The 243,793-nt window shown below is 38.5% G+C and overlaps 42 protein-coding genes, 1 long non-coding RNA gene, 1 other non-coding gene and 4 pseudogenes across 51 annotated transcripts; 23 read left to right on the top strand and 25 right to left on the bottom strand.

The window, feature by feature from the left end:
- The first annotated feature begins 23 nt into the window (after positions 1-23).
- On the top strand, positions 24-1,256 carry LOC141827740 (transcription termination factor MTERF8, chloroplastic-like; annotated as a pseudogene).
- Positions 1,257-1,981: 725 nt separating this feature from the next.
- LOC141828667 (constitutive photomorphogenesis protein 10) lies at positions 1,982-7,375 on the bottom strand. 2 transcript variants are annotated; one of them, XM_074716123.1, is made up of 5 exons: positions 7,214-7,375; positions 5,274-5,695; positions 3,258-3,331; positions 2,422-2,569; positions 1,982-2,272 (listed from the first exon to the last, which is right to left on the bottom strand). In XM_074716123.1, the coding sequence occupies exons 2-5, from the start codon at positions 5,530-5,532 to the stop codon at positions 2,217-2,219; spliced, it is 537 nt and encodes a 178-aa protein (XP_074572224.1). In that variant the 5' UTR covers positions 5,533-5,695; positions 7,214-7,375; the 3' UTR covers positions 1,982-2,216. The 2 variants fall into 2 exon arrangements, with proteins under 2 accessions (XP_074572224.1, XP_074572223.1); XM_074716122.1 differs by having other exon boundaries at positions 1,982-2,314.
- Positions 7,376-9,845: 2,470 nt separating this feature from the next.
- Positions 9,846-12,161, bottom strand: LOC141827159 (photosynthetic NDH subunit of lumenal location 4, chloroplastic-like). Its single transcript, XM_074714409.1, has 5 exons — positions 12,144-12,161; positions 11,945-12,067; positions 11,004-11,064; positions 10,833-10,901; positions 9,846-10,027 (listed from the first exon to the last, which is right to left on the bottom strand). Exons 1-5 carry the CDS (start codon positions 12,159-12,161, stop codon positions 9,960-9,962), a joined length of 339 nt encoding a protein of 112 aa, XP_074570510.1. The 3' UTR covers positions 9,846-9,959.
- Positions 12,162-12,820: 659 nt separating this feature from the next.
- Positions 12,821-14,089, bottom strand: LOC141827908 (FCS-Like Zinc finger 5-like). Its single transcript, XM_074715248.1, has 2 exons — positions 13,685-14,089; positions 12,821-13,140 (listed from the first exon to the last, which is right to left on the bottom strand). The coding sequence occupies exons 1-2, from the start codon at positions 14,017-14,019 to the stop codon at positions 13,059-13,061; spliced, it is 417 nt and encodes a 138-aa protein (XP_074571349.1). The 5' UTR covers positions 14,020-14,089; the 3' UTR covers positions 12,821-13,058.
- Positions 14,090-16,670: 2,581 nt separating this feature from the next.
- LOC141827957 (uncharacterized) lies at positions 16,671-18,356 on the bottom strand. Its single transcript, XM_074715306.1, has one exon. It carries the CDS (start codon positions 18,096-18,098, stop codon positions 17,115-17,117), a length of 984 nt encoding a protein of 327 aa, XP_074571407.1. The 5' UTR covers positions 18,099-18,356; the 3' UTR covers positions 16,671-17,114.
- A 1,645-nt stretch (positions 18,357-20,001) lies between these two features.
- LOC141827727 (putative trehalose-phosphate phosphatase 6) lies at positions 20,002-22,309 on the bottom strand. The gene is made up of 11 exons (XM_074715045.1): positions 22,057-22,309; positions 21,810-21,950; positions 21,648-21,719; positions 21,473-21,568; positions 21,326-21,382; positions 21,132-21,233; positions 20,958-21,035; positions 20,790-20,859; positions 20,632-20,702; positions 20,447-20,539; positions 20,002-20,373 (listed from the first exon to the last, which is right to left on the bottom strand). The coding sequence occupies exons 1-11, from the start codon at positions 22,306-22,308 to the stop codon at positions 20,305-20,307; spliced, it is 1,101 nt and encodes a 366-aa protein (XP_074571146.1). The 5' UTR covers position 22,309; the 3' UTR covers positions 20,002-20,304.
- A 2,859-nt stretch (positions 22,310-25,168) lies between these two features.
- Positions 25,169-40,004, bottom strand: LOC141827726 (copper-transporting ATPase PAA1, chloroplastic-like). The gene is given in 18 exon segments (XM_074715044.1): positions 25,169-25,362; positions 25,364-25,456; positions 26,144-26,224; positions 28,451-28,654; positions 29,199-29,436; positions 29,868-29,965; positions 31,132-31,264; positions 33,667-33,839; positions 33,929-33,979; positions 34,933-35,079; positions 36,039-36,188; positions 36,326-36,424; positions 36,803-37,036; positions 37,997-38,274; positions 38,453-38,527; positions 38,669-38,822; positions 39,303-39,356; positions 39,450-40,004. Coding segments are annotated over 18 exon segments (2,841 nt in total). The 5' UTR covers positions 39,879-40,004; the 3' UTR covers positions 25,169-25,212.
- Positions 40,005-44,169: 4,165 nt separating this feature from the next.
- On the top strand, positions 44,170-45,759 carry LOC141828622 (anthocyanidin 3-O-glucosyltransferase 7-like). Its single transcript, XM_074716076.1, has 2 exons — positions 44,170-44,766; positions 44,838-45,759. The coding sequence occupies exons 1-2, from the start codon at positions 44,271-44,273 to the stop codon at positions 45,731-45,733; spliced, it is 1,392 nt and encodes a 463-aa protein (XP_074572177.1). The 5' UTR covers positions 44,170-44,270; the 3' UTR covers positions 45,734-45,759.
- A 2,351-nt stretch (positions 45,760-48,110) lies between these two features.
- LOC141826066 (anthocyanidin 3-O-glucosyltransferase 7-like) lies at positions 48,111-49,532 on the top strand. Its single transcript, XM_074713320.1, has one exon. It carries the CDS (start codon positions 48,111-48,113, stop codon positions 49,509-49,511), a length of 1,401 nt encoding a protein of 466 aa, XP_074569421.1. The 3' UTR covers positions 49,512-49,532.
- Positions 49,533-50,478: 946 nt separating this feature from the next.
- Positions 50,479-53,268, top strand: LOC141827160 (two-component response regulator ARR12-like). The gene is made up of 6 exons (XM_074714411.1): positions 50,479-50,629; positions 51,384-51,536; positions 51,613-51,969; positions 52,067-52,143; positions 52,375-52,930; positions 53,051-53,268. Exons 1-6 carry the CDS (start codon positions 50,479-50,481, stop codon positions 53,266-53,268), a joined length of 1,512 nt encoding a protein of 503 aa, XP_074570512.1.
- Positions 53,269-55,109: 1,841 nt separating this feature from the next.
- LOC141827834 (histone H4) lies at positions 55,110-55,631 on the top strand. Its single transcript, XM_074715163.1, has one exon. The coding sequence runs from the start codon at positions 55,145-55,147 to the stop codon at positions 55,454-55,456; it is 312 nt and encodes a 103-aa protein (XP_074571264.1). The 5' UTR covers positions 55,110-55,144; the 3' UTR covers positions 55,457-55,631.
- A 4,225-nt stretch (positions 55,632-59,856) lies between these two features.
- On the top strand, positions 59,857-59,927 carry TRNAG-CCC (transfer RNA glycine (anticodon CCC)). The gene has a single exon. It is a non-coding gene; the product is annotated as a tRNA-Gly (tRNA).
- Positions 59,928-62,156: 2,229 nt separating this feature from the next.
- Positions 62,157-64,211, top strand: LOC141827911 (putative receptor-like serine/threonine-protein kinase At5g57670; annotated as a pseudogene).
- Positions 64,212-65,280: 1,069 nt separating this feature from the next.
- LOC141827912 (uncharacterized) lies at positions 65,281-67,442 on the bottom strand. Its single transcript, XM_074715252.1, has 3 exons — positions 67,265-67,442; positions 66,994-67,167; positions 65,281-65,772 (listed from the first exon to the last, which is right to left on the bottom strand). The coding sequence occupies exons 1-3, from the start codon at positions 67,390-67,392 to the stop codon at positions 65,532-65,534; spliced, it is 543 nt and encodes a 180-aa protein (XP_074571353.1). The 5' UTR covers positions 67,393-67,442; the 3' UTR covers positions 65,281-65,531.
- A 286-nt stretch (positions 67,443-67,728) lies between these two features.
- On the bottom strand, positions 67,729-69,048 carry LOC141825980 (uncharacterized). Its single transcript, XM_074713246.1, has one exon. The coding sequence runs from the start codon at positions 69,046-69,048 to the stop codon at positions 67,729-67,731; it is 1,320 nt and encodes a 439-aa protein (XP_074569347.1).
- A 1,275-nt stretch (positions 69,049-70,323) lies between these two features.
- On the top strand, positions 70,324-78,778 carry LOC141826560 (uncharacterized). Its single transcript, XM_074713817.1, has 14 exons — positions 70,324-70,505; positions 70,590-70,833; positions 70,939-71,031; positions 71,188-71,278; positions 71,887-71,953; positions 72,770-72,810; positions 73,567-73,740; positions 73,948-74,046; positions 75,066-75,134; positions 75,987-76,137; positions 77,593-77,797; positions 77,904-78,040; positions 78,127-78,157; positions 78,467-78,778. Exons 1-14 carry the CDS (start codon positions 70,329-70,331, stop codon positions 78,643-78,645), a joined length of 1,758 nt encoding a protein of 585 aa, XP_074569918.1. The 5' UTR covers positions 70,324-70,328; the 3' UTR covers positions 78,646-78,778.
- Positions 78,779-79,719: 941 nt separating this feature from the next.
- LOC141826561 (putative xyloglucan endotransglucosylase/hydrolase protein 23) lies at positions 79,720-80,826 on the top strand. Its single transcript, XM_074713818.1, has 3 exons — positions 79,720-79,977; positions 80,070-80,263; positions 80,342-80,826. Exons 1-3 carry the CDS (start codon positions 79,720-79,722, stop codon positions 80,748-80,750), a joined length of 861 nt encoding a protein of 286 aa, XP_074569919.1. The 3' UTR covers positions 80,751-80,826.
- A 3,280-nt stretch (positions 80,827-84,106) lies between these two features.
- LOC141827161 (uncharacterized) lies at positions 84,107-84,501 on the bottom strand. The gene is made up of 2 exons (XM_074714412.1): positions 84,312-84,501; positions 84,107-84,201 (listed from the first exon to the last, which is right to left on the bottom strand). The coding sequence occupies exons 1-2, from the start codon at positions 84,499-84,501 to the stop codon at positions 84,107-84,109; spliced, it is 285 nt and encodes a 94-aa protein (XP_074570513.1).
- Positions 84,502-85,474: 973 nt separating this feature from the next.
- Positions 85,475-86,928, top strand: LOC141826494 (WRKY transcription factor WRKY51-like). 2 transcript variants are annotated; one of them, XM_074713747.1, is made up of 3 exons: positions 85,475-86,214; positions 86,293-86,418; positions 86,498-86,928. In XM_074713747.1, exons 1-3 carry the CDS (start codon positions 85,544-85,546, stop codon positions 86,640-86,642), a joined length of 942 nt encoding a protein of 313 aa, XP_074569848.1. In that variant the 5' UTR covers positions 85,475-85,543; the 3' UTR covers positions 86,643-86,928. The 2 variants fall into 2 exon arrangements, with proteins under 2 accessions (XP_074569848.1, XP_074569849.1); XM_074713748.1 differs by having other exon boundaries at positions 86,516-86,928.
- Positions 86,929-87,369: 441 nt separating this feature from the next.
- Positions 87,370-92,872, bottom strand: LOC141826493 (coatomer subunit beta-1-like). Its single transcript, XM_074713746.1, has 4 exons — positions 90,748-92,872; positions 88,600-89,109; positions 87,663-87,748; positions 87,370-87,577 (listed from the first exon to the last, which is right to left on the bottom strand). The coding sequence occupies exons 1-4, from the start codon at positions 92,797-92,799 to the stop codon at positions 87,370-87,372; spliced, it is 2,856 nt and encodes a 951-aa protein (XP_074569847.1). The 5' UTR covers positions 92,800-92,872.
- A 278-nt stretch (positions 92,873-93,150) lies between these two features.
- On the bottom strand, positions 93,151-95,779 carry LOC141827162 (protein SMAX1-LIKE 4-like; annotated as a pseudogene).
- A 14,076-nt stretch (positions 95,780-109,855) lies between these two features.
- LOC141827670 (transcription factor bHLH35-like) lies at positions 109,856-111,483 on the top strand. The gene is made up of 5 exons (XM_074714973.1): positions 109,856-109,976; positions 110,110-110,281; positions 110,367-110,579; positions 110,660-110,830; positions 111,164-111,483. The coding sequence occupies exons 1-5, from the start codon at positions 109,906-109,908 to the stop codon at positions 111,260-111,262; spliced, it is 726 nt and encodes a 241-aa protein (XP_074571074.1). The 5' UTR covers positions 109,856-109,905; the 3' UTR covers positions 111,263-111,483.
- A 205-nt stretch (positions 111,484-111,688) lies between these two features.
- LOC141827163 (uncharacterized) lies at positions 111,689-113,923 on the top strand. The gene is made up of 3 exons (XM_074714413.1): positions 111,689-111,775; positions 111,858-112,071; positions 113,698-113,923. The coding sequence occupies exons 1-3, from the start codon at positions 111,689-111,691 to the stop codon at positions 113,778-113,780; spliced, it is 384 nt and encodes a 127-aa protein (XP_074570514.1). The 3' UTR covers positions 113,781-113,923.
- Positions 113,924-116,931: 3,008 nt separating this feature from the next.
- LOC141828004 (nitrate regulatory gene2 protein-like) lies at positions 116,932-119,997 on the top strand (annotated as a pseudogene).
- An 871-nt stretch (positions 119,998-120,868) lies between these two features.
- On the bottom strand, positions 120,869-121,624 carry LOC141828666 (uncharacterized). The gene is made up of 2 exons (XM_074716121.1): positions 121,457-121,624; positions 120,869-121,384 (listed from the first exon to the last, which is right to left on the bottom strand). The coding sequence occupies exons 1-2, from the start codon at positions 121,622-121,624 to the stop codon at positions 120,869-120,871; spliced, it is 684 nt and encodes a 227-aa protein (XP_074572222.1).
- A 1,524-nt stretch (positions 121,625-123,148) lies between these two features.
- Positions 123,149-123,891, top strand: LOC141828156 (large ribosomal subunit protein uL11z-like). The gene has a single exon (XM_074715528.1). The coding sequence runs from the start codon at positions 123,199-123,201 to the stop codon at positions 123,697-123,699; it is 501 nt and encodes a 166-aa protein (XP_074571629.1). The 5' UTR covers positions 123,149-123,198; the 3' UTR covers positions 123,700-123,891.
- Positions 123,892-125,500: 1,609 nt separating this feature from the next.
- On the top strand, positions 125,501-127,721 carry LOC141828155 (uncharacterized). Its single transcript, XM_074715527.1, has 5 exons — positions 125,501-125,872; positions 125,977-126,222; positions 126,310-126,378; positions 126,591-126,783; positions 127,190-127,721. Exons 1-5 carry the CDS (start codon positions 125,507-125,509, stop codon positions 127,594-127,596), a joined length of 1,281 nt encoding a protein of 426 aa, XP_074571628.1. The 5' UTR covers positions 125,501-125,506; the 3' UTR covers positions 127,597-127,721.
- Positions 127,722-128,374: 653 nt separating this feature from the next.
- On the top strand, positions 128,375-129,615 carry LOC141828088 (CASP-like protein 2A1). Its single transcript, XM_074715448.1, has 3 exons — positions 128,375-128,684; positions 128,776-128,893; positions 129,174-129,615. Exons 1-3 carry the CDS (start codon positions 128,470-128,472, stop codon positions 129,447-129,449), a joined length of 609 nt encoding a protein of 202 aa, XP_074571549.1. The 5' UTR covers positions 128,375-128,469; the 3' UTR covers positions 129,450-129,615.
- A 2,189-nt stretch (positions 129,616-131,804) lies between these two features.
- On the top strand, positions 131,805-133,809 carry LOC141827358 (protein TIFY 3-like). The gene is made up of 5 exons (XM_074714579.1): positions 131,805-131,975; positions 132,089-132,197; positions 132,335-132,515; positions 133,136-133,193; positions 133,560-133,809. The coding sequence occupies exons 1-5, from the start codon at positions 131,923-131,925 to the stop codon at positions 133,585-133,587; spliced, it is 429 nt and encodes a 142-aa protein (XP_074570680.1). The 5' UTR covers positions 131,805-131,922; the 3' UTR covers positions 133,588-133,809.
- Positions 133,810-134,024: 215 nt separating this feature from the next.
- On the bottom strand, positions 134,025-141,926 carry LOC141827359 (ubiquitin-conjugating enzyme E2 34-like). The gene is made up of 10 exons (XM_074714580.1): positions 141,774-141,926; positions 141,363-141,485; positions 140,667-140,721; positions 140,019-140,057; positions 137,711-137,774; positions 137,562-137,623; positions 137,409-137,448; positions 137,133-137,160; positions 135,253-135,344; positions 134,025-134,493 (listed from the first exon to the last, which is right to left on the bottom strand). The coding sequence occupies exons 2-10, from the start codon at positions 141,417-141,419 to the stop codon at positions 134,211-134,213; spliced, it is 720 nt and encodes a 239-aa protein (XP_074570681.1). The 5' UTR covers positions 141,420-141,485; positions 141,774-141,926; the 3' UTR covers positions 134,025-134,210.
- A 2,301-nt stretch (positions 141,927-144,227) lies between these two features.
- Positions 144,228-146,239, top strand: LOC141826551 (pectinesterase-like). Its single transcript, XM_074713806.1, has 2 exons — positions 144,228-145,152; positions 145,510-146,239. Exons 1-2 carry the CDS (start codon positions 144,276-144,278, stop codon positions 146,196-146,198), a joined length of 1,566 nt encoding a protein of 521 aa, XP_074569907.1. The 5' UTR covers positions 144,228-144,275; the 3' UTR covers positions 146,199-146,239.
- A 322-nt stretch (positions 146,240-146,561) lies between these two features.
- Positions 146,562-147,898, top strand: LOC141827629 (protein TIFY 10b-like). Its single transcript, XM_074714918.1, has 5 exons — positions 146,562-146,798; positions 146,894-147,038; positions 147,131-147,381; positions 147,469-147,526; positions 147,618-147,898. The coding sequence occupies exons 1-5, from the start codon at positions 146,666-146,668 to the stop codon at positions 147,712-147,714; spliced, it is 684 nt and encodes a 227-aa protein (XP_074571019.1). The 5' UTR covers positions 146,562-146,665; the 3' UTR covers positions 147,715-147,898.
- Positions 147,899-151,337: 3,439 nt separating this feature from the next.
- Positions 151,338-152,519, bottom strand: LOC141826105 (uncharacterized). The gene has a single exon (XM_074713358.1). The coding sequence runs from the start codon at positions 152,517-152,519 to the stop codon at positions 151,338-151,340; it is 1,182 nt and encodes a 393-aa protein (XP_074569459.1).
- Positions 152,520-155,983: 3,464 nt separating this feature from the next.
- LOC141826726 (3-oxoacyl-[acyl-carrier-protein] synthase II, chloroplastic-like) lies at positions 155,984-162,781 on the bottom strand. Its single transcript, XM_074714013.1, has 13 exons — positions 162,402-162,781; positions 161,581-161,786; positions 161,262-161,465; positions 160,929-161,039; positions 160,735-160,830; positions 160,610-160,655; positions 160,441-160,520; positions 159,963-160,031; positions 159,775-159,859; positions 159,556-159,710; positions 159,404-159,484; positions 156,889-156,948; positions 155,984-156,282 (listed from the first exon to the last, which is right to left on the bottom strand). The coding sequence occupies exons 1-13, from the start codon at positions 162,742-162,744 to the stop codon at positions 156,166-156,168; spliced, it is 1,653 nt and encodes a 550-aa protein (XP_074570114.1). The 5' UTR covers positions 162,745-162,781; the 3' UTR covers positions 155,984-156,165.
- Positions 162,782-168,988: 6,207 nt separating this feature from the next.
- On the top strand, positions 168,989-174,234 carry LOC141826125 (sucrose synthase 2-like). The gene is made up of 16 exons (XM_074713374.1): positions 168,989-169,083; positions 170,096-170,232; positions 170,532-170,661; positions 170,746-170,897; positions 170,974-171,169; positions 171,286-171,404; positions 171,510-171,726; positions 171,807-171,902; positions 171,991-172,164; positions 172,249-172,365; positions 172,457-172,623; positions 172,723-172,947; positions 173,026-173,344; positions 173,433-173,677; positions 173,750-173,888; positions 173,979-174,234. The coding sequence occupies exons 2-16, from the start codon at positions 170,135-170,137 to the stop codon at positions 174,033-174,035; spliced, it is 2,451 nt and encodes an 816-aa protein (XP_074569475.1). The 5' UTR covers positions 168,989-169,083; positions 170,096-170,134; the 3' UTR covers positions 174,036-174,234.
- Positions 174,235-174,377: 143 nt separating this feature from the next.
- Positions 174,378-174,997, bottom strand: LOC141826126 (uncharacterized). Its single transcript, XM_074713375.1, has 3 exons — positions 174,835-174,997; positions 174,719-174,762; positions 174,378-174,637 (listed from the first exon to the last, which is right to left on the bottom strand). The coding sequence occupies exons 1-3, from the start codon at positions 174,902-174,904 to the stop codon at positions 174,524-174,526; spliced, it is 228 nt and encodes a 75-aa protein (XP_074569476.1). The 5' UTR covers positions 174,905-174,997; the 3' UTR covers positions 174,378-174,523.
- Positions 174,998-177,639: 2,642 nt separating this feature from the next.
- On the top strand, positions 177,640-183,144 carry LOC141828328 (HVA22-like protein a). Of its 2 annotated transcripts, XM_074715741.1 has the most exons (5): positions 177,640-177,907; positions 179,210-179,236; positions 179,344-179,466; positions 180,351-180,591; positions 182,671-183,144. In XM_074715741.1, the coding sequence occupies exons 1-5, from the start codon at positions 177,852-177,854 to the stop codon at positions 182,764-182,766; spliced, it is 543 nt and encodes a 180-aa protein (XP_074571842.1). In that variant the 5' UTR covers positions 177,640-177,851; the 3' UTR covers positions 182,767-183,144. The 2 variants fall into 2 exon arrangements, with proteins under 2 accessions (XP_074571842.1, XP_074571843.1); XM_074715742.1 differs by lacking the exon at positions 179,210-179,236.
- Positions 183,145-185,449: 2,305 nt separating this feature from the next.
- LOC141827570 (F-box/kelch-repeat protein SKIP11-like) lies at positions 185,450-187,772 on the bottom strand. 4 transcript variants are annotated; one of them, XM_074714851.1, is made up of 4 exons: positions 187,581-187,772; positions 187,425-187,504; positions 187,122-187,295; positions 185,450-187,003 (listed from the first exon to the last, which is right to left on the bottom strand). In XM_074714851.1, exon 4 carries the CDS (start codon positions 186,940-186,942, stop codon positions 185,746-185,748), a length of 1,197 nt encoding a protein of 398 aa, XP_074570952.1. In that variant the 5' UTR covers positions 186,943-187,003; positions 187,122-187,295; positions 187,425-187,504; positions 187,581-187,772; the 3' UTR covers positions 185,450-185,745. The 4 variants fall into 4 exon arrangements, with proteins under 4 accessions (XP_074570952.1, XP_074570951.1, XP_074570954.1 ...); XM_074714850.1 differs by having other exon boundaries at positions 185,450-187,034; XM_074714853.1 differs by lacking the exons at positions 187,122-187,295; positions 187,425-187,504; positions 187,581-187,772 and adding an exon at positions 187,347-187,420.
- A 5,970-nt stretch (positions 187,773-193,742) lies between these two features.
- LOC141827938 (uncharacterized) lies at positions 193,743-200,290 on the bottom strand. Of its 2 annotated transcripts, none has more exons than XM_074715286.1 (7): positions 200,164-200,290; positions 200,070-200,087; positions 199,914-199,977; positions 198,240-199,485; positions 196,664-196,861; positions 196,427-196,578; positions 193,743-194,428 (listed from the first exon to the last, which is right to left on the bottom strand). In XM_074715286.1, exons 4-7 carry the CDS (start codon positions 199,474-199,476, stop codon positions 193,970-193,972), a joined length of 2,046 nt encoding a protein of 681 aa, XP_074571387.1. In that variant the 5' UTR covers positions 199,477-199,485; positions 199,914-199,977; positions 200,070-200,087; positions 200,164-200,290; the 3' UTR covers positions 193,743-193,969. The 2 variants fall into 2 exon arrangements, with proteins under 2 accessions (XP_074571387.1, XP_074571386.1); XM_074715285.1 differs by having other exon boundaries at positions 198,240-199,493.
- Positions 200,291-201,836: 1,546 nt separating this feature from the next.
- On the bottom strand, positions 201,837-207,460 carry LOC141825963 (uncharacterized). Its single transcript, XM_074713228.1, has 9 exons — positions 207,214-207,460; positions 205,970-207,083; positions 205,240-205,298; positions 204,997-205,066; positions 204,146-204,233; positions 202,821-202,981; positions 202,571-202,714; positions 202,326-202,454; positions 201,837-202,235 (listed from the first exon to the last, which is right to left on the bottom strand). Exons 1-9 carry the CDS (start codon positions 207,387-207,389, stop codon positions 202,071-202,073), a joined length of 2,106 nt encoding a protein of 701 aa, XP_074569329.1. The 5' UTR covers positions 207,390-207,460; the 3' UTR covers positions 201,837-202,070.
- Positions 207,461-209,427: 1,967 nt separating this feature from the next.
- LOC141828042 (protein SOSEKI 2-like) lies at positions 209,428-210,976 on the top strand. Its single transcript, XM_074715394.1, has 4 exons — positions 209,428-209,693; positions 209,779-209,891; positions 209,967-210,618; positions 210,716-210,976. Exons 1-4 carry the CDS (start codon positions 209,434-209,436, stop codon positions 210,831-210,833), a joined length of 1,143 nt encoding a protein of 380 aa, XP_074571495.1. The 5' UTR covers positions 209,428-209,433; the 3' UTR covers positions 210,834-210,976.
- Positions 210,977-211,004: 28 nt separating this feature from the next.
- LOC141828041 (uncharacterized) lies at positions 211,005-212,306 on the bottom strand. Its single transcript, XM_074715393.1, has 4 exons — positions 212,182-212,306; positions 212,020-212,108; positions 211,757-211,909; positions 211,005-211,226 (listed from the first exon to the last, which is right to left on the bottom strand). The coding sequence occupies exons 1-4, from the start codon at positions 212,270-212,272 to the stop codon at positions 211,071-211,073; spliced, it is 489 nt and encodes a 162-aa protein (XP_074571494.1). The 5' UTR covers positions 212,273-212,306; the 3' UTR covers positions 211,005-211,070.
- A 135-nt stretch (positions 212,307-212,441) lies between these two features.
- LOC141828161 (RING-H2 finger protein ATL52-like) lies at positions 212,442-213,662 on the bottom strand. The gene has a single exon (XM_074715533.1). It carries the CDS (start codon positions 213,530-213,532, stop codon positions 212,615-212,617), a length of 918 nt encoding a protein of 305 aa, XP_074571634.1. The 5' UTR covers positions 213,533-213,662; the 3' UTR covers positions 212,442-212,614.
- Positions 213,663-216,179: 2,517 nt separating this feature from the next.
- On the bottom strand, positions 216,180-218,500 carry LOC141826063 (putative trehalose-phosphate phosphatase 6). Its single transcript, XM_074713317.1, has 10 exons — positions 218,072-218,500; positions 217,850-217,990; positions 217,699-217,770; positions 217,511-217,609; positions 217,359-217,412; positions 217,169-217,270; positions 216,926-217,073; positions 216,767-216,837; positions 216,590-216,682; positions 216,180-216,487 (listed from the first exon to the last, which is right to left on the bottom strand). The coding sequence occupies exons 1-10, from the start codon at positions 218,354-218,356 to the stop codon at positions 216,431-216,433; spliced, it is 1,122 nt and encodes a 373-aa protein (XP_074569418.1). The 5' UTR covers positions 218,357-218,500; the 3' UTR covers positions 216,180-216,430.
- A 6,878-nt stretch (positions 218,501-225,378) lies between these two features.
- LOC141827587 (uncharacterized) lies at positions 225,379-226,620 on the bottom strand. The gene is made up of 3 exons (XR_012601697.1): positions 226,349-226,620; positions 225,904-225,998; positions 225,379-225,809 (listed from the first exon to the last, which is right to left on the bottom strand). It is a non-coding gene; the product is annotated as an uncharacterized LOC141827587 (long non-coding RNA).
- A 2,488-nt stretch (positions 226,621-229,108) lies between these two features.
- Positions 229,109-231,591, bottom strand: LOC141827164 (pyridoxine/pyridoxamine 5'-phosphate oxidase 1, chloroplastic-like). The gene is made up of 4 exons (XM_074714414.1): positions 231,424-231,591; positions 231,253-231,291; positions 230,428-230,595; positions 229,109-229,195 (listed from the first exon to the last, which is right to left on the bottom strand). Exons 1-4 carry the CDS (start codon positions 231,589-231,591, stop codon positions 229,145-229,147), a joined length of 426 nt encoding a protein of 141 aa, XP_074570515.1. The 3' UTR covers positions 229,109-229,144.
- A 2,708-nt stretch (positions 231,592-234,299) lies between these two features.
- LOC141827983 (cyclin-D3-1-like) lies at positions 234,300-235,775 on the bottom strand. The gene is made up of 6 exons (XM_074715331.1): positions 235,461-235,775; positions 235,280-235,366; positions 235,100-235,198; positions 234,810-235,011; positions 234,622-234,743; positions 234,300-234,536 (listed from the first exon to the last, which is right to left on the bottom strand). The coding sequence occupies exons 1-6, from the start codon at positions 235,773-235,775 to the stop codon at positions 234,300-234,302; spliced, it is 1,062 nt and encodes a 353-aa protein (XP_074571432.1).
- A 3,894-nt stretch (positions 235,776-239,669) lies between these two features.
- Positions 239,670-241,441, top strand: LOC141826779 (patatin-like protein 2). The gene is made up of 6 exons (XM_074714080.1): positions 239,670-239,841; positions 239,945-240,126; positions 240,218-240,407; positions 240,505-240,666; positions 240,758-241,060; positions 241,141-241,441. The coding sequence occupies exons 1-6, from the start codon at positions 239,695-239,697 to the stop codon at positions 241,390-241,392; spliced, it is 1,236 nt and encodes a 411-aa protein (XP_074570181.1). The 5' UTR covers positions 239,670-239,694; the 3' UTR covers positions 241,393-241,441.
- Positions 241,442-243,793: the final 2,352 nt, after the last annotated feature.

Consider the following 243,793-nt stretch of genomic DNA (forward strand, 5'->3'; position numbering starts at 1 on the left):
AGGGTTTTACGGGATCTATTTGGGTCGTCCTTACGCTGTCACATGACGCGCCGACGGCGATGCTTCAATCCCTGGTCCGCCGCCATGCCCTCCCTCCTTCGACACAACTCTGTCGCGTCTACTCCTCCACCGGCACATCCGTCTCCTCCTTAGGCACCACAGCTTCTCCCGATCCGCAGTTCCTGGTCGAGTACCTCGTGAATACATGCGGCTTCTCCGCCAACGATGCTTCCAAGGTCTCAAAGTCGCTCCCCGTTTTCTGTCCACCGACCAGCCCGACGCTGTTCTTGGATTCTTCAGATCTCAGGGCCTCGATGGCGCTAATTTCAGAAAGTTAATATCTTGGAGGCCAGGATTGCTCGCCTGGGATGTGGAGACGAAACTCGCTCCGAAGTTCAATTTTTTGCGCGACATGGGGTTCTCGTTGTCCGACGCCGTCCATGTCGTTATGCTGCACCCCGACCTTCTTTCCCTCAACACCCAGAATACGCTTCTCCCCAAATTGAAGGTTTGGGAAAGTCTTCTAGGATCCAGGGAGATCCTCCTCAGGAATCTCCGGAGGGGTAACAGGTTTATAAGCAACAGCATTGAGAATGTGGTACGCCCGAACTTGAACTTCTTACGGGATGAACTTGGTATTCCTGAAGACCGGGTTTCTCTTGTCATTAAAAGACACCCCAGCTTCATCGTGCTGAACCCAAATACCTTCCGGGCTCTGGTAGATAGAGCTGACGGACTTGGAGTTCCCCGAGGATCTGCAATGTTCCTCTGGATCCTTTATGTGCTGCACGCGGTCAGCAGGGAAAAATTTGAAGCCCAAGTCAAGCTCATGAACAGTTTTGGTTGGTCGAAGTCGGATTTCGGCACCGCAATCAAGAAATATCCAAAATTTGCAAGCCTTTCCATAGAGTCCTTGCAGAGAAAGATGGAATTTTTGGTCAAGGATGTTGGGATTGCACCTTTAGACATTGCTTACCACCCGACACCTTTAGGATTAAGTTTGGAAAAGAGGTTAATTCCTCGATTTCGTGTGATGGAGATATTGAAATCTGAAGGGTTATGGATGTCAACAAACAAGCCACATATGTTTTTCTCAACATCTGGTTCAAAATTTTTGCAGAAGTATGTGCTCCCTTATCAAGATATACTCCCCAAACTGCTTGAAGTATTGTGAGTTGTAGCTGAGTTCAAAGGGAGTGATCCAAACTGTGAATGAATGCAAGATTTATATAGGTTTGATTTTTGTTACTGGATAAGCAATGATAGTGAACCAATCTTGTCGTAGTTTTCATATGGTTTACTTGATTATGCATGTAACTGTTACTGTAGGCATGAGGATGTTAGGTTTTCTGAGTTCCATTTTGCAATCTGATTTGAGTTGAAAAGGATTTGTTTTATTTTCTTATCAGTTGAACTCATTCCAATTAGAAGATATTTGCCTTTTAGAATCATCACAAGCAGAGTTGGATTTAAGCCTGGAAACAATACCCATCTGCCAAGATTAGAGAGAAACCATTTTTAATTTTCATATTCTATATTATACATGCCATTGTTACTGTAGACATGAAGATGTTAGGCTTTCTGAGTTCCATTTTGGAACTTGATTGAGTTGTAAAGGATTTGTTTTAGGGATATGCCAGTTGAATTCCTGATAAGAAGATATTTGTCCTTTAGAATCATGAAAGGTGATTTTCCTCCCTTTGGCTGTCAATGGAAACTCTATTTATAATAATTCATAATCTTTCATTGTGCATTGTTGGGAAATTATTCAGCTAGTTAACTCCAAATAGTTAGAACTCATAGCTCCTTGTTATTGCATTGTGCATTGTTGCATTACCGGAAAGAAAATAGCTCACCTATCGAGCACCATTTAGGTGATATGTCTGACGATGAACACTTGCAAGGATGATCTGGTGAAGCATCAATTTTATTTGCTGTTGATAGACTGAGTTCGTCAACATGACACTGAAATTCACTGTAATAAACCATAACTCCACATGATTTAACTAAGAAGTAAGCAGAAACAAATCCTGAAAGTTTGAAGGATAAACCAACACTATTGAAGGCACAAAGAACATTGTTCAAAATCTGAAGTACGATGACAAAACTACTATTTCTTCAGGCAAATGGGGCATACGTTTGGTCAACTAGTTCTGGTGGCTTAATAATATGTGGCATATACACGTAAACGGCTGCGACAGAAAGATGAACTTTTCTTACTGGGCAAATCGCTTAGTCCAGTCGGCCGCTATCTTGTCGTGCTTAGCTCGATCTGTCAAATATAATTGAGCAATACTTGAGTTGCGGGGAGTATCTGCAAGCACGATAGAGGGAAAAAAACAGCATATGAAGAGGGTAAACAAATACGGTTCCAGGTCTAATTGAGCAATTAACTAAGCAGGTAAAAGGAGATACACATACAGGGGTCAGGGTTAGTGATGATGGATTTGATGGCAATTAAAACCTTGGAAATTGTTAAAGCTGGACTCCATCCATCCTTCAGGATGTCTAGATTTAGATTGCCAGCAGTATCAACATTGCAGTGATAAATCCGGGTTTTAAATGTCACCTGATTGCATAATGATGAAGAAGATTGCATAACCAACTCAAGTAGGAGATAAAATATGATAGCAATTATCAGATATTTTATTGCTCTACAAAAATTAACATTTCTATTTGGGCATCCAATTGCTCGAGTCAAAAAGTTTGGACTAGAAGTTGTTTGACCGACTCAGATATTCCTCCAAACAACCTAATATCCTTTGAAGTCACCAACTGCCTAACTATACTTCACAGTTCCTACAAACCAAACATGGGAATTCCAGTCAGTTTAAGTGACTTGCATAAGTGGTTCGTAAGGTTTTCAATTTGACTTTTCAAGGTTTCATCCACTAGAGACGAGTTCAACTTGAAAAGCAAACCTCCATAACAAAAACTTGGAAACATATTCAAAGGACAACAATCTTCAAGGATTCAAGCTGATCGTGGGGGAAATCACTAATTTTTGTGAAACATGTGCCATGGAGCATGGTGTGCTACGGCTGCCATAGCCCATTGGCAACAATAAGCCACATCCAATACACTTATATATTGAGGTCGTCATTCAGTAGTAAATATGCTTCCTGTTATGTTCTGATGGAGCGATATAACAGCATAAAATAAGACTAATTTTATAGCTAAAAGATCCAGGATGATACTCTTAGACCTGAAAATGCAAAACATGATTGGTTTCATTTTGTTTAGTTCAGGCTACATACCTTTGGGGCTTTGAACGGATACTCAGGTGGAAAGATGATGTCAAAGAAAAAAATGCCACCTTCGTATGGAGATCCTGAAATAAGAACGAAAGATGGTTGTAGTAAATGTTCCAGGCTGAACATTCTAAGGTTACTTATCATTCTTATGAAAGCTTACTCCAAAAAAGAAAGAAAGAAAGACATACTAATGAAATTACAGCATATAGACCATCAGCAATTAACAGAATCAACAGGCAAGTCGTCCAAGAAATGCTTGCTCATTTCTAATAGATTTTTCAAAAATATCAAAATTATAATGATTTTTTCATGTTTGTCGTTGACAATTTGTGCACATTTTTATGTTTAGATTGAAATTTGGCAAGTCCTAACCATGGAATGGTTACAAAATAGTATAATTTCAACAACACAAAACTCCTACAATAATAGAATGATGCTGCCAAGTGACTGAAGCAATTAGGAGAATCTGTTTTGGTGGGAATTCAAATAAAATTCCCATGCCAACGCGATAGCTCACATGGAACGTAGTTGGAAAAGGGGAAAAAATATCAAATTTGAATAAAAATTCATCTCAATTTGCTAGTACAAACTTAATAAAACCTAAGGAATTTTAGGAATACATGATTTTTCTAATTCAGCGGAAAATGTAAGGACTATAAAGCAAACAGTAGCATGGTTTACACAAAACTAGTGTTAATCTACCAACAGTTGCTTGGTCTACTGATAAGCAAGCCAGATTTTGAGGCTTTTCTGCCAAAAGGTTTGGAGTTTGAATCTGTAGAATGACATTAGCACTATTTGGAAAGATTTAACCATATCACTCCTGTCTCGAATGGGGATTTGTCACCTATCCAATATGATGTGACAACACCCTATGATCAAAGACCAAAAAAGCTATTCTTAATCCCAATGAGAACTATAATTACTATCAATCTACACCTTCAGTTAGTAGTGTTGGAAAGATTTTTATGGCCATAAATAAAAGAGTTGGGGAATTACAATTGCTGTGCAAGCAGCATCAAACTTGGATGGAAGGCAAGTGAAGATGGATGGGCCAATGTTTTACAAACTTAAAAGGGCTTTTACACAAGGTGTTCCTAGTTGACTAAATTAGACTAAATGATAAAAAAAAAAAAGAGTGAAGATGCCACTGACACCAAGGGATTCTTGGTCTATTCCTATAAATGGATGGCACCCTGGGATCTGGGCACTAGCCCAATCAACACAGCTTGTGACACAATGTTAGCTTGCCACATTTTTTTCTTAGGAAAGCTAATTTGACTTGCCAAATTCAAGAATGCTTGGCATCTAAAAGTGTTCACATATGCAGAGTTTGTTGCAAAGAAGAAATAAAGGAGGGATATTTAAGGCAACTCTTGCTCAGCAGCTAAAAGCATCCATTAAAAATTGTTCAACAATCCAACTTAAAGATGCATATTTAGACATGATTCCCTAGGATGGATAATCTACCAATGAGAACGAAAGATAAGTTCTAATCATCAACTCACCATAATGCTATGTTTGTCTAAGCTAAAAGTCTAACATGTGACAAGAAAAACTAAATGTTTATTCCTTCAACCTGTAATCATAATGCTAATATTCTAAGGGTATAGGTTGTGCTGGTGGTTCAGAAAAAAAGAAAATCAGAAACAACATAGTCATTTAACATCTCAAATATCATGGAAGGGGACAGCTCTCTTAAGAACCTAGCACATTTCACAAGAATGTTGCACCAATCCACAAAAAGGTTTACATTATTGTAGTAAGTGTATAATCAAACTACAAACCCATAGATAACAATCTAATGATCTCAACCAGAAACAGATATCTGGAAGTGCAAAATCATGATTTCAATCAATCAGATGATTGCAGATGCAAATAATCCACTCGATCATGGAAATTTAGTAAATTTTACCAAGTAGCAAATACTAACAAAAGTTAGCAGTTGTAAAATGTGCATATAGGGGTCTAGACTGTTAGATATCACAAGAGGGATGCAAACTAATTGAAGAAATAGACCTTGGGGGCCAATGATGGTGGAGACCCAGTGGTACAGGTTATCTCCCTTGGGGCCAGCAGAGCAATCTGCGAGAAGAGGGTCAACATTCAACTCCTGCATCTCCTTTTGGATCCTCTTCCCTGAGGATGATACTGATGTAGTTGGTGGCCAACCTCGAACACCAACACCCCCTATGCCACCATTGCCTCCCCCACCAATCCCACCTCCTCCACTGCCATCACCTGAAGGAAGGCCACTAGTAGGTGTGGAAGACCTCATTTTCCACAATTGCAATCAACTAAAAAGGGGGAAAAACTGGGAACAGAAAAATAAGAATCAACTCTAAGAATATGTCTTGGCTTTGTAGGTTGTTAAGCTTGCTTTCCTAAGTAGAGATACTAGAGGGCATAACCTCTCTTCATAGGAAAATAGGCCATGCAACCTGCAAGAGGATTAGATTCATAAAATCCATAAATTCAATAGCCTTTTAGAATTAAAACTAAATAAATAACTATCAAAGCATTACTACCATGTATCAAACGATAAGAATGTATAACAAATTCAATAATCAAGTGTAAGACTTTCAAGTTATTGGTGATACTTCCGCGATGCAGCAATGTGTTCAACATTGAAATTAATGTTGGATTGTTCAGTTTGTGTCTAAGTTTAAGTTCTTTTAAAATTCATTAATTTCAGAACTCATACACCATATTACAAAAAACCATGATAATAAAGCATTTATTCTCATATACATATTTGTCATGAATTCAACTCGTAAGAAGAAAATTTGTTTCTCTCCTTAGAACCAAATACTAACATCAGTGATTAATTCCAAACTGAGAAAGGTTCCACCAAGATTCTACTGAAAGAAAAAGCATCAAATAAGCTCTAAAATTTCAGTAATTTAATTACCAAGAGAAGTGTGATAGATCAATCATTTTAGTTAAGGCCTAAACCCTAATTATTGAATCAAGTAAGCATGAAACTTTGGAATTTAGTTACATAAGACCATAGGATTCTTAATCACCATATATCCACATTTCTGATTCTTTTATGGCCCACCCTTTGAAGAGTAATTATATATTATGACCATATACAAACAAAATAAATGTACACGAAACTATACCAAAATAATGAAAATTTTATGTTTTTCTACTTATTCTATTATAATATGTACATGTAGAGGGAAAAAGCAGATAAAAAGATTATAATAGAAATGATAAGTTAGTGCCAACAAACACATTGCCTCCGCATTGTAGGCACCATCATTCTCAAAGCTACATCAAGTGCATAGAAAATCATTTTCAAGTAATGCTAATCATCGTCATCAAGTAAAGCAGAAATTTTTCCACAATAGAAATCCTATTATTTTATATTGTATATTTTTTTCAAGCCGTATGGAAAACTATAGAAATTTAAAAACTCCGATTTATCAGTAATCCTCATTTCCTTTGTCTGTAAAGGAAGATGGAAAAAACTGATGACAAAGGAAGATGAAAATCCAGTAATGGGGATCCAGATCGTTGTGCTCATCTAAATAAAAAGGAAGTTATATGAGATTTGATTTCAGTTTATCAATAAGGTGACTCTACTATAACTAACACTCTATCAAACATGAAAAAAGAAGAGGGTGATCCACTAAAGAGTCAAATATCTCAACCCATTACCTGGATTCCAGCTATCAAGTTGAGATCACAATAATCGATGAAGAGTCAGGCACTTTTTTATGGTCCTTTTCAATATGGTTTCTATGAACTCTTAGTAACAACACTAGCTATGAACTTTAGTTAAACTTTGTTGCTCCATGCTGGTACGAATAGGACTCCGGTTCCTCTATGTTACTGGGCAGTCCAGCAATGTCCTCCGGACAATTATGGGGGATTCAAAATTGTTGTATTTCCTATACTCACATAGCTACTCCATCTATACACTAAATTCAGATCGGTAAGAAATGTGCAACCTGGAGGCGAAGAGGTGCGGGCGGAGGAGCGCGCGAAGGAGGGAAACAAGAGCGATGCCTGGAGAAGGGCCATGGGTGTCAGCCCATCGACGGTAGGTTGCGCCGCCGGCTCATCGAGTTTGCGGAGAAGACGATCGGCAGCGTCGAGCCCTCGTACCAAAAGAAAAGTAGGTTTGATAATTTTGACATCCGAAATTAATCCGGATTCGTCCAAAAACTTAAATGGATCGGAAAATAAATTTGGGGTCCGTGGTTCTCCGAGTTCGAGCCGGACTGGCCTGTTTCAGTGTTGTGTGGGACCTAGCACGAGATGCTACGTCCCTTCATCGCACCCCCCATAACGGTTTGAATTTTTTGGACTTATTTTTTAAAAAATAAAATTAAAAAATAAAAATGTTTAAAAATAGAAAAATGAAATGAAGATTTTGATATTTGTACGGATATGAACTAAATATATTTGCGAATATGTAAGTTAACAAGCTGACAAATCTATTACCCCATAACGGGGGCTTATTTTTTAAAAAATAAAATTTAAAAAATAAAAATGTTTAAAAATAGAAAAATGAAATGAAGATGATGTTTGTACGGATATTTGACAAATAGCAACGAATTAAAGGGGCTCAACAAAAGCACTTAGGATCCATCTTCACTTCTCGGATTTATCAAGTGGGTTGGTCAGCAAAGTCGGACCATCCACTCTACGATTAGTCGGGCGCAAGCTTGGATATCTAGCGAAAGAATGGCAAATCTATCTACTGTTTCATAAACAAACCATGAATTACATCGTAGAATGAATCACAAAATGAATTACTATCAATTTACAGTAAAGAAGCAGCAAATGACAGCTTTAAGGCTTCATTTCACACAACCAGAATACACAGTTTATAGCATGAGAAACACCTTAATATGCAGTTCCAGGTCTTTGCAGCAATGGTGCAAACCAGATCAAAACATTTCAGCAATTTGTGTTGTCAGAGGATTGTGCAACGGCACCTGTTTTGTTTTCGGGCTCCTGCAAGTTGTTTGCCTGTCGATTCTTACATTAGCAATGTCGTAATCTGGCAACTTATATGGATGAGGAAATCCAACAACTGTGTTCAATCTATATTTGTTCATAAGCATCAAATCCTGCCTCTTCAGATGAATTTGTGAATTTCAAAGTCTCTATACTCATAATATGCAACTATCATTCAGAATCTGCTAAAGATGAAAAGTGGTGCTTATATCATCAAATCAGTGTAGGCCAGTAATGCATAAGGATGATTATTATCCCTCAAAACTACAGATTCAACTTGGTTAACAAGGAAGATAGTAGGTTTATTCTCAACGTCCGTAAGCTGTATTAGTTAATTGTTCCATAAAAGAGCAACAACTGAAGAAGAATTACACTACCATAACAATTCGTCCAACTTGTTGCCAATTCCAGATGTGAGCTTATAATTCTATCTAATAATGGCAGCAGAAGCATAAGTGTGCTGAAAGAGTTCATGATCTTGATTATGCAAGCCAACAAAAACAATACGAGTTGGAAAACCTAATGTTGAGAAGGCAATGTGTTCTCTAATTCTATCAAGCTTCTAACCTTACTAATATAATCCCAATTTTCCTGCCTTGGTCATTGATTTTTCTTTAATACTAATGTTCATGTATCATACTATATAAGGTACGGGATTTAACTATTTTGAATCTGTGTTATCATACATTACTTTATGGATTATAGTGTTCGACTATTAGAAAGAAAACAGATAAAAAAATCATTGTGCTGCTATTACGGCATCTAAACTTTACAATGGAAATGGACAAAGCTAAAGTAGAGCACTAAGGCAACTAAGTGATTTAGAATACTCTTACTGACTAAACATGAAAAACCTGAGAACTCTGCCAATGTTAGACATAATTAGAACAGGAGGAACTAAAAATCATGTTGATTCTCCATCCGGTATATGTAAACTCATTTTTAAATCAAATCAATCCAGAACAATCTCAGTCGAAATTATCAGAAACATGGACAAGTAAAATGCAATTCAGTGAATTGTTGTTTCATATTGCCCCATGATGCCCACACATTTTTTCAGTTAGTTCCAAAGTACAGACGAATTAGCTAAGCACTTGGAGAAGGAATTAGCTATCAAAAAAAAAAAAAAAAACTACACATGATCAGATGAAAGGCAAGACGCAAGGCCAATTGTTAAGCTTAATAGTGCCGCCTTGTTTCCATTTCTTATAATTCTTTTTTTTTTTTTTTTTTGCCTCTTGAATTCTATCGATTGTGATTGAATTGCCAACCAACAAATAAATGTTTTGCCTCAAATTCTTTGCTAGTTCCTGGTGCAAACTCAACCATAAACAGTGTCAACATCCAACACCAACGAACAAGATTCTTTGTGTCTGCATAAAAAAGGCATTGCTTGTTATGATTACATTTATCTGATGAACAAACCTCTTTTTTTAGCAAAACAACCTTTTGAGTCGTTTGACTCGATGCTTTACAAAAAAACAGACTCAACTCCATACCAAATACTTCCATTTGGATGAAGATTATCAGCACTAAGAACAGATTAATTTAACTGGCTCCTGAGGTAATGCAATGCCATTTGCCAAAGTACATTACTTTGTCGTCGTCTTCCTGGTCAGTATCGGTTCAAAGGATAAAAGTTTCCGCCGAAGGAAAGAACGGTGCGAAACTTCAACTGTCGATAGGTAACTTCAGTTTACCAAGTGCTATGAGTGTTTGGCGTGACACTGTTTACTTGTATATTACAACAAAAAGAATGTCATATAGAAGAGTTGCATTTTCTGGAATATTGCAGTCGCCTGAAAAAAAACATAACACATCAATCTTAATCTTGGGTTAGTAGCTTAACAGTATATTAAATGATCATAATGCAAATTTGGTGATTAGAATAGTACCAAATAGCTTCAGTACTGATAAATAGGTATCACACTAAATAGAAGTATGAACCAGAAATTATTTAACAGAATGTATAATAAGCAATTTGCTCGAACATGGCATTGAACCCAAACAGATTTTTTAAGGAGCAGGTAATCAACAAAGACACCAGGATAGTTTACATCTAGAAGCTGCAAGTACAAGGATACAATGAGTTACTGGATGAATCACAATCTGGCCGCCAGAGTGGAAATTTCAGAACCTTTAGTTTTTGCAAGTAAACGAGAGCATGAATTTGAGTGTTCATACTGGCTTCATTGCCTTGGACAGGAAAAGCACCAGTGCCATGAATTTGGGTTAGCAAATGGAATAGGTGAATGTATATTACTGTGTGTGTTGTGTGGAGCATTCATCAAATAGTTAGGAGTAACACTTGACTTATTGATTCTATATCGCAAACCTAACAATGAGTCTATTAATGCACAGAAATTTATAACTTCTTTCACCAAGTAAATATTCTTTCATATGGTTGAAACCATGGTCGAACTCTCTTGCATGAGGCTTAGACTGGAATAATACCGATTACTGATCAATCTCCATAAACTGAGTCATATTGCCCAGCACATGAATATACCAAGATCAGGTACAATATATCTCTGATATTTGTTAGAACGGTACGTCTCGCTCTACCAGTCAAAATATAAAACAATAATTGAACTCTCATGTTACCTTGAAAACATCCTGCTGGTTCAGGTCCATATGCTAACAATGGAGGTATGAGAAGTGTACGCTTTCCCCCTATAAGAGTTTGAAAATAAATAAAAAGGTCACATGAGAAAAAGGTTGAATGAAAATTGAAGGAACTGAAGTACATAAATATTTGCTAGGTTAATATCTTACCAACAAGCATTGGAGGTACTCCACCACCACCAAGGATTCCTTGATCAAATCCTGGCAGGACCTTTAAGTAGAAGAGATAAATGAGCAAACATAAAAGCAAACATTCAAGTTAAGGTTCCATTTGTCACTAAAGAATATTTAATAAGAGTATGACACATTTTGATCATAGAGTCTAGATAAACATGAGAACTAGAATTCAGTGTCAGTTATCATATCTGTGTTTACCACCGTATGCGTATGTATTGCAGCATTAGTTTTGCAGTATGAAAAGACTAACACAATTGTCGTATGGTTTCATGAAGACCATGAACCAGTTTCTTCCAGAGCCAAAAATATTTCTTGTGCCTTTTATTTTACATATGACAGCATCATCATATGTAAAATTCTTATTGGAGAATGTATCAGCAATAATATTTATCTCCCATGGTTGCAGTGTTTTATATGCCTCCTGAATTATCATCAGAAAGGGATGGTGACTGAAATGATAAATGATCTAGGCACCTAATTAACTGAGGAAAATCTCAAAAGCACGACAATTCAATTTTATTTTGAATTAGGGTAAATGTTTAGTTGCTAAGAAAGTAATCCAGCCAGCTCTCAAAAATTTCAACAAGTAGGCTGATCATGGAACTTTTGGATGGCATTCACCAACCTTCATGTTTATCCAGCATAACAAATTAGAGATAGATCATTGTTTACAATTTCAAAATGCTTCTAAATGACCAGTACACCCAGGAGACACGCATGATGTTGTAAACCTGTGACTCTCTTCCAAATGAAACCCATGATGATTCTAATTGTCAATTCGGTAAGATTTTAGTTTGCCTGGATTTACCAGGAGACACATAGTTCAGATATATAAAATATATTTAGGAATTACAAGGCAAACAATTAGCATCAATGGTAGCACAAACAAAGCATCGGATAGTTGATGAACCTACCTTACCCGCTCCAATACGCATTGTGAGAGGTCTTCCACGCTTATAACTGCTGTCAAACACTGTGCCATCTGCAAACCATGCAGTATAGTGAACCTGTAAGACGACAAGTGAATGGGCCAAAGCCTAGATCAGTAAGAAAAAATTCACAAGATTCAAACTATCATTCTGTCCAATAACTAATTCATTATCTTTTGAATACAATGAAAGAAATCATCATTGGACCAGTAAAATATTTCATGGTGTATTGTTCATTTCTATTGCTCCATAGATGGTTGAAAAATGTAATATGAAAAGTCCCATTTTATCAATTATAGTCATAGTTCTAAAATGGCAGGGACATATTGACATATTCATGTATACGACTCTGAAGACCTAATCATCCATACCTACATTCAAAATCTACTCTCTCATATGCAAATTAAATAGGAACCAGGGCATGAAGTACTCCAAAATCATTTTCAGTACAATGTTGAGACCAACCCTGGAGATCTCATTATTAATCAATTAAGTGACAGTACAAAGCACTGAATCAAGACTAATGAAGCATGCATCTATCTGCAATCCAAAAGCAAGTTGACAGATAAAAAAAATATATCATCTCATTCAATTAATCTGTAATTAAATAATGAGATTCTTCAGGAATTTAGCAGCCAAGCTCAACTGCTCACTCATGAATCTTTAGGGGCTAAAAGAAGTTTTATATATTATATATATTTGGATTTTTATGTGCAGAAGATAAGAACAAAGTCGAAGAAATTGAAGCTTTTGGAAGCACTCCTCGGTTTGTTTCTTGTGGATTGGGTCCTCTTAGTCTTTGCTGCGACCTGCGCATGATTTTCTTATGAAGATTGAGTGCGACATCAACAACTCAGAAGATGAACAACAGCTCATTTTCATTCAAAAAGAGAGCCATCTTACAGGGAACATGGAGGAAGATAATATTACTTCCTCTTAAGAACCAAGAAAAAAAATTGAAAAATACAGCAAGCATCGAGTCTGCAATTTCTCTTCTTTTCCCCCTTTTGAATCTGTTGATGCTGCTGGAAAATATAAAACAACCGTTTGGTTGCTTTGTAGCATTTGAATTCTCTCCACAAAGTTGCAGCTGCTACTCTCATGGTTCCTGTGCCGCTGAAGGCGCATCCATGTTCATGTGCTGCTGGCGGCATTCCAGGCTGCAAAAGGCAATCTCACCCCTGCAAAAATGAAGAAAATTTTGTCTGTTAATCATAAACCCACAGAGATTTGTGTGGTAGAACATAGAAGATCTCATTTGGCCTGGAGAGATTTCGTTCGTATGTATTGTTTAATTTATAATAGATTCATAGTTCTAAGCTAGCAAAATTTGCAGTTTTAATAAAGAAGAATCTCGTTCATACCACCTGAGTTGACAAGTACAGAGGCTGATGAGATTTGACAAGCACAGGAACGTTGATTTAACTAGCTCTAACGTTGATTTAACTGGAGTTCATATCAAGCGTTTCAAAGTGATAAACCAAATTTGGAAGGTGAAACAATTTGTGAGCTCTATTAGTACAGCAATTTCCTCAAAGCAAGAACTCGGAGGAATTTTCGATACAGATTGATACACAATAACGGAATGGGAACAAGTCGAAGTGATGTGCAAGTAACTGGGAAGTCACGGGAAGCCCTAAAGAAACAATCTTTGATCCAGAAATTAAAGAATGAACCAAAAAGACGGAATTTTTTTGGGGGCGAAGGTCGAAGAAGAGGAACTACCTGTACATGAACGCATCGCGTCCGGGTCCGAGGCGTCTACGGCAGAGTCCGCAGGCCCTCAAGAAGGACGCCGTCCCAAGGTGGTCACCGGACAACTCCCCGGGGTTCCTCTGCACGCCGCCGCGAGCCGAGCACCAGTCCGCCCCGCCGCCAGCGGCGGATCTCCGAGAAATCTCCATCGCGACCCACCGCGGATCGAGGGCCTGGCCCGCGATCGATTCGTGCTGATCCAGCGGCTGGGGAGTCTCGACGTCGAAGAGGACGCCACCGTCTGGGAACTCCATCGAGCTGGTCTTCGGCTCCATCGGAGGCCTCGGCCGCTTCCCCAGCAACATCGTCGTATCTGGAAACGTAGAAAGTGAACCGAGAAGGCAGCGAGCGAAGTGGCCGGAGATCGCCGAGAGCCGGAGACCACCGAGAGAGAGAGGAGAGAGAGAGACGATCGGAAGTTTTGGAAGCCGTGGGAGAGCAGAGGGGAGTTTAAAAGAACTGGTAAATAGATCTCGACCGTTCGATTTTGATCCCTTGATGCAAGTTTGCAATCCACTTTTTTTATTAATTATTTGGCCATTTTTTGCAATTCTCATTAATTTAGGAGTTAAAAACAAAACACCGTAAGGCAAAGGCACTCATAGGTTATTTACATTCTTCAACTCCTAGTTTCATCATTTTCTCATTAACTCCCCAATTTTTTTTAAATGCTTGATTGTTTATTGTCTTTTATTTATAAATGTTTAATTATAATACTTGTAGATGTAAAAAATAATAATATTTTAAAATAAATGCTCCTTTCATTATTTGCACTCAATGATTTCACAACTTCCTAATTAAATTTCTTGATGGGGTAGGCCATGCTATTTCATCATGTTCTTGGTAAATATTTAAAACATTAAGGAAAAATTAAATGTTTTAATCTCTAAAACCAAAGAAATTTATATAATTTTTATCTAAATTCCTCTCTTTTCCCTTTTCTTTCTAAGTATTACCACATTATGTCGACATTATAATTATTTTGTTTTGGTCCACGACATTATAATTATTTTGGATTGTCGAGGGCCGATCCAATGCATCGACAAGGAAATTAATGCGTGGAATTTTATATTAGTGCCCCTCTCTCTCTCTCTCTCTCTATATATATATATATATATTCTTTTGTTATATTTTTTGGTTTTTTTATGAAATTAATAATTGATTGGTAGTTGATCGATTGCGACTTATTTATTATTTTCTAATATTTTATTCCACATTATTTCTATTTTGTTCTTTAGTAGGAGGCCGATCCTGCTAATCCACCGTTGAATCTTGAACCGACGGTGGATGTTTTTGAAGTGGCTGCTTATCCAGAGAATTAACTCCAAATATTTGCATTAATGAAAGAAAATTCTTCCTTAACATAAAAATTGTAGGATATCCCAAAACCTAATTCACTCCCTTAAATTCTTTCTTTAATCGTGAGCTGGACAGGGATGGATTTTAATAGGTTAAATAACAAATTTATATAAATAAATAAAAGAAAATTGGTCGAATCAGAGTTCAATATAATCTATTTAAGATTCATCTATGTATCTTTTATGATTTGTATTGTTATATTTGGGATATAATTGAGTTGATTACGACGGAATAGATAAGGATTGAATCTCAATAAAGTCGAGATAATGTCTTCTTCTATCATGATTAACGGTAATTTCTTGATTTACCTCCTTATATATGATCGTGAGATCGATTATGTAAGGCCATTGGGGTGACATATTCTAATTTTTTACTGAAATGATTTGTATTATTATAATTAAAGTAAAATATGCAAGAAGAGATAACACATGAGTGATGTGGCAGGTCTTTGTTGATCTGACATGACATGGTAGAAAAGGATCAACAATCGATCTGAGCATGCATCTGACTTGGCATGTCAACGATCAAAGGTCAAACCTTGCCTTGATTGGCCAGTAAGGCCTCGAACGGCCCAATTGTCGTAACATTCGGTCTGGCTCATCAGACAACTCGGCCACAGATAGCTTGGCAGCTCAGACAGCTCGATTATATGCTTCTATCGCTCGACCGCTCAGCCACATGCTCTCACAGCTTGGTCATTCAGTGTTACAGCTCGGCCACATACCCTTCGACCTCAGGTTCAGGTAGCCAAATTAGCTTGGCTACCAACTTACAAACGGGCCGACCCCTCTCCTTGGCTCAAGATCAAAGAGACAACCAGGCTTATCAACTCTACCAAAAAGATAAGAATAGTTACCAAGTTCCTAAACTGGATTTCCTAAATTCTCGTACACTTATGCTCACAATCGTCAGATAAATATAAGCATCTTTGTCGAGCCGTTAGATGATTAAAAACTATAAGAGATTGTGTCTTTAATGGTACATTATTAATCTATTTGACAGTCAATCATATACATTACTTATCTAAGATCGTGCTCCTTCTGTTACTATATAAATTCCCACAGGTATAAAGGAAGCGGAAAAAACTCTTTAGACACGCATATTACATACATCTTCTTCCTCATTCATTCTTACTCTCTGTTGATTTGAGCGTCGGAGTGATCCTATTGGAAATCTTCGGTGCCCTGTTAATCCATTCGTTCAGTTCTTTTCTTCCTTAAATTTTTTTTATCAATGAAATTATCATAGTTTAAGGTGATATATTATTGATTGATGACTTGATTGTCCACGACATCTAACCGAAACAATGAGATTAAAAAAAATCTTATAAGATTTCAAGAAGCTTGCAATGTTTTGTGTGCCATGACGTTGCATGTTCTTTGTCCTCTTTCTCCATTATTGCGTGGGAACCATTTAAGGAGGCGACACGTGGAGGAAGGTGTATGGACGTCTCTTAATTATTCGTGACTGGTGTGGAATGGAGCGTCGCGAGACGGAGAGAGAGAGAGACTGAGAGAGAGAGAGAGGGGACGAACAGAGTGAGAAGATGGGAGTCTAATAATTCTGTCAAAAAGGACGAATTAAGGAATTCCTTTCTTCTTTTTTCCACAGTAAGTCTGTCATCTGCTCCACTTATTTCTTGTTTATAAAAATCTCTCTGTTTTGCCTTAACAAGCTCGAATCGATCATGCTTTTCTGCAATTCAATCCATCGAATAAAAAGGCATCGTCAGTGACAGCCTAAAAGCACAGCTCAAACCACTCCTGCATCAGCATCTTGTCCCTACTCCACAGCTTTATGTATAATTTAACAAACTTCTGCAATTAATGGTTTTGGTTTAGCACTGAACTCATTTGTGGCGACTGCTTGCTGAATTCTGTCAGCTTGTTCTTGTAGAAACTTGCTTGATAGGAAAAGGCCTGTGCACGGGGCCAACACACCGAGATTTACTCGACACACATGCATGCATAAGTGTATTTAGATCATATACATCAAAAGCTGGGGAGACGAGAGATGTTGCACCGGCCGCCGGCGTGCTCTGTTACCTTCTCCAGCTCCGGCTTCGCGCGAGAGGGTCGGCGCTGCCGGCCACCCAAGTCTCCCTTGCGATGTCGGTGGAGATTTTGAAGAAGTCCGGAGCATAACTCATCAGAACTAGCTTCTCCTCTTTCTCCTTCTCCCTTGTTAACGAACTGCTTGCCTCCTCTGCTTCTATTTCTTCTTCCTCTCCTCCCGATTCTCTTCTCTTGAGCCACCCCTTGGCCGGTGCAGACCGGCATCTCATAAGCATTAGAGCGTTTGAAGGTGGCACAGAAGAATTAGTTGGCGAAGCATTTTGTTCTTCCTTCTCTTCTTCTTCTTCTTCGTCTTCTTCTTTTTCTTCCTCCTCCTCCTCCTCTGTTTCTCTCTCAAGTTTTGCTCTTTGGTTCTCTTCCAGCAGCATGAACCACTTAGAGAACACAGTTCCCGACTCGGTGCTGCTCTCGGCCTCCTTCTCCTCCTGCTCCTCCTCCTCCTCCTCCTCGCCGTCTTCCTCATCGGTGGTGCAGTCCACAGCGCCGTGGAATGCGCCGAAGCACCTCATGTTGAAGCGGAGGCCGCGGAGAGCGCCGACCAAGTGCATGACGTCCTTCTTAAGGTTGACCGCGTCGAGCCAGTGATGTACCTTCTTGTTCCGGTGCTCGTGCATCCTCTCGATTTCCTCCACCACCGCGATCCAGTTCTTCTGCTCAGCCGGTGGCCGGCGCGGCCGGGACTTGGTCCGGACCTTGATCTGCCCGGCGCAGGTGACCTTGGGCGAAGTCGGCTCGTCGATGACCTCCTCCGAGCTCATGCTCTTGATCTTGGTCTTGAACAGGGGGCTAACGTGGCCGCGAGCGGCACGATGGCGCTTCCCAGCCAAGTCTGCCGGCCGAGAAGGGCTACATATTGGCTTCGGCATCAAGGCCAAGTGTGCCCGGGATGGGAAGCAGACGAGGAGGTCGGCCGGAGCTCCAACGTTGCCATTTCCTCCTCTTCCTTTCATCAATCTTTCTCAATCAGACAACTGATCAATCTCTGTGTATATATATCCGATCCATCTAATTAGCTCTTCGGCTTAATCCGCTGTAGTGTGTGCTTATGTGAGAGCAGCTGAGCAGGTGGCCGGTGGTGGGAAGAAGAAGCAGCAGCAGCTGGCTTAAAAAGGGAGGGGACGCCAGCTTTGTTCTGCTACTTTACCTCATATTTTAGTCTCTCTTGCGGCTTTATCTCTCTTTCTTTCCTGGACTTGCTTTTGGCTTGGCTGGCCTTCACGGGGGTGAGGGCTCTCACTCTTCCTTCTCCTTTAGCAGTTAGCGCCATGATTATCAACATATGCATACCTTCTTTTCTACACTATTTTACTTCTTTTTAATATATCAATTTAGTTTTACTGATCATAAACTTCTTCAAACATAGTATTAAAGCCAATCTTTGATTTCAAACTTATGTTGGAATGCTATCAAAACCTTCTTTCCATACTACTGTTTATAATCAGTGTAATGCTTTGATTTTAATCTAGTGTAATGATAGTACTCCAAAATGAGGACAACTTATTATCATTCTTGATTGGTATGGTGGTAAAGGTTAGCTGATGAAAGTTTGGCATAACTAATTAATATTATTGTAAATCCTAAAGGTGGGTGCTTAATTAAAGAATAGGTGCAATTATGAAAGAAGCAATGCACTCGAGAGCTAGAGTGGCCCTCCCTCACCACTAATTCTCCTGGTGTTGATTGATGGATAGCTGCTTTAATTTGTTAGGGAACCTTCTCAGTAGCTCCTCCTTTTGCATGTCCGGATGTCCTCAGGGAATGTAAATTCATTCATTCATCGACTTGCTATTTGTTTTTTAATTCGATTCAGTTCTCTTTCTGCGCGTTTCATTGATCTTTATGTGTATTTGAAGATTGAGGTCTCTCATAAAGTGGTTCAACTGCCATCACTATCTATATCTACATATTTCTGTAGGGACGGTTTGAATCTATGTTTTAATATCTTTCTCTTCTTCGATGAATTATGTGTTCGTTGGGCCTGAATTTGGGCACCTGATACTCATTGATACTGTGCTCTCAGTGATGGGCTCTCATGAGAAATACTGGAGTTTATCTTGTTTGTTCACTTGTAACTTCCATGTCAGAGAAAGTATACAAACAGATCAAAATAGAGCCGAGACAAAGAATGGAAGCATTCGAGAAGGAATAAAGAATCCAAAATACAGAAACTAACAGAGATGACCAGCAGTCAAGACTGTGACCATGCAACTATTGTTTGTTTGTTTGTAGCTACTGGCTGTCTAATCAAAAAGTAGGTCAAGAGTTCAATCACGTCTTGTTTGATTGATTGTTTGCGTCTGAATTCTATGGCGTGCACTAATTCTGCTCTGCATTTGGATGATGCTGAGCTCTGTTCTTAACACTGCTCGATACACTATCATTCTCAGTTACTTGGCGATGATCTTCCCATGCATGCACTTTTGACTGGCTGCTTCGATTCAATGGTGTTGGGAGAAACTGTGTGCTACTTTGTTCAAGTGAGTTTGGCACCAATCATTAGGAGCTTCCACTTTAGACTCAGGAAACAAAGGCATGAGGGCTCGAGTGGATTCCAACTCCTCAATCTACCATTCTTTGATACCTTTAAGCTTTAATTAGTTGGTGCCTGCCTGCCTTTGCTGACCCACCCTAATGCATATTCCAACACCTAAAATCTTATTAGATCTGCACGAGAATGCACTTACTAAGATCTAAGGTGGCCGATGACCAATCGAAATAGACGTGGCGGCTTTCTTTCTTTTTTGTTTTTGTTTCTCTATTCAGCTGATGGGGCTGCTAACCAACAAGAGTCGTGTGTCTCTTAGTAATAAAGCAAGATGATTGAACAATCTATTAAAGCAGCATTGCTTTTCTATTAAACAATCTTTGTATTGCAGAGAATTGCATAGTGAACGCTTTGTTTAACCAGAATGTGATCGCAGAGGATTGTCGTTTCATCTTTCTCGATTGTACACTGATCTACTTACATGCATGATTCATCTGCTTGTGCTTGTGCAGGCGGGAAGAAAGCTCGAGTTTCAGAGCTTTCAGACCCAAGAAAAATAGAAAGAAAGAAAAAATGAGAGGAAAACTCGAAGAATTCCTCTCTCTTTCCGCCCCATCAAACCTCTCAAAACTTCAGAGGTGGCGGGGCAGCTAGCTTTGTGTCCGATCTTTCTACACCTTCGATCGAGCCTGTGCCTGCCGGCGTTTCCACTCGACAAGCCGAACCAAGAAGTCCTTAACCTGGACAAGGACAAACCACATCAAGAATCAAGCTGGCAAATTGACATTGTCGACATATAGTCATGGCACTTGCCTCAGATGGCTCTTGAAGGCAATAAGTGGCATTTGTCTCCTTTGGAAACTTCGAAACAAGGATTCCAATGCCTTGTCCGCTGTCTTCCAGAACCTAAGATGAAGAAGATGAAGATAAAATATTAGCTTCCGACTGTACACTCGCGTACGTCTCATCTACCTTCTTGATAAAGCATTTACGCTTACCTTGAATGCATCTTCGTCAGTGCGATCATCGCCTATGTAGATCGGCATTACATTCCTGCAATTGGCGAATCCTGTAGATGCAACAGATTACTTACTTAAATGAGCAGCTCGAATAAGAAGATAATGTCAGACAAAAAAGTTGATGGTTTTCAGCTTACCCAGTGACTCTAACAGGAACTCCAGTGCCTTCCCCTTATCCCATTTGATAGTCGGACGAATCTCCAGCACCTGCATGTCCGAACAACGATCGAGTAGAACAAGTCACAATCGAGCTCTAATCAAACAGCAAGCTGTTGTTGCCAGAAGAAATAAAAACAAAGTTTCACCTTTCTTCCTTGCGTGAGCCGCAATTTTGGGTAGCCTTTCAACACAGATATCACCTGCTCGAACAGTGTGCCCCAATTCTGCATGAATTGACATGGAGTTGATCCAACTTAATTTCCTTCCCAGGATTTGCTTTCCATTTCTGACATAAACCGTGATATAGCTAGCTAGCTAACCTTTTCATCCACGCATCTGAAGTGGACAGATACACAAAACTTGTTGTTCTCCACTTTGGCACCAGGAGTGGACTTGGTCCTGTCTAATAATGTTTTATACACCTGAAGAAAACATGGAAGATCCTTATTTAGAAATAAGAGAAGCTTTAGTATTGAGAAAGGAGCAGCTATATATGAAGAGGGAGTTAACCAACCGTATCGATCATGGGCAGGAACTCACTGGCTGGTTGAAAAAGAACTCCTTTGGCATCCTGCATAGCATGCAATCAAGAGGAAAAATTAAACTGAGGAAGAAAAGGAGGTGGGAGTTGTTGAATTGAATTCTGGTAAGGAGTGCTTACTTTGGACTTTGCGTGACGGGACTTCTCAGGACCTTTGATGTCCATGCCATGGCTTCCGGCGTAGTACAGCTCGGCTAATTGGACGAAGTTAATTACCTGTTCGCCAATGGAAACCTCTGAGTTAGGGAAGAAATAGGGGAGGCGGCTGTGGTAGTTTGAAATGTAATGTACGTACCTTGTCGAGGCATCGCCCGCTCACGATCGCTGTAGGGAAGTCCCTCGCCACTTCCCTCACTGCCTTCCTCATCTGGAGACCAGAGACCGATCAAAATCTCATCTTGAAGCAGGGAATGAATCGAGCCGAGGAGGGGAAAGGTGTAGGGGAAGGACGACTCACCGCGTTCGTCATGAAGGCCGAGTCGGGGTCGTCGACGATGGGGGAAAGCGTCCCGTCGTAGTCCAGAAACATCACGATCTGCTTCCCCTTGGAAGCGCTCACGATTTGATCGAACTTGCTCAAAGCCGACGGATGCTGCATCTGCTCGATCGTGAAGAAAGCAGAAAAAGCAAATTAAATTAAAACCCAAAAGATGCGAACTTTGCACGAGCGGAAGTCGAGAAGGAGGCATCGAAGTGGAACTCACCGTCCAATCGGACAGATCGTTGAATACAGCATCGACGGGAGGTCCGGTGGCGGCCGCCGACTTGGCGCGGGTGGGCGAGGAGGCACTCATGGAGTCGGACCACCAAGAGACCGTCTTCCCGCCGTCGAGTTCGATCTGGGGAAGGAACTTCTTCCGGACGGAGAGAGGTGGCGTGTAGGCGAACAAGGAGGGAGAGCTCGCTACCGCGATGGCGGCGGCGGCCTCCACCGGCGCAACATTCTGCTTCGTCATGGCCGGGGGGCAATTGGATTAATCCTAGCAGAAAGGATCGCCGAAGGGAGGGAGGGAGGGCTGTGGAATCGCAGCAAGTGGTCGATGATGAGGGCCGCCGGCTGTACTGACGCCGACGCTGTTGAACGGTGGAGGTGGCGAGGAGAGGAGGCGGTGGCAGTGGAGGTTTTATAGCCCGCTCTCCATTTTCACACATGCAGTAAATGGGGCCCACTGACACGTGTAGCCAGCACGGTCTGGTAAAAACCAAACCGGCCAATGGTAATTAATGCAATTTTAAATTTTTAAAAAAAAAAAGAAGAAGCGTGACGACGAGAAGATACGTGCGCATAATAAATTGTCAAATAGAAATATATATATATATATATATATACATATAAATTAATTTAATAATTTTTAAATCATTTCTAATATTTTCTTCTCAGTCTTCATTGTCGACCCACACCACGTATTGGAGGATATTTTGTATACAAATTAAGCACTGAGTGTAAATATATAATAATCGAAATACATTTTCTTTAAAATTTTTTTAAAAATATTGTTAGGGATCTGCAATATTTGTTGAGTTCGAACGTGGAGTTGGTAAAGACATGCACTGCTAACCAACAAAGAAATATGTGCTGAAATCGTAGGTTTCCTCCTCAGCACTGACGCACCGGTTAGTTAGTTTAATTAGGACGACAAGCAAATTGATTAGAATAATATTTCTCTAAATATATAATAATAATATAATCACTTTTCTGTTTGTCGATCACTATTTAACTACATGTGTTGTTCAATGGCGGAGTCAAAAAATTTATAATCTCTGGGTTAATTCCGATCTGATTGAAAGACCCCAAATTATTTTCCTCTCTCATATCTATTTTTTATTTTTTTTACAATAAATTTAAATGGTAATTCTTCTTTAAGTCCAGTAGAAACATGCTTGGCTTCGCCCTTAGCTATGTTTACATGAATGGAGAGAGAGAGAGAGAGAAGAGAGAGAGAGAGAGAGAGAGGAGGAGGAGGAGGAGGAGGAGGAGGAGGAGGAGAGCACAAAAATAGTGACTTATAATCTAGCTGCAAATTAAGTGGATGGTCAATGGTCGATCGGCATGAGTTGACTTTGTATCACTCGGTCAATTCTTGCTCCCGCCTGCTCATTATCTTTGACCAGGACTAGATCGGCTAAAGCGGTCCGATTAGCTGATATCTTGTGGTTCAATTAGTCCAAGTCAACCTCCGCATAGATGGCATGACGTCATGTCTGTTTCATCATAACCTAATTGTCTAATTCCCAGATCATTTTTTTTATTTTCATCTAGTAAACAAAATATTACTGATATTTTCTGACTTCAATAAATCTGATGTAATTAATTAAAATAATCTTCATTGTATATTCTATTCCACTGCAAGCAATTAAACAAAATCTGAGTCACAGACATGTGGAACAGCACAAGTACAACTTGGATTTCCACTTTCAGACTAATTAAATCTATTTCCTCAACAGATGAACTGTCGTTTCATCGTCTACCATCCAATTTGCTATATTTTAATTGGATGAATAATTTTTTTAAAAAAATATCAGCTTCTTGAGATAATTAATAAATTAAAGACGAAGACAAACTAACTATTGCAGTGAAACTTCTCATTAGTACACGAAGAGTATTATAATAAGAAAAGCATGGTATCTTTATGGATATTAAATGAACACTTGGCTAAATCACTAATCATGAATGGATTGTTCTCGTCAATTTATTCTTAATTAATGATCTTTGGAATATTCATTCGTGTTTCAGGATTAATTATATGATCACGAAGCTTCCTGTATCCTTCACTTCAATAAGCATCTCAGCTTTGGAACTTAATTATACCATATGGCTACATTAATTAATTTATATGAATAATAATTATATGTTTTAGATATATAACTATTGAAGGTATAATGCATATAAGTTCCTAGCTACTGGCCATTGGTTTAGAATGACTAGCTAGGTTCAATTAATATTCCAAACAAATCAAGGAATAGTCAAATATTGCTAGATATAATCATGTGGAAAGCATTTAGCATTTGATATATATATTGAGATTGCTCGACTGAATTACTTGAGTATATATATTGGTTTAACTCATGCGAGCAGTTACTTATAAGGGTGATTAATTTCCATGATGAATAAGTTGAGATATGAAGAAGATTTCAAAATATATATGTTTCTACAAATTGTTTCTCTCATTGCACTGGAGGTGGTTCATGTTCAAGTCTAACAAGGTCCTTCTTCATGGCCACCTTAACTTTTATAATTTTCAAATGTCACATGGTGCATGCACAGTCCTTTAATTACTATGCGATCGTAAAGTAGCAGTGCATGCACACAAATATATTGATTCTTTCAGTATATTTGTGCAAGTATGTTCCAGTGATATGGAGGGAGAGGAGAGATCATAAATCATAATATGCGTATATATACCATATATACTATACATCGATTCCATATGCAGGTGTAAAAGGTATGTTAACTTTCGGCTGCTTTGATTTTAATTGATTAAATTAAGAATCTTAACTAGAATATAAATTTATATATATTATATTATGCATACATTATTTTAATGCGCAGGCTTTTTTGACTTGACTGAATTCCACTGCTCGTGATGGCTTGGTGGTCGTAGACTGATGACCCATGCAATTACGTAATTCCACATGCATGCATTCAACGTATGTCGATGAAAAACTACACAAACTAATAAATAAATACAGTCTCTAGTGTTCAGCTCAATCAGAATTTAATTTAGGTTCATGGATAGCTTAATTTAGAGCTCATTCTTCGTTTAGATCCTGTGTTCCAAAACTTTTGGTGTTGGGATGTCTAGTCCAAGCTAAATCTACTTGAACATGTGTTTTTATTTCAGAGAGTGAACACTGTTACTCTATTTTACAGGGTAAGGTTTCTGTTTCTGATTCTGTATTTGCACAAGAAAGTCTGAGGTGCCTCGGCTTTCTTTTGGGTCATCCTCCACCTTCTTCTTATTCTGTTCCACCTTGAACCTTAAAAGCAGTGAATTCATCATCACCCCGACCAGAGCTCAAACCCATCAGGCCTCCAGCAATAGATGGTGTCAGCAAGGTACCGGTCGAAGGCAACAAAACTCCAGCAGCAACTGGAATACCCACCTGCAGGTGCATCGATATGATGGCATTTTATCAGTTCATGATGGCAGCATCGATTGAACAAACAACAAAGTTTCACATTATACTGAAATGATAGGTGCATTGTGTTCAGTGTGACTCTAAATAGCCAAGTGGAATGCATGGCCCAACACATGTTTACACATTTTCCACCTTATCCCTCACAATAGTGACCTCTTTCTTTAATATCCATTATCAGTCATGGAATTCAGATTAGGAAGCTTTTGCCATAGACATGCATCTCCAATGTTGAAGTTTTTCTTTTCTTTTTATTACTTTTGCTAATTTATGCTCTGTTGAAGTTAGTATATATGGATTTTATGGAACAAGACGGTTAATAGGAACTTTTCCATTGTTAGAGTAGTGCTTTATGAAACCTGTAGTCTTACGAGTGGCCAGGCGAAAGATTACATTTCGGAGTGCTATCTGTTATTAAGGAAAAACCTTCTGTAAGTTTGGCAAGACATGAATATGGATCCCACTAGAATAGCAAGTGACCAGGGTGAAAAAGAAATATTTGGATTTATTCCTTTGGACTATCAAGCTAGAAAATTAAAGCATTGAAAAGAAAATTTGAAGTGCAAAAAATAGGAAATGGACATGATTTGCCTGATCATATCAAGATTTTCTCACTGAAAAATATAAAGGCATGCTTAGCTTTTGTCAACTTACAATATTGTAGGCGAATGCCCACCAGAGGTTTTGCTTTACCGTCTTCATAGTCGACTTGCTCAAATCCAAAGCATCAATCAGCTGCATAGGTGCCACATCATTTAGTCAATTTGACAAACATGCTGGACACTAGAATAATTATATGGATGTAAGATGATTATAAGCAAAAGTAGGAAAACAGATTGTGTGCTAATGAGGATACACTGCAATGTTTTCTATTGTTGGCAACCTCGAGTTGATATATCTTCCGAAGCATATGCCTTTATTTTATGGCAAAGGGTAAGTGGTGAGCCACCTCCACTGATAAATGCTTTATGTTCAAACAATATATTTTGTTCAAGAATTTCACTTCCATGAAAATAATTTTTCTTGGAACTGAATTATTTTCATAAAAATATTCCCTTGAAAAGGTCTGATTTGCTGATAAAAAAGTAGAGTTAACAAACTAGACAACAAATGTTTGACAGGTGGAAATATCAGGATGAATGAATTGCTGAAGATATTAGTTTCACCAAACAATGATATAATCAAACCACCATGATTCCCCTTCTAAGTTGCTTATACAATTTGAAAATCAATGTAAACTATAAACTGAGTAAAATTAGTCCAAGATAAACATATGAAACTTATAGTCACTTCCACTTGGGCGATGGAAATTTCTTAAGTGCTTCAATCCATTTTCTCCCTATTGTTTCCATCAGGCAATCAATTCAAGGAAACTAGAAAGTCATGGTTAAAATGATAACAATAAGTTGTATCTTCCAAGTATTTGGGGTCTACTTTTATGATGATAACTCTTTTCATGAACAAGAAAATGAATAAATTTTTTTTAGTAAAATAGAACACAAGGTTTACAAAAAAATTTACAATAAAATGGTATAGCCATTAGCAAACGGGAGAACTAAGATTGCCAGCAAAGGCTCAAACTTTTACTGAATGCAGGAATTGAGCTGATAAACTTACCAACTCAATTAGTTGAAGATAAAGATTCTTCTAAGTTCTACTGCACAATGCTTGAAGATAAGAATACATTAAGCTCCAATTATCATTATCAACAAAATCTCACATATAATTTCCAAGTTACCAACGAGTCATGATGTGACTATCAAAACTAAGATTATAATTGTAAAACCAAAACATAAACAAGAAACATCCCCTAGAACTAGAAGAAGTGAGGTTGGTCTGATGGCAGCAAAATATGGTTTCAGTGCATGACCACTTAACAGACAATCAGCTTTTGTGTTTGCGTTATAAAAGGCTCAAACTGAAAATGGCAAGGTGACACTTGATTTGCAAATTATTTAGCGGCATAGCCTTGCTATGCCAACGAGTTATTTAATGTGTAAATCATCAAAGGAAGATTAGTTTGTAGTGAACCATGGGTTCATTATCCCATGTCTGAGTTGAAAGTTGCAATTTCCCTCCAACTTGCACAAGAAATTGATTTACTCTGCTCCAGTCAATATGACTATATGAATACCTAATAAAAACAAATGTCCCAATATTGGCAATTTTATGATATGAGAGTAAATTGAGAGGGTTAATTGTGCCACACATTTAGCAAGAGTGTCATTATATATTTTATTTTATTTTTTACATGATAAATAAATTCCTTAATTTTTATGTCAATGATTTTATGTTTGGGTTCAAGAAAAGAAATACAACTACTGACTCAGAAGCCTCAGATATTCTATATTTATTAGTGGCTCCATAGCTCCTGCAACATCCTAAACTAGCCTTATCTTAATGGTTCCGACCAATTCCAGAAGTTCTCAATCATTGCTCTTAGTAGTCAATCTTCCATGGATGGTATTTGGCAATGAACCTCCCTCCCTTATGGGCAAGGGTGAAGTGGCGTTCTCGATTGATGTGCCCCATAAAGAATCTGCAGGTATGCTGCAAATTCTTGTATGCAAGGGCACACATCGATCTCATTAATTAACTAAACTATAACCTTATTTATTGCTAGGAGCTTCCAAATTTTTGTATATGCTTCTCTTCAATCTTTGTTCTCCTTATTGATGCTCTTGAAAGCTTTACACTTCACAACAAATCAATGCTCAATCTCCCAAATGCAGAATATATGGTCCATCTCTTGTTTGTGAGTGTCTAAGCAACTTTTGTCCATAGAGAAAAATTCAAACATTTCATTATTTGAAGAAAGCTTAAATATTTTAGGAGTAAAGAAATTCAACAACCTAATTCCAAACAAATAACACACTGATTCTTAGAGGATGCGACATGCAAGAAACGTGTATATATAAATAGAGCTCATAGAAAAATGAAACAACAAATGAACAATAATACCTGTGACAATTTATTGCCCAAAAGCACAACTGAAGATACATCACTAGCTGCACCAACACCTTCACCCATTGCAATACCAACATCTGCTGAAGCCAAGGCAGCGGCATCATTAATACCATCACCAACCATAGCAACAATTTGCTTTTCTTTTTGAAGTTCAGAGATGAATCTCTTTTTCTCCTCTGGTTTAACTTCATAAAGCACCTGCATACACATAATGCCAAATATATTTCAGTTTTAAGAGACAAATTGAGTTCCCTTCCTCATCAAAGATACTCACTAGCAACAATTCTTAAACTTCCAGATATGATTATCTCAGCAAAATTTATAATGACCTGCTCACATGAAAGAACTAGCCTACAACTACCCAAAATACTTAAGCCTAAGTTAGTAATGATTTATTCGTCTAAACCTATAAGACTCATTTATTAGCCCACAACTCTACATGTAAGGTGTATCTCATCCGCTTAAGGATTAGACATCCCTGTCATGACCTAAACTTATGCTACAAGCAATGATACCATAACATTAAGCAATTGCATCAAAAACTGATTTAAAAGTGTGTATACAATATTCAAATTAGTATGAGTGAAGTGAGCTGGTAAATATGGATCATGCTGATTTACTATGGTTGCAGGTGGCAAAGATGTATCACATGTAAATTTAGTCTAGGAGTTTTTCTTGCAGAGAACGCTGAGATAGGTGAACAAAAATTCAGTACTTTTGGCTCAGGGTTCACATAACATACCTTTCTTTTGTCAATACCAATCATAGATGCTACGTATTCAGCAGCATTCTTCTTGTCTCCAGATAACATATATATGTTTATTCCTTGCTTAGCCAAAGTCTCAACAACCAGTCGTGCATCGTCCCTTACTTTATCCTCAAAATAAATAACACCAGCTAAAGCACTATCAACTCCTACATATACAACAGATTGGTTCTGAGACTCTGCATCTTGAAATTGGTTCTCATGGACACCATGCCTGCAACAGCACAAAAACATATAAGATGATGGATACAGACGTAGTATCTAGATAGTGACAAGTATGAATTTTGTAGCATCTTATAACTAGTGATATAGTCTTACATAGATTTCAATGGAGGAAAAAGTTTAATGTAACCGAACCTAAATAGTTGGAACTCACTTGATGATGATGAATAGTTTTGCAATTACCTATTCTATAAGCATTATTATCTTACAGGTAATGAGGGGCTGCAGAACATGCAGCATGGCCACTAAGTTTACTTTGACATGACTATCTAAGAAAAAATTGAGCAACAATGTGTGTTTCAACACCCATTTAACAACAGAAGGACCAGCTTTCCAAAAGATAAAGAATGGCTCCATGCCCTTCTGCAAAAGGCATTGTATGAATACCATTTATATTTAAGAGTGTTCTATAAATACCATTACCTTCTGACCCAGCTTAAAGTCCCAACAGAAACCTTCATTTTGTCAATTATAGCTACCGCACCAGAGCCAGGTTCTTCAGTGAATGTCCCATCTTTAGCCTGTCATAGACTATGCTGATTAGGAAACAAACTAGGATAAACCAACCAAGTATATTGTAATGAAAGCAGAAAATCAGACAAATATAGATTGCTCTGTTTATCAAGCACACACAATAATTTAGAGGCTGCAACAACCAATCATTATTCCTGGTGCAAGAGCCAGTAAATCAAGAGCTGGGAAATTAGATTGGGTTGTTTCATTAGTTCAAATACCTGTTACAGTCTGCTTCTTTTAGACTGGTTTCAAAGAGAAAATTTGAGAAAACTTATTGATTAATGGACATAAACTGAGCAATGTCAAAAAAACTTATTGAAGAAAGCTGGATTAAATAATAATTGTGTAATGTTAACCATGAACTGTTGAAAACTCAACAGCAAACAATAGATACTTCAAGCAATATGGTTCTATTAGGAAATTAATTCATTGCACCAGCATAAGATCTGTTGTTAGCCAATTTTCATTTATGAAATCAAGGTTTCAGTTTTAGTGGATGTATCAGAAGTAGAATCCGAAGTGGGATCCATTAGATACATGCAAAAATAGCTAGAGGTCACATTGTTAGGTACCAAATATTGTAAACTTGTAAGCAGAAGTCCTAAATCACTTCTAACACCAAAACTAGCATCTGCAACATGAGAAGAAATAGCTTAACTATGTGATGGATGAACTCTGAATGTTACAGAAATTAAAGAACGGTTAATTACAATATAGATTGTAACCTTTACCACTTTTTAACAAATGGATCCCACCTTTCAGTTATAACAACTCTACCATAATTTATATCACAAGCAATTCTCACTCCATTAAGGCTATCATCCTGTAATGGATAAGTATTGGTATAGTATCATTCAACTCAATCAACTAAATTGCGATGAAGTTGGTGACATTTTTTCTTTTTTAATTGATAAATTTGTCAGAGAAATGAAACTGTTAGTATGTTAGGATGGATTTGTCAGAATTGAAAGGTGAGAATACATTTGTTAAGAGTGATAAATATTGGGATATCATAGCAATTAATCCAAGAAAAAAAGTACCAAAGGCATTTTCAAAATAAAACGCCATTATGTTGAACTACGAAGTGTGAAACTTAAGATCAATAGTAAAAAAATATAATAGTAGTGCCTAAATCTTACCAACAGAAGTTTCAAAGTTGATGTGAAGTTACCTTGATATTTTCACAACCAATGGAATGAGCGGCTTCAACAATAGCCTTTCCGATGGGATGATTAGTATTTGATTCCACCCCAGCAGCTAACCTCAAAATATCAGCTTCTGTCCATTTGAACTCACTGTTTTCTCTGTGCATTATACATGATTTTATCAGTGAAATAACTTTTTAGTAAGCATCGTAAGATATCACCTACCATGCCACCTAGTTCCAGTGTTGTATGTTAGAGTAAAAGGCTAAAAGCAACTATTCCTTTTCTCGAATCGAATTGCATGCATTTTTCACAACATGTCACAGAGAATTCTGGAACAACTCTATGTAAAACTGTAACATAACATCAGATTACTGAGCAGCATCCTGAGAGTCAGCTCTTGTCCTATCTCCATGTAAGTTTGAAGGTAATAGCAAACTTAATCAGATAAAACTAGTAGTGATGGGGATGGAGGATCACTTATTCATTGGCAACCACAATAAATAAGATTGAATTTACAGCTTTACTAATGTAGTTTATGCTACTTTAATGTGAAATTCACAACTCTGAAATTTATATAGTTCATCTGAATGCTAATTTACATTAGAGTGGTAAATTTGACCATAATCCAATTGAAGATCATAAGTGCACTATCAACTATAACCTATAGATAATTTGAACCTTGAAGCACAATTGGATTGCATCTGAGACTGTGTATAATTGAAACAAAACATAAGAATGAACAGCATATCAACCCACTGACGACCATATTCAAGTCGACAACATAATTCTTCTTCCTTCTTGGACTCTGTCAAGCAACCCGATAGCCAACTGAATGGATAAAAATATTATATCGGGGCAATAAATCAGTGACTGAGTGAACAACAAACTGTAGGAACAATTAAGAAACTACATTACTGAACTAGACTAGTGAATGATCGGTTACAAGTTATTGGAAACAAAGTTACTCATACTAAGGATTAGTTACTGCTGTTTGTTTTATGAATTCATATATAGAGTTGACCAATTTTTGGTTTGGTCAGAATATCCAGAAATAATATTTAGTTTTTTGACACTAACAAAGAATTGAAGCACAAGTGAAGATGGCATTAGATATGACAGAATAGATTAATTTTCCAGATGCATTTACACCATTTGACCAGACAAGCCCACCACTCGTACTAATCAAAACAGCCCTGTAGAATTATACTTTTGGCAAATTACAATTGATAACTTTTTATTCAATTATTTATTTTGTCCAACCAAATGGTGCCTAAAAGCTAAAATATCAAATGTCTTGCAGGGCTTGTTTTGCCTTTGGGCCTTGTAATTTTAGGTGGACTACTTCTGACACTACATTACCTTGATTCTTTTACTTAAGTTGAGTCTTCATTGTCACACCATGGGTCTCCTTTGCCCCCGTGTTGTCTGTACCTATTATACGTTTAAAAGGAAACTGGGACTTCTACTAAAAGTGAAGTTGGAAATTATTTTGTTAAAGTTAAATGATTAACCACTTATCACGGAAAGCTGAAGCTATAAGGAAAGAAACAAATTTATATATTTATATTGTTAACATTTCCCTTTCATGTGTGGGAAGGGTACTTGATTTGATCAACTCTGATCTCCCAACATATGAATTGATTAATTATTTTTTTACATAGGTGTGATTCAAACCCTAGACCTCCTGCTCCAATATCATGTTAAAGTTTATATTTTTCCAAGTTAGGAAAGGGACCGATTTACATGTATATAGCAGACTCCTCGTTGCACAAAAGAGCTCAAGTTTATTTGGATAAGTGGACTATCGAATCAACATAAGACAACAGCTAGAATCAAAGCAAATTGAAGATGCAATTAACTGAAACAAAAGTCCAATCAAAATTCGCACATAACCATAGTAGCTTAGATTACTGAATTGCATCCAAGATTTATCTTCCATCTTTACATGTTTACAAGTAATCAGTTGCCATGTTATGCTCTTGGAATCATTTTTCATAGAACACCACCTCCACCAACAAAGTGATCATTTATCATATTTCTCTGTGCATGTGATGCGTCATGAGTGAAGTATATAACCATCATACTCATTTCAACATCAACAACCATCCTTTAGTAAACACCATCATCATCAAGGCATGCTAATCCCAAGCATTTGGAGTTGGCTATATATCTTATCCTTTTATTCCTCCATTGAACTCTATGTAGAGATATATCCAAACACATTTAATCCCTATATGTACTTATCCCTTTATTCCTACATTGAACTCTATGCAAAGATATATCTAGATATATTTAATCAAAAGTTCAATAAAAAAGAAATACTTGCAAAGTCAAGGATGGATCTACTGCTTCCAGCATTTTGCTAACTCAGAAGATAACTGACTAGAAGAAAATCTAAAGTTGGAGTATCTCCCCAATACCTACTTTTAACAAAATATTTAATCACCTTCTGAAAAAACAGAAAGACTTTGAACTTGATATCAATACTATCGATGGATGTAGAACTAAAGTTGGTTTGCATGATAAGTGTTGAAAGATGTGTATGTATCACACTCAACTTTGAATGCTCATGTTCATCAAATTTAGAAGGCATAACCCTAGTCACAACTGGCTTTCCAATTGTCAAAGTTCCTGTTTTATCAAACACAATTGTATCCACAGCAGCAAACTTCTCCAAGACGTCACCACCACGTAAAAGCAATCCTCGGGTCGCCCCTAATGAGGTTCCTACCTAAAAAATAAAGTAAGTTAAACAGGTAGGCTGCTAGCTGATGGCAAGTAGTTGAAGATTCTTTGGTCAATAGTTTCTCTGATTGTTACCAGAACAGCAGTCGGAGTCGCCAGCCCAAGTGCACATGGACATGCAACAACCTAGATAAAAGAATTTGTTGTACAGAATTACTACCATAATATTATAACATCAATCAAATGGAATAACAAAGAATCTATAAACAGGGAAGAATCTGATCACCCAGGTCATAATGGAGCAACCTTGTCATTTGGTCTAGTATTGCAAAAAAGTCAAGTTTGAGAGACAGAGAAGTTGATGTTCTCATAACAAAGGATCACGAGTAAAACATATGGTCACCACGGTGATAACTATCAAACAGAGAGAATTAGAGCTCTCATGAAGAGAATAAAACTCACAAGAATTTTATTAGAATTGAATATCTGGAAACCCTTTTCATGGAACCAAAAAAAGACTTATCCCTCTAAAAAAAACATATTTCCTAATTACTTGGTAAATAAATGAATAATCCTAAAAATAATTTAGCCTAATAAAAAAACTTACAAATTTTAGAAACATAAAATTTGAAACTTCCTCAATCTAAAATTCCAACTTAAACTTTCTGCTTTAAAGCCTAATTTTCAACCAAATTGGCATGGTTTCAAATATCAGTCTAATATGTATAGCAAGACCCAGCGATTTTCTAATCTGAGTACCTAATTGCCCAGTATGTGTTAGAAAAAAAAGACTAAATAATTTAAAGGACAGCATTCCAATTTGGGGCGAACATTATTAGTTAATACATTTAATGAAGGATAATTACAAGTTTTCAGTTACCATGCCAATGGGACAAAAGTTGGTGCCAGAGTCCCAAGAAGTCTCGACAACTTTATATGTCTAATGTGCTCAGAAAGTGTCAATTGAGTTCCAATCGTAATATGCTCAGAAAGTGTCAATTGACTTCCAATTGTTTCAAAGAAACCTTCCCCAATGGAATAAGGTTAAGTTGGCAAGTCATTCTGTATATCTACTACAAGTAGTAATGTACGATAAAACAATAAAGGAAAAATGTGTATATGATCTGTACATGACATACCAGAACACTACATGAAAGCTGTAAGGCCAAAGACACTACGCTTCCTTGTATGAGAGCAGCTGGTACAAGTTGTGAACCAAACAAACTCCAGAAAGCAAAAGTGGCAGCTGATAATGCCATAACTCCATATGTAAAATGTCCCGCAACCTGAAATGGTAAACAGCATATTGTGTGCTTGCAAATAAGCTCAATTTTAAAAATCCACAAGCACACATCAGATGGTCTAACTAAAGATAGGAATACATGAACTCAAATTGCCAACAATTAGAAACCCATCAGCCTGACTACACTGAGGATTCAGAATACATCCATTACATTGTCCAACAATAAGGCATAGAAACCATTACTCAGAACAGTATTTTGTAAAGGTAATATACAGAAAGTAGTAAATTCATTTTCCAATATAGAAACCATTACTGAATTTGCACTGTTCACTGCTGTGTATACAGATGCTTTCCTTGAAATTCTGCAACTGTATCTTTCTTAACTAATTGTGTTAGATCCATAGCTTTATACTTGTCTTCTAGAATGATACAAAAATTTTGACTGAAGATTGCTTTGACATTTAAAAGTTAACAAATCAGATCATTCATGCTTCCATAGCTTTATTAGTAAATAGGCCTAAGTGAAGGCTGTGAAACTTACAGGAATCCTAGGTCCTCTTACGATATATTGCTTGTGTAAATTCAGTCTATTTTATATTAGGAATGTGAAAAAATGCATTTTATTTTGCTGTCATGCCATAAAATATAGTAGTTAAAAATCAAGTCAGAGTAGACGCCAATGCATTTATGGGGTATCATCTTATACCAGAGGGCAGAATCATCATGTTGGTCGTTCCTGGAGTTCAATCAATGTTTGTTGGAACAAGTATAGCAACTTAAATAGTGGTCTTCCATCAATACCAAGTGAAGTTTGAATCACTAAATAATGCAACACTGACTGGACGGTTCAAGATTTATAAAAATAAATGACCTTACTCAGACAGAGATGATACTGTACCAGCAAGGGGTTCAAAGGAAAACAAAAAGTTAGTAATGGACGTGGAGCCTCTAGCTTTTATATATATATATATATTGAAAAACAAAAAGTTAGTAATTATTCACCTTATCAGCTAAACGTTGCACAGGAGCTTCCCTTGTCTGTGCATTCTCCACCAACCGAACAATATCTCCCATTGCAGTTTCCCCTCCTGGTCTTCTTACTTCTATGGTTAGTGTGCCATTCAAGTTAATGCTACCAGCTGTGACTTCAGTCTATGATAGAAAAGAACTAAATTAGATCTTAAAATGTGTGACTAATGTCGCAAAGTATAGCAACAAGCATACACAAAAAGCAAATTTTGCAATTCTTTGTAACACAAGCAAAGTTTTAGCGACTAGAAGAGGTATACCCCAGGAAGTTTTGTCACAGGTAGAGGCTCTCCAGTGAAACTTGATTCATCAACTGTACTTCTTCCAGCTTTAACGATTCCATCAGCTGGAATGCGATCCTAGGAGGAAGACACAAAAATGAATAACTGTCATATGTTCAGATTTTATCCACTGAACAGAGAGTCATAAAGAATGCATGTACAAGTTCAATTTTGAAGCATTGAAGGACATAAAATTTATCAATACAGAATGGACAACTGGAGTATCAGGATGCCTAGGCACTTTTTTTTTATTATGTTGAACAAAATGTCAAAAATGGACGGCATGCTGATAAGTTCTGTTCAGGATTCATAAAAACATGATTTGGTCTGTAGATTCTAGAACTAAATGGTACTCATGAAATTTTGTTATCGAAATAGAAGGAAGTTGGATTGTTCAACATGTTCATTGCTTAAAATATTCCATTAACTAAGAAAAGAAATGGCATTTTTACTCACTCCTGGGAGTACAACAATCTGGTCACCAATGCGGAGGTTACTACATGGAACCTCCACAATTGATGGAACCTCTTTTGCATCAGTGTGGATCATGAGGCGTGCTTTCGCTGGAAGGATATTCAGGAGCCCTGTCATGTCACTAGTCGCTTTTATCTTCGCTCTCTGTTCAAGATTCTTCCCCAGCAGAACAAAAGCTATCAGCATAATTGGCTCCTCAAAGAATGTTTTCCATCCCTGCTTAAAGGGCAAAGAATATAAGAAATGCTACAATCTGGAGCTATACCTGACTGCTCTAGGTCCTAGGATATCGATATCAAAGAAACTAAAGATTTTGAATTAAGAAGGGGAGCCTTGGCACAACGATAAAATTGTTGTCGTATGACCTTGTGGTCATGGAAACTATACAAAATATGGTTGTAACATATTTACCATCCCATCCCCCCCCCCCTCTCTCTCTCTCTCAGTTCACTGTTACTTATTTATCTTTTTTCTACGGGCAGAGCAGTTTTCTCTGATCAAGAAATATTCAAAAAAGTACAATATCATTCCTCACTGGAAATGCCAAGTAGTATTATAGCCTTGTTATGCATCACAATATGTACTTCTGTCATCATGCATTCTTATCAAATTAGCATTAAGAAGAATTTCTTGTGCCACAGCAACATAAAACAAGCAGCTGCCTTGCTTGCTCCTCAGCAAAATAGTATGATATATCCATGTTTTGATATAGTGCGAACGCTTCGTTTGCCATATGGTTACCATCAACGCACTACTAAAGTCCTACCGTTTGACTAATAAGAAAACACAAATAATTTTTCAATTTCTTCAGACCAATCTAAATTGATATAATCATTTCATTATTAGTTGGAGCAAATTGTCACTAATATGATAATCAGATATTGATAGTCACTAATATAGTTAGGTTTGGGGTTATATGCATACAAAGTGTAGTCACTGGTTTGATACAGAAGCCTCATTTTCTGGGCATCAACAAGTCTACCACTCCCTGCACCCCTGCCCTTACAAGTTGTTGTCTCTCGCATCGCTGCCCTTCTGTTGTTACTATGACATAATCAAACAACATTTTTTATAACCATTAAAACATGTTGATAAGGAGCATTGTCAACAAGCAGATGCATGTATAGCAACAAACGTAATAAATTATAGCATATTCCTGTATAAGATTGTAAATACCAGTTTTGGAATTAAGGCAGCAATTGAACTGACTGCAAAGGATGATAAAGCACCTAAACCAACTAATGTATTCATGTTAGGCGAACCCATGAACAAACTTCTGAAGCCATCAAGAACAAGTTTGCGACCAGGACCAAGAAATGTGAACAACGAAAGTGACATATGAAAACTAGTAGAATGGCAAGCCTGAAGCCAAGATGGACCAGCTTTAAAGATGTGAGAGACATGCCCTAGGAGGCATACAGCACATAACGCCCATGATACAGCAAGCTCTCTACCTGGAAACAAGTATGTGTATCATATTATTCAAGAAAAACTAACCAATTTAAATCAGCAGGTATGTTGAATCATTAATGGTAAGGGAAGCAGAAACTGGACTAATTTACATGGTAATAGGATACGACAGTTTTTAAGTCTTAAACTGGATTTTATGGTATAATGGAGCAAGGATGTTACCGCTTTGTTTTAATTTCTGAAGCTTTTCATCCATCTTCCTCTCAAATACTTTGTAAACATTCACTCTATCAGAATCTACAATGAACCATACACATTAAGTGAAGTAGTTAATAATAAGAGCTTTAGGATTTTTAAGAAAATGGTAGGCCTAGAAAATGACCCAAATTCAATCAATTTGATAGCTTTGTCCAAACTGGTGTCATGGAGGAAAAGTACCTCGAAAACTGGATTTGAATCCACAAGTTGTCAAATTGCCTGCAAGTCTAGCTCCCAACTGTTGTTTCCAGTTAGGCATGACCTTGGTTTCAGGAATTGCCCACACAATTGCAGTCTCAGTTGCAAGATTAACACTTGCTGATGACACTTGAGGCTGTACAGTCACAAGAAACAGATGACAATAACATAGGTAACATAACATGATTGCTAAAAAGAACATAGGTAGAAGAATTGTTTACTATGCTTATCTTTTATGTCCATAGTGATACAAAAAAATCCCAAAACTCTTGCATCTACACTTTCATGATAGATAGATTCACACTCAATGTGAAAAAAGAAACAACAACAACAACAACCAAGTCTTATCCCACTAGGTGGGGTCGGCTATTGCGAAAGAAGAAACGAGAAACAAAATCCTCATAACTGAAAACTAGTTTAGAATCCTGTCCATTGGCCTTGTCATCCAGGCATCCAACTAAAGGAGATGTTCTGATCTACAAAAGCATCAACTAAAGCATGTGTGACCGTCATTGAGATAAGAAAAAAAATCACAGCTCTGATTATTTGTTCATTATATTCACAATACACATTTCTGAACTCAGATATCTACAACAAAAGTAAGAATGATCCTTACTTGACTCTCCAAAATGCGCTTCACGCTGGCAGCACATCCTCCGCAAGTCATTCCCTAAAAAAATCCATAAAGCTCAAACTTGTATCGAAAATGAACTAAATAACATCGCACTAACTAAGTGAAAGGAACAAGGATCAGTACGCTCACCCCAACATCAAGAATGATCACGTCTGGCACGCGGGAAGAAGCCTCAACGGACTCTTCTCCGATAGAGAAGGATTGCGCACCGCTGCCGCGGAATCCACCATCCCCACCACCGTCGCCACCCCCACCGCCAGTCCCATCGTTTCCGCCGCCATTGGGACCATACGACCCAGTGGAGCTCGATATGCAAGCCAATCCACGATTAACTGTCGACCCCGAAGAAGAACTCCGCAAAAGACTCCCTGCTAAGGAAATAAGGAAAATTTCTCGCGGTCTGTTGGGGTCGAGGTTACCGAAGCACCTGGCTCTCCCGGCAGTAAAGAGGCCCGGATTTGGCGGGACAAGCGGCCGTCGGAGGTAGAGCCTGTGGGGGATTTTGAGAGAGTGGGAAAAGGCGAGCAGCGGCATGGTGCAGAAGGCGAAGGATTCCATGGCCTTCGCCTCCAAGCTCTTCCGTCTGCGATTTGGTTGCTTATTGCGGCACGATTTCGCAAGCCGCCAAGAAATCGAAGTGCAAGAAGTAGAAGGCCACGGCTCGTCTTGGAGAGCAGCCCAAATCTAAACGGGGACTGCTTGGATAATAATAAAATTAATAATCATAATTCGGAGGCAACGTTAATAAGGCCAGTTTTCTTGGCACTGGGCCGAAACACCAAGGAATAGGAACGTCAGATCCAATCCACAACGCAGTCACCGGAGAGAGAGAGAGCGGAGTTGCCCAGCGACGAAGATGGATCTCGTCGCCGCCGTCGTCCTCATCTCGTCACTTGCTCGCTTCCTTTTCTTCTTTTAGGGTTTCGCCTCCAGCTCTTTCCTCAGGGCTTCTTCCCAACTTGGCGCCCCGACGCTGCGCCGTAGTGCCAGCGGCGGAAGGTTGGCGGTGAGGATGGCGAAGAGGGAAGAGGAGATGAAGAGGATACGCCGGAAGACGACGGAGGAGATCGACGAGGAGGTGATCGACCTTAACCAGAAATCTGAAGGGTACACTTCACCTCTTGCTTCCTTCCTTCCTCGTAGCTCGAATGCTAACCGTAAAAGGGGAAAGAGAGATTGAGGAGGGATTGAACAAAAGACCATCGAGGAAGTTCGACAAGAAATGGAAGAGAAGTATTGTTGTTAGGCGGCCTCCATCTCTAAGGAAGAAGCAAGAGGAGCAAAAGGCTGCAGAAGCAGAAAGATCGGCATTGGCCAATCTTGCATTCTCAGATGAGTAAATCAGCATCTCTTCTTCATGCCTCTTGATGTATACCTGCAAATGAGTTCTCAGATTCTCTTGATGTATACCTGCAAATCAGCATTCTCTTGATGCATTCTCAGATGAGTAAATCAACATCAGAAGTTTAATAATTGATGGTTCGATAAATGACGAAAGCAACCTGATGAAATCTTTTCTTCATTCTCATTCGGAACCAATGCTCGCCGGCGCGATAAGAGATTGTTCCTGGCCGGCGAAGAGGAGTGGCGCCGGTGGATCGGGAAAGAAAGGAGGAGGGCATCTGCTTTTCATTTCTGGTTAGGGGTTCGCCGATCGCCTCGGTCATGAACCTCGACGATCTATGCATTCTAACTTTCTTGGTTCAGATAGTTGATTCCTCGTAAGTAGAAGCCTTCTAACTAGTTTTATTTTTGAGTTTTCTTCGTTAAATTCTAGAATTTTTTTTTAGTGGTTTTTCATCCAGTCATAGTGGTCTATCCAGTTGACTCTTCCTGTACGGTAGCATATTAAAAAGATGGAACTCAGATCGTCTCATTGCTTTTTGAACCATCACAGTTCATCAAGTTTTTTTCCTCATCGTTTTAATATATAATATTATTTTAAAATTTATTTTTAAAAATAATTTTATTTTCCTCCTCTAGATATGGTGAATTGATCCGCGAACTTTGATAGATAGATATTTGATTCAATCATTCTAATTAGCAATTAATCATTCTGAGTGGTTCAACTCTAATATCAACTGTTGTTGTAGCGGAAGTTTTTCTTCAATCGTTAGAAGGGAGAAGTGAATAGCGATATGTAAATTCAATTAATCTTTTTTTCTTACTAACATTTTAGTAAGGATATACTAATTAAAATAGAAATGAAATATAAAAATTACGAGACACAGAATGTACTTGATTACAACTCTCAAGTTGTTAGTCTAAGACTATGATTTCTCACAATCTGAATGCCTAGAACCTCTCCGAGTGCTTGGACTTCATTGACGTGGACTGCATCCTCATCCGCTTCGACAACGGCTCACATTGATTTGGAATGAATATCCGGGTGCTTGGACTCTAAGGCACTCGAAAATGGATCCGGACGCCTGGACTTTGGGGTGCCCAAAAATGGATTGGGGCGCCTAGATGTGGGGCGGGAGCACTCAGAATTGGATCGAGGCACCTAAAAATGGTCAACTTCATGTTGATCATTTTTCTCCTCCGTTTTGTCTTAGTCATTTTGTGCAGTCTTCCTTTCATCTTCTCGTTCCTTAAATGCACGCTCTCGTGCGTCTTTCTCGCTCCGCCGGAGTACTCTTCCGCATCTCCTCGTATCTCGGATGCACCAAGTCCGTCAACTCCTTTTCTGTGCCATCGTTCTTTTTCGCTTACATCTTCTATCAAAATTCATCATTTTACGTGTGATCTCTTAAGTTCCTATACACTTAGACATATGTGTTAAATATAATCATGATTCATTTTCAGATTTATTTAATCACACATCAAAACTCGATACTATACTATGCATTCTAACTTTCTTAGTTCGGTCATATTTTTATATGCTAAGCTTATTCCTACATGGAAGCTATCATAATAAAATCTAGGAGTCAATTCCAATGGGTGTAATACATTATTGGTTGCCTCACGGCTCGTGTAATGGGCCATTGGATAAGGATAAAATTCTCCATGATTTATCTCTCTTTCGTATCATTTGGGACAGAACGGGAAGAGCTCTAGGGTGATGAGGATATTACTATATGCCACAATTATACCTTCTTACTTATGTTCAGTCATGTTACTAGTTTAAGCTGAATTTGTTCATCATATACGTTTTTTTATATTTTTTGCAAGCAGAATTAAGCTTTCATTACTTATTTATCATGTTCAGTCTCCACGGATTTGATTCTACCGCGGTAGGACATCCAGATTTACCCTAGTAGCTGATGGAAAATTTCCGTGGGACCTAATCGGTCATCTTCAGAGATTGAATCAATACGACTAACTGAGATTATCATTTTTTGAGTATCTTAAATTGTCTCACCATGTTTCTCATTTGTATGGAGACATTCATATGGTCGGGCAGTAGCTTGCGACCCAACCCAACCAACCAAATCCAAATATGGAACTTGAATGATCAGCTTCGCATAGAGTAAGCGATCTTTGTTCTACTCGTCAAGCTAACTCGGTTTGCTTTGAGTCCATGTAATGTTGGGACAAACTTTATCTTCTGAACTCATCTGTCCCATCAGCTAAAGTGCTAACACGACGGTCTTTAGAGCAACTTCAATCCATCCCCAAAAATCCAAATTTAGTGTAAAAATTATACCAATTCTCTCCAACCAATACCCCAAAGCACACCATCAAATTTGGTGATGCCATTTTTTAATTTATTTTTTATTATTATATTATATAATTAAAAATAAATATAAATATAAAATAATATATATTATTGTATTTAAAAATAAATATAATATATATTATTAAATATCATAAATAAAAATAAATTTATAATTATTATTTTAATTACTAATTATTTATTATAAATATATTATTAATTATTTATTATAAATATAAATTAAATATATATAACACCCTATTTTAATTTTATTATACATATTTATAATGATTTAATTTATTATAAATTTTATTTATAATATATTTAATATATTTTAATTATAATTATATTTATACATTATTTAATTAATTTTAAAACATATATAATAAAAAATTTAATATGCATAAATGTAAAATATTAACTTATTAAATATAAATAAAATATTAATTTTAAATATAATAATTATCATAAATTAATTATTAAATTAAAATATATATCGATAATTAAATTATGAATAAATGAATAAAAATAAATAGAATATTCTAAAGAATATTCTTTTTTGGTGTAAAATGGTATGAGTGGATTAGAGTTGAAATAGTGTTTAGTGTTGATATTGTACCATTTTAATGTGAAAATAAATCAAATTTAGTGATATGAGTTGGAGATGGTCTTATGAGCAGCATTGAATTCCCGGACGTGAATTCTTCACCCGTGAGCTGTTTGTTAGGTATTAGGTTTAGGTGCCGCGGGGATTATGATTTAAATAAAGTTTTTTGTCACAACAAATTCCTGTCACAAATTTATCACAACAAATCTGAATCGTTCGATTTTAAAGTTAAGATTAAATCCAGATCGTAAATTGAATGGATGATTGTGATGACTTGAATTTAATCTTCTATTTTAAAATTTAACGGTTCAAATTTATTGTGATAGAAATTTGTTGTGACAAGGAGGACTCCTCGAACAATTTACCTCACGACAGTCTTCATGAGCAGCATTGAATTCTATAAAGCTGGTAGTTCGTTTACCTCACGACAGTCTTCATGAGCAGCATTGAATTCTATAAAGCTGGTTGTTCGTCGACAGTGATACGTGCCGGTTGAATTACGAATTACGCCACGACAGTCTGTATAAACCTAGCTGTTAGGTACCGAAAGGAATCATGCCGTCCGACGAGGTGGTGGTGGAAATAGTTAGGTCTACGTAGGCGCTCATCTGTGTGTCTGTATCTATATCTGTATATATACTTCTATCGATATCCACTGTTTGTGGGTTTCTACTGCGCCGCCGCCATGGACTACGTCAGCCCTCCCTCCTGCCCCTCACCGCACGTGGTGCTCCTGGCCTATCCCTTCAGCAGCCACCCCGCCGTGCTCTTCACCCTCGCCCGCGCCATCGCCGACGCCGCCCCACACGTCTCGCTGTCCCTCATCAGCACCCAGCGGTCGCTCGCGTCCCTCCACCCGGCCCCCGCCAGCCTCTCTCTCGTCCCCATCACCGATGGGCTGCCGGAGGGGGAGGATCCTCCGGAGGATGAGCTGGAGAGGATCTCATTGTTCCTTTCGGCCTTGCCGCACAGCCTTCCGGCGGCGATGGACGCGGCGGTGCAGAAGGCGGGAGGCGCGGTGGCGACCTGCGTGGTGAGCGATGCGTTCATGTGGATGGCCGGAGATGAGGCGGCGGCGGTTGGGGCGCCTTGGATCGCCCTCTGGAACGGCGGGCCCGCGGCTCTGTTTGCGCATCTCTGGACCGATCTGCTCCGTGACACCATCGGCGTCGGCGATCAAGGTAGATTCATGGAGCGCCTTGGTGTCTTGTTATGCGTCTCGTCCATTGATTAAATATCGAGTTAAATGTAGTCATAGCACGACACGACGAGTTGCTCAGCTTCATCCCTGCTTTATCGGCGCACCGGATCCGCGACCTCCCTGAGGGCATCGTCTCCGGCGCGATCGACTCCCTCTTCTTGCGCCACCTTCACCGAATGGGCCAAAACATCCACAAGGCTGCCGCCGTCCTCTTCAACACCGTCCGCGGCTTCGACCCGGTCATCGATGCGGAGATGGAGCCCTGTTTCCCAAACCCCCTGCATCTCGGACCCTTGCACCTCCTCGCTCCGCCTCCGGCTTCCTGCCCCGCTCCCGATGCGCACGGCTGCCTCCCGTGGCTCGACGGCCGCGCCACCGCCAGCGTGGCCTACGTCAGCTTCGGCACATCCATAACCCCGTCGCCGGAGGAACTTGCAAAGCTGGCGCAAGGGCTGGAGGCCAGCGGCGCCGCGTTCCTCTGGTCGCTAAGGGAACGCGAGAGGGAGCTGCTGCCGCGGGGGTTCTTGGACCGGACGAGGGAGAGGGGCCTCGTGGTGGGCTGGGCGCCGCAGCAGGACGTACTGCGGCACCCGGCGGTGGGGGTCTTCGTGACACACTGCGGGTGGAACTCGGTGCTGGAGGCGGCGGTAGCCGGCGTACCGATGGTCTGCCGGCCGTTCTTGGGCGACCAGAGGCTGAACGCAAGGACCGTCGCGGCAGTATGGGGTATCGGGGTGGGGTTCGAAGAAGGGTCGATGACTGAGGAAGGGACGGTGAGGGTGCTGGAGACAGTGCTGAAGAGCGAGGAAGGAAAGACGATGAGGGCGAAGGCCGGCGAGCTGAAGGCCTTAGCGGCGAAGGCGATGCAACCGGACGGGATCTCGATGCTTACTTTTAAAACCTTTTTGGGAATCGCCCTTGATAGTTTAACAATCCCACACAAATAATTATGGAAATCTTTATTTCACCCTTCATCGAGTGTACCAATTTGAATCTGGCTTCCTTGTTATGAATCTATATTTGAGTACCAATTTGTTGCACGTTTGAGCTGATCGCTGCGTAGCCTTCTCGATTTATTCTGATGGCCGATGAAAAATTTTCGTAGGACCGAATTGGTCACTCTCAAGGATAATCAATGAGGGTTTGGGGTTATATGCATACAAAGTGTAGTCACTGGTTTGATATAGAAGCCTCATTTTCTGGGCATCAACAAGTCTACCACTCCCTGCACCCCTACCCTTACAAGTTGTTGTCTCTCGCATCGCTGCCCTTCTGTTGTTGCTATGACATAATCAAACAACATTTTTTATAACCATTAAAACATGTTGATAAGGAGCATTATCAATAAGCAGATGCATGTATAGCAACAAACGTAACAAATTATAGCATATTCCTGTATAAGATTGTAAATACCAGTTTTGGAATTAAGGCAGCAATTGAACTGACTGCAAAGGATGATAAAGCACCTAAACCAACTAATGTATTCATGTTAGGCGAACCCATGAACAAACTTCTGAAGCCATCGAGAACAAGTTTGCGACCAGGACCAAGAAATGTGAACAACGAAAGTGACATATGAAAACTAGTAGAATGGCAAGCCTGAAGCCAAGATGGATCAGCTTTAAAGATGTGAGAGACATGCCCTAGGAGGCATACAGCACATAACGCCCATGATACAGCAAGCTCTCTACCTGGAAACAAGTATGTGTATCATATTGATGCGGGAAGTCAAGGAAGATGACATGCGTGGTCTCCACGGGAGGCTTCGCCAAGTCAAGATCTAAGCCACGGCGGCAAACCCTCTCGTCTCGGCGGGAGAGGTCCCCATCTTGACAAACCCCTTCGTCTCGTCAAGGGAGACCTCCATCTCGGCAAACCCTCTTGTCTCATCGAGAGAGGCCTCCACCTCGGCAAATCCTCTCGTCTCGGCGGGAGAGGTCCCCCATCCCGGCAGACCCTCTCGTCTCGTCTGGTCCTCATCTCGGCAAACTCTCTCGTCTCGGCGGGAGGGATCCCCACCTCGGCAAATCCTCTCGTCTCGGCGAGAGAGACCCCATCTCGGCCAACCCTCTCATCTCGGCAGAAGAGGTTCCTATCTCTACAAACCCTCTCGGCTCGACAGGAAAAGCTCCTAACTCGGCAAGGCCTCCCGTCTCGGCAAGGGAGAGGGTTCATCTACTCCTTAGTGTCCCGTCAACATCTAAAGCATCCCCCTTCAGAGAGTGTCGTCCTGTCTTTGTCAGGATCACCTATGAACATCTCGTCACTTGCTCGCTTCCTTTTCTTCTTTTAGGGTTTCGCCTCCAGCTCTTTCCTCAGGGCTTCTTCCCTACTTGGCAACCCGACGCTGCGCCATAGTGCCAGCGGCGGAAGGTTAGCGGTGAGGATGGCGAAGAGGGAAGAGGAGATGAAGAGGATACGTCCGAAGACGACGGAGGAGATCGACGAGGAGTTGATCGACCTTAACCAGAAATCTGAAGGGTACACTTCACCTCTTGCTTCCTTCCTTCCTCGTAGCTCGAATGCTAACCGTAAAAAGGGAAAAGGGAGATTGAGGAGGGAATGAACAAAAGACCATCGAGGAAGCTCGACAAGAAATGGAAGAGAAGTATTGTTGTTAGGCGGCCTCCATCTCTAAGGAAGAAGCAAGAGGAGCAAAAGGCTGCAGAAGCAGAAAGATCGGCATTGGCCAATCTTGCATTCTCAGATGAGTAAATCAGCATCTCTTCTTCATGCCTCTTGATGTATACCTGCAAATGAGTTCTCAGATTCTCTTGATGTATACCTGCAAATCAGCATTCTCTTGATGCATTCTCAGATGAGTAAATCAACATCAGAAGTTTAATAATTGATGGTTCGATAAACGACGAAAGCAACCTGATGAACATCCACAAACTGATGGATCTTTTCAATTTTGAATCCGTGTAATGTTAGGACAAACTTTATCTTCAGAACTCATCTGCTCCATCATCGAAAGCTTTAACACGACGGTCTTTACGAGCAGCATTGAATTCGCTGAATGAATTCTTCACCCGTGAGGTGTTAGGTATTAGGTGCCGCGACGAATTACGCCACGACAGTCTTCATGAGCAGCATTCAATTCTCTAAAGCTTTGTAGTTCGTCGACGGTGATGCGTGGACGTGGATTCTTCACACGCTGGCCGTTAGCTATTAGGTGCCACGAGGAATCATGCCATCCGACGAGGTGGTGGTGGTGCAAATAGTTAGGTCTACGTAGCCGCTCATTTGTGTGTCTGTATCCATATCTATATATATACTTTTATCGATCTCACACTGTTTGAGGGTCTCTGCTGCGCCCCCGCCATGGACTACGTCAGCCCTCCCTCCTGCCCCTCGCCGCACGTGGTGCTCCTGGCCTTTCCCTTCGGCACCCACGCCGCCCCGCTCTTCGCCCTCGCCCGTGCCATCGCCGACGCCGCGCCAGCCGTCTCGCTGTCCCTCATCAGCACCCGGCGGTCGCTCGCGTCCCTCCCCCCGGCCCCCGCCAGCCTCTCCCTCGTCCCCATCGCCGATGGGCTGCCGGAGGCGGCGGATCCTCCGGCGAGTGAGCTGGAGAGGATCTCATTGTTCCTTTCGGCCTTGCCGCACAGCCTGCCCGCGGCGATGGACGCGGCGGTGCAGAAGGCGGGAGGCGCGGTGGCGACCTGCGTGGTGAGCGACGCGTTCATGTGGATGGCCGGAGATGAGGCGGCGGCGGTCGGGGCGCCTTGGATCGCCCTGTGGACCGGCGGGCCCGCGTCACTGTTTGCGCATCTCCGGACCGATCTGCTCCGTGACACCATCGGCGTCGGCGATCAAGGTAGATTCATGGAGCGCCGACGCGACGAGTTGCTCAGCTTCATTCCTGCTTTATCGGCGCACCGGATCTGCGACCTCCCCGAGGGCATCGTCTCCGGCCCGATCGACTCCCTCTTCTCGCGCTTCCTTCACCAAATGGGCCAAAACATCCACAAGGCTGCCGCCGTCCTCTTCAACACCGTCCGCGGCTTCGATCCGGTCATCGATGCGGAGATGGAGCTCTGTTTCCCAAACCCCCTGCATCTCGGACCCTTGCACCTCCTCGCTCCGCCTCCGGCTTCCTGCCCCGCTCCCGATGCGCACGGCTGCCTCCCGTGGCTCGACGGCCGCGCCACCGCCAGCGTGGCCTACGTCAGCTTCGGCTCATTCATGACCCCGTCGCCGGAGGAGCTTGCAAAGCTGGCGCAAGGGCTGGAGGTCAGCGGCGCCGCGTTCCTCTGGTCGCTAAGGGAACGCGCGAGGGAGCTGCTGCCGCGGGGGTTCTTGGACCGGACGAGGGAGAGGGGCCTCGTGGTGGGCTGGGCGCCGCAGCAGGACGTACTGCGGCACCCGGCGGTGGGGCTCTTCGTGACACACTGCGGGTGGAACTCGGTGCTGGAGGCTGCGGTAGCCGGCGTGCCGATGGTCTGCCGGCCGTTCTTGGGCGACCAGAAGCTGAACGCAAGGACCGTCGCGGCAGTATGGGGTATCGGGGTGGGGTTCGAAGAAGGGTCGATGACTGAGGAAGGGGCGGTGAGGGTGCTGGAGACAGTGCTGAAGAGCGAGGAAGGAAAGACGATGAGGGCGAAGGCCGGCGAGCTGAAGGCCTTAGCGGCGAAGGCGATGCAACCAAACGGGACCTCAATGCTTAATTTTAAAACCTTTTTGGGCTTCGCACTTGGTAGTTTAACCATCCCACACAAATAATTATGGAAATCTTTATTTCACCCTTCATCAAGTGTACCTGACATAAATTTTTATCATTTTAAATAATTGACAGTTACAAATACAAAAAAAAGTTACTTGTCACAATAGAATTCCTGTCACAAATATTGTGACGGGAATCTGCACTGTTGGATTTTAAAATTAAGATTAAATTCTGATCATAAATTGAATGTATAATTGTGATTAAATGGATGATTGTGATTGAACGGTCCAGATTCCCATCACAAATTTGTGATGGGAATATGTTGTGACAAGTAGCATCACTCTTACAAATATACCCTTCAAAAAAAATACTTTTGGATTGGATTGACCTATTTCAAATTATGAAAGTAGTTTAACTAAAATAATTTTATAATTTTTTTAAAAGAAAAAAAATTCGAAAGAATGTCTTTTATTTTTATCATTCGTTGGCACTTTATTTTTTTTTAAAAAAATACAAACGTATGTTTATTACACTGTATTTAAAAAATCTTTTTATGTATTGAAGTGAGTTTGAATAATTTGAAATTATTTTAATTAAATTTGAATAATTATCACTAAATTAGCAGATACTATTTTAATATAATACATGTAATTTTATTCTAGTACTTTGAAAATAGAAATTTTTTTACTATAATAAAAAATAATAATATATTTTTAATTTTTGATTTTTTTTTATTTTAAGATAAAAATTAAGACAAATTCAGGTATGACAATTTAACCGGCCGTCTGTGGTTGACTTTGGTGGGTCCATCGTATCGTACGGCAGGTACATGAAAGGCGTGGCACTGTGGCAGTAGAGGATTAAAAAAAAAAGCGTAATTTTGGAAAGTAAAAAAAAAGGCAAGCCCAAAAGCGTCCATTTATGTTCCAACCCCGCCTCGCGGCCTCCTGTTCGTCCCTTTCTCGTCTTTTTCCTTCTAATTCTCGACAAAGATCGCTTTTTTGGACTTCGGAGAGACGACGAAGCATGCAGTACGAACGGAACCTCGTGGCGCACGGCGGCACTGAATCCTCGAAGAAGAACGAGTTCCCGTTGGGGATGCGAGTGCTGGCGGTGGACGATGACAGAGCTTGCCTGAGAATGCTCGAAACCCTACTCGGGCAATGCGGATATCGAGGTTGGTTGTTTTTCTTTCGCCGTGGATTCGTCGTTGTTGCTTTCTTTTGGTTGTCTACTTTTTCTTTTGTTCCGTATCTGGGGCTAACGCCAGGTGGTTCTTGGGTTTCTTTTCAAGGAAAAAAAATTGTGGTTCTTTGATTCCGGTTGATTTTTTTTTTACCGACAGAAACCAAAAAATCTCCGCTTTAAAAGGTTTTGGTGAATTGGACGACTTGAATGAAATAGTTATGTGTCTATTTTTTTTGGTTTGTTAGGTTTATGTCTTTCGAGAACTCGGCGATAGAAGTGGAAGTAGTGCGTTACTTGGGTTCTATTTCAATTCGTCTTAGAACCCTGAGAATCACTAGATGGTTCTGTTCCTATTGACCATTGATCAATCTTGCGTCAAGGAAAGAAGTCTGTTGGTGGAAACCCATAGATACTCTTCTAAGTTTGTGAAGAAAAAAGACTAATTGTTGACTAATAGTCTTATCTTAAAATGTCAGATGACTTTATTTAGGGAGAAATTCGAACTTGTTTTCCAGTACCATATGCCGATGCGTGAAATTTGAACTTGATGATGCACAACTTAGGAAAAAAGGAGCATTGATACCATGAGAAGTCTTATACATGAAATTTTTATAATTCATTGACCTCAAAGTAAATTACTCATGGATCTACTTCGATTAACGTGTCCAAGTTAACCATTTCCTACATTAGTTATTCATTGGAATAAGGTTAACTCAATTGCACTAACAGAGTACAACTTGCAGTTACAACAGTCCAACACGCAATGGCAGCTTTAGAACTTTTAAGAGGGAACAAAGGCTACTATGACCTTGTGATAACTGATGTTCAAATGCCTGACATGGATGGCTTCAAGCTTTTAGAAATTATTGGTCTTGAGATGGACTTGCCTGTGATCAGTAAGTTTACAAATGTATGTTATAGAACTCTATTTTGTTTTGTTTATTTTATAATATGCTGTTGTTTCTTTCCCAGTGTTATCCATCAATTCTGAAACCAGCTATGTAATGAAAGGTGTACTTCATGGGGCTGTTGACTATTTGGTGAAACCTGTTAGGATTGAAGATCTCAAGCTCATATGGAAACATGTAATCAGGAAAACACTATCAGATAAGGAGAGTAATGACCTGATCAACAATAACAATGATGTTAAGGCACATAACGATGAATGTTTGAGGATTTCAAATAAGTGCATCGATGAAGTAAACAAGGGCGAAGATTGTGCTCATGAAACCTCAGATGGTGAAATAGCAAAGCATAAAGGAAGGGTTTCATGGTCCACTGATTTGCATTTACGTTTCATTGCAGCTGTTAAAACTTTAGGCACTGACAGTAAGAGATCAAAGTGCTTTATAGTTGTAAATCATAGTTAGTCAAACTTGTGTTTTAATATCTCTAGAATCTCAATTTGCTTCTATATATTTCACAGGGGCTGTACCTAAGAAGATACTTGAACTCATGAATGTTGAAGGACTCACTCGAGAGAATGTTGCAAGTCATTTACAGGTCTCTCCTTATGTTCATTATGTTGCCTTTTTTTTTTTGAGTGAACGCCTTGCAGATTTAGTTTTCCTTTTTCAGGGATTTTTTTTTCTCAGATCTAATTCTGAAATGAGAGTTTTACACATTTCAAATATTTGTATAGTTAAATTATTTATCTTTTCAGATCATTGCTTATTTCAGCTATTTGCTTAATTATTCAGTAGCTTATATATTTGCTTGGGTCCTTATGTGCAGAAGTACAGAAAAACTTTGAAGAAGAATGGTGTAGGATTGAACCAACAACATCACGATGGATGTCATCTCAATGGCCTCAGTGTGGATTCTTCAAGTTCTGTTTTTTCATCCTTTAACCAGCAAGCCCATGCTAAAAAAAGTTCTTGTAAAAAATTCAGATTGGGTGAGTATCAGGAAGATAAAGTGATTGCTTCACCAGAACCTCCCTATACTTTCAATGGGAGCTCTGTCTCCTCACTGTACCAGCAATTTGCTTCACACTCTCAAGCAAACTTGAGGACAGAATATCTTTGGTATCCCTCTGATTTCTCAAGTCCAGAATTGACTTATCAATCGCCTGGGTTCAATGATTTCAGCTATCAATCCCTAACTTCAACATCTGATCTAGTTGATAGCTATGTAAATATTTGTCTGACTTCTCAGACCACTACGGCCAGTCAAGATCTGAATTCATATTCCCAGTTTCACTATCCATCTAACCAATTTTCTGTGGTGACGTCATTATACAACAACATAGAACTCAATGACTCAGCACATCTGAATACAGAACTATTATGTAAGTTATTTTGGTCATGTAGAGCAAATCCTCTTTTCTTTTTTTTGCCTACTTTTCTATAAAAAAAATTCATTCTTCAAAACCTTTGAATTTATTTTTTCACAGTAATTCTAATTTTAGATGTGTCCTTTGGTTACCTTATAGCCGATATAGGTATTGCAACACTAGCCGGAGGCAACATTGTGGACATGCAGATGTTTGGTGGAGTGAATCTCAACCATACTTATAGTTCAGAGTCGACTAGAAACCAATCAGAGGATTCACCGGCAGAGATACTATTCCATCTTGACCAGTGCAGTTCTGCAGATGACCTTGGTACTATTCTTAAGCAGGTATGATTTGTTGTTTCTTTTTCATTGTCAGTCAGCATCATAATTGATTTATATGATAATATCGCTCAAGGATGTGTTTCAAATGTGACAACCTTGAAATTCTACTGTTTTTCCAACCTTTTGCGCTTTAAAATTTTTAACTTTTTTATGGGACCTAAGTTAAAAATATTTGTATTTTTTTTTGTAATTTCTTATATTGTTACACTCTCTCATAGAATACTAAAGATTGTCACACAAGGAAGTTCCCTTTTTTGTCTTCCCTGTTAATATGTGGTTTCTCAACATTTGCTTTTAGTATTACTTGTTTGATCATCGATGATTCTACTACTCCTTTATGTCTAGTTCAATTTCTCAATTGACGACCTAATTCAACAACAACAAACTGTAAGTCCTAGCTATTGGGGATTGGCTACTTGGATCTTATGCTACAATTGAATTTTACTGAACTATTACTGCCCAAGTTTGTAAATTCATCTTTAATTATCTTAGCTTTTTCAGTTTCCCTCTATCCTTTGTTTAACTCTAGTAGTCGATTCAATTCATCTAACTATAAAATGTAATGGTCAACTTTGATCTTCATTTTTCATATAAGTTACTTTATGCTAGCTATCGATTTCTCTGTCAATAATCCTGCCTACAAAAGCAAGTTTATTACTCTTAGCGAGTCTTTCGTCATATTTAACTGAGTTAAGAATCTTCCACAGGAGTCACATTCTGACTTTTATCTATGTACAGTTTCTACAGTAGGAGCGCGGCTAAGCTAGTTAGCTTACAATGGTCTGTTGCTGCTCAATTCTCAGTTGGGTGCGATTACTTCATCAGTCAAAGTGAGAATCACAATCTTTCAGTTATTTTGCATATTAAGAAGATCTAGTCGGCAATATGAACTCTTACGAGTATGTTTTTACGTCGAAACTGACAGGTATCTCGGAGATTTCCTGAGTTGGTCACTTCAGACTGTTCCAGCTTTGTGTCCCCAGGGATCAAACATTCTTCTTACTGTGGTTAAGATATTGAAGCTAAACTTCCCAACTTTGAGGGAGGTTTTACTATGTATCTTAGATTTCCAATCTGCTTCTGCTATCTATGGAGTTGGATCAATTGAGCAGCTGTGATCGATCCAGAACAGTCAATTAAGATGCTAGAATGCAACAATAGATTGGATAATTGTATAAACATATAAATAGAGATTCTTCTGACGTAGGCTAACAATTGACACTGATAACTACAAGTGATTCAATAAAATGATTAAACGTCGTTTGTGCATTTAGAGTGATTAGTAGCTCATCTTTAATTAATGTGTATATATATATATATAATTGATATCTTACGCGATTAAATTTACGTGATCGTGCGCGATTTATGAGATGGGGATAGGACAAGGAGGCGACGACGACTGCGTCAGACTCTCTCGTAGAGGTGCTTGGCGACGACGGATAGCTCTCTCAGAGCGGCGATGAGAGAGATCGGGATCGAGTGATTAGGGTTAGGATCGTGTTTGGGGGGTTTAGGATTTTTTTTATTGTGGAATTTGTCATACTGGAATATATATGTCGTGTAAATTTAATTGCGTAAAATATATATATATATATATATATATATATATATATATATATATATTTTTTTTTTTTTGAGGGAGAAGAAATCAATAAATTAATTAAACAACTCTTCTAAATCCGCCCGTCGTTGTTTCGACCAATGAGCAGCCCGGATTTATGATCGGATGGTCAGGAACGAAACTCACACTCTTCCCACGGATCGCCAGCCCATCCGACAGCCCACGTTGCTCGCCGAGTCGCTCCTCTATAAATACAACCCAAATCCTCGTCCGCTTACGGTATCGGCTGTTGTCCCCAAATCGAGAGCTTGATTGAGATCGATAATGTCGGGCCGCGGGAAGGGAGGAAAGGGGCTGGGGAAGGGCGGCGCCAAGCGACATCGCAAGGTCCTCCGAGACAACATCCAGGGGATCACCAAGCCCGCGATCCGCCGACTGGCGAGGAGGGGCGGCGTCAAGCGTATATCCGGCCTCATCTACGAGGAGACCCGCGGCGTCCTCAAGATCTTCCTCGAGAACGTCATCCGCGACGCAGTGACCTACACCGAGCACGCCCGTCGCAAGACCGTCACGGCCATGGACGTCGTCTACGCCCTCAAGCGCCAGGGCCGCACCCTCTACGGCTTCGGCGGCTAAACTTCATCGATGTCGGATGCTGCAAGGGATTAAAGGAAGCATCTTGTCAGATCGTCTCTTGTATTCTATGGAAATGAACCTCGAGTGTGCTGTTAGTTTTGTTCTGTCGAATGTTGATAGATGTGGTTTTCAACTTTTCCTTAGAAGCTAATGGAACTTTGGTTTGGCGTAGCAATCTGAAAGCTGTTTAAAAGTTCCTTCATCAGTTTCGGCACTCCGATTCCTTGCACGGTAAGTCGAGCAGAACAATCGTCGTTATCAATGTCCAATGAGCGCGATTCGATTCTTGTTCTTGAGCGATTTGGGTTGGTAAACCGTCACTGTGAAGTCGATGTGGGAGGTGGAATTCAATTGTAAGTTAGACTACGAGGGTGCGTACGCTACCTTGATTATCTTTAAGACTATCATCCCATGAAAGAACGGCGATTTATCAAACGGCGTAAGTTTCAGAAATTCTCAAATCGGGCATGAGAATGATCGAAGGGTGCATTAATTTTATCATGGGCTTTCGTTCTATCCTTCAATTTTACACTACCGATTCCTAATGCGAGTTCCATTTGAAACATTTAAAATAATTTCAATGAGATGTATGCAATTTTAACACCTCCCTTCTCAACTTTTCTCAACGTGTTAACTTTATCTTCTTTGTTAAGAAGTGCTTTCTTGTATCTCAGATTAGGTCCCATGTGGATTTAATCTCAAAGAGATCAGATTCTAGTTCGAAAAGTTGTATAATAATAAAGCACTTGCGCGTCAGAAATGGGAAATAGAGAGCATCTTTGGGCTCATTGCAATCTCAGAAACATAAAAGATTTGAGTCCGATCTAACCACAAACATACAACTATTAGGAAAGATTGAGGGAGGAGAAGATAGATATGGAATCATAACTTAATTCTGATCAAGAAACAACTTGGGCATTGTATCAGAAAATCAATACTACCATGAGCCTGGTTTGATCCCATACTAAGTCCAACGTGATCTCCAAAAGACGAAAATCACGTTCTGACTAAGAGGTTGCATACCAATGAAGTACTTGCGGAAAGTCAAAAATAAAGAATGGATGGAACCGTTGGAAATACAAAGGAGTCAAAATAACCAACATTAGACTCGCAGCCTTAGAAACACAAAGGACTTGAAATTGATCCGATCTGACCTATCTAGTTGATTAGTAGGATTTGACAGAAACTCACTAATGCACTTACGTTTTTTGGATTTCTGCAAACCTGCAACCACTAAGAATGGTTGAGTGAAGGAAAAGGTAGATATGATATCAAATTTTAGTTCTGATCAAAGAACAACGTAGACATGATATCTGGAGATTAGCACTACTATGGGTCTAGTTTGATCCCAGACTAAACCCAACGTGTATGCTTGAACAAAGCATTTAAACTCTCTTAACAATTAGTAGTTAGCATTGTACATTCTCCCATTAAAGTGTGCATTAGCCCATCTTTTAGGGTCAATGTTCTGAAGCCACTTATGTACATCTGGATATTTTTCAAGCATGGACTGCATTAAGAGATCATATTGGAGTGTTGTGTTTGCTCGTGTTGCTGCCCAAAACAAACCTAAAACCGACCTATCTCGAGTATTTGTTACCAAGTTATAAGACTTGTGGTAGCAACAGAAAGCATGATAAGCGGTCGAAGTAGACTTTTCTAGCTGCTGATATAATGTCGCGATGTTTATCTGATACAATGCTCATTGATTATGCATCAACAATGAAGAATCTCTTCGTATGATCCAAAAACCACTCATATATAGACACATTCAACTTCAACTATTTCAAAGACAATTAGGAGTAGTTTGTCATTACCATCGAGTGTTGTAGCTATTAACAACACACTTGGATACTTGCTACTTAGATACCTGGATACTTGTCACTTAGATGTGTGGCATCAATTCTGATTAGTTTGCGTAGATAGAACCTAAATACTCTTCAACAAGCGCCAAAAGTTTAAAAACAAAGCTGGAACTGATTGTCACCATTCCCGTGTAGTGTGACATAAGTTTTAGGATCTCTGACTCTTAACTTACACAGATACAATGGAAGATCTTTATATGTTTGATCATAATCTCCAACGACCTTCTTCATCTTGGGGTGTGTATGTTTTTTTGTATAATATGGTCACGCCAAATCTAGCTTTTACATATGATATAATCATAATTGATTTGTACTGTTCGGTAGAAACAAACTGCTCTTCAATATAAGATTCTACAAATAAGGAACAACATACTTGATAATTAACAGTTTTTCTAATGTTGCGGCTTTGGTGTTCCTTTACATATTTCGTAACAGTGAAGTCCATATCCCTAAGCAACTACTCTCTATGTACATGATTTATTGAACAGACTGCTTTAACTCTATTTATTAGGGTGTCAACTGAGTTATAACTGATATTTTAAACATGTCATGTTTAACAAGTGGATTCTTGAACTCTTGTCAAAATGGAAAAACCTGTCCAACAAAAAAATTCATGTTAATCTATTGTCTCTCCAATTGACCTTTGTAGCAATTGTAAATTCAAAACATATGGATCATCAACTATTGAGAACTCTTCCTCTAAGTCACTGTACTGCTTTGGGAGAAATTCATATTGCTCAATTTACATATCATCAGCTAAGAATTTTTATATATCTGTATTGCATTGTGATTCCTCTACAATTTGGATATGATGCTATTTCTCCTCACACCAGGTAGCCTTAAAGTATTCTATAAGTGTTGTGCAAGTATTCAGAACCTCATCTTCTAGGTTACTTATTTTCTCATTTAGACCAATGGTCAAATTTCTTGTATTTCTATTTATGTTTCCCACACCAGTATATCCAAAAGAAGATAGAATATTAGTTCTGAATACTTTTACTACATTAGCTCCCTATCCCATGTTAGAATTTGCATCAAGCATATTTTAGAGAGAATTTCTTTAACAATATAATCATCCCTGAAAAAAATAATTATAAACTAAGTTATCAAAGTTACAATGTCAAAATTAAGTGGTATTGTAATTCAAAAAACAAGCAACGATATATATGGTGTGCATACTAGATTTTCATAATTGATAAATGAGTTTTAACCAAAACTCATTAATGAACCTAGACTATTTGGATTTCTACAAACTTGCAACCACTAGGAAAAGATTGAGCAAGAAGAAGGTATATATGGTACTAAACCTTAATTCTAAGCAACAAACAACATGGACCTAGTGTTAGGAGATCAACACTATCACGACAAGGCCCTATGTGGGCTTAGTCTCCCTGAGACCAAGATCATGTTATAACTGAAAGTTAACATAACAGTGGAACACTTTTGGAAAGCCCAAAATGGGCAATGGAGGATATTGTTGGACTCCTTGCAATCTTGAAAATTCATGGGACTTAAAATGGATGTCATCGGACCTGTCTAGGTCGATTGATGAATTTTAATCGAAATCCACTGATGGATCTGGGATATTTCGATTTCTGCAACCTTGGAACCACTATGAAGGGTTGAGCGAGGAGAATGTACATATGGTATCAAACCTTGATTCTGAGCAACGAACAATGTGAGTCTGGTATTGGAAGATCAGCACTACCACAGACCTGGTTTGGATCTGGTCTTTCAAAAATCAAGATCACATTCTAGGTGAAAGTTAGCATAATCATAAAACACCTCCAAGGAACCCAAAATAAGTAATGGAGAACATCATATTGCTGGTGTTGTTCCATAAATCTTTTCCATACAAGGATGGACAACATAAACATCATTTGTGTACATTGTATTTATACACATTACAGATTAATTTTATAAACAGTAGCAAATACTATACATACATCTTTATATATCTGTTTCTAAAATATTCAATTTTACTTCAAATTTTTCCTTCAACATCATTGTTCTTCAATGTCGATGTTTTTCAACGTCGTTGTCCTGATGTCATCTCTTCAACATCTTACGACAATACTCTCGCTTTCTACTTACTCCTATTTCTGCTTACTCTTTTGCAATCCTGCCAAACTCCACATTCATAACGGCGTTGCGTTTACAACAATCAAGAAGAGGCATGGTAAGCACAGAGCTCGAATGTCACATAGCAGAATAGTAAGCACAGAGAGGGTGAAAGACATAATGAGGTCACGTCCATCCGAATTATAAAATTTACTTTTAAATTAGATTTTTTGACAATATGACTTGGATGCATTAAAAATAGACGTGTGAAAAGTTAACTTTGGAGGGAGAGATAAAATAAAAAAATTCATGATAAATTAGTGGGTCATTTGACCATTCTCAAAGTATAATACGTATCATAAATTATTGACTAAAGAAAGTTATTCTCAGTGGATGTATGGAGAGGCTTCCCAAAGTTGATATTCCCCTGGCATTGCATTCATTTACAGTAAATGTAGCATTGTCTATCAACTGGCGCATCTGGTGTAGTGGTATCATAGTACCCTCCCACGGTACTGACCGGGGTTCGATTCCCCGGATGCGCATTTTTTCTCTCCTTAAAATATATAAAATTCTTCAACATATTTTTGATTTGTTATATTTCAGAATAAATAGATTTGGTTTCATTGAAACATATAGAAAAACATGATAAATAAATAAACAATTTAACAAATTTCAACAATTCTTTCTTCCGTCAATTAATTTATTTCCCTCCTTTTTTTAAAAAACCTTACACCAATCTCTACAGCACAATCTAGTGCAGTGGTTCTTTTAAAAGTGTTGGAGTATGGCTCATATTTGACCACCTACATACATAACGATGGTGTGAAGCATGGTCAAACCATGTCGGTTATTGAAAAGTCTGTGTCGACTATTGGAAAGTCTATTGCACGACCATGCCATAAAGTATGGTCAAGCCATGCTTCGTATTGAAAATTCATGTTTCAATAGAATACGATCGTGTTCTCTGTCGTCTTCTACTTTGGAGATGCTAGTTATAATTGAGGATGCAAACAATAAAGGAGTATTTGTGTCTTAAAACTCTATGTAGCTAAGATTGTATAAATACATATGATATGATGTAACCCTAATTGTGGATACTAGGGGAGAAAACTCTTCTCATTGAGCACACATCTTTGAACAATGCATCTTAAATCTCTATATTATTTTCTCTCTCATTTTTCTTTTCGATTGCTTTCAAATCTCATGTCGGAATTTGTTATGAGTTTCCATAACAAAAGGGTAGTCTAATGCACAAAACTCAAGATTTTTTAAAAAAAAATCTATTACATGTAGTTTTATTTTACATTGTAAAAAGTTATTTTCGTGATTCAAATCCGTGACAAAGACTCTTCTTATCATAGACTCGTCATATTGAATGAAAGCAGTTGAGCCAATTGATCTTCTCAAACACCAACAGCATTGATGAAGGCAGTGACTTGTTATCAACCTTCATGGGTACATATAGTTTTAATTAAAGGATGAGCTTTACACATGTTTAATAATCAATCATATATTAAAAAATATTCCAATCAAATAAATCCTTAATTTGTCCTTTTAGGTCATGCAATTGCATAGATTCTCCAACTCATTAAAATAATAATAATAATAATAATAATATAATGCACATGATTTGATTCATTACCCGGCTAATTAATGACACCTAACGCTTAAATGAATTAATCAAATTCACAACTAATGCAATTAAATTAAGCATTCTTTAACTCTCTCAATCGACTCTTATATTTTTAATCATTCTTTGATTTGGACATTCCACCTATTTATTTTCCATAAGTCTCGATATACTTCCTCACAATTTCCATAATTTAATTGTAAAAAATTTCAATTAATCTAGTTCTAGTATCTTAAATTAGAGTTAATTAAGTTCATCCCATTCTAAATGACAAGTCATTTGAAAAATGATTAATAAATATGGATCCATTTTAAGCAAACAATTTAAGATGAATTAGAATCGAATTGATGTAAACATGTAGGAAACTATTAGATTTGTTATGTTTTTTTCCTTCTTCTTCTTTAGTTGAATTCCTTGAAAGTGGTTTCAGTTTTGTATTAAAGCATATAAAAATGATTAAATGATGAGATGACAATTTCATTTCTTAGTTTGTGGAGAAAAGGAAAAAAAACTTTAGGAAGCATTTAAATTTTGTATTTAAATCATGTTTGAGCCAAAGTATGATTGAACATCAAATGAAAATAATGAATGTATGTGACCCTCTAAAATTTGTACATCATTATTTTTATTTTGATATTCAATCACGTATTAATTAAGATATAATTGAAAGTTAAGAAACTTATGATGATTTAGGACATTTAAGATGATTTAAAAAATTATATCTTAACATTCAATTAGGTTTTAACTAAAATATAGTCAAGTGTTAAAATAATATTAGCTCAATTCATAAGTATATTATCCATAGTGGTTAATTATATCATGGTTAAATTTTAATTATATATATATATAATCCTAATTTAATTAACAGTTATTTTGTTTACTTTGTTGTTAATAAGTTTAAAGAAATTTAATTTTTGAAAATTAAAATATTGGACTTGTGATCACTTGTATGACAATTTTGCCGATGCATTAAATGCTTCCTTTGCATTCCTTGGAAAGCAAAGCATCTCCTCAGGTTTTCTATGTAAATTGCATTACAACCCATTAATGTCATTCCATCTTCCCTCTTCCTCCGCCTCCGCCTCCTCCTCCGCCTCCACCTCATCGTCACCTTCAGTTGCAGAGAAGAAGAAGAAGAATAATGAGGAAGCTTTACACCCGAAGCCGAAGTCTCAAACGCCTCCTCTCCTCCATCGGAAGGAGGAGCAAGGAAGAAAAGTGCAAGGAGAAGGACGCCTCCGCCTCCCCTGTTCCCGAGCCGCTCGACGAGAAACCGCCGGCCAAACCGAGCTGGAGATGCTTCTCCTACGAAGAAATCTACAAGGCAACCGACGGTTTCCACAAAGGTCAGTCTTTTAAAGGTCTCCGGCCATGTTCCGACCAGCATTGTTCTTCAAAATACGATCTTGGCTAGTGCTGGGGTTGGTTCCGCAGATAACCTGGTGGGCCGAGGCGGGCACGCGGAGGTGTACCGTGGCGTGGCGGAGGATGGGCAGGTGATCGCCGTGAAGACTCTGATGCGGGCTTCGTCGGACGAGCGGAGGGATAAGGATTTCCTGACCGAACTCGGCACCGTCGGCCACGTCCGCCACCCCAACGTCTCCGCCCTCCTCGGCTGCTGCATCGACCGCGACCTCCACCTGATCTTCGAGTTCTCTTCTCGCGGCTCTGTCTCCGCCAATCTCCACGGTAACATCAGCACGAACCTAACAACCACGTGGCCACGACGACGATCGACGATGGATCAAAACTGTGTTCTCGATGTACTTACAGATGAAAATTCTCCGACGATGCCTTGGAAACTGAGGTACAGCATAGCGTTGGGCGCCGCCAGGGGACTTCATTACCTGCACAAGCAATGCCGTAGAAGGATCATCCACAGGGACATCAAGGCCTCCAACATCCTCCTCACAACGAATTTTGAAGCCCAGGTAGCAACCACTGATCTCTCGCTCGCTGCTAAATTAACCACTGTGTTCTCGAGGCCAAACCCAAAAACAAATCCTCCGTCTCAGATTTCAGATTTCGGCCTCGCCAAGTGGCTTCCCTCCCAGTGGATTTACCGCGCCGTCGGTCCAATCGAAGGCACATTCGGGTACGAATCTGCAACTTCGAGGTGAATTCGAGCTCAAATTAGCGATCCGATCAGTTAGCAAAGTGGATGACATCGACAGGTGCTTGGCGCCGGAGTACTTCACGCACGGTATCGTAGACGAGAAGACCGACGTCTTCTCCTTTGGCGTGTTTTTGCTAGAGATCACATCGGGAAGGAAGCCTGTCGACGGCTCTCACAGAAGCTTGCTCAGCTGGGTGTGTGCCACCTTTTTTTCCTCGCCATTGCGATCCATCAAGGCAAAGTTCAACCGCCAAGAACATTTCTGGTTAACCAGCAGCTTTAATTTGCAGGCAAGGCCCTTCGTGAAGGATGATTCCACGATTCCAATGCTGGTCGATCCAAGATTAGGAGATGATTACGACGTGGAGCAGCTTAAAAGGCTCGCCTTTTCAGCCGGTCTTTGCATCAGAACTAATGCAGCTCTGCGACCTTCCATGACTGAGGTAAAATTTGCTGTTGATACAAAACAAAGCCTGATTGCTACAGTGAACTGTGAAAGTGAGTTCAGATCCTCCACTAAATTAAGCAGGAAGCTTCACTGACTTTTGTCACTGCTTGTTTGCCTCTAGTCATCGCAAGCTTCCTTTTGTCCTTATTCATGGATACCTGACTTCAATATATGCACTAGGAATACTAGTCACAGACTGTTTATGACTGTAAGTTGGTTTTGTATAACTGCCATTATGTATATAAATAAACACTTACGTTGGTTTTGGCAGGTAATGGAGATCTTGGAAGGTGGCGAGATTTCACAAGATCGATGGAACATGCCTGAGGAAGAGGAGGAAGAGTTTTGGGGCTTCGACGATCTCGATGATGACGACATGACGACGACCATACTGATTGTCATACTGCATCTGCAAAGTCAACTGGAAGCTAGTGAACACAATTTTAGTAGCACTGATGTACATAACCATAGTTAGTAATGTTGTAAGGTTGATGTATTATCTTAATTTGAGTCGAGGCCTTCAATCACCAAATGCATGCATGTCTGATTGCTGTAAAGAAGGAACATTGAGGAGCCAAGTGGAGCAGGATTTATTGTTCTCTTTTGGATAGGAAAATGGAGCAGTTTTGAGAAGGTGGCAGGTTGTCAACAAGTGATACTAGTGAAGGCTAAATGATCAGTGGTGGTAGGTTTAAATGCCTACTCTGACTGTTTAGAGAGAAAAGTTTACATACCTTCCATTTAGATATTAGTAGAAAGACAACGCCATGGATGCTAGTAGCAGGTGATCAAACATGCTTCAATATCTCTTTTTTTTTTCTGAAATTTGAAGTCCTGAAATCAGAGGACCACAAAAGTCTAAGCTGTCTGCATGGGCCAAATGTATCGATCATTGTGTGTCTAAGCTGACCTCTTAAAACTTGTTAAAATCTGAGCTTCAGAACCTGCAAATAAATTTCAGCAACTGTCTTCATGCATTAATTGGGTGGAGGACCAACAAACCTTGTTGCGTGTTTTTATAACCAGATCAGAGTAGCTGAAATCAGTTAGATAACTGAAAACTTCGAATATCATAACCAGAAACCAGTAGAAACATTTAGGAACATGAATAACAGTGTGAAGAACAGATCTGCTGCTGCATGTTCCTGATGTTCAATGATCTTACATACGGCACCTGTGTCTTCCATCTGTCCAAATTTAATAGAGTAGCATTTTAGTAATGAGCCTTACACAGCATTTGAAATATCAACCCGATACTGATCTCTCTGTGATTCATCAGACTGGTGTACCTCACTTATTGCATTGATAACAGAACAATAAATAATTGTCTGCAAGTAATCATTTTTTTGTTGTGCAAAACTGCAAATGGCCTGTACTCAGAATAGTATGTACAGCCTAGTTACCATGGTTTACTACAGAGAATTGGAAAAAGGGTGGTCCAGATTACTGGCTGGTGCGGGAAAAGGGTGCATGAATAACTAAACCACACCTCAAAGGATGAGGTGATTAGTCTAATTGTTCTTGTTTACGTTTAGGAATGCAAAATATAATTCTCAGAAAGCTACATAAAGAATATACTGAGATTGCTGCCTCTAACTACTGAGTGTACAATGAAGCCTAACCTGTACATGGTTGATCCACGACTGATGTGCAAATTCTTTTATCCTTTTGCTCTCCCTGGGAAGGAGCCTCCATAAGTGAAGCATTCAATCCACTCCTTTATTTGTTTGTATGAATAAAAAAAATACTACAAATGAAATACTGAAATATCTAAGTGCTTAGTCATAGTTTACCTGTACATGGTAATGTAAATATTACAGGAGCTTGTTGTTTATGTTACAACAAGTTGCTCTACTTAAATCTGAGATAATACAATTAGATTCACCGAAACTATATCAGCTTTAAAGCAATTTTTCCTTGTGTACATTTACTTACACAACTTGACAAAGGCATCAATACTCATCGTCTTCATAATCCTTCCTCCCAAAAACTCTTCGGATTGCAGCAGCAACAGCACCAAGCACTAGAAATGCAACGAAGACGTCAAAGCCACCACCCACACCTACTGCAATGCCTGGCCCTGGCGCAAAGAATGTGAAAGGTGACCAGCCCCATCCGCCGTAAAAAGGTGCACCATAGCCATACCCACCAAAAAATGGTGGTGCGATTGGGGGGTTGACATAAATATTTGTCCTGAACAATAGCATCATCATCAGCCATTTCTGGTCCTTTAGTTGTAGTATCATTGTGTTAATAGCAAAGGTGATGTCTATTCTGCAACAAAGTCTCTGTGGATACCCATATCAACGTACTAGGATACATGAAGTAAAGCCCATGGAAACACAAAAAGTACTAAGAAATAATCACATATTGCAGCTTATAGTTACGGAACAAATACAAATTTGATATCACTGTGGTGTTCCCTCGCATTACATTACATATTCTCTATTTGGGGCGGAAGCAACAAGGTTAAACCTCTCCCAGTTGTGCTGTTATACAGTTTCATACTTTTGTATATTGGTGGAAAATCCACTGGACCTATCTAAATTACTTATCACTAAATCAAGCCACTCTTGGTTGACTACCCACTTATTGATGATGAGAAAATACTGATATTTTCCAAATGGTATGCAAAAAATAGACAACTTTTGGGGCTAATTTGTCATTGGTTCCAACTGTAATTCTCATAGCATCCATAACTTGTGATCTTGACCCCTAACCAGGAAATCTAAAGAAACGATCCCAAACTATTGCTGGGTCATTGTGATTGTTCTAGAATGGTAAGTGGGGAAATTCTCAGTCTTTTGAGCTTTATGGATAGAGCTCATTTACAGGGCTTCTCAGGAGTGCAGAACCTCAGGATCTTTGAAGCTATGCAACATCCTACCTCTTCTAGACAGCTATTCATGAACTCAATCGAGCTGCAGTTGTGAAACAAGCTTGCAGTCACTTACTCGGTGTTTTCAATTTCTTTCTTGTCTCTCATTTCATAAGTAAATATGTTCATCTCATAAACTCCATGTAAATGCAGTTTACTGTAAACCAATTAAAGTTAGTATATAAATAAAATTTCTAAGTTCCCCTCAATTTCTCTTCAAAAAAGAGCTTACTCGCACATAAATTATAGATGCTAATGACTGAGAACAGTCAAAGATGTACTAGCACTGCTAGTAGTTCATAACCTAAATCTACCAAACTGGAGAATAGAGAATATACCAAGTGGACTATACTTGAAGAATCTAGTCAAAGTTTTTGCAACTCAGGGCGACAGAATAGACTATGGTGCGAATACTAGTGCAAGAAAAATTGGAGCTCTAATGGCTTCTTTGCTGGGGTAGACCTTGCAATTTAGCCAAAGCAAATAAAAAAAATCACTTAATAAGTTGATTTACTAATCAGTTGCGATTCGATTACCTTGAGTTGTTAATCCGCGGACCGGAAACCCTAGGAGCGGCAGATCGGAAGGCCTGGCCTCCAACTCTGCCGCCAGACTTCGCAGCCGCCGCCGGATCCACACTACCGAGCGCAAGCATCCCAGCCGCTAATGTGACCATCGCCAGTTTCGCCAACTTCGCCTCGCTTTTCACACTGCTCAGTAGAAGAAAAAGGAGTACAATAAGATTCACATCCAATTTGCCAAGCATCTACAAGGAAGCACCATAAAAATTGTCGGTAAAAATCAAACCTTGATGCGCCGTCGTCGATGGAAGACCTGCAGGCCACCAGAAGGGTCCTGTGTAGCCTCTTGTGGTTGGGGAAAGGCGGGAGTGGGCTTCCAGTGAGGAAGGTACGAGGAGACGAGAGTAAAGCCATCGACTTTGAATAGAGAGCTGCTGCGTTCTTGCTTGCTTTGGCCGGAGATTTCGGACTCTCGCCGCTGATAATGTACATGGGTTTAATGGAGAAGCAGCCACTTGGCGCAAGTGTATTGGCCAGAAGAAATTTGATGGGACAGAATTCTCTAATATTTCAATCCTTCCTTATTTTTTATTTATTATTTTTATTTTAAACAAGATTTTTTTTATTTTTAATAATTCAACTATCCAAAGCATACACAACACAAGCAGAAAGAAGAAAAGAAAGAGAAGAAGAAGAAGAAAAGAAATGAGGAAAAAGATACGGATAAGATGAAGACCTCGACACTGATCTCTAAGTTGACTCCGGTGGCTCTTCGCCGGAGGTGCTCTTCTGGCTTTGACTAAGTTGACCTTCATCCTGCAGCGATATGACCGTCTCGAATGCCCCCACCAGAGCCCTCACCTTGCTCTTCCTCTTCTCCAACAATTTGCTCCGAGTCTCCTCTATCACGTCATTGCTTACTTTCTCCTCTTTCTTCTTCGCCTGCAAGAACGTCGACTTCTTAAACACCATTAGCGTCGGCGCCGCCTCCCCTCCATTCTCATCTAACGTCGTCATCCTTGGCTCTGCCCGCGCCGGCGCTGGAGCCTTACCGGCCTGATCTACCTCGACCTCAATCTTCTCCGTAGTTGACTCTGCGGTTGAAGATATGTCGCTTCCAGTCTCCTCTGCATCATCTCCTCTGTTATCCAGCACAACATCGACCGTAAATGGTTCAGGCATCGTTAAATCCATGCCTTCTGTTTCATCTCCTACATTTGCAAGTGATTCTCGGCGAGGTGGTTCGATGCTCTCAAAAGCTGGCGGTTCCTCGTCGGAAATCTCAAAAACTCTGTTTCCGTCGAGATCTTGCTCTTGTAAACTGTGCTGCTCTGGTTGTTGAGATTCTAAATTTCTGTTTTCTTCTTCAATGGCTGCATTAGTCTCAGTGAGTGTTTCTTCCTTTGCTTTTCCCTCGACGATGCCATTGTTCTCACCGGAGACATGGCTTTCCGAGGAAGTGGCGACGAGATGATCTGAGTCATTTGAAACTGATGGCTCCTCAATTGATGCTGCCCTTCGGGCAGCGTCGGCCGCCAAACTTCTGGACACTTTTTTTTCAGCCACGACGTTTCTCGCCGGACTACGCGCCTTCGCAGTCGATTGAGCCCCGCCAACGCCGGCCCTCGGAGCTCTGGTCGCTTTCTCTGATACGCTCCCTGGCTTTGAAGACGCTACGACCCGCGAAGAGGTGGAAGTGGCAGGTTTCGGCGCCTTGTCTTTGGCGGTCGCATTCGTCGTCGACAGCGACTTAAGAGGTTGGCGTGACGGCGACGGAAGCTTCTCCGCCGGCTTTCTCGCGCCACCCGGCGTACGCGATTTGTTGGCGGCTGCGGCTGCGGCGCTGTGTGTTTGCTGTGGGGTGCTTCTCCCAACTTTGGCGGCGCTGTCGGTGGTGGTGGATCGAACTAAAGGCTTGTGCTGCGGCGTAACAGTCGTCTCCCTCTGAGGCGAACCCAAGACCGACGGTTTGGCGGCCCGCCGCCGGCGAATCTCATCGGGACTGGTTTGAGATGATGAAATCGACGAAGTCTTCTCCTTCAGGTGAGTGCTTGCTCTTGAGGAAGCCATGCCAACTTAACCACTGTAGGATCGAAATTAATTCCGAAAAATTACTTGGATTTGCAACCCAAACAATCGAAAACTTTCCGTAACAAACAAGTCAATCAGAATAAATTAAAGAAAAAGTAAGGAAAAAAGATAATATATATCATCAACAATTCTTTGAAAAAGAATCTCTCCACAAAATCTCCCCTGTTTTCCCCCACAAAATATATCAAAATCCTCCTAAAGTGAAAACAGAACGATCAGAAAATCAATAAATTAGAGAAATATCATAATCTTTGCACCTGGAGAGAAACAATCATGAATCTACGATCCTCGAAGCGGAAAGGGGAGCAGGCGCTGGCCATTTTTAATTCGCAGATTGTTCGTTAGTTTTGTTGTGGGCGAGAGGGAGGAGAGAAAAAGTCGGGCGGGCTGTTTCCAACGTTTTCAACGCCATTTGTTCAACGATCGAGAGGATCTTACAGGGTCAACTTTGGATTTTTTTTTAAATTTTCCTGGACAATTAAAAAACTAAAAAAAAAGGAAAAAAAGAAATTATAAAGGGTAGCTTCGACTATTCAATTAAAATAAAAATAAGTCGAACTAAATTAATCAAAATAAAATTGAACTGAATTTTTTTAAATTAATCGAATTGATCAAATTTTTAAATAAAAATTAAAGAAATCGAATCGATAAAAAATTTATTAATTTAATTTTTGATCAAATTAATCAAAATAATTAATTATTTAAATATTATAAAAAATTTATCAATTACTTTACTTAGAAATTTATAAATTATATTTTTATTTTAATTAATTCAGTTAATTCAATTTAATTGAATAAAAATATTAAAATTAAAATTGAAATGAATTAATCGAATTAATTATTTTTAAAAAAAATAATTAAAATTTTAAAATAAATAAATTAAAATTTTAAATTCTATCAATTTATTTAATTTAATCGAATTTTTACTCACCCTACTCTATGCCATTTTAATTATTAGTTTTTTAAAATAATATTTAATATTTACCATTCTGATTTGTTAATGATTTTTATAATCCGGAACAGAATGAATTACAATATAAAGGGTGAAACGGTCATTCACAAACTCTAGGAGGAGTATTTTGTTTTAAAAAACAAACTATGGGGGCGATTTTGTCAAACTAATATTTCCCGAAAAAGTGAAATTTATTCCGGACGATCTCGATCGCTCGATCTCTTCCGCTACGTAACGAACATCCTTCGTGGCCCTCCAAAACCCTGTTGCGTTGTGCTCCTCCGACTCTGAGTTCCGGAATCGACGCATGGGCGACGACCGGGGGAAGCCCTCCGCCTCGACCTCCGCCTCTTCTGTGATACGAGACGGCGCGGTCTCCGGCGTGCTTCCGGAGGCCAGTGCCTTCGCTGTACACTACCCGGGATACCCTTCCTCCACCGAGCGCGCCATCGAGACCCTTGGTGGTCTCGCCGAGATTGCTAAGGTATTTATTTCGCTTAAAGCTTCGATCTCGAGCAGTCTGCATTTCTATACTCGCTGGTTGTAGATGTGCTTTCCTTGCCATTAGGCGCGGAGCTCGGAAGATACTAATTTGGAGGTTCGATTTCGCCCCGAGGACCCCTACTCTCACCCGACCTTCGGCGAGATCCGTGCATCGACCAGCCTGCTCCTCAGGATCAGGAAAACTAGGGGCGAGGAACAGTCGCACTGCAGCGGAGCAGGAGAAGGGGGGCCCACAGTGGAACTGCCGGGAGAAGAGAGTCTTTCGGCAGAGATTGTTTCACGGGTGAATCATGCTTATACTTTTGAAGGTGGGTCTTTCCTCTAGCTCAGCCGTTTACTTGTCTTTGGAAAGGACGTTTTATTTCCTTCTTTTTTTTGTTCTGGAAATGCTTAATATCTGGGTGGTGTTGCAGGAATGATAGATTACCAGTATGTTATCAGCGTTCATGCTGCTGAAGCAAGAGGAAAGAAGCGACCTTGGACGTCTGATGAAGAACCAGAACTAGGTAATGCTTAATGATTTTCTTGAATTTAACTTATGATTATTATTTTGGCCATGCTCTGAGTACATACAATTAGATACCGTTTTCCCTCTTTCCAAATTAACTCTTGGTTGCTAATTGCTATAGTCTAGTAGTTGACCATTCATTTTTTTTATACAGAACAGGATGGTATTGTTGACATGGATGGAACAGGTGTGATGATGTTAGTTCCGCCACTATTCTCACTGAAAGACAGGCCAGAAAATATAGTGTAAGATGGTCTTCTTGTAATTATGTATCACTCACCCTCTTTCTTAACTGACAAAGAACTATTTGCAAGCTTCCTCATTTCTGAATTCCTTTCCCATATGAGGCTCTCTGTATATGACTACTAGGACAAGTTGCAAGTAGCTCTATCATTCTTTGTGGCTTACAGTTTTCTTTCATGATTTAGCTATATTAATGTCATATAGTTGTTAATTTGTTGTCAAGGACATGGATGGATAACTTTCCATGTATTTAAATTTATTTTTGATTTACCAAAATTCATGTAAACATCACCTAATGATGTTGTACCTGGCATTTGGTTTGCTAAAAAAAGAACATAAATTGTTTTTTTTTGTAGAAACTTCATGTTATTGTTTTTGTTTTATTCTTGCAGTTTTTCCTTTAAGAACCACTTTTGATTTCGTATATACTGTATATCTTAACCATTGACTTGCTACTACTTCACATGCTATTTGATGCCAGAACTAATTCTTTTGCGGTTAATGCTATCTCATTCTAATTTTTTTTTCTTGATGGCATCTCTAGCGCCCAATGCTTATATATTTATGGAGTTGGATATCCTTGCTTATATGTACCTCTATAATGATGCAGGCTTAACCCACCAGCAAATTTGTTCTCCAAGAGCATTCAAAAGGGAGTCATGGAACAAAAGTGGGAGGTACCTTCCATTGGATTTCAGTGCCAAAGTATTTTTGGTGTTTATATACATATACATATCATTATTGACTATTCACATGTCATTATTCATGCAAATCTCACTTTTGCAAGCCAAAATCCCTGATGATTGATATTAGCATTCATACACAATGATGCATCACTCCATAAGGACATATAAGAAAAGACCATTGAAACGATATAGCATGTCTGAATTAGACTTATGGCTTCCTTAATTGTGTTGACTCTCAGGTCCAGTGATACCTGATAAGAAAGCTTTTCCATGAAGGATATAATAAATTTGTGCATGCTTAATTTCACTAATCATCAGCTCTGAATGGAGTGCAATGAAAACCCTAAACAGTGGGGATATAGCAAGCAACTTCTTTCATTTTTTCATAATGCTGTCAACAATGTTGTCAAGGGGGCCAAGTAGTCCACAATCAACATATACAAAATATCCTATACTTTTTTGTCTTTTCATGACAATATATAGAATCATGAGATTGAGCAAAAGGGTGCAAAAAAATGTTTTCTGGTTGTTTTTGTTGAACTTGATGTGACTTTCAAATTGATTAAAAACTTCATGTTATGGCTTATGAATCCTTGAACAGCCTTTCTGATATATCTTTGATTGTTTCTCTTAAACATCACATGTTCTACTATAGGTTTACTGAAGCTTGTTTTATACTTTTGTGGTGTTATCTTCCAAATTGTAACTTTCCATGGTTTTTTTACCCCACGGATCAGTCTGACTTTGATCTTCCATGCCTTATGCATATATCTCTTTGTTAGTAAATGTGTTTTCTTATTTTTGCAGATGGACATTGAGCCCTGTCTTGCAATCTCTTTTGACATAGAAAATATCCTTTTGGACATTTGCCTCTTAATATTACATAGGAACTTGTATGGCAATTCATCTTCTTGTGTTTTCTATTAAACTGAATTTTACTTGAGAATAATTGTTAGCAATCATTTGTTTGAGCCTACATGTTGTTTCTGATGAACAAAAGGCATTTCTTTTTACTCATTGGTATTAGATGAATAGATTCTTGACTAGGCAAGACAGATCATCCTATAGAAGAAGTCAATAAATCTGCTTGTAAGGGTTACTTATTTGAATTATTGTTTTCTGCGTACTTGATCTATCTTTAGTCTCAAAAGCTTCTTGATTACCTATTTATGTGGTGTTTCTTCAGCTTGAAATCATCTTTGAATAAGTTTCTATATCCAGTGTACCATTTTCTTTGATATGCTTCAATGTACAAATCCGGATACTGATCTCGATTTGCCAAACCATGAGTGTACAGAATACTCCTTTAATTCTAGTTGGTTTTCAACTTCATGAAGCCACTAGATGAAATCTGATAACAAATATGGTTCTAAACTGAAACTCAAGAGACCTTTTAATTCATCTGGATAGTGATATGGATATTGACATTCCAAAGCAGAAGTTAAGGATAATTAGCTTCTGTGATTGGACATGTTTAGACCATCTAACTTATTGCTTTTATTTGATCTATTTCTTCAAAGTTGGGGATTTTGTTACAGTCAAAATACTTCCCATGATTTCCATTGCATTCTTTCCTTTTCTCCTTTGTCATCCTTAAGGTTCATAAAGATTCCTAAATTATTTAACTGGGAAGATCACATTTCAAAAGACACAATTGAATGGAAGTGCCAGGTTGCTGTATCAAATCTTTTCAAAGAGAAACCAATATGGCCTAGATGGTCACTTCATGAGCGCCTACAGCATGATGGCCATCAGGTTTCTGCAAACCATCTGAAAAGGTACTTCTTTTCTTGTTTTCTAAAACATTCTTCACGATAGACTAGAATTATTGAGATGGCAAGATGATGCTCATATGGCTTAGTTTAAAATTACAGTTTATTTTGTGCTCATTGTGTAAAATGCTTTATATTTTGCTGTTATATTTTCATAATGATACATGATTATGACATGTTTGCATTTTGTTCATGATTTCTTGATTTTCTCAGGCTTCTCTTTAGAGCTGGATACTACTTCTCTACTGGACCATTTGGACGTTTTTGGATCAGAAAAGGATATGATCCTCGCATTGATCCTGAGTCGCGCATGTAAGAAACATTTCCTTTTCCTTAATTTATACTTTTTTCTTTCAATGAGGATTCAAAATACTTGATAGTGTGTTCTGTAAACCAACTGATAACTTCAACATCATATAATATACCTTTTGTACTACTCAACTACTTGTCTTGTCAGAAAATGTAGATTTGAAAAATTCTTGTCAGTTTGTGTATGGCAAAAAATATCGTATGCGATAACTACTATTACAGCATGTATCTACTTTTAACCTTGTGTATTCATGTCATTCATAAGCATGGTGCAGTAGGCTGATTGGCATTGAAATAATTTTTTTTTCAAGGCTTTGTGATATGCCTCTCAATCTCATGTTCTTTCTTTTAATATGGTTTTGGTATTATACTTGCTATTAGCTATCATTTCATGTGATGTTACATTGACTCTTATCCTTGTACATATCTTAATCTTTGAACTACGACTCTCAAGTGGTAACTCGTGATCTTGATTTTAATTCTTGTATCATGTTACAGCCTTCCGTTTGGATGTCAAGTCATTAGTTAAACTGCTGTTGCTTACAGTTACACTACATGATTGTTGTTAATTATTTGTAGTCTGCCCTTTTCCTCGCTGTTGTTCATTATGATTAAGACAATTTACATTTTCTCCTATTTTCATGACTGTACATAACTTGTCTTCTCAATTCATATTTTGATCCGGTCTACAGAATCTTCTGAATTATGTGATGTGCATTTATTGTCCTAAGAATTAATGATAAATTGCAATACTCGTCATACACATGAACTTGCCCTTGTATTTGATAAATGCCTTTTTTATGGATACTCGTCTAGTGAATGTCGTGGTGTTTATCCTTGCAAAGCGATTGTTTCTTTATATGGATTTGTTAAATGAACTTCAAAGGGCATCTAGTTATCTAGAAAAGTAACATTGTTGTAAATCCAATTTTTGTTCTCCTTCTGGAATTTTTCTTATGCCTTTCTTGTTCATCTGCTGGATATTTTTCTCATTTGTCATTATCTAATATTGCTTTCAACAGATTCCAGAAGGTTGATTTTCGAGTGCCTCTGCAATTAAGACGTTTTGAGATCGTGAGTTCAACAGCTGAGTGAGTTTTATCCGTCCATGCTGAATTTTCTCTAACTACTGTTATGCTTGATTGCAATTATATTACTTTTACTTTTACATGAGAGAAGCATGATAGATCTCCTTAGTTCAGTGGTTAAGGTAGTGGAATCTCCATAATTCATGGATATTCTTATTTTTGGGAGATTGGTAGCTGCTGTTCTAATTTTGAGAGGAACCTGAATTTGCAGCATCCTTAAATAATTGTAGAAAGTAAAAAAGTTTCATAAATTTCAGTACTGAATCATTGTTGAAACAGCATCTTCTGTTTCAGAAGCATTCTAGTCTTTCGACGAACTAATGAATAATCAATCATGAAAATGAGGATGTGAATTAGAATGAATACTATTCGAAATAGGCAATTTTTGGATGAAGTTTGTTCATCATCATCAGACTACCATCATATCAATTAGTAACTTTGTATGTAGCTAAGTAGTTCATATCTGCTAGAAAGGACACTTTTTCTATGATAAAGCTTACTTGAACTTTGTGTATCTAATTGAACATTCTAGCAGCTTCAAGCTTTCTAGCTGAAGTGTTTACCAAGTCAATTTTAACAAATTATTTAGGTTGGTACAATACTTTTCAAATTGCCTTGTAGGATGTTTCCTAATAGATCTCAACTTTGTAAAATCCCACAACTAGTAAGCAATAATCAAAGCTAGTTTTATACCCCATGCTCTTGTCCCATCAATCTAGGTTATTTTTCATAGCAGTCAAAGCAATGACTTATTCATGTAAAGATAAATATGCATTTGAATGCATACCTCGATAAGTTGTTGATTTTTCTTCTTGTTGGTTAGTGAAAAAAAATCCCTACTTTCTAATATGGTAGGATTGAACATGCACCGAATCAGACTCAGAAAGAACTTTGTCACTTTCAAGTATGGCCTTCTAAGACTTTCACTTGCTTGCAACTCGCCGAACTAGATGATGACTATATTCAGCAAGAAATAAGAAAGCCTACACAGCAGAAAACCTGTACAGTAAGTTCTGTCCTCTGTTTTTTTTTGTAAGTTAATGTTTGTGGATAAATCATTAACGATCATTATTAAATTATTCTTGAGAGTGCAAATTTGATAATCCTTTAGAGTTCAAGTAAAATTCATGCTAGCCTCTTCAACAGAAAACTTGTATTTGCAAAAGGTGTATCTAGTAAAAACATTACAGAACACAAATATTGTCATGTAACTATTATCTATAAATATCAGGATTTCAGAGTGTAACTGATGAATCATGTAACTGATAGATTTATATTAATGATTAGTTTCAAGATCTTATCTTCCATTATATTTGATGAACTTACTAGTCGGATTTGAATTAATCCTCGTGTATGTGATTAGCAAATGATGGTCTATGTATGGTTTAGTCCAGTTAGAACAAGTTTGAAACTTCAATTAAGGAGACAATCGCAGAAACTAAGGTTTTTATTTAATTAGAACTAAGGTTAAATATATGAAATGTAAATTTAGAAATTAATGAATGAACAAGGGAATAGTTATATTTAAGGTGGGTATTTAAATTATAGGTCTTAAAGTTGTGTATACATGATAGGAGCTTTTGAATTGGCATGATAACTTATATTTTGTTCACTTTAATCCGGTGCTACTATTAAAAGCTCATATGTAAGCCTCCTTATATAGTAAGGAAAAGCATGTAGCTTCCTCTTTTGCCCTGTCGATTGGCACGTGGGATTCTATGAAGTTCGGGTATGCGAGTGGAACTTAATGGCTTCCTAAGTGACTTCATCATGAGATGCTTCCTTCATTGGCATCTTCTGTGAGAAGCTGACTTCATCGAATAGTCCATTACATCAAGATCCTAACTGAAAGCTCACTCGGGAAGCTCCAAACCATTCCTTTATAGTGCCACGAGAAGCTCCACGTGACTCCTCCCCCGCGCCACTAGTGTAGCATGAGAAGTTGCAAGGTGACCCCTCCATGTTGAACCCTACTTCGCGCCTAGCTTCCTCCTCCACCGTTAACTCACATAAGCAACTCATGTTTCTCGAGTGTCATATTGTGTACCCGACTCATGTTACAGTGCTAGTGACAACTCTTTACTATAGGTTAAGCCTCTTGGTCTCCTTACCTTCTTTCTCCTCTTCTTCTTTCCCGTCCTCCTCGTAATCATCGTTTGAGTGACTGGCTTGTCAGCACAGATTGCATGACTACTTTCATTCCAGGCGGGAACTGCCTGGAATTAGATTTTAAACCTTGTAATTACCTATAACATTTGTGCTTGCAAAGCGCCTTTTTTTTTTTTTGGTGTAAGCAATATCTTTGTGCCTAATCCTATCTTGTCCATTTTCATAACTATTTCCCAGTAAAAATAAATATCATGTTTGCACTAGGACATATTTTAACATCTAAAATGCTTCTAGAAACTTTCTATTGGTCATCTCAAACAATGTTTTTTTCTTTTGTTTTGTTTTTGTGCAGTATGCATCAGGTTGGTTTTTAGGTGCAATTCTAAGAATCCTGAGATTACATGTTAGTCTTAGGTTCCTGTCGTTATGTCCAAATAAAGCTGCAGCAGCAGAGTTGATAAATTATACACACGAACTTATAGCAAAGTGCAAGAATGGACTTTTCAGCAAACAACAGAAGCCTCGAGTTGTAAAAGAGGATCAACTTGTAGAGAGAGGTTTCCTTGCCTTTTATTATATTGAGGCCTTATTGAACTGATCATTACAATAGCAGAGATGCTTTATTTTCTGGTGGAATATTGCAATCTATGTTATTACTTACAGATACTAATTGCTTGGCTGAGGTGAGATCTACCCAACGGAATGATCAAGGGCATGCAAATCAGGATGCTCTGGAGAATATTTATACTGACGATGAAGAAGAGGAGGAAGAACTCGATGGATATGAATCACCAACCCTGGTATATTGTCTTTGGTTTTTCCATGTAATTATGATTTTGATCTTTTATTATGTTAATTATCTGCTGTTTGTCATTTCTGGTTATAGGCACGTGAAGATGGCATCTTCCCTGATAATGGTATCACTTCTATCCTTAAGACTAAAGGTCTTTGACTTCTAATTCCCATTCACTACACCTTGTACTAATCATCTTCCCCTGCCAAAATCTACTTAGAAAATTCTGTGCAGTAGGAGTGAAATACCATTTAAATGTTTCCATGATTATTCATCCTGAAGAAATCAAAAGTCATTTGTGATTCTAAAACTTGCATGTTCAACAGTCAGCAATCCTTATTAGAAGAATTGTAACTGCAATTGAAACTAGATGTTTCTCATTCAAATATATAAATCGTAGTGGTGTATTTTTATATGTTGTGAATTGTAACAGATGAAATGGGAGAGGAAGTACCAAATGCTTACTTGGAGGAGCTCTTGCGGGCTTTTCCATTTAACAAAGGAACCGAGTATCAACAACCTGATAAAGCCCCAGGCGCCGACGGCAGCGACGGCGAGTACCAGATATTTGAACAAGACAGTGATGACAATGAAGATCTATTTGATGACTAGGGGCTTTCTCGTCTAACAATACCACACCATGTAATTACTCAGCTTCTCTTCTTTCATTCAAACATATAATGTCTATTCTAATCCAAAGCTGAAATTAGAGACAGTTCTTATTCAAAATTGCGATCTCTCTGCCAAAGTTTACCTCATTGTGAACTGTCAATTTAGTTAAATGTGTATTGAGTTTATATTTTAGAGGTGCCAACATTTAGACTGTTTCCAGCAGCACTAGCTGGAACTTTTGGATGTCATGGTACGTCTCTTGTCTTCATGCGTCTGTAACCTGGCCGGTCTGCCACTGACGCCGGGGCGCTTCTCTGGGCCACCTTTGCCAACCACCGGTCCACCTTAATATCTTGCGAAGCTATCGGTCAAATTCAGCTAGATTTTGAACCGCCGAAGCTGGTTAAAGTTGGTTAATGATCCATTGGTATACTGATTGTGGAGTGAAGTGATATTCGTATTTCTCGATTTATCTTGATAATCGATGGAAGCATTATCATAGTTAATCAAATATATGTTCTCAAGGCATAATTAAATTGATTACGATGGGATAAATTTGTTGAAATGGATATGGATTGAATCTCGATGAAACCGAAGTGATATCCTCTTCTCTCATAGTCAACTGTAACTTTTCAATTTACCTTTTTCACATATGATTGTAAAATCGATCAAGTAAGTCAGTTGGAATGACGAATTTCACCTTTTGCTAAAGTAGTTAATCAAATATCAATAGATCAATTCTTAATTATGATATATTATAAAATTAATTTCCTCTAATAAAAGAATAATCCTCTAATAGGAGTGACATGTCATTTATATTTTTTTATTTATTCTGAATTTTTTTGATTTATTTTAATGATCAATGATTTTTTTTTTAACTGAGACGATGAATTAATCGATTCAAAGGATTAATCAATTCTAGATGATTAAAAAAAATGATATATTATAAAATAAATTTGTGGGAAAACATGTCATTTAAGCTTTTCTATTTATTCAGAAAATCGATAGAAAATTCATTAGCTATAAATAAGCCCATCTACTCGTCGCTCTCCATCACAATTCTACTGCTCGGCGATGAAGAGCTTTGTGTTCCAAATCCTCGCTTCTTCGCTTGTCATCGTCGCCTCCGCCGGCAGCTTCTACCAGGACTTCGACGTCACATGGGGCGGCGGCCGAGCCAAGGTCCTCGACGACGGCCGCCTCCTCACCCTGTCGCTCGACAAGGCCTCCGGCTCCGGCTTCCAGTCCAAGAACCAGTATCTCTTCGGCAAGGTGGACATGCAAATCAAGCTTGTTCCCGGCAACTCTGCCGGCACCGTCGCCGCCTACTACGTACGCATTTACTCGCTTCCTTCAATTCATTTCCCCTGTAGATGATGAATATAATATAATATAATCCTGGTGCTTGTTTTGTTAATTTGCAGTTATCTTCTCAGGGAGCGACGCACGATGAGATCGACTTTGAGTTCCTGGGCAATCTCAGCGGCGAGCCTTACACTCTCCACACCAACGTCTTCACGCAGGGGAAGGGCAACAGGGAGATGCAGTTCAAGCTCTGGTTCGATCCCGCCGCCGATTTCCACAACTACTCCATCCTTTGGAACCCCAGACATGTTCTGTGAGCACTAAGACAAAAAAAAAAACACTCAATTACTACACTTTAACTAGTTTAATTTCATATGGTTCTTCCGTCCAGCTTCATGGCGGACGGGACGCCGATCAGAGACTTCAGAAACCTGGAATCTAGAGGCATCGCGTTCCCCAAGAGCCAACCCATGAGGATCTACTCCAGCCTCTGGAACGCCGACGAGTGGGCGACCAGAGGCGGCCTCGTCAAGACCGACTGGTCGAAGGCGCCGTTCACGGCGTCGTACAGAGGCTTCAAGGCCGACGCCTGTGCTGTTGCTGGAGCTTCCGGCGGCGGCGCTTCCGCGTGCGCTTCCATGGCGGCTAACAACAGGAGCTCCGGATGGTGGAACCAGGAGGTGGACTCGACGGCGCAAGCGAGGATGAGGTGGGTGCAGAAGAACTACATGATCTACAACTACTGCAGCGACCTCAAGAGGTTCCCTCAGGGACTGCCTCCCGAATGCTCCATTGCATGAAGAGATGAAACAGAGGAAGATCGGGCTGATTCTTTCTATCTATCTATCTAGCTGTTTTGTTTTGGTAGAGGTTTAAGAACAGGGTTGGGTTCTTGATTGTTGTTTGCTTGTCAATAAATTACTAGGATGTATTTAGATGTTGCAATATTATCCAGCAGTTGATAAAAGTTAAGGATGCTTTTAAATGGCTCTCGAAACATAACTGAGTTAATTACAGGACAATAGTTTGAATCTCAGTGAATAATATCCTCTTTCAATTTCTCTATGTACCCTTTCATAGATAATCATGGGATCATTGGAGTGACAAATTCAACCTTTTTTTATAAAAGAAAAGGATGCTTTTAAATGTCATATTTAGTGTTAAGTAGTTCTCTTATTTCTTTAACCAAAAGTGAAATCTATCATTTCAGCAGTCTCACACGGTCAATCTCACCATCATCTGTGAGAAAATAAATCAAGAAATTAAAGTTGACAGTGATGGAAGAGAGCATTATCAAGATTCGATCCTTATCCACTTCAATAACTCTATTCCGTCGTAACTAATTCAACTATATTCGAGAGCATTAAGTAGCTTTCTTAAAAAATATAATAAATCCCAATTAGTCCCATTGACTATCTCTAGGAGTAACCGATCTAGTCTCATGGAAATTTCTCACTAGCCACCAGAGTAAATCGAGAAGTGCACGCAGCGACCAGTTCAGATGCCTAATATTTAAGTAGCTATCCTAAAAAAATGATAAATCCCAATCAGTCTCATGGACTCAATCCCTGAGGGTGGCTGGTCCGGTCCCACGGAAGTTTCCCACCGACTACCAAGATAAATCGGAAAGTGCATACGGCGGCCAATCCAGATGCCCTACATCCTTTGATTGCGTTCCCCATTTGAAAGAAAATTCTTGCAAATACGCCGTAGCTGGGGATCGAACCGCAGGTCCCTGAGTCACAATTCAGATGTTTTACCGTTGCACCATTGCCCCGGGGACTTAAGTAGCTATCCTAAAAAAAATGATAATCCCAGTAGCCACATCTCTGGGAGTGGTCAGTCCGGTCCCACGAAAGTTTTCCACCGACCACCAGGGTAAATCGGGAAGTGCATACGACGGCCAATCCTAATGCCCAGCATCCTTTACTTAGTAAAGGATGATATTAAAGTCGACAATTTTTGGATGACGTCGAGATAGCGTCGACAATGACGTAAAGGTTTACGAGTGATGATATTAAAGATTGGGCTCACTCCATGAAGCAAAAGAGCATCACGTGACCATGCTACTTGTGTTGCAGTAAAATACAACGGAAGGAAAGGAAGAGTTGGTGTGCTTACTCACGTGACTCGTTTGTGTGTGGGGGGCACGAAGGCAGCAGGGATGTGCCCGTTCAGAGTCCGACATGGCATATGGCCACCAACTGAAGCTCAAAGCTGGCGATGCGACCTCATCCACTGAACAAAACCCCATGGCTTTGCTTCGCTTTGATGAGCCGTGCAGTACGACTCTGAATGCAGTCTGTAGACAGCTCAGCTCAGTTATCAAAAATTTTCACCTCATAGAGAAGCATAAACAGTTACCATGAATTTGGAGAACTCAACAGCATTACCTGAATTGCAAAAGCCAAGACACCCACTTGTGATGAAGCAATTAAGAAAGGAAGAAGGGATACAGGTGGGGTTGCTCAAGATGATCATGCCGACCTACTTTGACCATATCAGGAATGCTCAAGATGATTTCATGTTAAAACCAACATAGTGACCCACTTGGTCCTATCAGGAATAGCTCAAGATAATCTCATGTTAGAGCCAGCTAAATCAATGATTTTATTCACAAACGATTAATTTCAATGAACACTTCATGGCTAGCAAAAAAACTAACAAAAGGAAACACATCGCTGATAACACCCTTTGAAAGGGAAGATAAGGCTGTGTATAAGTTTGTCTCAAACTTTACCGAAATATAAATACAACTAGAGGGTGTTCCAAACAACACACAAATAGATATCATGTTCATTTCAACAATTATGCATTAGAAAGATAGCTTGTTTGACCTTCTAGAACAACTAAGGGAGAAAGCTTCTCTAATCTTCCATGGGGACTAGGTGACAAAACTTATTAGATCCTTTGGAGAACTCAGAAATAAAGTTTATCCATTCCTAGAGACAATGGAGACAAAGTTGTCTATTACATTAGGTCAGGGTACAGGCATTGTTTTACAACCAATTGTGAAGCTAATTTGAAATTTGAAACGTATATATTTATTATTCAGGCGATAACATAATTTTGTATGGGAATTTTGCTTATTATGTAAGTAGATTATTGTGTTGGCTTTCGCCAATTCTAATTTAGAAACAATTTTGAAGCAATGTTAAATATTTCCACAATAGATAAATCATGGAGCTTATTTAAGCTCTCCCTCACCATGCAGAAATATTAGTTCAAGAGTTTTCACCAACATAGAAGGCGTCGTAACTATGATTTGAGGTAAGCTCTTCCATGTTTCCAGTGCACATCTTGTTATTGAATTTATCTGCTATCACACTTTTCCACCTTTACATTATGTAAAGGAGGTAAGCTGAGCTCAGCTTGATGATGTTCAAGCTTGTTTGTTTATCTTATCGACTCTGATCAAGCATGTTTAGTAAAAGGAATGATCGATGTCAACCCAACTCGAGTTTTACTGAGCTTCACTAGCAACATGGTGATCCTTATAATCTCATTAAATTTAGATCAATCACTTTTAAGATATGATAGATACTTAAAATCTACTAAATTTATAGGATATCAAAAATGGAATATTCAAATAGTATTATACATATATACACATATTATGTTCTTTATATATTTGGATTAAAAATTAAAGAAACAAGATCATAGTAGAGCCTTGACAAGTTTGCAACTAACTTTGTTCATGAACTTCCTTCATGAACATTAATGATTATTAACACAATATATCTATATCAAACAAACTCAAGTAAGGTTTGTTCATGAATATTATATTCATTTACAGCTCTAAATCTAACTCAAATTGCTTATCTGAGATGAAATTATTGTTATGTGACAGTAACATAACTTAGAGTTTTGTGGCTGTAGGTTTAAGGATATTACTATGACTTAGAATCTAATTCGATGTTACTTGGACCTTATGACAAGATATTGTGGTCAACCTTTATGGTTTGCTAATGGTAGAATTTACACATAATAATAATAAATATAGTTATCCATATAATTGTCCTTATTAGTTACAGAACCAACATGGAGTGAGTGATCGTCCAAAGAGGAAATGAACATTAATCGACAAGAAAAGATAAGCGATTTGTACAAAGGATAAAAGTTGCAGGGTAACACCTGAGAAAGAAGAAAATTACCCTTATGCTGCGGGAATGTTAGCAAATGAGAAACCTTTGTATCCCTTATAAACCCGCGGTATGACCAGCACCGACCCGAGAAGCGCAAAGAAAACACCTGAATTCCACCAATCGCACAAGAATTAGCAGAGAATTCGCGAATAAATAGGTTGGGTGAGTGAAATCCGGACTAGGGTTTGTGGAAGAGGACGAATTCAGCCGGATTACCGTGAGTTGGATCGCCGCCGACTCGATTGGCAGCCATGAGGACGCCGGAAACGATGCCTAGAACGCCTGAAACAAGCAGGCCGACAGAGAGGGCGATCTCCTTTACGGGCGGGCGCTGGTGGACGACGTAGGCCCCCTCCATCATGACGTCCTCGTCCGAGATCGAGAATGCTTGATCGACGTACGACATTGGCGATCACGAGGGAGCTCGACCGCTCGTCGTGGGAAGCAGAGCAGAAGGGCGCAGATCTCGGATGGTTCGATCCGAAGAGCAGAGAAGGAAGCAATGCGGCAACAGATCGGAGAAGGCTCTCGAAGGAAGCGATGAGAATCCCAGGGGAAGCACAGACGAGCTTTTGGTAATTGTGAGAAATTGAATGGGCAAAACGAAAATTTCCAAATCACTAATCGGACGGTGACCTCCAAATCACAAGGTAGACAGATCCGACGGATCTGATGTAAACACGTCATTTTCAATTTTGTCATAATGATCGACGGTACGATTGAGTCATCTTTGATCCAACGACCGACAACAGATCTCCAGCGTCAACCACACCGACAGCTGCCAAAGCCATCGCTTTCGTCTGTCATCACTAGTAACGCATCATCTGATATTTATACCCACTTCTTTACCTAGCGATTAACGTCCACATATTGAGTTGGTCTTCCAAAGGGTAAATTTTTTATGGCCTGGGAACCTTTAGGTCGTGACGGGTGGGCCACTGCGAACGCACCCACTGTCACTGACTCGCTGCTCCCTCCTCCAACACCCACTACAACATGCGATATCACGTCCACCGAATCCAATTAATATTGGCGCGCTGACGCATTAATAAATCTAAGAAAAATCTAAATTCACCACGAAACCATGGTCAACGCTACATCTGCTCTCTGTCCACTTTTAATTTTCCTTTCGTAACTCTCGAGATTGATCTAAAACCTTGGCAGCTTTGCCATTTAGCATCCAATCATGAACACGGTAAGCGTTTGGGTCGGGAAAAGAGAGATTTAGCCGTTTGGGGAAAAAGTAACGTCGTCACGATTAGTGATAAAATGCCATCACGAGAAAAAAGTGGAGAGATGAGGACCGTTTGATTAAAAAGTAGCTTTGACTCCAACAAAGAGGGTCGTCGTCTTCCTCCCCGGAGTGGTAGATTCGAAGCTGCTATAAAGAATCCTCCTGCCTGCCTTCGTTAATCTCTTCAGTTGGATGCTGGCTTGGGAGGCGAATCATGGACGTTGGTCTGATGGGGTACGCCAAGATGGACGACCAGATGGCGATCCAAGAGGCGGCCGCTGCGGGGCTGCGCTCCGTGGAAAACCTCATCCGGCAACTCTCCGGTCAGCAGCAGCAGCAGCAGGTCGACTGCCGGGGAATCACCGATGTGGCCGTCTCCAAGTTCAAGAAAGTCATCTCCATCCTCAACCGCACCGGCCACGCCCGCTTCCGCCGAGGCCCAACGGCGGCGGCGAAACCGCCGCCTTCGTCGGCCGAGAAGACCCTCTACCTGGCCCCCATGCCGCTCCGGGCCGTCAAGCCACCTCAGCACGCGCTTCCTCCCCAGGGGTTGACTCTCGACTTCACCGAGCCGGAGGCCGGAGGGGAAGCCTCGCCGCTCGGTCAGTACGGGAAGGAGTGCTTTAGCATCTCGACGCCGATGTCTTCCGCGACGTCCTCCTTCGTGTCGTCCCTTACAGGCGACGGCAGCGTCTCCAAAGGCCGCGGCCAGCGCGACAGCGCCTCCCTCCTCTTCCCTACCGCCTCTGTTTCTATCCGGAAGCCGCCGCGCTCATCTTCGCTCAAGCGGATTTGCCTTGAGCACGAAAACGAACACTCTCACTCCGAGCAAGCCGACGGAAAGTACGCCGTCTCCGGCGGCCGCTGCCACTGCTCCAAACGAAGGTATAGAAAACAACAAACAGAGGCCAAACAAATCCTTACCCGTCGATCTCCAATTTAATGATAATTTTTTTAAAGCAGGAAATCGCGGGTGAAGAGGACAATACGCGTACCGGCGATAAGCTCGAAGGCGGCGGACATCCCGCCGGACGAGTTCTCGTGGCGCAAGTACGGGCAGAAGCCGATCAAGGGCTCACCTTACCCACGGTAAACTCCTCTTAAACCCGTCTGATCTCCATCAAACGGCTGCAACCCGATCAAACTCTGTTTATGATTCATATTTCAGTGGCTACTACAAGTGCAGCACGCTGCGCGGCTGCCCGGCGAGGAAGCACGTGGAGCGGGCACCCGACGATCCCTCGATACTGATCGTTACCTACGAAGGCGAGCACAGCCACTCTCCGACGGACGGAACCGCCGTCGCCGGCTGATGCCGTCGTCTCAGGAACCTACATCCTCTGCGCCGCCTTTTTGGTGGGTGGGGAGAGGGTGAGCTGGATAGGAGATAGATTTGAGATCGCGGTCAGTAAAGTCAAAAGATGCTGACCCAACTACTGCTGTGGTTGACCTGCATCAGCTCAGAACGTCAGTTTACAGTGGACGTGATGGCAGTGCCATCTTTTTCTTCCAATATCTTTGTTTTTGTTTTGTTTGATCTGTGGAAGGAAATCTTTTTGTCAAACAATTGCAGTTCAACTAGTAAAACTATAATTATCAGTAAGTCGTGATTACCAACACTCAAAAAATATATTACAGAATTGTGAATACCTGACCTACCTGCAGTCCATCTCTCATGAATACCAAAAGAACCTCTGTGGTTATCAAACATACCAATGCCCACAAAACTTCAGATAGCATGGATAATCTTCGGGCATATATTGCTGTATCAAAGAACAAATAGCAGTTTGTATACTTGAAATGCTGAATATATGCCGACTTCATGTTCAGGTAGAAGCAACTATTCACCTGGAAAGTTTATGAATCATGTGGCCGGTGGTAGGAGGTAAGGCCTTTTGTGTTCTGAGAGTTTTGAAACAGCAGCAATGTGGCCTGTAGCTCAACTCCAACAGACTTATAATGTAACAAAAAACAATTGCATGTTTTATTAAATTGTCGATGCAATGGCTTTCGATGGATCGAGCACGACGCTCGTGCCCATTAGTTACTGCTGCCCTTCTGTTTGAGTGTGATTTTATCTCCAAGACTAAGGGCAATGCCTTGCGTCTTGCTTCTGATCCTGATGTAACCATTCAGCTTCATGTCAGCCTGCTTCTCTACACTTATGTTGAACAGAGCATCCTCTCCGAACACACTCTTCGCATACAGGTTTGCAGCAAGGAATCCACACTCCCCATCCAGAACGGACCTGAAATAGAATAAAAAGACGTAAAAGATATATCTTTCATAGGAAATGAACAGCATGAAATGTTTCGTGTTCGAAAACAACTTACAGAGGTGTGAAGCACTTCATGTTTGTTGGTTTGATAATGTGATTCAGAAACTCCTTTTCGTCTTGTATTATTGTGTTCACTGCTAACTGTAATTTTAAACAATTTGTTCACATGCCAACCAACACGAGCAAAAGATAAAGAATTTGACATGCTCAATTAGACAAACAGACATGACGGCATATGCTCAACCATATTATCAGTTAATAAACAATCACATCGCATAAATTAAACTAAAACAGAAAAGAATCTTGCTGAGAATTCATCAAAATTACAAACTATGATCTCAAAATCAAAAACTGGAGGTTAGAAAAAAGCATTTCCCTTTTGACAAATACACACTTTTGCATTAGGATAGGATGAACATCAAGAAAAATTTACCTCACAAGATTTGAAAATTTTGTCAAGAAAAATAATAATTTTAGCCTCTTCCCACAAATACTAGAATAAAAAAAACTTCGGTTCGATCCCTAGCTACGGAGTATTTGCAGGAATTTTCCTCTAAATGGGGAGCGCAATCAAAGGATATTGGGCGTCTGGGTTGGCCGCTGCGTGCACTTCCCGATTTACCCTGGTGGCCGGTGGAAAACTTCCGTGGGGCCGGACCGATCACCCCTAGAGATAGTCAATGAGGCTAACTGGGATTTATCATTTTTTAGAATAAAAAAAAAACTTCAAACCTAAATTCCATTGAGTCAATCATTGAAAAATTCAGGATATGTGCAATATGTCAAGAACTGTGTGATAAAATTTGATAGGTGCAATCGTTCTCACGAAATGAATCATCATAAGTGTGTGTGTCCCTAACAGTGAAATAAGATGCAATCATTCAGAAATTAGATAAGTCAATATCTGTATCTTGAAAGTGTAAACACAGTTAATTATAACAGTAGATGCATAATTAAGAAATCAATGATATCACTTGAAGAGAAACAATTACCTTGTTTTCCCACTCAAATTCTGCCCACATATTCCTGAATGTCACATCACTACAAGTAGCAGGAGATATGTAGTCCATGATATCAATGTGGATGTCATTGAGGATGACAACAGTTCTCTCGTGCACATTTGAAGTCTCATATACAATATTGCCAAATATCACTCCTGTTTCTGTGGAAGAGAACTTTATATTAGCTCTGATTTGTTTGCTTGACTCTGGAGCTAGAGTATAATTTTGTGGCCGGTCTACAAGCTTGAGGTCTCCCATGGTTGCTAACTCCAAACATAGGTTCTGAAGGGTTTCCTTTGTTCGATTAATCACAGTGACGTCAAGGACAATATAGTAATGATGAACTGTCACAAAAGACTCAGCATAGACAGGATCGCTAAATCCAGTGAGTTGACGGATTCTGTTCAACTTATTTGCATCATCACCATCTTTCATAAATTCTCCAGTTGCACGTTTTAAGTCATCCTGAACTTCATCTTCTAAATCTAGCTGGCTCATGCCCTGTAAACATCAATCAATAGAATAAAAGAGAAGGTAAAGATTTTTATAGTTATAGCAACAATTTATAACATATCAACGAGTAAATAACTTCCAGTGTTTTTTAAATTGTTTTGTATAGAATCGTTCTAAAATATCCAGTATAAACACAGACAAAAAGAAGAAGAAAGAAATTATAATATTAAATGTCAAGAACTAGGAGCGTGAGAGGCAAAAATGATTTACAAACAAGATCATAATTACAACAACTTTAGCAAAGAATTTACCTGAAATGGATAATCAAAGAAAATTTCGCAATTAAGATATGCCAATTGTTTGGCTGTGAATGATCACTGGACCAGAATTATGTGGGTTATTATCCTTTTTATATTTGAAAAATGTAGAGCGACCAGCTTGTGCAGATAGAAGGATAACTGCTATCTATTCTTATTTCTCAAATTAATACAAAATTTTGACACATATTCAATTCTTCCAAGGAAACTAAGATGAATTCTTAACGAAGGAAATAATGTCATATGGCTAAACAAAAGAAACTTCACAATTAAGATATGTCAAATGTTTGGCTGTGATTAATGATCATTAGACCAGAATTTTGGGGGTTCTTATCCTTTTTATATATGGAATATGTAGATCTAACAGACTGAGCAGATAAAAGGATAACTGGTAGCTATTTTTATTTCTCAAATTAATGCAAAGCTCTTGCAAACATTCAGCTCTTCAAAGAAACAAAGATGAATTCTTAATGTAGGAAATCGTAACATAAAACAATGGGCATTTTAGGTTGAATTCAAACAATAATACTTTCAGTTAGTGACAGGCATTTTAGGTTGAATTCAAAAAGATCATTGGGCATGCATCTACAATTTAATTAAGTAGGAAGTGACTTCATACTATCGCATGCTACTGCAATAACAAAGTCACTTAATAACAATACACTTGAAGGTATATAAACAAAAACTCATACTTTCACAAGTGCAGGAACAAAGTCAATTAATTGCGTAAACTTGGACTGCCCATTTATGAAAGCATACATGTTGACAACAGAAACTCAAATTTCACATGGTCAAAGCCAACTAAATGAAACAACACTAACAAGAAGTTATCATCATGATCCTTGTAGTAATATATATGTTAAAGAAAATTTTCGATATCAGTCACAAATGAACCAAACTCAGGCATGTTTAAGTAAATGGCGTAAGCCTTTAAGGAACCTTGAGAATAAATATTCTTGGTGTATGCTATTTGTTTTACAATATTTTGCTAAGTGTGAGAATAAAATAAACTCAGAAACTTGAATATCAGTAAGAAACTAAAGGTTTTTAATTTAAAAGAACTAAAACTATGTAAATGAGATGAAAAAGGAAAAAAAGGCAAAGGAATATCTAAGATGAATAGATATGGAATTGTTGTAAGATTTTCATATATTTATAATCTATTGTTCAATAAGGAATTATTTACAAGAATAGCATTAATAAGATAAAGACTAAATGGGTAAAATGAAGAGAACTTCTATAATCTTGTTTGGTCGTTGATTGTTTCTTAGGCTAAAAGAAAAGTTTTATGCTACTCAGCTTATCAAGAGAATATAGATGATCTTTCATTGTCAATCAAGAGAAATAGAAATATATCTGAAGTGATTACCTTGCGACTCTTCAGATGGTAAAAATCAATAAGATCATCAGGCTGGGCATAGGAAATCTGGGTCTTAGCTTTAATCGCCCCAATTTCTTGGAATTGCTTCTCTGCAAGCATTGCTGCAAAACTCCGGCGACATGACTGCAACCATATTTTCCTCGCATCATCACCAGTGTTGCAGAGCGATCTTATGCACAGCACAATCCTGTCATACGAATCATTATCAATTGGGTGCGGAAGAAATGATGATTGCCCCAACTGCAACATAGAAGTCATGATTAGCAAAGCGTCAGTGCATGCTTTGTTTGCTTCGGCCTTTGATGGTTGGACCTTCTCCAATCTCAGAACAAGCTTAGTCAAAGTAGAAGCAATAACTGCTCCTACAAAGAAGTCGCCAGACAAGATTAATGCCCCCAGATTTCCAGGTGAAGCCAAAGATCCAGGAAGAAGTGTTGGTGCTGACAAAGCAGTTTCAAAGGCAGCACTTTGTGTTGCATATGTGCCATCTGCAAGAATCACAGGCCGCCTTGAAGAGACAGTAACAGAAGAATTAACCTGCTGGAGTTTCTTTGAAGCATCAGCTGTCTCCCCTTCCTCAGTGGCAGTGTAGAAGGGAATGTCTCCGAGGCCCTGCTTAATTGTAGCAATTCCACTCTCCACCTCTGAAAGCGAAAGACAGTACTCACCAATGATCCAAAGAGCACATGAGCAGACCCTTGTAGCACGAATCTGGTAAAACGTGTCAAGCAACCTAGTTATTACCAAAACCCTGAGCTTCTGATTTGTCTCAATTATCTCTCTCACGAAGAGAACAACATCGATAGCAGAAGCCACATTAGAATCTCCAAGGAAATCCATCAACAAATGAACGACTGTACTAGCAACCTGAGGGAACTTGATTGCGCATGAATGGATAGCCTGCACTAGCATCTGCCGGTATTCCCCATTTTTTTCGAGTTCAGTGCTCTGGGTCTTCACAACTTCTTTCTTGAGTGTGAGCACCACCTCGTCAATGTTCCTCGAGGTGATCAGCTCAAGGGTAATGTCCAACGTCTTGCGCTTGATGTCAAGATTCGGACTTGATAGTGCACGGAGCACATCCATGATCATCTCCACCATGATCGCCCTATTTGACGTCTTCAGCTCGTTGAGACGATCAAGCACAATGAGTTTCACATTATTGTCACTCTGTGATCGTAGGAGCTGGCAGTAGGCGTTCGCAGCAGCCCTGATGACTGTGGGGACCGATGACAGGGAGACAAGGGTGCTGGCGCACTCGTAGACTACTGCCTCAGACGGGCAACTGAGGAGGGAGACGATGATCTTAATGTGCTTACCCTTCTCCCCTGGGTTAGCGCGGCAGACCTTGCGGATGAGGTCCAAGGCGGCCATCTGGAGGAGGTCGCCCCAGTTGGCAACGTGGTCAGCTTGGGACAAGAGGTATGCGACCGCCCGCGGCTGGGCGCACGAGGCAAGCATAAGGAAGGCATTGCGTCGGGCAGAGAGGTCCTGGTCGGAGGACAGGGCCTTCTCGATCAGCTCAGGTGTATCAGGAAGCAGCTGCTCCCCGGTCGGGAGGCGGTAGATGGCAGCGATGGCAAGGAGCGCGTGGCGGCGAATAAAGGGATGGCGATGATCGAGGTTGGTAATGACGGAGGGGACAAGCGGTTCGAGGATCTCAGGCTCAGTTAGGCGGCAGAGGAAGCGGAGCGTGACGCCGCGGATGTACTCATTAGGGTGCTGCAAGTTGTTGCGGAGGTTCTGGCAGCTGAGGATCATCTCCGGAAGCACGCGGCCGCGGACATCCGTCTTGTCGATTATCTCCAGGTAGAGGAGCAGCAGCTTCTGCACGGTGTGGTCCTCGGAGGGGAGGACGTAGCGGAAGACGGTGACGAAGAGCTGAGGGAGGGACTCTCCGTTGAGGAGGAGCATGATGGCCTTCTTCAGGGCATCGATCTTGGCCTTCACATCGTTTCCCTCGAGAGCCTCCTTGATCTCATTGGCCATCGCCTGAGAGCTCTTGTCGAAGTGGATCAGCAGCGAGCACGACTTCTCCATCTTTGCTCTGACGCCTACTTCGCCGGGAAATTTCCTCAAACCCCTAGATTCGTGTAGGATCAGTTGGAGCGGAACTGAGGGTAGTGAACAAAGGCAGGTAACGGGTGAGATCTGAAGATCAAATGGCTCCTGCACGAAATTGCGGACGAATTCCGGTGGAGATTTGGGTCGCCGGCGATGGGACGGTGGCCGGATGGGGACGAAGGAGAGTGAGAAGCGAAGCGGAAGACTTGGGCCCGATTTTGGGCTTCAACATGGACTTGGGCTTCATATAGCCCACGAAACAATTTTTATAGTGGAAAATTTTCGTAAAGAAAATGTTACAACTTAAAGATTACTGCAACTTAAAGATTATGCTTGCTGCAAATTTGCGATAACATCTCTCTCTCTCTCTCTCTCTCTCCCCCTCTCTTTCTCTCTCTCTTGCAAACTCAACCTCACGTTCCCGCCGTCTTGGGCAGTTTGTAGATTGGCTTGGATCACCTCTCTCGCCCACTTCTCGTAGAAGCTCTCGAGGAAGAAACCAGACGCCTGCATTAGCTCCTCTGTGACTTCTGGATCGACAACCAGATGCCCCTTTCTGTCCTTTCCATTCTGCATTTCCTCGAATGCTCGATGGAGCTTTGTGAGAAGATTGACCTTCAGTTCCTGGTACTCACCGATCCCGGCATTTAAAGTGAGCTGAACACTGGTTTTCAGAAGCTCCTGTGGAAGATGGAAGCTGTTGCATTCAGTCTCCTCCCCATGGACTATGTTAACATATGGTTCGAAGTTAAGATCGAAACGGTGCTCCTCTGTTCTTAGCCTCTTGGAACTCCTCTCGAGATCATTCTCCGACTTCCTTTTGGAATCACTGGATGATGATGCATCTTCAGCACAAAGTTTCATCGTGCTACTGATGTCATTGGCGTTCTTTAATTTGGCCACCTGAGAAGTGGTCAGTATGAAGATTGCATCAGCTAAGCAAACTTCTTCTCCTAGAGCGCCCTTAAAAGATCCAACTTTTAAGGCATCTGTGAATGGTTTAATGAAATGATCACTCATTTGATCGATATCCTCCACCAAGACTATGCATTTCTGCGCCGCCCTTCTTATGGCATCCATGACGGCTTTGCAGCATGAATCGTTTCGCCTGATCTGTATTAGCTTATCCATGGAGCCAAAAATGGACCTGGCCATGACCAATGCTAGTCTTCTCTTGGCGATATAATCACTCCCTTGTATCAGCAGTGCCATGACCTTGTCACCGGTAGTAGAACAGTCATGCAATGCTTTCATGATTGAAGGAATGTTGTTTGCTTGCCAAGGGATTTCCTCTTGCAGTTGGTGCTGCAGATTTATTGCGTCCGACATCAGTAGCCTCCTTGTCTGGTCTTTTGATGTGCTGAATCTGAGAATAAGGGACTGGATGATAGAGGAGCAACAATGCTCTTGACCTGCTGATCAGTTGACATTGTAAGAGAATCGAGGCTACTGCAAACATGAAAAATGGATGCATTTAGTCTGTTAAATCGCCGAAAGTGGTGTCTTGTCTTCTACAAAGGTATGACAAAACAGAGGAAAGAGTAGGTTTGTGATCCTGTTCTTGTATCATGAAAACACCTACTTCACGAACTAAGACCACAAGAAGAACAGAGATCGAGACCAGAAGACAAGAATCCATGTTGAAAGATTTCGATCACTGATATCTCACCTGGAGGCTTGGAGGCCCAAGCCAAGCCAACCTGAGGGAACCACCACAGCTCGGAGGGCCCATAGAATTTCGAGAGAAGGTTGCCTTATTTGGCACTTCCGGTAGGTGCCGTAGCTTGCAGTGGCCAACAGCCACACCCTGTTCTCCGAGCTGCTGTTGAACTCAGAGAGCAGTCTGGCCATCGCAGCAACCATGTGCTCCGTTGGGTCGAAGCTCAATTCACACTTGCTTCTTGCTTCATCATCCACTGCCCAACTCAAGTTGCCTGTGTAGATGATGATGCCATTTCTACCAGATGCTAGAGATTTGATGGTTCTTCTGAGATCAGATACCTTCGCGTCCACATCGGCCTTACGCATGAGCCTGAGGTGGGAAGAGGAGAGTTGTAAATTTAAGAAACTGGCGTGTCGGAGCTCGTCAGGGATCTCACTCCTGCCCAACCTCCTCATCAGCTCGGCCACAAGGCCCTCCGACAAAGAGCCAGAGTCCCCCACCACCACAGTGCTGGTGCTCCCCTGCTTCCTAAGCATCGCTTCCATAACCATCCTCAGGTCCTCACTCAACGACGGCTTGAAGCCACAGTTGGTAATGTCTTTGCCGGAGTTGAACAGGAACAGTGAGGATTGGCTCGAAGCATAGGCATCTTCCTCGAGATGGCTCTTGACACATCTGCTAGAGAAGCCAGCCTCCTTCATCACCCTACTCACACCGGGGTCGTCGAGAATGGAGAGCATGAGTTGTTCCATTCCCACCTCGATAGCCAACAGAGGTTGCTGAAGCTGCTGTTGCTCGAGCTCAATACAGCCCCTTCGCTGGCTGGCCTGGGCCCTCTTGATGGCTGCGAGGAGAGAGTTGGAGAGGGAGGGAGGAGAAGGTAGGAGAGCGCCGGAGGAGGGAGAGGTGGCGGCGGGAAGCCTGTGGAGAGCCACATTGAAACAGAGCTCAAGAGCTCTGCAGTGAAGAGGGTGGTGGAAAGCAGGGCGGTGTGGCTGGGACTTGAGGCAAGCTCTCCTGAGTAGGTCAGAGGATGCAGAGGAGGAGCTGATGAGGGTGGCAGCGACATGGAGGGGTGTGACCTGAGCATGGCGTCTCCTCGTCGCCAGGTCGAGGGAGTGCTTGAGGACTGAGGCGACCTCAGCAGTGAGGGCCTGGTGAACTGCACACACTCCAGTTCTCATAAACACCATCTCCTATTGCTCCTCAATGGATCTTCGAGAGCAGTTGCATCAAGATGGTGGAGAGAGAGCTTGCGCAAGAACAGAGAGTCGTTGTGATTGTAGGAAAAGTGTGGTGGTCATCAGAGCCTTATGAAGCATGACGAGCTCTCATTGCACTTCTAATTTCATCATCATCATCATCATCTCTCAGCCTTTTTTCTGTTGTCGTTGCCGCAGTAGTTTTGTGTTCTAAATACATCTTTCATTTTCTGCACCTTCATTTGGCTTAATTCGCCTCTTCCTGTGTGCTCGCTTAAGATTCTGCAAGAACACTGTCAACGTGTTTTTTATCTGAGCAGATCCAAAAACATAGAGATTTCTACAGTGCTGATTAATTTTGCAGGATCCAATAAAGTGCAGAAGAACCAGGCCGAGCCCTGCTCTCTAAAAATCCAGACAAACGCAGTGCACGGCATGATTGTTGTAAATGTGAGAGTAGATGGGAAGGGACTTCCATACATAGAGAAATTTTAGGGGATGTTTTGATATTGAATCTCAACTATTGAAGTTGTGAATATATATATAGAGATTTGAATCTCGACGAAATCAAAACAATGTCTTCCTCTGTCGTGATCAATTATAACTTTTCAATTTACCTTCTCACAAATGATCGTAAAGTCGACTGTGTGGGACCGTTGAAGTGGCGGAGCACCTTTTGTTGAAGTGAATATATAGAGAGAAATTTTTTTCCCGTGTGAATCTATAGAAGAGCGGATAGAAATGACAAAAGCATAGAATTCATCCACTTTTGTTCCTCTTGTTTTTTCTTTTTGTCATGCACTTTGCTCGACGATTTTATTGGTGATACAATTGGAATACTAATTCAGTTTGTCACGAACAATCAATGCTTAATTGTGTATATAGTTTTATTATTGTATCTTGAAAAATGAACCTCTAACATGACTTCAAAATAAGTCAGAGGAAATATATTTGTTTTAAAGAAACTATATCAAGCATCTTGCTCTCTTGATTCGGCCCTCTTCAAAGGCGATTTACTCGGATTTGACCAATTTGGTAGTCGGGCATCATTACCACTCAGCGTCTACTTGACAGCTCTATCAACTCGACATTCGGCAACTCGACAAATTCATGAATCGAGATCACTCAACATCTCGACTCATCACTCAGCAACTACTCGAGCGACACTCGACTTTTCATTCGAGCTCAGAAATCATTCAGGCCGATTGAACCTCACAACACTCAGAACTACTCAGAAGCACTCAACACTCAACTAACAACGTCCCACAAGAGTTCAAACAACCTAATAGCTCAATCTAACCAATCTAATCTTGCAATTTGAGATTTGCCATTTAAGTCATCTTTAACTAAGATAAATCTGAATTTGAATTCTAATACTTTTTAAATATCTCTAATAAAATTGTGGAGTACATTGTCCAACAATGATCTATCTCAGAAATGTCGATGCAGTGTGCCTGTGAACAGACAAACCCTCAGAGAATCATCCAAGAAGAAGGAAAGTAATAGAGGTGGGAAAGGTTGGAAAATTTTGAAACTTTTTGCTGAGTTAAAGACATTAATATTTGTGTACTGATGATGTCTCCTTTTTTCTCACTTTGGAGCAGCCGCCAGACTGCTCTCTCCCTGTCTCCTTGGAACGACAATCGCAGAGAGGCTGCTGCTGCTGCTGCTGCTGCTGCATTCCTTCTCCCCAAGTACCAAAAAACATGCTCATGTCTGCTCGACATGCGTCACTTTGCATGGTACATGCATGAAATGATGAACATGAAACAGATTTGCATTCAAACTCGATCGACAACAAGAGTTAATTGGTCTGAATGAAACAAACATAAGTTCCAGCTGGATAATCCAAGGTCCGAGTGTGGAATCAAGGGCGAACGGGACGGTTTAAACAAAGCATAAGAGCTGACAAGCTGAAGTTCCTGTGCATTATGTTCCTACTCATTCTTGTGATCAAAAGGCACCTTTTTGACCAATGTCCTTTGAGTTTTTTCGGGAACTGCGAAAGATGCTGTTTGTTCCTGCAATTCATATTTGTTGGCTTATCGTTTCAAATCGAGGCTGTCCCGTGCAGAAACAGTGAAGCAAATTGGCAACTTTCTTTCTGCAGTTTTTCTTCAAGCGAGTATGGTAAAAGTCTGCACAGTTCTTATGTATATATATACAGTGTGTTCATATACTTTCTTCAAGCAGTTTTTCAACTTCTTTCGTGATGTTTGAAAGAATCCAAGTACTGTAGTTGAGAAAGGCAGTGAAAAGAAGAGAGAAAAGTGAAAAGATGAGAACGAACTAACAGCGACACCAGCAGCTGTTTCCCAGCATTTTGCCTGCTCAAATCCAACACTCTCTGTGTCAACAATCAATGAAATGAAATGTTGTATGCATTTCGATAAACTTGGGACATAGTAATTTAACTCTGAGAGCAAAGTGTAGGTTTTTTTAATCCTAACTTGCAAATAAATCACAGTTTTCACATACATAAACGAACAAGAAAAGAAAACAAAATTTATTGCCAGTTTTGTTTCTCTCTCTCTCTCTTCTTAATAACTTCCTTTTGATGACTTCAAGGGATAGCTGAAATTATAACTATCTAAATGCTCATCAGATGGTAAGAAGAAAACCAGAATCTAGTTAAATGTTGTCGAATAGTTCGCTGTAAATTAAAAGGATTCTACTCCAAGTTTGAGTTCCAGCGAAGTTTCAATACCTCATTGAACAAATGAATAGCTGCTGCAAAAAATAAAATGCACGGAATCAGAGTTGTCATCGCAGAGACAGACATAAATCAGAGAAAAAGCAAAGTGGGCTCTATTCATGTCCTTTCCATTGCCCATCTGCAGTAAAGAGTGAGAAAATTTGTTAAGAAATTAAGCAAAAATGAATGAATGATAATTTTTTGTGGGTTTTCCTACCTTTCTCGTTCATTGACATCGTCATTTTCAAAGAAAGATGCAAAAGACAAGAATGAGAAAGGGAATGCGAAGTTCTCGAGCATGATTGAAATGATTACTGTAAAATAGATTTGTTGTACTAGATAAGGATCGAATCTTGACGAAACCAAGATAATGTCTTTTTTATAGTGGTCAACTGTAATTTTCGATTTACCTCTTTATAGATGATCATAAGACTGACCGTATGAGACCGCTGAGATGGAGGTTATGCTCTTTGCTCCACTGGATCAACACTCTTATCATTCACTGTCTTTCGCATGGGATGGCTTCTCTATCGTCAACAAATGCTCATCGTTGGGACAAAAATGACACAGAAACGCTCTACAAAACATCTCACATTTTGATGTCAACTTCAATTATTAATCTGTTTTCAATGGGAACTAATTACAGAGTAGTCATATATCATTAGAAAATCATGAATGTCTAATTTCCAACCAAAAAATGATTATGATCATTTTGATCCAAGTCTGTTAGACTGAACGTGGTACTTGAATTAAACTTCATAATAGTGCTCGTGAAAGGTTCATAATAGTACTCAAGAAAGGTTCAAAATGGTGCTTGAGAAAGCGTACTTGATGGTGCTCGAGAAAGATTAATCTACTCGGGAAAGATGAGTCTATTCAGGAATTTAATATGCTACTCAAGAATTTGAAAGGTCCAATCAATTTTTGGTATTTTTGACAATTTTCTTCTAGTGCTTGAAAGATGATGATGAGTCTTTAATACTGCACGCTTGTTCATTGTTAAATGCAATTTTCATTCTCAAGGTCTTGAGAAATAAAAATCTCATTTCATGCATTTTGACTCATCTTGAAGAGTTGTTCCAAGTCTTGCCTATAATTAGTATTGTTAGTAGAAGTTTATGAGGTTAAAATATATTACGAGCTTTTAAACATGTTAGAAGATTATCTTGTTGTTATTTCTCTAAATTCTTGATGGATTTCCTAGAATGGTGAGGATTGAGTCTAGTTCAGTTCATTTACAGACCCAGGTTGGGTCTAGTCTCTTCACACCAAACCCTTAATCAGAATTAAAGTTTGACATCATATCTATCTTCCTCTCACTCAGCCCTATCAAAATGGGTGCAAGTTTGCAGAAATCCAAATAGCGCAGATCCATCAGTGAGTTTCGATCAAAACTCACTTATTGACCTAGAGAGCTCAGATTGCATCCATTTTAGGTTCTATGGATTTTTGATGTCGCAAGGAGTCCAAAGATGTCTTTCATTATTTATTTTGAACTCTCAGAGGTGCTTCAATATTATGCTAACTTTCAGTTAGAATGCTTGGCCCTGGTCTCCTGGAGATCAGGACCTGGTCTCCTAGAGACTAGGACCACGTTGGGCCTAATCTGCTTTCAGACCAGAACTAAGTTGGGCCTTACATGTAAATCGTTGTTATTTAATTGATCTTGTATTTATTAAATGAACATAAATAAACTCTTTCCAAGTTGAACATCAAATTTGTTCATAAACCTTCAATTCATTTACAACCCCTAGTTGGGTCATCTTACACTTGAACTAGAGACTTTACCCGTAAAATAAATCATCGCACCTACGATCCAACTAATTAAGAGAGAATCAATAGATTTTTTTTTTATGATGGTTCATCCTTTCCCACCTAATAAATAGGTATATTTACTCATGATAAAATTGATAAAGAACATATTTTTGTTGTTTGGGTTTGAACCTCCATTGGACATTGAATACGACATGAGATTATTTTTTATTTAAAGTAAAAAAAGAATAAAAAATCAACTCTCTTTTAATAAAATGATTATATGTCTCCCAGAAGCTTCTTTAATTAGCTTGTTTTATGAGCAATCTTCGGTCAATAAATATAATTTTTGTGACGTTAATCGATTGACCAAACCCGTAGTTTTTTTATAAAAAAAAGATCAATGGAAAACATATTTTGATATACTCCAACTACCTAAATCGTTTTTATCAACATTTTATAATCAATATTATAAATCTTTGGCTCAAATAAATAAATAAACAGAGTGCAATCAAATCGAAATCATGTGTATTCTCCTTTATATATAAAATTAAACCAAATAAATCTCTCAGCATTTTTTTTTAATTTCATAGAATCATGATGTGGCATGAACATGTTCTAATTTATGCATGTTAAAATACTAATTATTTTAGGACAATGCTTTGCTGGACAAATTACAATTTTAATTATTTTTTAATAGATAAATATTATTTTTATATTAATCAAAAAGAGATATATAAGGTCCACTTTGGAAATCCTATCATGAGTGCCAAATGTAAATAGATGTTCAAAGTTTTATACATATGTATTTAAATTTTTTTTATAAGTATTCTCTACATTTATCCTCTCTCTCTCAAAAATAACTCTATTCTTAGTCATCCATATATGATGAATTCATACATGTCATGACCAAATGTCATGCCCTTATCAAAATTCGAGTGTCTCGATATTACTGCTTAAAGATTTTGAATATTCTCTTGTAGATAGTCATTTCCTATTGCATGTGAAATTAACTTTTATTTTTTTTCCCATAATAAGCCTGTGATGGGGCACCTGATGATTTTATGTCTTCTCTGCATTGGCATAAAAAGGGCAATCAAATGACAAACGATTTCTAGTGGTCAGTCTCTCATTAGTCAACAATCAAACTGTGAAGGCATGACTAGGTTAGACATACGACTTCCACATAATAATGATACATGATTGTTTGATCCCTATCCTCCTAACATATAAGTTTTAACAATTATTCAATTTGTCAAATTCTGTCCCCGGGGCAATGGTGCAACGGTAGGATATCCGGATTGTAACTCAGGGACCCGCGGTTCGATTCCTAGCTACGGCGTATTTGCAGGAATTTTCCTCCAAATGAGGAACGCAATCAAAGGATGCTGGGCATCTGGATTGGCCGCCGTATGTGCTTCCCGATTTACCCTGGTGGTCGGTGGGAAACTTCCGTGGGACCGGGCCGACCTCCCCCAGAGATGGGATTATCATTTTTTTAACAACCCCTTTACCTACTTAGATGAACCAAATTGTAAATCTATTGGATACTACTGTTGTTGAACCCTCTCTGCTCCCCCTCTGTACATTACATAGATTCTATTTATGATGGCATGTAGTAGTGGGAGGATAGAGAGCTAGAAACACTCAACTCCCTGCAAGACTAATGCTATCAATTGTAGTTTGCCCGCATACAAAAGTGTATGTCATGGCCAAGGGTTAATTTTACAAAGGATATTATCTATCAGTGTATAATCTGAAATCTTGAGTTTCACTAATGCTAATGAGATACCTAAATATCTTAATGATAGCGTGCCTATTTGAAAACCTGAGAGTTGCACTAGAGCGTCCCTGACTCGCTCATCTACTCTGGCAATGTATATCTTGGATTTTAGTCGATTTACATATGCAAGCCTGTCATATCAATAAACTACTCTAAATTATTCACCATGATGCTCACAGATGATGTATCCCATCATGAAAACAAAAGTAGGTCATCAACAAATGTTAAATGAGCAATCTACCGCGCATCACATTTTGGGTGATAGTGAATGTTGAATCTAATGTCATTTGATGGAAGAGACGTGAGAATATCTCCAAACTCGAACCAAATAAGTAAGGTAATAGTGGATCACGCTACCTCAAGCCACAAGCCCGCTGAAATGCCCATAAAGTTTTTCATTGATAGCTATTGAAAAGGTCGTGATGGTGATGCATTCTATGATTCATGCAACAAACTATCATGGGGATCCAAAGCCCTGCAACGCATCCTGCAAAAAGCTCTAGCTAACTAAGTCAGAGATTTTTTGAAGGTTAACTTTCAAGATGCACCTAGAAGATATCCTCTTTCTTGTGTATTTTCTCAACAATGTTTGTGTTAGATGGATTGATGGAGAAGACATAAGTATTTGCTCTATCACTTCTATCATTTTGTTTACAATTATCTTGGATATGACTTTATAAAAAATAGTACAACATGAGATAGTTCTATTTGAAACTCCGCCTGTGATAAGTTTATCTTATCATTGCCGGTCCCAAGCCCGGATAAAGGAGGAGGGTTGCGTTAGGTTGCCAGCCAGCGTTAAACTAAGGCAAACACTCATGAATGGATCCATTAAACTATTGTGTTAATGCTAGGATGTTCCCCGGAAGGAACGCGTTGCAGGGTCCGACTGTAACGTCTCGGCAAGGACCGCTACATCTCCATGAGAACTTGGGTGTAGTGTTAAATGAGCAAAAGTTCTCACACCATAGGTTGGGTAAGAATAAAAATTATAGAAAAATAAATAGTCTAAGATTTGGAACATGGAATATAGGAACCCTTACTGGTAAAACAATGGAGGTAGTAGATACGATGATTAGGAGAAGAATTAGTATTTTGTGTGTACAAGAGACAAAATGGGTAGGCGAAAAGGCAAAGTTGATAGAGAACTCGGGTTATAAGTTGTGGTACACAGGGAAGAGTAAAACAAGAAATGGAGTTGGTGTTATTGTAGATAGTTTGTTAAAGGATGAAGTTGTAGGGGTAAATAGAAAGGGGGATAGAATTATAGCTCTTAAAATAGTAGTGGAGAAAGACACTATAAATGTAATTAGTGTATATGCACCTCAAGCAGGATTAGATGAAAATACCAAAGCAAGGTTTTGGGATGACCTAGATGAAGTATTACAAAATATTCCATCAAATGAAATGATTTTAATAGGAGGTGATCTAAATGGACATGTTGGAGTGAAAAATGAGGAATATGAGAGGGTGCATGGGGATTATGGGTTTGGAACAAGAAATGAGGAAGGTAAAACTATACTGGATTTTGCGATAGCATATGATCTTATACTAGCTAATACATTTTTTAAGAAAAGAGAAGAACACTTGATCACATTTAAAAGCGGGAATAATAAATCGCAAATTGACTTTCTTATGGTTAGGAAGAGGGATAGAAAGATTTGTAAAGATTGTAAGGTCATTCCTGGAGAAAGTTTAACTACCCAACATAGGTTAGTAGTATTGGATATACGTCTTAAGCATAATATCCATAAAAAGAAAATATCCACTACTCCTAGAATTAAGTGGTGGAAGTTGAAGGATGAGAAACAAAACATATTTAAGGAGAAGGTAGAAGGACAAGTATTAGGTGAAGTATACGGTGACCCTACTACGATATGGGATAACATGGTATCAAAGTTGAAAATAATAGCCAAGAGTATACTCGGCGAGTCAAAGGGGCATGTACCACCAAGTAAAGAATCTTGGTGGTGGAATGAGAAAGTACAGGAAAAAGTGAAGGAAAAACGAATAGCCTATAAGAAATTATATATTTGCAAGAATGAAGAAAATTTAAAAAAATATACATTAGCTAAGAAAGAGGCTAAAAAAGCAGTGAATGAAGCTAAAAATACAACTTTTGAGCAGTTATATCGAAAATTGGATACAAAAGAAGGAGAAAAAGACATTTATAAAATAGCTAAAGCGAGAGAGAGGAAGACAAAAGATATTAGCCAAGTAAGATGTATTAAAGATGAATGCAATAGGGTATTAGTAAATGATGGAGAAATAAAAGAGCGGTGGAAGAGGTATTTTCATCAACTTTTTAATGAAGGTGTAGGTGATCAACTTAACTTAGGTAATTTAAGCAGGTCAAATGAGTATAGAAATTTAAATTTTTATCGTAGAATTCAAATTTCAGAAGTAGAACAAGCTTTAAACGGAATGAAAAATGGAAAAGCCGTTGGACCAGATGATATCCCGATAGAGGTATGGAAGTGCCTAGGGAAACAAGGTATTGAATGGCTTACAAAATTATTTAACATGATATTGAAAACAAAGAAAATGCCAGATCAATGGAGAGTAAGTACTCTAATTCCCTTATATAAGAATAAGGGGGACGTACAAAATTGTGCAAATTATAGGGGCATTAAATTAATGAGTCATACCATGAAACTTTGGGAAAGAGTAATAGAAAAACGATTAAGGAAAGAGACTATGGTCACCGAAAATCAATTTGGGTTTATGCCTGGTAGGTCGACAATAGAAGCTATACATCTTCTCAGGCAACTAATTGAAAAATATCGGGGGCAAAAGCAAGATCTACATATGATATTTATTGATTTAGAAAAAGCTTATGATAGAGTCCCAAGGGAAATTATATGGAGAATTCTAGAAAAGAGGGGTGTTAGCGTAGTATATATTGACCTAATTAAGGATATGTATGAGGAAGTAACGACTAGAGTGAAGACTTCAGGCGGATTAACTGAAGCATTTCCAATAAAGATAGGGGTACATCAAGGGTCAGCTCTAAGTCCTTATCTTTTTACACTAATCATGGATGAACTTACTGGACACATTCAAGATACTGTACCATGGTGCATGTTGTTTGCAGATGATATTGTATTGGTAGATGAGACACGTGAGGGAGTAAATGCTAAATTAGAATCTTGGCGAGAAACACTAGAAGAGAAAGGTTTTAGGCTTAGTAGAGTAAAGACAGAATATATGGAATTTAAGTTTAGCAATATTGAACGTAATGAGACAAGTATTAAAATAGGAGATGATGAGTTGTCTGGAACTGAGAGTTTTAAATATTTAGGATCATTTTTGCAAGCCGATGGAGGGATTGAGAGAGATGTCTTACATAGAATACAAACAGGATGGTTGAAGTGGAGGAGAGCATCAGGTGTTTTATGTGATCGTAAAGTGCCTCTAAAACTTAAAGGAAAGTTCTATAAAACGGCAGTTAGACCTGCCATGTTATATGGCGCTGAATGTTGGGCTATGACTCGAGCACATGAGCAAAAGATGAGAGTTGCGGAGATGAGGATGTTAAGATGGATGTGTGGACATACGAAGATGGACAGAATAAGAAATGAGAGCATTAGAGAGAAAGTTGGAGTTGCATCTATTGAGGAAAAACTCCGTGAGACACGTTTAAGGTGGTACGGACATGTACTTAGACGACCGATAAATGCTCCAGTTAGGCGGTGTGAAACTATGACAAATACACATATCAAACGAGGGCGAGGTAGACCAAAAAAGACTTGGTTAGCAACAATAAAACAAGATAAAATTTATTTAAATATAAATGATGATATAATAGGAGATAGAGCTCAATGGCGTAAAAGGATCCATATAGCCGACCCCACTTAGTGGGATAAGGCTTGGTTGTTGTTGTTGTTGTTGTTGTTGATATCACTTCATTCCATGCTTGTTTATGGGTAATTTTTAATTATTTGTTACTTATAAAACTTTTGCACAAATAAATCTATTATTTATTAATATCAATAAAATTAAGTACATTTCTTTAATATAAACAAAGTTGAGTGTCCTTATTCAAATGAATTGGAAAGGTAAGGATAAGGAAAGGATAGACATTATAATTAGGTATCAACAGTTTGTCGATTTAGTGCAATCAAAATTAAAAGTTGCATGACAAATTAAGGACAAAGGATGATAAAGACTTTTTGATTTCAGAATTATCATGACGTTGAAATCTCTCCTTCCTAAATCTTCATAATTAGGGCAAATAAGGAAGACAGCTTACAAATCATACATTTTAATCCTTTCCTCTCCCTTCCGCCGGAGTAAACACACCCCGTACTTAAAGTACTCAGCAATCCACTACATGAACAAGATGCCACGTCCCTCTCACGTTTTTAGCACATTTATCACGCGACATTTGATCAGTAAACGCGTGACCTATTAATTATTAGACACGTGCCTATTCGGTAGATGCCAAAAATAGCTATCGTAAGTCGTAACACCTTTCAGGTGCTAAAACAATGATTTGACGTGGCTCCAAATATTTAAGTGACGCATTGACAATTGAAATTTTTAAAGCAATTTTAAATATAAAAAAGAAAAATTCTCTACTCAAATACCTGAGAATTTAATTGTATTCTTTTTCTAAAAACAAAACTTGTATCGTATTCAATTCGACACACCATCTGTGGGAAAGCAAGCTTTGGTCTTTCTGAAGAATAAAGGTATTGCACACATGTCCAAAAGTCAACGCCAGCACAGCGTACCCATTATAAGTCAATGGTCAAAGTCAAAAAAATCCCCCCAATTTGTAAAGCTGTATCTATCTACATCATAAATAACGTCACGACATATGACGTCAGACAACAACAGAAATGGTTTTGCAAATTTTTCACAGTCAACTGTTCCCATTCAATTGACTGCGTTGACTTCAGCTTAATGCACACAGATCAACTTGTGTTTCGCGTGGAGACAGTGGCAGCCAAACTAACCGTTAAAAGAAAGATAGAAGATCTTTCTTCTATCCTATTTTGATTTTTTATCAAAAAAATATTTTATTTTATTATTCAATCATGTATAATTACTCAACTGCTCTATAATACTATTTAATATTATTATATTCATTTAATTTCTAAATCGATTGAGTATATTATAATAATTACGATTTTGTAATTATTATAGTTTAACATGTCTAATTGATTTAAGATTTAAATAGAAGATAAGTGCAGAACACTACTAAAGAGTATTTTGAATAATTATATAAGATTAAATAGTAAAATAAAATATTTTTTTGATATAAAATCAAATTAAGATGCTCGTTTGATGAATTAAAAAATAAAAAATAACCCTTTTAACTTTTGTTTTAAAAAAACTTTATAAGTCAACTAGGTCAATTTGGAGATCACCAAATTTGTACGTCTACTTGTACATTCAAAGGTTTCTCTTTTGTTCACAAGGAAAAAAATAATACACGAAAATAGGGAATAAGAAATATTATAATTGATATCATAAAAATGAGACAGGACTTGTCCTCTAAAAGCATTGTGGGAATGGAAGACCCCAAAAGTAATTCTCTCATGAACCAAAAAGAAGTCTATGTACATATTGATTTCCACAAGTAATAATTAGGCATTTCAATCTCGATCGGTCGAATTAATCGAACCTTAATTATAAAAAGTTTATATTTTTCAAGGACCCTAAAAAAAGAGTATATGCTCAAATTGAAAACTATATTATTTGCATTCAATATAATCCATGGAATTGGTAACTAATAATTAACTAACATAATTTATTCCTCAAGTTGACTTAGGACTTTCGAGAAGCTTATGAGACAAGGATTGAACAATATGCTAGATTAGATAATTGATTGATTTAATATGTACATTTGTGTCGCTAAAGATAAGTGCATAAATTAAATGTTGCACAAAAGATATATCTATGTCAAGGTGGGCCAGGGTAATCAGAGCGATTGCCCATGGCCCATAAATTGATAGGGTCCTAATTTTTTAATTAAATTTCATATTCTTAGTTTTTAATTATTATCTCTTAAAGAATATTAAAAATAATCAATTTTTTTAAAAAAATTGAGTGATCAACTTTGTAATTCTTTATCCATCTGCCTATAAAAAAAATTAAACAGTCAACCAGTTTTTGAGCCCTAATCGCCGATCCTTTTTCTATTCATTCCGTCAAGCACAAGCATCAGATCTCAACAAGTTTGGATCTCGTCACCAAATCTTTTTTCTGTTCATTCTACAGGTTGTGGATCTCTGCTGCGAACTGTCCCCACATGCCACAATCACTTCTACAATTTCACACGCCGCTTCTACAGTTTCACACGCTGCTTCTACAGTTTCACATGTCACTTCTACAGGCTACAACCGCTTCTACAGTTCTACACGACCTTCATCCAGTTTAGAGCTTCTTTACTACGAAGAAAAAAAGAGTATTTCAATAGAATTTGCAATGACAATTCAAAAATCCTGATTTTTTTTGTTAATTTTTTTTATATTCTAAATATTATTTAGAGTAGTGTTATCATTTTAAATAGGAGAAATTATTCTTTTTTTCTTGGAACTCAAGTTGCTTGGAGAGCATTTTTATTGTTTCGTATAAAATTTTTTTATCTTGAAACTCTGATTAAAAATCATAATTTATTAAGTTTTAAAAATTAAATATACCAGTATGTCAGGACCTAAAAATTATAATTTCAAGGGCCCTTGTACAACAAGGACCGGCTCTATTTGTATTAAATAAGTTTTTAAAAAATTTAAACAACTAAATTAAAACAAGAATATATGCTCATTAAGTTGGAATCAAGGGAAGTGTATTAAAAATTTAATATCGTTTGGTCGCCTGAATAAATAAAAACAAGAATAACAAAAGAATATTAAAAGTCTAATCGTACAAATTGCATATAATTATATATCATTGATTTTTTTAATGAGGAAATATATTAATTGAATTAAAGTTATTTTATTTTAGAATTATTTGAGAATTATATATAAGTGAATAATATTCTCTACACCACACCACGTGAACTATTAGTATTATTTTTTTTTTTTTTTGTACCGGGGCAATGGTGTAACGGTAGGACATCCGGATTGTAACTCAGGGATCCGCAGTTCGACGGCCTAGCTACGGCGTATTTGTAGGAATTTTCCTCCAAATGGAGAACACAATCAAAGAATGCTGGACATCTGGATTGGCCGCCGTATGCGCTAACTTCCGTGGGACCAGATCGACCACCCCCAGAAATGTGGCTACTGGGATTATCATTTTTTAGTATTAATTTTTTTAGAATTTAAAAGTTAAAATTTCAGGTATAATATTTAAATTAAAGAAATAAAAATTAAAAAAGATAAAAATTTAATATTAGGGGCTCATCGAGTGTGCAGTATCCATGAACATCAGTGTTACCTTGTACTAAATGCTCATGGATGATATGCGAACTAATAAAATTTTAAAATATTATTTTGTGCATTTATTCGTGAGCATCTAATATTAAATTTTTATTTAATTTTTTTTAGAATTTAAGATTTATATATAAAGAGTTTTATCCTGTATACCTAATTCGTGAACACCCATGTTAAATTTTTTTTAAAATTTTTAAATTTAAATATTAAATTTAAATTTAAATCTTAAATTTTAAAAAATAATTTAAAAATCAATATTAAATATTCACAAGATGTTCATGTATGAACTTGCAAAATAATATTTTATATATATATATATATATATATATATATATATATATATATATAATATACATGTATGTATATATATAAAATATGCCCTTTTATTCACAATTAACTCACGTGGTATTTGGAGACGCGGATTCGTGGTCTTCCTTGTCGGAACAGCGATTACTTTCCCTTCCCTTCCCTTCCCTTCCCTTCCCTAGTTCCCTTCATCAATAAATAGCGCACCATCACATCTCACTCCCTCCAATTCTCCCTCCTCCCTCCCCTCCTCCGCCTCCGTCTTCGGTCGACAGTAAACGCAACTCACACAAGCCATGGACATGGACGGGGAATACAGCAACTACTGGGAAACCAAGCGCTTCATCGACTCCGAGGAACTCGAGGGGTACCACTTCATTTCTCGATTTTCTCCTCCAATTTGTTGGCAGACAAGAGTTTCTTGCTCAATTCTTTGTATTTTTCTTTTTAGTTTTGAACTAATTTCGCAGAGTTGCCCTCTTCTCTGGTTTCTTGTGCAGTTGGGGCTTCGAGGAGGCCATCTCCGCTGGCTACTACGACTCCAGCTCCCCGGAAGGCGGCGTCTCGTCTCCTGCCGCCGCCGCGAAGAGCATTTCCATGGAGAGGAACCGCCGGAGGAAGCTGAATGAGAAGCTCTACGCGCTCCGCAGCGTCGTCCCCAACATCACCAAGGTGATTACTTTACTTGCAGCAAGATGATGTTTTTCGATCGAATTATATTCTACTGGGTCTGATCCATGCAAATTGAAATGATCAGATGGACAAGGCTTCGATCATAAAGGACGCGATCGATTACATCGTGCAGCTCCAAGACCAAGAGAGGCAGATGCAAGCTGAGATATCTGCGCTCGAATCGCTGAAACAAGACAGGGCTTCAAGCGATCATGACCTCGACTTCTACGATGATCTTCAATTGATCCAAAGGAAGAAGAAGAGGGCGCCGGCGTCGGAACCGATACAAGTGATCGAAGTAAATTCTCTCTCCAAATTCTTAATCGACGATTACCTTTTCGTTCAGAAACTGATCCGTTTGGTGGCCGTGGCACGCAGCTCACAGTGAGCGAAGTGGGGGAGAAGACGATGGTGATCAGCATCACCTGCAACAAAAACAGAGACACCATGATCAAGCTCTGCGAGCTCTTCGAGTCCCTCCACCTCAAGATCATCACGGCCAACATCACCTGCGTCTCCGGCAGCCTCATGCACACTCTGTTCGTCGAGGTGACTAACAATTTCAAATCCCCCCCTTTTTCCTCATACCATGACGTTGCTGCATGATCTCATAAACTGCCAGATTTCGCTGCAATTTGTCCTTATCCACACAATTCACTACTCTCAACTTGGTGCCGGAAACATGCCTTTTTGAACACATCAACAGATCCACTTTTCTCTTTTCCTCAGCACACGTTTATTTAAAAAACAAAAAGCTGAAAGATGACAATTCCTGCATGTTTAACTCATTTAGCACATGAATCAATTGCCACCAAATCAACACCATTCACATGAACATTATGGAAAAGGACCTGTTTGTCTCACTGAGAAGCATCCATGCAGGGCGATGAAATGGGGACTGAACAATTGAAGGAAAAGATTGAGACAGCAATAACAGGACTTGGGAGCCCGAGGAGTCCTGTAAGTTCCATGAGTTACTAACATGGAACAGAAGACAGCTTCCTACTCAGACAATTATCTAGAAAGAAGAATGCAAAACTGAAAAAGTTGTGAGTATTGTAATAATACTGCTCTTTTTGCAGCCTCTAGCTCTGAGAAGAGAAGAGGCTGTTTGACTGGTCTCAGCCAGGAGCAGGGAATCCGTGTTTTTTGCCATGTAGATGCTGTGCTTCGAGTAATGACTAATATAAATTAGTGGTAAATGTTTCATCTTGAGAAAAATAAAACAAGATTACCAACAATATTATTATAATTGATTTTTTTTAAAAAAAGAAAAATGGGAACTGAAAATATTGCAATAATAAGTATGGCCACGTAGGATGCAGTTGGATTAAATCTCAGCCGTCAGAAGGTTCGCCCGCTGATTATTAATCGGTAGTTTCTAGAAGGAATCTGTTGGGTGTATATATGGTAGGCCAGCCCCAGTTGTCAGCTGTGTGGGAAGGCGCGCGTAACAAGAACGCGTACGGTTCGTTTGTGGAGCAATTTCCATCGGTTCCGTTCTGATCCTCCCCTCCGCCGGTTGCCCCCATTTCGTCTCCTCCACGCTTCGATCGATTCCTCCGCCGCCTTCTAGCAATCCGAGGACGCTGTCCACGCGATCTCGGTCCGCAGGGCAGCGCCGGATTGGCTCCATGTCGTCCCTGGATCCTCCTATTGGATACCCCCGCCGCGGCGGGTGGGAGGTGTGGTTGATCTGGTGCGAAAGCTCGCGTATCCCTTGACGGAAGAGGATACGATGTCCCTGACCACCATCCGCGGGTGGCCTTCTTCCGCTTACTTCGTCGAAGGTGATGGATCAGTTTGTGTACATCTTTATTTTTTTCCTTCATCCCCCTTGAACAGTTTGTCTTTTAAGGCTTTTTAGCCATCGGATCTGTTTGTTTTTCTAATAGAGGGCATGCATCAGGTAAGCTTTTGAGAATTATCCATTGTTGTTATCTTGTTTATATAACAGTGAAGATTTTTGACAAGTAGCTTAACTGGTCAGGAACAAATCGCCTATTTGATATCTGGAATATCAATGAAAAGACAAGGTCTGTAGTTCAAGTCAATCCAAAATACCAATGATCAAAAGATTGTGTTCATCAAGTGACAATCACCATGCAATCAATATTTCACAATTTCTCTGTTGAGTATATGTTACATTAATTTACAGAACTAAAAGCTCTACAAGACTTTGATATTTGTGTGATCATGGAAATGTGTGCCTTTGTTGTTTAAATGATATTTTGACTATCTAAAAGGGTTTTGATAACTTCTTTAGCTTTTCAACTGGATTCTGCATTTAGTGTAGTGCTTTATGTAGTTCTTAGAACTTTAAACTGAGTTTCTACTGCACAAAGAAACACTTGAGCAAAAATTTACTGTCATAGCTGTGCCAAACAGCAAGTATGCATGAATTTGTATGTTTTATAACTTGTATGGCTCTCTAGATACCATTAAATTTGATCCTTTGACTGAAATATCCATGACTTGATTGATAACAAAGATATTTTGATTCATTCTAGCATTATATGAAATAATGAAGAGATCATTCAACAAGTAACAATTGTTAGAAAATTATATGTAAGATTAGGACCAGTTTGCATTCATGAAATGCTATGTCTGATAGAGGCAAAGTTTACACTTATCTGAACAAACATTTAGAAAACAGCAATTATAGAGCCATATTCCTTTCATTTATGCAGATATTCTAGCAACCTTGACTGATGCAAGACATGATGGCTGCTGGGATTGGATTGCAGAGGCTTTGATTTTACGATCTGTAGAATCTAGTAACATAAATCTAAGGGGAAAAAAAGACTTGCATAGATACTCCAATTATTCTCCATAATGTGAATTAACTTTTAAAAAAGTGTATGCAAATGACATTTAGCTCAGTGGTAACATAGTGCATGCACGAGTAGTGGTTGTGATAAAACACCAAAAGTTTGTTTGAAACAAGGTAATCTTCTTCCTGCAACATAATATCCTTGATTTTTTTCCTAACTATTTGAGTCCTCTCATCATCTGAACCAACTTGTGAGTCCTTATTTATCAACTTATCATTCATTATTTGATATTCTCCCTGTTCATTAAGGTGAATACATGACTAACTTTGAAAGTAGGCAATCTAAGGTCCCCTCCTTTTTTTCAATAAATTACATGGACTCCTCTTGTACTAAGGGCTAATCTAGATGTTAGAAATGCCCTTCGTTTTTTTTTTTCTTTTTGAGCTTTGGTGTTTTTATGTGCAAAGTTAGAATAAAGTGGTAGTGATTGGGATAATTAAAAGTGATTTGACAAATTTGAATTTTATTAAGCATATAGTACCTGTGGTGATGATTGCATAGGATCCATGATACTAACTCCATATAGTCTTGGATTAGATCTTCTTGTTGTTGTTGAACTGTAACTTTGCTTGATGAGTTTAGCAAAATCAATCACAGGTGCCTCTCCTCATTCTGTAAAGAGGAATATGAAGGAGGCATCGGCACAGTCAGATGATGCAGATTGATTAGTTGCTTATGATGGATTAAGTTGGCTTGTGAGAAACTTTGCTCATTATTTGATATGATTCTTCAATGCAGATTCACGCCTTGTAGATTGCTTGGCACTTGTGCCTTGCAATCCAGGGAATAGCGAAAGTGGACCGGATAGTTGCTTCTACCAGCATAAATTGCCTGTAACATATTTCGTTTCTTTTTTATTCTCTAATCTTGTTGCAATTTATCACACTAAGTGTTACTGATGATAATTCATGCTATCTGATTGCTATTTTAGAAAGCCAGTAACCTTTTTAACTCTCACAGATAACTCTATGCAGTAAACTTAATGATAGATTTGGTATAGCTATTGTTTGATGTAAGTTTAATTGTTCTAATTTTTTTCTAATTGGAGCTGGTAGTTGCCAAGGTCAGCATAAATTATCTTTGTATTTGTCCATCTTTGCTCCCCTAATACGGTTTATCGATGTTAGTTTGACCGATATAACTCATATACTCTGTTTTATTTGTCTAAACTATCTCATTTGGTCGACACAACATGCTTTAGTTAATTCAACCAACATGCTCGACATGATCAACTCACTTGACACAGCAAGATGTTCGCTTTTTCTTAGCTGAATGGATTTGCACAACATGATTAGCCCAAATACTTCTGCAACCCACCTAATCCAATTAGATCAATCAATTTATCTGGCTTGCCTAGATTCGACACTATCTGCAATCTCCTTTATAATCCTCATTAGCAAAGCCACATTGTATATAAATTAACAAGGATTCCTATTCAAAAATCTCCACTTTGTTTTTCTTTATCTTTACCTAAAGCTGTTGTTTTCCCCTACCAAGGAGCTGCTTTTACAGAGACCAATGTGGGCTTGATCGATTACTGCTTTATTTTTTACGCCTGAGACTGTTACAGATTTGTTGGGATGATCAAAAGCACCAAAGCTAAAGAACCTTTAGACAGTTTGAGAATGATGTGATACATAACCTCATCAATCTCAATCTTCATGTTCAATTCACACAAAAGCAATCTGAATTATTTGAATTTCCAAAAAAAGAGAGCTTGCATTATTTGCGCCGACAACAGAAGCCAAACTATACAGGACAGATTAGAGGCTCTATGTTTAATCAGCAGAAGACAATAATGCTCCTGATTTACTGATATTACTTTTCCAATTCAATTAAATGTTCGCAGTTCAGAACCTATAAATATCTGTTTCAATGCTAAAATAAAATCTTGCATTCAAACCCTATCTAATACCATATGTGATTACAAGTGATTTAAGCAAATCTGAGATCGATTTAACTATTTGTTTGAGTAATAAATCTTCTATACAAACTCTACAATTACATAAGCCAATATCTAAATCCACAGGATTCATTGTACTATGTGGTCTCCAACAATATGAAGTATTATCTGTTCTATGTTCATTTCTAATATAAACATGTGATTACCAACAATTTTAAGCAAACCTCAACTTACATAGGTACTTAAGCTAATATTGTTTATTCGGAAAGAGAGCAAGGGGAAAACAAAGATGAGAAAAATCACAACATTCAACTTTTTTTTTACCCAGTAAAATTTTCATGCCAAAGTAGAGAAGCAAAGAAGCTTTCTTGCTTGCTAACTATACATGTTTGAGTCTCCTCATAAGCCCCCTTCACCTTTCGCTTTACACCTCCTCCTTCTATACACGTTTGACTGGGTAGCTGAAAAGATCATAATAAGCAAAGGAAATTTTGGTAGCTGAAACAAGCTGCTTTTGTATGGGCCCCGCTGGTTTCCTTTCCCCTCTTTTTTTCTTTATCTGGCCGATTCAAATATTACTTTTTGTTTTTGTTTTTGGATTCTAAAATCTACTCCCTTAATTCCTCCTTAATTGTGCCATTAATTACCTTCTCAAACCCATATCCCACCATCTCTGGCCTAGTGCCAAATTACTCATTTACCCCAATGCCCCAACACTATAAAAAAAATAAAACAAAATAGAAGATAATAAATAAATTCGCATATAAGTAAAATTAGAGAAAATAATAACAAAAAATGTCTGGGGAACACTGAATAAATTAATAATAACAAAAAATGGACTTGGTGGTATTCTTGTAATTAAACGGAACGTAAAGGTTAAATTTTCTGCCGAAGTTGTCCTCTCCTCCTTCCTCCTTCCTTATATGCGCTGTGTTGCGGTGTACTTCTCTTTTAGCTCATTTGACCGTTGCCTCTTCCTTTTTAATCTTCTGCAGTTTTTTTCTCTCAACCACTCTCTCTCTCTCTCTCTCTCTGTGATGAAGTTTCTCTCGTGAGTGACGCAGAAGTGATTCCAATTCCATGCGCAACGGACTTTGATTCTTCTCGTGTGTTGAGAAGGTGAAGGTTTTGCTTCAAGGTTAGTGTGTGTGTTTAAGTAATTTTAATTTTTAGTTTTTTTATAGAGAGATGAACAATTTGCAAAGTTAAATGCATGACTGTTCCCGGAAGTAGGATTTCCCTATTGATCTTTGGAGCTTTTGTCATTTCTCTGCTTGTTGTTTACGCCTGCAGAGTTCGGAGTGTTAATGCTAAGCTTTTACTGCTTTGTCCTTTTTCTTCACGTGGTGATGGTGGAATCCCTTCTCCCAAGCCAGGTTTATCAGTTTCTGTAGAAAGGTAGATCAAAGATGCAAACTTTGTTTTGCTCGATTTTTTCTTTCTTAGGTTTGTTCATTTATGTTATTCCTGTCAAGTGATCTACATGGATGTTTTCTTTAACCTGTTGATGTGCTAAATACTTTATGTGTGTGTGTTTTCTTCTGTCCTATAGTTTTGGCCTTCTTCAACATATTTTCTTTTGTGTTCTTCTTAAAGTTTATTGCAGTATTACGTGAAGAAATAAGATGTCCAAATGGTAAATCGTTGACGTACCGATTACCTTGATCCCAAGGTTCAGTCTGGCGAAGGGTTTCTGCTGACTGAATTTTCTTTGCTGAGGAGAGAGCAGACCCATCTTGGGAAGGAAAGGGGAAGGCTCCAAAGAAGCTATGAAGTTACCTCCACTGTTCGCAAGTTCCTTCAATCCTACCCACATATCGAATTTAGTTTATGATTGTTGAATCATCTACTTTCGGAAACAAGTTAAGCTTCAATTTGTACTTCATACCTCAGGGGAGCTTCTTCACCACCATCTTGCCAAACGAACTGTAGGGTGAAATCTTCTCAAGCAGATATAATCTTCTTGCCTTCGGCTCGCATAATTGCGGTTTCAATCTGAAAAATGCCTAGACAGTCTTGAAGAGATGGGATGCTCGGCTTCGAGGTTGGAAGATGAGGAGGCTGTCCAGCTCTGCAGAGATAGAAGAAACTTCATAAAGCAGGCTGTTGAGCAGAGAAACCGCTTTGCTTCCGGGCACATTGCTTACATTCAGTCGCTAAAGCGAGTCTCCGACGCCCTTTGCAATTTTGTTGATGCAGATGAGCAGCATGACACCTTTCCAGACTCGTTCACTCTGCCTCCATTCATGCCCGTGAAGAAATTGAGCCCTCAAATGCTGGGCATTCCTTTCAAGCCTACCGTATCAGTGCTAAACCCATATGAGAAAAAGATGGGGGATCCATTTAACTCTGCATCACAAATAAATCAGTCTCAGGGAAGCATTTTCCATGTTTCGAGATATTTGAGATCGGGAGCAAATCCTGTGGTTTCTGTCGAAGAGTTTCCTCAACCATCAGAGACAGTGAGAATTAACAGTTATTACCCTATGGAACCTTATGGAAATGATACATTTTTTGACACTCAGGCTTCGCCATGGCACTCTGCATTCTATTCTTCAACATATGATAGGCCCAACTACCCTCCAGCATCACCACAAAATCCACAGTGGGACTCCTTTTGGAATCCTTTCTCTTCTATAGATACATATGGATACGCATACCAGAGCTGTTCAGTTGACTTGATGAACGATGATGATGCAGCAGGCCTAAGGCAAGTTAGACAAGAAGAAGGAATACCGGAACTGGAAGAGGAAGGAACAACAAGAGAAGATGAGCCTTTGCAGATAGAAACTCAGAACGAAGCATGCGAAGTCAATTCAAATGATACTAGAATGAGCAGTACAAGTGTAGACTCTTCAGCAGCCAAATGTACAGATAGTAATGTGCAAGGAGTTAAGAAGTTTCACACCAAGCAAGATGACAATTTTGAAGTATCAGAAACAAAAGATGCCATTAAACTTAAGACAACCAGAGAGAAGGAAGTGGCAGCAAAGAGCAAGTCGGCAGAGGAAACCCCGGGTTTTACTGTGTACCTAAACCGAAGACCAAAAGGCATGCCGGAAATAATGAAAGATATTGAAAGCCAATTTTTGCGGATTTGTGACTGTGCTCATGAAGTTTCAGTATTGTTGAATGCGAGCAAGTCCCACTATGCTTCAACTTCAACTGAAATTGCTGGTAAATAATTCAAATTGTACCGATGAAATGATTCTGAATTTACTCATATGGATTTAAAATATCACCTGCATTCCTTCAACAGTTAAAATGATGAATCCAATTGCTCTTTTCCGGTCTGCATCATCGCGCTCATCCTCTTCTAGATTATGTAATGCCATTCCCAGTTCAGGAGGTGATGGTTATGATAGCAGCAGTGACTGTTTGGAGGAGTCATGCACAACATCAGGAAACCATCAATCAACGTTGGATAGATTATATGAATGGGAGAAGAAGTTGTATGAGGAGGTTAAGGTAATTGCTGAGATTTTCAAGGTTTACTTTTGCCTCCATCCAATTGATGAAATTGATATTTATGTAACATCATGTGTTACATCCTTTGCAGGCTGGAGAACGCATAAGAATAACATTTGAGAGGAAATACAAGCAAATGAGAAGCCAAGACGTGCACAGTGAAGAGCCTTCATCTGTTGACAAAACAAGAGCAGTAGTAAGAGATCTACACACTCAGTTAAAAGTTTCTATACATTCAGTTGAGTCAGTTTCAAGAAGGATTGAAACTTTGCGGGATGAAGAATTGCATCCACAGCTGTTGGAGTTATTACAAGGGTAAGTTTAACTTTTTCTTATCATTCAAAAAGTCACATATTTTCATGTTTGACTATTGCACTAGACTAACCAAGCATGACAAATCAGTTGCTTTGATTAGGCAAACCATTCCCAATTCAGTGTAGAACAGGAAAACTTCTTCAGTAGAAGTTCATTTCATTATTTCACAGTACCATATATCTATAAATAACTGCATCTGATTCTGTTTCCTTAATTTAAATAGACAGCAGAAAGCTATTGTTAGATCAAGCACACAACAATAAGCAAATAAACTAAATTAAATAAAGAAGATGAAGCAGTGTGTCATCGTTGGCTTTTTATCTTGTTTATTTTTGTGTTTGTTACCTCGTGCGGTGGGGATCCACCGAATCAGAAGTGAAGTCAAATCACGTCCGTCTAATTTGTTCGCTTTCGACCTCGCGGCGCAGGCTAGCGAAAATGTGGAGGACCACAGCCGACTGCCACCAGATCCAGAAGCGCACGATCGAAGAAGCCAAGCTCCTGATCCTCTCCGCAGCGGTCGCCGCCGGTAAGATCTCGGAGGAAGCGCATACCCCGTCGCTCAGGCACGCCCGATCCGCCGCCGCCCTCGAGGCGGAGCTCCGGAATTGGCGCGCGTGCCTCGAGATCTGGGTGGAGGCGCAGCGGGCCTACGCCCGCGCGCTGGCCGGGTGGGCCCTCCGCTGCAGCGACAGCGGGGACGGCGACAGGGGCGCGCGTTCACCGCTCTCACCGCCGCGATCCTCCGCGGGAGGCGGCGGCGGGCCGCCAGCTCTCGGAGTATGCGCGCAGTGGTCGCGGCTGCTGGAGTCGGTGGGGGAGGCGCAGGTGGTGGACGGCCTGGACTTCTTCGCGGCGGGGATCGCGTCGGTCCGCGAGATGGAAACAACGAAGGCGGCGGCGTGGAGGAGGAGATCGAAGGGGAGGATAACGGCGGCACGCCGGCGACAGCGGAAATGGCGAGGAGGGTGCTGTGCGCGGGGATGTCGGTGGCGGTCAGCTCGCTCGCAGACTTCGCGGCGAGATCACTCGAAGGGTACCAAGTCCTGGTGCGGGACAGGGACGGAAGGGTAGAACCGTAATCATCAGCGTAGTGGACTGGCTCTGTTGTAATTAATAAGTAAATGTAGTATCAGAAGTTTACAGCCTGTCGGTGTATTCGGATTATCCAGAAAATTCTCGTAAATTCATTACAATTAAATCTCGAATTCTAGATGTTCGTGGATTCATTATCGAAAGAAAATTCTCGTAAATTCATTACAACTAAGTGGAGCTTCTTATTTTCTTAAACACACATTATATAGTAAATCATTTAGCATACATATTATTCTCCTAATAATTTGATTCCAACTATTAATCACTGTCCAAAATAATATGAAATACTACGTTGGGAGACGAGGAATTCGCAACCCGTGTGTAACACCCACGATCCACCGTCGCTGTTGCCGTCCTCGCCACGTCGTCCGGCCACCGTCGGCCACCGGCTCGGCACGATCGACGCGTCGCTCGCCGATGCTTCGTCCGACGTCGGATTCCGGGCAGATAGTGGTCGGAATCCGACGGAATTCGGCCGGAAACATGGTCGGCAGTGGCAGCCGGTCTCTCCTCGGTCGGTCTCCGGCCGCGATTTGGCCGAAAACGGCGCGGCCACTGTCGATGGCATTCGGGTCGGATTCCGCCTGAATCGCGGTCGGAGACCGACCAAGGAAGGACCGATGTCGGACGTCGGTCTTTCCTCGGTCTTTCCTCGGTCGGTCTCCGGCAGTGATTCGATCGGAATCCGGCCCGATCGGCGTCGACAGTGACCGCGCAGTGAGGGGCGATTGTTTCCGGCCAAATTCGCTGGATTCCGACCACTATCCGATTGGAATCCGACGCCGGTCAAAGCGCCGACGAGTGACACGTCGATCGCGCGAGGCAGACGGCACGGCTAGAGTGGCGGTCAGCAAGAGTGGCGGCAGCGGTAGTGGATCACGGGTGTCGCACACGGATCACGGATTCTTCATAGCGCAACCTAGCAATATATATATATATCTATATATATTTGCATGCGTGCTAGCTGATGCTTTACACGCAGATGTGTTCATTAACTTTTTGGTCCTGGAACGCCATGTCGAGGTTGTACAAAATGAGCACCATGGTGAGGGAGGAGAAGACGACGAGCAGAGGGCCGAAGGTCCAGAGGAGCAGCGGCAAGGCGGCGTAGAAGAGGCGGTTGCCGACGGTGTTGAGGGCGAAGCCCTTCTCGAGGAGGTCGGCGACGTAGGCGACGGTGACGCGGGAGTCGTGGGAGGGAGGGACGTTGATGAGGTAGGTGGCCTGATTGGCGAAGCGGATGGAGAGGGAGTGGCAGAGGAAGGCGAAGATCAAGACGACGAGGAGGGAGACGAACTTGACGGCCACCGTGAAGTCGCCGTGCGCGCCGAAGACGGAGTCGTACAGCGGCCGCTTCACGGAGTAGTTGCTGCTGAGGACGGCGGCGATGCCGGAGCAGAGGAGGACGGAGGTGGTGGCCATCAGCGTCGACCCCATCATCGTGTTCCGGATCGTCTGCACCGCCAATATGTTCTTCTTGTCATTGTCCTGAAAAAAAACTTAAATTAAATTGCATTTATCGAATTCATTTCTCCAAATCTTTATTTATAATAAATATACGTTCATCATAGCTTTGACCCATAGACGGCGGCCGATGGAGTTGATGCCGATGATCGTGTGCAGCGGCTTGGTCTTGAGAGTGTACCAGAGCCAGAGGTGATAGACGAGGAGGAAGAAGAGGCCTAACGGCACGAGCAGAAGATCCAAGTAGCAATTCCTCCACTCCATTAATAATTCATCTTTCTTCCTCTTCTTCCTCCTCTCATTTATAGAGGATTATTTGGATGGATCTGAAGGTAATGCAGATGGAAGTGGTGCCACTCCCACATGTTTTGTCCAGTCACTTTCTCTTGTGTGGCATCGCAGCACAAGTCAGCTCCCGTCAATTTGTTCGCACGCCTCTGCCTTTCTGATTACAAAGTGGAGTGTTATTGGCGTTGTGTGTTCCTCCGTTAGTGAAGAAAAATAGGTAAAAAAAAAAAATATTAAGAATACGTCTGTTTTTTTTCTTATAAATTCTGAAAAGTACATCCTATTTTATCTTTTAATTAAAATGGTGATTCATCTCACTGTATAATTATTTAATTATCATATTTACTGTTCAGTATTATTTTGTCATTTAATTTTGAATTCAGTATGAAATCGTAAGTGTTCGATCAATTGAAAATTTAAATAAAAGATAATAATACTAAAATTTAAATAGGATATAATATTATACGAAACAGTATGTAAGTGCAATTCTTTTCATTGAAAATGAAAATGAGATAGAGATTTATGTTTTCTTGCATGTAATTAATTATTAAATTATGCAAATAGTAAGTAAATAATACTCTAGTTTATCATTGTATAACATCATCATGGTGAATGTTGTTGGATACACCAACTTATTTTTTTATAATTGAATATTCAATTCATTAGATGACTAATTTTAAGATGGATGTTTCGATTTCATCCATCAAATAAATCTACAAAATATTATAGTTTTTGAGGAGATTCAACATCATCAGTAGTTCAATCTTTCACACATGTGTATAAAAATTGAACCCTAATTATTTGAGGTATGCCCTACCTTTTTACACCAAATCTTATGAGGTGATACATCAACCATTTGAACCCTAATTATTTGAGAATACGCCCTACCTTTTTACACCAAATCTTACGTGGTGATACATCAACCATTCATGTAGTTAGCAATCAATCATTCTCAATGAATAAAGCATGCACCCGGACATTGCTGGCCAAGTCCCATATTAATCGATACATTGCTCTAGTTTTATGCATTAAATATAATAGCCATATCTTCTGCAAAAATGATAAAATCCGTCATCCTGGGAGTGGTCGGTCCGGTCCCACTGAGTTTCCCACCACCACCATTTATAAAGAGGTAAATCAAGAAACTACATTGGTCATGTAGGAGGGTATTCCTGCATTTACGCTAGGATTCGAATTCTTGTTCTCTTTTACAATCCGGATGTCATAACCAACTGCACCATGCCCCGGGGCATTAAATATAATAACCATGCCTTTAGCTAAGGTGCAATGATAAAATATTTTCATAATTAATTAAATATTTATGAAAATTAGTAGATTTAGATTAGATTTAGTTAGGTAATTAGAATCTCTTTAGCACTGTTTAGGTAATTAAAATGGAAAAACCCTACTATTGAGGCCCAATTGCTCTAACAAACCGGCCACATTGACATGAACCGGCCCACTATAAGCACTATATAACTCCTCCCGAACGCGGCCAAACCCTAATCCAAGCATTCTAGCTCGTCAGTGGTGCCGCCGCCGACGTCGCGATGCCGCCCAAGTTGGATCCGACGCAGGTTGTGGATGTGTTCGTCCGTGTCACCGGCGGCGAAGTGGGCGCTGCCAGCTCCCTTGCGCCGAAGATCGGCCCGTTGGGTCTCTCCCCGAAGAAGGTCGGAGAGGACATCGCCAAGGAGACCGCCAAGGACTGGAAGGGACTCCGCGTCACGGTCAAGCTCACCGTGCAGAACCGGCAGGCCAAGGTCTCCGTGGTTCCCTCCGCCGCTGCCCTCGTCATCAAGGCCCTCAAGGAACCCGAGCGCGACCGTAAGAAAACCAAGAACATCAAGCACAATGGCAACATCTCCCTTGACGACGTCGTCGAGATTGCCCGGGTGATGCGCCCCAGGTCCATGGCCAAGGACCTCTCCGGCACCGTCAAGGAGATCCTCGGAACCTGCGTTTCCGTCGGATGCACTGTCGACGGGAAGGATCCCAAGGACCTGCAACAGGAGATCAGCGATGGAGATGTTGAGGTACCGCTCGAGTGAGCAAGGCTATCACTGTTATTACTTGTGTGTCAAAAATCTTCCCTTTTTGATCCTTATAAGTTGCTTCTGCTCTTCTTCTTCTTCTTCTTCTGAGATTATCCATGATTGCGGACACACTTTGAATTCGATGCAATTGCTTTATCAATTATTAACCTGTCGTTGTTTTTTTTAAATCCATATGCTTTCTTGATAGTTCTCAGTATCTGATTAAGGTACAAAAATCTCTAAACAATTGCGATGAGGACCAATTGATTCTGTAGGTGAAAGTCTTTATAATTTGAAGTCTTAAACCATTTTGATCGGAAAGTTCAAGAGATCCAAGATGGTTTTTTTTTAATTCGAGTAAAAGTTGATTTAATTGAGTTATATATTATCAGTATTATGTTTTCCACAAGCATCAGCAAAGAAATCTAAGGCTTATTTAGCTAATCTCCAATAATTGAAACAAATAACACTAAATCATTTAGATAAATAATTTTTACAGATATACTTAATGGCACAAGTTATGCAATTAGTTGACAAACTTTAAAGGAATTCTAAAAGGAATCATTTTGACACTTTCATTGTTGATTAAGTTTTTAGTTGCTTACTATGTATTCGATTTGTAATTTTTTTAATTAAAATGTTATCTCGAAATGGAAACCAATCATATTTCAATTCAGTTTCCTTTGAGGTTGGTTTTGTTAAAACTGAAATGGTTTTGATTTTAGTTAATTTTATCTTAAACAAAGAATCATATAAGTTGACTTTTTCTCCCAATCATTGCAAGTGATCTGATGAAAATGGATTTGACTTCCAATTTAAAGACACTAAATCCAGAAATAAACTCCCCGAAGTAGAAATCTGCAGGAAAGTGACAGTAACTCTTATTTAGATATCAATTCGATTTAAAGATTTGGATTGACTATTAAATGTATCGTAACATTCATCACTTCTCTTCTTTCAGATTTAATCCTCCAAGATTATTCTTTCATGAAATCTTTCGTAGTTGTTCTTTCTATTAAAAATAATTAACAAGGGTTTAGTAGTAATAACAAAACGAACTATAAAAGCGAAAGCGTAAAGAAAGCAAACGCGAATTCAAAGACCTGCCATTTCCAACTTCCAAGTCCAATCGAACGCCGGTCGTCGTCTTCCTCAACCCATCGTCACTCCCTTGCCCTACCCATTCCATCCTCTCCCTGTTGCAGGTTTCTCATCCGGCGGTATTCTCTCCGTCGAGGTACGTGTTGCTCCGATCCATGCTATGTTTCTTGGATATAGAGGAAAACGCAAGGTACTTGCAGAAAATTCTTGAAGAACAGCAAAAAGCAAGTCCCTTTAGTTCCTAGCAAAGGCCAAGTTCAGCTACACGGTAAATGATTCAGAAAGTGATTCCAAATCTGCCGGGAGTTCCAAAAGGTTCAAGTTGTTTTTGGAGCAGGAAAACCTAAATAAATCTCTTCATCGTATTGCAAATCTTAATGGTGCTCGAATGAGATTCAAGTATTGAGGTAGTCTGAAGCTTCAAAATTTGATTTTGAAGTGGGAGTTTTTGATTAAGCTCATGGCTCCCTTGAATATCCCTGCTTCTTCTTACCTGATGCGCTCTCAGCTGGTCTGCCCTGCACATCCTCAATGTGATCCTCAACTCCAAATCTTCATCAAATTTGGAGTCTGGACGGTGAATTGAAATTATCGAAATCAAGTGGAGTGTACTAGAAAATCCAGTGGGAATGACGCGAATTTAAGTGGAGGCGTCCGATTCGATCCATATCGAGGATTTAGATTGCGGCGGCGGCGGCGGCGGCGACAACTTCCTCTGCCTATGGCGTCGCGGCGGCTCTTCGCACTCCGACCGGCTTGCCTTCCCTCCCTCCCGCTTCCCTCTGCCCGCTTCCGACGAGGACAAGCGGATCAGCATCGGGGTCTGGCCGCGTCCGCCGCCGCCGTCGGCAAAGCAAGCAACAAGAAGAAGAAGAAGAAGGAGCCCGCAACGGTCGTCTCACCTGACCACCTCAAGAAGCGGACGCGCTCCGGGGCGAAGTTCGACCGCGCCCTCTACCGTCGTTACACAGACCCCGTCCGGGGCCACGTCCCCGTCATGCTCGGCGAGGTGCTCGACGCATTCCGTTCCCTCCGCCTCCGCTCCTTCGTTGACTGTACCCTCGGCGCCGCCGGGCACTCCGCTGCTGTCCGTTCGTCCTCCTCCCTCCCAAGCTCTTCGCTCAAGTTCTGACCTTTTCCCCTTACCACTCCCATCATCCCTGATTTGCTTCGCGCCGTTCTTTGCTGCAGATCGTAGAGGCCCATCCGGAGTTGGAGTTGTACGTGGGAATGGATATGGATCCTTCAGTCCATGACCAAGCCCGGGCTCGGATAGAGAAGCTCTTGGCCATGGATTCGCGTGGCAGCAAGTTGGAAGCTTACACCCATGTCAGGAACTTCAAGTACATCAAGTCGGTGCTTGGCGGCGTCGATGAGAACCTGCTTGACGTGGGGGTGAACGGCATCTTGATGGACCTTGGAATCTCATCCATGCAGGTTACTGCTTAGTTGCACTTCTCGTGTTTGATGAATTGCCCGAAAGAACTTACCTTGAATGTAATAAGTTGGTAAGCTATTGAACAGGTGGATGACTCTACAAGAGGATTTAGTGTGCAGGGTGATGGACCTTTGGATATGCGAATGAATCCTCAGGTTAGAGTTCTTACACGAACTAAGTAGAATGAATGTGACTTATTCAGTAAGTTGCTTGCCTAATTACTACTTTCCCGTAGGAAAACCGAATCAGCGATTAAAGGTTATTAATCATCCCTAGTTTAAGCCATTTTGTTCTCCAAAGAATGTATCTTTCTTTCTTCTAGTGCTCTGTCAAGCAAATGAAACATTTAATAAGAGGGTTGATGCAGGCAAGTTTGACAGCTGAAGAGATATTGAATTCTTGGCCTGCAGCAGAAGTGGGAAAGGTATTACGTGAATATGGAGAAGAAAGCAATTGGCAATTTCTTCAGAATCAAATTGTTGAAGCTCGTGCACAAGGGGGATTGCATACTACAGATGAACTTGTGCATCTTGTGAGGAGAGCATCATCCAATTCAGGAGGTATGGTTTTCCACTGACCGAAAACACTTGTTTTCTCGCTTACTCAGCACTGCAACCTCTTTGTTACTGGACACAGTCAATGACATGCTTTGCCAGACATTGTTTCTTGTTTAGCATGTTTGCTTGGAGTTTGCCTAGGCCATGACTCTATACTAATCCTAATTTGATTGTTTAAATGTGGAACCATTACACAAGGCTTCTGTTTCATAGCAAAAGCTTCATTTTGTGACGAAACTGAAGTTTCCCACATAGAAATGGAGCAACTTTATGTTAAACCTTTATGGAAAAGGGAAGAAAAGAAATTAGTCGTATTCAATCTGATTTTTCACTAACAACAAATAGCATTCACTAATCGTTTTTCACTTGCTTGTTCCCGAACAAATGTATGGTGAAATACAATTTGCAGGCAGGCAAGGATGGATCAAGACTGCTACGAGGGTTTTTCAGGCACTTAGGATAGCTGTTAATGACGAACTTCAAACATTAGAGCAAGCCCTCTATGCGTGTTTTGATTGTCTGTCATCTGGTGGTCGGCTTGCAGTGATTTCATTCCACAGTTTGGAGGACAGAATTGTGAAACAAACTTTCCTCGACATCATCGAGATGTCTGATCTGGAGGATGATGACACTGAGAGCCCTCCAGCAGCAAGTATGCCTGAAATTGAGACCGAAGACGAACCATGGAGTAAGAATAGAGTTCAAGGGAAGCAAGGGATCATTCTCACCAAGCGACCCATAACTGCTACGACGGAAGAAGAGATAATGAACCGCAGGTGCAGAAGTGCTAAACTCAGGGTTCTTCAAAAGGCTTGACATTCATTTTATTGTTCTTCAATTCAAGACAATATCTTCCATTGTAGACAGAAGTGAAAACTGATGAGGTTTAATAATTTACCTAGTCCTTGCATTGAAGTAGAAACAATCAATCTTTGATCAATTGCGAGTCACTATAATCATATCAAGTTGTATCATTGCTCATTGATTTGATTATTTACTGTTGTCTTGCGTCTGATATGTGGTAAACTTTCATGGAGGACTTGGTCCTTGTTTGGAATAGATCAACAAGGTCCATACACCAATCATTTTTGTTGGGCCATACCCTAGTGTTCTTCCTGAAGATGACAGATCACTACACTGAATTTATCATGTTGATGGAATGGCTAACCGACAGAAGTAAATGTCTCACTCTGCCTTTATTTCTCCTCCATTTTCATTGCCTTTTGGATGTCAATTCCATTACAAAGATCAGATCAACGCAGAACAAGAAACAGTAGGCTGATCCATTTATTGAAAGAGAGTTGCAAGATTGTTCGAGAAAGTTGGTTTAGATCCTTTTGGATGGATTAAGAACAGTTTAGCTTTGTGTGTGCATATATATATTTATTTGTGTGATTATGTTCGAAGGTCTGAGAGCTACATGCAACTGTGCAAGGGCTGTGCCTGTGCGTCGCTGAACGCGTGGAGACGGCGGTCCAATGCATGCATGGCTTTGCATGGGAGTTGGGTCCTCCAATGAACAATCGCTCGCAACCTCTCGCACTCAATGCCATTTACTCTCCTCAACCACCTCCGATCCTTCCGGTCCTGCTACGCCATTTCTTGTTCTACTGCTACAAGTCTGACATCCCCATCCCGTTCATTATCTCCTCTTCTCCTTGCGCTAGCTGAGCAGAGCAGGGCACGATCATGAAGTCGACCGACGAGGAGGATCGCCAGCAGAAGCCGGCAACTGGCGGCGACGTGGCGGCGGAGGCGGAGGATTTCCAGGGCGGCCGGTCGGCGGAGACGCTGCTTCGGGCGGCGCCCATGGGGCTCTGCCTGGCGGCGATGGTCATCATGGTCAAGAACTCGCAGGACGGAGACTTCGGATCCATCTCCTACTCCGATCTCGCCGCCTTCAAGTCTGTTAATCTGGATCTGCCTCCTTAATTGTTTTTTGCACGTAATGTGTTCGACGGAATGCCCGAGTGACGTTTCGATGTGGAAGAGCAGGTTTTTGGTGTACGCAAACGGCGCTTGCGCGGCGTACTCGCTCCTGTCGGCGTTCTACTTCGCCATCCCTCGTCCGGCGACTCTGTCCCGCTCATGGACCATCTTCCTTCTGGACCAGGCAAGACTACTGAACTAAGCACACTTCTTCTTTTCAATGCTACTTGTTTAATTAGATTCAGCAGTGCTACAATCAACTTGCTTCTAAGCTTGGTTCTATGACTAAGTTTGTTCCATGGACTGTTCGGACGTGATTAGCCTTCGATCAGACTCCATCACTCCATCTCATTGAGAAGAATTCAACAAGGAAGAACCTATCAGATGCCTTTCGTGCCTTGACAGAGAATTGTTAATGTGAATCAGAGTTCCTGTACTAATATTGATATTCTGTGCTCTCACAGCTGCTGACATACATAATCCTCGCCGCCGGAACAGTGTCGACGGAGATACTGTATCTGGCATACAAGGGCGACGTGAATGTTACGTGGAGCGAAGCGTGCAGTGTCTTTGACACCTTCTGCCGACGAGCCACCACCTCAGTCGGGATCACCTTCGGCTCGGCGGTTTGCTATGTGTTGCTCTCCCTCATCTCGTCCTACCGCCTTTTCAGCACCTTTGCAGCCCCCGTCCCCTTCCTGAGCAGCAAGAGCCAGGAGATAGCAGCCTTCCCTAGCTAGCTGAACACCATTAAGCTTAATTTCCCCTACCCTGCTTATCTATTGTCTGTGTTGCAGAAGTGCAGTAATCAATGTGTGTCGAGTGTAATCTATGCAGTGCTCTCTGAAGGATTATGATTATATTTGCTTGAGTTTAATCTAAATTATGAGGAGTTGATTTGGAAAATGACTTTGTATGAATGATCAATGTAATCTGTCTCATTCATGTGCAGGATTTGCCCAGCTATCTATCCAGTTTCTATGGATTATCAAACAACTGAAGTGGCAGAAGAAGATCTGAACGATGATGGTTTAAGCAATAACAGGAAACGTTTGTGGTTCCTACTTTTTGTTGTCTTCTTTATCGGCAAATCTTACATTATCTGCACTAAATAGAACATCAAGCTAGGTATAAGATGCGAATTCGATAGTTAAGGCATGCAGAAAACTTGATGAAAACAATGATAGAGAGAGGGATAACGAAGAAGAAACATTGAGTGGATCTGGCAATTCTCATCTGTCATTATCAATATCTTACTCAGTCTGCTTCACTTCACGTTGTGATCGAGTGTAGTTGACTTCTAAGCAGATTTCCATAATCTAAAAAGAGAGTGAGAGAGAGAAAGGAGGACATGGATCATCAGTTCCACAGTATGGCACACATTAACATCGATCCATCTCTTTTGGTCGACTATTTTGCTTTCAGTGTCTTTGTGATCAATCAAACCACACGTACCAACAACTAGCACACATAATGCCTGTACATATAGATTATTTGCAGTCATTTGAATTATTATATATCTCAACTAAAAGTCATCTCCATTATTGTTTTCCCTTGACAGTACTGTTCTGCTCTATTATATTGTGCTAGCTAGTTAACTAGTCTACTATCGACGTCGGCGGCATCGTCACTTTGTCTTCTCCCTTCACAAGGATCTGTAATTAAGGTGGATATATAGATAGGATCGACTGCCTTTGGAATGAAGCAATAAGATTCACGTGCCCTAAAACATCATAAAAGGCGAGCCATTCAAGTTAATGCCAATCAAGTGGACCACTCAACCACTCGAACCAATTGGCCACCATCGAAGCAATGAGATTGGCATACCCTAAAAACATTGCAAGGGCACTGCCCTTTCAAATGGTTTGAATCATGTGGACGGCTCAACTACCCAAACATACAATTTATAAAGAGGTTTTTTTTTTGCCCCTCCCCGTGGAATGGTAAGTAAGACGTTTAGGGTTTCAATAGATTAACTAAGCACTTTCGATTTGAATCTCGGCTATGAAATATTCTAGATTTATCCTATCATCGAACCAAAAGAATTAAAGGTTAGAATCATAAATTATCAAAAAAAGGATTTTTTTTAGCTCTCAAGAATGGTGCAGCGGCAAAACATTCAACAGACTACCAAGCATCCAAGATTTGAATTTCAACTATAACGTATTATAGGATATTTTTCTCGAGTGGAATGAAAAATAAGAGAAAAGTCACTCACCTTCCAAATTAGTTGAGTCTGAGATCTAAACCTAGATTATAATAAAAAAAAATGTTCTACAATAGTAAAGTATTTAAGAGAATAAATAAGAAAATAGAATGAATATTTTAAAAATATATAAATTGTGATCCTTATTTGCTTGATAGAGGGGAGATTTTTTTTTTTTTTTGACAAACTATTTATTCATTAAGGATTTTTTTGTTAGAATTGAAAAAAATAGAAAATAAAAAAGTGATCATATAAAATTTGAAATTAAAAGGTTAATATTCTTGGTGATGTGAATGTATTTGTTCTTTTTTTTAATTAAAGAAAATTTGTAGTTCAAAAAATAGTTTTAAAACGTTTGTTCATTTTGATAATAATGTTTTATCAAAAGACATCCAAAGTTGCAAAATATTTTCTAATTTACACAATTTATCTTAATTAGTTCTCAAGGGTAATTAAGCACTATCATACAATAATCATGACCAATAATTGATGAACAATGGACCACTTCCTTAACCTAAAAACTTTTAATAAAAATATTTAATAATCTTTAGCTAGATGACGGTTAGGTCATTTTCAAAAAAAAGATAATAATAATAATTGTGTTTTGAAAGATGGGATGCCTCCAAATATTCTTAACAAGTGGGTGTACCCGACGGGTTTACCACGCTTTAAATAAATATTCCTGAAATACAGCAGTACTAAAAGAAAAAGCCAATGGAGCACGTGAAAAATACTTGGAATTCTTAATTTTATTTTATTTTTTATTTATTTTTATTATTTTTTTTTTAAAAAAAAAAGTCCACTTCATTCATTTTTCTGCTGAAATGCTCCTGTTTCGTCCCCCTTTAAAGTTACCTTCTTTTTCAGTTTCCTTGACCTGCACAGCGAGGAAGAAAACCACAAATCCGCGGGAAAAGATGCTCGTTTCGATTTAAGAATCGCCTGTTGCTCCGCAGAGCTCCGTTAGGGTTCGCGTCTCCCTGCTTCTCCGAGAAGAGCGAGTTGAAATGGAGCGATCCGAGGGCGGGAAGAAGGAATCGAGGTTGAACTCGCTCAGCAGGTACTAATTCCTCGGTTGACGGATGATTCCGCCTTTTTTTTTGTTTTTATTTCTTTTCCTTTACAGAGATCCGAAGATATTGAGCTTTGGTTTGAGTGAGGGCGATTTTTTAGGTGTTTCACGATGCCAATGACGAATCGAGCGTGCGCGGGTTCGGATTCGGCGCTCACGATTTTGTACGGTGGGGAGGCTAGGGTTTACAACTCGATCCCCCCGGAAAAGGTTCGATTTTTTTTTTTTGTTCTGTAAACCAAGTATGTTGATTGTTTTTGGAAGATGATCTTCGTGTTGCCCGCTTTAGATTCTTTTGTGGATTGATGAATCGGAGTTGCAATTTGTTTGGGTGAATGCTGAAGCAGGCGCAGGTGATAATGCTCATCGCGGCCGCCGCGGCTGAGGCCGGCAAGGTGATGACCATGGTAGGGCACAACGCAGCTGAGTCGCTCGGGCCGATGCTCGCCAGATCTCTGTCACTTCAAAGCTCGACGGCGACGGTAGGGCGGTCTTGTACTCCGGCGTCTCTCTTTATGCTCCAAGAAGGTACCTTTTTTTATTTTTCTTAATGCTGAAGAAAAAAAAATATAGAATGTTTTTTTTTTTGAGAAAAAGAAGTGGGAGAAATTAGGATAGATGAAGAGAGGTTACATATATGAAATTTCTTCTCTATTTATTAATCATTCTTTCATTTTTCTTTTATTTCCTAGCAAATAGCATGAGGAAAAAAAACTTTCTTCCTCTCTCAGGTTTTTTAAGGAATCACAAACTTTTTTTTTTAATCTTCTTTTCCTCTTTCCTAAACTGAGAAATAATAAATCTTCTTAAGCACATTGAAAATCCATTTCTATATGAAACCATGTTAAAACATAACCACTGCCCTTGGGGTAGTGTATTGTTGAATTGGTTATTACAGGTATTGTACTTGTTAAAGTGGATAAAGCTTTTCGATTTATCTTCTATAGTCATAAGACCGACGACCGTTGGGATGATAAATTTTACATTTTGTTGAAATGTTAAAACATAATTAAATAATAATAATAATAATTTTGTTGAAATAGGATTAAACAAAACTTATGTTAGCATTTATCTTATGATTTCTTGTTTCCATTGGATTCAAAGGCAAGAATACAATCAGGATGAGTTGTCTATTTGCTTGATTGCAGAATTGCCCATTGCAAGGAGGCAGTCGCTTCAGCGTTTCCTGGAGAAGCGCCGGGACAGGTTAGAGTTTCTTTTTATTGCATACCATCAATAACTTATTTGGCCTTTAAACAGAACGACTCGAGTAAATCTCTGATTTTTCTTTTGTTGATTTTAGATTTAATTACGTGAGCAAACAAAAATAAATGGAAAACAAACAGTATGAACTAGGGCGTTTGCAGAATTGTTTAGCTAAACTAAGGTGGCAAGCTATTTTAAGCACGTAAAATTAGAGTTGGTTTCAAAAATATATCTCTTGTGTTTCTTAATGAATAGAATTCTGTGCCAATGAAGCTGGACAAGCTGTTGTCTAACACTTACTTTAGATACCGTCGTTGTCAGAATTGAACAGTAGTAGCCTTGCTAATGGCTGCTACTTCTCTGCAGGCTGGCGAGGAAAACCCCATATGCTTGAGCAAGGTCGTCGGACATGTTAAGTCTCGGAGGGCAGTCCTACACTCACTCAATCGCTGTCAGCAATTAGAAATCTGATCTTAAAATTAAAATATGAACTGTGTGCTAAGTGACCTTTACTTGATGTCTGCCACTGCTTAATCGTAGTGTGGAATGAACTTGCTGCATTCAGAAACATGTGGTCTCTCTCTGCTACCGTCTAGTGTTTTAGATTTCTGTATCACTGTGTGTTTGTGTCAGTGCCTAATTCTATCTTGGGCACGGGCTTGTTAATTAAACGAAGCTAATTAGTGGACAGCCTAAGAATGGTTACAATTCAGTTTTGAATCCATTAATTAAGTTAAAACTCTGTGGAAAGGAAGGATTCAATTACTATTATGCAACTCGTACGTTCTGTAGTAGTCATTCCACCAAATGAAGAACAACGAACTCCAAACATAAAATTTAAAACAGGCAGAGTAGGTTATGGAGATGGTCAAGTGCATTTCATCATCTTGAGCAATTGCTGCAAACTGCCAAACAACTAGAATTATACAGAAAATTCTATAATGCACAATCTAGCAATTAGTGTCTTTAGGTGTCAAATCTATACCAAAGTGAAAGGCATATATTTTGCTTACAACTTCAAATTTGAAGGAGTGGTAAAGCTATCATAATGCCAAACACAGATAATAACAGTAGCACTAACCAAAATGGCACTGGCTTGCTCTGCCTTCCCCTTGCCGCATCATTGTTCAAGATGAGCTTGTCTCTCGAATCATCCTGCAGTAAAGTCTGTTCGACCGAGATGGAACGAGGACGCAAATTATTCTCTGGCTGTTGGCCGACCAACCGTTCATGGTTCTGTTGCTGGTAGTACTTCTCTACGTATTCTGGGAAGAGCTTCTTGAAGTTCGAACAATTTTTGCTTTTTCATGAAACAAATTATGAGTTTGTGAATACATAACGATAAGAGGCAAAGTCAAAACCAAACAAATACATACAAACGTATGTGATATATGGTTTACTCATATATGACAGCCAGCAGAAATGATCAATTTCATGTCCTTTGACTTCTAAGAGGTGTGTAGCACTATTTTAGTGTAAGATTTCAAATTTTCAGACCTTGTTTATCATAAGACTAGCATTTTAGTATGAATTTGAGTACACTGTATGCAATTAGCAATAACAAACTGCAACCTGAACTTAGTTCAGTAATCAGGCATCCTAATCAAACTTGAGCCATAAATGTGTATGGTTTCACTGTTTACCTACAATGTAGTGTTAGGAGTGGCGTGCAGTGGCAAATTGGAACATGACAACCTTATCAGGTGAGATGATTTGATTAAAGATAAAAGTAGAGGAAGAGGAAGGTTCTGAGAGTAATTTATTCAAAGAAATTGCAATAATATCGAATGTTCTTCATTCAATTAAAAGGTCATAAACCAAGTATTGCTAAAAGACCCACATAGATGGCCGTCCATAAATAGTTGGGATATCTTAGCGTCTGATTGTAATTGGCGTAATGGACTGGTGTGGTGGTGATGGGGGCATAACACTGATGGGTTGTGGAAAGGCCTAAGTTCTAGAGCCCAAACCTTGAAAAGTTCAGACAGATAGTATTTAATGACTGATTAAATGAGGAATAAAAGAAAATGCTTTGTAACACACCAAGAAAGAAAATTACTTTTCACAATTGTATGATAGAGAAGCTTTGGCTAATTTCCGTTTTTCATCATCAGAGGATCTAACGCTTCCAGCAGTCTGGTGATTGTCCAACTGCATGCACATCAAGTTAGATGAATTAAGATGAGATATTCCTCGTGGAAACATCAGGTGCATCACATCGATTTCCTTATCTATTTCTGACTATCATATAATGATTATAGTTCACCAGTATTGTCTTTCTATTCAGAAACACACAATGTTTTGCTTAAGATTTTTTTTTCCAACTGATCATACTCTACCAGTTGAAAAATCTTCCATCTAAGCTCTTTATTGCAAGAAAGAATATGTAGCTTAAGATTTCTTTCATATTTATAGTAATTATTTTCTCCCTCGATGACCTCTCAAGACTACTTGTGTGAACCATGGCACCAAAAACCTATGAACTGATTGAAAATACTAAGGCAATAAATGCTTAAATTATGCCCAAAACTTAATTATCGTTTCATCTAAAATGCTTTTCTAAGATAAATGAGCATCCCATATTTTTTTGCAAAGGCCTTGTGGTGTATATTGTGATTGAAGACTCAGGCCACGTCCTTTGAATAGCTAATCACTTCAACATAATGGTACACCAACCAATCACTAATTATTTTCAGAATGCTCACCAAATATACCATGCTATTGGTTTTTCTGGTCAAAATGTGGTATTATTAGCCTTTGACTATTATAAATGAATCAGACAACTTCAATGATTGAGGCCCACGTTGAAGTTGTGATCTGACAGGCAGTTTAGACGAATGAACCATTGTTAGCTTGAATTTGAGCATTTTAACTTGTGGATAAATCTTAAAAATTAACGAGTCAATTTTCACATCTAGATAGTTCAAAGCCATGTTTCAAAAAAGTTTACTTGTGTACAATATCTAATTCAAAATAATAAAAAGTGCAAGTTAAGGATGAAGGGAAATGAAGATTCAGCCAAAGATTCTTTAATATCGCTTGTATTATCTCTAAACAATATTGAAGAAATCAATCAATTATTGCATTATTGTGGCAAAAGGTGATACCCTCGCCCTGAGGGCCCCTCCAGTACTACCCTAAGCAATCTGGAAGGGAGGTAAATCACGGAGGACTTTGCCTTGGCCCAGTAACCCACTGTATGAGGGGTTGAGGCAACCAGCGGAGCATTTCACATCCGTTGGGAATCGACCCCCCAGACCTTATTGTGGCTGCTTCAATGCAGGAATCATCTGAATCAGCCCGTGGGGGCAATCAATTACTACATTATGATGCTAGAAGTGGTTGTCAACATCATTTAGTCATGCAAGTCCCAACTATTTACGTTCAAATATATGGATTTTCTTTCAACATGTCAATATCATCTATTTTGTCTCATTTTACCATCTACTGAATTAATATTTTTTAAATTTTCCTAAAAAACTCACACATTCATCTTAGGATTATCATCTAAGATATGTTAATTGTTTTGAGTTTATAGCATCATTGTTGCACAATAGTTCATAAATTTTTAGTTTTAAGCTAAGGGATACATGATTGAACAAGACTATAGAAGCTCTTATATCAATTACTCACTCTTCATCCTATTAATTATATCTTTATTAATATTTTCTTGGTGTTGAATAATCGATAAAATAAATCCAATAGTTACAAGAATTTCATGCCCATCCATCTTGATTATTCTCTAAATTCTTATTTTATTACTGAAAATGCATATGGTGTATTCAATTTAATTCACTTAAAGTCTTTAGATTGTGAACTGAATTTTATATTTATGTTGCTAGATGTACATAAACAAATCAACATGCATAAGAAATCAAAATGTAACTAAAATGTCCATATTAGAAGCACTGAAAGAATATTAGTATGATTTCAACTTACCATGAAGGATAGAAGTCCTGTCAAGATACTGCACCAGGAATAATAAACATCAGAAATCTATTATTAGAGAAACAATAAATTACCCTATGCAATTTTAATCATCAACATGAAGAGGGCATAACTAAAATAGAATAACAATAACAACAGTAAGTCATGTATTGATCATACCTATTTCCTGGTGTGCAAATGAAAGATCAAACAATACAGGATAAAAGTCAAGAAATGGAAAAACATAAGGTCTATAAATTGTCACTCCCATTGCGATTCATATCTTACCTTGATACAGACCACATAGGATTCCAAGACTCTGGATGAACTGAAAGGAACATAATAATCACAACTCTAACTCAAAATAGATCAATTTCTTTTGAAATTCAACGACAATAGAATAGAAAGCTAATTTATTATAGGACTGTGCTAGAAACTTACAGTCACTCATGGATAAGCAGATTCTAACATTGGGGCTAAATCGACCATTAGGAGTTATCATGCTGGACAAAAAAGAAATACTCAGTTAATTGCATCCTAGAGTATACCTGCAGCTATGAAATTGAAAATCATCTAAAGAACTTAGATACCGGATACTGGGAGGCTTGAATGGGTAATCAGGTGGGAATTTAAGCTTTCCATAATAATATCCACCTACATGTTAAATTATTGCAAGAACTGAATGAGATCACGAATTGTGTAATAGTCAATTTTAAGGATAAGGTGACCAATGTGAAAAGAATGAATCTACAAAGCACATGCCAATTTCAGACACTAAACATCACCAACCATATAAAGGCAAATGAGAAGTAAACATTGAATTATTGTCATTCAACAAAGAAAACATGAATATAAATATAGCATAATCCTGGTAACTAAATACCCTATGGGACAAAAATAATAGTTCTAAAAGCCCTGAGAAACTTCATAACATTTTCTTCCTTAACTTTTGCTTGAATTAAAGATACCATGGGATTAACTTGTGAAAAATTGCAGAGTGGAGACAGAGAGAAAAAAAAAACAGATTATGGTTCTAGTACTATTCTCAGGACATCAGGACGAAGTTTGATGTCACTCCGAGAGACAAGGATGTAAGAAAGCATACTAAGTTATAATATCTATTAGAGAGAAAGACCAAAGAAAAAAAAAGACAGAGTAATCCACTTTTCATAGTTACTCCTGATGAGATGTTGGAAGAAACAAACAATATAGTCTCATCTTAAATCATCCACATAAGAAAAATGAGAAATGAAATAATGATAGTGAAATTTGAATTCTGAAGATACAGGGAACAATCATAGAAAGAAAGATGAAGTTACTTAAAGTATTTAATTCTTACAATTGTAACCTTTTTACTAAGATACGACACCTCTTCTGTAGTTTACTTTTTCTAGCTGCCCACAATTTTACAAGAAAAAATTTATAATATTTGTCCTCACTCTCTCTCTCTTTAAAGGCTTGGTTGTTGGTTGTTGGTTGGCTGGTTGTTGTATTTGTCCTCACTCTCTTTAACCTAGTCCCTTTTTATTTAAAATATACCCTTATATATCTTTTTTAATAAAGCATTTTATTTTATTTTTTCAATTTTCCTTGAATTAGAACTTACTAAGACCAGGTCAAGTTGGACGGTCCAGGGGTTGCTCCTCCTGAACAGAACCAGGTTGAAGTGAAAGAGACAACCCTTTGCATGAGCACAAGGAACAACAGAGAGGAGATCCTCAGAGACTCTGAACTTGGAGAATAGGACGAGAAGGTAAGCGACAAAAATTAGATAAGGTCATCATGCAGGGCATCAATGGGCTAGAGGAAACCAATGGGCATGGAGGCTAGAGGTTATTAAGTCATTCCTAAACTATGTGTGAGATGCTCACAATGGAGTAGGCATTGAAGCTCCTTAAGACAATGAATGTGAGATTGATGAAATTGCCATCGATTAACATATGTGGGATCCACACATACCAGCAGACAACTTCACGCTTGCTCGAGCTGGGAGCAACACTGAAGAGATTCACAATCCGACCAACAATTAGGAGCTTAGAATATTAGACATGACCCGATAACACAACCAAACACAACCTACACGATACAACTCGAACACACAAATGGGTTGACATGAATCAATACATTATAATTCATTCAAAAAAACATAATAATCTTTAGAACTTAATTAGTTATAGCGTTGACAATTTTATACCTTATAAAATTATTTTTTAAAAAAATTATATAGTCATTCTTATGCTATCTCATACAATTTTGTATTGAGCAGAGTGAGACACCCTATTTATGACATGATTGCCACAACACAAGTTGTCACCCCTGCCAATGATGTTTTAAGAGGCTACAAAATAGGGGTCGAGATGATAAAGGAGTGAAATAGGGGATAAGAGGAGGAAGATAGTTGGCCAGTAGTAAAGGAAGGGAATAGTACAAGAGAAGGGAAAGGGGGTGCTTTGCTTGGCCAACATCCACAGAGAGAGGACAGTAAACAGGGCACAAGAGATCTGCACAACACGGAGGAGGATGACAATGACGATAATAGAGGACAAGGTTTATTTAAGAGCGGAAGCTCATCAAGAATTGAGATGATGGAGACAAAGTGGAAAAGAAAGGATAGGGTAAGGGTGGAGAAAGTTTGAGCTTTGTGGTAAGATGTAAGATGTAGAGAAGAGAAGAAAGAATATTATGAATTTATGTAGATGGATAGATGAGGGGAGGTAAATCAGTTATGTCAATTTGGGACCTTGCCCTAGAGTGATTGCTGATGGAAACCTAACCTTTCAAAGAGAGGGAGACTCTAACATATAGCCAATATGGACTAACCATTAATACATATAACTAAGAATTCCAACAACTCGTGAAACTCTAACAATGGCAAAATAATGAATTTAAAATCATTACCTGCATATGGTGTACCATCACTTCCTTCAATGACAAAATCTGAAAAAAGATGCCAAAAACATAATCAATTCCAATATAAATACCAGATAACTATAGATGGATAAATGAAGATGTTTCTAATACCAACAAGGTGCTGGTTATAACTGGGTCAGCCAATCAAGTGACAGGAGAATATTAAGTTATTCATCACGGCAAGGTTTTAAAATATATACCTGGATAGGTAGAATTTAGGAGCTCACCATTCTACAAATAATGACTAACATTTTATTACCAGTATCTTATAGAAATATTATCAAGATAAACAGTACCTGTACAATAATAGAAACGTATGAATTGGAAGCATATGTTTTCTTAGTATATGGACACACAATTTTTTTAAAATTCAAACCCAGTTGAGGGTTCCACACTCTAAATTTACATGAATTGAAAACTGTGGGGAACATAGTAAAATATAAACCACGCTACAACTCCACGCTGCGAGATGGGTGCTGCTTACTACAACATATGAAACTGTAGCAGGGATCAGTTCTAAGATTGGTTATTGAGGACCCTTGTGAGAAAAGCCATTCACTTAAATTGAGATACAAATATGATAGTGAACAGACTGAGTTTAAATGAAAGAAGGAACAAAAGACACGGTTGACTTACACCAATCGAGAATATCAGAAGGAGAAGGACGAGCTGCAATCTGTGGAGGCGGTTCCTGCAATTTAATTGTAAAATGTTTGGCAAGTTTGAACATACTAGACAATGCTTAGCCTGATGATAATGAAACTATATGCATATTGTAAGATACTGCACAATGGATCTTTGAAAAGGATGAAAAAAGTGATTTTTCCAAACTGATAGCATTTGACAGGAGTGATCAGAAGAAAACATTCCTAATTGAAACGCTAAGAATTAAATTAGTCCAAAACCCTTTTATCTAACTGCCTACACGATGAAGAAATGAAAAAGAAGTTTATGCAGCAGGAATATTAACACATCTTATAAGTACAATCATCGTCACCATAAAGATATCTATTTCGGATTGGAAGCTTAAAAGAGTAATGATAACTTGAAATGCCATATCAGATACAGCCATGTCGGCGAGTAGTCTAGAGAAACAAGAAGTTAGTGCGATCACAGTATGCATATGCAGCAACGCATAGCAATAAACGTGACTATCCATAGAGAAGCAAACTTCAAGGTACAAACTCCTGCCAATATCTCGTTAAAAAAATAAAACACAGTTCAAAAGTATTGGCCATCTTGGATTTTCAATGTAACGAAGGAAACTTTCTTCAGTAAGTTCTATGGAATCTGGCCCCTCCCCCTCACATGTTGGAAACAAAAACTACGCACCTTACAAATTGCACGATATTCTTTCAGAAGGCGCTTAACGCAGGCCCTCTCTGCCATCTGCTATAGCCGAACTCTGATGAGCAGACGATGCTGCTACCCTTAACACAATTCCCCAGTCAAATCCTGTCAATTTTTAGACATATAAAGAGAAGATCCGCATCAAGCAGCATGTATTCCAACCAAACAAGGACTTCAAAAAAAAACAAACAGACAGAGAACTTTTCTGAATCTACTGCCAAAAAAGCAGATGAGTAAACAATATTTGCACACTGAATTCAAGGAAATATCAGTTAGAGTGCGCGATCGCAAAAAAAAAAAAAAATGGAATCCCTCGTTACTAGATAGATCGGATGATCGATTGCTCAACCGGTAGCCCGAGATTGGATTAGTGAAAGGGAGAGGAAAACGAACCTGCGAAAGGCGTCAAGACAAGCCCTAAAATTCCACCGCCCCGCGGCCGGATGACGATCGGGAGGTGGTCGGGGATCCACTTGAGAAGCAGGACAGAGAGGGCAGGATGCGAGTCAAAAACGGCTCGTCCGAACTCGCAAGATGGACCTTACAATTTTAACAATTTTACCGGATGGCACCTGTTTTGGGCATAGGGATATTAATTAATACTTATATTATCCTATACAAATTTGTTATTAACCATCAAAATAAATTAAAAAAATAAAATTGATAACCGATCTAACTAGAAATCAGTGTAATTTTGAATCCACTATCTATTTTAAAAAAATAATATACTACATGAAAACACAGTATGAAAACGTAACATGATACACTATAAAAAAAACAAGATCTAAATCTCACATCCACGTAGTGTAGTGTATCATGCTGTATTTTTATCAACATTGTATCATTTCTATTAAAAAAATTCTCATATATTCGCCGTAGTTATATTTTAAACTCCAGCAAGAGAGCACACTTGATAATATGCATCAACAACAATGCCTAAATCATAAAAATATAAACATGTAAAGGAAAAAATTAAGATAATGTCATATTTTTAAAATCAAGTCATTTCTTTTTAAATTAAAATCAAATAGACCTCTATTTAATATGAACTATCTAAAATATCCGTAGTTCAAAAAATATATATTTCTAAACCGAGTTTAAGTTTTGAACCCAATTTAAGGGTTTGAATTACAGTAGATTGTTATATATCATAACAACTATTTGTTAACTTATATACTTTGTAACAACTACTTATTAGTTTTACACGATCGATCATGATCAAATAATATTTGTTTGAAATGTAACAAGTGACATAGAGTCTCCATCACTTATTTTACCTTTTGAAATATTATTTAAACTAGTTTATCACTAAAATCAAAATGATATAATGATCTGTTGTAGAAGCTAGCAACTAACTGTTATATATTATAGCAATTACTTGTTAGCTTATACATGGTCGATTGTGATCAAATAATATTCATTTAAAATGTAATTGTGTTATGGAGTCTACTTCGTTTGTTTTGCTCTTTGAAATATTATTTTAATCAGGTTATCACTTTCTAATAAATAAAATTAAAATGATATAATGATCTTGTTATAGAAACTAACAGGTAGCTACTACAATGTGAAGTAGTTGGTTGTTAGTTTCTACTAACGGTCAATCGATGATTAAATTATATTCATTTGAAATGTAGTATCATAAAATCTTATTTATTTATTTTGCTCATTAAATATTATTTGAATTAGATTATTATTTTCTAATAAATAAAATTAAAATAATATAATGATCATATTCTAAAAATTACCTTCTGCACAAGATTCAGAACCTGATTCAGAAACACAAAATTTTTAAATCAGAGCATAAATTAAAGATATCTTTTTGAGATGACCAAGAACACATACTATAACAAAAGATATATTCATAGCAATACAATTATTAGTATATAAATAAATAAATATTTTTGACAATATTTTTTTTGCTACGAAAATATGAAAAATATATTTTATTTTCCTTCTCCTCTCTTTAATGGAGAGATATCGGCATGAAGATTACAACGTTCAACCACAAAAACAATTAATATTGTAAGTTTTTTAGGGAGACATGGAGCCCAATCCATGCCCATTAAAATTAAAAGCTTTTGTTCTTGCAAGGGCCTTTAAGTCGAGTTCGGGGATCATAAATCGAATTAGTTGAGAAGATCACAAGCGCCGAATTTATTTCAATGTTCAAGGAGAACTCATATTAAATTTCAATTTTTTGCAAATAAATCAATCGGTTTTATTAGTCAAAATTGCCGGGCGGCGGTTGATGGGGAATTGATGATGCGAATTTAATTTTCACCCGTCAGCCCTTTTAAAATCCGATCCGAATCCGATCCCCGTTCAAAAAGTCAAATATCACTGGCCCATTTTAGTGGCAGCCGCATCATGAATATCAAAAATACGATGGCCTTTTTTGATAAAACGTCGTGTTGATAATAAAAAATTACGTCGATAAAGTTGATTGAAACATTTAAAATGTTTTTTTAATATTAAATCATATTTCTGTGGGTTTGTCCATGCGGTGTCGGTGCATCGCATGTTGCATGTTGCATGTTTGAGAGATTGCGGTCGCATAAATGCCAAATAGCAAACGGTGAAGAAATAAATAAGGATCGATGTGATTGCAGATTGTCGTCTTCTTCCTCCAATTCAATGAAGTGCCTGAAGAGTAAAAATGGAGGATAAAAATTAAATCGTTCTTTAGCATTTGGCTTCTGTCCCATCCTTCTTCTTAATTGATCCATACGTGGTTTGGTCTTAGTGTATCGATATATAGATGTATCGTTTTCTATGCGCAGCTGTCACGCGTTTTAGTGTGTATATGTATGCCTCTGCGGTCACTCTGCTCTGCTCCATGGAGTTAATCTGAGCTCATTGAAGGTTTCTCTTCATTGCTCCGTCGTGCAAGTCGTAATGGCTTCTTCCACCTTCGCATTTACTCCTCTGCTTCTCCTTCTCCTTCTCCTTCTTCTACCTCAAGCTTTCTCTTCCGACGCCGCCACGACTTCCAGCAAGAACAGGAGCTCTGTTTCGAAGGCGGCGGCGTCGTCGTCGTTTGTCCCCTCCGCCTCCTTCGTCTCCACCTTGCAATCCACCCTCGGCCAGATCAAGGACGTGCTGTCGCTACTTACTAGCATTCCCGGTGTCTTCGACCAACGCCTCTCCGCCGCCATCACCGACTGCGTCGACCTCCTCGACCTCTCCTCCGACGAGCTCTCTTGGGCTCTCTCGTCCTCGTCCTCCACTTCTCGTCCTTCCTCCGCCTCCGGCGGCGGCACCGGCGACCGCCGCTACGACCTCCACTCCTGGACGAGCGCCGCTCTCGGCAACCAAGACACTTGCAAGGAGGGCCTCGGCGGGGGGCTCCCTGCCTCCCTCATAGCCGCTGGCCTCGACACCGTCACCTCCCTCGTCTCCGACGCCCTCCAGGAAATAGCCGGCGCCTCCGGAGGCGCCGGCCGCAGGCGGCTAATGGGGTTCCCAGAGTGGGTCTCTCCAGGCGACCGAAGGTTACTGCAGGAATCCTCCCAGCAGCCGCCCGCGGACGCTGTGGTGGCGCAGGACGGCACCGGGAACTACACGACGGTTTCCGCCGCCGTGGAAGAGGCGCCGGACCACAGCCAGCGGCGATACGTTATCCACGTAAAGAAGGGGGTGTACAAGGAGAACGTGGACATTAAGAAGAAGAAGTGGAACTTGATGATCATTGGCGACGGCGTCGGGCAAACCATCATCTCCGGCGACCGCAACTACGTCGACGGCTGGACCACCTATCGCAGCGCAACCTTCGGTGAGTCTTTCTATTTATTTATTTATTTAATTTACATTTATTTTTTAAAAATTATTAAATCACACCAATTTTATTAAATACCTCACTTTTATTCATCGACTGAGCTAGCTGCGAAATCACGGCAATTTAAAAAAACCCTTCACGTGCGCTGCAGCTGCAGCATCATGGAATGCTTTAGATTTTAACTTTAACAATTACCCGCTCTCTCACGAGTGGGTCTCACGTAGGATTCCTTCCATAGTACGAGTATGCCTGTCGGGGAGGTTTCGTTGGTAGCTTTACCATAAATACTTTGACCGAAGCGGTTTAACCAAACCGGCAGTTTAACGCTCATTTTGCTTTGGTTCGATTTGACAGCGGTGACGGCCACCGGGTTCATCGCGCGGGACCTGACGATCGAGAACACGGCGGGGCCGGGGAAGCACCAGGCGGTGGCGCTCCGCTCAGACTCCGACCTCTCCGTCTACTACCGCTGCGAGTTCGCCGGATACCAGGACACGCTCTACGCGCACTCCCTCCGCCAGTTCTACCGCGACTGCCGCGTGTCCGGCACCGTCGACTTCGTGTTCGGCAACGCCGCCGCCGTGTTCCAGAACTGCGAGCTGGCCGCGCGGCGGCCGCTCGCGAACCAGAAGAACTCAGTCACGGCGCAGGGGCGGGCGGACCCCAACCAGAACACCGGCTTCTCCTTCCAGTTCTGCAACGTCACCGGCGAGGCCGAGCTCACCGACGCCACGGCGACGTATTTGGGGAGGCCGTGGAAGGAGTACTCGCGGACCGTGTTCATGAAGTCTTATCTCGGCCCGGTTCTCCGGCCCGAGGGCTGGCTCGAGTGGGACCGTGATTTCGCCTTGGACACGCTCTATTACGCCGAGTATCTGAATTATGGGCCGGGTTCAAATCTGACGAGACGGGTCAAGTGGGCCGGGTTTCACGTGCTGAGCGACCCGGTGATGGTGGTCAACTTCACGGTGGCCCAATTTCTGGATGGCAACTTGTGGCTGCCGGCCACCGGAGTTAAGTACACGGCGGGGTTATCTCTGTAATTACGTGATTATTATTCGATTTACGAGTTAAAATTATTAAATTAATGTTTTCTTTGATAAAAAGGATCTTTATAATTATGAAGCAAAAATGAAATGATGCTACAATTCAATTTAATTCAGATTATTGGCCATGTTTAATTATTCAATAATCACATGCCAAAAAAATCCGCTATAATCAACATGCCAAGCACGTTTTCCACGTTTTGTTTACCCGCGGCCACGATCCAACTTCCTTTTCCACTTGGACTTCTTCAATCCACGTCGTGCTGCCTGTTGCTTCCTTCATTCTTCATGGATTCGGCACGCGTGATAATTGAATCCCGACAACGCAGCGAATTGCCGAACTATAAATCGAGACGAGGCAGAGTCGAAGACGGACGACGACGCAGCGGAGCGAAGCGAATCGTAAAGGGGAACTTTTGGGTCGAGTTGTTCGCCGGAGATAAGAGGGAAAAGAAGAGGCGCAGATGGCGGCGCGGAAGCAGGGGAAGACCAACTTCGCCGTCGCCTGCAACCTCCTCAGCCAATGCATCAAGGAGAAGAGAAGCATCACCGATTTGGGGCTCGGATTCGATACCCGGCCGCAAGGCGATGATAAAGGTGAGAACTTTTGCGTTTTAGGGCAAGTGTTCCCCAAAGGTTAGGGTTTTGTCGACGCTACTGTTTCATCGATTCGTTTCGATGCTATTTTTCAGGCAATTTGGAGGCGTTTCGGCCGCCGACCACCATGCGTCTGCTGCCGGGAGCTGAGATCTCCGGAGAGGATGACGGGGAGGGTGGAGAGGCTATGGAGCTGTTTCCCCAGCGCGCTGAGTTCAACACTGCGTCAGAGGAGGCCAGGTTTCGATCTTTCATCCATTCCACATGAATCGATCAGAACTGTTCAATTTGGTGTCGCTGATCATTTTATTGGTTTCTTTCTTGTGCATCAGAGAAAGAGGGAATCCCCAACTCACAATCTTCTACGGAGGGAAGGTCATGGTGTTCGACAACTTCCCTCCAGAGAAAGCCAACGATCTACTGAAGCTAGCAGGCGAGGGAATCAAGAGAAACCAAATCTTAGGTCAAGAATCCTCTTCCTCGGAGTTCTCCAAAGATCAAAACCCAACATTGGAGTCCATGGCTGCTAATTCTTGGTTGACTGCCGAAGGCCTAGCAAGATCAGCACAACCTAGTCTTTCTGGTAAAAGAAAGCCTTCCTGTTAAACCAGATGCTCGTTGAGACTCAAAGTAGAGTCAACACTTAAATGATTCTTAATTGTTCTTGCAGATCTTCCTATTGCTCGAAAGGCTTCGCTTCAGCGATTCCTCGAGAAGCGAAAAGATCGGTAGGTAATACTGATTGCTTGCCTTGATGAGAGGCAATTTTGCTGAGAGATGATTAACTGATTAGTTCACCTTCTGAAAAATTAACTGCAGGATCAATGCAAGAGCACCTTATCAAGTAAAGACTTCAGGAATGGACACTCCATTCAAGCAAGAGAAGAGCAGATCATGGCTTGGATTGACTCCTTAGTTCTTGTTTCCAATCATTGGGGATCCCAAAAGTTTCAGTTCTTTCTTATTTTCTAGATATTTTTTCTTGTAAAGAGCAAATATAATTTGAGGTGACTACAATACTACAGAAATTTCAGAAATATATCAATGTATCAGTTTTTCAGAGAGAACTGATTTCTCATTTTACATATCTGAAGCATTCGATCAGTAATAATAAATCTTTTGAATGATAATAAACAAGTTTTTTGCTTGTTCCAAGAGAGTGGAAAAGTAAACTAATCAAACAAATACAGTTCGTGAAACAAGTTTAAGTCAAATTTCTATTGTCTATCTGCATGATGCAGCTGAGTTGATCCTACCAACTATATCATCTTCAACGAAAGTCAAACAATCATTTAAAATTTTGACTTGGACCTGTTCTTGTTGGACTTGGAGTGCCACCATGCATTTGACTGACTTAGCTTCTCGGGTATTCAAAGCCTCGAAGGAGCATGTGTTTCAAAGCTTCGTGTTGACGCTGAACTTGTCTCAAAAGTGAAAGGCCTCAAGAATTGGAATGACCTTATGGATGAGCAATTTTCAATGTTTTCTTATTATTTTTTCTTCTGAAAAAAATAAGAAGAAAAGTGGATGTGCCTTCTCTTTGAAAGATTGCCTTGTTCTTAGATAGTCAAATCTATTATTTCGCATGGTTTGATAAAAGAAATAGGGACTTGTTTGAAAATAGCAACGGAGCACATGAACACTTCCAAAATATCAGGATTGAACTGTGAAAAATTAAGGATAAATATAAAAAAAATCAATTATGATGTAGACATAGAGAGAATTTTATTTTCCATACTTTTAAAATAATTAATCATAAGATTATTTGACTAGATGAACCAGATAAGATAGATTCCTGATTTACTATGGTTATGGGACCGGTCGTGTGAGACTGTTGGGGTGATGGATTCTACTTTTATTGCAATTAGTGATTAACATTTTAATAATTTTAAATTTGGGTAAAAGTCAAAAGGGCACCCTTTTATTTCTAAATAATAGGATGTCTCATTTTAATTTTTTTATCAAAAGAATATCCTACTTTACTATTCAACCGTGTCTAATTACTCAAATGCCTTCTAAGACGGTTTTGTATTGTTATCTCCTGTCTAAATCTTAAATCGATAGGACATATATAATAACAACTATGCTATTTTATAGTTGTTACGTTATAGCAACTACTAAATCATAGTTGCTACAATGTGAATTCCTATTATTCTTGTTTATATTATAGCAACTACGGTTTCATAGCTGCTACAACGCACCCAATCAATTTAAAAATTAGATGGCAGATAACAATATCAAAGGATAGTTAATGAATTATACATGATTGAATAGTAAAATGGGATGTCTTTTTATTAAAAAAAATAAGGTGAAACACCCTTTTGATAATTTAGAAAAAAAATATCTTCTTGATTTTTGTCCTTTAAATTTTATAAAGAAGAAATTTAAAATTTTCTATTAAATTTTAGGATTTACTTACATAAAATATATTATGGATTTTCAAAATCATCGAACACTTTAAAAGTTTTCAAATTTTTATTTTTTTAATCCCTAACTATTAATACCATGATTTCATCATAAAAATAAGGATACAGTGTCAGTGTTGAATCTGTGAGGATATTTTGAAAATTTTAAATATTGTAGGGTAGTTTAAGAAATAAAAATAAATTTCACAGGGCGAATTGGAAATTTCCCTTCGAGATCGTGACCTGCAAACAACTCCCTCCGAAATGGCTGACCTAGATCATCAATGGCGAGTCCACACGGAGTAATTCATGAACAGAGAGAGGACCGGACTGGGACCATTCACATGCTTCATTCAATTTTTTCAAGCTGCAATGTTCAATAGTAGGTAGCAGTCCACTCAATGATCCTGTTTCTCTGATCTAGCAAGAGATTAGGTTTGGCAGTGAGGGGTGCAAGCGACGATTTTTTTGGGATTACTGGGCGGTTTCTTCTTATTCGTCTGCTCCACCACTCAGGAATGCAGATGGAGGGATTGGTGGGAACAGCTCTCTCAACAAGTAAAGCCCAGGCCACCGCTGGTTTGCTATCTCAATTTTTATTTGCCATTCGATGATTTAAAGTAGGCGGTCATGTTTATTTACAGAAAATATTGCATAGTAAGAGCAGAATCCTTGGCATTGTGTCTGGAAACTTGTGATGTCCTAAAAGTGGCAATCTTTAGGGTTTAAATTGCGGATGTGGTCACGGTGTGACTGATAGTTATTCTGTGTTAGTAGATGTGAGACATTTTTTCGAACAACAAATAGTTCTTTGACCTTGAATCACTGTCGTATAACGCGTGTTATTATTGTTAAATGGATTAGATATGTTATTTCCTTAGATTGGGAGAGTGCCTCCGATTTCCACACCTTTTCTCCTTCCCTGCTATTGCTCTTCTGAACTCTGCTGCAGAATCAGAATGTTCATATTCATGCCTTCGCATGGGAGAATAAGGTATGGACCGTTCTTGTCTGGCATTCATGGTTTAAGATGCCTTAGGCAAGAAAAGAAGTGGTCTTTGAAGAAGTAAATACATATCATTGTCGATTCAATGGCCTTTGCTTCAGGTCTTTATGCTGGCTAGGATTGTGATGAAAACATATGCAATTTTCTATATTATGCTTTATATAGTATCTTTTACATATCAATAGCAGAGGACGTGCTAGATTAGGAAGTATTTCTAGGGAGGTACACTATAAGTTTTGAAGGAAAATATGATCCTCAGGTTTCATATTTTATGCTTCTGCACTTCCATACACTTGTAACTGGAGACACCAAGGATAAAATAATATCTCTCCTTGTATCAATGAGGATGCACTTTGCATCCTCATTCAAACTGTATTATGATTCTTAATTATTTCAAAGGAATCAAGAGAATAAAATAAGGTTGCATATGTAGTTAGTTAATTTTTGTTTATTTTATTAGTTCCAAGGGCTTCAAAAGGATAAACCAATTCAAGTCTGGGACTCATCATCATCATCAATCTGTAATTACCCCAACTATTTTAGATCGGCTATATGAATCTTATCCTTTTATTGAGCTCATATAGGGTTAGGAATTCATGTTCACAGCTTAGATAAATTTTCATGGCAATTGTCTTGGCCTAACCTAATGCTCAACCATTGTCATTTGGGCTTGGGCTTGGGCATGGTATTGGATGTGCACTACGTCCGTGACGATTGATCATTTCTATACAGAAAATATAGCATCCATTCTACATCTGAACTTTCATTTTTCCAATATAAAAAAATGCACGAAAAGAAAGAGTTAAAGACTATTCCTAATTGTTTGTTCTATATAGCATGGTAACAAACCTAAACCTAACAATGATTGACTATCAAATTCTTCCTAAATTTCTAATAATAATTGACAGTCTACAAGGCATGATACCTCAAATTCCCATCATTCTAGGTCATATTATTGGTTTGTTAACCGAAGCATGACTTCAAAGAATTCAGTCTCTACATATATTAGCAAGATCTTAGAATTCATAGAAATCTAAACAATTTTAAAAGGGAATGGTCAATATAACAGTATGAAAGTAATACTAAAATGTTTATGAATTTTGTCCTCTAAATTTGAATACCATGTTATTATGGAAAGGTGGCATCAGGAAGGTAGTAATCTTTGTTGTAGTGGTTCCACATATGTTGCTCAGCGAGGCAAGGCTCCCTAGCATCTCCATTACTCAAACAAGATAGCATGTTGAAAACCTCATCATGTGAATCCATTTTCTCTCCTCCTGCACTCTCACAAAAGCTTCCATCCATGTTACTTAGGAGTTTACTCCACCATGCTGATGTCATCATGTTCATCTTGTCATTCCACTCCATGTCATGCTGCTCCCCGATCAAATGGATCTCTGCAATTTCATCAGGCTCCATCCTTGGATGGAATGCCCCTGATGCGGGGTCAAGTGCATCACAAGAGGCCTGGCAGGAACTCTTTGAGAGACAGGAGGCCTGGAAACTTGGTATGCTACTATTAGGAGAGTTTGAAGAAGATGAAGTTGGCTGTGATGATGATTGGATTGTGGATTCCCAGCAAAGATTGTTGCTGAAGGAATTGCTTTTATTGTTGAAACATTGAAGGTTTAAATCTAAGCCTGATGGATGATTACTGCTGAGGTTATCGTGGACGGGTATTGTGGTAGTAGGCGGATACATCCAAGGGAAAGCATGGTATTTAGAGGGTAACAATTTGGTATTCTGAAGGTATGTAGGAAAGGTGTAGTTGAATAAATGAGTTTTAAAGTTGATCCTATTCTCATTCAACTCCTTCTGTATCTCTTCTAACACTGCCGGAGATAGCTCTAGAGTTGGAGAAGGTGTTGGATTTTGCTGTTGCTGTTGTTGTTGTTGCTGCTGCTGGAATTTTTGCACCTCAGTTGCATGCTTCATGGTAGCTCTATGAAGTTTAAGGGCAGTTGCAATCTCTCGCCTAGCCTCTGCCATGTTAAGTAATCTTTCTTGATAAGGCTTACTTGCATGGAGTCGCCTTCGCACTTGCTTCTTTGGTGGAGAATTTACTGATGTCAGCTGTGATTCTTGTTGAGATTCACTGAGGTATCTCCTATTCTTGTAGTGATCTTGGGAAATTTCAATAAAACTTGCCTTGCCTCTAGATTTTGATTCCATGAGATCTTCAGGTCTTGTAGAGCCCAGCTGCTTGGCAACATGATTGATGTAGACACTAGAGAGTTGACATATATTTAACGTGTGTGCCTCCACCTCCATCTTCTTGGTGATATTCTTTGTATGGGAGTTCCTTGTCATCCTTCACTCTCCAATATTTCTTGACCAAATTATGCCAAGGAATATGACATGGTAGATGAACTTGGATAGCGATGGATTTTCAGGTTTCAAGGGAGGATGAGAAATGGTAGGTGAATTTAAAGAACCATGATGGATTTTTCTGGTTTCGTAGGGCAGAACCTATGAGCTCTCCAATTCACCGAGATAGATGGATGGATACAGAGATGTGTATTCACACACAGTATAAATGATGTACCAAATTTTGGGGGTTTATTTCTTTTCAAGTAAATATTTTAAATGCTTTTCGTAGCTGATAATATTAGAATCAAAAGATCCTTACAACTTGAAAATCACATTCATATGTGGCTTGATCTGAATTACAGTAAGTACTGTTTCTTTATATTCTTTATGATTTATGTTTCTCTGTACTCAGATATAGAATAATGGAAGTCTGTCATTTGAAAATTTAATTACTTAAATTAATTACTGACTTGGCTGGGATAATGCTATGCCGTAAACCTGATTAACAGCTAGAGACATGAGTATGCCTGTCCAATAAGTTTTAAAATATTTGATTCATCTTATTGTACAGTGTAATATATTTTAGTTCTCTATGTCCTTGTGAACTTCACATAGAACATAAAGCAAGATTTTTTTTCTTGTAATCTTTGTTGTTTTCTCTTTGGCATGATATTTCTGTAGTAAATTTCTATATGAATAAGCTCACAGAGTAATTAGGAGGAGCACTTTCTTGAAAATCTATAGTGCCACAACATGCATAACTTCTATTGAGATGCTAGCTGATATAATTAGATTAACTTTCTAAACAAAATCTAAAGATACACTAGATGTTAAAAGGTGAGGCAGAATGTGGTCCTTTGTCATTAGCTTTGTCTGCCAAGTCCGACTGAAACACCAAATCATGTGGACATCAACAAATGTTTGGTTGTCATTGTTAGGCATTTAAGGCAACAATATTATGCTCTTGAGCTGTCTCCCTTTCATGTGCCTGGGTGGTCCCACATTTACTGCTCATGTGGTCCAACGCATCCGTTCCACGTTCTTCCATCAGATTGAAGGTGACATGTGGCAACACAGAACAGGAGAAAGTGAAGGTAGAGGTTTGGAAGATTCATCTTCCAAGCACCTCAACTTAACTTAGCCCAACCAGAACCAGCTCTTCAACTCGGCACCGCCGAAGAGCAGGAGCTCAGAGTTGGCTTCTTGTGACCTAAGATATAGTCCATCTGAGCATCTCATTTATTGGGGGTATGTGTGGCTATGCTCTATGATTCATGAGGTCACAGACCTTTCTTAATTATATAGCCCAATGTAGTATGGTCCCCTCTGTACATGCATGGGATAATTGTTGTGATGAAAGTTGGACCATGTGCTCATAACCCAATTTCCTTTTACCACCACCAACACATTGTACTATGAAGAAGTATGATTTACGTGTTAGATTCTAGAGTTTTCTGGAAACTATGAGACACCGGGCAGAAGGACCATTTGATCATTCTGTGGCTGAGGCATTTGCAAATGAAGGCATGTCCTATAGATTTTCACTTAGATCTCAACTAAAATTTGTTGCTTGCATCACAGGATCTGAATCCACTTGAGGGAACTGAGTGTAAAGTATTTTAGCATGTTAGACAGTTTCTTGAGCCTTATCTAGTAATCTTTACATCCTTAACCCATGACAATGAACAGATGATTCAATTGTACGCCACATTACATGTCAGATAATAATACAAGCAAGAATTTCACCTTACAAGATGAATTGATAGCCTCCAGACATTGAATCTTGTTCAAGTTCCAATTGAAGAAGATTGAATTCTGAAAATTTTGTGAGCAATATAAAAACAAAAGGAAAAAAAGTTCAATCATTTGTTGGCCAAAACTATAAACAATTAGTTAGATGTGACTAGTGGACTTAGTTCGCATGGTAAAGAGATTAAGAAAATAGAATGGAACCAAAATGATAAATTTTGGAATTTGTGGTTCACTTTTGCAAGAGAAGGCACATAATCCAAACACCTGCTACATCTAGTGACACCTCAGATTTCCTGCAGAACTAAGGTTGTTAGGATGTATTTTTACAGAAAAATGGCCTCTGGATGATTATTACGAGGGGTTCTGAAATCCTTTTTTGATAAACAAGAGAAAGAATGCATGGTTTGAATCATGGTACACTGACTTGACAAGAGGTCATGAAGCAATCTGCCAAACAAGAAGACATCGTGAGCTATATATTAAATTAAATGTATTTATATTTTGACTACCTTGAGAAGTTATACATATCTACAATGTTGCTCTATGTGAAATATTCTTCTGCCTTAACTAAGATATCTATCCCAAAAATCTTGACACTGATCGCTTTTGTCTCAGATGATTTAGAATTTTTTTTCTGTCCAAGTACAAACAAGGTACATATAATCCTTCACTAGGTTGTATGTGAATGAATGAGCTTCCAGTTGATATTGTTCGATATGCTTAAATTAATTATCAGGGCTATTAGCCGCACAGATTCTTCTCCTGAAATTTCCAGCACATGTTAAAAGTTTCACTGAAATTGGTTGTCAAGCTTTCATTTATGCAGTTAATTTGCTCGTGAATGTTACGTCCTAATTCTTGGTATCAATTAAATGATTTTAAGTTGTCAGCTTTAAACCCTTATCAGGATAAACCTCATTTGTGTATGAAGATCCTTCATTAGAATCATTTTGTGATTAACCCTTTATTTTGTGCCCTACTGTTAGATGTGTAGAACTTCATATGCTTGCCCATCATCATTTTGTCATTCCATATTCCATGTGCTTGTTGCTACGCTAAGTCAGGCTGTTGGCTTTGCTATTGTCTTCAAACTATTTGAACTGAAACAATACCTTTGACCATTCATTTATGATGGTGCAGGCTGATAAACAAATATAAATGCAGCTCAACAAGTTGAACATGGATTACAAAATGCAAATTTTGGATGAGGAGTTATTACCTGAGATGTTTTCTGGTTGATATATCATGGTAAATTTTGATTTCTTGATCGAACCTCGATACTTGTTCAGCAACCTCCAACACTTCTGACGCTGATGACACTTGTTTTTTGTTTGTCAAATTTGTGGGAAAGTGATGAAAGACTTGGAGAATAACTGCAACAATCAAGAGGCATGAAAAAAAAAATGTGGTTTTTTGTGACATATATCCTATCTTACAAATATCAATGTACATTTATATCTTCAAGTTCAGAAAAATGTGTGCTTGTCTAAATGGTTCTGTTCTATTTTGCTTTAGTTGTATTTGAATTGCTGTTATAAGTCATATACGATTATATGTGTTTGTTAGGTTATGTGTTGCTATTCATGTTCATATTTCCTAGCTTGAGCTTGCAGACTTGATGGACCTGGGAAATAAAAATTATAATTCCCCCTTTACTTTCTTTAGGCAGATGCAACAGAGACAGAAGTCTCATGTCAAATTGTGAGGCTTCCTGCTCAAAAGAGTACAACATTAGCATCTGCTTTAGCATCTCAAAACAAATAGCATTGCATTGCATCTTTATTTTTCTTCTTATCATGTATCAGATCGACAATTCAATAACAAGAGAAGAAATATATATCGTAGTAAAAGGGGTATGCAGTCCAGAGCTCTGTCCTGAAGCACCATTTTACTATTATTTGTAAGGTGCGAGTAGGATCGATGAGTTGTGCCCGCCGAAGCCGAAGGAGTTTGACAGTGCGACCTTCACATCCAACCTCTCCTTCCTTGAACTGACTAGCCGATCTGCGTCCTGTAACAAATCACAGCGAGAAAGATTAACAAAGCTGTGAATCTTTAGTAAGTTCATTCTTGTTTTTGAACAGTAGAATTAGGGAGATCAAACAGTAAACGAGGGAGATTGGTGGATTTGCTAATTTACCATAACTACCTCACAGAAAGGTAACCTACTTCTCAGGTAATTTCCCTTTTTCACTTGCAATCTGCATTCGAAAATTTCAGTGACACAGTGAGATCCTTATTTTCCCTTTTTCGTCTTACATGCTACCACTGTGCACTTGGGAAGACAAGTTCATCGAATAGCTGACAGATCAAAAATCATCATAGTACTGAAAGTAGGTCTTTGTTGATCGAATGTACCAGTTTTTGTTTGCTGGCAATCGATAAAAAGTATCTACTCATCCTTTTAGAGGGTACGATTTCAAAGGCAACGTATTGTTACAAGATTACTGATATCCAATCCCGATCCTAATGCTCATTTTACCCCTTATCAAGATACCCAACACAAACCTGCACCAAACACAATTAGCAGATTCCCAGAATACCCAATTTGACATCTCTAACTAATCATATTAATAGTGACAAGATGAGAAATGCAAATTGATAGATGGTAACATACCACACTTTCCTCTGGATTATCCAGGTTAATGTTGGGATGGACCCACCCTGTTCGAATAGCCTGCACATGTGAAATGGCCAAGATAAAGACATCCATTTGCCCAAAAAAAAGAGAGCTGCAAAAAATATAGTGACTACTACCAAAATGCTAAGGTTAGAAACAAGTTTAATAAAAAAGTTTTATTTTAATTTGCAACTTAGTCAAAGAAGAAGTAACCAGAGCTGGAAAAAGAAAGCACCAATTGGTTTCTGGAAAAAAAAAAAAATCAAATTGGTTATAAAGCTGACAAAATTATATCTTCATGTATTGGTTTCACTTAGTTAAACTGTCAACGGTTTGAACTACATAATGACATGAGCCTATTTTTTGTAACAGAAAAAGAATTTGTAGATCAGCCTACACATACAAAAAAATCAACCTATCCCTTTTCTATATTCAAAGATACAACTTTTTAACAATTATTTTAATTTAATTAGTTGCACAATCACAAACTATATTTTCATTGCAGAACATTTTGGAAGTTAATACTGAAAATTGGCCAAATATTTGTTCATTAACCTAACATGATTCATGGTCTTCAAACAAAATCAACTTAATATTATACAATTGAATAAGAGCTCTTACAGTCAATTGCCACCTGACAGGAAGAGTACTTCTAACAATACTTCTTGGTGATCCTGTCATAAGCTCATGGATCCATAGTTCTGTGAAGCATTAACTTGCAAGAATGGAATTCCAGGCATCACTGTTATTGATAGTAGCTTTCTTGAATTAGAATTAGTTATCACGTTACTAAATTTTGTTTTTTGGCATTTGCATTGATTCTGTTTGAGTTCCACACAAACTTTTCAATACATAGGCAACAATCTGGATTATAAAACTAAGGGGGAAACAGGGGCTCCTATTTGAACTAAAGGGGATTATGACAGGCAAATTTTAACTATCCAAGTCATAAAATGCAGAAATCAACAACGATCAAAGTGGCTCTTGACTGATTGAAAGGACATAGGAGTGCCTCAACTGCATACCAATGCCCCAAAATGAAGAGCCAATCAATACAATTCAGTAGACTGAAGTGTTGCATCACTATGTTCCTCCCACATGAAGTAAATATGCCCATAATTTTTTTTTTTTAAATGAAAGTTTTCACTTTCACTATATCCAAATTGGAAATATATGTATTATCATCAGTGTATCAAGTTGGCACCATGTTTCGATTTTGTTTTGGCATTGATTCACATGTGGAATGATCCTTCTCTCTTGTATGAATTGAGATAAAATGAATTTGAAACCACTGATCAGGTTTGACTAAGGTTTCAATAAGGGTATGCATGAATGCAGGTGACATGTGTTTGGGTCACACACATAGTGCATATGTATTTTATTTAGGGCAATATTCAAAAAACATTTAGTTTTATAATGATTAACAAACTGCAGGGACATGATCTAAGTTTTAACACAGTAAAAAACAATTAGCTCATAGGCAAAAAATTCATATTAGTTATAAGTATCAAAATAATCGCTCCAAACTTATTTAATTTTTTTTGGTCGAGATTTCTTCCATTTTTTTAATTCTGATAAAAACTTTTCTAGATATTGTGCACTCTTTCATTTTGCCAAGTAAGCTCTGTTGCAGTTCCTGGAACGCAATTGTGACTGTCAAGCCACATACCATCACAAAGGCTCTAAACAGTTACTTGGTTGTTAAATTATGAAATATTATGCCTTTTCTTTTCTTTGTGTGTGTGCGCGCACGCACATGTGCATGTACACTGGGGTGAGGGGAGAGTATAAGGTAGTTTGAGATCCACGAGTATTCAGATTTACCCCTGTAATATGTTGAGATTACCACATAATGAATTGGTTGTCAGAAATAGTAGAGGTTCAACTCCATAAAAATGTTAGTTGAAATTGCAAAATTATGAAATATTGTGGGTTTTTTGTGTGTGCATGTGTGTGTGAGAGGACAGGATAAAGATATAGTTTGATATCCACGTGTCAAGGTTTACCCCTTAATATGTTGAGATTACCACATGATGAATCAGTCTTGGAAACAGTAGAGGTTGAACCCCATTAACAATAGGCACAGAACCTCCAATTTCTTGTGTTCCAACTGTTAGTGTATTTGTCCAATCATTAATGTAATGTGCCAGTTGCATAATGCTATGTAAAGAACCTTTCTCGTGAATGTGTTTAGGTTTTACAAAGGACAAGAAAAATAAAATGGTTACATGAAATATTATATGAAGTTAAGGATGCATGCCCTTAACACATTAAACTTTAAGATTGCAGTCAAGTTCCTTTCTAATGCAAGTTGATCTAGTAAACAAGTATCATAGTTATCTAACAACGAGTAGTTGGATAAAGCAACATACGGACGCAAGGAAGATTAATCAGCTTTTCAAAATCAAGTACAACTTCAGAAGTATAGTGATCATCCCTTAACGACATAAAAATATGGAAGCATGTAACATTCACAAATTAAAGCTGACAATAAGGAAATGAAGATCCTTACTTGCACTACAGCAACAGCTTCCACTGCCCCAGCAGCTCCTAATAGGTGACCGATCATGGATTTTGTTGAATTCACCCTCAGCTGAAAGTTAAGTTCAGTTAGATTAGTAGAAGGGACAAAAAAAAGAGGCATTTTTTACTCCAATTGCACACCTCGGGATTACTTCCGAAACAATGACTAAGAGCTTGGTATTCTTTTAAATCACCAAAGGGAGTTGAAGTTGCATGAGCATTTACATAGTTAACGTCTTCTCTGCACACTCCTGATTCTGATAGTGCATTCTCAATGCAAAGAATTATACCCCTCCCTGATTTATCATATGCCCATTAGGTTCTTGTGAACATTAAAAAAAATGCAGTGACAAGTGTTACCTTCGGGATGTGGCTCCGTCACATGGTAAGCATCACAGGTGAAGCTTCCTCCTAGAAACTCAGCATAGATTTTTGCACCTCTTTGCTATAGAAAAAATATATATAAAATAAACAAAGAAATCAAGGATGATTATAAATAAAAAAATGAGAAGTCCCATACAGGAAATACAGCATCAATATTTCTTAACCTTAGCATGCTCTAATTCTTCCAACAGTAGCACGCCAGCCCCTTCCCCCATCACAAATCCATCACGATCCTGATAATTATCAATCAAGAAAACAAATGAAAGTCATGCACCTAACGTATAAACTAAATTTATAAACCAAATTTTGATAAATGTGTCTAAGCATTGAAAGAAAAAGAATTCACTTTGATTTATTTTTTTTAAGTTCACTTTGAATGAAGCAGTTTATATACTCTTGTGCTTTGCAGGCACATGTTTCCAATTAATATTGTTCATCAGACTGCATTTTATTGCAAGTAGCAGTTAGGCAACTCCAACAACAATGTTCTTCTTCCATCACGCAAACTGAAAATTTTCTCCATTCAAATCATTGAATTAAGAATACCAATTTTATTGAAAGAAAAACAGAGGTTTTCCAGGATTCAAGATACTTTCTTTGAGGAAATTTGAGTTTGAATATAAGCATATGGACTCAACTTACAACGTCCCAAGGGCGTGATGCTTTTTGGGGGTCATTATTTCTCTGTGAAAGTGCTTTGCATGCCACAAAACCACCTAATCCTGCAATATGTTTGACGACTTAGAATCGCATGCATGGAATAGATGACGATAGTTGTGAGAAGTTGTTGACATAAAATGAAAATGCATACCAATAGGTATGATTGCAGCATCAGACCCACCACAAAGCATAACATCCTGTAACATTAGAGAGAGGAGAGATGTGTCATAGAAAGTCTGACACTTGTGATTAATTTATGAACAGTGAGTGACTTACAGCTTCATCTCGTTTAATATGGTTGGCTGCATTCAAGATGCAGAAATTGCTCGTTGCACATGCAGTTGAAATAGAATAGTTTGGGCCCATCCAACCCTATGAATTTGACAACCAGGGACATCCCAATTAATGTGTTTACCAAAAAAAAAAAATCATACACAATTAAACATAATGAAAGAACAGTTTGAACAAACCAGATCCATTGCAAGCATTGCAGAGCCCATATTTGAGGTTGCAAAGGGCACAGAGAATGGACTTATCTTCTTGTATGAGACCCTCAAAGCTTCAATTGCATCATTAAAAACCTGCAAAACAAAAAATAAAACTATATAAGCTTCACTCAAAATGAAGAACTATGCAAACGTAACAATCCAAGTCTGATAATGTGTAAACCCATGGAAAATTCAAAAAAGATATCTTAAAAAATAGATATTTTGAATGAAGTGTCAAAATTTCATCAATAACTAGTTCCAATTTAAATTATTCAATTGTGATTTGCGATTCGGGAATGTTCTCAGGAAACAAACCTTCATTCCACCCATGGCAGACCCAATCAGCACTCCACATTTTGTTTTCTCAAACTGCCTCATGACCTCTTCTGTGACTCCACCATCTTCCAATGCTTTTCTGCCAGCAGTAAGCAAGTAAAGCATGAAATTGTCCATCCTCTTAGCTAGCTTAGGCGCCACCCACCGATCTGCAGAAAACGATTTAATCTCTCCAGCAATTCTCTACAAAAGCAAATGTTATGAGCAGCTAGTCCTCAGAGTAGTGCATAAATAGATTAGAAATTGTTCTTAGTTAGTGAGGAATAAAAAGGAACACTTTACTTAGTAGAAGTTCTACCGTGGGATAACTGGAACAGTCAAATGTTTCAATTTCACTTATGCCACTGATGCCCTCAAGGAGGTTATTGTAGAAGATATCCGGATCATGGCCTAGAGGAGTAACCACACCCATGCCAGTCACAACAACCCGCCTCGGATTCTTATTCTTTTTCTTATTCCCCACAAGTTCCTTAGCTGATTCCAAGGCAACCGTTATCAGTTTCCCTGAACCGCAGATACTGTATTAGTAGCACGCAGGCAGCCAAGAAAGTTGCAAAGAATAGCACATAGCCACTTCATGACAAGGAATGAAAAGAACCAAGTAATACAACCAGACTGATCAAAATGCAGTTACCCACTGTCTGCATACGTTTTACTTTCATAAAAGTCACAGAAATAATTAAATTTACTAGTATATGCGAAGAATCAAGATCGCATTGGCCAGTAAGATCTTAGCTATCAAGATTGAGAACCAAACAAAGAGAATGGAGATGCCATAACATTCAGCAGAAAAATATTTGTGTGATTCCTCGACGAACAAAAGAAGCTATTTTTTATCTAGGAATATTTTTTACTATTGTCATCACGCTTTCAGGTTAAGGAGAAGCAACAAAAAAAAAATCAAAAAAAGGGATGTCCAACGGCGAACTCCATGACAAACCCTGATCTCGAGAACTAAAATTCAATGACTAAGAAAGCATATCCCACAACCAAAGCACTCGAGATTAATCAGTAAAGCAACCCTCATCAGTTAAAACAAAGAACCGAAATGAAATAAATAAATCAGAAACAGAGGAGAAGCGGTTAAAGAAACAATGGCCCTTCTGGGCGGCACGCTACCAGAGGCGGCGGAACTCGGCGGGCGCCGTCGGTGGACATCGGCCTTCCACAGTCCAAATAACGATGACAGACTGCCGTCGACGCCGCAGGACCGGTAGAAGTCGGGACAGGGCTCGAAGGCGAGGCAGGATCTGAGTAGGGAGTGGATCCCGGAGCCACGAAGGCCTCCGGACGGGATCGCCGAGGCAGGAAAGCAGCGGTTCCTCCCAGGACCGGCGCCCCGCCGGCGCACCGCGCGACGGGTCTGGTCGGAACACGCGGTGGCAGGAGACGACGAGGAGGACATGCACGCAGCGGCGACGATCCACGTGCAGAGGGGCGAGGCGACGGCCGCTCCAGCCATGGAGCTAGAAGCCTAGAGCTCGGAAGAGAACGACGAAGGCCGAGGGGCGTGAGTGAGAACGGAGGGTAGTTTGTACTTTTTAAAGAAGGCTAAGGGATGGATTTTAATGCTATGTTTACCTGAAGTCGGGGGAGAGAGGAGAGGAGAGGAGAGGAGAGAAAGACATTTATTGAGCATGTTTACCTGAGGTAAACAAACAGAGACAAGTACTTTATTTTAATTTTTTTATTAAAAAGTACATTTTATTTTTTTTATAAAATAACATCCTTCAATATTATTCTCATTATTATCATGTTATATTTTTTATTTAAATTTTAAATAAACATATTATAACAGTTACCATTTTATATTTACTACAACTAAGCTATCATACGGTTGTAGTAGTTACGATTTCGTAACTACTATGTGATTTCGTAACTGTTACAACATAGAAATAAATATTTTAAAAAATGATTGAAATTATTTAGAGTTTTTGAAAAGGTTTTAAATGATATTTTTGAATCCATAATCGAACTGTTACGGGTCCCATCTAACAATTAATTGTAAATCTCTGAAAAATCTTCGATTTGATATATTATATGCCCTGTGATTTAATCTGAATAAAAAATTATGACCTCTTCAAGCCTATTGACTCGTGAAGATCTCTCCTCACTCTCTAAATTACGATTCGTAAGTGCTATAACAATGACTGTGTGTAGCAACAATGATTTCGTAGCTACTATAATATGTCTCTGATTTAGTATACTGAAGGATATTTATATCATTTTGGAGGAGTAAAGGCGATCTTTTGATAAAAATCAAAGTGAAATATCCTTTTTAACGATATCTTTGGCAGTAGGAAACACAAAATGATTAATGATCAACCATAAGGATGAAAATGAAAAAGATAAAAATAAAAAAGAGCTTTTATTGCTACTTCATATGCAAGTTTGGTTCCACCTAACGTAAGCATCTTCGATTGAATGACACTTAAATGAAGGGTCTTTTTGTCTTTTTACCCTTTCTTCCGAGTAACAAATATTTCCCCCTCCTTTCAAGTAAACGAAGGAAGGAAACCACCCAGCTGCTTCCTCGGTCCTTTTCGTTTCCCACGGCGGAAGGAAAGTGAGAAGTTCCGAATGAAACAAAGAGAGAGGACGCACGTGAAATGTGAGGGACGAGAAAACTGGGAGGAAGGAAGTGCGTGATAGTGGGAGGAAGGGCTGAAATTTGATAATTTAAAAAATAAGGATTATTCTATCAATATTTTATTTTTGTCACTCCTAGTAAACAGACACTTGAGTGCTCGGAAAAGAGGACCGCCGTTGACCGAGGAAGAATATGCAAATGACTCCTTCTACTTTGCTCTTTACCAAAAAGCATACATCTTTTCCAAAATATCTCTTTCCTTTTTTCCACGCGAATTGAACGTCAATTATTTTATAATCATTTTTAGCAAACGAAAATTTATTAGTCCTTTATATCAAATTAATATCGTTGTATTTCAAATAATTTATTTTTATATAGTTTGTTAATATATTCAATTCATATAAATTATTCTTTTGAAAAAACATACGCTAGTGATAAAGGAATTAATAATAATAAATAATTGATAATGACGCTTTTTTTCTCCTTCTCTTTTTTTTCTTAAAGATAAATTAATAATAATAAATAATTGATGTAATGACATCTCCTTTTACAATATACCGTTCTCCAAAATATCCTACCGCGGTACTATGGCGGCCCCGGGACGTCTTTTTCCTTAGAAGTAACTTAGAAAAAGAGGCATCGTATTTATTATGAATCTCCTGTGCATTTAGAATAGCATTAAATATGGATTAATGTCTTTGACCAATGGGGGAAAAAACAATAAATATCAGATTCTGTTGGACGCTTAGCTTTCCTAAAATACCTAAAATGCATTATATTTATTTTTTAACATGTTCGTCCGTTCTCTGCCTACGAATTTTTGTTTTCTTTTTTTATATATAAGTAAAAAATTATATAAATAATAAATTCAATAATACACAATCTTGTAAATATAATATTCCTTATCGTATCCGAATACATTTCAACGTCCTATATACATAAATCTAGATATTTCTATAAATTTTCTCATAATCCAACTAATTCTCATAAAAAAATTACTATTATGTGTTCTGCATACCATGAATCAAAAAAGACAAAGTAAAATATTTGATCTTGATCGGCAGTCATCCACCTCTATAATATCATTTGTAGATCCAAGACATTCATCGGTGGATAGATTTCTCTTGTGTTCCATGTAAAGTCTATCTTTGATCCTCCTCTATAAATTCATGATTGATGGATATTTAAAAAATAGATGTTTTATGTGTCTTTAGTACTTATTTACAAAAATACATTGTCGATCTTTCAAATAGTCTTGTTTATCTCTAATCGAAAGACGTCTCTATGCCCACATCCAAATCGTAACTATACAATTGAGTTGAATGTAAGGCCTCCACACTGTCCATACTCAGAATTTTTTAGAACTTGCATGCCTAAAGAAATCATAGGACTTAATCAATCCACCATCTTGCTCAAATAAATCCATCATCCTCTGTGTAGCATCCATCGACAACTTAACAGTCGATAGAATGAGATCTCAGATATGTAATAGCCATTTGATTAGCGGAGAATCGGGTATCCTGCCTTCCAAGTATGGACATCTACCCTCCTCAAATAGGTGTAGTGCATCCACATTATTCATAGGGCATCCTCCTCAGTTTGTATTTGCTAAAGCACCTTAGCAAAAAGGACAAGGTTCATAGGTCTAAGTCATAAAAATCCAATCCACCCTCATTAGGTTTGCACATATCTATCTAGGACACCGATGGATATTTTGATGTTCATATAAAAGATATGCAGATGTTATAAATCTCATCAATGATGCTCATGGAATAGGAAGAATCGAAAGTCAAAAGTATTTAACTTCTTATAGGACAACTATGATCAGTTGTGTCTTTCGTGGAAAGATATTGATCCATCGACTCAAAGAGTTAAGTAGTGAATTATAATCAGAGAGCCTCAAAGAGTTATTGTGCTGCCAGTGGAATCCTTATATATCTACCTGTTTTAAGATGAAAAATATGATAATTTTTTTATTTTTTTATAAATGAGATGCCATTTTATTATAGTAAAAAAAACCTTTTAAAAAAGTTTTTCATTTAACAGTGAAAAAAATAATTGTCATTTCATTGGTTTTGTACTTAATATCGTGTGCAAATATTAGATAAAAATAAACAGCGTTTAAAGAATGAGAATTTTATTTTTGACGATATAATAATTTTAAATTAAAGTACAATGGAAACATACGGTTCCAACAATTGAATATGGATTGGGCTGGGCTTACTTATTTGGGCCAAGCCCAAGTTATCCGTACCAGTGTCCAAATTGGGCTTGAACGAAATTCAAGCCAAATGAAGAGGGCATCACGCTTCTCCCTTCATACCTAAAAACAATAATATTTTTATTAACCATAGTTTAAATAAACACTAAAAACAAGATTAAGAAGATCAAATGACTCGATCAATTAAATTAAAGACAAACAAGATTAAGAAGATCAAAGAAATTTTGAGTAATATGATATCCTTACAAAAGCAAAACACACAAATTATTATTGTATGATTAAGCTGGTTGGCAAACAAGACACTCTTCCTAAAACTTAAGTTATTTGATAAAAAAATTGACAAATAATTTTTTTTCACAAAAGATTTGCCCCAAATCTAATCCATGGTCGACCACACATAGCGATGATCATTTCTAGCCCATCAAACTTTGAAACCTAATTAATATATATGATTTTTGCAACTTTATATGATTTTTGCATTTTCCATCACATTCTGATTTTAAAATAGTTGTTTTTGGTGATCTATTCCCACTTTAAAGGAGCAACCCAACCCATTGTTTGTAGGTTCGTGATCAATTTGGGATTAGGATCAGATCGTATCGTGTGATCTTGTAATTTTTTTTTTAAATTTTATGGTACATAATTAATATTTTAAAAAACATTTAAAAGATTATTTATATATAAATAAATTAATAAATTTACATATACATGTAATTATAGATATTCGATATAGCATATGATATTATTACTAACATCGATTAAATAGTGATTATTTTACAAGTTAGTTCTAATATAGAATTTTTTAAAGAAAATATAGGAAATGGTGAGACGCATAGAGTTCTCTTTTCCTTTAATGTCTTAAAAGTAACTAAATAATTATTTAAATATTTTTAAAATTCTCATAAAATTCTAATGATATAAAAGATAAAAAAATAATCTTAATAAAAAAGACTTAAAATTTTCAGAGTCCCAAAAAAAATTTAAATTTATTTTTTGAATCTAAAACTAGATCATTATAGATCTAAATAAATTTTAATTTGATATATTATGAGTTTTATGATTCAATTCAAGTCAAAAGTTATGACATCTCAGTGTGTAGAATCAATGTAACGAAGGATCGTATCGATCCTACTCCGACTCCACTACAAAAATATGATTTTAAATGCTTTTGAATCATTTTGCTACTTTCGGATGATAGGATCATATGACAGAGACCGTGATTTTACATACCATGGAACAACCACTCGCTCGTCGCTTTTATTAAGAACTTATTCCTCTATTATATATATAAAAGGACGCGATCGTGAATTTCTTTAAAAAAGAGAGAAAAAAAGAGAGAATAAAAGGATTGGACGGTTAGAAGTTTTGCAATGCAAAAACAAAATTATTTATTTCGGAGAATCCAAAGCATATTTTCTTTCATTACCAATACGACAAATTGATATAAAATAAAAAAAAGATCTAAAAATTTTAAAAATCAAGAGAAAAAACTATTTTTATACTATGAAAAATTATTACTTTAAAATTCATTTATTATTCTATGAAATTCTTATGCACTACACGTCATGATACACTCTTATTGCTTCTATTCCACGGGTGACGTGGCATTCCCCAATCAAATATGCAGACAAGAACAAGATAGACAATACGCAATTTATGGCAAAAAGAAAAATCCAATTTCTCTCTGCCGTCAATTAATTGATTCCTCCTCCACTACTCCATGGACGGACGAAAACACATTTAATAACATAAAAGATTGGAGCCCACATCTAATTTTGAATTAACTTTTAATAATTTTGACTGATAAAATAAATCATATATATATATATATATATATATATATATATAAAATAATCTAAATATTCAAATTTCATTTGATTAAGATTTGGAGGTGAGCGATTCTCTCCTTGATTCGAGATACATCTGAAAATATTTATAATAACACATTAATAGTCGATTATATTTAAACATATATATTCACAATAAGTATAATAGTGTTAGGAATGTAAAATGAGCTATCATATTTAAGTTTATTTGATAAGGTAATCGAATCAAAACAAATTAAATATAAAATGAATTAAATTATTGAAATAGTTATTTTAATTTTGATTTAATTTTTTTATAAGTTTGAAATTTGATTTAAATTTTATTCATTTAAATTTTAACGTGCTCTCAATTTAAGTTTATGTGATTGTCTAAAAATTTTATAATTTTGAATTTATTTGTTTAGTTATTAATTTTGAAAATAAATCTTATTTATTTATTTTAAAATTTTATTTATTTATTATATTAATCAAAATTTTATTGATAAATATTATTCATAAATATTATTTTTAAATATTTATTTTTATAAATATTATTTATAAATATTAATCAACAAATTAAATAATTCAAAATTATTTTAATTACTTTTATATATATTGAACGAATATAAATTTTTCATCTCAAATTTACTGATAAATATTTGGTTCATTTACCACGCGGGTGGTTTGTTATTATGATCTAATCGTTAATCATTTTCTTGAAATTGATTAATCTCTCTGTTTAGTTTAGGGTTTAGGCCCTAAACCGTAGAGTTCAATGATTGGATCGAATATATATTTCCTCTTTATTTGGATTTAATCTAATAGTTTATGTTGGGATGGGACAGTGGGCCCGACGGTGTCATCCAATAGGGAGTTACTAAATTATCCACGGGGACACGCGCGGTTCTTCTCGGAGACACGTCAAGCGACGGGTCACGTGCAATGCCTGTGACTCTGCGCAGAGTCTCTGTTTTTATTGAAATAGTGAGAATTTACGGTGGGAGGAGGAAGCAAAACGAGGACAACACAGTACACTGACGGTGGAGAAATCGTGAACAGCGAGGCGACAGTGAACACCCAACCTTTTCTAGACGATGGGCCTCCATCAGACTATAAAATGGGCACCAGAGGCGAGCTCTCCTCACCAATCCATCCCTGCTCTGTTCGCTCCGTTTCCTTGATTACGTACGTTGCGTTTTTTACTTTTTTTATTTGTTTTGTTGTTTCTTTGGTTCCTCGATTCCATTTCTGAGCTTTCGAGCTCAGCAGGAACAAGGTAAAGCCCTCACCTTGCACTTTCCAAGAACAGATCTAGCTATTGCTGCAGAATGCGGCGGAGATCATGCTGCACGAATGCTTTCTAGCTATGATCCCCAAAATCGATTTTTCTACCATTTTCTCTTGGCATCAAACTGAATAGGGGGAAACAACAATTTTTGGTAGTGGATCTCGCTGGGAATTACATGCATCAGAATGGGCAAAGGAGGTTTAGGCAGGGTTTTAAGTGTTGACTTGTTATTGTGGTCGTTCCATAAGGGAGTGAGTAATTTTTAAGATACAAACTCTGCCTTTCTTCTCACGCTCGTTTCTCAAAACATTTCAGACATCTGGAGAATTTTTTCATCACTTCACTATTATGTTGCAGATCCACTAGCAGATTTTCTTACTTCTAGTGAAATATATTTATCTGAGCTTCTAAAACATACCAAAAGCACGATCCTTCCACTTCATCGTTTGTATCTGCAATATAATTTAGATCTTACTTTGTGAATGCTTCTGGGGTTCTGTCTATGGGAAATCTAAGTTATTACCTAGCCATGCACTGTGTCAGCTCATCATCACACTTGGTACCACAGATATCTGCAATTTTTTATTTTAATTATCTTGTATCCAGTCTTTCAAATCTTTGTTCTGTCTGATAATAGATCTAGTTTACTAGTTTGCTAATACTTGTAATCAGAAATTAGTAAGTTGTTGACAGTAATTGATGGTAAAATGTAATTTTTCTTGTACAATGAAACTAAAAGTTTACTCCGTCTTCATATTTTTCTGGAACTCAATAGATCTCATGCTTTTAGCTGATCTCCATGATATTTTTTCTTAGATCTTTTTGTTGTTTGGAAAATCTTTCCTAGAACCTCTTTGTTTAATTCAATGAACTGATAGATGTTGAATGATGTCCTTGTTCTTGTCACAGGATAGGCTCTTCGAAACTTGAAAGGCAGCATCCATAGCAATGCCTGAACGCAGCTTGACCCGTGCTCACAGTGTTAAGGAGCGTATTGGTGGCTCCCTTTCTTCTCATCCCAATGAACTGGTGGCTCTTTTCTCAAGGTTTATACTTGTCTAAATCCTTTCTAGTTTCTTTAAAAATATGAAGGAAAGAACTTTCTTTCTTATGGATGTGCCATGCTCATGCTTATTTATATTGATCAGACGTAATACAGATTGAAATATCACCATAGGTACCAGCTTTGTTTTTATTGTTTCATGGCTTATCAACGTGAGAGTAGCCTGATCTACTCGGTACATATGCTTCTCTGGATAATAATACCTATAGAACTTCAGCATCATACTTTCTCGCATCAAATGTGATACTATTTTTGATATCTGATTACATTTTATCTTGCCAGGTTTATTCACCAGGGTAAGGGTATGCTGCAACCTCACCAGTTGCTGGCTGAATATGATGCTACCTTTTCTGAGGCAGATAAGGAAAAGCTGAAGGATGGAGCCTTTGAGGATGTTATCAAGGCAGCTCAGGTATAAGTCAAACATCATGTTTCTCACCTTCAAGGTTCCTTTTTCCATCATCTCCTCACGGCAGTACGTTGCCCTTTAATGCAGGAAGCCATTGTTATTCCTCCATGGGTTGCTTTGGCAATTCGGCCAAGGCCTGGAGTCTGGGAATATGTCCGGGTCAACATCAGCGAACTTGCTGTGGAAGAGTTGACAGTTCCTGAGTACCTGCATTTCAAGGAGGAACTTGTTGAGGGAAGGTGGGTGAATCCGAGATTAGTATCAGTATTAGCATACCTCTTTGAGAAAATGGTTTAAGTTTTTGTACCCTTGCAGCCCACAGAACAACAACTTTGTGTTGGAGTTGGACTTTGAACCCTTCAATGCTTCTTTTCCTCGTCCTTCACTATCAAAATCCATTGGAAATGGAGTGCAATTCCTTAACCGTCATCTCTCTTCAAAGTTGTTCCAAGACAAAGAAAGCTTGTACCCATTGCTCAATTTCCTTAGGAAGCATAACTACAAGGGCATGGTAAGTACTTGATTCTATAGATCAATAGTGGATATACTAAAATCTTATAATTTATCATTGGATGTTTTAGAAGTGATCTTAGTGGTATAACACACTTTTCATTCCTGTTGATGCAGTCAATGATGCTCAATGATAGGATCCAAAGCCTTAGTGCCCTTCGAGCAACATTGAGGAAGGCTGAGCAACATTTACTGAGCATCCCATCGGATACACCGTATTCAGAGTTCCACCACAGGTAAATGATAAGAGTATACTTTAGCTATTGAAATATGTATTGTAATGCAAAAGTCAATACTTCCATAACTCCATTTGTTCATTTCTTTCTTACTCGACTGGTTAGATTTCAAGAGCTTGGGTTGGAAAAGGGTTGGGGTGACACTGCTCGGCGTGTATATGAGACCATTCACCTTCTACTTGATCTTCTTGAGGCCCCTGATCCGACCACCTTGGAAACATTCCTGGGAACGATTCCTATGATGTTCAATGCCGTGATCCTTTCTCCACATGGCTACTTTGCCCAGGCTAATGTTTTGGGTTATCCTGACACAGGTGGCCAGGTATTTAAATGATTTAATCCTGGCTGGTATACATTTGCATCAAGTTTCAAAAACTTGTCTTACAGTAGTGACTATGGCAGGTTGTTTATATTTTGGATCAAGTTCGTGCTTTAGAAAATGAGATGCTTCTCAGAATCAAGCATCAAGGGCTAGATATCACACCTCGAATTCTTATTGTAAGAACTGAAATGAATTGAATAGGCAAATTCCTGTGCCATTGATTCTGTAGAGCCTACCTAAGATCATGTTGTTGGGATGATATAGGTTACCAGATTGCTCCCAGATGCAGTTGGCACCACTTGTGGGCAGAGGCTTGAAAAGGTCCTTGGAACCGAGCATACTCATATTCTTCGAGTACCATTCCGAACGGAGAACGGAATAGTCCGCAAATGGATCTCCCGTTTTGAAGTATGGCCTTACCTAGAAACATACACTGAGGTAAACTTAGTCACACTACCTTTGTTTAAGGGACATTCTTTGCTAAAATTTTTGGAAGGTTCATGTCTTTTCTACTTCTTATAGGATGTTGCAAATGAGTTGGCTGGAGAGCTGCAAGCCACCCCTGATCTCATCATCGGAAATTACAGCGATGGAAATCTCGTGTCAACTTTGCTTGCACATAAATTGGGAGTAACCCAGGTTGGAAATTTTCTTAATCATCATCTGTGTAGCTTGTGGTTCATCAATAAGAGCTTAATGCCTTAGTGATGCTCATTTGCTCCGCATGCAGTGCACTATTGCCCATGCTTTGGAGAAGACCAAGTACCCGGACTCGGACATTTATTGGAAGAAATTTGAGAATCAGTATCATTTCTCATGCCAATTCACAGCTGATTTGATTGCTATGAATCATGCCGACTTTATCATCACTAGCACCTTCCAGGAAATTGCTGGAAGGTAATGTTCAGGCTGAGCAACTTTCTGATTACACCATTCTTGGTATAGCTAAAACAACTAATAAGATCTAAATCAAATTCTCTACTTTTGTGGATTCAGCAAGGATACTGTAGGGCAGTATGAATCTCACACTGCCTTTACTCTTCCTGGGCTCTACCGAGTTGTTCATGGAATTGATGTATTCGATCCAAAGTTCAACATTGTCTCTCCCGGTGCTGATTTGTCCATTTACTTCCCATACACTGAGAAGCACAAGAGACTCACTTCCCTCCACCCTGAAATTGAGGAGTTGCTCTTTAATCCTGTAGATAACACGGAGCACAAGTATCCATTTCTGCCTTCCTGCTTTATGTTTACCTTTCATGTTTGATCGATTCAGTGATTGACTCAAAAAACTTGCAGAGGTGTGCTGAATGACACCAAGAAGCCCATTATCTTCTCCATGGCACGGTTGGATAGGGTGAAGAACTTAACAGGCCTGGTTGAATTCTATGGCCGGAATGAGCAATTGAAGGAGCTGGCAAATCTTGTGGTGGTTTGTGGAGACCATGGAAAGGAATCAAAGGATCTTGAAGAACAAGCAGAATTCAAGAAAATGTACTCTTTCATTGAGAAGTACAATCTGCAAGGACATATCAGATGGATCTCTGCCCAAATGAATCGGGTTCGCAATGGCGAGCTCTACCGTTACATTGCTGACACTGGAGGAGCCTTTGTTCAAGTAGTTTTCTTCATATAAATCTTAAAGGTCGATCCTTTAGTTAGAGGAAGTTTACTGACCATTTACCTTTTGTGTCTCTATTGTTTAGCCTGCTTTCTATGAAGCTTTCGGGCTCACTGTTGTTGAATCAATGACCTGCGGTTTGCCCACATTTGCAACCGTCCATGGAGGACCTGCAGAAATTATAGTCGATGGGATTTCTGGCTTCCACATCGATCCTTATCAGGGTGACAAAGCTGCTGAAATTGTTGTGAACTTTTTCAAGAAGTGCAAGGAAGATCCAACCTACTGGAACAAAATCTCCGTCGGCGGACTGAAGAGAATTGAAGAGAAGTACGAATCCTCCTTCCTTTACGATAAAGATTTTGCAGCCATTATCTGACTTGCAGTACTCCATCGAAACAGGTATACCTGGAAGCTTTATTCTGAGAGGTTGATGACACTCACCGGAGTGTATGGTTTCTGGAAGTACGTCTCTAACCTGGAAAGGCGCGAGACTCGTCGTTACCTGGAAATGTTCTACGCTCTCAAATATCACAAACTGGTAAAGCCAAAGCTACGTTCGACTTCATCATCAGTCCATTTACTCTGCAAGTTTGACTGATATTTGCGTTCTCGCCGTCTGTATTTTCAGGCCGATTCTGTTCCTCTACAAGTCGAAGGAGAAGCCGCGGTTAATGGCGTCAAGTAGCTAGACGGGAATTAATTCAGCAGGAAGCTCCATTGGTGCAATGAGCTGTTTGTTTTGTGAATGAGATTTCTGAGGAAGAGGCTTTTCTCACGGTTCTTATTCCATGAGAGCTGTTCATGGAATCAAAAATTCGTGTGTTTGCTCTCTACTCTCTAGTGTTGTTGTGTGCAATAAGATTGGTAGTTTCCTTTTCCTCGCATCGATCGCGTGATACTGATGATGATGCTCCACTGCTCCACCAGTCAACAAATATTTTATGATGCCAAGTTCTTCATGGTGTTCGTAGGACAATAAAGATCTCAGCAACCTTTTTCTTTGTCCACCACAACAACAGCTTTACAATTAATTAAATATACATCTCTATTCTCCTCAATAATCACACAGATTCTATCTACAGTCACACTTAGCTTCCACATGCAGTAAATTAAACAATTGAGGAGGATCGACAAATACAACTTGAAGGAAACAATTAAGAGGAGGAGAAGAAGCTAAGGAGTTGATGGAGGGGGAGACAATCCACCTCTAGGATTAGTATTAGCTCCTGGTTCCTGGTAATCCATGGTCATCTCCACCATTTCCCTTCCCTTCCACAACCCTAATTCCTGCAACGCAAACCAATACACCAATCAATTTGACTCACAGTACATAAACAAGAACAAGAACAAGGAAACGAGCACGCTAACATCGGTTTCAGATGCAGATCTCATTCCATCAATTCTTCCTCCATCTACTTCAAACAAGCACAAACTGAATCAGTCAGCAAATATTTTACAGAAAAGAGAGAGGAAAGGAGTACTGCCTTGGGAGATGGAGAGGAAGAGTAGAGCTGAGAAGATGAGCAGCATGAAGATGCTGGACTTGGACGCCATGGCTGAGCACAGGTTAAGAACAAATCATTCAGGGGTGATCTATAAGAGCCTGTGGCCAAGAACCTGTGACTGTTCTCTGTTAATGAATGATATGGACATAACACAGTTCTGACCAACTGTTTCCAGAAGGCAAATGAGCTTAACTGAGCTGGTTTCATACTGAGTTTGACAGCATCGAGAGGTTGTGTCTCCTGATTTCTGAAGCTCGAAGTGGTGCTTTCTGTGGACACTTCTGCTACAGCCGAAATTAAGCAGTGATACTATTTCCTCCATTTGTTAACTTGTGGCCTCTGAGTCTGCGACAAATCACAGTATTGTCATTGTCGTTGTGTTTAGGATGGATTATATGATGATCTTTTGTTGAGTGAGAAAGAGAAAACCCTCTTAGAGTGCTAACAAAATGACCAATCCAGGATGCTTTGTATTTTATATAGAAATAGGACAATTGAATTGAAATAAAAGTAGTCATGACTCATGATATCTGATTTTGTTTTGATTAAAAGAAACAATTATCAAGCTAACTGAGTATTTGTTTTTCAATTGTTCTATGTATTCAAGATGATATGAACTGATAACATCATAACATTTTGAGGGCTAATCTCTTGTGTCATTAAAAGATACAGAGAAATGAGAGGAAAGAAAGAGGAGGAAAAAATAAGTGGATTATAAAATATTTTTTTATTTATGTTCCGGTCAAATACCGTGGATGATTAAGTCATTGACTAAAGAATTACTGACATACATGCTCTTTGAAAATAGTCATCATGATGAATCCTAACAAGACCACTCCGATGCTCAAATTAGGATTTTGCAAAAAGAAAGAAATTAAAGACTTAAAGAAATTAAAATTTTGTATGTGTATATCCGACAAGCTACTTCGACGCTCAAGTTAGGATTTTATATGAGGAAGGAGATTAAAGACTTGAAAAAGAAATTAATTTTGTGTGTGTATACTTGTACCCATGGGTATGAACAACCTTTTATAGAGTTGTCAATATCCGTTTTAGATATGTTCCAAAATATGTATTCCAATTTAGAAAGATTCCAAAACATGTGTTTCCATTCCGATATATTTGTTCTAATGGTCTATATTTTTAGAATATTTTTTTATTTTTTGGAAGAAATAATTTTAGGATTTCCTGATCTTGCAAACAAACTAGTTCCTTAGATTTAGACTGAGATTGATATGGAGTCATCGTAAGAGAATGAATAGATGCCGAAGTCGATATCTGAGAACGAGTAGGTGAGAGGTTGAGGTTAAGACGAAGTCGGCATATGAGATTGAGCAGAAGCCGAAGTCAAGACTTCAAGATCGAGTAAAAGTTGAGATCGGAGTCTAGGTTAACACGAAGTCGGTACATGAGATTAAGTAGATGTTGAGATCGAGATCCAAAATTAAGTAGAGGTCAAAATCGGAGTCCGAGGTTAAAATGAAATCGGCATTTAAAATTGAGCAGATACCAAAGTGGAAACTTGAGACTGAGTAGACATCGAGAACCTCTTTGTTCCACCTTCCTTGATATTATTTATCATTTTTATGCCTTTTACTCTAAGGCCACGTGGAGCCACGTGGCAATTCTACGATTCCGTCGTATCAGTTTATATATCTTTTTTCTCTTCTGATTAAATTACGTTGTCTTAATGGAGGCCTCATGTGATTAACATAGGTACAAATTATCTTTTTACTAATCATGTGAAGGTAAAATTATCTTTATCATGGAGGCTTTAGATGAATACATATATTTGTGAATTTTATATAGTTAACGGAAAAAGAATATCTACATGGATTGACGCACAAGCCACGTAGGCTGCGGTGTGAGCCACGTAGGCGGCCGCATGAAGATGGCCCAAGTGCTGTCGTCGGAGCTGTCCAGTCGGCTGCGTCGAAGGGATCGCCGGAGATGGCCCAAGTGCCGCCATCGGAGCTGTCCAAAGTCATGGTTGCTCAACGAAGATGTTGCTGTATTTCTTAGAAGATAAATATAGAACATATTAATTAAGAAGCTGATCAAATTAACAATTGTAGCCTGTGCCATGTGGAAAGGGTAATGGTGAACAAATTGAGTTTGATTGATCATGACATTTGAGCAACTCCAAGAGAAAAGAAAGTCGGCAAAAAATAAAAAATCATTTTAGAAATCAACAAGCGACATTTGTCCTAATTAATAATGAAAATTCAATCTTTTTCTTCTTTTCTTTTTGGGTTTATAGTTTATTTGCAATTATGCATATGATGTGTGATTAGGAAGTTAGTTATACCCTAACTGAGTTGGTTATGATGTAATTTTTTGATTTATCTTTTCACATATGATTATGAAATGTGATTAAGAAGTTAGATATAAAATTAAATTTTATTATTACATGAACTTAAATTCTCAAAGCCTACATTAATTATAAAATTTCAAAATCATCAAAAAAAATCACCATTTACTCTCTCATTTACTTATATCATTAAATGGCAGTATTTATGGCATTATTATTATTATTATTATTCTTTTTTAATTAAGTAACTAAATAATGCAAGCGCGTAGAAATAAAATGATGCCGATTGCAATTTTAAAATATCAAGGGGGGTATTTTGAAGTTAAAAGTTAATGGGTAAAATAAAAATTTTCCAGTCCTTCTATTTTGTGATTTTATTTTTAATTAATTATTTATTTTTAATTTTAATGCATTATTTTTAATTGTTTGGGTTCTGCGCACTCAAAAACCGTGAAACTGGACACACCCAACGCCTCACTTTCCTGAAAAGAAGAGCGCGTAGTAGTGTGCGTCTCTGCTCTGCTCGGCTCTGTGTTGGGGACAGACGGACTGCTCGCAGTCGCCGGAAGAGAGAGAGAGAGATAGAGAAAAGCGATTGCGTGCTTGCTGCCAATCGGGCGCCTAGACGGTGGAGAGAGGAGAAGGTGAGACTTGAGATTTGAGAGGCGCAGGGAAAGAGAGAGGGATGGGTTCTGGAGCCTTGCTTAGTTTCGTCGCCAGGAATTTTGATGTTCTCGCTGCGTATGTATCGCCTCTTCGCAAAATCATTACTGCGACCATTCTATTTTCTTGTATTTGATGAGTTTCTTGAGGAAAGTTCTGATTTTTCGGTGGGATCAGTTCGATTTAACCTCTATCTCATTTAGGGATTATAGGAGAAGATTTGCTGTTGCTTCAAGACAAGGAAAATCCAACACGATAACAAAAAGCCATTGCTTTTTTTAATTTTTAGAAAAAACCATTTTGTTCTCTCTCTCTCTCTCTCTCTAATCTACGGATTTGGCTTCTGAGTTCTGTTTCTCTTTGTGTTCATGGTTTACAGCAGCTTTGCTGTTCTGGGATTTTTGGGAGTTATTCTGGTTATTTCTTCGTTTAAAAGGCATCTTTTTAATTATTGTTTTTTTATCCAAGTTCAAGTTCAACAAAATAGTTTTTTGTAAAGGACAGGCGATATGCTGACCAAACTTTTTGAGTTTGCTTTTCATATTATAAAAAATCTAAGAATGTTATTTCATCTGTCAGTGGATTATTGCAAGATGAAAGCACATTCATAATGAAATTGCTTGAAAGATAGTTGCGTTCATAATCTGCAGAACTATGATTTATTTTTCTTACTTTATAAGTATGATATTGCCCTTTTCACCCCCTTTTTCTCTCTTAGTTATACAGAAATAAATGTTTATCTTATTCTAGTTTCCATATTTTTTTCGTCTGTTGTGAGTAACTAAAACCAACTTTCATTACTATACCTATGACTAAGGTGATCTCATGGTTATATCTAGTTTGATAACTAAACTTCTAATAATAATACATTTACTTAATACTATCGAATGTTTGAAGGCCTGTTATATTAGCGTTCTATCTGGCCCACTTCTTTGATGATTACCTGCTCTTTCCATTAGCTTTTATATTCAAGATAACTACCAATGGGATATCATGATTCTCTTTGAAGGTTTAATATCTAAGAATTCTCCTAACAATCTTTTATAGCTGATCTCTTAATTTACATAGACCAACTCTATCCTCTTTTATGTTACTTAATTTTCTAGTCTGATTTATATAATTATACATTTAAGATTAAATTTTTGACTCTGTTGTATCTAAAGATGAATGTTCTCGATTTGTTACATGATAATAATTAGATATGCCATTGTGTATTTCATTTGTCTTGGCAAGTAACCGTAAGAATATTAGACATCCTTGACAACTTTATACTGTTTCTTCTTAACAATTAATCTTGTAAACAACATATTTGGTGGGTATTGTGAAAACTTTGGGTCTGTCTTGATTATCTGTCTTGACACATATTTTACATTTATGCAGGCCTTTCGTGACTCTTGTCTATCCTTTGTAAGTACCATTGTGAACTAATAAATGCAAGATGATATAACTTATATTGAAACATACCAATTTTGCAGATTTATTCCTAATCAGCATGTCTCTTTTGGTCTTGTCAGGTATGCTTCTGTGAGGGCAATAGAATCTGTATCTCCAGTAGATGATCAACAGTGGCTCACTTATTGGGTGTTATATTCTCTACTTACATTGTTTGAGCTGACATTTTCACAAGTCATTGGATGGTAATTACTTTCTTATGTATTTGTTTCTTGTTCCTTTGTCCCTGGATCAGTTGTGCTAAGATTTTCATGACTTGAATTTTGTAACCTGAGTATGATCATTGAACTAAGAAGCTGACAAAGGATTAGCAGTGCTCCAAACAATATTCTTTACCTTAGGTAGTTTAGATATTCGGTTGAGAGTCTTAAAATTCCTCCATGTTGCATAGGGGGCTAATTTGACATTGTGAAGATAAAGTTTAGTCCATATATGTACAAAGCAATAAGATGTCTATTAGATATTAAAACAACACTTAACGAGAGAAGCTACTTGAAGTTACAAAGATAATTCTTTAACTAGCATGATTGTGGTTATCGGATCTTACCTGATTATTGGGTGCGCCATAGGTTTCCTTGACTTTTTATTTTGTTTGATCAGTTTCTGATGATGAAGACCTTAGTCCTACATTAGTACGGAATGGGTGTTCCAAGATATCCTCTATTTGAGAAAGCAAAAACCATATAAGTGAGAATTACGCCAAAAATGGAAGTACCTTGACAGTTTCATGATAGAGTTGATGTGCAAAAACTATCCTCACGGATTAATAATGTGTACACAAATTGACACAATGCTTAGTAACCATGTCTCTTGTTTGATGGTGAATGCAATTTTGTAATGTACAACTGACAGAACCATTTCCCCTAGATGGTGACTTTTTAACTGAAAGCCTTTATTATCAGTTGATAAATGGGCGATCATCTGATTGCTAATTGATATCTTTCCTTTGTATAGTTTAACCATTACTTTATCTTGTTATGTTTAATAAACACTAGTTGCTACTCTCTAGGATTTCCTAGTTATCCTTTTGTGGACTAATTTCAACTATAATAGTGTACCCTTATTGCAGGATCCCGTTTTGGTCTTATGCAAAGTTGATATTCAACTGCTGGCTGGTTTTGCCATACTTCAATGGTGCTGCATTTATTTATGACAATTATGTGAGACCAGTGGTCTTGAATCAACAGGGTGTATTGTGGTCTGTCCCTTCAGGAAGCAGCAGCTTCAGTAAGCCAGATGATCTACTATTAGCTGCAGAGAAATTTATCGAAGAAAATGGAACAAAAGCATTTGAGGAAATTATTAGCAAGGTATATACATGTTCTCTATATTCTCAGCCAAAGTAAAACTTGAAGGTATGACCTTAGTTGGTTGGTTGTGGACTTCATTTGTGAACTTCATTCTTTTCCAAGGTAGCGTTGATGTCTTAGGGCGATGGTAGCAAATGTATGCTTGACAATTAGGCTAATGCTATTTTGGAGATGCGTATAAGGTAAGAATTGACGACGCGACTAGTAGAAGAGCCGCTCATAAGAAACAGAATAAAGATAAATGATAATAAAAAATATGATGAACATGTATCAACTTTCGAGTAGGGAAACTCTTACCCAATCAAAAGGGTAAGCCACTCATATCAACCTAAAGGAGTCACTTCAGCTATTAAGCTAGAATATCTCTCTCAGCTGAAAGGGATTGTTTTGATCATTGGGCCAAAATATCTATCTTACCCAAAGGGGTCACTATGGCTGTTAGGCCGAGAACTCAATGACCTCATGCTCCCTGTTCAGGCTTTGACAATGCTCAAAATCATCATGAGTCCAAAATCATCTCAAACAGGCATGTAAACCTTTGTTAGGTATGACTGAACTCTACTGATAAGATTAGATTCCAGTGCTTCAAGGTCTAAAACCCTTGGTTCCCCAACATGCCCAAATTCAAATCATATACTAGCATGAAGTCCTTATGTCAATGACTGTACTTTCTGATATCAACCAAAAGGAAAATATACTAGCATGCTTTACCAAGTTATATCATACATCAATCGACATAGTAACAAGATTCTATCTTTACAACCATAATAAAATCCAGAGGAACCATAAGGCACACACTAATAATTTGAATCTAATGCATGCATGCATGCATTAGAGGAATCCAACACAAATAAGAAACAACACAAGGACCGAAGAAGTCAAAGAAGGGGTTTCTATAATTGGAATCTCACTAAGGTAGATTCACACAGTACGTGGCCTCCCAATCAGATTAACCATAGGATACTTGATATCACCTCACAGTCCCAAACATTGCTAAACACCTCACAATCCCAAACCCAATACAAGGCACAATGACTTGATATCACAAAATCTAGTATGAATGATGATTTTGATCTCACATGCATATGGTTCAAACTTTATCCAAAACCGTAAGCATATCCTCATGGATATACCCATAGAATCACTCATGCTACTTTGTCCAAGCTTTGGTAACCAAGCTCCTATTGTTATACTAAGGTTTCCCCGATGTCATGATCTCATAGTGAATGCACCATACTCGCAACCACTGCCATGATGCTTAACACCACTACCACGATGCTTAGCGCCAACTGACCCAATAATGTAGGTCATTAACACAACCTCACCTCACACATATCACTCAATCTACCTTAAGGAGCAAGGGCTCCATCAACAATCATGATGGCAGTTATAGTGCTTGATGTTTTTTGTGAATTTCTCGTATTGTGATAAATATTCTCAGATATCTTTCAATCATCAAAATCTTCTTTGGTTCATAAAATTTATTGGAATTGTTTCAGCAGTTTGTTTGTAGTCCTATCAGAGAGGGGATTGATCCCACTACTTATCCCCCATTGTGTCAGAAGGGATCCTTCTTTTGGGATTTGATTATGGTTGCTTCTTCAAGTAAATTCATTCAAAATTCTGATTAAAAAAGATAATGATATTTTGAGGTTTCCCAGTTTCAGGATGACTGCATAGCTGTTTTCTAGTCAAATAAGTATCTTTAATATTTTCAATTATGAAATCTGGCAGATAACTATTTTATCTGAAAAAATACATGGTGTGTATCCACCATACTTGGGCTCAAAATTCATGTAGTACTTCCTGATAAATTGCTCTCAACTTATCAGCAGATTACTAGCTGGAAATTCTGCTAGTTCAAAGAATTTGAATTTCCTCTACTTTTTGTGGAATCAGAGATTATATACTGAATGAGAAATGTTCCAGTCTTTTACTGTCTTCATCATAAGCATAGCCTAAGGCTGTTATATCTCTCGCAGTCTCAATACTAAACTTCTGAACTTTCATGAATAACTTCTGTTGGTGTGATCAAACAAGTGGTGATCAACTTATCTTTCGTTGTTTTTGTTTTGGAAGGCTGGAGGTGTGTCAAAGTCTAAGAAGAGCAAAAAACGTGTAACATTTTACAAGGACGGGAATGCGGGAAAGGAGTTGAAATCACAGGAAAGTTGACAAGGTGGATCCTGAAATTAAGGAGTCAAAGCGTTGAAAGATCAGTGGTCATGTCAGCAAGCTCCTGGAGAAATAGCAGATTTATCTTTTGGATGATGATGCTACTAGGTATTGGAATCAAAATATCAATGATACATATTTGGAAGAATCTTGAACAGTTCATGACGTCTCCTTGTTGATCTAGAGGTAGTTTGATGTATACTTTTGTTTTTCTTTCCATCTGCCATATAGATGTTTGTTTTCATTCTTCAAGGGGACAGTGAGATAAATATGTTTCATAGGAACAGAATTAACTCGAGTTTACTTCAGTTTGGAGTCAGTCTGTATGTAGTGTTTCAGAATTCAGAACATATGCAATGCAAGAATGAAGTTCATATATCTGCAATGCTTGAGAAAAACCAAAAGTTAAGTATATTTAATGCTCAAATATAACATCTGAGAGATATAGTTACTTGGTTCATTACTTGGTTCTGAATGCTACAAGATGGGAATTATCAATTATGGACTGTGAAAGTTGAAAATGCGCTGACAATGCATCCATCTAAAATCGAGTTGCTGCAGAAGGCATGTGAAATGATGGAGAAACCCTTGTGATGACAGTGAAGCATCACGACATTGGAGTCAAGAGAATGAATAGTGCAGATGATCAGATGAAGCTAAGGATGTCTGATGCGGATTCAGTAGAGTGAATTTTCTACTGAATTTTTGGAGGTCATAATTTTTTATTCAGATGTTAATACGTGATGCGGTCAGTTGCTAATCAAAAATTTTTCAAAGATCTTTATTCGGTATCTAGTGAAATCCATACGATTCCCTTTTAGACCTATCAAACATCATTTAGTATCTTTTTGAAGACTCTGAATATAATATTTTTATTATTTATAATAATTTTTTATTTTTAAAGTTTGAAAGTATTTTTGACTTTTGCAAATTAAAATTTTATTTTGAATCTATTTAAATGTATATTTAAGAATTTTAAGATGGTTTTGGATTAATACTATTTACGATAATTCAAATATTAGTTTGGTTGTTATTTTTTAATATTCTTCAACAGAATTAATAGGTTGTAGAAGATTACTTTCAATATTCGTACATAAATAACATCAATGGATTCAATAATTTTTGTTATGTCCATGTGACGTCGAATAGGATAGCGCTTATCCTGCGGATAATATTGATTCCATTGATCGACGTACGAACGTCGAAAATCAATCGTCTAAAATCTATTGATTCAGAAGAATATCAAAAGATAAAAAAAATAAACAATGCTGTCGAAAATATTATTAAATCAAAAACTTAAAATCTAAACTAATTTTTTTTAAAAAAAATTAATCCTAAAAATTTTAAATAAATAAAAGAACAAATTCAATCGTACCAACCGCGTCAAGAGACTACAGATTAGTCATCTTTCTTGTCGATAATTTTGATTATCCTTTTTCAAAGTCCAAAACGAAGGTTCTCGTTATAACTCAGAGGAGAATATAATTATATCGGAGGACATAAATTAATTGTATTGTTGGATCCTTGCATCACAATGTTCAGGTGAATCTCTTAAATCATGCAGCCGGTGAGACAACATGTGACCTTGGCTAGGGGGCTCGGCGCGGTGGGCATTGATCGATAGAGGCTGGCAAGGTCACTAACTCTAGAAGTTTTTGTGGGGTTTTGTTAGAGTTCAAAAATATAGAATCTAATCAAAACGCTAAGATTACGTTAGAAGATCTATCAGTATTTTAAGTATACATATTTAAAAATCTTTTAGTTTTAGAATATGGAATTAAAATCTTTTAATTTTCCCACGTACGTTTCAACCCTGCTGCTGAATGTAAGGTTGCATGAAAAACAAATGTCCTTGTGCCCTCGCAACAATTTGAATGCACTACTGAAACACTCGTCGACAGAAAGTTCCAGTTCCTGCCTGCTGCGCAGTGACAGTGGCTGCAGCACTTTCACTTCAGTTTTTGTACTCTGTTAGTTCAGATGGTCCTCTCATCTCAAAAACAGCAATGTCTGCAGGCGATCAGATCACAAGTACAAGGATTTGATTTCTAAGATTGATGTACGACAGTAAACTTTTTCAGAAATATCAACAATATCCTATAAGAAAAGAATTGTATATTTCAGCATGACAACAAGTATTTAAAAGTTTGTTTGGTTGAGACAAGTTGTACAAGAAGAACACCAAATGAGAAGAGAAGGTTTATCAGAAGAAGGATATGAAATAAAAGCAATGAGAGGGACAGTCAAGGGAAAATCTACCATACTAATTTAATTTTATATCGGGCACTGATAAGAATAATAAGAAACTAAAGCAATTACTACACTTCATTCGTTGAGATCATTAGCTTTGATTCGCAGAGTGTCTGTTTATATCTTATACAAGATGAGGAAAACAAAAAAGATATGAAAGTAACTATTTAAATCTCAGACCAAAAAACATATAGTCATTAATGAATAAGATTCTGGTTTCCAATCAGTTGAGTAAGCATATGGAAATCGTCATCTGAATACAACAATTATTTTATAGCACAATACCATAGAGCATACACTAACAAAGAAGAGAAAATTCTTTATATGTTTGTTCTGATATTGGACAAAATAGTGCCAGGAGATGCACTTTATAAGAACAAGTTCAATTTGCTAATGTAAAATTGTCCTGCAGTTCCCATATCTTAGAATCAAATTATCTGAAAAGGAAACTGCATCATATTATTGATCCAACATTGTCCAGGAAGGTCTTAGAACTACTAAATAGAGCTCCTAAATACAATAAAGGAAAGAGGTGAAAAAGAATGCAAAATGACAAAGATCAAAACTTACATAGTTGTTGAACCATCAATTCAATTGAAGTTTGAATTTTGAGGGAAGACAGGTACTATCTATCCCTTGTTGAATTAAGCATTCTATTCACCTCTTAAAAGATAGCGCTACAAATCTTTCTCATGTTAAAGTAAAATCACCTTGTTGTAGATCATACAATCAGGAGTTCATGATGGCACAGTTATAAACAAACTTTCCTGAATGATTGGTAGCAATAGTGTTCCATTGAGGTGGCCCCCCAGTTGGAATCCAAGAATTTAGCTCAACTGCACCTGGGTGAGTTCCTTGCTGCCCAACAATAACAATGAGCCGATCACCACATGCTCTGAATGCAAGGCCCCAACCATTCATTGAAACAAACCTTTCCGGGAACTTTCCCAATGTTGACCATGTGTTGATCTCCATGTTGTACTTCATTACCTCCTTATTGGCATAATGAACAGCATAAAGCTCATCGTTCACCACAGCTACAAGTGGGGGTGCACCATTTGCACCATTAAGACCAACAGACATGTTAGAAATTAAGCGCCAAGAACGATGCTTCAAATCATATTCTTCTCCACATGTCAAGACTTTGTTATTGTGGGTTATTCCACCAATGACATAAAACTTTCCATTCATGAATACACCAGAACACATCTTCCTCGCTTTATTCATTGCAGGCAAGGTTTCCCATGTCTGAGTCTCAGTGTTGTAGAGCTCTGCAGAGCACAAAACTGAATTGCCATTGGTACCACCGGCTACAATAGCTTTCCCTCCAAGACTAGCAGATCCAAACAAACACCTAGCTGAATTCATTAGGACTCCGGGAGACCATGAGTTGGTCAAAATGCTATACTTGAGCACAGTGTAGGAGTTCAACTCCTTACCAAACACAAGTAGCTCGGTGCCCACAGCAAGCGACTCTTTATCCGAGAATGTAAAGGTGTCTGTAGGGCTTGAAGGCATCTTAGGCACACTTAACCAATTTCCATTATCAGGATCATATGCTTCCCATTCCAGGGCATTGCATGAGAAAAAAATCCAGTAGTTGCCCTGTCGCGGACGAAGCCTAGAGACCTCCCCACTCTGAATAATTGATCGGAAAGCATGGTTGATGCGTGCGACTGTGCCATAATTAGATGGTGGAAGGTGCACAAAACAACTAAGTACTAAGTCCAAGGGGAGCTTATCAAAATTGTTTGTCGGATCCAGGTACTTAGTATCAAGATGCTGCTTTGCGTCTTTGGTATTAGTGGTGGCATGATGCTGAAGCAACTTCTTCCTTTTCATTTGACAATCTTGCTCTTCTTCTCCCTGCAATTCAACATCTAATACTCGTTTCTTGGATTCTTGTTCTGAGGTGCTTTCAGGCATCCTGGAGATCAATTCAGGCCAGTCTTGTGACAGATCTCCGAGTGCCCAAACAAGAATAAACCTATTTCCCAATTATGAGAAGTTTCAGATTCCTGTTTACCCAGAAAATTTATAAGCAAGAAAACTGGCATATGGAGAATTATCCACACTAAGGCTGGAAATTGGCGTTGTATTTATACCTATGTACTGAAATGGGATCTTGGAAATCCACGTTTAAACACTAACAACATGGATACTCGTGCAAAGGAAAACTAATAAAAATCAGATCTTGCGTTTGAAATCGATCTGACAACCAGCGAAAAATCAATCTGATACCGGGAAATGCAGCCTGCCTAGCTTATCAAGCATATGCCCTATAAAAAAAATCAGGAAAAAAAACAACGATCAAAACCAATAAGCAATACCTAAATCTATCCACCAAAAACAGATGCAATCCCTAAATCTAGTCCATAGTACAAAGATGCCAGCTAAAAGATACAGACTTTGGCCACTAACTAGCTTCTCCGCTGCGGATTCGAGCCCATTAGTTCAAAAACATCACGAAATCCCACGTTCGACATCCCTGCACAAAGAAAAACCTAAGATTCATGCACCAAGGTGGAGAATTGAAGCCAGAGAAAGGGAGAAGAAGATCTCACCAGATGGCCAGTAAAGATGGAATTTTGAGATCGGCTCCGAGAGGAAGCGATGAAGAGGGAAGTAAAAGAGGAAAGGAGGCCGCTTTTCGAGTTGGAACTAAACTAATCTACCTCCTACGCCATTGCCAGCCACTCCACCACCGTCGTCTCTTTCGATCATCTGGAGATCAAGAATTAGATCGAACGGACGCGTCCTTCAGCCATGGATTAGTGCGCGTGCGATTTGTTTATGACTTCAATCCATGTTTATCCAAAATCCTTTAAAATAATGAAATAGAATATATTCTTTATCACGACAATTTCTCTTCAGAAAATATTTTCAATTCTAAACTTGTCGTTAACATAAATTTTAAGCCCATTTTTTTACCTCATCCATAATCGACTTTGTTAGTTAATCATCTCACTAAGATATTTTTATCAGTTAATCATTTTCAGACTTCTTTTTCTCAGTGATGGATTGCAGGTAACTGGTTACTTACACGGCTCTCTCACGTTGAAAAGTAAACTAATAGTATTAACTTTAAGCACGCTGGTTAGCATTAATTAATGCAGTTAGTCAAAAGCTAATGAGTAAAGTGCTTTGAATTAACTTCCATGTGTTACTTGCCAATGATCAATAACTATCTTATGGATTCACACAAGACAGGACGTCCAGGTTGTCATCCAAGCACCTGCAATTCGATCCCCAGCTACAGCGTATTTGTAAGTTCTAAATGGAAAGCGCAATCAAAAGATGTTGGACGTCTGGACTGGCCGCTGCATGCACTTCCCGATTTACTCTGGTGACCGGTGGAAAACTTCTATAGAGTTGGACCGATCACCTCCAGAGATAGTCAATGGGGCTAACTAGAATTTATCACAAGACAATTTGGAAATCAAAGTGGAGGCGATTAAATTGGGCAAATAATTTTGATATTAGATTATGAATAATCATATGAAATTTTGCACAAAATTGGACACAAAATTTCAACTTGTTTTTCTATCTGAAGATTTTCGTAATTAAACATTTTGGTTTTTTTATCTCCAAATTAAAAAGGCAAATTTTTGCATTTCATTTAGGCTATTTTTTTAATTTTTGAATCATTTTTTAATTTTATTTCGTTATCATTAATTTTTATTGTCTGCGAGATGGGGGAATCGCTAGATCGCCGGGAGTGTAGGCGGCAGCTCCGGCGGACGGCGGAAATGGGGATCCGATGCTGCGCTTCCTTCCTCGCCACTTCCTCCGCCTCCTCTCCCTTCAACGGAGCCATCTCCTGGCCTCGGATTCGCCGGCGTCGCCTTCCAGGTTCTTCTTCTCCGTCTCTTATTCGCGACGGCTTGTAATTTTCTTGTTTCTCGGATTGTTTCATCAAGGACGTGAGGGTTTGCTGCGGTTCTTTGAAGTTTGGTCGACTCCATTGGCCGGATTTGCAAGGTCTAAGTGCCTTCTCATGGAGATCTGCACGAGATTCCAACGTAAACAAAATATATGGCACGAGATAACATGAATTTTCTCCTTGAATTCTCCCGTAGATTCTCTTGTGATAAGAATCACCTAGAGTAAACTAGATATATCAAGTCGTATACCTCTATCAAAATTCATGCTCATTGAATTTGGCAAAAAAAAAAAAAAAGATGACTACGAGAGCTATGAAACACTCACATTTGGATGAAGACAGATTTTGAACCCATGACCTTGGTAACAATTTCTTAAGTCTTTATGAACTAAGCTAGTTGGCACACTTGATAGAATTTGACATTTACGATCACTGCCACTTCAACTGATTAACCCATGAATCAGAAGTCACACTGGTCGATTGGATCGATTGAGAAAACTCAGTTGAACCTAACTTGGCCCATGTGAACAGAAAAATGGGCAACCAGCTGGGTCACCAGCTCAAAGTCAGTCAATTGTTAAAAAAAAAAAAAACTACATCTTGTGCTAACTGTCAATAACTTTTTTTACATTTCAATTTTTTCATCCATTCTAGGTGTTGAATTAGTGATTTTTAAGACAATACTTGGATACAAAAATTTGAGAGGGTATAGACTAGAACTGAAATCAAATTACACTTCCTAGAAGAAAAAAATGTTTTTATGACTCAGTTAGATTGTAGAACCAAGCATTTCAGTTAGGAAAGCCTACTATTGAGTTTTATTATATAACATAGGGTGTCAACAAGGATTAATTTCTTGCTTGAAACTGTTAGCTAATTTTATATGCTTGGTGTTTGCTGAGTAAATCTGTGTACTTTGTTGGTCAGGGCTGTATCATGTATGACCGATTGACCATGGGTTAAGAAGCAGCAATAGGTCAAGTATTGACTTTGTATTTGCATGATTTCAAAATTAAGATTCTGATTGATCATTAGCAGGCTGTCTTTATTGGTCCTTCATATGTTAACAACAGTTTTAGAGTTAAAATATGTAGCTGACAAGGTCAGTTCTCAGTGATTGTGTCCTCCTGTACCATCTTAGCGGATTCCCTTGGTCTTCTAGTCATAACACTTTGACTGAATGATACTGATGAGGAATTATGTAGTTTCAGAAACAAAACATACTACCCAAGATGTGAATTATGTAGTTTCAGAAACAAAACATACTACACAAGATGTGTGTTTTTAATTAGTAAGTGTTTATGTGTTTAATGAAGTGATTCCAATATACAATCTGAAAGGAATCCATTCTTCTTCATTGTTCCCCTTCTTGCATTAGCTGTATTTTATCCTCCAATGTTTCTCCATAATCATTCGGTACTTGTTTCCCGCTTCCATCTCATCATTTTTTAGCTGAAATTTAAGTATAGTAGATCCATTACTTGAAATAATTAGCAAATCAAGATAATCAGCATAATTACTTATGACTTTATTGCTTGTCGACCAACTGAATTAGATTCCTTACCGCCATCCACCAAAGTGAGAGTTCCACCCTGCATATGAGAGGAATATACAACGATGTTAGGAACAAAATCATACTGATTGCATAGTAATATATATGAATTCAAATTTTCTTATCACAGCTGCTTTAGATGCATCCATATGCTTCATATTTATTTTGTTTGATCATATTATGAGGGTGATTAGTTGTAAATTTTATTTTTTTAACTTGCTGACTTATTTAAACACAAGGGATCTGCTAATTGGATTAGAAAAATTCAAGCATCCATCTGTGTTAACTTTTTCACAGGTAGCGGATTCTTCGTCATTTGAGAGCTACCACTTTCATGTCCTGTCAAGGCTTGGACAATATTTCTCACCTTGTAACAAACTCAGATTCATTTTTATTCATTGGAGGTCGGAGGATGACCAAAAGAAATGGCAGAGTCAAAGCGCAAAAGGAGAAACAAAGTATATTGGATTCTTGCTCATTGAAAGGGACATCTAAAGGAAAAGAGAAATGAATTAGGGAGTAATATCTTGACATTGGTGCATCTTTAATTTACTTTCAAATAGAGATTTTATCATTTGGTAAATTGTTTTAGTTTCTATGTAAGATTTCCTCTTAGTGAGGTAATTTTCTTCACTTTATCTATTTCATCCAAATTCTTTTATCACTGCTACCCTAGAATTTTCAGAAAAATAATCTTCACTTGAACAGCACAGAATAACAAAAAATATCAAAGGTTTCCTCATCTATAAACAAAGTTCACTGAACCTATATCACTATCAATCACACTTGTTCAGAGAGCCAGTTTCATCATTGGATCTTTATCAACATTCAAACTAAACAGAGAAATCTGGATGGATACAGAGACGCAGATTCCTTTATTCATTTGCTGCAACTGGCTGGCTATCAAAAAAGTGCTTCAGTTACTAACTCTAAATTCCTTTGCATCTGCAGGATAATTTAGTTTTCCAGATCTTTGGATCTACAGACGATTGTGCATTGTTCGAGTTGGATCAGTCCTTTCTAGGGCTGTTCAATGTTTGCTTATCTTAGCACATGCAACTTTATACTGGAAGAAACAGGCAGATACGGTTTGCATGCTAAAATTTCTGCATATCTTCATCGAAAGGCAAGCTGTTGTGGGGCATGCATGCAAAGAAGATCTAATCTGAATTGGATGTTCTCATACACTTCTTCAGTGGTTAATCTTTTACAATCTCACATCCATGGATGTTGGTACAGTTACAAATATTTTAGCCCTCAACATAACGTGGTTTGCGTGGCCTCTTCCGACACAAGTCCTTCCTCTTTGGCCTTCATGACAGCCCCATTTGCAGATACACAAATGGTGGGACAGCATCTGCTCAGCTCTCCCCTCACTTCCCCCTTCCTACTTCACTAGTTATACTTGCATTTGTTTGATTCAGCCTTGTGTCTGTATTCTACACTGCCTCCATTAACCTCTCCTCCAACAAGACACTTACTGCCACTTCATCTTGCAAGTTCCCTTTTATAGATGTCTACCAGGAGGTCTCGCTCAAGGCGGGCTAACATGTCGTCGAGGATCACCGACGATGAGCAGATCAATGATCTCATGTTGAGACTCCAAGCAATTCTTCCTGAAGCCTGGGTTGGCAGCGATGGCAGGGTAGGTTGTCTTGAGCCGAGGAGCTTAGTGATGAGTTAAAGGGTGTTGCATTGTGAATGCAGGTGTCAGCTGGTAAAGGTTCTGCAGGAGACTTGCAGCTACATCAGAAGCTTGAACCGGGAGATAGATGACTTGAGTGAGAGGCTGATGGAGTTGCTCTCCGCGACAGATATTAGCAGTGCTCTATTCTGCACTGTCATCAGGAGTTTATTGATGTGATGCAATTTGCATTGTGTTAGTTCATTGATTTGTCAACTCAAGTGAGGAAATTGATATGTAGATTAGATAGAGCTCCCAGGTTTCTGCCTATTAATACCGACTGTTTGAGGTAGTACTGCTTGCTTTGCTTTACTCTTTTTATTTTAATATTTTAGCATTGATGATTAAAATAAGTCGTTTCTCCCTTTCGGTGCTAAGATTGATTCTCTTATATACGTCGATCTTAGCCAAAAGTCCTAGAAATGATCACTAAAATGCCCTGCTTAACTTCAGCAAGATCATATAGTAATTACAAAATCAAAATAGACAAAAATATTTGTATAAACTATTTACTTTTCCAAAACATTTCTCAACTCATGTTCTCACTCTCTATGCATTAAAATCCATACAGTAGTATGGATTAATCACGCTCAGATACAACTGCTGTTTCTGGTTGTAGTTTGAATTAACTCTTCGCAGTGGCCTGTTGCTTTATTGCCCTCGTTATTATCACACAAATGCGTTATCTAGACGATTATCAAGCATCCAAAACTTTTTCCAGCTTTAAAAGTCCCTTCTTGGAAGATCGATAAAAACTTCAAGAATTGCTATTGCTGCTGCTGCTGCTGCACACCAGGGGCGGGGCAACAGATTGCATCTAATGTTTCTTTTCTGCATATAATTGATTGATAATACAACTTTTCATCCATAATAATTAATACCACATATCTTTAAATGCATTTTAATTCATATTAAGCATAAACTTTAATACTCAAAATTATTATTATTAAATGGTAAAACACATATTCCTAAATATATTGAATAATTTAAATATCCTATTAAATAACACATATATTCAAAATATATTGAATAACTTTGATGGTAAAAAATACCACATATTACAAATGAGTGTGAGGTTGCATACACTCTATAAATTAAGATTGCAATATCTTCACTCACTCACTTTTGGCTGAAATAAAAAAATGACTCCTTCTGTTTAATCTCATCATGATAGAGATGTTAACCATTCGAAAATACAGATTATGGGACGTTGAAACTCCGATTAGTTCGTTGGTTACTTGTTAATTTGAAAGAATAACTACATTGCCAGAATTATTATTAAATCAAAACTTTCTCCCCCAAAACATTAACAGATGTTTATATAGACCTAAACTCTAAGAAAGATTCCTTATAAAAAAGGAAAATTTCTTAACAAACTCTAAAAGAAATAATCCTCATGAAAAATTTCTTAACAAACTCTAAAAAAAATATTCATAATGAAAAATTTCTTAACAGACTCATGATAAAGAGGACATCTTAGATGTATACTATTTTTATTTTATCTTATAAGCTACTTTATAAATATATTATTTTATTCAAACACTCATACTTACTAATTTTAATTGTTAATTATATTACAACTGCATTGCACGGGTAAAATATAGTTTAAATATATAATTAAGTTTTTGATACCTACAGAGTTTACTCTCGTACCGGTTAGTTCCTGCAGTTACAAGACAACAACATACAACTAATCAATCCGAAATACCATCCAATTCGCTCACTTCTTTATCCAGTCAGAAAAATAAGCATCTGAGCCAAAGCAGCAAGACCTCCATGTACATAAGCTCGTCATAAAAATACTGTTCCTCAGTATGTCATGGAGCTGAACTAGCTAGTTCTTGATGCTTTTTTTACCACGTGCTGCAAGCTTTGATGCAGCCTCTTCTTCAGACAAGGGAAGGTAATAGATCCTTGGTGTTGCCTTTGTTTTCTTAAACAGATCGTCGAGTGTCAGAGCAGGTGGGTCTGGTTCCCTTGGCGGAGGTGGGGGGAGTTGCTCTCTTACAGGCTGAGGATCAGGCTGTCTTTGCGCGGGAAACGGCGGTTGGTGCAGTTTCAGAGAATGCTGGCGAACAGGAGGTTGAGCAACCTGAGGTTGCTGAAAGTTTGCAGCCTTGGGGGTGTTTGGGTTCGAGGAAATGGAAGCTGGGGATTGTGGTGGGGCCTCAGTTCGTGCCTTGACTTCTTGGGGGTCAACAAACTCAGCGACCAAAAGATTTCCACCGTTCGGAGGCCACTGCAGATTGTAAACAGCATTGCGTGTTGCAGTGGCTTCCTCCACTGAAGAATACTGCAAAAACAAAAAAACTATCCAGTAAGACTAAATAGAAATTAACTAATGTCCATTTGTAAGAGAGTAGATTTCAATACTTTGAAAATAGTGAAAAAACATAATTAGACAAGCTGAAGGGATAGAGGTTGATGGTGTAAAAGGTAATGGGGGATACTAGTTTACATGGATAAAAAGATATAAAGATTTGTCTTTTACTGGGGAACACTTGAATCAGACCAAAAAATGGCATGCATGCATGAACAAATAGGAGAAGAGGAAGAAATAGGGGAAAAGGCTTTTATTGGAGAGGAAGAAGGCTGCTGATGCTACTGCTGCCAGTGCGGTGTTGTTCCAAGAGAGTCTGGCGTCACCAAAACCATTACGATAAATATTAACTGTTTAGTTATGATAGTAACTTAGAGCGCCAGAAACTATTAAATATATCAATAGCATAATAAAGAAACTATTAAATATGCAGGTAACACAGCATAACAGACAGGATATATACAAATCTAGAGCATGTGTTTAAAACAAAAGTTACCTGATTATGAATGTCAAATAAAATTTAAATTTCATCATGAATAGGATTTCCAATAAATAAAGGCATTCATGTGTTTACCATAATATCTCAAGATATAACAAAACATTCCTTATTTACCATGGTTTAACCTAATGTTATTAGTTCTAGTAAGTGACAATCAAGTGCCATCAAGTTGAATTTAGATTGAACACCTAAATTAAATGCTAATATTATTAATTATAAACGGAGAACGAAACAAAGATAACTATAACTGTAAAATATTAAGACTTATATCATGTTATTGAGCAAAGCATTGAAAATGAACTCTCTCCAACAGCTTCAAGATTCTCAACTAAATCAACATGAATATACTTATATTCATGGATGCATTCATTAAGTGAAAAAGGTACAGAGACTGCAACATTTAGGAACAAAAGTTCCTGCTTAAACTGGTCATGGACACTTGTTTTAAGTACAAATATATTTCCTCAGTTTTTATAATTATCCTCACTCCTTCCATCTTCTCCTTCCTGCAGCAAAAGGCACCCATAAAAATAGCCTTCATGAAAAATGACAACAGAGACAAAGCTAAGGTAGCCGAGATTCACATCTAATGGTCAATGTAAAAAACAGGGGACCAGCTTTGAAGACAGTATGAAAAAAATACAAAGAACAAAGAAGAAATGAAGAAAAGAAATCAGCAGAGAAAGAAATGACAGTATCAAAGCCAGTTGCACTGAGTTTAAACTCTGGTACTCAGTTGCTTTATGTATCAAACTCTATACACAATTGCATCCTACCACTGGTAAGCTCCATAGTCACATTATCGAGAAAATCACTTTGATGGTTCCACCTTAAACTTTCCATATAATCTAGAGGGCATGAAATCCTCCTCCTGAATAAAGAGGTTTCACTTTATTTCCTACCAGCTAACAATCAAGCATATTTAATTATTTGAGATAAAGCATTAAAATTCTTCATTAGTATTTCAACCCTGTACGATTAAGCCAAATCTACCATGTGCACCTTACTGTCAACAATGGTTGTAGCATAATCTTATGGGTAACTCGTGGTCTGGTATCTCCAAATGGAGAATTGGAACATAATGGTCCAAAAACATGCTGCATGCCTCAACAAACAGCCATGCTAAGTTCAGCTAAGACACTATCCAGAAAGTTGGGTATCTGTGTGGATGTTGATCAACCAAATGGACAACAGATGCCCAATCAAGACATAATGAAGGAAACAAAGCATCAAATATTTTTATTTCTAAAAATAATACAGTACAGATATTGAACAACCCTAAGTCTATGTCTACATATTGAAATAATATAATGATGTCAATTCCTAGTTTTAAATTTTAAACTATAAGATTATCTAGGAGTAAATTAAGTATAAAGAACAATTACCCAACAACAAGATTGCAAACCAAATAACCATGAGGTTAAAAAGTAAAGAAGGAAAGTAAGGCTGACAATATATCATGTAGGACATACAGTCACATAGCAGTGGGTCTTAATGTGGTCCATCCAGAAACTGCAAACGGTTCCAGCTTTTGCAAGCAGCTCTTGAACAGCTTTAAGAGTAAAAGGGCGCAAAAATCTGTCGATTCTTAATGAAGTAGTTGCGGGTTTCTGTGATGGTGGAACTGCATGATTTAGAACAGCATTCAGTCAAATAAGATTATTCAAAATGTGAAATAAAACTAGGTAATACAAATCAACTAATCTCACCAATCCGTTCCCTTTGAGAATCTCCAGATGGCTTAAAATCAGATTTAATAAATGTGCGTCTAGGAGTAATTTCAAATGTATTCTTAGGTGTACTTGATGTACTGAGGTTAGATAATTGGCGTTCAGGAATTTTAACAGCATCTGAATTCCAACGCCGTTGCCTCTTGGGAACCTCATTGATTGCAACAGCTTCTTGGTCTGACCAAAAGGGACATTAAATTGATTGCTTCACTACTGAAGTAGTATTGTACCAAGTAAGAAACACAGCGGTAAAAAAATAATGACCCAAAAGACTAATATAAAGTAGAATATTGAAACAATATAATCTACTAAACTTGGATCATATTTGAAACACAAAAAATAGAATATTGTGAACAATATATAAAAAGAAGCAAGTAACGAATACAAAATAGTAATTTGGCCATAACAAAAAAGGTTGGTTGATGAGCAGTGTAGATACTACTATGATTAGATGAGAAATAGCAGCACAAACACAGCTAAAACTCCAATGTAGCACGTTGCATTACAAAGAATTTAAAATAGCTGCACAAAATTATATATAAAAACCTAAATTGCAGCCAATGCACTATCCCAACACCTTGTTCAAACAATCAGTAAAGCTACTATCAGAAACAACAAATATCACATATTTCCACATGCAACAATCAGTTAATCATCTGCAGATTATGTATCAAAAGTTTCCATTGAACTACAAAGATATGAAGCCAAACTGCAAAGAAACTTACCTATTAAAACTATCAAGATATCTGTTTTGCATCCACAGTCAAACGGATAAAATGACTGAATCAAGTTGATTTTTTTAGTACAAAAATTGAAATTCACAAATGCTAGCTATAAAGCTCTACGTGCTAAGAAAGCAACTGGTTATTTCCATTAAACAACAAATTAATAGTTTCAACTGTTTGGCGATGGTTATATAGATCTTGTTCCACCATTAAATAGTAAACAAGAGTATATAAGGCACTACTATTGGTAATATCCAGACTTTTTAAATTACCTTTTTGATTACGCTAAATAAAAATTCTTTAGTCTCTCATTATCCCTTGTACCTTGAACTCTAATCTGTTTATCTGATTTTACAAGTACCTTCAAGATTGACATAATTCAGGCTAAAGCAGTGCATCATTTTCACAGTACAGCATACTGTCATGGCTATATGCTCCATCTGGTAGAAAAAGATTAAGTTTTCCTGTACACTGCCAAGAACTTAGCCTTTAAAAACAGATAAATAAGTTGTTACATGCCACATAGGATTCAAGTTGAGGAAGGACCAAGTTGGAACGTTAAACCAATTTAGTTTGAGCCATTTTCATACATAAGTCATAATGGATGACAAATGTTGCAAGGCAGTTTAGCTTATATGCTTTTAGATTTTGCAGTGGACTTCACTCTATGAAGACAGAACCTATTAAATGTGCTTAGACCTAGGGTTATGATACCATAATGATAGAGCAAATATTTGTCACCATACTCAGTAATGAAAATAATATTATTCAAGAAAGGAAAATAGCAAATAAAATCAAATGGTCTAACACAACATTAGAATTGCCATTACCTTCTAACTTTCTCTTTTCAGTAAGGACTGTTGGCTTCTTGATGTCTTCATCAATGATTTCCTCCATAATCAACCCATCCTGCTTAACGTCAATGTTTTTTATATCACTAACAACAAGCTCCTGTGTCACCTCAGTTTTTTCAACCAATTCCTCAGTCTTGATATTGGAATCGATGTTCTTACTCTCCAAGACATCATCCTCCATCAACTCATCACTTGAACTCCTATCCAAGTTCAATTTTTCTGGAGACTCTTCATCGAGATTATCTTCTTTCTTGCCTTCATCAACAAATATACTCTTTTTAATTTTTGTATCTTCCAGGGAAACCAGGTGCTTAACTTGCTCGTTGGCATCATGCACAGTCTGCAGATCGCCACCTAGTGAAGGAACAATGTTGGATGATGGTTGAACCATCTCCTGCTTAACAACCTCTTTTTCTAGATGAAAGTCATCAGCATTTAAATTATCCTTTAGTTTATTCTTTTCAATAATTGACACAGAATCAATAGGAATGGACTCACACTTAACCTGGGATCCTAAGTCTAGGCTGACCACTGATACCTGATTGTGTGATTCAGGGCTGATTTCCTCAAGGGGCAGGTTTGAATTGTCTTGCACTGGTTCATCGGGCTTTTCTTCAGATCTTGTTATGACTGCATCCGAATCGTGCTGCAAGGTCATAGTATGGCTCTCAGTTGCACCATCTTCTAGGGAGACCAAGTTAGCTTCTGTTTCTGAAGTGGACGCATCCAATCCTGAAGAAACTGTCCTAGCATCTTCCACTTTCAAGTCTTTGTTGGTCACTTCTGAAGTAGCTTCTGTTGCAACATCACATACAGTCTTTCCAAATTTTGTATGACCATCACAAATGCCAGCTTTGGTAATGTTGGCACTGTTGGCATCTTTATCAACCATAGCGGCATTGGAGAAGTCATCTTGTTCATCTGGATCTTTAACTTTGTTAACCATAGGGGCGTTATCTACTTCATAATTTTCTGTCTGAACTTGCACACTGTCACTCTGATCTTCCACCTTAGGTTCATCTTTTTTGACTTCATCGTTCACTTTTTCTTCAATGTCCATAATCTCAGCATCCATTGCTTCAGCTAACCTCCTTACCAGTTCATCCTTCAGGCCTCTTACTGGGAGTTTTCTTCTCTTCAGCTCTTCTTTCAATTCTGTGACCCTCCACTGGTCAATGGATTTATTGTTGAGCACCGGATATGGCGATGACATACTTATAGACTGCAGTCCTACAACACATGATTTTCTTTAAAAAAGTTGACAAATTGCACAATATGATGCGGAACTATGTAACGAAGGAGAAGAGTTGAGAAATCACGAAATTCTAGAAACATAATGCAACGATCATCACACTGAAACATAAAAGCTCAAATCTGAAACAAAGAAACTTTTGAAATGGTCAAAGAAAAACAACAACAATCAACATAAGCGAAATTGCGAAGGAAAACTAAAAATCTTTTAAAAACTGAAAGTAAATCCTGACTTCTTGGGCAAACTGAACCATTTAAGTATGCAACAGCAAGCAATCCACAAAAAAAAAAACTACAAACCATAATCACCCGAGAAGAAGACCACAAGTACCAAAACTCTAATGCAAGCTCCTAAACCTTTACTACCATGAAAACACCATCAAGGAGCGAAGAACCCACCGTGAAGGTAGCTACACGAGAAGTGGGACGGTCGAGGGCTTAGAAGAAGCCAGGACGAGAAACCCTAGTTTCAGGACAAAAAAAAAAGATAGATATTAGATCGCAACGAAAAAGTAAATCCAAAGGAACGAATCTCAGGGGAACGGTCGCAGCCACCTTAATCGTCTTTCCTACCTGAAACAAAAAAGAACAAGAAAATTATAAAAAATAAAAGTTTAATCCACGAAGAAGATGAAAGAATGATCTCTACGGCGAGGAAGCGGCACTGGGAGACAGCTCTTTTCTAGGGTTTGCTCGCGCTTTCCATCGATTTGGCTCCAAGCAGGAGCGGAGAGGGAGCGACAGGAAGGCGAAGAGGAGAGAGGAAAGGGCGAGGGTTTGTGGTCGGGATGTAAGACGGCTACCGTAGTAGGCAGGTATTTATAGCCCCGGTCTGTCTAGACGAAGCACACCAGAAAGGATCGGTCCGGAAATGGTCAGGTCAAGTCCGGTCCGTTCTGGTTACAAGAGATGGAACGAGTGAGGAGTCATAGTGCCCCCATTATTTTTTAATTAATAAATAAACCTATCATTATTTTTTATGAGGTTTAAATTTACGGTAATTTTTCAAATCCCGAACTTGATTTGGGGTATTATTCCAAACACGTACTTCAATTCACGTACTTCATTTTTGAATTGATCTGGTTCGTCTCATTTTCTTTTCCATAATATCTTTTGAACTTTTTTATATTCATCCATGAAAAAAAATTTTTGAACCACTTTATTTTTTTCAAAAAAACTTAATCTCCTCTCTCAGTTCCGTTTGTTCACTTTCGAATTACTCTCAAATAGGACATGAATATATTCAAAAATTTGATGAGTATATAAGTCTTTGAAATCATTCTAAATTCTTAAATTTATTAGTCACTTTTGGATGAAAAATTGATGAATCTTCATTATTCAAAAAATAAAAAATTTGATATATTTGAAAAAAATGAAATCCAATGAATTCATTTGTAGTATCGGTTAATGAATATGATCGTGATGCACTTTTGATATCATTTATTATACTTGAATTGAATTTTTAAAAATCATTGCTCTTAGTAGAGTGTAACGCAATGGTGTTTGATGACATGGATGTAATAAGAAAATTAAACGGAGCATATTGGAGTTGTTTGGAGTAATTTGGATATCTCTAGATTCATCAATAGACAAAATTGATTGATAAATCTAGAACATTCTAAAAATCAAAACTTTAATTTTGTTTATTATGGGAGAGTCCCATGAACTTATTTGTGATGTCGAATAAGTATCATCGTCATACCATTTACAATGAGGCTCTGACATAATTTCTCAAGACAGGTACGAGTTTTAAAAAAATTGAATTCAATACAGTGTACCACGATAATGTTTGATGGTTGTTACTATGTGATAGAATCGTCGTTTATGAATTTTGATATTTTTTTTAAATTGTAGAATTGTGTGATCATATCCTCCTACATGAGGTATGTTTCAATACTTACTTCTCGACATATAACTGTGGAACTAAGCTAACGTGCTCGGGGTCTACAATCTTTTACTGCACTTTAAGTGCTTATTTAAATTCTTCTAAATATTTTATCACTAAAGATAAGAATATAAATGAGTAAAAATTTAATTAAATTAAATTAATGATTGAATTTTAAAACAGGCGCAGCAACATCTGTCGCCTTTCGCTTTCACTTTTCTTTCTTTAACAAGATTAATTACATTTGGGAAAAATTTTAATTAATTTTATCAAAAATCAATATTTTATTAATTTAATTTTAAAAAAATTTCAATTCAATTTCGATTAAAATTTTGAAGCTTTGAAGCGATCGTTCAATCCTAACAAGAGTTTCTAAAATATTTGAGTAGAAAAACAGCTTCATTCATTACAGTGACAGTGATACAGGAAAAGGCGAATTGAACAACTCAGATTATCATACATACATTATTTTTCAATAATCAGGTACAACAGACGCACAGAGAAAACAAGCAAAAGATGATACTACTCCACCAGCTCAAAATTCATAATCACATAGGGATCGATCTCTTCTCTGGATATGCTGAAATAAGTCTGAATTCCGGAAATGAATTCCAGAGTTTGGAAATCTGGGAATTACAGAAATGGGGACTCACTCTCGAAGATGACTTGAATCAGTTGGTTCTCTGAACAATGGAAACTATGACAGTTACATCATCAAGTTTACCTCCTGTGAACGTAGGATATCCAGATACAAGGGCTGCGTCTGCAAATGGACTCCTGGCCGATGCTGATCTCCCTACTTCCTGTGCCCTCATCGCCAGGTATTCCGCAATCTCCTGAAATATCGAAAAGCATCATCGTAAAGTATATGAAAAGTTGAACACCAAAAGTTTTCTTTTTTTGTAAGTTCATTGTTAGGATCTGACCCTTGGCTTCAGACTTGCGTGCAGGGATTTGGACACAATGGCTGCTATTTCTTGCTCATATAGATTGTCGAATAGGCCATCGGTTGCAGTCACAATAGCGTCGCCTTCATACAAGCCAATTTTGTAGCTCTACAAGTCAAGAAGATGCATATAAGGATAGTGCCAGAGAAACCAATGGATTTAGGATTTAAGATTTAGGATTCATAGTTGATGGTAGTTGAAAAGGGAAGAAAATATATTATTACCTCGATGTACCTTGAAGGGTCTTCTCCCCTCTCAATCTGCAAAGGGAAGTTGAAACCGTAAACCATCGGAGTGGATTTTCTGAAAACGGTGCCATTTCTTATCAAAATGAATCCAGAATCTCCAATGTTGGCAACATGAAGAACCTATATAACATATATAAAATTGAATGTTAAAAGAGTTCTCATGTTGATCCTGATCAATCCCAAAATTAGACAAATTAAATACTCCAAAAGGCCCCAAAAAATGCACCTGTCCATCAAAATAACCAACCAAGACTGTTGAGGAGCCCAGAGAACTCACTTCGGCAGCACTTTTGACTAGAATTTCATTTGGATTACATCCTTCATATTTAGAGGCAAATCTCTGACAATTCTCCATCAGTTCTCTGGCATATAGCCCCGCATTGATTCCTGAAACATAAGATTGCAAGGAAACATAATGGGGACACATGTAAAGACATAACAATAGATTTTTCTGACCCTATCTTTTCTATGTAGATAATGTCAGAAAGATGTGGCTTAACATGTTCACAGAAAGTTCAGAAAATTTTATGGAATTGTTATCCTATAATGCCTTAAGTATATACAGGAACTTTCTAATAATAAAACAAAAAGAAGAAATTATAAACCATAATAGAATCACACCATAAGACTATAGACCAAGTTCAATATTTTGTAGGGAAGATGTGCTTCCAAAATTAAGTTTACTGATCATAGTGCCCTTTTGTTGAAGTACTTGATTAATATTCTTTATTTTGAGAGGCTTAGGTGCCTCCCTCTTTTACGGTGAAAATTTTAATAGCAAGGCACATAAGAGAGATAGTCCCTAGGTTTATGACAAGGTCAGATAACCTAAGTAACCAAGCGTTTTGGGTTTTACTTGTGGGCACTTCTTTTGCTAGAAAACTCCAACGTGAAGTATATAGATGCCAATGAAAGCAAAGGGATTGCAGATTTTGTGATGGAGGACAATCTCAAGGTGTGACTACCATCGACCTATAAGCACCAAAATTAGTAGGCATGTACCATCCTTCCAGGTAAGGAGAGGACAATTGACGATTTATGGGGTGGGAGAAACCTGAATAAGGGCTCAGTTAAATTATTGCTTGCAATTCCTAAAAATATAATAATAACCAAGAAAATGCCTCTCTTGCATCAAAGATGCTAATTGCTAAAGCGTTTCAAAAGTTTCTAGCTTAAGGAGTTGGATAATACAACGAGACTTCAGATTAAAGATCAGTTGCACTTAAATAAGTTGATCCAAGCATGTCCACACACTTGACTAAAGCTTAAACTACTTTGTTGAAAAGGCAACTACTTCAAAGATTCATCAACAATCACTAAATACACAACATGATACTTGTATGTATGTGATTAAAGCAAAAGACCTACATTTGGGGTTCAAACTCAATCCTCAAATATAAACCACCAAAGTATTGGATTGATAATATTTTTGACTAAGATAAGGTTAAGAAAGTGCATAAATTATCGTAGGCCTTTTTTCTGTGTGCTTAAACAATAATGAACTTCAAGAATAATCAAGGAAAAAAGAATTGCCTAAAGAAAGGGAAACACCTTCTAGGGACCATTGGCCTACACCATCAGCTACACCAAACCAATTATTTGATGAGATAAAGTAAGCATCTTCACCACCTGTTGACGCCTGGAATTAAAATTTTAAATCACTAACCTTGAATTAAATCAAACATTGTGAAACTGATTTTTCAATCATAACAAAATAAAAACAGCCAACTGAAAGAAAGACTGAGAACAGTGAAAAGGAGATATTTTGGTCATTCAAGATTGCAATGCTGAAAATGCATGAACACATCCTAAGTTTCTATCATCATTTCCACCAATTTTGATCTAATAGATTCAGCAGAGTTAATTAAAAGCAAGGAAAGTAGCTCTTTTGTCCATACTTTAACCACCATACTCATGTATAAAGATCAGATGTGTTCAAGGAACTCAGTTAGTATGAAAAGGTCAGATGTCAACACAGGAATCAAAATGTTCAATTATTGGAAAAATCTTTGATGGAGAAATAAAATAGCAGGTTATCTGAGAGATAGAGATGGATCAACAGCAAAAAGAATAGATTTCCTGTCATACGACATTGATTAGCTCAAAGCAGTAAAGAATCAAGTATCCAAGAAATTAAAGGTTCACTATTTGTTTGATTCAACAATGAGATGCTTCACTCAAGATATCTCTCTCATAAAAAACATTAGTGACAAAATATAGCGCCAAATACAAGAGGAGTAGTTGAAGAAGTCTGAATCCAGGACCTGATTTTAAATTGTGTTGAGGACAAAACTTGCCAACCTAGCAGTTTTTACGTCCTTCCCAGGAGATGGTTCATCATTTCAGTCAATAGTGGACCAATTTTCTAAAGGATTTAACTCATACAATTATTGTTCCAATACCTTTGAAGGATGGGGTATGATTGCAGCTCCAGAAGATAAGAAAAGGAAATCTGCTGGTGCCATGCCCACACTGGATTGGATAGAAATAAAAGTAGTGTTATGTATGAGCCAAAACATGTATTGACCAAAAACATCTAACAGAAGGTATTTGCAAGAAGGATATATATATATATGCACGTATGAACATACAACCTATGATATCATTGTACTTTACTCAGAATCAAGGAAAAGAGATTACTGTACCTATCTGGACTTTCATCTGCACTACTCTCCTGGTGTTTTCCATCTTCGGTATTTCCATCCTTCAAACAAAAGGATCATCAAAATTAAGCTTATGTGCAGAGATAATCATTTGTCAGTGACTTTGTTGACCAATTTATTAACTTAATCTTACTAATAGAAACATTCTTTTAATACTTCTGTAAGACAAGTAGTCACTCTCTTGTTTTTGTAAATGTATAACCAATTTTAATTCACCTATGTAAGCTGACAAAATATACGAGTGGACATAAAAGAAGAAACAATTTCGGTTAAAGAAGGCAAGACATTGTCCCAGTAGATTACAAAAAAATTAAAAAATTCACTGTGTGTGAAAAGACCACCACCAAAAAAGTAAGCAAGCATAGTAACAAGAGAAGAAAAAAATTATTCAACAATTTGCTTCTGTGACATCTAACCGTAGCTTTATTAGCATTTATTGTGCTTTCACCACCAACTTCATCAAACACGTACACGTTTTCATAAACTATAAGTTAAGTGAATGTCAAAGAAGAAATATTTATGAGTCGTGCAAATAATTAGTTGGGGGATGTTATGACCAAATCAAGAGGTAGATTAGCAGTAGTTAAGGATATTTGACTCAACCACAGGGCAAGTGTTTCAACAATCGTTTGACAAAATGTGTCCAACTATTCTCAGGTTATGTATGTTACTAAAAAAAAATCTAAAAGAGGATCAATGGCTTGAAGATTACCTCAATTATACTTCCACTGCTATCACTGTCCATTGAATCATCCTCCCAGGAAGGAATTTCTTCCAAAGCCACATCTGTGATGTCCTCAGATTTACAAGAGGCTTGTGAATCATCAATTTTTTTAATTTGAGCTTCAAAATGCTCAACTTTCTGATTATCTGGTTTTTCTAGAACCTTCTTGCCACCAGTATGTTGAAGCATTCTACCACTAGAATGATCTTTTGTTTCAAGATCCACATCTTGACTACTTAGTTGGCTAAAATCTTGAATTGCTTCAGAGGTTATTCCATTGGGGAAGCTTACTCCAAACTTTGCATCCTTGTCAGAAATTGTCTCTTCTCTAGGTTCCAGTGGTTCTCCTGGATCAGTTGCAACAACAGGGTCATCCTTCGATTCATCATTTTCACCAAGAAACTTCAGCTCTATTTTGTTGCCATTTATTCGTGAGGCTCGATCTTCCAACGACAGAACAGCCAAATCAGAACTTTCATCTGCCGACTCAACCAACTGATTTCCCTGCGAAGCAATAATTTCCATATCAGTAGTTTGCAGTACCTTTACTTTCCTGGAAGCATCGTCTTCTCCGAAGTCATGGCTGAACTCCTCATCGATATTTCTACTAACGTCTGGAGAGTTTACTATTATTTCCTGACCTTCGATCAAAGATGCAACATCTTCTCCTACGGAGACACAAGTTTCTTCGTCTGGTTCTGCAACTGTCCTGGATGCTTCAATGTCTCCGTTAATATTTTGCATCTTCTTCTCCAAAAAGGAAACCTTTGCTTCTCCTGCCGTCTTCTCCACACAGACGCTAAATTCAGTTTTTTCAATCGCATCAACCAGTTCCAACCCTTCGTCTCTTCCTTCCCTCAACGCCACCGAATCCGAAACCTGCGCCCGCTGAAGACCGGATCTTTTCCTTGTTTCCTGATTAACTTCACAGAAACTACTCTGCTTGGATTCTTCTGATTCCATTTTCTCCAATATTTCCTCACCCCTATCAGATACAGAGCTCTCAGAAACAGCGACCTCCTCTCGCTTCACCTCGTTGGCATCACCATACTTGAAGACGACGCTGCCGTGGGAACGCTCTGCCGAAACCACCAGCAGAAGTTCCCCAAAAGAAAGATCATAAAGAAAAAAAAAAAAGGCGTCGTCAAAACTTCAGCCCCTACCTCCGATCCTCGGTAGATTAAAAGAGCAAAAAGCAAAATGGAAAAGAGTCTTCAGTAGCAGAAAACGCCGATAACCTCGACAGGTAATGAGAGGAGATCCTCAATCTGTGAGTCGTGGGATGGATGGGCGGGCGGGAGAGCGAGCGGCGGAGTGGGAGCGGCGGCGGGGTGAGAGGCGAGAACTCGAAACACGCAGAGGAGAGAAGGAAGAGATCGAGGATCCCAGCGAAGGGGACCTCCGCCATGAACAATCAGCAGCCGGCGGCGGAGATTGGCTTTCACATAGTAATGGAAGTCCCGAATGCGGCGGTTTTGTTCGGTACCGTCGCTGCTGCGGAGGGCGGTGGGAGGAGCGGATAAAGATGGGGGAGACGGTGTGGGACACGTGCAAGGGAAACGCGTTTCTCCTACAAGCCTTATCCCAATTCTCTCGTGGGTACGTGTGGACCCGACCGCCCCCGTACAACCACGGGTAATTTAATTAAAAGTTGGATTAATAATAATTCATTAAGTGCCCCAAAATATAGCTGTAAAATTAAATAAATGTATATATATATATATATATATATATATATATATATATATATATATATATATATATATACACGAGGATGCTATCCTGCATGACACGTCCGTGCGCGATGCCCTGACCCATCGCCGTTGTCGCAGTCGGTGCTTCGTCCGGCGGCGGATTTCGATCGAATAGTGGTCGGAATCCGACGAATTTAATCGGAAACAGGGTTGATCGCGGTCGACAGTGGCGCGCTCCACTGTCAACCGCGCGATCGGGTCGGATTCCGACCAAATCGCGGCCAAAGACTGATCGAGAAAGAACCATCGTACGACACCGGCCCGTCCTCTACCGTCCGACGATCACGATTTGGTCGGAAACAGGGTCGATCGTGGCCGGCAATAGCGGCACCATTGCCAACCCTATTTCCGATCGAATTACGTCGAATTTCGACCACTATTCGATCGGAATTCGACGCCGGACGGAGCGCCGACGAGCGACGCATCGATCGCACCCAAGTCGACGGTAGTCGGACGGTGCGGCAAGGGCAGCGACGACGATGGCGGATCGCGGATGTCGCACACGGATCGCGAATTTCATATCACGCAGCATAATATTACCTATAGAAATTGAGATATGAAAAAGTTTAAAATAGATAATATATTCTATTTGGATAATTTATTGTACTTACAAGAGGAGAAGAAACAGAAAATTAGAATTATCTATCAATATCCTTTTGAGTTTTATTCTTGAAAAAATTTGACATCATGAAATATGAGCGATTAGACACTGAATAATGACTACATTATATAAGAAACGATGATGCAAAGATAAAATACCTAAATAGATAAATTAATTTAAAAATTAATACTTTAAAATAAAATTATAATTAAAATATTTTTAAATTTTTCTTTCCCTACTTTATATTCTAAATCAGAGTGTAAAAATTATGACGATTCATGAGCATTGAAAGGTAAATTTTATCTGTCTCTCTCTTCTTCTTAATTATCAAAATTTTTCTTGCTCTTATTTATCCTCTCCTTCTTTTATCTGTTTTTTCATCACTAAATAAAGCGTAAAGATTATATTGATTAGAAAAAACAGCTGTATGCACCTCATCAATTAATTTTATTTTATTAATTTCAAATTTAAATAAAACTTGAGTGTGACCATGCAACTTCCTGCTTCACAAGAAGTTAAAAACTCTCAAATTGAAAGACTACCTTAGTTCATATCCTCTTCCCATTATCACTAAGTTTTACTGTCAATTAACGACGTGGGGCCAGCTCAATCAATAATTAAACGATAGAGAGATTATGTTTCTCACCACCTCACGGACGTGAGCATTATCTCATGCCCATGCATGCAAGCCCTCGCCCACGAGACAGAGATAAAGGAAAAAGATTCACCAACTAATTGATTTACCTTTAATCGTATCTCTCTCTTGAAGATGAATTAACCTAACTAATGATGTGCTTGTTTAATAATTTAAAATATCTACAATTCGTTTTCTGTGAATTTTCATGGAATGAACATTAAGCATTGTTCTATCTAAAGAAAGCATTCAGGCATTCAGCAGCAGACGATCGGCTAAATTTCCGCTCAAAGCATTGTTCAGAGGTCCGTCGACGACGAACCAGTCCGATGTGAAAAAGTAAATCTTAGACATGTACAAGTACCGCCACTCGTCGGCATAAATACAGGAAAACAGAGGTACACGGCACTCTTCGGTCCCTCTCTCTCTCTTGTGCTGGTAAACTGGTTCGGTGTCGTTGGAGATGCAGAGCTATGATGATGGAGGTGGAAGAGCGAGTAGGCATAGTAACTCGCGTCCGCAGCAGCAGCAGCGGTTGATAAGGCCGGCGAGGAGGGTTCAGGTCATCTACTACCTCAGCAGGAACGGCCAGTTGGAGCACCCCCACTTCATCGAGCTGCCTTACCTCCCCAACCACCAGCTTCGCCTCAGGGATGTGACGGAGAGACTCGCTGTTCTGCGAGGCGAAGCCATGCCTTCCCACTTCTCATGGTCTTGCAAGAGGTATGTACGTAGTTATCGAGTCGTCTCCCTTGATGTAGCACATTTGTTCTGTTTTCTTGCTTTTCATTGGCCATGGAAAATTAAGGGGCTACAAGAATGGGTACGTGTGGAATGACTTGACCGACGACGACGTTATCTATCCGGCCGACGGAGTTGAGTACGTGCTCAAGGGCTCTGAGATCTTCCCTGACAGTTATGGTTAGCTTAGGATCCTTCTTGAGATTAGGAGTTTCTTGATTTAGGGAGAGATTTAGCTTGAAATTTATGTGGCAGAAGGTTTCCGGCACATTCCTACCAGCGGCAGGCGGCAGAAGCCACTCCCGGTCTCTAACAAATTTCACCTGGAATCGGAAGAGGAGGAGGAAGAAGAAGAAGAGGTATTGATGAAGGAGGAAGAGAAGAACAAGGGGAACGGTAAGAGCTCCGCGAGCGATGACGCCGGCCGCTGCTCTCGCGGCGTGTGTACGGAGGAGATGGAACGAATCGGGACTCGGATCGAGATGCCGCTCGACGACTCTTCCCCGCCACCATCCACGACCTCCTCGGACAAGCCCGGCGGCAGGAACACCTCCCGACGGTTCGAGGACACCGATCACCCATCGTCTTTCACTCGGGGCTCGGCGCTGCTGCAGATCATCGCCTGCGGGTCAGCAGCACTAAAACGAGGCAAGATCGCCGGTTCCGGCAGCGGGGCAAGCAAATCCGCCCCCACCGCCGGCTCGGGTGGCGAGCAAGGCGCAATGAGCCGGCGCGTGTGTCGGGCGACGGTGGCGCAAGAGGAGGAGCTGCGGCGCGTCCCGGAAAACCCCCGGATACGCCACCACCTTGTGGACGACAAGGAGTACTTCAGCGGGAGCATCGTCGAGGGCAGCAAGTACTATCTCCAGCCCGCTCTCAAGAAATCCTCCTCCTGCAACGAAGAAAGGTTCCTCTGCTCTGCAAATTAAAGCTTCTTAATTTCCAGCATTTAATGCCCAATTAACTGTTCACATGCAGCACTTACTTTCCTTTATGGTGATCAGGAGCTTAAACGTAAGGATTGGAGAAGGGAAGTCGGAGCTAGAGGAAGAAAATGGAGGAGAAGGCTCGAGAGGGAAGTGTATCCCTGGGAGGAGGAAGTCGTCTGCCAAGCAACAGTGAAACAAGAGGGGGAAGCAGAGCAGAATCCCTTGCGAGTCTCCTGTTCATAATGAATGCTGTTTGACTTTGGATAGCTTAGTCACTGGTGCAACTGAATCTAAGCTTAGATTCTTTCTTTATGCTTAAATCTTAGCTGGATACTGTGGAAGACAAGGAAAGAGGCAAATTAAGTAACTGAAAGAGGAAAGACACCATTTTTATAATTTTTGTTTGCTGTCCCTCGAACTTTATAGTGAGCTAACTAAACAAGAAGCCATGTAGTGAGATAGGAATCTCGAATGCTGACATTCTTTCACCCCTCTTACAACCATTTCGATCGTAAGAGGATATTTCAGATATGTTCAAATCCTTGCACGCTTTGATCAGCTCTTCGCCCACCTTCTGAGCAGCTTCCTGAAATCAAATACCAGCATGATTATGAGAACTTTGTCAAACAACTCAAAAGGTCGCACAAAGCACTGCATGAATACAATGTAGCAAGACAAGATCCATAGGAGAACAAAAATATTAACTCTATCTATTGGAACTCATGGCATGTGCTCTAACAAGTATGAAAGTGTCTACTGATCCATACATGTATGTTTCTATCACTCTGAAAGTATCATTCTTCACAGTCTAGCTTTTTGATCGACGGTGAAAGAACACATAGCATGGTTATCTCATATCATCAGCCACAGTGACAAGATAAGTAAAGTTACAAGAACATAGAACTAGTATCTCATACAAGTACTCTATTTTTTTCAATTGGACTCCTAAGCAAACAGCAATTTGCAACTCCTTTCACGAATTATGACCAATATTGAAATAAGGAGTTTGAAGAAGTGAAAATTAATGAAGAGCAGAAATGTCTCGCTAGAAGAGTCACTTCACTACACGCCATGAATTCGCAAGGGAGACAGTCCATTGGATTAATGTTTACTTACCGCACTGGTACATGGAGGATTTCCCCGAATCGATTTCTGCAACGTGCTGCCGTAGAAGAGAGTTTTCTTGTTTTGATCATCGACCAGCATCGCATACAATTGTTTGTTGGAGCAGAACACAGAGAGCCTAGGCTTCCAAGCCGAACCATTGTACTTCACAACAAGGAAAAGAAGAACACATCGAAAGCTTGAAAAATTATCACACAAGGTGCCAACTTGAAGTCTTGAACTACCCTAACTATCGCTAAGCGAAAAGAGGGTACCTTTCCTTGCATCCTCCGGTTTCTTATCTTGGCGCTCTCTTCCCGAGCGTTATTCCTTGCGTCGATCCGAAAAAATTGCCGGCGAGGCACTGTCCGACCAAAATTTCAACGCAAACGAACAATTTATACCGTAAAAGGCGCTTGCAGTGTCGGAAAACCTACCATGGCGGATAGGGAAGGCGAGGCGATGCCCTTCGAGCAGCGCGCTCGCAAATCCTTGGGAGAGACTTGAAGGAAGCACCAGCGCAGACATCGCTCATCCAAGGGAACAGAGATTGAATTGGGGGAGAATTGTATCAAGCCCTAGAGCTGAAAAATTGTGGAAACGGGCTGGGCTACCCCAAAAATGGGTCGCTATGTGGATCACACTAATTACGATATAAAGTTCTTTAGAAGTTGAACAAAATTTTACAATTGGAACATTTGCAAACAACTAATCAGAAACTCAACTTCCATGATCTCAGAAAAAACTTCCATGATTAACTAGAACAGGTATATCAACAAAAGTGGCTAGCTCTCAACTTGCTGAGAACCAAAGATATCTGAAAAAGTTGTCATTTTTATGACTTGGAAGAGTATTATACTCGTGTACATGTTACTGTGGAAAAACTGAGCTTCGAGCTCGCCCATGTACTGAGAAGATGAACCTTTCACTAGCACCTCCTAAGGATCTTCCCATTTCCTTGCGGAAAGAGTTGGCATGGCGAGCATGCTTTGCCCTGGTTGTGGTTCCAGCGTGCGAATCTTCCTCCAAGGTTTGCTTTTTATTGTTATTGATGTTCCTGAGACCTTCTTCCAGCTCCGGGAAAATTGAATTGACGGAGAAGGATCTCCTGATGGGCAGGAATTCATCTTCCCCGATGTCGGTAGGCACTTGCAACTCGGCGCTTGGGATGGGGACTGCTACGGCTCGATTTCTAGCTCCAAGTTCCGATCTTTCACCTTCGAGTTCCTCTTCTGAGGTACCAGGACTGAGATCGATTTGCTGGCCGGCTATCTGATCGTTGTCTGCTGATGCGATCGTATTGGGGCCGGCGAGAACCAAGCCGGATTCAGGTGGCGGTAGAGAGGAGGAGGAGGAGGAGGAGGAGGGCAAAGCAGTTGCAGCGGTGACGGAGGTTGGAGCAAGGATTGGAGCTCGGCAAAGGGGGCAATTGACGTGGGATCGTAGCCATGTATCGATACAACCGAGGTGGAAGGCGTGCTCGCACTTCGGGAGGAGGCGGACGAGTTCGCCGTCGCGAAACTCCGAGAGGCACACGGAGCAGCCCGTGGCGAAGGCTCCGAGGACGCCGTCGCCGGCCTTGTAGGCCCACGCGGTGATGGACTCGATGGCGGACTCATCCAGGCCGACCGTTCGTATGTACCAGACGTGGTGGTGCACAACTTCTTCGCCATCGCCATCGCCATCCCCGCCATCATCGTCCTCGAGCGGCGCGGCGGCGACAGGGTCGTCCCGGGCGGCGGAAGCACCGCGCCGGCGGCGGATTAGGAGGAAAGCGAGAAGGATCATGATTGCGGAGACGGCGAAAACGGAGGCGGCGGCGACGGGGAGGGCGGGAAGGAAGGATCTGGAGTGGTGGAGCCTAGGAGGAGGAGGAGGAGGGCAAGGAGGCGGAGGAGGAGGGCAAGGAAACGGAAGCGGGCAGCCGCGTAGTCGAAGAGGCGGCGATTAGGGCGGCTTGGGGCCATCGTAATGGCCGTGGAAACGAGGTTCTCCTTCCACCTCTACATAACTTCAATGTGAACCCATCTACGACGTTCATTTTCTACACAATTTCGCACCGCCAGAGCCCATATTGTCTCCTCCAGTATCCGGTGACCACGTCGTTACAATCGATTTGTGAGTACATAAATTTGGGGACGAAAAATTGAGAACGATCGGGTATGAGATGTGGACTGGGGAATTTAGTCAAACCAAAATCAATTGCAACATGATTCTTGGACTGGGACAGAAATAGTCAATATTTAAATTAGTCATCTTACATCATATGTAATATTTTCAATTCAATCACTTGGTATATGGATGTGTCATTATATCATACAATATATAGATTGTATTCCTATTATATTCCTGCATAAAAGTTGAATTTATCATCCTAACAACCCCATAAAATCCTGTTCAATAAGTGGAATATATTAGTTGTCCGCTTCCCAATTTAAAGGTCCACTCGTTCTTAAAACCAGTATTCTTAAGACCATAAGAGGGAGAGCTCTCCGTTAGTTCTCCTATAGCTGGATTCTCTGGAACCATAAGAATCCTTAAAATGGGATTCCAACTCAGCACCTTTTGAGATTTTGAGAAGAGTTGCTCTTTGGATAGCACAGTACGATGAAAGTTGTAAGCTGTGTTCGGGGGAGAGTTATTGTCTATCGTTGGCCTCTATGGTAGAATCAGTCGGGGAGGCCTGAGAGGCGGTGGTTTACCCTGTGGCGGATGTCAACGGTTCGAGTCCACTTATCTCCAGCCCGTGAACTTAGCTGATACTATGATAGCACCCAATTTTTTCAATTCGGCAGTCCGATCTATGATTTATCATTCATGGATGTTGATAAGATTCTTCTATTATTAGCAGCACCTTGATGACATAGCCTTAACGTTAATGACAAGATTCAAACGAAGGAAAGGCTTACGGTGGATACCTAGGCACCCAAAGACGAGGAAGGGCGTAGCAAGCAATGAAATGCTTCGGAGAGCTAAAAATAAGCATAGATCCGGAGATTCCCGAATAGGTCATTTGTATCTATGAGGAGGTAAATCGAGAAGCTACATTAACTTTGATTTTATTCATATTATAAAATCATATTTGATGTGTCAAATCATTTTGGAAAATTTGAGGGCGTTTCTATTTTATGGGTAAATCCACACTGAGGCCCACGAATAAAAGCCCATAACTACTGCCCGGTCCAATAGCATTCCCATAACAGTGTGTTTCTGCTCAAGTTTTTTTCTAAATCCTTAACCAAACATCGCACTGTGGATCATTTTCTTCCAAGAGAAGTTGACTAATCAAGAAGTTGACTAACACACGTGCCACGTGTATAGTTTGAGGTTTGACCTCGATCTCTCACTCAGTGCTTGTATTATAACAGAGACAAATCCATGGCTAGCTAGCTGGCTAGCTCCATTCTCCAAACTGATCCCTCTCGCCTTTGCGCAGCAGCAGTACAGTAGTCCTCCTCCTTCCCATGCAGCACACGTCGCCATGGACCAACCACCTTTGCATGCATGTGTAGATCATCGCTTCGACATGCCTGCCGTGGGCTGTCTCCTGCCACCATGTGCAACATGCATGGCCGATGCCTTTCTTCTTTTATTATTCAAGCTTGGGCGTAGTACCACCGGAGCAGGCGACATGTCTTAACTGCGAAGACATGCAGCATGAGCATCGTTCTCATGAAGGTGCAGTGTGTGTGTGCGTTCGCGTGTTGCATTCCCTGATGCATTGCACCTGTTTGATTGAGGGCTTTGGAGATGCCCCGGCCCCCAATTATTTGAGCCCCCCAATTAATGGCTCCTCGCTTTCACTGCATGCATCAATCATGGTCCGGTTCCAGAGGCCACCGCCACCTTTCCACGCCTGAAATGGCTGGCAACTAAAGAGATCAGAGCTTAGTGTATATAATTGATGGATGATCAAGGGGGGGCATTGCGAGCCCCATGAGTGGATTCCAACTCCTTCCTCAACTCAACCGAACAATACTTTTCGCCTGGTTTTGGTCACACTGTTTCCTTTTCATGGTTGGAAGTTAATGGTGATTATTGTTGTCGTTGTTCCTCCCAAGAGAGTAGCAGAATTAGTATCAAACCTTTTGTCCTTGCTCCTTCACGAGCATGGCCGCATCACAGCTTTTGATGTAAAGTTGAAGTACCATGGGAAACTGCAATTGTTGGACCAAGTCTACTCCTGCTTATTGTTTTGCACCTCGTTTTGGCAAGCAAGGGGTGAACCATTTCTGAGCATCTACAACACTTTAAATCGAGGATCTTTCGATCCCATAATAATGTTGCCCCAAGTCAATTATATATATATATATATAAGCTTTTAGATGAAATCTCTATTGCTTTTGCTTACCAAGTCTAGTAGTTAATAGTTATTCAACAAGATTCGTTAGATATGATCTGATACAACTCCTCATATAAAGTCCAACATATCAGGAAGAATCATCCTTCATAATTTACATTAAAAAGGGAGATCTGGTGAAGGCCAGACAATACATAGGCGGAACATTTTGCAAGATTTCTAGGTACGAACATACTCATATCTTGCACATATTAGTAGTTACAGTTCTTGGCAGGACAAAGAAATAGAAGTGGTAGACGATTAAACTGAGGTGATAACATCCTCATAATTAAGATCATAAAAGTGTTTGTCATCTAGTGTTTTTCCCCAGCTAACATTAACTCTGATCATTCCTTCAAGTGGAGCTTCTTCCATGCGACGAGCCGACGCAAAAACTTGTTAACCTGCAAATGAATTCAGAGAGATGGCATTAGCAAGTTCAATTGTAACTCATGTCATGTCAGGAGGTTACTCTAAAGCATGAGTTGATTGATTGCAAAGCTCACCTCAGATGGTTCTTGAAGAGAGTAGGATGCATTTGTTTCCTTTGCAGACTTAGAAACAAGGATCCCTACACCCTGTCCTCTTTCACACAATACCTGAGATTAGTACAACCTGGTGAGTATGACTTGGTTAACAGAAATTCAAAAGGTTAAGCAGGACAGAACACGATAAATGAATACCTTGAAAGCATCTTCATCGGTGCGGTCGTCTCCTATGTACACTGGAAACACATTCTTGTAATTCACAAAGCCTACCAACAAAGATAATACCGATGTAAGTGAGCATCAAGTCGATGAATGCTGCTATTCTAGATGAGATTCTTGCTTCATCTTAATTACCTATTGACTCTAACAAGAATTCAAGAGCCTTCCCCTTGTCCCATTCGATACTCGGCCGAATCTCCAACACCTTTCTTCCTACTGTGAGCCGGAGTTCTGGGTAGTCACTGAGCACTGAACGGACTAGTTCAGACAATGAGTTCCATATCTGCAAATAATTCAGTAAGAAATATGATTTGTTGTCGACTATGAATGAGACATTTCAAGCTTGTTATGAACCATATGAAGAGTTTTTCTTATGACCTTTTGCTCGACGCATCGGTAGTGAACTGATAAAGTGAACGTGTTGTTTTCAACTCTGGATCCTTGGATGAACTTTGTCTTCTCTACCAGTGCTTTATACACCTTTAAGCAAGGAGATGAAATGATCAGCACAGCTCAGTACGAGTAGAATTAAACTGTTAATTGAAACAAAAACACATTGTTCTTGTACCTCATCCATCATAGGAAGGAACTCGCTGGCTGGTTGAAACAAAACAGGGTTGGCCTACATACATCCACAGAGCACAAGCAGGGATCAGTAAACTGTCGAGGCCGAGGGCAATAAAAAAATGGTAGTGTTTGAGTGCAGAGGTAGAGACAGACCTTTGATTTTGTATGCTTGGTGCTTTTGCTAGGACCTTTTATGTCCATGCCGTGGCTCCCAGCATAGTACAACTCCTTCAATCGTACAAAATTAAACACCTAAACATGCATTCGGGTGAGTTCATGAGAAACAGAGTCATACTGACTTCAACCTTGGGCATGTGAAGATAAGACAAGGAAGCTCTCACCTTGTTCCTGCATCTGCCACTCACGATGGCGGTTGGGAAATGCCTTGCCACATCTCGAACGGCCTCCCTCATCTGAATTCAGGCTTTGATTAACACGCAATTTGGATTTTCATGGAAAGCATTTTGAAAAAAAAAAATTGTGAGGACTCACCGGCTCCGACATGAAGGCACGGTCGGGATCGTCGACGATAGGGGACAGAGTGCCGTCGTAGTCGAGGAACATCACCATCTGCTTCCCCTTCAACGCCGCGACGAAGTCGTCGAAGTTGCTCAGCGCCGACGGGTGCTGCGTCTGCGGCCCACAATTCCCGCCAAATGAGCACCATTACCACAAAATGAAAGCAAAACAGTTTGGGAGCAAAGCTTTAATTACCAGCCAGTCCTTGTACTCGGCGTCGTCGGCGATAGCCAAGGAGGAGGCGGAGGCCTCCTTCGGGTGGGTGGGGGAGGAGGCTAGCATGGAGTCGACCAATGTGCTGGACCTCCCGCTGGCCACGTCGAGCTGGCTCAGGAACCGCTTGTTGTAGCCGGCGCGGTGGAGGCCGAGGCTGGAGGATCGCGGCGGCGGGAAGGAAGGAAGGTGGGCGGGCGGTTCCGCCATCGCCACCGCTGCGGGGATGGCGATCTCCTCGGGGACGATGGCACTCTGCTTCACCATGATCTCTCGCGATCGATATCACGCAACTCTGTTTCTGCCCTGCACCTACCGCCGAAAAAGAAAGAAAGCAGGAACAGAAATCGATGACAGGAGCCGATCTGTGCGTGGTCGGGCGATGTTCTTCGATTTCTCTCCTCGTGGGTAGAAGCGCAGGGAGGGAGCAACAGGAGAACTTGGAACGAGGAGTGCTGCCATTGGCGGGGATTTTATAAAGGCTCGGGAGTTGCATGGGAGCCGAGCCGAAGAAATGACACGCGTGCATTTCGCCCGACCCCTCCCCCACCAAATCACCAGTGAAAAAGCCAACCCGGCGGGGCCCATCCGCATGGGATCCACGTCAGATATCGAAAACGCACCCGCGCACTTGCTTGCGATTCCCTGTTCGAGATGGGACAGCTGATCCCTTCCGGACCCCTGGCTCTAATTGCCGACTGTTCACTGAAAGTTAATTAATTAATTAATTAAATTAATTAATTAATTAATGTCTTTCCTTCTTTGTTTGATCTGGAGCTGTGGGCTGGTGGGGAAACCATGAATTTAGGGTTTAGCTACAGCTTGGACGCATGTATGACTTTGGGATTGCTCACTATAAAAATTAACATTAAATGTCAATGTTTAGTGTTAAGAAATGCATGTTAAGAAAGTACTTTTATATCATTTTTTTATAAAAAAAAAGTATCCGTGGCAAATGGCATTAATTTCCTGGAAAGTTCGATCTTGATTATTATATTACAGTAGTCTACAACAGTTCATCATTCATCATATATATGTTTCTTTCATCGACTAAAATGTTCTAGGTTTGACGATATAATTCCACTTTTTGAAGCGTGTGGAACTGTGCATGCATGTGTCTAGAATCCAACAAATTAATGAGAAATTAATTCGACACACCAAAAAGTTCTCGAGGCTTCATTTCCATGCTCTTGCATCGTATATACGTGGTCACGGTCATAGTCAAAAAGCTAAGAAAATATATATAACTTAATTGGAACGTTTGTTTCTTAACTCGAAAGAAAACTAAAAGATGAAAGTGATTGTCTCTACATTAAAAATATTAGTCGAATGAAGATGCACTGCAACAACATGAATGCAAGCTTTGCACGTTTAAGAGCTTCTTTTGACTATTAATTAATTACAAGAAGTTGGATACTGTCTCTTAATTTATGAGAGAATTGAAAGGGTACACTGGAGGAAAGCCTTAGGCAATTGCACTGCACGACCTTTTGCTGCATTTATCGTCAACATCGACTGGCTCTCGGACAAATTCTGGTCGGTGCATTTAGTGAACCATTTGGCATTTGCATACGTTTGGAATTGATCACTGAGCTATTATTTTACGTCTATCGTCAACATATATGCTCGTCGTCGTCTGACACATGCATGCATGCATGCATGTTTCAAAAGTTAACGTCAACTTAATTAACAGCGTGTCCGTAATACCAACCGTGCCGATCGAAGTATTATTTTACGTAAAAATTAATTTAAAGTATTGCTTTTTATTTAATTTATTTTGTAATAAAATATTCTCAACATAATTTTATTTCGGGACTCAACCAATATAACTTACGCGTTTAATTTAAACAAATTCATATCGTAAAAAGAAAAATAAGAATATTTATAAAATTACTATATGAAATGAGATGTAAATTTGAATATAAAGATGTAATTAGTAATTAGGAGATATGGTACAATACCAAATTTAAACTACAATTACTATTGAATACGTACATTTATATATGTTTTCAAACTAACTTAACAATAAAAAATGATTGTATATGCATGCACTTTGAAGTCTTGTTGTATGTCAATCATGTTTTGATAATGACCAAGGATAATTTAATCATACGCATATTAGTTTTAATCAAAATTGATACTTAAATCTAATAGGTTTAACTTGTCGTCAGAACTACTATATAACTATTTTTTTTAGTTATTTGATCATTTTAAAAACGTAGTTTGAACTCCAATGACCACTTAAATTGTATTTTATATATTTAATTTAAAATTTGGAAAAAATAATGCTACAGTGGTTCTAAATAAAAACTATTATGTGCTCATATATTTTAAAGTTATTTGATCATTTTAAAAATGATTGAATTTCAATAACTTCTAAAAGTGTATCTATATATTTAGATTTTGAATTTTAAAAAATAAATGGTCATTTAACAATTTTAGTTTATAAAAATTTTACATAGTAATATTTGGATTGTTTATGTCACTTTGAAAGTAAGAATAGACTCCAAATACCTCATAAATATTTTATAATATTTAGATGAATCATCCTTTTGCCTTCTTTTTTTTTAAACACACTCCATTGATATCCCAGAAAAAATGGAAGCTACTTAGATTTTTGCCCAATTATTTGTTCTCAATTATAAGAGGGGAGCTAACTTAGTAACCACGCAACTTAATTAATTAACTACTTAATGAATACATTAATTTTAAACAACTCCATAAACCACATTCGCATCCACGTTAGCTCGTTGAAATTGTCAAAGCTACTTAAGAATATGGAACGGACAACTTCACCATTTTTTTGTTTTATTAGGAATTAACTAAGATTTTGTCGAGAGAGAAGTTACAAGTAGGATTAAATTAAGCAAGAGCATCTTGTTGTGAGCCCTCATGATTATTTAAAAGAAAGTATTTGTATTTCCAACTCAGACTCACGTGCCTTTAATTTACAGTCAAAATATTATTATAATATTTGTATACTTTGCAATTTAAAATAAAAAATATACAAAAAGTATACAAGCCTTTTTTTTCTAGAAACATATATTAATTAAATATTTTCTTAAACAATTCAGCCACGAGAAGACACGTACCGAAACCCAACACCGGCGAGTCTCGAGGCCGGCGCGCCAAGTAGACATGCGTCGTGGGGCCCAGACACCGGATCCAAGGCCATGGTCGGTGACCTTTTCTTCGTGGGCCCCGCCGATGTCAGGTGGATTTATCGTCTTCCTCGTGGGGTCGCCTTCCGCCTATTAATTAATCCCAACGGCCGACTGGTACTAACGCAACTACCGGCCCTGTGGTTGGCGAAACCGAGGAAGAAAGGGAGGGGCCCCACCGGAGACTCCGCAGTTTGACCAATGGAAAGGAGGGGTGCAGCGGGGAGCCACGTGGTGTGATCGCCCACCGACTCAGACGCACGCGGATTTGAGATCGCCGTCGCCTGCGGGGCCCACTAATTTGGTTGTTCGGTCGGTTTGCTATCTGCCTTTTAACTGCCAAAATTTAGTTGATTAGAAGTTGGAATCCAGCAGGACAGGTAGGCGCATTCAAGGCCATATTTTCGAAAACAATTTCAGATTTATCTTCGGTGTATAATTAAATTGTTTACGATGAAACAGACTTATAAAAGAGGATAAAAATTTAAATCTCGATGAAGCCGAGCAATATCTTCTTCCGTCGTAACCAACTACAGTTTCTCTCGATTTATCTCCTCACAAATAGTCATAAAATCGATTGTGAGAAACTGTTGGGATGACGGATTTTACTTTTTTATATAAGAAAATAACTTTAGATTTTAATAAAACAAAAAAAATCCCAATCGACTTTGGGAAATTAAAAAGTGCCACGCTCTCAAGGTGAGAGGGAAATTAATAAATTTTTAATAGCGGATCGAATGATTTTATAAGATCCCAACCAACTTTGGGTGTCAATAATGGGAGTTTAATGATGAGGGTGCAAGCTTTAATTATTGGATACGTGTTGATCATTAGAAGAGAAGCTTTTTTCCCCAAACTCTTCTCTTATTCTCGCAAGCATTTCTTTTTTACTATTGATCAAAAGGTGCATCTAAAATTATCGAATTCTCAAAAAAAAAAAAAAAAAACTTACCTCACTTTCAAAATGTTTAACTGACTTATTATCTTTTTCTAAAAGTATCCTAGTCACAATTCAATAAGAATTAATTTTATGATTTGAATGCATATAAATCTCTCCTTTTTTTCTCTAGTGTTGGTTTTCTTACTATCACGATAAAATAAAATAAAAACTTAATTATATTATCAAAGAATTGATAATTCGAATTCATTTTTAAAATTTAATTATTAAATTCAAGATAATACTCTAAATTTATCTATTCTTAATTTTAATTTTAATACTTTAATAAAAAATAAAAAGAAGTAAAAAGAAGGTTACGTTAATAAAAAAAATTATAATATTTTTTAATATCTAATTACAAAAGAATAAAAAAGATAAAATAAATTAATAAAAATAAAATTTTAATTATTTTATTAAAGATTTTTATTAAAAATTATTAATGATCTTACAACTCTAAAATTTATATTAAATTAATATTTTAACACCATTATGGTGCTAATTTCCAAATTTCTAGCACCACAATGTGTTATGTTAGATTTTTAAATTCAGTATCATATTCGAATCTAATTATATGACACACTGTGGTGTTATATTTGAAAATTCATGTTAAATTTTGATTTAATTAAATTAGAAGTTTTAAAATCAAAATCAAAATCAAATTGAATTATTTAAAATAATTATTTTGAAAAAAAAATCTAAAATAACTAAACTGAAATTTTGAATCCGATCAATTTTTTCGATTTAATCAAATTTTTACTCAATCCTAATAGTGTTGATTTTGAAAATAATATCAACACTACTATGATGTTGATTTTTTCGAAATCACCATCACAGTATTCATCAATTGGTACATAATCATAAATTTAGTTTAAGAGGTTTAGGATGAGAGTTGCACACACCATATCTATCTTTTTCACACTCAATTCTTTCTTGATAATATAATTAAATTTTTATTTTTAGTTTTTTATCTTGATCAGTTTAGTTTAAGAAAAATGAGCACATAAGGTGAAAAGAGAAGAGAGGAGAGATATTTATGTGGGATGCCCTTGATAATATAATAGGAAACATATGCTTTTTTTTTGAGAATTTTGAAAATGGGATGCCTTTGGTCAATTGCCGTTTATTTTTACTCTGTAAAGTAGGTTTGGTGAACTTTAACATAGAATGAAAAGGAACGATTTGATTTGGCCTAACTATTAAATGGAATATTGGAATGCATCTTTCTAGATTGGAATAATTAATTTCAATTTCTGTACGTAAACCATTCACTTAAAATCTATAATCCTCTTTAATTATATATAATTTTCCCACAGTAGTGTACAAAACTAGAGTATGATCATGCATGATCTTGATAACAAAACATTACTATCTCATAATTATGCCAACTGAAAACTCAATCAATGGAAGGAGATCATCATCATTAGATTAAAAGAACTGATGATAACCACTATAATCAGTACTGCTCGTGCATGCGTTGAGATCAAATCCAATCCATGTAATAATTGCATGGTTTTGCATGACATGACGTGAGTTCCATCACGCATGCAGGGCTCTTGCACGAGCTAGCTAGATAGCTAGCTGCTGATTCTCACATCTTTTTGATCATATCGATCCTCCTCTTTATATCACAAACGAACTTATGCAGAAAAGAAAAGAGCTCTCAGCATCTATATATATATGTATCTGCACATTGCTGACGCATGCAATGCATCAGTCGATGCCCTTTCACGTAGTTGCATGCCGTGCCCATGCGTTAGCTATAGCTCAGGTATCAATCCACATTCTGCTGCTCTGTGCTTTTCTCCACCATTATCATGCACTTCGTTTCGACAAGACACTCATGTCCTTTTGGATGCTTCAGGCTCAAACACGCACTTGACGTTAAGCCATTAAGGTATATATCTTCATTAAACTTTAAATTTATAATTAGTGGGATTAAGTATATATATATATAATCCAGGCATGCATGCTAGTTGCTTAACTGCATGGGCAACTAATTAAACTAATTTTGGAATTAAGAGTTGGATTCTTTGCTACTTCAAAGAGATTCATTGGTTCAATTAGAACGCATGCGGTTAAAAGATCGATACGTACAAGCTATAAAAAAACGTGACTGATTCAATTTTCTTGATGAACAAAGATCAGAAGGTGGAATATTTCTATGAGAAGAATCTCTTTGAAATTAAATTACGTTCTAGCTAGTGAAACAAATCTTTGAATGTAATATGAATAGAATCTCCAACTGAAATTTCTGCGTGCGTGCCCTACTTCATTATATATATTCTTTATTCTACATTTGAACACATGCAACACATCTAATTCGCGTCTTGATCGTACGTTGTGTTTTCTGCAAAAAGAGAGAAAAAATAAAGATCTTTAATTAGATGAATTCTTAAGAAAAGAAACTACGCAACCATTTACTAATTTCACAATTACTTAACAATCTAAACCTGCGTAGAATCTTTTACTAGTGGATTGACAGTCTCTCAGAAATTGCATGCATGCTTTGGAATCTTGGCATTTTCGCAGGAACTTGAACACCACGATAGATAAATGTTCAGATTCCTGTCGCTGCCAGTCTCCAGTCAAAATCAGTTGTCATTGTTGTAGCTAGGTTCTTCCTCTTTAATTATGCTCACTCTAGATCTTCCATATCTATATCTATATTTCAATAATTAGCACGTAAGACTTAGTAGTAAAGCATGGGGATGCATCTCGCATGACATGTATTATTAATTCAACGATGGATCATCGATGAAGGGTGAAGAATTAGTTAGGTAGCATGAAGAAGACAAGTTGAGATGGTGGTTGAAATTAAGTCACAGAGCATTTGGCTTTAGTTTTTATTTTTACTTTTTTTTTGTTCTTTGCATCCATCAGTAGTACTGGCTGAAAGCCATGCAGTAGAATAAATTCCTGTGTTGAATGTTGACTGTTGCTCATTGTGAGCATGGGGTTGGCAGGAGCATCTAATGTGCTTCGGTTCCGGATGCATGAATGAAACAGAAGCAGCATGAGCAATTCTAACTTTTTGCCAAATTATATATGGCATTTATTGTTCTTGCACTTTTTTTTTAATGTAAGGATTTGAAGTCGATGAGAACATACAAAGTGTTTGGAGAGAAGCCCACTGGATCAGTCAGGTTGTATATGGGGATCCATATGGATGTAAGATAATAGTGAGACCTTGATAATTTCATCCATCTTTATAGTTGAACCAAAGGTATTGAAAATTAACAGACAAATCTCGCTTTTGAGAGTTCATGCCCATACAAGCAGAATCACTGGTAAATTGATGACATGCTGCATCATTGGCAGCACAATGTAACTAGAGAAACAAGCCATTTGATAAACAAGACCACATTATTAAGGGACAAAGTTTAGTTTACTATCTCTACGTGATGGAATTATGTCCTATTTGGTCAACACTGAATTATGAGGCTTTTGGTCGAAGTGACATGGGCTCTGTGAGCTGGTGATCTTTCTTTTTCTTGACGCATGCACAACAGCCTGGTTCTTTTGATATTACAGGGAGGGCAATAGAACAAACTCTAGTCATGGAGATAGCCTTTCACTACGCCACACTTCATTTCCATTTACTATCCCAAGACAATACTGAAGCCTGCAAAATACAACGAATTAGGCCAAGAAAACTTCAAAACAATCACATTTGCAAAAATATTTTAAGGTCCGTCCCTATTTGAAGATGGACCTACCGATCATGAAGACGAGAAGGTTGACCTGCCAAAATTCAAACCAGGTTGATTTCAGTCTGTAGTCTCACCAAAAATCTGGTAACGGTATCACACTTCTGTAGGAGAAAAATGTATATATGATCCATATAGCTTGAGGTGATTCGAGCCTCTTAATAGTAAAAACTATACGTGTAATTATATTTCTATAAAGAAATAACAGAGGATTATTTTTCCCAAAGAAACATTCCTCCATCAGAGTTGAGCAAGTGAATTCTGACAAACACCTAAAGCAAACAGATAAAACTTAAATAAAATGAAAAAATTTTATAACAACTTAGTGCCTTCTCCAATCAAGTATGATAAAACATCATACTAGAAGCAAATGCAATGAAAGGGCATCGTGTCCCAAAATAAAAAAGTATGTTTTTAGTGTGAAAGAGAAGAATTTAGGACGGGAAAAACTAACCTGTTATACTAACCCATCAGCATATCTTTCCTATAGTTCCTTGTGGACTTCATAAAGCACATGCCTTCCAGCTATCACGGTACTCCGATGAATATGAATAAAAGTATCTCCTTTATTGCAATCTTTCTTTTTAATACTCTACATGGAAACAGATTAAGATAACCATATCCGACCTGCTTGCTGACAATTGCTCCAAGTTGACTTTGTCGAGGACGACTATGGAAATATTTCTCAGATTCCTCCCTAGAAACCTTTTCCACAGTTCCTTCAACTCTAATTTGCAAATATGATAAAGTGCATAAGTATAGTCTGGAGTAGCAAAAGTTAAAACAGCACATTTACACAAACTGACAAATCCAGCATTTGTGTGGATTTGAGTTGAAGTTAAACGTGACATAAACAGGTTGACCTTTTATAACTCACAAAAAATCAGGTCAAGTTAGGTCATAAACGGGTCAACACGCTTATGACTCATATTTAATTAATTGTTTAGCAGTAATCTATATAGGTTATAAATATATAATCTAATAAGTTATAAAATATAATATATATTATAACATATTATATTTTAGGTTTTTGTGTAATTTAAAATAATTAGTACAATGTTTATATTTGAAGTTTGTTTAAATTTGTTAAACATATTGTGCCATTCTATCCATTTATAACCCGTTTAACTACAGTGGTCGTGTCACATGATCCATTTATGGCCAGTCTAGCCCGTTTAGCTAAACTGGGTCATAAATGGGTCACAACCTGTTTAGTTAAAATGGGCCATAAACTGGCCATGTGTTGGCCAAAGATTTTGACCCCTATACTAAATAGACCAGATTTGGATTGAGGTTAAATGGGTTATGGATCAATGAAATATGACTCATTTGGATTGAGGTTAAACGGGTCATGGGTCAACCAAATAATGAAGTGTGCCCTCTTTTTTAAACATAAATGTTTACTTCTCAAACTTAAAGGGTCCTAACATGGAGCTACAGAATCCTTACATTCATACTACAGGCTACTGACTGCAGTAAGTACATGACAAGCCATGAATCTCAACTACTTGAAGTCAGTTACATTGCTCTTATCTTGCCATTGGACTCTTCAAATATGGTTAAGATCCATAAAATTTTTAACACTGTTTTATCTCCATTGTGGTTAGTATATATGGTCTCCAAGTATTGACTAAAAATACAGTTACTGAAAAGCAAGAACCAGATACACAACAATAACAATTCAAATCCCATCTCTCAAGCAATAAATTGAAGTCTATCTTATTTTGTCAAGTATTGAAGTTATCTTAAGAAAAAAAATCAGAAAAATAGAGAATTATGCCTTTCAATTTATTTACAAATGATTCGTCAAGGTAACATCTGTGGTACTCAAAGCATAACAGACATTAATATATACAGAGATGAGAGCACAAACCAAAGTCCAAGGTAACATTAAATAAACTCCGTCGCTACTGACTTCATAGCAAACAGATCAAGAGGAGTATCATGTTTCTATTATTATCTTCCATAGAGCTCCAAGCATAATTGAGAGCTCAAACCAAGGTAATATTAAAAAAACTCAATTACTATCGACTTTGAGATGGCACACAAACTAAGAGATGCACCAATATCATATTATTGCTGGAAAGAAAAACATGGGCAGCATTTTTCAGACATGAGCTAAAAACACTTTGAGCAATGCCTGCTAGACTAATCAAAAGTGATATCATTATAGCTCATACATCAACCAAAGATAGGTACATAACCAAATGAAATTTGGATTAGCAGTTACAGTACACTTTTTTAAATGAATAATAAACTATTAGTTATGGATAGGCAACCTGAAATGTTTTGGTGGTTAAAATGTTAAAACCAAAAGCTTCCTGTTGATAACTCACCATATTGGAAGCACCAATCGATAACCACTAAATATTGAATTTTAAGTCATCAATAAGCTTCAGAAGAGTTACTTAAAGATAACTAACTACACAAAAGCATGCTTGTCAGCTCCTTTTAGATGGACCATCCTAGAAGAACTGCAGAGGACATAATTTTTGTGATATGAGAACATGAGTTACCAAGTTATAAACCTGAACTCCAAAAAATATAAACAATCAAAAGGTACACACAGTTTTCCTTCGTGACTACAAGTAGACAAGGTCATAGCATTTGGCTCCCGCAAACCAGCAGTGACTACTTCATCAAACCATTTATGGAACTAGTGCGCAGTGCCACAGTAGTATATCAGTGAGACAATGAAAGGACAATACATTGCTGGTTCATAATGTCAAATAAATTTAAGATCTATGACAACTTTGAAAAAAAGCAAGAAATGCATACCTGTTCTATAGGATCAGATAGCAATTGGTCCTCGAGAAGTTCAGAAGAAGTATAGTTTCTCTAAGTGATGCAATGTCGACAGATGGTTTCCCAATTCTTACATACATTGAGGTGCCAGGGTATTGGGGAAGATGGAGCTTGTACTTCTCAGTAATGGATGAAGGAACAAATCTACCACCAAGAAAATGGTGAGGGCCAACAAACTTTTTGGCACATAGCTTGGGTGCAGTCAATGAAACCTAGATATAAACAGTTATTCAGATGCAAATTAAAATCTTTGATATCAGACCCATTCGTATGCATTTCGCCATCAAATACTATCATGCATAAAACAACTGAAATTCTAAGAGAGTAACCAGTATGTCTGGTTCAAGGCCTTCGCTGGTGATGTCACCTTCCTCAATGTGCCAACTGGAAGGAATATCAATCGAAACAACTGGTAGTGATCTCTCAATTGCACAGTTGACACGCCTTAATGAAACAAGCCTCTGAATAAGATCATCAAAAGGTGGCCTTGGATGGCCTATGTAGTAATGTAGACAATGAGCTACTGTTAGCATCTGAAACAGAGTAGTTTACCATAACAAACTCATGTATCTATTAGTTTCAAACAATATATAATTGCATAAGAATTCAGTCAAGATCTTGGTCACAGAAATGTGTTTTGAGTGAGACAAAGGCACCATAAATATAGGTTCCAAGAGAAGGATATCTCAGACATTCTTGGATTGAATTTATTATAACAAAATTTAAGCCATCTGACTAGCAAAATGTTCTAGAATTAGTGATTAATCATGACATACCTATTATCTTATCCATTTGTTATAGAAAAAAAGAGAGAGAGAGAAGAGACTAGGGCCATGAAAGTGAATTAACTGAAATTGGCTCGGTCATTATAGAGTTGTAACATTATCATAATTTCTTTGACCATAACAAATGATAGAATCAGTTTTGTCCTTACCAGTTGATGCAAGGATAATGTTTTGGGCATATATTTCAAAAATAGCACGGTCAATGATACTGCAGAGTGAAGATCAAGGAGTAGTATAGCAAAGAAAAATAGTAATTTAAAATTTCCTTGTATCATGTCAGTGACCTAGAGAAGCATAAAGCTTCAGTCATATTGCAAGTATCTGTTTTAGATGCTTCTATCATTTGTTTGACATTTTCTCCTTCCCGACTACACATAGGAAGGTCACATAAAATATCTTGTACAATTTGACACCTAAAAGAGAGATAAAGAAAGCTGTCTTGACCCACAGTCATGGATCTGTCAGTGCCAATTAGCAAGACTTGCAAAACGTCAATAATGATTTTAAAACAAGGGGAGGAATAAAAATATGCTAGATTGTAGAGTGCTTTGGCCAAGCCAAATTGCAGCATGATGTTAAAGTATCGTAGGTACATTTGTTTGTTACACATCAGCGACTTGTCCCTGGCGAAATGGAAAACATACCAAGCTCTAATGTCAATATGACAACAAAAGTGAAAACATGCCTCCCACATCATCATGTTGACTTTCTCCACTTATTTTCAAACACAAACTAGTGTGAGTGTCCAAAGAGATGGTTATCTTACCATGAAATGAGAATCCAAACATCGCATCAACAATGAGGTCAAAACTGTGTTAAATTCTGGTGTAAGTCATCGACTGACAAAAAAGGAATAGATAATGATTCTAGCTGCCACATGGCATAAGGTAGTTAGTGACTCTAATCAGTTGAGAACAGCATGTAAAACAGTAATGAACTATACCTGAGTAACAAGGCCATCATACAGTGCCTTTGGTGTACGTTTAGGGTAACATATACAGGGCTGATATCCAAAATGTTGCAAGTGACGAGCAGCTACTAGGCCATCACCACCATTATTTCCTGGACCACCTATTACAAGAATGCGACTATATTCACTTGATTTATATACCTACAAAAGCATTTAGCTTCATAAGCATTTTGTTACACCCTTCTTCTATAATAACCAGGAATTATAAACAATAAGGTACAGAATGATAGACCATGATATCATTCATTCACACGTGATCAAAATTAATAAACACCCTTTAAAAAGATTAAGATTTACAGACAAAGAATTACAATAACTTAAGCATATTTTTAGAATCTATTTAATAAGCACACTCTAAGAAGATTAAGATTTGGAGACTAAGAGTTGTGATAAGTTTAGAATTATAAAATATATTCATAACATTTGATGATAGATCAAATCAGGTTAAAGAAAACTCAAAGAAAATGAAGCTGATGACATTTAAGGCGTGAATGATATTCCTATTGAAGCTTAGACGAGGTAAGTTATTAAACAAAATTAAATGAATAATGTATCACGCAAGGCCAAAATTTTAAGTATTATAAAGCACGGTATTTTGTGTATTAGGAATAACACAAAATATGAAGTTACTTATGTTATTTGGCAAATGAAGGTAAACTATTCCGAGTAAAATAAAAGAGTTTTCAGCAGCGAAGATCCAATGCATAGACATAAATAATAAATAGTTTTATCAGCGTAAATAGCACAAGCACTTCAATAAAAAAAACGCTGTCTTAATCATGGAACAGGAAAAATTACCTCTGCTATTTCCGTGGCCACGCTCAATCCAGCCAATTCCTAGCAATAAAATACAACTCATAAGAAAATCAACAGACGAGGTTCGATAAGAAAGGGAGAACAGGAAAGAGCGGGACGATTCGGACCATCAACTGATCGACGCTGATACAAGCGGTCCTCCATAGGGCTTACCGAATAAGAGACGACGCTGTAGTTAGGGGGAGGGACGGACGCCGCACGATGGGTTACCGGCCCTCTTCTAGAGCCGCCGAACGGAATGACAGGGCAAAGTGGCAACGGGCTGCGCAGGATGTTTATGAAAGAATTGCGACGGCGGCGGGAGCTTCGGCGACGGAGCATTAGAAGAGCGTAGGAGTGAAGAGGAGTGAAGAGAGGAGGAGAAAAAGGGCAGAGCGCGCGGCGACTAGAAGTTAGTTGGGCTCCATTTCTCCTTGGCCCATCCAAGTCCAAGTCAACCTTCTTATGAGAATTTTCTAATTTAAAATTTCAAAAAAAAATCATATTCAAATGTCTATATCTATATATATTTTTAAAACTCTAAACATTTGACTTTTTCTAATAAGCTTCATGTAGCTTTGAATGTTTGATCTATGATTCACTTTATCCATTTAGCTCAATTGGCCCAATTAAATTTTCCTAGTTTGGCCCAATTGATGTATCATATGATATAGTATTTTGTTATATTGTCATGATTATACTAATTAACTTGACTAGTAGCTTAGTCTACTTAAATTTGTTTATTTAAGTTGTTCCGTTTGATTAGATCAAATAAGTCGAATTGCTCAACTCAATCTATTCCTCAATCAACTACTAGCTGTTGGGATACAATCAAAGTCTCACATTAAAAATATATGAATTTTTTTTGAGATTATAAAATAGAGATATCTAACAGTGGACTTTTGAATAAAGCCAAATACAATCATGAGGGTGTAAGCTCAAAGTGGACAATATCATACCGTTTTAGAAATATATATGGATTTCATTAGATCTAACAATAGTATCAGAGAATGGTCTATGTGGTGCCATGTGAGGTATGGATTTCATCGGATCTAACAGTGATATCAGAACATGATCTATGTGGTATCATATGGGGGCTCACACAAAGGAATGATTGGAGACTCCTAAAAAACTCAAAAATAAAACCATGAGGATGTGGGCTCAAAGTGGACAATATCATATCATGTTGAAGATATATATGGGTAAGAAATGATTGGGGGCTTCTAGAAAGTTCAAAAATAAAATTTTGAGGATGTGGACTCAAAGTGGATAATATCATATCGTTTTAGAGATATATATAGATTCCATCTGTTCTAACACTATCTTTTTCATTTTAATATTGAGTGTCTTAGCCTAGTTGATTTGTTGACTTGTCCGATTCGCTTGATCCGCTCTACTCAACTTACATGGCTCGTTTAACTTGTCCCTACTTGTATGGTCCATTCCACATGGCCAATTTACTAACTTAGTCGATTCAATCGCCAGGGCAATCAACTGGCCCTTTGCCTGGCTGCCTTGACTAAAGCAGGAATCAGCAGCATCCTCCTAAGTCCGTTCTCACGGTTGTGTCGGCTGTTGAACACCATTAAGCTACTCACGAGGCATTAACTCAGTCTCCCACCCATCCACTGTCTTTCTCCTCCATTTCCTTCCTTAGCCACCCACCCATCATCCTCCTCTATTTTTGTCCTTATCTTCAGACATAAAGAATCGACAACATCTCTGATTCACACACTACTCACCATTAATTTGCCTTAGTCTTCTTTAACCTCACTATTGTCTCCTTTCTCGATATAATTTCATTGCTCTCTTGTCCTCAATCACTTCATATCCAAGAGACTCTGCGAGCTAATTTTGTTTTTACTTCTAATTTTACTAGATTTTGGCGACTAGCACTGCAACTGGGCGTCAAGATGCTCGTTAGTGTCTGAGCCAAGTAGCTATGCATTAGTTGTTGTTGTGCGTGACTTCCATAATAGTTTTGTTGGTCCCTGAAGAAAATGGTTGACAATCTATTTGTATTATAGTCTAGATACCAGACAAAGACTTAATAATAAATGTGGGAGTTTTGTGCCAACCTGGAGTCCAGATGAAGCATCACCTCAGTACAAGTGAATGATTAGCTCTTGGTTCTTTCCTCACTTCCATTGGCCAGAAAGATGATGTTTCTTTGCTAGATTTACCATTGATTAATTATAATATGTTCAAATCTCTGCTACTCACTTGAAGTGTGGAAAGAGGTTGTAGATGGTGGCATCAGACTGCAGTAGATTTGCAAGAGATAAGACCATTAGAGATTCAGCTCTATTTTACAGATCAAAGGCTGTTTAATTTCTTTGTAATTAATAACTGAAAGAAAACGTGTTATCATATTGGTTGACACAGGCTCAATGCCAGAACAACTGCAGGTAATGGGCATTGCAAATGGCAATGGACCACCAATCCTATTACTTAAATGAAACTGATGAATCCATGTCTTCTTTAACCTCATGCCTGTTGCTGCAAAGCTTAATGCCTGTTGCCTGCTTAACAAACTGGCAACTTAATTTTTTAGGGAAGCCAAGCCGTTTGGCTATTGTCCACAGGTATCTCATTGGATTTTTCTAGTTTGATTTCATCTCTGTTTAGGAGAAGGGATATTCCTTTCAACACTAATCAGTTTAGTCAAGCAGTGGAAGAACATAACCAAAGATGCAAATACAAGAGGAATAATCAGATACAAGCAGCAGCAACTGAATTTTCTACATAAATGAACCTGCTTTTGTTGCTCATTAGTGCTCTTGAATAGGATCTTTAGATGGCAAATGATTGACCATTGCAAAAGATGAAAATCACATCTATTTTGAATTTTATTAGTGGTGTCTGATAAGGTTCACTCTATCAAATCATGAATTTAAAATCCACACGAGTTTATTCCCATTCACTCTACAAAATTTCAGCAAAACACTTATTTTGGCTCATCCTGCCACATTAAGCTCTTCGGGCAAACTTAATTAATCTGACATAACTACTAAGCAGGTGAAAACAGTACAAATGAAGACACTTTTCTCTCATGAACTTATGGATCTGTTTAATTTCATCTTCTTGGCTGTGGAAGAAGTAGCATGAGAATGGTTACCAAGTGAGCTAACTGTAGTATCATCACTTTTATAGCTCACACATGCAACATCCAGAACCCCAGCTGGGCTCTTTGGCACGGCAGAAACTGATGGAGTTTTGTTATTGTATGCCTTATTCTTCATCAAGTTCATCTCTTGAATCACTCCATGACATCTTAATACCTTTTCCTGAATTCATTGAACAAAACCATTAATAAATTTGGATATAAACAGATTATCTGAATAAGTGTGGAACACTGGAGAATAATCTCACATTATCTACATGTATCCAGCAAGCTAAAGTATTGTCAATATCCAGAGTATGGTAAGCTTCCAGTGCTGACAGTGCCACTGCTGCAGCAATTTCAGAAGGCTTGAATCCCAGGAAATCAATGCCTGCAGTTAATTGTTAGTCAAATCCCTGCTAGGCTTGCTATATTGCATATCAAATGAGTTACCAACCTTTAACAGTGCTCATAATGAGGTCCACAGAGGAAGAAACTATTGAGCTATCCGGGCATTTGCCATCGTTTAATTTATACAAGAAGTAATCAATGAATGAAAAAGGTGTCACGACATGCATCCTCCAATTAAGGGTGCTAAGAACTAGAAGTTCCATTCTCTGTATAGTCCTGGCTTCAAATATGTATTTTGCCTCGCCAACCTGCTTGTTCACAGATACAGTTAACCAATGAGTAACTAAATATTGAGGTCCAAGATTATCAAAACTGGTTTTCGTTTTCTTCCTGAACCTGCAAGTCCAGAGATGAAGGCACTTCCATTTCCTCTGCCTTGGCAGCAAGAGATAAGCAGGCCACTGATAGCAACTGTGTCATCCAAGCCTTGTCTATCTGAAGCCACAGTCACACAAACATGGCACTGTGAGAAAAATCAAAATTTTCTTCAATGAATACGTGACTTAGTTTTCTTACCGAGAATTCATACGAGGAGAAGAATCGATCCAAGTAATTTATAGATAAATAGGCGCTCAGAGGTCCAAAATTGTAATGTGCATGGACCTGTTCATTTAGAAGAAAAAGAATGCATAGTGTTCGAATTGATCGATCTGTCAGGATCATAAATGAGGGAAAATGAAGAAGAATGTTGCCCTACCTTCTGAATCCAGTCAATGGCATCACTTCTGAGAGCTAGGTCTAGTTGCCCACCCAACAGCCTCTCGGCATAGTCACCGGGTAGCAGATGCTGGGACTCCCTCTCGATCAGCAAAGCAATGCATTCCTCCGAAGGCAAAGAGAAATCCCTCCACATTTTCCCATAAAAATCGAACCTTTCGTCGGGAGATCGGCAAAGGTTCCGCTTTGGGGGTTCTCTATGGAAGTCCTGCTTTTCCTCGCCAAGCCCCAGGACGCTATTGCTGTCCTCTGGGCAGAGTAAGAAGGAGGAAGCATACTTGTAGCTGACACCCATTGGAACCGGATGAAAGGCTGAATCTTTCTTTTGTTTCTCCTCAGAATACCCTCTTAATTTGGATATAGAAACAGTGAGGCCGAACTGAACAAGATGGAAGAAATCACGACGGAAGAAGCTGGGAGAAGCTCGGCCGGGGTTTATATAGGGGAGTGGCTTTGACCTGCAGCAGTGGCATAGTAACAGAACTGGTGAAGAAGAAGAGTGACTGTGGGTTAGGGAGTGGTTAGAATTTTTACCTTCAAACTTTTGCTACTCTATCGCTTGCCCCCTCTAGTTTTGCTTCATCGCTTTCCTCATAGGCAATTATATAAAGTCAAGCCATTTGATCCCTTGGTAATATTAGGAAGCAGAGAGGAGAGGGAAAACAATCGTCTTCGTGGTAAATCAGTTTCACTGACCAACGTTTCGTCTATCTTTTTCAATTGCATGAGATGAACAGCAGATTTTTGTACAAAACTGCACCTTGTTGGAGGAGCTGCAGAAGAGAAGAGAAGAGAAGCGTACGTGGAGCAGCGCCTGCGCCACCATCGATTAATTAATTACTTAAGTTAATCGATTTTATATCGATTGGATTAATTAATTAACTTAAAAATTAATTAATTAAGTTATAATTATATCGATTGGATTTATTTAATTTTAATGATAAAATTCGATGGATTTAGTTGATTATAAAAAATTAATTTATTTGATTTTGAATACTCAATTCACTTCAACTGGAATACTCAGAGTCAGAGTTGGGCTGCGCGTCCCTATAGTAGCTGCCCGGCCCACAAGCCCTTGTTCTCGCAGCTCAGCCTCCGCTGCTTGTCTGTTAAAATTAGGGTTGGTTCGGTACGGTATACCGAATTTTGTATACGATATCGTATACTGTACCGAAAATTTCGGTATAAAAAAATCTATACCGTTACCATACCGAAATTCCGGTATATCGAATTTTCGGTATTTTCGGTATACCGAAATACCGAAATACCGAATTTTCAGTATATTACACCGAAAATATTGAAAATTTTGGTATACTGATAATTTCGGTATGGTATTATGCCGAAAATGTTGCTATACCGAAATACCGAATAATAATAATTGCGTACCGTTACCGATACCGAAAATTTCGGTACGGTATAATACCGTACCGAATTTTTCGGTATACCGAAATTTTCGGTATACCGAAATTTTTGATATGGACGGTAAATATCAGTATGGTATGTGCGGTATACCGAAAATTCAGTATTTTTTCCCACCCCTAGTTAAAATGAGACAAAATGCTTGAGCATTTGATCGAGTTTGAGATGATAGGATAAAATTGCCGAGTTGGTTATCACGAAGCAGAATTGTAAAAAAGGATAAGAGTTCGAATCTCAGTGAAGTCGGATAATATCCTCCTCCATCATAATTAACTATAATTTTTTAAATTTATTTCCTTACAGATGATCGTGGAACCGATCGTTGGGGAGCGGATTCTATCTTTTTGCAAAAGATAAAGTTTATAGAATAGAATATGCAAAATAAAGGTAAAATTTTGCAAATTAGTCGATTCTACGAGGAAGAACACAAGTCAAAGAGCTCGATGAGGTTTCTTTGATCTCATGATGGAGCCTCAAAATAGTAAAATAGAAAGAAATGATAAAAAAACTGTGATAAATCATGAAATCAAACTATGAATTAATGGTTCTGAACTATAAATTATAATTATTTTGGACGGTTAAGATTAAAAATCGATATGTTAGGAACTGTCGAATTGATAATTTCAAACCGTTGAACCATCTGTTTTGAACTGTCAAACCGTTTGTTTCGAACCATTGAACCGTCGCTTTCAAACTATGATCGGATCTAATCCAAACATGGCCAAAGTGGATTGCGCTTTCTACCGGAGAAAAGACGTCATTAGAAGTTAAAGCGTGAATGCACTGTGAATAGAGAAAAAAAGTATAAGGCTATGCAAAATATAAATATGAAGTGTTTTGGCAGCATTTGAGCAATTAAGTGCCAAAAGAACTGTCTCCAACTTAAAATTAATGACTACAGACTTCTTATAAATCTCCTTCACCCAATTTAATTTATTTAACAGCAAATCCACATGTTCAGGAGAATACCAGGAACTCGAAGGTTGGGACTTCATATGAACAGGAGACAATAAATCACCATTGGGCTTTCGCTACGGTAAGAATTTGCTGCTTTTGCTGAGTTACGTTGGTCAGTTTTTTATTGATCCATTCTTCATTATATTTATAAGGAAAAAATATTGTGCTCATTTTTCTAGACCACTATATTTTCTCAGTATAAGTCTATCCTACCAGAAGATATTCATCAAGGTCATGGTATTTGTCCCATTGCATGCAATGGCTTTCCTGAACCGAAGCTCTCCAGTGTTTTAGTTGATTTGCTGGTTCTATAAGTACTTCCCAAGTTAGATCAGGATTTGTAGGATAATCTTTAAGTTGGAGATGGATTCCGTTGACCTCATGGATGTCCATCCAGATTAAATATCTTACTGATTCAATACGAAGATTGAGCCATTCTGGTGGGGAGCTTTCAAAGTTACAACTGACAAAAGTCTCTTTTGCATTAGAGCATGTTTTATAATTATGCCCAAAATAGTGGGAAAGTCCTAATCTACGTCTTGTACCTAAAGTTCATGAAGAAGATTTTAATCCATTAAAGTGAAAGGTATGACAAGTCTTCCTTTGAACTTATGATGAGTAAAGTGTTCAAAGTCTGCATTAACTCTTCTGAAAGAGTATATTAATTGACATCTACATCCAAACTTTATTTGAATTTTGCACGTAGGGGAGATCTTCTTGCATTTTAATTTATAATTAAATTCTACTTCATAAACTATGAAAAACCCTACTGAAGGATTCTTATGAAATAATTTCAGTAGTTCACATAAGTCAAGAAACTTAGGTAGAATTGATTGTTTTGCCCGACTATGAATATAAGTAGGAAAATGTTCTGAGAGATTATCTAAGTTAATTGCTTTTGGAGTATTAGCTCTCGTCTGAAGGGCATCTAAAGTTTGAGAACCTTGTGGTTTAGATAATTTTCTTCTGTTGAATGTAAGTTGGTGGTGGTAGCTTGTAAGTAAGTTTCTCCTTCTTATGTCTTCCTTCGTGCTTAAATAAAGTGCTGATAAAGAAGTGGAGCCTACTAAGGAGTAGAATCCTCCACATGAGTGTCTCACAGTCTAAAATGGCTGTCTAAAATAACAATATCGATCCATTTTGCATTTATTATTTTGAAAAATAAGTAATTCTTTTTTATGTATTTTTTATATGGGAAATTGACCAATAGATTTCCACAAAGTCAGGCGCTTTATTTAGACGATTTAATTTCTTGTTCTTTTATATAAATAAATATTTTAATCGAGTAGGGCGGCCAGTCCAGATCTGCACGCTTTAAAGCTGCGAATTTTGATGATCAACTAACGAACGCTGCGGTCCTGTTCGTGCACTGATTGCCATAGAAACACGTTTTATCTACAACTCAATTTTGATCGAACCATCTCTAATAAATAATTCAATGATCCGTACGTTTCCACAAGCTTAGAACAGTGCTCGTCCATGTCAGTTTGCTCCTTATTTGAATTCTCAGTAAGCGTCAGTGTGCCATCACGTACCTATCCATAATCCATATATACGTGCTGTTCTATCTTATCCAAACCTATCTCTACTCAATAAGAGCCTAAGAGGGCATTTCAATATGAACAGTGAGTTATATATGAGTCAAAAAATGAAATTCACATGGTCTTATAAATCAAAGAGAGTCAGAGAAGATCGATCACATCAAGTTCTAAGCGTACACCAACCAAATTATTGGGCTCTTGTTTCTTCTCGTTCTCTCTCTATATATATTTATATCTCTTTCTCACGATCAATCAATTCGCTCCTACAAGAACAAGAATAATAATCAGATATACACCATGGCGAGCGATGGAACTCCCACCACCTCCGTCTCAAACCCTCCGCCATGCCTCGGGAAGAGGATCACTGTCCTTTGCATCGACGGCGGCGGGATTCGCGGGCTGATCCCCGCGACGATCATCGACTTCCTTGAATCGGAACTGCAGGTACGTACGCATGCATGCAGTCATAATAATTTCCCAAGTTTTTTCTCTTGCTCAACGATACGCACTGAGAGATTCTTCAAGTAATTAATTCTCGACGTTGCAGAAACTCGACGGGCCTGATGCGAGGATAGCTGACTACTTCGACGTGATCTCCGGCACGAGCACCGGCGGCCTTATCGCCACCATGCTCGCCGCTCCCGGCGAGAAGAACAAACCACTCTTCGCCGCCAAGGACATTGTTCAGTTCTATTTGGATCACAGTCCTAAGATTTTTCCACAGCCCAAGTTAGAATAATTATTTTATATATAGATTTTAATTTGGATAAAGATGAAGGATCAAAATTAATTTATGAATTTTGCTATTTATTTATTTCAGATCTGGATTCCTGAGTCCACCACTGAACTTGCTGGGTGCTTTCACTGGACCAAGATACAATGGGAAGTATCTACACTCCAAGATTCAAGAACTCTTAGGCGACGCAAAACTAAGTCAAACGTTGACCAACATCGTCATCCCTACTTTTGACATCAAACTTTCTCAACCCATCATCTTCTCGACTTATGAGGTAATTAAACTAATCCCACTCTTCGTCTTAATTATTTTGTTTCTTGGTAAGATTTTGTAGGTAGATGGTGATCGATATTAATGTTGGTCTTTGGCAGACGGAGGAGATTCCGTTGAATAACGCTCTTCTGTCGGACATCTGCATCAGCACCTCCGCCGCCCCCACATACCTCCCGGGGCATTACTTCGAAACCCATGACGATCAAGGAAAGACAAAGAGCTTCAACCTCATCGACGGCGGCGTGGCGGCAAATAACCCTGTAAATTCACACACGCACATCTAAACAGATATATCCTGCTAATTAATCTAGGAGCTAGCTAGTTCTTATATGCGCCATTGATCATGAACAGACTTTATGCGCCATGACTCAAGTGACGAAGCAGATTGTGAAATCGAACACGGATTTCGAGTCGTACAAACCGGTCGACTACAGTCGGTTTCTGGTGATATCGATCGGGACCGGAGCAGCTAAACAGGAGGAGAATTATACCGCACAGACGAGCTCGCGATGGGGCCTACTCGGGTGGTTGTACAACGGAGGAAATACTCCCATCATCGACATTTTCTCTCAGGCGAGCTCAGACATGGTGGATATCTATGCAGCAGTTGTGTTCCGGGCACTGGACAGTGAAGGCCATTACCTTCGCATACAGGTATTTAACAAAATAATTAATCATCATAAAATCGTACCAAATTCATGGATTCTAATTGAAACAAACTGAATGATATATAGGACGATACTTTGACTGGCGATGCTACTTCGGTGGATAAGTCGACGGGGAAGAACTTGCAGAATTTGGTGGAGATCGGGAAGAAACTGCTCGAGAAGCCGGTGTCGAGGGTGAACCTGGAGACAGGGATGTCGGAGCCGGTGGTGGATGGGAAGGGAGGAACCACGTCGAACGGAGATCGACTCGTCAACTTCGCCAAGAAGTTGTCGGATGAAAGGAAGCGTCGGCAGAAGAGTTTGGCTTCTATTGCGTGAGAGTCGTGGATCGTGTTGATCCCTGAGTACCATCAATTAATTAATGTTGTTTGAAATATTGCACCAATTTATCAAACTTGTAAACATAATCAATTTGTTTTAGCTATTCAATAGAAGTACTCGATTGTTCTATGGGAAAATTAATTATGTAGTATAATGATTTTTTATTGTCCAAGTGAGCATTAACACTAACGATATTTTTTAATAGCTATTTAGGCTCAATTAGGTGGATTTTCTTTTAATTTGTCCATGGTTAAATTCGAAAATACAATGATTTCTCACCCAATAATTAATATATTAAAATTTTTATCTCACTAAAAAAAATATCACAATAAAAATATTCATATTTAGTGAAGAATAATTCTATCGCTAATTATATTCAGCGACTGATTTACGATAAGATAAATAAAGTCACAAAATTTTTCATCATAAATTGATTTTAGCGACCAAATTATAAGTTCGATCGCTAATATATATACAGATGGAATATTTTTTCCACCCAAAAGATAATGACATAAAATTTTTCTTTAGCGATCCATATTATAATTCAATTATTAAATTAACGATCTAATTATAATTCGGTCACTATCTTTTGGACGGAAATTAGCGATAAAAATTAAAAAATCATCACTAAATTTTTTATAATTTTCAACATCACACCTTATTTTCCTAATTTATATAGTTTACATCAAAATATATCCAAACAATACGTACAAATTATATCACAACAAACCATATCACAAATAATACACCGATAAACCAATAAAATACATACAATCAACATAACCCAAAATCATATCACAAATAATACCCAAACAATATATAAAATAATATCTACCATACAAATCATATCTAAATTTTGCAACAAATTATATCTATGATACAAATCATATCCAAATGATTGAGACAGACATATCATCATTCTCAAAAATAAAATAACTTCATCATCAAGGATATGGTAAGCAAAACAATGCACAAATAATGAAACTAATGTTAAAATAAATATACAACCCCATCGTCTCCCTCACAGTCAGCTCCGCGACCAGCCCCATGCCCAGCCTCATGGCTGCCTCCACGCCTGAGCCTGTACATGGTGACGAGAGGGGAGAGGAGAGGAGATGCTTATTGTGGCCGAAGAAGATATCACGCGAGGGGCAGAGAGGAGATCATGCTGGATATCGGAGGAGTTTGGAATGAAATTAGGGTTAGGGGCAAGGGAGGGACGCAACGGGGAGGGGTCTTTAATTTGGATATTAGGGCTTACTTTAGCGACCAAACCAAGGTTCGATCGCTAAGTCAATGACCAGACCAAAGTTCGGACGTTAAATATAGTTTGAATTAAGTGTAGCGACTGAACCAAAGTTTAGTGGTTGAATTAGCGATCGACTCATAGTTCGGTCGCTAAACAGCAACCAAATCATAGTTCAATCACTAATTTAGCAACCGAACCAAACTTCGGTTGTTATATAGTGACTGAACTATGATTCGATCACTAACTATAGTTTAGTTGCTGAACAGTTGGGATTTAGGGCTAGTATAATAACTGAATTATAATTCAATCATTAAATTAGTGAGCAATATAATATTCTGATCATTAATTAGCGACCGAACTATTTCATCCTTGTATATCGATCGAAATCATATTCCAGTTGCTAAATCGAACTATAATATGTCGTTAATTCCGTCGATATTTCAAAATATTCGTATAGTGTGTCATACAATGCACTGTACGTAGTTGAGATTTGAGTGTTTCAATTTCATTTTCTGCCCAAAGTGAGCTACCGCAAAGTGAGCATCCAAAACCCCAGCTGGGCTCTTTGGCACGGTAGAATCCGATGGAGTTTTATTACTGTTTGCCCTATTCTTCATCAAGTCATCTCATGAGTCACTTCAGGACATCTAATTAGTACCTTTTTCTGAATTCATGGAACAAAACCATTAATAAATTTGGATATATAAATGTTGATGATTTCCATAAAATGAAAAATAATATAAGGAAAAAGGATGCGGAATAATTGTATATGTTCAGTTACTTGGATTTCTTCTTATTATAATTGGTATGGAATAGTTTGTTATAGTCTCTTTAGGTATTGATATTTTTTTTATTCATAGGGTATCGTGAATCTTATGAACTAATTAATCCTTAAATATATAGTCCAATTTTATATTCCACATATCAAGTAAATCAGAAGTGAAGTAGCTCCTAACGACATCCCAACATTACTAGTTGTTCAAACACTATATACGCTGGGTGAGTTTTGAACTCTAATTATTTCGAAAAAAACATCATGTCACTTACCACCTAGAGATATGGTATCGTGTCTTTTGATGTTTGAATGAAAGATTATAATATAAAAGATATGTTCTTTATTGACAATGATTCAAATATTATAAAAATATC

This window comes from Curcuma longa, chromosome 4, assembly GCF_044706935.1.
Source record: "Curcuma longa cultivar G26 ecotype Majalengka, Jawa Barat chromosome 4, ITB_CL_G26_1.1, whole genome shotgun sequence".
NCBI classification, from domain to species: Eukaryota; Viridiplantae; Streptophyta; class Magnoliopsida; order Zingiberales; family Zingiberaceae; genus Curcuma; species Curcuma longa.

What these genes read in the sequence shown, in the direction of transcription:
- LOC141826125 (XM_074713374.1), top strand. Translation starts at nt 170,135, where the DNA reads ATGCCTGAACGCAGCTTGACCCGTGCTCACAGTGTTAAGGAGCGTATT. An exon ending in ATGTTATCAAGGCAGCTCAG is followed by an intron (nt 170,662 to 170,745) that starts GTATAAGTCAAA and finishes CCTTTAATGCAG; the next exon opens with GAAGCCATTGTTATTCCTCC. An exon ending in ATCCTGACACAGGTGGCCAG is followed by an intron (nt 171,727 to 171,806) that starts GTATTTAAATGA and finishes TGACTATGGCAG; the next exon opens with GTTGTTTATATTTTGGATCA.
- LOC141827834 (XM_074715163.1), top strand. Translation starts at nt 55,145, where the DNA reads ATGTCGGGCCGCGGGAAGGGAGGAAAGGGGCTGGGGAAGGGCGGCGCC.
- LOC141828622 (XM_074716076.1), top strand. Translation starts at nt 44,271, where the DNA reads ATGGACTACGTCAGCCCTCCCTCCTGCCCCTCACCGCACGTGGTGCTC. An exon ending in CATCGGCGTCGGCGATCAAG is followed by an intron (nt 44,767 to 44,837) that starts GTAGATTCATGG and finishes AGTTAAATGTAG; the next exon opens with TCATAGCACGACACGACGAG.
- LOC141827983 (XM_074715331.1), bottom strand. Translation starts at nt 235,775, where the DNA reads ATGGGTGTCAGCTACAAGTATGCTTCCTCCTTCTTACTCTGCCCAGAG. An exon ending in TCTCCTCGTATGAATTCTCG is followed by an intron (nt 235,199 to 235,279) that starts GTAAGAAAACTA and finishes CTGTGGCTTCAG; the next exon opens with ATAGACAAGGCTTGGATGAC. An exon ending in CATTATGAGCACTGTTAAAG is followed by an intron (nt 234,744 to 234,809) that starts GTTGGTAACTCA and finishes AATTAACTGCAG; the next exon opens with GCATTGATTTCCTGGGATTC.
- LOC141827629 (XM_074714918.1), top strand. Translation starts at nt 146,666, where the DNA reads ATGGCGGCGCGGAAGCAGGGGAAGACCAACTTCGCCGTCGCCTGCAAC. An exon ending in ACTGCGTCAGAGGAGGCCAG is followed by an intron (nt 147,039 to 147,130) that starts GTTTCGATCTTT and finishes CTTGTGCATCAG; the next exon opens with AGAAAGAGGGAATCCCCAAC. An exon ending in AGCACAACCTAGTCTTTCTG is followed by an intron (nt 147,382 to 147,468) that starts GTAAAAGAAAGC and finishes TTGTTCTTGCAG; the next exon opens with ATCTTCCTATTGCTCGAAAG.
- LOC141826063 (XM_074713317.1), bottom strand. Translation starts at nt 218,356, where the DNA reads ATGGTGAAGCAGAGTGCCATCGTCCCCGAGGAGATCGCCATCCCCGCA. An exon ending in GTGGCAGATGCAGGAACAAG is followed by an intron (nt 217,610 to 217,698) that starts GTGAGAGCTTCC and finishes ATGCATGTTTAG; the next exon opens with GTGTTTAATTTTGTACGATT. An exon ending in CTCTTCAAGAACCATCTGAG is followed by an intron (nt 216,488 to 216,589) that starts GTGAGCTTTGCA and finishes ATTCATTTGCAG; the next exon opens with GTTAACAAGTTTTTGCGTCG.
- LOC141828088 (XM_074715448.1), top strand. Translation starts at nt 128,470, where the DNA reads ATGAAGTCGACCGACGAGGAGGATCGCCAGCAGAAGCCGGCAACTGGC. An exon ending in TCCGATCTCGCCGCCTTCAA is followed by an intron (nt 128,685 to 128,775) that starts GTCTGTTAATCT and finishes GTGGAAGAGCAG; the next exon opens with GTTTTTGGTGTACGCAAACG. An exon ending in CCATCTTCCTTCTGGACCAG is followed by an intron (nt 128,894 to 129,173) that starts GCAAGACTACTG and finishes GTGCTCTCACAG; the next exon opens with CTGCTGACATACATAATCCT.
- LOC141827164 (XM_074714414.1), bottom strand. Translation starts at nt 231,591, where the DNA reads ATGCTCCGTCGCCGAAGCTCCCGCCGCCGTCGCAATTCTTTCATAAAC. An exon ending in ACAGCGTCGTCTCTTATTCG is followed by an intron (nt 231,292 to 231,423) that starts GTAAGCCCTATG and finishes TTTTATTGCTAG; the next exon opens with GAATTGGCTGGATTGAGCGT. An exon ending in ATGATGGCCTTGTTACTCAG is followed by an intron (nt 229,196 to 230,427) that starts GTATAGTTCATT and finishes ATTACTACATAG; the next exon opens with GCCATCCAAGGCCACCTTTT.
- LOC141826779 (XM_074714080.1), top strand. Translation starts at nt 239,695, where the DNA reads ATGGCGAGCGATGGAACTCCCACCACCTCCGTCTCAAACCCTCCGCCA. An exon ending in GCGTGGCGGCAAATAACCCT is followed by an intron (nt 240,667 to 240,757) that starts GTAAATTCACAC and finishes GATCATGAACAG; the next exon opens with ACTTTATGCGCCATGACTCA. An exon ending in GCCATTACCTTCGCATACAG is followed by an intron (nt 241,061 to 241,140) that starts GTATTTAACAAA and finishes AATGATATATAG; the next exon opens with GACGATACTTTGACTGGCGA.
- LOC141828042 (XM_074715394.1), top strand. Translation starts at nt 209,434, where the DNA reads ATGCAGAGCTATGATGATGGAGGTGGAAGAGCGAGTAGGCATAGTAAC. An exon ending in GATCTTCCCTGACAGTTATG is followed by an intron (nt 209,892 to 209,966) that starts GTTAGCTTAGGA and finishes TTTATGTGGCAG; the next exon opens with AAGGTTTCCGGCACATTCCT. An exon ending in TCCTCCTGCAACGAAGAAAG is followed by an intron (nt 210,619 to 210,715) that starts GTTCCTCTGCTC and finishes TATGGTGATCAG; the next exon opens with GAGCTTAAACGTAAGGATTG.
- LOC141827161 (XM_074714412.1), bottom strand. Translation starts at nt 84,501, where the DNA reads ATGTCGTACGTCGATCAAGCATTCTCGATCTCGGACGAGGACGTCATG. An exon ending in CGGCGGCGATCCAACTCACG is followed by an intron (nt 84,202 to 84,311) that starts GTAATCCGGCTG and finishes GGTGGAATTCAG; the next exon opens with GTGTTTTCTTTGCGCTTCTC.
- LOC141827358 (XM_074714579.1), top strand. Translation starts at nt 131,923, where the DNA reads ATGGAGCGATCCGAGGGCGGGAAGAAGGAATCGAGGTTGAACTCGCTC. An exon ending in ACTCGATCCCCCCGGAAAAG is followed by an intron (nt 132,198 to 132,334) that starts GTTCGATTTTTT and finishes ATGCTGAAGCAG; the next exon opens with GCGCAGGTGATAATGCTCAT. An exon ending in TCTCTTTATGCTCCAAGAAG is followed by an intron (nt 132,516 to 133,135) that starts GTACCTTTTTTT and finishes GCTTGATTGCAG; the next exon opens with AATTGCCCATTGCAAGGAGG.
- LOC141826551 (XM_074713806.1), top strand. Translation starts at nt 144,276, where the DNA reads ATGGCTTCTTCCACCTTCGCATTTACTCCTCTGCTTCTCCTTCTCCTT. An exon ending in CTATCGCAGCGCAACCTTCG is followed by an intron (nt 145,153 to 145,509) that starts GTGAGTCTTTCT and finishes TCGATTTGACAG; the next exon opens with CGGTGACGGCCACCGGGTTC.
- LOC141826561 (XM_074713818.1), top strand. Translation starts at nt 79,720, where the DNA reads ATGAAGAGCTTTGTGTTCCAAATCCTCGCTTCTTCGCTTGTCATCGTC. An exon ending in GCACCGTCGCCGCCTACTAC is followed by an intron (nt 79,978 to 80,069) that starts GTACGCATTTAC and finishes GTTAATTTGCAG; the next exon opens with TTATCTTCTCAGGGAGCGAC. An exon ending in TGGAACCCCAGACATGTTCT is followed by an intron (nt 80,264 to 80,341) that starts GTGAGCACTAAG and finishes TCTTCCGTCCAG; the next exon opens with CTTCATGGCGGACGGGACGC.
- LOC141827938 (XM_074715286.1), bottom strand. Translation starts at nt 199,476, where the DNA reads ATGTCATCGCCATATCCGGTGCTCAACAATAAATCCATTGACCAGTGG. An exon ending in TGAAAAGAGAAAGTTAGAAG is followed by an intron (nt 196,862 to 198,239) that starts GTAATGGCAATT and finishes CCTTTTGGTCAG; the next exon opens with ACCAAGAAGCTGTTGCAATC. An exon ending in AGACCCACTGCTATGTGACT is followed by an intron (nt 194,429 to 196,426) that starts GTATGTCCTACA and finishes TTGTTTTTGCAG; the next exon opens with TATTCTTCAGTGGAGGAAGC.
- LOC141828155 (XM_074715527.1), top strand. Translation starts at nt 125,507, where the DNA reads ATGGCGTCGCGGCGGCTCTTCGCACTCCGACCGGCTTGCCTTCCCTCC. An exon ending in TTGGAATCTCATCCATGCAG is followed by an intron (nt 126,223 to 126,309) that starts GTTACTGCTTAG and finishes GCTATTGAACAG; the next exon opens with GTGGATGACTCTACAAGAGG. An exon ending in AGCATCATCCAATTCAGGAG is followed by an intron (nt 126,784 to 127,189) that starts GTATGGTTTTCC and finishes TACAATTTGCAG; the next exon opens with GCAGGCAAGGATGGATCAAG.
- LOC141827908 (XM_074715248.1), bottom strand. Translation starts at nt 14,019, where the DNA reads ATGTTGCTGGGGAAGCGGCCGAGGCCTCCGATGGAGCCGAAGACCAGC. An exon ending in CGCGATGCGTTCATGTACAG is followed by an intron (nt 13,141 to 13,684) that starts GTAGTTCCTCTT and finishes TCATTTTTGCAG; the next exon opens with GGGTGAGATTGCCTTTTGCA.
- LOC141827160 (XM_074714411.1), top strand. Translation starts at nt 50,479, where the DNA reads ATGCAGTACGAACGGAACCTCGTGGCGCACGGCGGCACTGAATCCTCG. An exon ending in CGGGCAATGCGGATATCGAG is followed by an intron (nt 50,630 to 51,383) that starts GTTGGTTGTTTT and finishes TACAACTTGCAG; the next exon opens with TTACAACAGTCCAACACGCA. An exon ending in ATGTTGCAAGTCATTTACAG is followed by an intron (nt 52,144 to 52,374) that starts GTCTCTCCTTAT and finishes CCTTATGTGCAG; the next exon opens with AAGTACAGAAAAACTTTGAA.
- LOC141825980 (XM_074713246.1), bottom strand. Translation starts at nt 69,048, where the DNA reads ATGGCTTCCTCAAGAGCAAGCACTCACCTGAAGGAGAAGACTTCGTCG.
- LOC141827163 (XM_074714413.1), top strand. Translation starts at nt 111,689, where the DNA reads ATGGTAGGCCAGCCCCAGTTGTCAGCTGTGTGGGAAGGCGCGCGTAAC. An exon ending in TTGTGGAGCAATTTCCATCG is followed by an intron (nt 111,776 to 111,857) that starts GTTCCGTTCTGA and finishes GCCGCCTTCTAG; the next exon opens with CAATCCGAGGACGCTGTCCA. An exon ending in TTCCGCTTACTTCGTCGAAG is followed by an intron (nt 112,072 to 113,697) that starts GTGATGGATCAG and finishes TGATGAGTTTAG; the next exon opens with CAAAATCAATCACAGGTGCC.
- LOC141826126 (XM_074713375.1), bottom strand. Translation starts at nt 174,904, where the DNA reads ATGGCGTCCAAGTCCAGCATCTTCATGCTGCTCATCTTCTCAGCTCTA. An exon ending in CTTCCTCTCCATCTCCCAAG is followed by an intron (nt 174,763 to 174,834) that starts GCAGTACTCCTT and finishes TGTTTGAAGTAG; the next exon opens with ATGGAGGAAGAATTGATGGA. An exon ending in GATCTGCATCTGAAACCGAT is followed by an intron (nt 174,638 to 174,718) that starts GTTAGCGTGCTC and finishes TTTGCGTTGCAG; the next exon opens with GAATTAGGGTTGTGGAAGGG.
- LOC141827957 (XM_074715306.1), bottom strand. Translation starts at nt 18,098, where the DNA reads ATGAAAGGAAGAGGAGGAAATGGCAACGTTGGAGCTCCGGCCGACCTC.
- LOC141828666 (XM_074716121.1), bottom strand. Translation starts at nt 121,624, where the DNA reads ATGGAGTGGAGGAATTGCTACTTGGATCTTCTGCTCGTGCCGTTAGGC. An exon ending in GGGTCAAAGCTATGATGAAC is followed by an intron (nt 121,385 to 121,456) that starts GTATATTTATTA and finishes GTTTTTTTTCAG; the next exon opens with GACAATGACAAGAAGAACAT.
- LOC141827359 (XM_074714580.1), bottom strand. Translation starts at nt 141,419, where the DNA reads ATGGCAGAGAGGGCCTGCGTTAAGCGCCTTCTGAAAGAATATCGTGCA. An exon ending in TGATGGTACACCATATGCAG is followed by an intron (nt 137,775 to 140,018) that starts GTAATGATTTTA and finishes TTTAACATGTAG; the next exon opens with GTGGATATTATTATGGAAAG. An exon ending in CAGGACTTCTATCCTTCATG is followed by an intron (nt 135,345 to 137,132) that starts GTAAGTTGAAAT and finishes ATGTGCATGCAG; the next exon opens with TTGGACAATCACCAGACTGC.
- LOC141828156 (XM_074715528.1), top strand. Translation starts at nt 123,199, where the DNA reads ATGCCGCCCAAGTTGGATCCGACGCAGGTTGTGGATGTGTTCGTCCGT.
- LOC141826494 (XM_074713747.1), top strand. Translation starts at nt 85,544, where the DNA reads ATGGACGTTGGTCTGATGGGGTACGCCAAGATGGACGACCAGATGGCG. An exon ending in TGCCACTGCTCCAAACGAAG is followed by an intron (nt 86,215 to 86,292) that starts GTATAGAAAACA and finishes TTTTTAAAGCAG; the next exon opens with GAAATCGCGGGTGAAGAGGA. An exon ending in AAGGGCTCACCTTACCCACG is followed by an intron (nt 86,419 to 86,497) that starts GTAAACTCCTCT and finishes TTCATATTTCAG; the next exon opens with TGGCTACTACAAGTGCAGCA.
- LOC141827159 (XM_074714409.1), bottom strand. An exon ending in TGCGTATTGGAGCGGGTAAG is followed by an intron (nt 11,065 to 11,944) that starts GTAGGTTCATCA and finishes TTCTACTTAAAG; the next exon opens with GTCCTGCCAGGATTTGATCA. An exon ending in ACCAGCAGGATGTTTTCAAG is followed by an intron (nt 10,028 to 10,832) that starts GTAACATGAGAG and finishes GTTTTTTTTCAG; the next exon opens with GCGACTGCAATATTCCAGAA.
- LOC141827912 (XM_074715252.1), bottom strand. Translation starts at nt 67,392, where the DNA reads ATGGCTTTACTCTCGTCTCCTCGTACCTTCCTCACTGGAAGCCCACTC. An exon ending in ATCGACGACGGCGCATCAAG is followed by an intron (nt 67,168 to 67,264) that starts GTTTGATTTTTA and finishes TCTACTGAGCAG; the next exon opens with TGTGAAAAGCGAGGCGAAGT. An exon ending in CCGCGGATTAACAACTCAAG is followed by an intron (nt 65,773 to 66,993) that starts GTAATCGAATCG and finishes GCTATTGTTCAG; the next exon opens with GACAAATATTTATGTCAACC.
- LOC141828161 (XM_074715533.1), bottom strand. Translation starts at nt 213,532, where the DNA reads ATGATCCTTCTCGCTTTCCTCCTAATCCGCCGCCGGCGCGGTGCTTCC.
- LOC141827570 (XM_074714851.1), bottom strand. Translation starts at nt 186,942, where the DNA reads ATGCCTGAAAGCACCTCAGAACAAGAATCCAAGAAACGAGTATTAGAT.
- LOC141826560 (XM_074713817.1), top strand. Translation starts at nt 70,329, where the DNA reads ATGGGCGACGACCGGGGGAAGCCCTCCGCCTCGACCTCCGCCTCTTCT. An exon ending in ATCGTGAGTTCAACAGCTGA is followed by an intron (nt 75,135 to 75,986) that starts GTGAGTTTTATC and finishes CTAATATGGTAG; the next exon opens with GATTGAACATGCACCGAATC. An exon ending in GGATCAACTTGTAGAGAGAG is followed by an intron (nt 77,798 to 77,903) that starts GTTTCCTTGCCT and finishes TATTACTTACAG; the next exon opens with ATACTAATTGCTTGGCTGAG.
- LOC141828041 (XM_074715393.1), bottom strand. Translation starts at nt 212,272, where the DNA reads ATGTCTGCGCTGGTGCTTCCTTCAAGTCTCTCCCAAGGATTTGCGAGC. An exon ending in CGCCTTCCCTATCCGCCATG is followed by an intron (nt 212,109 to 212,181) that starts GTAGGTTTTCCG and finishes TTGGTCGGACAG; the next exon opens with TGCCTCGCCGGCAATTTTTT. An exon ending in ATCCTCCATGTACCAGTGCG is followed by an intron (nt 211,227 to 211,756) that starts GTAAGTAAACAT and finishes ATTTGATTTCAG; the next exon opens with GAAGCTGCTCAGAAGGTGGG.
- LOC141828667 (XM_074716122.1), bottom strand. Translation starts at nt 5,532, where the DNA reads ATGAGGTCTTCCACACCTACTAGTGGCCTTCCTTCAGGTGATGGCAGT. An exon ending in CACCATCATTGGCCCCCAAG is followed by an intron (nt 3,332 to 5,273) that starts GTCTATTTCTTC and finishes TTCTTATTTCAG; the next exon opens with GATCTCCATACGAAGGTGGC. An exon ending in ATCCGTTCAAAGCCCCAAAG is followed by an intron (nt 2,570 to 3,257) that starts GTATGTAGCCTG and finishes TTATGCAATCAG; the next exon opens with GTGACATTTAAAACCCGGAT.
- LOC141826066 (XM_074713320.1), top strand. Translation starts at nt 48,111, where the DNA reads ATGGACTACGTCAGCCCTCCCTCCTGCCCCTCGCCGCACGTGGTGCTC.
- LOC141827670 (XM_074714973.1), top strand. Translation starts at nt 109,906, where the DNA reads ATGGACATGGACGGGGAATACAGCAACTACTGGGAAACCAAGCGCTTC. An exon ending in TCGTCCCCAACATCACCAAG is followed by an intron (nt 110,282 to 110,366) that starts GTGATTACTTTA and finishes TGAAATGATCAG; the next exon opens with ATGGACAAGGCTTCGATCAT. An exon ending in TGCACACTCTGTTCGTCGAG is followed by an intron (nt 110,831 to 111,163) that starts GTGACTAACAAT and finishes GCATCCATGCAG; the next exon opens with GGCGATGAAATGGGGACTGA.
- LOC141828328 (XM_074715741.1), top strand. Translation starts at nt 177,852, where the DNA reads ATGGGTTCTGGAGCCTTGCTTAGTTTCGTCGCCAGGAATTTTGATGTT. An exon ending in GTGACTCTTGTCTATCCTTT is followed by an intron (nt 179,237 to 179,343) that starts GTAAGTACCATT and finishes TGGTCTTGTCAG; the next exon opens with GTATGCTTCTGTGAGGGCAA. An exon ending in TTTTCACAAGTCATTGGATG is followed by an intron (nt 179,467 to 180,350) that starts GTAATTACTTTC and finishes CCCTTATTGCAG; the next exon opens with GATCCCGTTTTGGTCTTATG.
- LOC141826493 (XM_074713746.1), bottom strand. Translation starts at nt 92,799, where the DNA reads ATGGAGAAGTCGTGCTCGCTGCTGATCCACTTCGACAAGAGCTCTCAG. An exon ending in AATTTGAGTGGGAAAACAAG is followed by an intron (nt 87,749 to 88,599) that starts GTAATTGTTTCT and finishes TTAAAATTACAG; the next exon opens with TTAGCAGTGAACACAATAAT. An exon ending in ATGAAGTGCTTCACACCTCT is followed by an intron (nt 87,578 to 87,662) that starts GTAAGTTGTTTT and finishes ATTCTATTTCAG; the next exon opens with GTCCGTTCTGGATGGGGAGT.
- LOC141826105 (XM_074713358.1), bottom strand. Translation starts at nt 152,519, where the DNA reads ATGACAAGGAACTCCCATACAAAGAATATCACCAAGAAGATGGAGGTG.
- LOC141827727 (XM_074715045.1), bottom strand. Translation starts at nt 22,308, where the DNA reads ATGACGAAGCAGAATGTTGCGCCGGTGGAGGCCGCCGCCGCCATCGCG. An exon ending in TCCTGCCCATGATCGATACG is followed by an intron (nt 21,234 to 21,325) that starts GTTGGTTAACTC and finishes TGTTTTCTTCAG; the next exon opens with GTGTATAAAACATTATTAGA. An exon ending in GCCTTCAAGAGCCATCTGAG is followed by an intron (nt 20,374 to 20,446) that starts GCAAGTGCCATG and finishes GTCCTTGTCCAG; the next exon opens with GTTAAGGACTTCTTGGTTCG.
- LOC141826726 (XM_074714013.1), bottom strand. Translation starts at nt 162,744, where the DNA reads ATGGCTGGAGCGGCCGTCGCCTCGCCCCTCTGCACGTGGATCGTCGCC. An exon ending in CAATGCTTGCAATGGATCTG is followed by an intron (nt 160,831 to 160,928) that starts GTTTGTTCAAAC and finishes TCAAATTCATAG; the next exon opens with GGTTGGATGGGCCCAAACTA. An exon ending in TGCTGCAATCATACCTATTG is followed by an intron (nt 160,521 to 160,609) that starts GTATGCATTTTC and finishes AACATATTGCAG; the next exon opens with GATTAGGTGGTTTTGTGGCA.
- LOC141825963 (XM_074713228.1), bottom strand. Translation starts at nt 207,389, where the DNA reads ATGGCGGAGGTCCCCTTCGCTGGGATCCTCGATCTCTTCCTTCTCTCC. An exon ending in GCAGATGAAAGTCCAGATAG is followed by an intron (nt 205,067 to 205,239) that starts GTACAGTAATCT and finishes TATCCAATCCAG; the next exon opens with TGTGGGCATGGCACCAGCAG. An exon ending in TCATACCCCATCCTTCAAAG is followed by an intron (nt 204,234 to 204,996) that starts GTATTGGAACAA and finishes TTTTAATTCCAG; the next exon opens with GCGTCAACAGGTGGTGAAGA.